The sequence below is a fragment of the Oncorhynchus nerka genome, linkage group LG16 (genome assembly GCF_034236695.1).
Source record: "Oncorhynchus nerka isolate Pitt River linkage group LG16, Oner_Uvic_2.0, whole genome shotgun sequence".
Taxonomy (NCBI): Eukaryota; Metazoa; Chordata; class Actinopteri; order Salmoniformes; family Salmonidae; genus Oncorhynchus; species Oncorhynchus nerka.
In genome coordinates this window covers 35,724,327-35,981,826 of record NC_088411.1, presented here as the reverse complement: position 1 = coordinate 35,981,826, position 257,500 = coordinate 35,724,327, and the positions used below count along the sequence as shown (strand labels likewise).

General features: G+C 44.4%; 3 protein-coding genes, 1 non-coding gene and 1 pseudogene across 9 annotated transcripts; 3 read left to right on the top strand and 2 right to left on the bottom strand.

Annotated features, from left to right (window-relative positions):
* The first annotated feature begins 43,926 nt into the window (after positions 1–43,926).
* LOC115144438 (cytohesin-1-like) lies at positions 43,927–107,986 on the top strand. 5 transcript variants are annotated; one of them, XM_065002658.1, is made up of 13 exons: positions 43,927–44,208; positions 84,034–84,116; positions 91,655–91,719; positions 97,366–97,432; positions 97,531–97,649; positions 98,387–98,467; positions 98,548–98,660; positions 98,750–98,898; positions 104,447–104,558; positions 105,989–106,065; positions 106,148–106,219; positions 106,334–106,488; positions 106,790–107,986. In XM_065002658.1, the coding sequence occupies exons 1-13, from the start codon at positions 44,127–44,129 to the stop codon at positions 106,866–106,868; spliced, it is 1,254 nt and encodes a 417-aa protein (XP_064858730.1). In that variant the 5' UTR covers positions 43,927–44,126; the 3' UTR covers positions 106,869–107,986. The 5 variants fall into 5 exon arrangements, with proteins under 5 accessions (XP_064858730.1, XP_029541348.2, XP_064858729.1 ...); XM_029685488.2 differs by lacking the exon at positions 43,927–44,208 and adding an exon at positions 64,356–64,718; XM_065002657.1 differs by lacking the exon at positions 43,927–44,208 and adding an exon at positions 73,296–73,604 and having other exon boundaries at positions 104,447–104,559; positions 105,987–106,065.
* Positions 107,987–108,028: 42 nt separating this feature from the next.
* Positions 108,029–197,206, top strand: LOC115144436 (dynein axonemal heavy chain 17). Its single transcript, XM_065002321.1, has 77 exons — positions 108,029–108,750; positions 110,384–110,574; positions 110,668–110,860; positions 114,460–114,559; positions 114,658–114,743; positions 114,834–114,959; positions 115,159–115,311; positions 115,431–115,517; positions 115,606–115,773; positions 116,923–117,039; positions 117,132–117,400; positions 117,615–117,810; positions 117,983–118,129; positions 118,287–118,395; positions 120,075–120,178; positions 120,273–120,410; positions 121,044–121,187; positions 121,280–121,465; positions 121,593–121,847; positions 122,234–122,403; positions 122,595–122,817; positions 123,016–123,132; positions 123,252–123,338; positions 123,427–123,579; positions 123,816–124,070; positions 124,320–124,436; positions 124,564–124,686; positions 124,919–125,235; positions 125,347–125,473; positions 125,572–125,724; positions 125,844–125,969; positions 126,933–127,172; positions 132,199–132,359; positions 132,563–132,719; positions 132,832–132,936; positions 133,078–133,235; positions 133,418–133,556; positions 133,710–133,937; positions 134,444–134,581; positions 134,777–134,909; positions 139,883–140,010; positions 140,154–140,302; positions 142,206–142,488; positions 142,876–143,049; positions 145,783–146,156; positions 146,298–146,400; positions 146,674–146,821; positions 147,022–147,113; positions 147,322–147,483; positions 147,630–147,794; positions 147,973–148,164; positions 148,277–148,543; positions 152,614–152,775; positions 152,912–153,145; positions 155,586–155,846; positions 156,273–156,490; positions 156,647–156,854; positions 160,335–160,450; positions 160,707–160,899; positions 161,967–162,202; positions 162,392–162,514; positions 162,880–163,084; positions 168,798–168,962; positions 169,051–169,191; positions 169,304–169,474; positions 169,708–169,830; positions 183,344–183,537; positions 183,622–183,770; positions 183,859–183,986; positions 187,817–188,044; positions 189,362–189,553; positions 190,010–190,189; positions 190,274–190,456; positions 190,552–190,734; positions 193,301–193,444; positions 195,688–195,913; positions 196,882–197,206. Exons 1-77 carry the CDS (start codon positions 108,412–108,414, stop codon positions 197,127–197,129), a joined length of 13,383 nt encoding a protein of 4,460 aa, XP_064858393.1. The 5' UTR covers positions 108,029–108,411; the 3' UTR covers positions 197,130–197,206.
* LOC115144637 (U7 small nuclear RNA) lies at positions 182,084–182,140 on the bottom strand. The gene has a single exon (XR_003865857.1). It is a non-coding gene; the product is annotated as a U7 small nuclear RNA (small nuclear RNA).
* On the bottom strand, positions 195,988–234,367 carry LOC115144437 (CDP-diacylglycerol--glycerol-3-phosphate 3-phosphatidyltransferase, mitochondrial-like). 2 transcript variants are annotated; one of them, XM_029685487.2, is made up of 10 exons: positions 234,280–234,367; positions 216,315–216,525; positions 215,973–216,147; positions 215,675–215,864; positions 215,358–215,536; positions 212,461–212,663; positions 211,981–212,272; positions 210,669–210,817; positions 210,265–210,403; positions 195,988–197,114 (listed from the first exon to the last, which is right to left on the bottom strand). In XM_029685487.2, the coding sequence occupies exons 2-9, from the start codon at positions 216,399–216,401 to the stop codon at positions 210,284–210,286; spliced, it is 1,395 nt and encodes a 464-aa protein (XP_029541347.1). In that variant the 5' UTR covers positions 216,402–216,525; positions 234,280–234,367; the 3' UTR covers positions 195,988–197,114; positions 210,265–210,283. The 2 variants fall into 2 exon arrangements, with proteins under 2 accessions (XP_029541347.1, XP_029541346.1); XM_029685486.2 differs by lacking the exon at positions 234,280–234,367 and adding an exon at positions 226,482–226,607.
* LOC115144439 (suppressor of cytokine signaling 3-like) lies at positions 234,333–241,663 on the top strand (annotated as a pseudogene).
* The last annotated feature ends 15,837 nt before the right edge of the window (positions 241,664–257,500 follow it).

Genomic DNA, 257,500 nt, shown 5'->3' with positions numbered 1-257,500 from the left:
CAAGAAAATTAGAACCAGGAACAGATATAGCCCTTGGTTCTCCCCAGACCTGACTGCCCTTAACCAACACAAAAACATCCTATGGCGTTCTGCATTAGCATCGAACAGCCCCGTGATATGCAGCTGTTCAGGAAGCTAGAAACCGTTATACACAGGCAGTTAGAAAAGCCAAGGCTAGCTTTTTCAAGCAGAAATTTGCTTCCTGCAACACTAACTCTAAAAAGTTCTGGGACACTGTAAAGTCCATGGAGAATAAGAACACCTCCTCCCAGCTGCCCACTGCACTGAAGATAGGAAACACTGTCACCACTGATAAATCCACCATAATTGAGAATTTCAATAAGCATTTTTCTACGGCTGGCCATGCTTTCCACCTGGCAACTCCTACCCCGGTCAACAGCACTGCACCCCCAACAGCAACTCGCCCAAGCCTTCCCCATTTCTCCTTCTCCCAAATCCATTCAGCTGAAGTTCTGAAAGAGCTGAAAAATCTGGACCCCTACAAATCAGCCGGGCTAGACAATCTGGACCCTTTCTTTCTAAAATTATCTGCCGAAATTGTTGCCACCCCTATTACTAGCCTGTTCAACCTCTCTTTCGTGTCATCTGAGATTCCCAAAGATTGGAAAGCAGCTGCGGTCATCCCCCTCTTCAAAGGGGGACACTCTTGACCCAAACTGCTACAGACCTATATCTATCCTACCATGCCTTTCTAAGGTCTTCGAAAGCCAAGTCAACAAACAGATTACCGACCATTTCGAATCTCACCATACCTTCTCTGCTATGCAATCTGGTTTCAGAGCTGGTCATGGGTGCACCTCAGCCACGCTCAAGGTCCTAAACGATATCTTAACCGCCATCGATAAGAAACATTACTGTGCAGCCGTATTCATTGATCTGGCCAAGGCTTTCGACTCTGTCAACCACCACATCCTCATCGGCAGACTCGACAGCCTTGGTTTCTCAAATGATTGCCTCGCCTGGTTCACCAACTACTTCTCTGATAGAGTTCAGTGTGTCAAATCGGAGGGTCTGCTGTCCGGACCTCTGGCAGTCTCTATGGGGGTGCCACAGGGTTCAATTCTTGGACCGACTCTCTTCTCTGTATACATCAATGAGGTCGCTCTTGCTGCTGGTGAGTCTCTGATCCACCTCTACGCAGACGACACCATTCTGTATACTTCCGGCCCTTCTTTGGACACTGTGTTAACAACCCTCCAGGCAAGCTTCAATGCCATACAACTCTCCTTCCGTGGCCTCCAATTGCTCTTAAATACAAGTAAAACTAAATGCATGCTCTTCAACCGATCGCTACCTGCACCTACCCGCCTGTCCAACATCACTACTCTGGACGGCTCTGACTTAGAATACGTGGACAACTACAAATACTTAGGTGTCTGGTTAGACTGTAAACTCTCCTTCCAGACCCATATCAAACATCTCCAATCCAAAGTTAAATCTAGAATTGGCTTCCTATTTCGCAACAAAGCATCCTTCACTCATGCTGCCAAACATACCCTTGTAAAATTGACCATCCTACCAATCCTCGACTTTGGCGATGTCATTTACAAAATAGCCTCCAATACCCTACTCAACAAATTGGATGCAGTCTATCACAGTGCTATCCGTTTTGTCACCAAAGCCCCATATACTACCCACCATTGCGACCTGTACGCTCTCGTTGGCTGGCCCTCGCTTCATACTCGTCGCCAAACCCACTGGCTCCATGTCATCTACAAGACCCTGCTAGGTAAAGTCCCCCCTTATCTCAGCTCGCTGGTCACCATAGCATCTCCCACCTGTAGCACACGCTCCAGCAGGTATATCTCTCTAGTCACCCCCAAAACCAATTCTTTCTTTGGCCGCCTCTCCTTCCAGTTCTCTGCTGCCAATGACTGGAACGAACTACAAAAATCTCTTAAATTGGAAACACTTATCTCCCTCACTAGCTTTAAGCACCAACTGTCAGAGCATCTTACAGATTACTGCACCTGTACATAGCCCACCTATAATTTAGCCCAAACAACTACCTCTTTCCCAACTGTATTTAATTTATTTATTTATTTCCACCCCATTATTTTTATTTCTACTTTGCACATTCTTCCATTGCAAAACTACCATTCCAGTGTTTTACTTGCTATATTGTATTTACTTTGCCACCATGGCCTTTTTTGCCTTTACCTCCCTTCTCACCTAATTTGCTCACATTGTATATAGACTTGTTTTTTTTTTTTTTTTTTTTTTTTTTTACTGTATTATTGACTGTATGTTTGTTTTACTCCATGTGTAACTCTGTGTCGTTGTATGTGTCGAACTGCTTTGCTTTATCTTGGCCAGGTCGCAATTGTAAATGAGAACTTGTTCTCAACTTGCTTACCTGGTTAAATAAAGGTGAAATAAAAATTAAATAAATAAAAATCTCTGTGCTCTCCTCTATCTCGCTTTGAAATGACCCCAGAACAAGACGGCTGCTCTGTAGTCAAGTCATCATAGTCTATTTGTAAAGATCAGCACTATCATCATCACTACAGGCAGTTAACCATCATGATGATAATGTAGATGTGTGTGATAAAGTATACCAACCGGTGTGGAGGCAAAAGGCAAGGCTCATCATCGTATGAGGCTGTGGCTTTGCCCACTTCCTCTGTCACTTCTGCTTTCTGGTAGGTTGTTACGGGGTGAGGATGTTACACAGAAGTTGTTCCCAGAAGAACGACGTGTAGCAATGGACAGGGCTGAGAATTGTGAAAGTGACAGCTGAGTTGGTACACACTCATACGGTGGGGCAAAAAAGTATTTAGTCAGCCACCAATTGTGCAAGTTCTCCCACTTAAAAAGATGAGAGAGGCCTGTAATTTTCATCATATGTACACTTCAACTATGACAGACAAATTGAGAAAAAAAAATCCAGAAAATCACATTAAGGGATTTTTAATGAATTTATTTGCAAATTATGGTGGAAAATAAGTATTTGGTCAATAACAAAAGTTGTTTTGGGGCTGTTGCTGGGCAACACGGACTTTCAACTCCCTCCAAAGATTTTCTATGGGGTTGAGATCTGGAGACTGGCTAGGCCACTCCAGGACCTTGAAATGCTTCTTACGAAGCCACTCCTTCATTGCCCGGGCGGTGTGTTTGGGATCATTGTCATGCTGAAAGACCCAGCCACGTTTCATCTTCAATGCCCTTGCTGATGGAAGGAGGTTTTCACTCAAAATCTCACGATACATGGCCCCATTCATTCGTTCCTTTACACGGATCAGTCGTCCTGGTCCCTTTGCAGAAAAACAGCCCCAAAGCAAGATGTTTCCACCCCCATGCTTCACAGTAGGTATGGTGTAATTTGGATGCAACTCAGCATTCTTTGTCCTCCAAACACGACGAGTTGAGTTTTTACCAAAAAGTTATATTTTGGTTTCATCTGACCATATGACATTCTCCCAATCTTCTTCTGGATCATCCGAATAATCTCTAGCAAACTTCAGACGGGCCTGGACAAGTACTGGCTTAAGCATGGGGACACGTCTGGCACTGCAGGATTTGAGTCCCTGGCGGCGTAGTGTGTTACTGATGGTAGGCTTTGTTACTTTGGTCCCAGCTCTCTGCAGGTCATTCACTGGCCTGGTGAGACAGTGATAACCTGATGACTCTTCATCGTTCCTTTAATGGCATCTAAGGCAGGCATCTGAGGTGAGAAGAGCTAGCGTATGATAAGATATACATTTAAATACTCAACCAGAGAAATGTATGTTTGTATGGGGAGGAAGGAGGGTTACCTCCGGCCCAGGCTGATTTTCAGGAGTTGAGAGGGGTGTTTGGGACTGCAGCAACACCCATGGCTCTGAGTATCCTTTTTGGATCTCTCCATCTCTTCCTTTCTGCACGCTGCACTCTGTCACCGAGTTCAGCTATTGCCTTCTTCCCTGTCTCTTTATCTTTCCTCCATTTCTCCCCCTCTTTCTCTAGATACTTTCTCCTTCTTTCTGGGTCAGCATTACATCGTTCTCTGTATTGCCGCTGTCTTTCAGCTGCGCTAAGAGGAGGTGTCATTCATTCAGAAAGACCTGATTCAATTGATATTTATTTATTCTTAAAATACTATACATGCTATATATACTGTAATTATGTTATACAATTTATGAAAAACTTTGAAACACATTACTGCAAGATATCCATTTGTCCACCCTGTTGAGTGCATGTCCACCCTGTTGAGTGCATGTCCACCCTGTTACGTGCATGTCCACCCTGTTGAGTGCATGTCCACCCTGTTGAGTGCATGTCCACCCTGTTACGTGCATGTCCACCCTGTTGAGTGCATGTCCACCCTGTTGAGTGCATGTCCACCCTGTTACGTGCATGTCCACCCTGTTGAGTGCATGTCCACCCTGTTGAGTGCATGTCCACCCTGTTACGTGCATGTCCACCCTGTTGAGTGCATGTCCACCCTGTTGAGTGCATGTCCACCCTGTTACGTGCATGTCCACCCTGTTGAGTGCATGTCCATCCTGTTACATGTACATAGATAACAGGGTGGACATTTTTTGTTGTTTTTTTGTTGTTGAATTTTACCCCCTTTTCTCCCCAATTTCGTGGTATCCAATTGTTAGTAGTTACAGTCTTGTCTCATCGCTACAACTCCCGTACGGGCTCGGGAGAGACGAAGGTCGAAAGCCATGCGTCCTCCGATACACAACCTAACCAAGCCGCACTGCTTCTTAACACAGCGTGCATCCAACCCGGTAGCCAGCCGCACCAATGTGTCGGAGGAAACACCTGGCGACCTGGTTAGCGTGCACTACGCCTGGCCCGCCACAGGAGTCGCTAGTGCACGATGAGACAAGGATATCCCTACCGGCCAAACCCTCCCTAACCCGTACGACGCAATGCCAATTGTGCGTCGCCCCACGGACCTCCTGGTCTCTGGTGGCACAGCTAGCACTGCGATGTTGTGCCCTAGACCACTGTGTAGGGTGGACATTTTGAGCGAAAATGAGCAACTATGCTCCAAGTGATCGTGATGAAGCTAGGATAATGGCTACCACTTGAAAAGGAATTTACATTGTTTGACAAATATATTTTGAAACTATTAAATTAAATTAACATATTTTGTATTTTTGCTTAACAGGGTGGACATGTTGTTCTTTCCCACATCACATCACCAACATGTGATGATGAAAATGTAATAGTATGAAATCTAGATACTCACCAGGTCCACCACAGTAGCTTTTTTCGCCAAGGAAGTGACATAATATCCTATTTGTAATGTCATTGTAGAAAATATATATTTTCTTAAAGTGCTAGTAACCACAATGCAACAAGGTGGACAACGACTTTGAGGACGTACAGAAAATAGTAAATATTCTTATAAAAAGTGCAGCATTTAACATTAAAAGACTATACATAAGAATACATTTAATGAAAAATATATATATATATATTTTTAAATGTTTAATTTGATTCCTAATTATTCTCGTTGAAGTTGATTGAGCAGCAATTTGACCTGTTCTGACCTGTTCAGTGTGACCTGTTCTGACCTGTTGACCTGTTCTGATGACCTGTTCCGACCTGTTGACCTGTTCGGATGACCTGTTCTTTACTGTTGACCTGTTCAGTGAGACCTGCTCTGATGACCTGTTCAGTGTGACTTGTTCTGACCTGTTGACCTGTTCTGATGACCTGTTCAGTGTTACCTGTTCTGACCTGTTCCGATGACCTGTTCTGACCTGTTGACATGTTCTGATGACCTGTTCTGATCTGTTGACATGTTCTGATGACCTGCTCAGTGTGACCTGTTCTGACCTGTTGACCTGTTCTGATGACCTTTTACGACTTGTTGACCTGTTCTGATGACCTGTTCAGTGTGACCTGTTCTGACCTGTTGACCTGTTCAGTGTGACCTGTTCTGACCTGTTGACCTGTTCTGATGACCTGTTCTGACCTGTTGACCTGTTTTGATGACCTGTTAGGGTGTGACCTGTTCTGACCTGGTGACCTTTTCAGTGTGATCTGTTCTGATTACCTATTCTGACCTGTTGACCTGTTCTGACGACCTGTTCTGACCTGTTCAGTGTGACCTGTTCTGACCTGTTGACCTGTACTGATGACCTGTTCTGACCTGTTGACCTGTTCAGTGTGACCTGTTCTGACCTGTTCTGTTGACCTGTTCTGACCTGATGACCTGTTCAGTGTGACCTGTTCTGACCTGTTGACCTGTTCTGATGGCCTGTTCTGATGACCTGTTCTGACCTGTTGACCTGTTCTGACCTGTTCTGATGACATGTTCTGACCTGTTTCACCTGTTCTGATGACCTGTTCAGTGTGACCTGTTCTGACCTGTTGACCTGTTCTGATGACCTGTTCAGTGTGACCTGTTCTGACCTGTTGACCTCTTCAGTGTGACCTGTTCTGATGACCTGTTTTGAGCTTTTGACCTGTTGTGATGACCTGTTCTGACCTGATGACCTGTTCAGTGTGACAAGTTCTGACCCATTCTGATGACCTGTTCTGACCTGTTCTGATGACCAGTTCAGTGTGACCTGTTCTGACCTGTTGACCTGGTCTGATGATCTGTTCTGACCTGTTGACCTGTTCAGTGTGACCTGTTCTGATGACCTGTTCCGACCTGTTGACCTGTTCGGATGACCTGTTCTTTACTGTTGACCTGTTCAGTGAGACCTGCTCTGATGACCTGTTGACCTGTTCCGATGACCTGTTCTGACCTGTTGACATGTTCTGATGACCTGTTCTGATCTGTTGACATGTTCTGATGACCTGTTCAGTGTGACCTGTTCTGACCTGTTGACCTGTTCTGATGACCTTTTACGACTTGTTGACCTGTTCTGATGACCTGCTCAGTGTGACCTGTTCTGACCTGTTGACCTGTTCTGATGACCTTTTACGACTTGTTGACCTGTTCTGATGACCTGTTCTGACCTGTTGACCTGTTTTGATGACCTGTTAGGGTGTGACCTGTTCTGACCTGGTGACCTTTTCAGTGTGATCTGTTCTGATGACCTAGTCTGACCTGTTGACCTGTTCTGATGACCTGTTCTGACCTGTTCAGTGTGACCTGTTCTGACCTGTTGACCTGTTCAGTGTGACCTGTTCTGACCTGTTCTGTTGACCTGTTCTGACCTGATGACCTGTTCAGTGTGAGCTGTTCTGACCTTTTCTGATGACGTGTTCAGTGTGACCTGTTGACCTGTTTCTGACCTGTTCTGACCTGATGACCTGTTCTGTTGACCTGTTCAGTATGACTTGTTCTGATGACCTGTTCTGACCTGTTGACCTGTTCTGATGACCTGTTCTGACCTGATGACCTGTTCTGATGACCTGTTCTGATGACCTGTTCTGACCTGTTCTGACCTGTTCTGATGACCTTTTCTGACCTGATGACCTGTTCAGTGTGACCTGTTCTGATGACCTGTTAACCTGTTCTGATGACCTGTTCAGTGTGACCTGTTCTGATGACCTGTTAACCTGTTCTGATGACCTGTTCAGTGTGACCTGTTCTGGCCTGTTGACCTGTTCTGATGACATGTTCTGACCTGTTTCACCTGTTCAGTGTGACCTGTTCTGACCTGTTGACCTGTTCTGATGACCTGTTCAGTGTGACCTGTTCTGACCTGTTGACCTCTTCAGTGTGACCTGTTGTGATGACCTGTTCTGACCTGATGACCTGTTCAGTGTGACAAGTTCTGACCCATTCTGATGACCTGTTCTGATGACCAGTTCAGTGTGACCTGTTCTGACCTGTTGACCTGGTCTGATGATCTGTTCTGACCTGTTGACCTGTTCAGTGTGACAAGTTCTGACCCATTCTGATGACCTGTTCTGATGACCAGTTCAGTGTGACCTGTTCTGACCTGTTGACCTGGTCTGATGATCTGTTCTGACCTGTTGACCTGTTCAGTGTGACCTGTTCTAATGACCTGTTCCGACCTGTTGACCTGTTCGGATGACCTGTTCTTTACTGTTGACCTGTTCAGTGAGACCTGCTCCGATGACCTGTTCAGTGTGACTTGTTCTGACCTGTTGACCTGTTCAGTGTTACCTGTTCTGACCTGTTGACCTGGTCTGATGATCTGTTCTGACCTGTTGACCTGTTCAGTGTGACCTGTTCTGATGACCTGTTCCGACCTATTGACCTGTTCGGATGACCTGTTCTTTACTGTTGACCTGTTCAGTGAGACCTGCTCTGATGACCTGTTCAGTGTGACTTGTTCTGACCTGTTGACCTGTTCTGATGACATGTTCTGACCTGTTTCACCTGTTCAGTGTGACCTGTTCTGACCTGTTGATCTGTTCAGTGTGACCTGTTCTGACCTGTTGACCTCTTCAGTGTGACCTGTTCTGATGACCTGTTTTGAGCTGTTGACCTGTTCAGTGTGACCTGTTCTGACCTGTTTCCTTGTTCTGATGACCTGTTCAGTGTGACCTGTTCTGACCTGTTGACCTGTTCTGATGACCTGTTCAGTGTGACCTGTTCTGACCTGTTCACCTCTTCAGTGTGACCTGTTCTGATGACCTGTTTTGAGCTGTTGACCTGTTCAGTGTGACCTGTTCTGACCTGTTGACCTGTTCTGATGACCTGTTCTGACCTGTTGACCTGTTTTGATGACCTGTTAGGGTGTGACCTGTTCTGACCTGGTGACCTTTTCAGTGTGATCTGTTCTGATGACCTATTCTGACCTGTTGACCTGTTCTGATGACCTGTTCTGACCTGTTCAGTGTGACCTGTTCTGACCTGTTGACCTGTTCTCACCTGTTGACCTGTTCAGTGTGACCTGTTCTGACCTGATGACCTGTTCAGTGTGACCTGTTCTGACCTGTTGACCTGTACTGATGACCTGTTCTGACCTGTTGACCTGTTCAGTGTGACCTGTTCTGACCTGTTCTGTTGACCTGTTCTGACCTGATGACCTGTTCTGATGACCTGTTCAGTGTGACCTGTTCTGATGACCTGCTCAGTGTGACCTGTTCTGACCTGTTGACCTGTTCTGATGACCTTTTACGAGTTGTTGACCTGTTCTGATGACCTGTTCTGACCTGTTGACCTGTTCAGTGTGACCTGTTCTGACCTGTTGACCTGTTCTGATGACCTGTTCTGACCTGTTGACCTGTTTTGATGACCTGTTAGGGTGTGACCTGTTCTGACCTGGTGACCTTTTCAGTGTGATCTGTTCTGATGACCTAGTCTGACCTGTTGACCTGTTCTGATGACCTGTTCTGACCTGTTCAGTGTGACCTGTTCTGACCTGTTGACCTGTACTGATGACCTGTTCTGACCTGTTGACCTGTTCAGTGTGACCTGTTCTGACCTGTTCTGTTGACCTGTACTGACCTGATGACCTGTTCAGTGTGACCTGTTCTGACCTGTTCTGTTGACCTGTTCTGACCTGATGACCTGTTCAGTGTGAGCTGTTCTGACCTTTTCTGATGACGTGTTCAGTGTGACCTGTTGACCTGTTTTTATGATCTGTCCTGTTGACCCTTTCTGACCTGTTCTGACCTGTTATGTTGACCTGTTCAGTATGACTTGTACTGATGACCTGTTCTGACCTGTTGACCTGTTCTGATGACCTGTTCTGACCTGATGACCTTTTCTGATGACCTGTTCAGTGTGACCTGTTCTGATGACCTGTTCTGACCTGTTGACCTGTTCTGATGGCCTGTTCTGACCTGTTGACCTGTTCTGACCTGTTCTGATGACCTTTTCTGACCTGATGACCTGTTCTGATGACCTGTTAACCTGTTCTGATGACCTGTTCAGTGTGACCTGTTCTGACCTGTTTCCTTGTTCTGATGACCTGTTCAGTGTGACCTGTTCTGACCTGTTGACCTGTTCTGATGACCTGTTCAGTGTGACCTGTTCTGACCTGTTCACCTCTTCAGTGTGACCTGTTCTGACCTGTTCTGTTGACCTGTTCTGACCTGATGACCTGTTCTGATGACCTGTTCAGTGTGACCTGTTCTGATGACCTGCTCAGTGTGACCTGTTCTGACCTGTTGACCTGTTCTGATGACCTTTTACGAGTTGTTGACCTGTTCTGATGACCTGTTCTGACCTGTTGACCTGTTCAGTGTGACCTGTTCTGACCTGTTGACCTGTTCTGATGACCTGTTCTGACCTGTTGACCTGTTTTGATGACCTGTTAGGGTGTGACCTGTTCTGACCTGGTGACCTTTTCAGTGTGATCTGTTCTGATGACCTAGTCTGACCTGTTGACCTGTTCTGATGACCTGTTCTGACCTGTTCAGTGTGACCTGTTCTGACCTGTTGACCTGTACTGATGACCTGTTCTGACCTGTTGACCTGTTCAGTGTGACCTGTTCTGACCTGTTCTGTTGACCTGTTCTGACCTGATGACCTGTTCAGTGTGACCTGTTCTGACCTGTTCTGTTGACCTGTTCTGACCTGATGACCTGTTCAGTGTGAGCTGTTCTGACCTTTTCTGATGACGTGTTCAGTGTGACCTGTTGACCTGTTTTTATGATCTGTCCTGTTGACCCTTTCTGACCTGTTCTGACCTGTTATGTTGACCTGTTCAGTATGACTTGTACTGATGACCTGTTCTGACCTGTTGACCTGTTCTGATGACCTGTTCTGACCTGATGACCTTTTCTGATGACCTGTTCAGTGTGACCTGTTCTGATGACCTGTTCTGACCTGTTGACCTGTTCTGATGGCCTGTTCTGACCTGTTGACCTGTTCTGACCTGTTCTGATGACCTTTTCTGACCTGATGACCTGTTCTGATGACCTGTTAACCTGTTCTGATGACCTGTTCAGTGTGACCTGTTCTGACCTGTTTCCTTGTTCTGATGACCTGTTCAGTGTGACCTGTTCTGACCTGTTGACCTGTTCTGATGACCTGTTCAGTGTGACCTGTTCTGACCTGTTCACCTCTTCAGTGTGACCTGTTCTGATGACCTGTTTTGAGCTGTTGACCTGTTCAGTGTGACCTGTTCTGACCTGTTGACCTGTTCTGATGACCTATTCTGACCTGTTGACCTGTTTTGATGACCTGTTAGGGTGTGACCTGTTCTGACCTGGTGACCTTTTCAGTGTGATCTGTTCTGATGACCTATTCTGACCTGTTGACCTGTTCTGATGACCTGTTCTGACCTGTTGACCTGTTCTGACCTGTTGACCTGTTCAGTGTGACCTGTTCTGTTGACCTGTTCTGACCTGATGACCTGTTCAGTGTGACCTGTTCTGACCTGTTGACCTGTACTGATGACCTGTTCTGACCTGTTGACCTGTTCAGTGTGACCTGTTCTGTTGACCTGTTCTGACCTGATGACCTGTTCAGTGTGACCTGTTCTGACCTGTTGACCTGTACTGATGACCTGTTCTGACCTGTTGACCTGTTCAGTGTGACCTGTTCTGTTGACCTGTTCTGACCTGATGACCTGTTCAGTGTGAGCTGTTCTGACCTTTTCTGATGACGTGTTCAGTGTGACCTGTTGACCTGTTTTTATGATCTGTCCTGTTGACCCTTTCTGACCTGATGACCTGTTCTGTTGACCTGTTCAGTATGACTTGTTCTGATGACCTGTTCTGACCTGTTGACCTGTTCTGATGACCTGTTCTGACCTGATGACCTGTTCAGTGTGATCTGTTCTGACCTTTTCTGATGACGTGTTCAGTGTGACCTGTTGACCTGTTTTTATGATCTGTCCTGTTGACCCTTTCTGACCTGTTCTGACCTGATGACCTGTTCTGTTGACCTGTTCAGTATGACTTGTTCTGATGACCTGTTCTGACCTGATGACCTGTTCTGATGACCTGTTAACCTGTTCTGATGACCTGTTCAGTGTGACCTGTTCTGGCCTGTTGACCTGTTCTGATGACATGTTCTGACCTGTTTCACCTGTTCTGATGACCTGTTCAGTGTGACCTGTTCTGACCTGTTGACCTGTTCAGTGTGACCTGTTCTGACCTGTTGACCTCTTCAGTGTGACCTGTTCTGATGACCTGTTTTGAGCTGTTGACCTGTTCAGTGTGACCTGTTCTGACCTGTTGACCTGTTCTGATGACCTTTTCTGACCTGTTGACCTGTTTTGATGACCTGTTAGGGTGTGACCTGTTCTGACCTGGTGACCTTTTCAGTGTGATCTGTTCTGATGACCTATTCTGACCTGTTGACCTGTTCTGATGACCTGTTCTGACCTGATGACCTGTTCTGATGACCTGTTCAGTGTGACCTGTTCTGATGACCTGTTGACCTGTTCTGACCTGTTCTGATTACCTGTTCAGTGTGACCTGTTCTGACCTGTTGACCTGTTCTGATGACATGTTCTGACCTGTTTCACCTGTTCTGATGACCTGTTCAGTGTGACCTGTTCTGACCTGTTGACCTGTTCAGTGTGACCTGTTCTGACCTGTTGACCTCTTCAGTGTGACCTGTTCTGATGACCTGTTTTGAGCTGTTGACCTGTTCAGTGTGACCTGTTCTGACCTGTTTCCTTGTTCTGATGACCTGTTCAGTGTGACCTGTTCTGACCTGTTGACCTGTTCAGTGTGACCTGTTCTGACCTGTTGACCTCTTCAGTGTGACCTGTTCTGATGACCTGTTTTGAGCTGTTGACCTGTTCAGTGTGACCTGTTCTGACCTGTTCTGATGACCTGTTCTGACCTGTTGACCTGTTTTGATGACCTGTTAGGGTGTGACCTGTTCTGACCTGGTGACCTTTTCAGTGTGATCTGTTCTGATGACCTATTCTGACCTGTTGACCTGTTCTGATGACCTGTTCTGACCTGTTGACCTGTTCTGACCTGTTGACCTGTTCTGTTGACCTGATGACCTGTTCAGTGTGACCTGTTCTGACCTGTTGACCTGTACTGATGACCTGTTGACCTGTTCAGTGTGACCTGTTCTGTTGACCTGTTCTGACCTGATGACCTGTTCAGTGTGAGCTGTTCTGACCTTTTCTGATGACGTGTTCAGTGTGACCTGTTGACCTGTTTTATGATCTGTCCTGCTGACCCTTTCTGACCTGTTCTGACCTGATGACCTGTTCTGTTGACCTGTTCAGTATGACTTGTTCTGATGACCTGTTCTGACCTGTTGACCTGTTCTGATGACCTGTTCTGACGACCTGTTAACCTGTTCTGATGACCTGTTCAATGTGACCTGTTCTGGCCTGTTGACCTGTTCTGATGACATGTTCAGTGTGACCTGTTCTGACCTGTTGACCTGTTCTGATGGCCTGTTCTGACCTGTTCTGAGGACCTTTTCTGACTTGATGACCTGTTCTGATGACCTGTTAACCTGTTCTGATGACCTGTTCAGTGTGACCTGTTCTGGCCTGTTGACCTGTTCTGATGACATGTTCTGACCTGTTTCACCTGTTCAGTGTGACCTGCTCTGACCTGTTGACCTGTTCAGTGTGACCTGTTCCGACCTGTTGACCTGTTCGGATGACCTGTTCTTTACTGTTGACCTGTTCAGTGAGACCTGCTCTGATGACCTGTTCAGTGTGACCTGTTCTGACCTGTTGACCTGTTCAGTGTGACCTGTTCTGACCTGTTTCCTTGTTCTGATGACCTGTTCAGTGTGACCTGTTCTGACCTGTTGACCTGTTCTGATGGCCTGTTCTGACCTGTTCTGAGGACCTTTTCTGACTTGATGACCTGTTCTGATGACCTGTTAACCTGTTCTGATGACCTGTTCAGTGTGACCTGTTCTGGCCTGTTGACCTGTTCTGATGACATGTTCTGACCTGTTTCACCTGTTCAGTGTGACCTGTTCTGACCTGTTGACCTGTTCAGTGTGACCTGTTCTGACCTGTTGACCTCTTCAGTGTGACCTGTTCTGATGACCTGTTTTGAGCTGTTGACCTGTTCAGTGTGACCTGTTCTGACCTGTTCTGATGACCTTTTCTGACCTGTTGACCTGTTTTGATGACCTGTTAGGGTGTGACCTGTTCTGACCTGGTGACCTTTTCAGTGTGATCTGTTCTGATGACCTATTCTGACCTGTTGACCTGTTCTGATGACCTGTTCTGACCTGATGACCTGTTCTGATGACCTGTTCAGTGTGACCTGTTCTGACCTGTTGACCTGTACTGATGACCTGTTCTGACCTGTTGACCTGTTCTGTTGACCTGTTCTGACCTGATGACCTGTTCAGTGTGAGCTGTTCTGACCTTTTCTGATGACGTGTTCAGTGTGACCTGTTGACCTGTTTTTATGATCTGTCCTGTTGACCCTTTCTGACCTGTTCTGACCTGATGACCTGTTCTGTTGACCTGTTCAGTATGACTTGTTCTGATGACCTGTTCTGACCTGTTGACCTGTTCTGACCTGTTGACCTGTTCTGACCTGTTGACCTGTTCTGACCTGTTCTGATGACCTTTTCTGACCTGATGACCTGTTCTGATGACCTGTTGACCTGTTCTGATGACCTGTTCAGTGTGACCTGTTCTGGCCTGTTGACCTGTTCTGATGACATGTTCTGACTTGTTTCACCTGTTCTGATGACCTGTTCAGTGTGACCTGTTCTGACCTGTTGACCTGTTCAGTGTGACCTGTTCTGACCTGTTGACCTCTTCAGTGTGACCTGTTCTGATGACCTGTTTTGAGCTGTTGACCTGTTCAGTGTGACCTGTTCTGACCTGTTTCCTTGTTCTGATGACCTGTTCAGTGTGACCTGTTCTGACCTGTTGACCTGTTCAGTGTGACCTGTTCTGACCTGTTGACCTCTTCAGTGTGACCTGTTCTGATGACCTGTTCTGACCTGTTGACCTGTACTGATGACCTGTTCTGACCTGTTGACCTGTTCTGATGACCTGTTCTGACCTGTTGACCTGTTTTGATGACCTGTTAGGGTGTGACCTGTTCTGACCTGGTGACCTTTTCAGTGTGATCTGTTCTGATGACCTATTCTGACCTGTTGACCTGTTCTGATGACCTGTTCTGACTTGTTCAGTGTGACCTGTTCTGACCTGTTGACCTGTTCTGACCTGTTGACCTGTTCAGTGTGACCTGTTCTGACCTACATTTAACATTTTACATTTAAGTCATTTAGCAGACGCTCTTATCCAGAGCGACTTACAAATTGGTGCATTCACCTTATGACATCCAGTGGAACAGCCACTTTACAATAGTGCATCTAAATCTTTTAAGGGGGGTGGGAAGGATTACTTTATCCTATCCTAGGTATTCCTTAAAGAGGTGGGGTTTCAGGTGTCTCCGGAAGGTGGTGATTGACTCCGCTGTCCTGGCGTCGTGAGGGAGTTTGTTCCACCATTGGGGGGCCAGAGCAGCGAACAGTTTTGACTGGGCTGAGCGGGAACTGTACTTCCTCAGTGGTAGGGAGGCGAGCAGGCCAGAGGTGGATGAACGCAGTGCCCTTGTTTGGGTGTAGGGCCTGATCAGAGCCTGGAGGTACTGAGGTGCCGTTCCCCTCACAGCTCCGTAGGCAAGCACCATGGTCTTGTAGCGGATGCGAGCTTCAACTGGAAGCCAGTGGAGAGAGCGGAGGAGCGGGGTGACGTGAGAGAACTTGGGAAGGTTGAACACCAGACGGGCTGCGGCGTTCTGGATGAGTTGTAGGGGTTTAATGGCACAGGCAGGGAGCCCAGCCAACAGCGAGTTGCAGTAATCCAGACGGGAGATGACAAGTGCCTGGATTAGGACCTGCGCCGCTTCCTGTGTGAGGCAGGGTCGTACTCTGCGGATGTTGTAGAGCATGAACCTACAGGAACGGGCCACCGCCTTGATGTTATTTGAGAACGACAGGGTGTTGTCCAGGATCACGCCAAGGTTCTTAGCGCTCTGGGAGGAGGACACAATGGAGTTGTCAACCGTGATGGCGAGATCATGGAACGGGCAGTCCTTCCCCGGGAGGAAGAGCAGCTCCGTCTTGCCGAGGTTCAGCTTGAGGTGGTGATCCGTCATCCACACTGATATGTCTGCCAGACATGCAGAGATGCGATTCGCCACCTGGTCATCAGAAGGGGGAAAGGAGAAGATTAATTGTGTGTCGTCTGCATAGCAATGATAGGAGAGACCATGTGAGGTTATGACAGAGCCAAGTGACTTGGTGTATAGCGAGAATAGGAGAGGGCCTAGAACAGAGCCCTGGGGACACCAGTGGTGAGAGCACGTGGTGAGGAGACAGATTCTCGCCACGCCACCTGGTAGGAGCGACCTGTCAGGTAGGACGCAATCCAAGCGTGGGCCGCGCCGGAGATGCCCAACTCGGAGAGGGTGGAGAGGAGGATCTGATGGTTCACAGTATCGAAGGCAGCCGATAGGTCTAGAAGGATGAGAGCAGGGGAGAGAGAGTTAGCTTTAGCAGTGCGGAGCGCCTCCGTGATACAGAGAAGAGCAGTCTCAGTTGAATGACTAGTCTTGAAACCTGACTGATTTGGATCAAGAAGGTCATTCTGAGAGAGATAGCGGGAGAGCTGGCCAAGGACGGCACGTTCAAGAGTTTTGGAGAGAAAAGAAAGAAGGGATACTGGTCTGTAGTTGTTGACATCGGAGGGATCGAGTGTAGGTTTTTTCAGAAGGGTGCAACTCTCGCTCTCTGAAGATGGAAGGGACGTAGCCAGCGGTCAGGGATGAGTTGATGAGCGAGGTGAGGTAAGGGAGAAGGTCTCCGGAAATGGTCTGGAGAAGAGAGGAGGGGATAGGGTCAAGCGGGCAGGTTGTTGGGCGGCCGGCTGTCACAAGACGCGAGATTTCATCTGGAGAGAGAGGGGAGAAAGAGGTCAGAGCACAGGGTAGGGCAGTGTGAGCAGAACCAGCGGTGTCGTTTGACTTAGCAAACGAGGATCGGATGTCGTCGACCTTCTTTTCAAAATGGTTGACGAAGTCATCTGCAGAGAGGGAGGAGGGGGGGGGAGGGGGAGGAGGATTCAGGAGGGAGGAGAAGGTGGCAAAGAGCTTCCTAGGGTTAGAGGCAGATGCTTGGAATTTAGAGTGGTAGAAAGTGGCTTTAGCAGCAGAGACAGAAGAGGAAAATGTAGAGAGGAGGGAGTGAAAGGATGCCAGGTCCGCAGGGAGGCGAGTTTTCCTCCATTTCCGCTCGGCTGCCCGGAGCCCTGTTCTGTGAGCTCGCAATGAGTCGTCGAGCCACGGAGCGGGAGGGGAGGACCTGTTCTGTTGACCTGTTCTGACCTGATGACCTGTTCAGTGTGACCTGTTCTGACCTGTTGACCTGTACTGATGACCTGTTCTGACCTGTTGACCTGTTCAGTGTGACCTGTTCTGACCTGTTCTGTTGACCTGTTCTGACCTGATGACCTGTTCAGTGTGAGCTGTTCTGACCTTTTCTGATGACGTGTTCAGTGTGACCTGTTGACCTGTTTTTATGATCTGTCCTGTTGACCCTTTCTGACCTGTTCTGACCTGATGACCTGTTCAGTATGACTTGTTCTGATGACCTGTTCTGACCTGTTGACCTGTTCTGATGACCTGTTCTGACCTGATGACCTGTTCTGATGACCTGTTCAGTGTGACCTGTTCTGATGACCTGTTCTGACCTGTTGACCTGTTCTGATGGCCTGTTCTGACCTGTTCTGATGACCTGTTCTGACCTGATGACCTGTTCTGATGACCTGTTAACCTGTTCTGATGACCTGTTCAATGTGACCTGTTCTGGCCTGTTGACCTGTTCTGATGACATGTTCTGACCTGTTTCACCTGTTCTGATGACCTGTTCAGTGTGACCTGTTCTGACCTGTTGACCTGTTCAGTGTGACCTGTTCTGACCTGTTGACCTCTTCAGTGTGACCTGTTCTGATGACCTATTCTGACCTGTTGACCTGTTCTGATGACCTGTTCTGACCTGTTCAGTGTGACCTGTTCTGACCTGTTGACCTGTTCTGACCTGTTGACCTGTTCAGTGTGACCTGTTCTGTTGACCTGTTCTGACCTGATGACCTGTTCAGTGTGACCTGTTCTGACCTGTTGACCTGTACTGATGACCTGTTCTGACCTGTTCTGATGACCTGTTCAGTGTGACCTGTTCTGGCCTGTTGACCTGTTCTGATGACATGTTCTGACCTGTTTCACCTGTTCTGATGACCTGTTCAGTGTGACCTGTTCTGACCTGTTGACCTGTTCAGTGTGACCTGTTCTGACCTGTTTCCTTGTTCTGATGACCTGTTCAGTGTGACCTGTTCTGACCTGTTGACCTGTTCTGATGACCTGTTCAGTGTGACCTGTTCTGACCTGTTGACCTCTTCAGTGTGACCTGTTCTGATGACCTATTCTGACCTGTTGACCTGTTCTGATGACCTGTTCTGACCTGTTCAGTGTGACCTGTTCTGACCTGTTGACCTGATCAGTGTGACCTGTTCTGACCTGTTCTGTTGACCTGTTCTGACCTGATGACCTGTTCAGTGTGAGCTGTTCTGACCTTTTCTGATGACGTGTTCAGTGTGACCTGTTGACCTGTTTTTATGATCTGTCCTGTTGACCCTTTCTGACCTGTTCTGGCCTGATTACCTGTTCAGTGTGAGCTGTTCTGACCTTTTCTGATGACGTGTTCAGTGTGACCTGTTGACCTGTTGTTATGATCTGTCCTGTTGACCCTCTCTGACCTGTTCTGATGACCTGTTTTGAGCTTTTGACCTGTTGTGATGACCTGTTCTGACCTGTTGACCTGTTCAGTGTGACAAGTTCTGACCCATTCTGATGACCTGTTCTGACCTGTTCTGATGACCAGTTTAGTGTGACCTGTTCTGACCTGTTGACCTGGTCTGATGATCTGTTCTGACCTGTGGACCTGTTCAGTGTGACCTGTTCTGATGACCTGTTCCGACCTGTTGACCTGTTCGGATGACCTGTTCTTTACTGTTGACCTGTTCAGTGAGACCTGCTCTGATGACCTGTTCAGTGTGACTTGTTCTGACCTGTTGACCTGTTCAGTGTTACCTGTTCTGACCTGTTGATCTGTTCTGACCTGTTGACCTGTTCAGTGTGACCTGTTCTGATGACCTGTTCCGACCTGTTGACCTGTTCGGATGACCTGTTCTTTACTGTTGACCTGTTAAGTGAGACCTGCTCTGATGACCTGTTCAGTGTGACTTGTTCTGACCTGTTGACCTGTTCTGATGGCCTGTTCTGACCTGTTCTGAGGACCTTTTCTGACCTGATGACCTGTTCTGATGACCTGTTAACCTGTTCTGATGACCTGTTCAGTGTGACCTGTTCTGGCCTGTTGACCTGTTCTGATGACATGTTCTGACCTGTTTCACCTGTTCAGTGTGACCTGTTCTGACCTGTTGACCTCTTCAGTGTGACCTGTTCTGATGACCTGTTTTGAGCTGTTGACCTGTTCAGTGTGACCTGTTCTGACCTGTTCTGATGACCTTTTCTGACCTGTTGACCTGTTTTGATGACCTGTTAGGGTGTGACCTGTTCTGACCTGGTGACCTTTTCAGTGTGATCTGTTCTGATGACCTATTCTGACCTGTTGACCTGTTCTGATGACCTGTTCTGACCTGATGACCTGTTCTGATGACCTGTTCAGTGTGACCTGTTCTGACCTGTTGACCTGTACTGATGACCTGTTCTGACCTGTTGACCTGTTCTGTTGACCTGTTCTGACCTGATGACCTGTTCAGTGTGAGCTGTTCTGACCTTTTCTGATGACGTGTTCAGTGTGACCTGTTGACCTGTTTTTATGATCTGTCCTGTTGACCCTTTCTGACCTGTTCTGACCTGATGACCTGTTCTGTTGACCTGTTCAGTATGACTTGTTCTGATGACCTGTTCTGACCTGTTGACCTGTTCTGACCTGTTGACCTGTTCTGACCTGTTGACCTGTTCTGACCTGTTCTGATTACCTTTTCTGACCTGATGACCTGTTCTGATGACCTGTTAACCTGTTCTGATGACCTGTTCAGTGTGACCTGTTCTGGCCTGTTGACCTGTTCTGATGACATGTTCTGACTTGTTTCACCTGTTCTGATGACCTGTTCAGTGTGACCTGTTCTGACCTGTTGACCTGTTCAGTGTGACCTGTTCTGACCTGTTGACCTCTTCAGTGTGACCTGTTCTGATGACCTGTTTTGAGCTGTTGACCTGTTCAGTGTGACCTGTTCTGACCTGTTTCCTTGTTCTGATGACCTGTTCAGTGTGACCTGTTCTGACCTGTTGACCTGTTCAGTGTGACCTGTTCTGACCTGTTGACCTCTTCAGTGTGACCTGTTCTGATGACCTGTTTTGAGCTGTTGACCTGTTCAGTGTGACCTGTTCTGACCTGTTGACCTGTTCTGATGACCTGTTCTGACCTGTTGACCTGTTTTGATGACCTGTTAGGGTGTGACCTGTTCTGACCTGGTGACCTTTTCAGTGTGATCTGTTCTGATGACCTATTCTGACCTGTTGACCTGTTCTGATGACCTGTTCTGACTTGTTCAGTGTGACCTGTTCTGACCTGTTGACCTGTTCTGACCTGTTGACCTGTTCAGTGTGACCTGTTCTGACCTACATTTAACATTTTACATTTAAGTCATTTAGCAGACGCTCTTATCCAGAGCGACTTACAAATTGGTGCATTCACCTTATGACATCCAGTGGAACAGCCACTTTACAATAGTGCATCTAAATCTTTTAAGGGGGTGGGAAGGATTACTTTATCCTATCCTAGGTATTCCTTAAAGAGGTGGGGTTTCAGGTGTCTCCGGAAGGTGGTGATTGACTCCGCTGTCCTGGCGTCGTGAGGGAGTTTGTTCCACCATTGGGGGCCAGAGCAGCGAACAGTTTTGACTGGGCTGAGCGGGAACTGTACTTCCTCAGTGGTAGGGAGGCGAGCAGGCCAGAGGTGGATGAACGCAGTGCCCTTGTTTGGGTGTAGGGCCTGATCAGAGCCTGGAGGTACTGAGGTGCCGTTCCCCTCACAGCTCCGTAGGCAAGCACCATGGTCTTGTAGCGGATGCGAGCTTCAACTGGAAGCCAGTGGAGAGAGCGGAGGAGCGGGGTGACGTGAGAGAACTTGGGAAGGTTGAACACCAGACGGGCTGCGGCGTTCTGGATGAGTTGTAGGGGTTTAATGGCACAGGCAGGGAGCCCAGCCAACAGCGAGTTGCAGTAATCCAGACGGGAGATGACAAGTGCCTGGATTAGGACCTGCGCCGCTTCCTGTGTGAGGCAGGGTCGTACTCTGCGGATGTTGTAGAGCATGAACCTACAGGAACGGGCCACCGCCTTGATGTTATTTGAGAACGACAGGGTGTTGTCCAGGATCACGCCAAGGTTCTTAGCGCTCTGGGCGGAGGACACAATGGAGTTGTCAACCGTGATGGCGAGATCATGGAACGGGCAGTCCTTCCCGGGAGGAAGAGCAGCTCCGTCTTGCCGAGTTCAGCTTGAGGTGGTGATCCGTCATCCACACTGATATGTCTGCCAGACATGCAGAGATGCGATTCGCCACCTGGTCATCAGAAGGGGGAAAGGAGAAGATTAATTGTGTGTCGTCTGCATAGCAATGATAGGAGAGACCATGTGAGGTTATGACAGAGCCAAGTGACTTGGTGTATAGCGAGAATAGGAGAGGGCCTAGAACAGAGCCCTGGGGACACCAGTGGTGAGAGCACGTGGTGAGGAGACAGATTCTCGCCACGCCACCTGGTAGGAGCGACCTGTCAGGTAGGACGCAATCCAAGCGTGGGCCGCGCCGGAGATGCCCAACTCGGAGAGGGTGGAGAGGAGGATCTGATGGTTCACAGTATCGAAGGCAGCCGATAGGTCTAGAAGGATGAGAGCAGGGGAGAGAGAGTTAGCTTTAGCAGTGCGGAGCGCCTCCGTGATACAGAGAAGAGCAGTCTCAGTTGAATGACTAGTCTTGAAACCTGACTGATTTGGATCAAGAAGGTCATTCTGAGAGAGATAGCGGGAGAGCTGGCCAAGGACGGCACGTTCAAGAGTTTTGGAGAGAAAAGAAAGAAGGGATACTGGTCTGTAGTTGTTGACATCGGAGGGATCGAGTGTAGGTTTTTTCAGAAGGGGTGCAACTCTCGCTCTCTTGAAGATGGAAGGGACGTAGCCAGCGGTCAGGGATGAGTTGATGAGCGAGGTGAGGTAAGGGAGAAGGTCTCCGGAAATGGTCTGGAGAAGAGAGGAGGGGATAGGGTCAAGCGGGCAGGTTGTTGGGCGGCCGGCCGTCACAAGACGCGAGATTTCATCTGGAGAGAGGGGGAGAAAGAGGTCAGAGCACAGGGTAGGGCAGTGTGAGCAGAACCAGCGGTGTCGTTTGACTTAGCAAACGAGGATCGGATGTCGTCGACCTTCTTTTCAAAATGGTTGACGAAGTCATCTGCAGAGAGGGAGGAGGGGGGAGGGGAGGAGGATTCAGGAGGGAGGAGAAGGTGGCAAAGAGCTTCCTAGGGTTAGAGGCAGATGCTTGGAATTTAGAGTGGTAGAAAGTGGCTTTAGCAGCAGAGACAGAAGAGGAAAATGTAGAGAGGAGGGAGTGAAAGGATGCCAGGTCCGCAGGGAGGCGAGTTTTCCTCCATTTCCGCTCGGCTGCCCGGAGCCCTGTTCTGTGAGCTCGCAATGAGTCGTCGAGCCACGGAGCGGGAGGGGAGGACCTGTTCTGTTGACCTGTTCTGACCTGATGACCTGTTCAGTGTGACCTGTTCTGACCTGTTGACCTGTACTGATGACCTGTTCTGACCTGTTGACCTGTTCAGTGTGACCTGTTCTGACCTGTTCTGTTGACCTGTTCTGACCTGATGACCTGTTCAGTGTGAGCTGTTCTGACCTTTTCTGATGACGTGTTCAGTGTGACCTGTTGACCTGTTTTTATGATCTGTCCTGTTGACCCTTTCTGACCTGTTCTGACCTGATGACCTGTTCAGTATGACTTGTTCTGATGACCTGTTCTGACCTGTTGACCTGTTCTGATGACCTGTTCTGACCTGATGACCTGTTCTGATGACCTGTTCAGTGTGACCTGTTCTGATGACCTGTTCTGACCTGTTGACCTGTTCTGATGGCCTGTTCTGACCTGTTGACCTGTTCTGACCTGTTCTGAGGACCTTTTCTGACCTGATGACCTGTTCTGATGACCTGTTAACCTGTTCTGATGACCTGTTCAGTGTGACCTGTTCTGGCCTGTTGACCTGTTCTGATGACATGTTCTGACCTGTTTCACCTGTTCTGATGACCTGTTCAGTGTGACCTGTTCTGACCTGTTGACCTGTTCAGTGTGACCTGTTCTGACCTGTTGACCTCTTCAGTGTGACCTGTTCTGATGACCTGTTTTGAGCTGTTGACCTGTTCAGTGTGACCTGTTCTGACCTGTTGACCTGTTCTGATGACCTGTTCTGACCTGTTGACCTGTTTTGATGACCTGTTAGGGTGTGACCTGTTCTGACCTGGTGACCTTTTCAGTGTGATCTGTTCTGATGACCTATTCTGACCTGTTGACCTGTTCTGATGACCTGTTCTGACCTGTTCAGTGTGACCTGTTCTGACCTGTTCTGTTGACCTGTTCTGACCTGATGACCTGTTCAGTGTGAGCTGTTCTGACCTTTTCTGATGACGTGTTCAGTGTGACCTGTTGACCTGTTTTTATGATCTGTCCTGTTGACCCTTTCTGACCTGTTCTGACCTGTTGACCTGTTCTGATGACCTGTTCAGTGTGACCTGTTCTGACCTGTTGACCTGTTCAGTGTGACCTGTTCTGACCTGTTCTGTTGACCTGTTCTGACCTGATGACCTGTTCAGTGTGAGCTGTTCTGACCTTTTCTGATGACGTGTTCAGTGTGACCTGTTGACCTGTTTTTATGATCTGTCCTGTTGACCCTTTCTGACCTGTTCTGACCTGATGACCTGTTCTGTTGACCTGTTCAGTATGACTTGTTCTGATGACCTGTTCTGACCTGTTGACCTGTTCTGATGACCTGTTCTGACCTGATGACCTGTTCTGATGACCTGTTCTGACCTGTTGACCTGTACTGATGACCTGTTCTGACCTGTTGACCTGTTCAGTGTGACCTGTTCTGACCTGTTCTGTTGACCTGTTCTGACCTGATGACCTGTTCAGTGTGACCTGTTGACCTGTTTTTATGATCTGTCCTGTTGACCCTTTCTGACCTGTTCTGACCTGATGACCTGTTCTGTTGACCTGTTCAGTATGACTTGTTCTGATGACCTGTTCTGACCTGTTGACCTGTTCTGACCTGATGACCTGTTCAGTGTGACCTGTTCTGATGACCTGTTGACCTGTTCTGACCTGTTGACCTGTTCTGATGACCTTTTCTGACCTGTTAACCTGTTCAGTGTGACCTGTTCTGGCCTGTTGACCTGTTCTGATGACCTGTTCTGACCTGATGACCTGTTCTGATGACCTGTTCAGTGTGACCTGTTCTGATGACCTGTTCTGACCTGTTGACCTGTTCTGATGGCCTGTTCTGACCTGTTGACCTGTTCTGACCTGTTCTGAGGACCTTTTCTGACCTGATGACCTGTTCTGATGACCTGTTAACCTGTTCTGACCTGTTCTGTTGACCTGTTCTGACCTTATGACCTGTTCAGTGTGACCTGTTGACCTGTTTTTATGATCTGTCCTGTTGACCCTTTCTGACCTGTTCTGACCTGATGACCTGTTCTGTTGACCTGTTCAGTATGACTTGTTCTGATGACCTGTTCTGACCTGTTGACCTGTTCTGACCTGATGACCTGTTCAGTGTGACCTGTTCTGATGACCTGTTGACCTGTTCTGACCTGTTGACCTGTTCTGATGACCTTTTCTGACCTGTTAACCTGTTCAGTGTGACCTGTTCTGGCCTGTTGACCTGTTCTGATGACATGTTCTGACCTGTTTCACCTGTTCTGATGACATGTTCTGACCTGTTGACCTCTTCTGATGACCTGTTCAGTGTGACCTGTTCTGACCTGTTGTGACCTGTTTTGTTGACCTGTTCTGACCTGATGACTTGTTCAGTGTGACCTGTTAAGTGTGGGCTGTTCTGATGACCTGTTCAGTGTGACCTGTTCTGATGACCTCTTGACCTGTTCTGACTTGTTGACCTGTTCAGTGTGACCTGTTCTGACCTGTTCTGATGACCTGGTCCGACCTGTTCTGATGACCTGTTCAGTGTGATTTGTTCTGACCTGTTCTGTTTTTATGATCTGTTCTGATGACCTGTTCTGACCTGTTGACCTGTCCTGATGACCATTTCTGATGACCTGTTGACCTGTTCTGATGACCTGTTTTGACCTGCTCAGTGTGACATGTTCTGACCTGATGACCTGTTCTGATGATTTGTTCAGTGTGACCTGTTCTGATGACCTGTTGACCTGTTCTGACCTGTTGACCTGTTCTGACCTGTTGACCTGTTCTGACCTGTTGACCTGTTCAGTGTGATTTGTTCTGACCTGTTGACCTGTTCTGATGACATGTTCAGTGTGACCTGTTCTAATGACCTGTTCTGACCTGTTTAGTGTGACCTGTTCTGACCTTTTGACCTGTTCTGATGATCTGTTGACCTTTTTTGATGACCTGTTCAGTGTGACCTGTTCTGACCTGTTAACCTGTTCTGATGACCTGTTCAGTGTTCTTTCCTGCTATGTTTTTGTTTGTTTAGTATTTTACCTCAGATGGATTAATAAAACTCAGTTGAATTCAAATGTATATTTATTGATATCATTACATGGTTATATCTATGAAATACAATGGTTTATATGTTTAAATCTTGAGGTGAATTTTAGAGAAAACAAAACCAATTTATATGGAATCCGTATTTGTCTCTTCAATCCTGTTACCCTAGTCTCAACCCTGTTACCCTAGTCTCAACCCTGTTACATGACCATTTTGTGACACCATTTTGGAAAGGTTATGAAATATGGAGTTAATGTTTGTTGAGCTCAGTCTGAAATGTTTAGAGCAATCATGAGAATATAGATTTTAGTTCAAATTCTGAAGTGAAAGTATATATTTTTTTTACAATTGAGGTCGCTTCACACAGTGTCCATTTCAGGCTTGAGTATAGCAAAAGTATGAGATATTATGTACATTTTAATTTGCAGTTATTGAATTAGTTTGAGGGACATATGATTAAAATGGAAATGTAGATTTGATTACAATTATCTTTTATAATCATATTCAGACAACTGTCAGATAATAATAGGGTTTGGATGCCTGAGATGGGAAAAAATGTCCTTTATTTCGTGGGGTGTTCAGAAAAAATGTCAAAGCCCAAATATGACCCATGAAACATCTATGAAAATATGTTTTAAAATGAATATATTGTTGAGGGGAAAAGCTTGTCACTTGGAGCAATAGCAGCACCGTGTGGCATACAGGACAGAGTGCTGATACTTTTTTGCACTAGTCTGGTTACAAGAGAGTTGGCTAAAACAGAAATGGCAACCAGGCCAGTGTATAAAATCCTCTGGTTTTAGAGTCATGTGTTATCCAGACAAAGATGGAGACTTCTAGAAATATTTAAAAAAAAATCATAGTATGATTTGATCTGCAAGCACACAGGTAATCACACACACACACTCATAATTCCAGACACACACGCGCACACACACACAGAGCTAATGTGGATCCATAATAAATACAACTACACACACATCCTACTACACCGGCTCTCTATGACCCAGTCTGTAATATCTACAGTACATGTTTCAACCACCATAGTCCCTGTGCCCAAGAACTGAAAGGTAACTTGTCTAATGACTATCGCCTCATAGCACTCACATCTGTAGCCAGGAAATGTTTTGAAAGGCTGATCATGGCTCACATCAACACCACCATCCCAGACACCCTGGACACACTCCAATTCACATACCACCCCAACAGATCCACAGATGAATCAATCTCTATTGCACTCCACACTGCACTTTCCCACCAGGAGAAAAGGAACACTTTCGTGAGAATGCGGTTTATTGACTACAGCTCAGCGTTCAACACCATAGTGCTCTCGAAGCTCAACACTAAGCTAAGGACCCTGGAATTAAGCACCTCGCTCTACAACTGGATCCTGGACATCCTGATGGGCGCCCCAGGCCCCAGGCGGTAGGTAACAACACATCTGCCACACTGACCCTCAACACTGGGGCCCCTCAGGGGTGCGTGCTTAGTCCCCTCCTGTACTCCCTGTTTACCCACAACTGTGTGGCCGCACATGACTCAAACACCATCATTAAGTTTGCTGACGACACAACGGTGATAGGCCTGATCACCGACGATGATGAAACAACCTACAGGAAGAGGTCAGAGACCTGGCAGTGTGGTGCCAGGACAACAACCTCTCCCTCAACGTCAGCAAAATATATGAGCTGATCGTGGACTACAGGAAATGGAGGGCCAAGCACACACCCATTCACATCGATAGGGCTTTAGTGGAGCAGGTTGAGAGCTTTAAAACTTCTTTGGGATAGGGGGCAGCATTTTCACTTTTGGATGAATAGCGTGCCCAGAGTGAACTGCCTCCTACTCTGTCCCAGATACTAATATATGCATATTATTATTAATATTGGATAGAAAACACTCTGAAGTTTCGAAAACTGTTTGAATGATGTCTGTGAGTATAACAGAACTCATATGACAGGTAAAAAAAACTGAGAAAAAATCCAAACAGGAAGTGGGAAATCTGAGGTTTGTTGTTTTGAACTCAGCCCCTATTGAATTCACAGTGGGATATGGGTTATGTTGCACTTCCTAAGGCTTCCACTAGATGTCAACCGTCTTTAGAATGTTTTTTCAGGCTTCTCATGTGAAGGGGGGCCGGATAGGAGCTGTTTGACTAAGGGGTCTGCCAGCAGCCTCGTTCTCAGTCACGCGCATTTCGCATGAGAGGTATCTCTTGTTCCATTGCTTTTCTACAGACAATGGAATTCTCCGGTTGGAACATTATTAAACATTTATGATAAAAACATCCTAAAGATTGATTCTATACTTAGTTTGACAAGTTTCTTCGACCTGTAATATAACTTTTTGAACTTTTTTGTCCGACTGGACCTGAACGCGCTTTTGGATTTGTTTACCAAATGCCCTAACAAAAGAAGCCATTTGGACATAAATGGACATAAATGATGGACATTATCAAACAAAACAAACATTTATTGTGGAACTGCGATTCCTGGGAGTGCATTCTGATGAAGATCATCAAAGGTAAGTGAATATTTATAATGCTATTTATGACTAATGTTGACTGCGCAACATGGCAGATATTTCTATTGGCTGGTTTGGACTCTGAGCGCCGTTCTCAGATTATGCTTTTTCCGTTTTTCGGAGATCTGACACAGCGGTTGCATTAAGGAAAAGTGTATCTAAAGTTCCATGTATAACACTTGAATTTTCATCAACATTTATGAGTATTTCTGTGAACTCATGTGGCTCTCTGCAATATCACTGCATGTTTTGGAACTATTGAACATAACACACCAATGTAAAATAAGATTATTGGATATAAATATGAACTTTACCAAACAAAACATACATGTATTGTGTAACATGAAGTCCTATGAGTGTCATCTGATGAAGATTCTAATTCTATCTCTATTTGTACTTTTTGTGACACCTCTCTTTGGCTGGAAAAATGGCTGGGTTTTTGGTGGTGAGTTGGTGGTGACCTAACATAATCGTTTGTGGAGATTTCGCTGTAAAGCATTTTTGAAATCAGACACTGTGGCTGGATTAAAGAGAATTTTATCTTTAAAATGGTGCCTAATACTTGTATGTTTGAGAAATTTGATTTATGAGATTTCTGTTGATTTGTATTTGGCGCCCTGCAATTTCATTGGCTGTTGGCGAGGGGTTCCGCTAGCGGAACGGGGTTTAGCATGGGTCTTCAGATCCTCAAAACGTTCTACAGCTGCACAATTGAGAGCATTTTGACTGGCATCACCACTTGGTATGGCAACTGTTTGGCATCTGGACTGCAAGGTACTACAGAGGGTAGAGCTCCCTGCCATCCATGAATTCTATACCAGAGGAATAGTGTCAGAGCAAGGCCCTAAAAATGGTCAAAGACTCCAGCCTCCTAAGTCACAGACTGTTCTCTCTGCTACCGCACGACAAGCGGTACCGGAGCGCCAAGTCTGGAACAAAAAGGCAACAGCTTCTACACCCAAGTCAAAAGACTACACTTGTTGTGTTTGACGCATGTGACAAATACATTTTTATTATCATTTTATTTGAAATTCCAATCATCTGAGTGCAGGAGTAAATTTGAATGATCTCTCTCGACAAAAGTAACCTCTCCCTTTCAACTGTGTTGGTTGGCATGACAACTAGGCTTGATGCATTTGTGAGAAGTGTCTGGGGTGGATAGATGGGTGAAAGAGAGAGGGGGAGAAAGAGAGAGGTAGAGAGAGGGAGATAGAGAGCTTGCGCTCACTTTCAGGGCCACTTACTGTATATTAGAGTAAAAACGTCTCTGTAATCTGGAAACAGACACACAAGAACTTTTATAAGATAGCAGCGCTGAGGATGGTGCACGTCTTGACGGTTCTTGCTGGACTTTGCTTTTTTTTCACCCCTTTTTTCTCCCCAATTTCGAAGTATCCAATTGGTTGTAGTTACAGTCTTGTCTCATCGCTGCAACTCCCGTACGGACTCGGGAGAGGTGAAGGTCAAGAGCCATGCATCCTCCAAAACACAACCCAACCAAGCTGCACTGCTTCTTAAAACAGTGCCCATCCAACCCGGAAGCCAGCCGCACCAATGTGTCGGAGGAAACACAGTACACCTGGCGACCGTGTCAGTGTGCACTGCGCCCGGCCCGCTGCAGGAGTTGCTAGTGCGCGATGAGACAAGGATATCCCTGCCAGCCAAACCCTCACCTAAACCGGACAACGCTGGGCCAATTGTGCGCTGCCCTATGGGCCTCCCGGTCGCGGCCGGCTGTGACAGAGCTTGGACTCGAACCCAGAATCTCTAGTGGTACAGCTCCCCACTGCGCCACTCGGGAGGCCCTGGACTTTGCTTTTTTATTACTATTTATGCATGAATTATTACTTTGTTTGCTCAGAATGTTCGTGCAATAATTTCCTACGACCGACAAACACTTCTGGATCATGAACCAGAAGTTACATACTTATCTCTCAGCCTCCCAGATCTGGAAATACTACATTCACTCCTTTGTTCCACCTCGTGTCCTTTTTCAAGGCGCCGTAGATCACCAACACAGAGGATTGGAGTGATCCAATATATCTAATATCTCTAATAACTGTGGTGATGCATAACCTTCATTACATAGCACTACGTTGGATCACTCCAATATGGTATCACAATACCAGATTAATCGGGAACTAGCTAAGGGTCAGACAGAGAACAAAGTTCTGTACGACCGAGCTCAGGGCAGTTACAGTTGCTGTGTCCCTCCGTTCCCACTCAGGGAAATGGAGGCAACATCCAGCACATCCTTCCCAATCTCAATGTTGGGGGCAACTTGACTCGATAGTACCTAGAAAAGGCTCTAGAAGATGCCCAACTGGCCGAGGCGCAAATGTCATTGAGGGAAACTCCTCACAGCAAGGCCCACGATGTAGCTACTCCTCTAGTAGAATGTGTCACTACGGCAGAGGCCAGCTGGCCAGTCGATATGCTGTAGTAATAGTGTCCACAATCCAATGTGAGAGACTTTGCATCGATTGGCTCTGGCCCAGAACTCTCTCACCATAGCAAATGAATAACCAATCAGACATATTGCCTGTGTCTGTGTAATGTAGGCCCTGATCTGACACAGAACACTTGGGGAAAAACACCCAGCAGTCGCGGGAGGGGCATATGCAGAAAATTGTAAGGGCCAGTCCTCTTAGTGGAAGTAATAGCCAACAAGAATGTTATAGGTGCTTCAAAGACATCGACTCTAAGTGCTCGAGGGTGGCTTAGCAAGCGCTGACAGCACCACGTCAAGGTTCCATCTTGGCACTGAATGGGTCACTGCTGGACACAGAAGTCGAATTCCCTTCAGACATTTGGAGAGCAATGGGTAGCCAGCCATGGGTCCCTCTTGGCCGTCGTAATGCCTGCCGAGATAGTGGCTAAACACATTCTCCATGTGGATGCCACTTGGCCCGCATTGAGCACTGATTGTGAAAATCATTTGCACGTATGACTCTCACACCAGGTACAGAACATGCCCTACCGCATTTGATATGATGCATTGGTGGAAGAACACATTCTTAGTTTGTAAATGATCTCTGTGTGTTGGAGTGTTCCCCTGGCTATCTGTAAATGATCTCTGAGTGTTGGAGTGTTCCCCTGGCTATCTGTAAATGATTTCTGAGTGTTGAAGTGTTCCCCTGGCTATCTGTAAATGATCTCTGAGTGTTGGAGTGTTCCCCTGGCTATCTGTAAATGATCTCTGAGTGTTGAAGTGTTCCCCTGGCTATCTGTAAATGATCTCTGAGTGTTGGAGTGTTCAACTGGCTATCTGTAAATGATCTCTGAGTGTTGGAGTGTTCCCCTGGCTATCTGTAAATGATTTCTGAGTGTTGAAGTGTTCCCCTGGCTATCTGTAAATTATCTCTGAGTGTTGGAGTGTTCCCCTGGCTATCTGTAAATGATTTCTGAGTGTTCCCCTGGCTATCTGTAAATTATATATGTGTGTTGGAGTGTTCCCCTGGCTATCTGTAAATGATCTCTGAGTGTTGGAGTGTTGCCCCTGGCTATCTGTAAATGATTTCTGAGTGTTGGAGTGTTCCCCTGGCTATCTGTAAATGATTTCTGAGTGTTGGAGTGTTCCCCTGGCTATCTGTAAATGATCACTGAGTGTTGGAGTGTTCCCCTGGCTATCTGTAAATGATATCTGTGTGTTGGAGTGTTCCCCTGGCTATCTGTAAATGATCTCTGAGTGTTGGAGTGTTCCCCTGGCTATCTGTAAATGATCTCTGAGTGTTGGAGTGTTGCCCCTGGCTATCTGTAAATGATCTCTGAGTGTTGGAGTGTTCCCCTGGCTATCTGTAAATGATTTCTGAGTGTTGGAGTGTTCCCCTGGTTATCTGTAAATGATTTCTGAGTGTTGGAGTGTTCCCCTGGCTATCTGTAAATAAAAATAGAACATGTGGCCGTCTGCATTGCTTAATGTAAAGGAATTTGTAGTGATTTAGACTTGCACTTTTGATACTTAAGTATATTTTAGCAATCACTTTTTAAACTTTTAAACTTTTTAAACTTAAGTATATTTAAAACTAAATACTTTTAGACTTTTACTCAAGGTGTATTTTTTTGGGTAACTCACTTTTACTTGAGTCATTTTCTATTAAGGCATCTTTACTTTTACTGAAGTATCACAATTGGATATTTTTTCCACCACTGTTGGGGACAGTAACATTAGTCCTTGTCACGTCCTGACCATAGAGCCTTTATTTTCTATGGTGGAGTAGGTCAGGGCGTGACTGGGGGGTGTTCTAATTTATTATTTCTATGTGTAGTCTAGTTTTTGTATTTCTATGTTGGCCTGGTATGGTTCCCAATCAGAGGCAGCTGTCTATCGTTGTCTCTGATTGGGGATCATATTTAGGCAGCCTTTTCCCACCTGTTGTTTGTGGGATCTTGTTTTTGTATTGTTGCTTTTGAGCCCTACAAGGCTGTACGTTTATTTATCTTTATTGTTTTGTTGCTGGTTCACATTTTAAATAAATTATGATGAACCCAAATCACACTGCGTCTTGGTCTACTCATTTCACCGAGCGTTACAGTCCTTTAAAAAATATATGCTTTAAGGAAAATGTTTTAATATGTTTAAAAATATATATATTTGTATGTTTAGCTCACACTATACAATTTAAAAGTATACATTAAGGTGTCTGTAATATTACAAACTATAAATGTAGACATTTATAAATATATTTCTATAGCTTCCATAATCTTTTTTACAATGATCTACATCAATGGGACTGCATTAGAGAGAGCAAGGAGTTTTACATCACTGAGTACTTTTTTAAAATGTTTAACCCCCTGACCAGTTGCATTACGGCCTAGTACGGGAATTGCTCCATCCACAACCGCAAGTCCCTCCAGCAGGTGGTGAAGACGGCCCAGTACATCACTGGGGCCGTGTTCCCACCCATCCAGTACATCAGTGGGGCCGTGTTCCCACCCATCCAGGACATCACTGGGGCCGTGTTCCCACCCATCCAGGACATCACTGGGGCCGTGTTCCCACCCATCCAGGACATCACTGGGGCCGTGTTCCCACCCATCCAGTACATCACTGGGGCCGTGTTCCCACCCATCCAGTACATCACTGGGGCCGTGTTCCCACCCATCCAGGACATCACTGGGGCCGTGTTCCCACCCATCCAGGACATCACTGGGGCCGTGTTCCCACCCATCCAGTACATCACTGGGGCCGTGTTCCCACCCATCCAGGACATCACTGGGGCCGTGTTCCCACCCATCCAGGACATCACTGGGGCCGTGTTCCCACCCATCCAGGACATCACTGGGGCCGTGTTCCCACCCATCCAGGACATCACTGGGGCCGTGTTCCCACCCATCCAGGACATCACTGGGGCCGTGTTCCCACCCATCCAGTACATCACTGGGGCCGTGTTCCCACCCATCCAGGACATCACTGGGGCCGTGTTCCCACCCATCCAGGACATCACTGGGGCCGTGTTCCCACCCATCCAGGACATCACTGGGGCCGTGTTCCCACCCATCCAGGACATCACTGGGGCCGTGTTCCCACCCATCCAGGACATCACTGGGGCCGTGTTCCCACCCATCCAGGACATCACTGGGGCCGTGTTCCCACCCATCCAGTACATCACTGGGGCCGTGTTCCCACCCATCCAGTACATCACTGGGGCCGTGTTCCCACCCATCCAGGACATCACTGGGGCCGTGTTCCCACCCATCCAGGACATCACTGGGGCCGTGTTCCCACCCATCCAGGACATCACTGGGGCCGTGTTCCCACCCATCCAGGACATCACTGGGGCCGTGTTCCCACCCATCCAGGACATCACTGGGGCCGTGTTCCCACCCATCCAGGACATCACTGGGACCGTGTTCCCACCCATCCAGGACATCACTGGGGCCGTGTTCCCACCCATCCAGGACATCACTGGGACCGTGTTCCCACCCATCCAGGACATCACTGGGGCCGTGTTCCCACCCATCCAGGACATCACTGGGGCAGTGTTCCCACCCATCCAGGACATCACTGGGGCCGTGTTCCCACCCATCCAGGACATCACTGGGGCCGTGTTCCCACCCATCCAGTACATCACTGGGGCCGTGTCACTCCCACCCATCCAGTACATCACTGGGGCCGTGTTCCCACCCATCCAGGACATCACTGGGGCCGTGTTCCCACCCATCCAGTACATCACTGGGGCCGTGTTCCCACCCATCCAGTACATCACTGGGGCCGTGTTCCCACCCATCCAGGACATCACTGGGGCCGTGTTCCCACCCATCCAGGACATCACTGGGGCCGTGTTCCCACCCATCCAGGACATCACTGGGGCCGTGTTCCCACCCATCCAGGACATCACTGGGGCCGTGTTCCCACCCATCCAGGACATCACTGGGGCCGTGTTCCCACCCATCCAGGACATCACTGGGGCCGTGTTCCCACCCATCCAGTACATCACTGGGGCCGTGTTCCCACCCATCCAGTACATCACTGGGGCCGTGTTTCCCACCCATCCAGTACATCACTGGGGCCGTGTTCCCACCCATCCAGGACATCACTGGGGCCGTGTTCCCACCCATCCAGGACATCACTGGGGCCGTGTTCCCACCCATCCAGTACATCACTGGGGCCGTGTTCCCACCCATCCAGTACATCACTGGGGCCGTGTTCCCACCCATCCAGTACATCACTGGGGCCGTGTTCCCACCCATCCAGTACATCACTGGGGCCGTGTTCCCACCCATCCAGGACATCACTGGGGCCGTGTTCCCACCCATCCAGGACATCACTGGGGCCGTGTTCCCACCCATCCAGTACATCACTGGGGCCGTGTTCCCACCCATCCAGTACATCACTGGGGCCGTGTTCCCACCCATCCAGTACATCACTGGGGCCGTGTTCCCACCCATCCAGTACATCACTGGGGCCGTGTTCCCACCCATCCAGGACATCACTGGGGCCGTGTTCCCACCCATCCAGGACATCACTGGGGCCGTGTTCCCACCCATCCAGGATATCACTGGGGCCGTGTTCCCACCCATCCAGTACATCACTGGGGCCGTGTTCCCACCCATCCAGGACATCACTGGGGCCGTGTTCCCACCCATCCAGTACATCACTGGGGCCGTGTTCCCACCCATCCAGTACATCACTGGGGCCGTGTTCCCACCCATCCAGTACATCACTGGGGCCGTGTTCCCACCCATCCAGTACATCACTGGGGCCGTGTTCCCACCCATCCAGGACATCACTGGGGCCGTGTTCCCACCCATCCAGTACATCACTGGGGCCGTGTTCCCACCCATCCAGTACATCACTGGGGCCGTGTTCCCACCCATCCAGTACATCACTGGGGCCGTGTTCCCACCCATCCAGGACATCACTGGGGCCGTGTTCCCACCCATCCAGGACATCACTGGGGCCGTGTTCCCACCCATCCAGGACATCACTGGGGCCGTGTTCCCACCCATCCAGGACATCACTGGGGCCGTGTTCCCACCCATCCAGTACATCACTGGGGCCGTGTTCCCACCCATCCAGGACATCACTGGGGCCGTGTTCCCACCCATCCAGTACATCACTGGGGCCGTGTTCCCACCCATCCAGTACATCACTGGGGCCGTGTTCCCACCCATCCAGTACATCACTGGGGCCGTGTTCCCACCCATCCAGTACATCACTGGGGCCGTGTTCCCACCCATCCAGTACATCACTGGGGCCGTGTTCCCACCCATCCAGGACATCACTGGGGCCGTGTTCCCACCCATCCAGGACATCACTGGGGCCGTGTTCCCACCCATCCAGTACATCACTGGGGCCGTGTTCCCACCCATCCAGTACATCACTGGGGCCGTGTTCCCACCAGGACATCACTGGGGCCGTGTTCCCACATCCAGTACATCACTGGGGCCGTGTTCCCACCCATCCAGTACATCACTGGGGCCGTGTTCCCACCCATCCAGTCCATCACTGGGGCCGTGTTCCCACCCATCCAGGACATCACTGGGGCCGTGTTCCCACCCATCCAGTACATCACTGGGGCCGTGTTCCCACCCATCCAGGACATCACTGGGGCCGTGTTCCCACCCATCCAGGACATCACTGGGGCCGTGTTCCCACCCATCCAGTACATCACTGGGGCCGTGTTCCCACCCATCCAGGACATCACTGGGACCGTGTTCCCACCCATCCAGGACATCACTGGGGCCGTGTTCCCACCCATCCAGGACATCACTGGGGCCGTGTTCCCACCCATCCAGGACATCACTGGGGCCGTGTTCCCACCCATCCAGTACATCACTGGGGCCGTGTTCCCACCCATCCAGTACATCACTGGGGCCGTGTTCCCACCCATCCAGGACATCACTGGGGCCGTGTTCCCACCCATCCAGTACATCACTGGGGCCGTGTTCCCACCCATCCAGGCCGTGTTCCCACCCATCCAGGACATCACTGGGGCCGTGTTCCCACCCATCCAGTACATCACTGGGGCCGTGTTCCCACCCATCCAGTACATCACTGGGGCCGTGTTCCCACCCATCCAGTACATCACTGGGGCCGTGTTCCCACCCATCCAGTACATCACTGGGGCCGTGTTCCCACCCATCCAGGACATCACTGGGGCCGTGTTCCCACCCATCCAGTACATCACTGGGGCCGTGTTCCCACCCATCCAGTACATCACTGGGGCCGTGTTCCCACCCATCCAGGACATCACTGGGGCCGTGTTCCCACCCATCCAGGACATCACTGGGGCCGTGTTCCCACCCATCCAGGACATCACTGGGGCCGTGTTCCCACCCATCCAGTACATCACTGAGGCCGTGTTCCCACCCATCCAGTACATCACTGGGGCCGTGTTCCCACCCATCCAGGACATCACTGGGGCCGTGTTCCCACCCATCCAGTACATCACTGGGGCCGTGTTCCCACCCATCCAGGACATCACTGGGGCCGTGTTCCCACCCATCCAGTACATCACTGGGGCCGTGTTCCCACCCATCCAGTACATCACTGAGGCCGTGTTCCCACCCATCCAGGACATCACTGGGGCCGTGTTCCCACCCATCCAGGACATCACTGGGGCCGTGTTCCCACCCATCCAGGACATCACTGGGGCCGTGTTCCCACCCATCCAGGACATCACTGGGGCCGTGTTCCCACCCATCCAGGACATCACTGGGGCCGTGTTCCCACCCATCCAGGACATCACTGGGGCCGTGTTCCCACCCATCCAGTACATCACTGGGGCCGTGTTCCCACCCATCCAGGACATCACTGGGGCCGTGTTCCCACCCATCCAGTACATCACTGGGGCCGTGTTCCCACCCATCCAGGACATCACTGGGGCCGTGTTCCCACCCATCCAGGACATCACGATGGCCGTGTTCCCACCCATCCAGGACATCACTGGGGCCGTGTTCCCACCCATCCAGGACATCACTGGGGCCGTGTTCCCACCCATCCAGGACATCACTGGGGCCGTGTTCCCACCCATCCAGGACATCACTGGGGCCGTGTTCCCACCCATCCCGGACATCACTGGGGCCGTGTTCCCACCCATCCAGTACATCACTGGGGCCGTGTTCCCACCCATCCAGTACATCACTGGGGCCGTGTTCCCACCCATCCAGGACATCACTGGGGCCGTGTTCCCACCCATCCAGTACATCACTGGGGCCGTGTTCCCACCCATCCAGTACATCACTGGGGCCGTGTTCCCACCCATCCAGTACATCACTGGGGCCGTGTTCCCACCCATCCAGGACATCACTGGGGCCGTGTTCCCACCCATCCAGGACATCACTGGGGCCGTGTTCCCACCCATCCAGGACATCACTGGGGCCGTGTTCCCACCCATCCAGTACATCACTGGGGCCGTGTTCCCACCCATCCAGGACATCACTGGGGCCGTGTTCCCACCCATCCAGGACATCACTGGGGCCGTGTTCCCACCCATCCAGGACATCACTGGGACCGTGTTCCCACCCATCCAGTACATCACTGGGGCCGTGTTCCCACCCATCCAGGACATCACTGGGGCCGTGTTCCCACCCATCCAGTACATCACTGGGGCCGTGTTCCCACCCATCCAGGACATCACTGGGGCCGTGTTCCCACCCATCCAGTACATCACTGGGGCCGTGTTCCCACCCATCCAGGACATCACTGGGGCCGTGTTCCCACCCATCCAGGACATCCAGTGGAGGAAAATGGACCCAATTGTAATACTTCAGTAAAAGCAAACAAACCGTAAAATAAAATGACTCCAGTAAAATGGAAAGTCATCCAGTAAAATACTACTTGAGTAAAAGTCTAAAAGTATTTGGTTTTAAATATACTTAAGTATCAAAAGTAAAATAATAAATCATTTCAAATTCCTTATATTAAGCAACCCAGATGGCACGATTTTCTTGTTTTCTGAACTTACGGATAGCCAGGGGCAAGCATCAACAGTCAGACATCATTTACATACAAAGTATTTGTGTTTAGTGAATCTGCCAGATCAGAGGCAGTAGGGATAACCAGGGATGTTCTCTTGATAAGTGCGTGAATTAGACAATATTTGTGTCCTGCTAAGCACTCAAAATGTAACGAGTTTTGGGAGTCAGGGAAAATATAAGGAGTAAAAAGTGCATTATTTTATTTTGGAATGTAGTAGAGTAAAAGTAAAAGTTGTAAAAAATATAAATAGTAAAGTAAAGTACAGATACCACAAAAAACGACTGAAGTATTACTTTAAAATATTTTTACTTAAGTACTGTACACCACTGAGGACATCTACATGAAACGGTGCGCAAGGAAGTCCTTCAGCATCAACAACAACCACATACACCCCAGCATGAGGTCACTTCCTGTTCATTCCCGTACCATGGCCCAGACAGTATCGGAGCAGGAGGTCTAATACCAACAATCTCAGAGACAGTTTCTATCTATCAGCCATTAAATTGCTGAACACTTGAACTGGACTGACCACCTGCACTGACTCTCCACACCTTAGCACACATGCACACACACACGCATGCATAAACACACACACACACACACACACACACACACACACACACACACACACACACAACCAGACTTTTATGTACTATTGCTAACAGTTTAAACACTCGCCCCCAAACTCCCCCCTTTCCTGATATATGTGTAAATATTGGAATATACATTTTGCCTTCCTGTATTATAAGAGGAACCATGTACATAAGACTAATAGAACTTGAAACTTAAAACACGCTCACAGTGCCTCATTGAAACAGGCGACCAGGCCAGTGGCAACTGTTGTTTGTTTGACACAGAAATGTTCTCTTCAGTTTCCCACCAGGGCTCTTTACATCTAACCTGCCTGACTGGTCTGGAGTCAGTTTGGTTTCAGCCAGACTACTTTAAATTTAGATCTGATTAACTAGTTATTTCATATACAGAATTCTAGTTTTTAGATTCAGTGTTTTATAGATTCAGTTTCCCACCAGGGCTCTTTAGATCTAGCCTGGCTGACTGGTCTGGAGTCAGTTTGGTAATATTGTAATACAACCCTCTCACACACAATGCTGTATTTCTGCTTCTCTTCTGTTTACGGAACAAGGATGAGAAGAATGAAAAGAAGAAGATAGAAAGAAGGTGAGAGTAAGTAGGGGAGAGAAATGAGGGGAGAGAAAGGAGGAGAGAAAGGATAAGAGAGAAAGGAGGGGAGAGAAAGGAGGGGAGAAAAAGGAGGGGAGAGAAAGGAGGAGAGCGAAAGGAGGAGAGAAAGGAGGAGAGAAAAGAGGAGAGAAAGAGGAGAGAGAAAGGAGGAGAGAAAGGAGAGGAGAGAGAGGAGAGAGAAAGGAGGAGAGAGAAAGGATGAGAGAAAGGAGGGGAGAGAAAGGAGGAGAGAGAAAGGAGGAGAGAGAAAGGAGGAGAGAAGCCCAAGACCAGCCGTCACATTAAGTATATTTCCCACGCAGCAGAAAAGATCGTAAAGGATCGTCACTCTGAGCCCAGGACTGATTCCGATCAATGGTAGATTTAAAGGTCATTTCCAATTGAGCCGGAATATGCACCTTTTACCGTGGAAAAAGTGAACCATTAAATAAAATAATATAAAAAGTTATTTGTCAAATGCTAAGTAAATACCAGGTGTACTGTGAAATGCTTACGTATGGGCTCTTCCCAACAATGCAGGGACAAAGAAAATGGAGAAACAATATAAAAGTAAACGCGTATTAATAAAAATAATAATAAATACACTTAATGGTTAGAGTCGATGTGCAGTGGTACGAGGTTATTGAGGTACACACACTACATGGCCAAAAGTATGTAGACACCTGGTCGTGGAACATTCAGCCACAAGAGCATTAGTGAAGTCTGGCACTGATGTTGGGCGATCAGGTCTGGCTCGCAGTCAGTGTTCCAATTCATCCCAAAGGTGTTCGATAGGGTTGAAGTCAGGGCTCTATACAGGACAGTCAAGTTCTTCCACACAAAAATGGTTTGTCAAGATTACTTTGTGCACAAGGGCATTGTCATGCTGAAACAGGAAAGGGACTTCCCCAAACTGTTGCCACAAAGTTGGAAGCACAGAATCGTCTAGAATGTCATTGTATGTTGTTGCGTTAATATTTCCCTTCACTGGACCTAAGGGGCCTAGCCCAAACCATGAAAAACAGTCCCAGACCATTATTCCTCCTCCACCAAACTTTACAGTTGACACTATGCATTGGGGCAGGTAGCATTCTCCTGGCATCCGCCAAACTCAGATTCATCCGTTAGACTGCAAGATGGTGAAGCTTGATTCATCACTCCAGAGAGCACATATCCATTGGTGAAAATGAGCTTCCCCAACCCTGAAACTCATGCGTTACATATGTAAGCCAAATAGGCTCTACACCTGCTGTAAAGCGGATTAATGTGCTTAATTTTAAGTAGTTATTTGGCCACTTTAGTTGTGATTTACAACCCTTATCAAAACATATTGGCCTATGGGCTATGCTACATGAGGTGTGCGACTATGATTTTAAAAAGTCTAAAAAATAAACATGCTCTGTTTGCATTAAGCTGGGCATCATTCACAAGTGATAGGCTAATATTGTCACCGACCACACTATTCTTGATTTAATATTGTCTTTACATATACTAAATTATATATATTTTAATTTAGTTTTAATTTAGAATGGACCATTATCATGCACCTGTCGGGAAACAGGCAGAGGGGATAAATATGCATTTAAATAGCGAATGGAGGACGCTTTTCCTGTGGTTTATTCTCATGCCAGCTAGGTAGGCTAAACTCCTGTTTAAAAGATAAGCAATGTGTTTAATATTAGGAAGGTTTAGAAATAAATATAGTAGGCCTAGCCTATAGAATGCTGATGGTATCCTCTTCTTTTTAATAGAGGCCATCACTCTGTTTTCTTGCATAGCCTGTAGAAATGTTGCGCAAAATGAGCTCATGGGCTCTCATTAAGTGTTCGCTCCGTTTTTCGATTACATTTTCATTGATGTCAGAGTGATTAGAGGGACAATAGAGTGCTGAGTACCAGGCAGTTAGCAGGTTTGCTAGGCTACAAATAACCATCAGCAGATTCAGAGCTTGGAGAAGCCTAATTATTGTGACTATATGGTCACATGGAATTTGACTGCCATCATGAATAATGACTGCCTGTGTGGTGGTAATACCGTCACCGTAACAGCCCTAGATGTGAGCCATGACCAGACTTTCAAAGCCGTTCATGGCTAAAGATGTGAGTGCTACGAGGCAATAGTCATTTAGACAGGTTACCTTTGCGTTCTTCGGCACAGTGACTATGGTGGTCTGCTTGAAACATGTAGGAAACATTATAAAGGGTGTTGTTGGTGGGAATGCTACTAAGAGATGGCATTTTAAAGAGTGTTGTTGGCGGGAATGGCACTAGGAAATGGCATTATAAAGGGTGTTGGTGGTATTGCTACTAGGAGATAGCATTATAAAGGGTGTTGTTGGTGGGAATGGTACTAGGAGATGGCATTATAGAGGGTGTTGTTGGTGGGAATGGCACTAGGCGATAGCATTATAAAGGGTATGGTTGGTATTGCTACTAGGAAATAGCCTTATAAAGGGTGTTGTTGGTGGGAATGCTACTTAGAGATAGCATTTTAAAGAGTGTTGTTGACGGCAATTGTACTAGGAGATGGCATTATACAGGGTGTTGTTGGGAATGCTACCAGGAGATAGCATTATAAAGGGTGTTGTTGGTGGGAATGCTACTATGAGATAGCATCATAAAGGGTGTTGTTGGTGAGAATGCTACTAGGAGATAACATTATAAAGGGTGTTGTTGATGGTAATGCTACTAGGAGATAGCATTATAAAGGGTGTTGTTGGTGGGAATGCTACTAGGATATAGCATTATAAAGTGTATGAATTAATGGTTGGATTAGAATCGCCGTTAGAATCATTGGCCAGTATAGAGAATTAAGTAAAACCAAGTCCAAATCCCTATCTCCATCCATGGCTAATTTAGGAAAGGGACAATCTGTTAAAGGAATTTTTATCAATGATGAGTAATTATGTATACATTTCAATCAGGACTGACTAGTCCAAATGCTATTATGTACTGTAAATGTATGAATTTTCTCTCTTGCTCCCATTCCCAATTGTATATAATGTAGTCAGGAGTTTAGAACAATGCCTTGGTACAAATGAATGAACTATCTCCAGATGGCAGGGACGGACTATCTCCAGACTGTCTAGAATGCTTATCTACACTGACTGACCTTGGCTTTAGGCGAGGAGGGAAGGCTTGAGAACTATAGGGCCTCTCTACCAGTGTCAAGAAGAGATAGAACATTTAGAAAACGCTGACGTCATTTTCAGTTTATAACCAGTGGTAAAATGTGTATGAAGGCAGTACTCTCTTGAATTAAACGCTGTTACCTGACTTTTTTAAGACCGGGGCTCTGTCCATTCTTATAAAATAAGGGTCTTACAAACCCTTAATGCATTGACAGAGTGTTTAGTTTTGATTGGGAATTAAAACAGAGGAATTTAGAATTCCTTCAACACAATCTTAGCTAGTTAGCTAGCCACCGGAGGACAACACAACGAGATGCAACAATTCAAGTTGTTTCTGTCAATGACATTTGATAGGAGTGACGTCAAAATCCAAGCAAGCTTCCCTTGACACTTTTCTTTTGGTGCACCAGGACCATTCACAGTTGACCTCGCTCAGTTTAGCGCAACACTGATTGGCAAATTTGTTATACTTTTTTCATCAAGGGAGGCCAAATGCTCGCAGGCTTCCCTTGCATTCCATTCAATACTATGGCCAGCAACAATGTCATACTCATTCGGACCAGATAGCATCAGATAGACGGACTACACGTAAAGAGACAGAGGGGCGCTGTTTCACTCACTCGGATGCTTTCTTCTGTGCAATACAATCAGCCTCTTGCAAATTCAAGGACAATTATGAAACACAGAGAGACGAAAGATACATTATTTTAATAGTAAAAAAAAAAAAAGGTACATTTTTGCGGGGGAAGCTTGGCTCCCCCTTGGCATCCATGAATACACACCACTGTGGAGAGGGGAGCAGAAGGTGTGTGTGTGCGTGTGTGTGTGTGTGTTCGCTTGTGTAATATGTAATCAGTTCTAAGAATACTTCAGCAACTGCTAGAGGGAGAGGGGGTGTTGGAAAGAGAGTGAGTAAGCAGCAAACTGAAAAATAGAGGAGGGAGGTCAAATAAATGACTGACAGTGAAGAGGAGAGAGAGTGGGGGGGGGGAGAGAAAAGAGAGCACTCATAGGAGAGTGAATTAGTGTTTGGCAGAGGACAGGAGAGAGCACTGGAGGTTGGATCATTCAGGGGAGCGCCTAGTGAGCTGAACCCAGGAACCTCGACGGTGGGATTGATAAACCTGTGTGTGGAGCGGTGCTGCCTGTAGGGACAGACAGAGTCACAAGACAAGAAGAGAGAGACAGTGAAGAGAGGGAAGAAAGAAGAGGACAGAGAAAAGAGGAAAGACGCTAAGAACATCGAACACAGCTTCAACACCTAGCTCAACACTCACACACACAGACACAGTGTAATGATGGGGACTGTTAGTGAGCTGTGTGCTTCCAGTTTCCAGGCATTTCTTTGTCCAACAGTCAGACCTGCAGCAACTAAAGGTAGGTCACCTCTAATCATCCAAGATAACAGAAACAAGTTAATTTCCTGGCAAAACAAGAGGACCACAATGGAAACTAGATAGTAATTTTCCATGAAGAAAAATTGATGGGACTTGCTTTAACTCTTTACAAGTATGTTTGTGGTAGAGGAAGAAGTATAAAACATTTTACTTAAGCCAAGAAGTTAAATATAGTCAAAGTTAATTTAGTAAAATAAATGGTCTGATTACTTTGAAAGACCTATCAACCTTATTACTTTGGAATGTGGGGCAGTTAGATCACTTATTTCATCACAAACAACTAGACTCAGACTAGCCTACTACACTCTTATACACCATCCTACTAGAATACCACAGGATATGCAAACTGTAATAACAGAGTAGGAGGCAATTGTAAAACTTTATTTTATCCCAAGCATTTATCCCTTACTTCAACCATACATTAATTTCTTAATCAAAGGATACAGATGTTAAAAGGAAGTTATGACTGGATAGATAAATAAATAGAATATAAACATACATGGATAGATAGATAGATAGATAAAGTAAGGATACAGGGATAGAGAAGACCTAATGGATGGAGGGATGAAGGGATAAAATGAGGATAAGTTGGACTGATTTGGTATGATAAAGGAATTCATGTATGGTTGAAGATATAGATGTACGCCCCCCCATTGTTATAATTTGAATGTTTCTAGAAGTTTCATGGCAGGTAATTCAACAGTGGGAAGTTAGCTAAATTAGTTTATGTGGTTACTAAAACAGCTGTACCTCTTGATTGGTAGTAGATATTTCTGTTCTTATTTCAGATTTGAATAGCAGAGAAGTAGATCAAGGTGGCATACCCTTTAAGTTTTTGTCTACGTTGTTGGGAAAAGTGGTCAAGGTAGCAGATTTGTATCAAAAGACACAATGTTTACTCATGGTCTCATGATGGGAATTCTGAAAAGTCTATGGCAGTTAATTCAACAGTGGAAAGTTAGCTAAATTATTTGACGTGGTTACTAAAACAGCTGTACCTCTTTTAATAGATATTTATGTTCTTATTTCCATATTTTAATAGCATAGAAGTAGACCAAGATGCCATACCCTTTAATAAGTTTTTGTCTAAAGTGCTGGGAAAGTGGTCAAAATGGCAGCTGTTTCAAAAAATGAAGATGAAAGTTGTTCATGCCGTTACTAAAACAGTTGTATCTGTACAACATGTTCCAATTCCAGATATGAATAGCAGCGAAGTAGACCAAGATGTCATACCCTCCAAATTTTTTGTCAAACTTTTTGGTTAAGTGAAATTGAAATTGGCACAGCGTCGTCCGGGTTTGGCCCGGGGTAGGCCGTCATTGTAAATAATAATTTGTTCTTAACTGACTTTCCTAGTTAAATAACGTTTACATTTATTTTATTTTATTAAAAAGTGGTCAAAACTGCAGTTGTAAGAAAAAAGTTGGTAAAAATGCGTTTATGCAGTTCCTAAAACAGTTCTATCGTTAGATCTGTATCGGATATTTTTGTTCCGTGGACAGATTTGAATAGCAGAGAAGTAGAAGAAGATGCCATACTCTCTAACATTTTGTCTAACTTGTTCGGAAAGTGGCCAAAATGTCAGTTATTTATAAAAAAGCAACAGAAAATGTTTTTGATGCAGTCACTTGAACAGCTGTAATGTTTGATTTGTACCAGATAATTCTGTTATTATTTCAGATTTGAATAGCAGAGAAGTAGAGGAAGAGGTTATACCCTCTAATGTTTTGTGTAAGTGTTTGGCAAAGTCGTCAAAGTGGCTGATTTGTGTCAAAAGTTGCATTGTTGCATTTACAGTGAATGGATGTTGGAAGTAATGATGTCACAATGGGAGCTTTAGAATGTTGAAAAAAGTCACATTAAAGTGAGTGAGCACTTAGATATAGTAATTTTCACATTTTCATACATTTTTTGAATGTTTGGGAATTTTGGTGAATTTTGTCAATTTCTCACATGGAATAGCCTTCATTTCTCAGAACAAGAATAGAACCCACAAATGCTGATGCTCCAGATACTCAACTAGTCTAAAGAAGGCCAGTTGTATTGCTTCTTTAATCAAAACAACAGTTTTCAGGTGTGCTAACATAATTGCAAAATGTTTTTCTAATGATCAATTTGCCTTTTAAAATTATAAACTTGGATTAGCTAACACAACGTGCCATTGGAACACAGGAGTGATGGTTGCTGATAATGGGCCGCTGTACGCCTATGTAGATATTCAATTAAAAATCAGCCATTTCCAGCTACAATAGTCATTTACAACATTAACAATGTCTACACTATATTTCTGATCAATTTGATGTTATTTTAATGGACGAAGAATGAGCTTTTCTTTAAAAAACAAGGAAATTTCTAAGTGACCCCAAACTTTTGAACGGTAGTGTTTGTAGATATGCTAGCCTATTAGCCACATTAGGGCTGACTTGCGATCATTGTCCATACTAGTTTAACTGTACTGACATTCCCAAACTTAGTTACATTTGTCCGTTTTCCCCCAAATATTGAGTCATTGAAACTTAAACAGTACACCCTGAATGGAGGCAGCAAACAATGTACCCAGCCAGCTGTGATTTGCAACCTCATAGCAGTATTTTTTGGACTACCAAGAAATGTATTGGTGAATTATATTCATCATGCATTGAACTGCATCCATCTATTCTCCAACAATGCCTTAGTGTACGTCATGGAATGTTGAGTCAAAAATAACCTATTTTTAAAACCTATAAAGTTGCTTTTGTGGTATAAACTAGGAATTTTATATTTTTTGCTGATATTATGATTGTTTGTTTGTTTCATATCTGCAAAGTGGATCAAACACGGTCAGTTCCACTTTAAAGTGAATGTAGAAGGAAAAGAAGGACAAAAAATACAATAGTATATCAAAAAGTTGTATACAAGCAGACTATTCCAGACCAGTCTGCACATTTTAATGGTGTTTCTAGCTTAAACAGTTATAAGAGGAGTAACGTGCAGAAGAAGTATGACAAAGATTTAAAGTCAGGACTTTTGCTTTACAAGTCCCATCTAATAAGTTGATAAACTCTTTTGTGTTGTCCTCAATGATTTGAAATGCATTGTCTTCAGATGTGTGGTTGAATTGGAAAATAAATAATCACAAACATCAAAATCCCTCTACTGTGACCCTTAACAAATAATTCAATTTCAATTCAAGGGTTTTATTGGCATGGGAAACATGTGTTAACATTGCCAAAGCAAATATACAAAGATTGATGTTGTGTCATAGACAGTTCCATATCAATGATATGTTGCCGTGGTGATTTCTAGAATTCAATGAAACTCCTCAGGTTGATGTGCTCTGTGCTAATGTGGGGGGATGACATTTCATGAGAGAGAGAAAGTGTGTGTGGGTGTGAGATGAGTGGACTGACACGTTTTGAGCCTCTTGTGGACCACGATCTTTCTTCCTCTATCTCACTCTTCTCATTTGCTTGCATTTTCCATTATTCTACCACTCTATCCAATCTGTCCCTCTCCCTTTCCTCCTCTCTACTTTTCTCAATCTTTCCCTCGTTCTCTCCCTTCCTCTGTTTTGACTCCTCTCCTGCCACTGTGGTTAATTCCCCATTCACCATGGCTTAAATCAAATTTACTGATAAACTCCTTAAGCAGAAAGTCAGATTTACTATTTATATACCTTACTTTCAGAGGCTTAATCATATATATTTTATTATATTTTCAGTTTTACTCCTTCATTTCAGAAGCTCTACCTCTCACTGTTCTCATACTCATTTTAATTTCCACGCCTCCCCAACTCCCTCCCTCTCCTGTTCTTTATGCCATATTTTCTTTCTCCGAAGCCAAACTCAGCTAATAAAGTTCTAATTCAAGCACACAGCTGCTAAGTCCCTCTTTACTTCCATCCTGTTTATCTGTCTCGCTTCTCTGTGTGTGTTGCCTCTTTAAAAAGAACAGCTCAACTATACTATTTTCACATTTCTATGCCAAGCTAAACCAAGTCAGACCAAGCTGTACTGAATCCACCATAGTTGCTGGAACTGTGCTGGAAAGGACAATCTGTAAATATAATATTATAATCTGCACGGTACAGTTCTGGTTCGCACGATAGTGTCATCTTCCTTCATTTTCTATATTTTCTAGTTTGTCCATGACTGGGCTGCGACATGGTGTCATACACTTTAAATTATGTAACGAGAATTGTTAACTCACTATAATGACAACTGGTTTACTGGCCAAGTTATTGTTTTAAATTGTTTAAACCTGCCTTGTCTTGGGTTTCCACTAGATGGGCCAGCGGCAAAGTCAAAATTGTCTATATTGTAAAAATGTGTCCATTTTTTGTTTGTTTGTTGTCTTAATTTAAGGTTAGGCATAAGGTTAGCAGTGTGATTAAAGCAAAAATCCACCCTAAAACTATATTATGGTATTTGTTTCATTAGTCCACTGTTGATAAAGTCCAAAAATGTTTTACATGTCAGAAATCAAGTTTAAGATCATACCGGCTCTATTTCTGTATATTGAAAGTTAAACTTTCTTGAAAACTTGATTGTTGACATGCAAAACATTTTCGGACTATATCAACAGTGGACTAATGAAGCAAATACCAAAATATAGTTTTCCTTTAATCACACTTCTAACCTTATGCTTAACCCTAACCTTAAATTCAAATGAACATGTGGTTTTAATGAATTTTTATGATGTAGACAGTTTTGGGGTGGAATTTTCCTTTAAAGTTAGGGTAATATTTACAATCAGATTACAACAAGAGAAGTTACAGAAATAGGCGTGGTTATGACTATGCCTCTGGCCCAGGTAGTGACAACCAGTCTTGAGTAAAACTGTCTAACTTTCTCTTTCGTTTTCTTGCGTGCACACAAGGCATTTTCAGATTTTCAACAGGGTATGACAGGTAACTATTAGTATTTTAATACAGAATGAATGTGATATGTTGCTGGGAACAACAATTTATCTAATTTGTGTGTACTGTATCATAGTATTGTAAAGAGAGAGAATGCACTCACTCCTCTTGCCTAAACAAATGATTGGGTGCTTGGAAACTGAGGCCAACAAATTATCACATCAAAAGTGAAAAAGGCCAGCACTCACTTGGATTATGTTGCCATGAGAGAAAGTAAAACAAAATTTAAATTGTAATTTATATATTAGTGAGTGCTGGTCTTTTTTGTATTTTGTTGTATCATAGCAACCTGTTCTACTTGTTTTTGTGGTAAATATGTGTGCACCACTCCTATCATCGCTAAAATGAAAGAGTTAAAAAGTGTACAACTTGTTTTAAGTAAAGTAATGAAATTACTTCGGTCAGCCAGCCATCACACAGCAACATATTCTTGCTTCATGATTGGTTTTCGTTCTCTGAAGTTAAAAGGGAGACGAATATGACAATATTACGGACGACACATTTAAATACTTATAGTATTATGCCGTGTACAGGGCTGTAGCTACGGTATGAGTAGTGATGGGAAACCGAGGCTTTCTGAAGGCTTCGGTTGATTACGCAGAGCTACATTATCTGTCCATAATGCACATTGGTGACGTCTGCTGGTCAACAATAAATAGCAGTGTGTGATTGTCAGATATACTTGATATTTTTTGTCTACTGTCTTCGTCAAATCTCTGTGGCGCGGTGGTAAAATCGTTGGCTTTAATTTGTCAGTCAATAATCAGTTGTAGTATCAGGTTCGCATCTCATGCTTCCCTTTTTTTGCCTTCATGTTTACTAATGTTCAACAACGGAATCTATGCCATTATTTTGGGTGCTTAACACAGATGCTTATACAATACCAAATAAAACAAATTATTTGAACAGTGCAGAAAGTGTGGTTTCACATTAAACAATTTTCAAAACAGTGTGCCTTCCACGGAATTCGACCTCATACCCTCACGTCCCTGAATGTTCCAGAGTTCCCTTCTCTACCTGCTAAACTACCGGTCAGATAAAATTAACCGTACAAAATGCTTAATATTTTTATAAGTAGAGGTCGGTGTTAGAAAGTAGCTTGGAATAGAAGAAAGCACCGGAACCACGGCGAAATAAGTGGGATCTCGCATTTTGCAACACACGTTTTGAAAACACACGTGATCAAACACGTTCTTCAGGATAAAAGAGATACAGGCATCCATCCACACGCTGCTTCGAATTTATGCTGCGTTCAAAACCACTGGGAACTCGGAAATCTCTGACTTCTGACTTCAGTGCGTTCAAAACAACTGGGAACTCGGAAAAACGAGCTCCGACTGGGGAAAATCGTTTTGAAGGGTCATCCAACTCGGAATTCCAACTCAGGAACTCTGCCCTCTTTCTAGAGCCCCAACTTTCCGACCTGAAGATCACTGACGTCATGATTTGACCTCCTATTTTTCTGAATTCCCGGTTGTTTGGAACGCGGCATATGCCAATTCCCATCGTGACGTATTTCATTAGGCCATATGACATCTTCACAGACGCCTCGCCAGTGATGCCAATTTAGCATTTTTGTTGCTAGATTTAGCAACTTTTCAGACTACCCTGGCCACTTGTTTTTTCAAATCAGCACCTAGCAACAAATTTAGCTACTTTTAAAAATGTATTTTGAACTTTTAGCAACTTTTGAAACGTGAATCAAACGCTAAAATGCACGCATTTTCCCTCTAAATGACAAAATCACACACTCGGTCACAACACACGTGCCTGGCTGCAAAAGTGCATTGTGAGTGATGTCAGCAGAAGGCCTGCAGCAATTTCAGAAAATTGCAAATCATTGTTGGCTGACTGCAGCAGCAGTAGAACTGATTCGACGAGCCAAACCCAATGAATATAGTTGGTCAAGAATGTTTGATCTTGAACAGAACTTACAACATAAATCAACATGTCTCAATCAAAATTGTACAGAGAAGAGTGGGAGTCTGTACCTGAACAAATGTCAAACCATATTTTTTGCCGAGATGGCCAGTCAATTTGAGTAACGTTATTGTTGATTCTACGTAAATGATATGCAGTTTTACGTTTTCACGCAATGACATCACAACTTCATTTAGCAACAAATCAACCTGATTTTAGGGAGGCAAAAGTCACCAATTGCGATATATCTGCCAATATATGGGTTTTTAGAAGTGGAATGACAAACAAACAAAATATCTCACAAATTGTGCTCCAAAGGACTAACAGATACTCTAAATTATGATTTTTTGAATAATTATTCAAATGTATATTATTTAAGAACATTGTAGGGACTAAATGTTATAATTAACATTATTCAAGAACATGTTAACCACCAAAAAGCAATTATATCCTCTATAAATACGAAATTACAGTTGAAGTCAGAAGTTTACAATACACTTAGGTTGGAGACATTCAAACTCGTTTTTCAACCACTCCACAAATGTATTGTAATGACCTGACTAGATCATAAATGAACAATTGTCCAGACAGAGGCTTGAGTTTGCGAATTGACGGTTTATTAAACCAACTTTACACAGGCTACTGTTTGGGCCGTAGCACACGCCAAATAGATGACAGATAACCCACAAGCTAATCGTGACCTTCTCTTGTGAAGCCCAGACGTAAGAGAGAGAGAACAAAGGCTGAACCTGGTCTTAACTTCCAATGCTCCACCCCCCTGCCCAACCCCCCTCCACGCCACTCCGCCAACCACCAGGATGCCCGGCATCAGAACATTCCAGGCATTCCCGTGATTGGCAGATAGCAGGTTGATTGACATGTCGGACCCGCGAACACCGGGTACTGGTCAGTACAACACAACCACCTCCTAGCCTAACACATAACACACAGCTGTCTGTGCGGGTCGCTACACAGCCCCCACCACAAAGTCCCTCGTCCCCGAGGGAACAAACAAAGTCTCTGAAGCGACCCGGAGGTCTCCTTTGCCTGCGTGGCCGTGATGGTCGCAGAGTGCCCCCTCTGGGAACCAGGGGATGAAGGCAGGGATATGGGGGACAAGGAAGCGGGAACGGGTAATACAGTCCGTGGCTCTGGGGAACCACGCGGTGACACAGGGGGAGACAGGGGGAGTGGGCTGTCTGGAGCCTTGTCTGCGGCACCTGAGGGTGGGTGCCTGGAGAATGTCATTGCCAGAGAGGGGAATTGTGGGGTTCCTGGGGTTTGGGAGAAGAGGCCCCTCTGTATGGGGCTAACCTGTCCCGGTGCAGTGCCACCTTTCTCCCCCTGGGAGGAAGCTGCACCCGGTACACAACCTCCCCTACCCTCTCCAGGACACTGCAGGGTCCCACCCAGTGACTGTCCAACTTGGGGCATCTGCCTTTTTCCTTAGGGGCTGTAGACCCAGACCAGCTCCCCAGCCACAAAGTGCCTTCCCGGGTGTGCACGTCATAGTTCCTTTCTGCCTCACGCCTGCATTCACCAGCTGCTCTCTGGCGAAGGTGTGGGCTGTCTCCAGGCGGTCCTGGAGTCTCCGGGCATACTCCGGCCCCGGAGGAACATGAGGGCTATCCAGGGGCCGACCAACGCCATCTCCGCAGGGGTGCGGATCTCTCCCCAGCATGAGGAGGGCAGGCGTGCAGGAGGTGGAGTCTTGGACAGCGGAGCGGCATGCCATGAGGACCATAGGCAGGTGCTTGTCCCAGTCACGCTGGTGTTTGGAAGAGACGATGGCCAGCTGCTGTCCAAGCGTTTTGTTGAAGCGCTCCACAAGGCCATCACTTTGAGGATGGAGAGGAGTAGTGCGGGTCTTGTGCATACCCAGCCTCTCACACATGGTGGCGAACACACGGGACTCAAAGTTTCTGCCTTGGTCGCTGTGGATGGACTCTGCAGCTCCAAACCTGCTGAACATCCCCGCTGTCAGGGCGTCGACGATGGTCTCTGCCTCCTGGTCAGGCAGAGCATAGGCCTCGGGCCATTTTGTGAAATAGTCCATGGCCGTGAGCACCCAGCGGTTTCCACTGTCTGTGGTGGGGAACGGCCCAACTACATCCACTCCCACCCTCTCCATGGGAGCCCCCACTGGGAACTGTTGGAGCTGAGCATGAGAGCGGCCTGGGGGCCCTTTCTCGCTGTGCAGTTGTCACAGCGGCGACAAAAGTCCTCCACATCCCTCTTGTGCTGCCCCCAGTAGAAGCCCTGACGGAGACGGCGCAGTGTTTTTGTGACCCCAAAGTGTCCAGTCCCCACCCCCCATGAGTACTCTGGAGCACAGCCTCCCGCAATGCTTTTGGGACCACCACCTGCCACCTCTCCTCTCCCGTAGCTGACTCCTTCCATGCCCGCTGTAGCACGCCATCAGCCAGCCGCAGTCTCTCAAACTTCGACCACAACCCTTTGGTCGCGAGTGAGAGCGCTGTCACCTCTTCCCATGGTGGCCTCACCTTCGCCTCTACCCACTGTAGCACTGGCTGTAGGTCTGTGTCCCGTCCCTGCTGCTGCCGCCATTCAGCCACGTCGACAGTCTGCAGCTCACAGCAGACAGGCCCGCTCGCCCGACACACTGTGGCACAGACACCCTCCTCTGCCCGCAGCTCTCTCTCCCGTCCTCTCTCCGTTCACAGTGGCGGCAGCCGTCTGCAGTACAGGGCCGACGGGACATGGCGTCGGCGTTGGAGTGGCGTGCCCCTGCCCTGTGCACCACCGTGAAGTCATACGGCTGAAGCTCCTCCAACCAGCGTGCCACCTGCCCCTCTGGCTCTCTGAAAGACATGAGCCACTGGAGAGCAGAGTGGTCAGTCCTTACAGTAAAGGGCAGACCACCCAGGTAGTACTTGAAGTGTTTGACGGAAGCCACAACAGCCAAGAGCTCCCGCCGGGTGACACAGTAGCGGCGCTCATGTTTGTCAAATGTTTTGCTGAAGTACGCCACCACTCTCTCCCCCTCTGGCCCCACCTGGGCCAGCACCCCACCCATGCCCACATTGCTCGCGTCTGTGTCCAGGATAAAGGGCAAGGTGAGGTCAGGGGGCGAGCACGGGGCCTCGATCAGTGCACGTTTGAGGGTGTTGAACGCCTCCTCACACTCCACTGTCCAAGTGAAAGCCTTGTCCTTCGGCAGCAGGCGGTTCAGTGGAGCAGCAACGCTTGAGAAGCCCCGTACAAACCTCCTGTAGTACGAGGCCAGGCCCAGGAAGCTCTTCAGCTGACGCTGGTCGGTGGGGGTGGGCCAGTCTCTGACAGCCCCTACCTTGTCCTCCATGGTGCTGATCCCCTCCTTCCCCACTCAGTGGCCCAAGAAGGACACCTCTCTCCTCATGAAGTGGCACTTCTCGGGGTGGAGCTTCAGACCTGCGGCAGCCACCCTCTCCAGCACACGCCGTAGCGCCCCCAGGGCTGACTGGAAGGAGCTGCCATGGGCCAGGATGTCATCGAGGTATACCAGACACTGCTGTCGGGGGATGCCATCCAGCACCCTGTCCATCAAACGCTCAAAAGTAGCTGGAGCGTTGCACAGGCCAAAGCACAGGACCTTGAACTGCCAGTGTCCTCTGTTAGTGGAGAACGCAGTTTTGGCTCTGGCCTCTGGGGAGAGGGGCACCTGCCAGTAGCCGCTGCGGAGGTCTAGTGAGGAGAACCAGGAGGACCCCCTAACCAGGTCCAGCGACTCATCGATACGTGGTATGGGGTATGAGTCCTTCCTGGTTACCTCATTCAGCCGCCTGTAGTCTGCACAGAACCTCAGCTTGCCCCCCTTCTTCGGAACCATGACGACTGGCGCCGCCCAGGGGCTGTCTGAGGGCTCAATGAAGTCTGCCCGCTGCATCTCCAACACAGCCTTGTCTGCCGCCTCCTGGCGTGCCAGCGGGATACGGCGGGGACGCATCTTGATGGGTCGAGCATCACCTGTGTCGATCTCATGCTGCACCAGATGAGTCTGACCCACCTCCTCCTCACTCAACGCAAAGCTGTCTCTGAATTCAAACAGCAACTGCCACAACCGTTCCTGCTGCTCGGGGTCAAGACCAACACAGTTCCTCCCCCATATCTCCCTCACTGCAGACAGTGTCCTCTCCTCTCCCATCTGGGGTAGCTGGGCTGGGGGGTGCGGCCCGGGCTCACAGAGGGCTGTGTCATGGAGGTAGCTGGGGAATGTAACACACCGCCGTAGGTGACAGGGGGACTGGGAAAAGTCACACACAGCTGTGGGGGAGGGGGCGCAGCCATGAGTCTCTGCTGCTTTAACTGTTGGAGTAAAGGGTTTGTTGGGTTGAGTGAATGTGACATTAGGGGGGGCCATGGTGACTTTATGTCCCTCCCTGGAAGCTCAGTGTGCCCCTATTTAGGTCTAACTGGCAGCCTGTGCTCCTAAGAAAGTCCAACCCCAGGATACAAGGGTCCTGCACAGCCGCCACCCACACAGGATGACGACAGTCCTGCCCCTACTGTCAGAGTCATTATTCCCTTCCCTTTCATGGGTGCCAGCTCACCTGTGACTGTGCGGAGCTGCACAGTTGTAGGCTCACACTGAGTCCAACCTGGCACAATATCTGGCCTCACCAGGGTTACTGTGGACCCAGTGTCCACCAGGGCGGAGCAGGGCACCCCCTCCACAGTGACAGGGACATGACAAAAGTCCCCAACACAGGTCCGGCCCACCACAACAACAGGCTCCATCCGCTTGCCCTCGTCTGCTTCTGGGGGAAGTGGAGCCTTGCTTCCCGTCTGTGCCGGTGGGCTCCTCCTGAAGATGATGGTGGTTGGGATAGAAAGCCAGGGGTCCGCACTACCCGGTCTATGCGGACCCCGAGCCGTTTCCCTGAGCTCTGGGGACATGGGGCAATCTCGGCGCAGATGGCCTGGCTGGCCACAACCCCAGCAGACCCTGGGACCAGGGCGTGTGTTTCGTTCCGCCTGTAGCGACACAGCACGAATGAGTTTTGTCATTTCGGCCACCCAAGCAGGCTTTTCCGGCTCCGGGCTGCTCTGCCCCCAGCTCGCACAGAGGGTGTGTCTCCCTGCACCCCCACCAAAGCCCCAGCTGAAGCCCCAGCCCACACCAGCTCCCTCTCCAAAGCCATCTCCAAGGCTGTCTGCAATGACTCAGGATGAGCCAGCTGGGTCTGTATGCGCAGCTCCGTAGGAGAGAGCGCCTGTATGAACTGGTCCCGTGCTAGCTCGCTCTGCACGGAGGGGGGCATGTGAGCATATGCCCGCCGAGAGAGGCTCTCAATGTCATTAGCTAGCACCCGTAGAGGCTCTCCAAGCTGCCTGCGTCTATTACTCAGTTCGGAGCGCAGTAGCCCGGGCTGTACACACTGTCCATAGCGCCTCCTCAGTGCTCCCACTAAAGCACCATAATCATGCCTGTCCTCGGGGCTAATCAATATCAAACAGGCCAGAGCTTCATCCGTGAGGCATAAAGCCAACTGCAGTGCCCTTTCTTCATCCGACCACCCCCTAAAATGAGCTAACAGTTCAAACTGAGCATGAAAAGCTTCCCAATCCGCCTTACCGGAATACTTCGGGGTCTTAACAGATACGGACGCAGCCGGGAACTGGGTGCCGCCATGTTTGTTTACATCCTGAGCCCCAGATTCCTCGTCACGCCGCGTCGACGTCACCACTTCGGTCCGCCCACCAGAATCCGCGAAATACAGTCGACGAAGCACTCATGCCCGCTTCAGCCGCCATCGCTCTAACGTCCTCCCTCAAGCGGCCTCTGCGCTCCGACGCCCTGGCGATCTCCTCAGACAGAACCCCCGACGTCCATTCACACGCACCTCCTTGGCCATAATCGTCCCCTACCTCCACCTTCACTTTCGGATTCCCTCGAAGCATTTTCAATCCCCGTTCTCACCTACGGTAGCTAGCCACATAAGTCAGCTAGCTAGCTGGCTAACTTGTATCAACGTTTTTACTTCTGACACCAATGTAATGACCTGACTAGATCATAAATGAACAATTGTCCAGACAGAGGCTTGAGTTTGCGAATTGACGGTTTATTAAACCAACTTTACACAGGCTACTGTTTTGGCCGTAGCACACGCCAAATAGATGACAGATAACCCACAAGCTAATCGTGACCTTCTCTTGTGAAGCCCAGACGTAAGAGAGAGAGAACAAAGGCTGAACCTGGTCTTAACTTCCAATGCTCCACCCCCCTGCCCAACACCCCTCCACGCCACTCCGCCAACCACCAGGATGCCCGGCATCAGAACATTCCAGGCATTCCCGTGATTGGCAGATAGCAGGTTGATTGACATGTCGGACCCCGCGAACACCGGGTACTGGTCAGTACAACACAACCACCTCCTAGCCTAACACATAACACACAGCTGTCTGTGCGGGTCGCTACAGTATTGTTAACTAACTTTAGTTTTGGCAAGTTGGTTAGGACATCTACTTTGTGCTTGACACAAGTAATTTTCCCAACAATTCTTTACAGATTATTTCACATATAATTCACTGTATCACAATTCCAGTGGGTCAGAAGTTTACATACACTAAGTTGACTGTGCTTTTAAACAGCTTGGAAAATTCCAGACAATTATGTCATGCCTTTAGAAGCTTCTGATAGGCGAATTGACTTCTGATGGGCGAATTGACATAATAGTTTGGCCATAATGACCATCGTTATATTTGGAGGAAAAAGGGGGAGGCTTGCAAGCCGAAGAACACCATCCCAACCGTGAAGCACAGGGGTGGCAGCCTCATGCTGTGGGGGTGCTTTGCTGCAGGAGGGACTGGTGCACTTCACAAAATAGATGCCATCATGAGGAAATGAAAATGATGTGGATATATTGAAGCAACATCTCAGTCATCTCAATCAGTCAGGAAGTTAAAGCTTGGTCGCAAATGGGTCTTCCAAATGGACAATGACCCCAAGCATATGTAACGGATGTGAAATGGCTAGCTAGACTGTTGTGTGCAGAGCGTCCCTGGTTCGCGCCCAGGTCGGGGCGAGGGGACGGGTGTAAAGTCTATACTGTGACATTGATGCTGTTGACCCGGATCACTGGTTTCTGCGGAAAAGGAGGAGGTCAAAAGGGGGGTGAGTGTAACGGATGTGAAACGGCTAACTAGTTAGCGGTGGTGCGCGCTAAATAGCGTTTCAATCGGTGACGTCACTTGCTCTGAGACCTTGAAGTAGTGGTTCCCCTTGCTCTGCAAGGGCCGCGGCTTTTGTGGAGCGATGGGTAACGATGCTTCGTGGGTGACTGTTGTTGATGTGTGCAGAGGGTCCCTGGTTAGCGCCCGAGTATGGGCGAGGGGACGGTCGAAAGTTATACTGTTACACATACTTCCAAAGATGTGTCAAAATGGCTTAAGGACAACAAAGTCAAGGTATTGGAGTGGCCATCACAAAGCCCTGACCTCAAACCTATAGAAAATGTGTGGGCAGATCTGAAAAAGCGTGTGTGAGCAAAGATGCCTACAAACCGAGTTACACCAGCTCTGTCAGGAGGAATGGGCCAAAATTCACCCAACTTATTGTGGGAAGCTTGTGGAAGGCTACCTGAAACATTTGACCCAAGTTAAACAATTTAAAGGCAATGCTACCAAATACTAGTGTATGTAAACTTCTGACCCACTGGGAATGTGATGAAAGAAATAAAAGCTGAAATAAATCACTCGCTACTATTATTCTGACATTTCACATTCTTAAAATAAAGTGGTGATCCTAACCAACCTAAAACAGGGAATTTTTACTAGGATTACATGTCAGGAATTGTGAAAAACTGAGCTTAAATGTATTTGGCTAAGGTGTCTGACTTCAACTGTAAATATGAAACACTTGTTCATCTTACCTTCTTAGGTACAACTTAAAGATTTGTCTATCTATATGATTTAACATTTACACGTTCAATTCTTACTTTTTGTCTCCCTTTACTCGGCTACATATCTCTTTTATGAGAACAAACTTTTGTCAGTAATGTGGCATCTGCAAAGGACATGAACCGAACATAGCTAGTCGAAGTTAGCTAGTCAATCAAGCAACTCTAGCCCAGATGTTAGTTGCTTTGCAGCTTCTGGTTTCATTTACAAAATAAAAGTCTAGAGGTTGTTTAGAACTGCATTCAATAATGACATTATACCGGCAGAAGACATAGCATAGGCATGGGCCTTCAGCAAATGGCTTGTGTGAGAATGATACTATAAAGATACAGAAGAGCCTTGTCTAGAATAACTGCCTGAGCTTCAAAATAGACAGTAAATATGATTTAGGCTAGGCCTATTCTGCTATCTAAATATGCCATGCTGTTGTGTGTTATTTAATGGCCATATAATTGCATAATACATTTTTTATAGCCATGTGGATCTATTGTGGTGATCATGTAACCTAATGAATCACACATTTTCAAGTATTTGGGAGCCTTTTATTAGCCATTTTGACTGTTGTACTCGTGAATTTCACTCAGTATGTAGACTTGTATCCATTTGCGTGCGCAACCCCATCACGCAGAGTCTATTTCCATATCAATAAATGAGACGAAACAAAATATTGATTGAATCTTGGCTATAACCTGTCCTGAGCGAAATAGCCAAAGGGTCCCAAATGATCAAGACTATCTATAGCCTATTCTTATTGCAAGATCTGTTTTCCCTATCAGCCACTGCATGTACTTTTCAACTATTTTGTCTAAAATGTAATTAGAGGCTATATTTAGCCTGTGAGCTAGAGTCTCTTTTGCAGGCGAGCCCTTTAATAAAAACAGCTATAAAACACAAATAGAGTTCTAAAATTATTCCGCAAGACACCTGTACCCAAAATGATTGCAATGCCTACAAGTTGAAGGCCTATTTTTTTTATTTAGATCGGCCTAAATGAAACATTGAATTGTTAAAGTGATAGGCTAAATATCTTTGGACAATTTTGATCATTTTGAATACACACATGGATTTCAATAAATAAATAAAGACTGTTCTATTCTTTTTGATTTAGTTCCTATTACAACTCAGACAAATGACTGACTGACTGAACTGATAGATACTACTGGTTATGATTCATTATTCCTGGTAGATACTACTGGTTATGATTCATTATTCCTGGTATATACTACTGGTTATGATTCATTATTCCTGGTAGATACTACTGGTTATGATTCATTATTCTTGGTAGATACTACTTACTGGTTATGAGGATGGTACAATATTGAATGAGTCATATTTTGATAAGGTGCATGCATGGGAATGCCCAAGTCACCCAGAGATATGCCCGTGCTGTAGAGATACACCTAGAGGACTGAAACTTCACTGTTGTATGCATAATACAGCTAGTGTGATCTACACTTGGGCTGGAAAACAAATCCATTATATTAAAGGGGAAGGGGGGGATACCTAGTCAGTTGTACAACTGAATGCCTTCAACATTAGCTACCTAAATGTGAAGTAACTCAACTGAGGAGTAATAGAGAATGGAGACTTTTAACTTGAAAACGTGCAGGATACCGATTTAAAAAAAACAGTGTTATGCTTGTTCTGGTAGCACTCCTCACAGGCTGTTTGGTGTACGTTCTTTTGTTGGTGAGATGAAAATGCCAAAACTCTGAAAGGTATTATTGTACGTCAGAATTACTACACAAGATTTGTTCAGCCTAAAAAATGTTATTCCGTAGTTGTAACATGGTGTTTGTATGTTCACAGATGAAAGTTAATGTTTACATTTTTTCTTACGATCCTAACAATTTCCGTATGGATTTTCTTACGATCCTAAATATATGTACGTTAAACCTTTTGGCAGGTATCCGGCTCCATAAAACTCCCTTCGAATCGTATTAACACCCATTGTGTATGTTTCCCTTGCATCATCAATGGACCGTGCAGTGCATTCCTTGTCCCACAATCGTGCAGAATGCACTGCACGCTCCATTGATCTAAATTTGTAGTAATCATGGCCCAATTACCGACCGGGCACACAGGGTATGTGGCCATGGGCACTAACTTCTGGGGCCCCCACCCATTCATTAAATTATAGTTTTTAATCCCGGTGCTGAGTTAATGTGATTTTTTTGCGTAGCGGCTAATTTTATTGCTAATAGGCTGTGTTTGTAGAGTGACTGAGATAAATGAAGCTACAGCAACCAATGTGATAATGGCAGGGGTAATTTTTGCTTGTTTTTGCTAGTCTCTAAATAACATTCTAGAGTTTTTAAATTGTTTAGAAATTCAGTAAAATGAGGTTCAACTTTCTGTCTAGACTTGACAGTTCATGCAGCTTTAGTATTCTGATCGTGTCATGAGTCTACACTTCTACCGTGTCCACAGTGTTTCCGGAATCCCTTTTTCCGTGCTATATTCAGATGCCAGTATGCATTCTACAAATGGTGGAACCCTTACGAAAAAAAGATTGCAGTCAGAGCACACTGCAGTCGGAGTGCAGTACACTGCAGTTATTCTGCAATTACTGCGTCAAAAATACCACATTCGACTGCAGTTACTCCACTTTTACTGCAGTTTCCAAACTGCAATCTTTTTTTTGTCAGGGAATAGGCCAAATATGATAATAACACAACAACAACTGATGGCAGTAGCTAACTAGCCAGCTTACCTCTGTAGCTAGCTAGCAAGCATTGCAAACAGTTTAGCATAACTCCAGTAAATGTATTTATTTATTTATATATATAATATATATATATATATGATTCTAAATATTAGCTAGCTGGCTAGCATTTATGAGACTAACAAAAACGTTCCTCACACGCTAGGAACTTATTTCCTCCAATGTTATAATGAAAAGGTGCCTATCGGTCCCAAAGCACACGTTTTCTGGAGACTTGTGGGAGGAGTGCTGATGACTTCGCCCACTGTATGTGCTTTCGGTAGCCTGATAGCATCCAGACAGAAGAAATCCACACACAATGCATCCCTAACCACCTCCTGAAATGCTCAGCCAGATCTGAACATAGTCAGACCACAAAGCGACTTTTGAGAGTCTAGACTCTCTTTTCAATGCAATCTTCCTATTCTGATAGCAGAAGTCGCATGCAAGTCTCCTGGCTACGTCCCTTATGAAAAAAGAAGAAGATTGCCGTTAGAGTGCAGTATAACTGCAGTATGCTGAAAATACTGCATCAAAAATAACCGTTTTTTTTTACTGCAGTAATGTTGTAGTGTTAACTGCAGTTAGAGTGCAGAATAACTGCATTAATTCTGCAATTACTACGCCCAAAATACTACAGTCGACTGCAGTTACTGCACTTTTACTGCAGTTTCAAAACTGCAATCTTTTTTGTAAGGGGTAGTCTGTTTCTACATGCTCTAGTGATTAATGCTGATTCAGGCGGCTTCAGGAATTTGTTTGTTACAGAGACTGACGGTATCAAACGTATGATTGTCAATAACCATTCTCTAATAATCATTCTCATGTTCTCTTTCTTTCAATTTGGACAGCTGAAATATTGGACAGGGAAAGGGGGAACCTTGTGGAGAGATTAAACGAGGCCAACATCAAACGTCTAGTAGATATACTCTTTAGCCAAAAGGTGATCAATCAATTTGAGAAGGAAACCATAATGGAGACACATGGGCGGGCAGATAAAGCACGCGTCCTTGTGGACATTACCTATGCCAAAGGTGAACGTGCGTCTGACTCCTTGATCAACCAACTAAAGGTTGTTGACCTCATGCTGTACAATGACATCTTTTTAAAAACGGATTCCATGGATTGCATGGATGGATCACCAGGTAAGGAAGGAGAAAAGTTATTCCAGCCAACACATAGTTATTCCAGCCAACACATAGTTATTCCAGCCCACTGGGTTTACAAAATTCCGATAACGTTCCCAAAATTCCCTGGTTTTTGAAAAATCCTGGTTGAAGGATTCCGGATTTCCTGCTTATCCTCTCCTGATTCCAGGTATCTTCCCACCAGATGTTCTGGAAAACATGAACATTTTGGGAAAGTTGTCAGAATTGTGCTACCCTACCTAATGTGTAATTTCAAACTACTGTAATACTGCAGTTGTGACATGCTCTATTTTTCTCTCTGTAGTTTTCAACATGAGATGATGTGAGATGACTGAAGAGGAGAAAATAGCCACCTTTTAATACCACAATCCGGAGCCTGTAGATTTTTCTGTTATTTATACCTTATCATATCATCCTTTCAAGGTTAAAAAGCATTCTCAATAAATAATCTACATTGAAGGTGTTGTTTTTGTCGTTTTTGTTTTTGTTGTTTTTGTCCCTTCTGCCACCTTTGTCCTCTCCTGCCACTGTGGTTAATACCCCATTCACCATGGCTTCAATAATTTTACTGATAAACTCCTTAAACAGAAAGTCATATTTACTATTTATATACCTTCTTTTCAGAGGCTTATATATATAGACGTATACCTTCTTTTCAGAAACTCTTTCTCCTTGGTTCTGCAGATATCAGTGGCATATCCTGTAATGCTCTCTCTCTCACAGCATATCCTGTTTTCCTCTCTCTGTGGCCAAACTTAGTGAATGAAGCTCTGATTCAAGCACACAGCTGTGCTTTAAAACCCTCTCTCCCTCTTGTGTCCCATTTTGCCCCTACTCTTCATCTCTCTTCTTTCTCTTCCTCTCTTGTCTACCCACATAATTTTCTGTCTCTCTCTCTCTCTGCCCTTGTATACTCTCACATCTTTGCACTCTCGCTCCATCTCTCTCTCTCGCTTTCATTGCTATGATGGAGAGTTAAAAAGGTCCTTTAGCCTGTCATCACGTCATTCACCATTCAGAGGTCAAGCTCCATAAATCTGTCATCACTAGTTACCACAGCCACAAAGTCATAAACCCCTTCCATTTCTCCAATTGTTCTTCTTAAAATTTGAATTTAAACGCTACCCTTACCTTAACCACACTGCTAATTTTATGCCTAACACTACCCTTAAATTAAGATAAAAAAGCTAATGTTTCCAATGTTGACTTTGTGACTGTGGTAACTAGTGGACACTATAAACTGAGTACACAAAATATTATCCAAGACAGACTGACCAGGTGAATCCAGGTGAAAGCTATGATCCCTGATTGATGTCACTTGTTAAATCAAATCCACTTCAGACATTGTAGATGAAGGGGATGAGACAGGTTAAATCATTATTTTTAAGCCTTGAGACACGAATTGTGTGTGTGCCATTCATGGGCAAGACAAAATATTTAAGTTCCTTTGAACAGGGTATGGTAGAAATGCAACGCTGCTGGTTTCCCATGCTTCCCAGTTTCCCATGTGTATGAAGAATGGTCCACCACCAAAAGGACATCCAGGCAACTTGACCGTTGCCACAGCTGTGGGAAGCATTGGAGTCAACATGGGCAGCAAGGGTGCTTGTGTGTGTGCATGTGTGACTTCTGGGGGTGGAGCTTAGCGAATATCGGAATAGCAAAGCTTCTGATTGGCTGCCCAGTAGCAAGTATTACTAAACCACGCCTTGTTTCACCGCAGAACCCAGTTCTGAGTCAATTCACAGCCGTTCACGTCATTTTAAGATAGAAAGTCGACAAAAAGTCCAACTCTAAATATATATATATCTGAGCGCTCCAATTAATAGTTGCTACGTGAGCAGCAATTTGTAAAGTTTTTGAAAGTATTCGTAGTTTACAGAAAGGCTACATGATGGTTCTGAAGTCGGCAGACGGAGTGGGTAAGTAGCACCAGACTTAATTAGCCAATGCTATTTGATGTAGGACTTAGCTTTATAAACAGTTAATACCTGTATGCTATTTATTTTTAATCTAAGTTATTGCTACCTTGTTTCTGTTGGCTATTAGTAACATGTTTTCGCCGTGCCTTTTACGGTTGACTAGCTAAAATAACTTACCCAGCCTGCAATAGCGCAACAGGTCTTCATATGCTAATTTCCAGACGACCTTAGAACAAAAGGTTCATTTAGCGGACTGAGTTGAGGCCATGCAGCGGTGTGTGCACTGTGTATCACTGAAATCATAATGCGTGTGTGTCTACGATACATCGTTCCTACATCAGCCGAAGACGTAAGATGCGTTTTCCAAAACACCATGCAGCGAGAGTGTTTGCTAAGTGCATTGTTGAGGCATGTGTCGATACTAATTGGATCAAAAGAAAAGCAGTACTGCTCCGATCAGCTTTCTCCATTCAAATCTTACCACAAAGAGCAACTGAAGGCAATAAAAGTACTTACTTTATGTTCGTATTCCTATCTTTATTTATTATTGTTGCATTGTCGAAAAGGAACCTGCAAGTAAGCATTTAGTTGGACGATGCATGCCTATCCAGAACATACGAATAATAAACTTAAAACAACTTCTCTGGTAGAAAACAGCAGTTGTGGACTCAAGTCACATGACAAATGTGAATAATTTAGACTTGAAAATAAAATGACTTGAAATTACAAATAATTTGTAGTCTGCAAATTGACCACAAGACTTCCAAACAGATACAATATTTGACTAAAACATAATAATTTCAAACCTTGCATACATTTGCAGGGTTTCTTCTGGATCAAAATGTGTCTTAGGTGGTGGGGGCGTGGCAGTCGGCATGGCCAACAGTGCTATCGCCAACTGAACATTTTAAAAGCCATCCTGTTGGCGGCAGTGACAAAAGTATCCAGTTTTAGAGCTCATTTCCTGCAATTATACACATTTTGCAGTGAGGCTGAGAGAGAAATGCTAATTTATGCCTGGATTCACCTAGCCAGTCTATGTCATGGAAGGAGCAAGTGTTGGGGGGGGGGGATAAAATCACGGGCTGCCAGTTGGGGGAATCCTGGTGTACGTGGCTTAATCTACACACAGCCAGAGACAGTAGCCACAGCGTCGCCCTTGGAAAAGAAAAAAACACTGCAACAGATTGGCTAGTGAAACGCACACTCTGCACTCTGATTGGACCTTCAAACTGTCAATCAACACAGGTCGGTTGAGCTAGCGAACAGATTATTGATTTGCTGTACAGATATAGGATCGGGTGCAGTGCAAACGTCAAATTGTAGAAAGAGAGGATTGCCATAATAAATAAATATGCAGCTCCCTTTTCGAGCTTGTCTCATCGCTGCAACTCCCCAATGGGCTCCTCCGAAACATGACCCGCAAAACCGCGCATCTTAACACCAGCCCGCTAAACCCGGGAGCGAGCCGCACCAATGTGTCAGAGGAAACGCGTTAAACTCATGACCAAGGCCAGCCTGCAGGTGCCCGTCCCGCCACAAGGAGTCACCAGAGTGAAGTATTTGAAATATTTCCTTTTGCTTTCACACGTTTCTAATACTACAATAATTGCTAGCGTTTCATAATTCCATTACCTTACTGTTTATTGCAACACGTAGACATTTCTGTTTCTTCTCGTTTGAAACGAATGATCCACTCCAATTTGCATACCGCCCAAACAGATCCACAGGTAATGCAATTTCAATCGCACTCCACACTGCCCTTTCCCACCTGGACAAAATGAACACCTATGTGAGAATGCTGTTCATTGACTACAGCTCAGCGTTCAACACTAGTGCCCACAAAGCTCATCCTTAAGCTAAGGACCCTGGGACTAAACACCTCCCTCTGAAACTGGATCCTGGACTTCCTGACGGGCTGTCCACAGGTGGTAAGGGTAGGTAACAACACATCTGTCACGCTGATCCTCAACACCGGTGCCCCTCAGGGGTGCGTGCTTAGTCCCCTCCTGTACTCCCTGTTCACCCACGACTGCGTGGCCAAGCACGACTCCAACGCCATCAAGTTTGCTGATGACACAACGGTGGTAGGCCTGATCACCGACAACGTTGAGACAGCCTATAGGGAGGAGGTCAGATACCTGGCAGTGTGGTGCCAGGACAAAAACCTCTCCCTCAATGTGAGCAAGACAAAGGAGATGATCGTGGACTACAGGAAAAGGAGGGCCGAACAGGCCCAGATTAACATTGACGGGGCTGGAGCGTGTCGAGAGCTTCAAGTTCTTTGGTGTCCACATCACCAACAAACGATCATGGTTCAACCACACCAAGACAGTTGTGAAGAGGGCACAACAACACCTTTTCCCCCTCAGGAGACTGAAAAGATTTGACATGGGTCCTGAGATCCTCAAAGTTCTACAGCTGCACCATCGAGAGCATCCTGACAGGTTGCTATAGAAGGTAGTGTATACTTTTTTCATTTAACCCTTATTTTACCGGGTAAGTTTATTGAGAACACTTTATCATTTACAGCAACGACCTGGGGTATATGGCACAATACATCACTGGGGCCAAGCTTCCTGCCATGCAGGATCTATATACTAGGCGTTGTCAGAGGAAGGCCCAAAAAACTGTCAGACTCCAGTCACCCAAATCATAGACTGTTCTCTCTGCTACCGCACGGCAAGCGCTACCGGCGCGCCAAGTTTAGGTCCCATAGGCTCCTTAACAGCTTCTAATCCCAAACTATAAGACTGCTGAACAATTAATCAAATGGCCACCCAGACTATTTACATTGCCCCCCCCCATCATCCTTGACTCGGTATCGGTATCCCCTGTATATACGCTACCTGTCAAATCTTTTGATCACCTACTCATTCAGGGGGTTTTCTTAATTTTTACTATTTTCTGCGTTGTAGAATAATAGTGAAGACATCAAAACTATGAAATAACACATGGAATCATGTAGTAACCAAGAAAGTGTTAAACAAATTAAAATATATTTGGGATTCTTCAAATAGCCACCCTTTGTGTTGATGATAGCTTTGCACGCTCTTGGCATTCTCTCAACAAGCTTCATGAGGTAGTCACCTGGAATGCATTTCAGTTAACAGGTGTGCCTTTAAAAAAAAGTTATTTGGGGGAATTTCTTTCCTTCTTAATGCGTTTGAGCCAATCGGTTGTGTTGTGACGAGGTACGGGTGGTATACAGAAGATAGCCCTATATGGCAAGAACAGCTCAAATAAGCAAAGAGAAACAACAGTCCATTACTTTAAGACATTTCAAGGAACTTTGAAAGTTTCTTCAAGTGCAGTTGCAAAAACTATGATGAAACTATAGCTCTCATGAGGACCGCCACAGGAAAGGATGACCCAGAGTTACCTCTGCCGCAGCGGATACGTTCATTAGAGTTACCAGCCTCGGAAAGTGCAGCCCAAGTAAATGCTTCAGAGTTCAAGCAATAGACACATCTCAACATCAACTGTTCAGAGGACACTGTGAATCAGGCCTTCATGGTCAAATTGCTGCAAAGAAACCACTACTGAAGGACACCGATAAGAAAAAGAGACTTGCTTGGGCCAAGAAACATGTGCAATGGACATTAGACGGTTGGAAAAGCATTCCTCATGAAGCTGGATGAGAGAATGCCAAGAGTGTGCAAAGCTGTCATCAATGCAAAGGGTGGCTACTTTGAAGAATCTAAAATGTATTTGGATTTATTTTTTAACTTTTTTTGGTTACTACATGATTCCATATGTGTTATTTCATAGTGTTGACGACCCTTGAATGAGTAGGTTTGTCCAACAACTGTTTGTCATGTGCACACAGGCAAAATTGATCATGCTGCAGGCAGCATAGAGAAGAAAAGTACATGTTTAAAGCTGATAATTGATCGCATGGTGCAAGAATGAATGCAATTAATTGAACGTTATGATGGACACAGCTTTGTAGAAACAAAAACATACACAGCCTCTCCTCAACAAACTGTAGAACAAATCGTTTGTTGAGTATTGATCCTATTCCGGCCTCTATTAGAAAAGGGTACCGTCTTAAACAGTTAAACCAAAGGGAACGTTTTTGGATTTACAAACTACAGGCCACTAAGTACCCTGGTTTAAATGAAGATATGGATTTACAAACTACAGGCCACTAAATACCCTGGTTTAAATGAAGATATGAATTTACAGAACTACAGGCCACTAAATACCCTGGTTTAAATGAAGATATGGATTTACAAACTACAGGCCACTAAATACCCTGGTTTAAATGAAGATATGGATTTACAAACTACAGGCCACTAAATACCCTGGTTTAAATGAAGGTATGGATTTACAGACTACAGGCCACTAAATACCCTGGTTTAAATGAAGATATGGATTTACAAACTACAGGCCAATAAGTACCCTGGTTTAAATGAAGATCTGGATTTACAGACTACAGGCCACTAAGTACCCTGGTTTAAATGAAGATATGGATTTACAAACTACAGGCCACTAAATACCCTGGTTTAAATGAAGATATGGATTTACAAACTACAGGCCACTAAATACCCTGGTTTAAATGAAGATATGGATTTACAAACTACAGCCCACTAAATACCCTGGTTGAAATGAAGATATGGATTTACAAACTACAGGCCACTAAATACCCTGGTTGAAATGAAGATATGGATTTACAAACTACAGGCCACTAAATACCCTGGTTTAAATGAAGATATGGATTTACAAACTACAGGCCACTAAATACCCTGGTTGAAATGAAGATATGGATTTACAAACTACAGGCCACTAAATACCCTGGTTTAAATGAAGATATGGATTTACAAACTACAGGCCACTAAATACCCTGGTTTAAATGAAGATATGGATTTACAAATTACAGGCCACTAAGTACCCTGGTCTAAATGAAGATATGGATTTACAAATTACAGGCCACTAAGTACCCTGGTTTAAATGAGGATATGGATTTACAAACTACAGGCCACTAAATACCCTGGTTTAAATGAAGATATGGATTTACAAACTACAGGCCACTAAATACCCTGGTTTAAATGAAGATATGGATTTACAAACTACAGGCCACTAAATACCCTGGTTTAAATAAAGATATGGATTTACAAACTACAGGCCACTAAGTACCCTGGTTTAAATGAAGATATGGATTTACAAACTACAGGCCACTAAATACCCTGGTTTAAATGAAGATATGGATTTACAAACTACAGGCCACTAAGTACCCTGGTTTAAATGAAGATATGGATTTCTCACCCTTCCTGTAGGGTCGTGATGGGTTCATTTGCTGTCATCTAGTGGACATTTTGCTCTATTGCCCTCAGCTATGGTTAGACTGTTGTTCATGTTTTGCTGTGTTCTAGTGTACTATGGTATATTTAGCTTTCTTATTCTTGACACTTCTCCCAGTCATATTTAAGGTTAGAACTACATTTTAGTGTTCTGATACTTCTAGTTTGGAGTTGTATTTTTATGATAACATAGCTACAGTATTTCAATGTGTATAGTATTGCTTACTAGGTGTGTCCAATCAATTGTGTAACCACTCCCTCTTCCAATTAGGGCTAATTGAAAAGCTGTTTAAAAGAGGACCTTGTATTCCTCTTTTTTTGTACTCCCTGACCAAGGCCATGCAGCCGAAACGCGTCATTTAAAAAAAAAAAAAAACTTTGTTTCTATTGAACATGCCATACTAATAAAGGCATTTTAATCAATTATATGAAGAGTGCCTTGGCCCTCCTTTCTTTTTGATGACCAATTTACCCCTTTTACAAAAGAGCACCTTCTATCTACCGAAGTTTACTATTGTGTACCTTAGTAGCGCTTCCCTTCCTCTTTCTAAATCGTTTAGAGTGCTGCAGTTCGCAAACGCTATTGTGCTTATCACTCTCATGGCTATCAAGCAATGCATTCCGCCAAAATAGTCATTCACAATCTAATCCGAGTGCGGCCACAACTAGATCTTGTTTCAAAGTAAAAAAATTTGAGGGGAATGGGAGATTCGATAGGCCAACTTTTTTTTGTGTGTTATTATTTACAAATATTTTTGGGGTCAAGGTTTGGCTTTTTCAAGAGGCTTTATTACTGCCACTAAAAAAGTGAGTTTGGTACACAGTATAATGCTTGACAGTTTAGAGGCAATGACTATTTCCATGAATCTGTCGATACAGGATTAAAAAACTTGAGCATCTCTATTGATCCAGGGCCTGGCAGTTCTGTGCTTCTTGTTAATCCAGCCGCTTTGTCAGATTTCAAAAAGGCTTTACGGTGAAAGCATACCATATGATTATCTGAGGCGCCCTGCATACAAGACCACGAAAAACATTTTCCAACCAAACAGATGCATAACGAAAGTCAAATGGCAATAAAATTAAATCGCTTACCTTTGAAGATCTTCATCTTTTTGCAATCCCAAATGTCTGTTACACAATGAGTGGTCGTTTTGTTCGATAAAGTCCTTCTTTATGTCCCAAAATGTCCATTTATTTAGCGCGTTTGATTCAGAAATACACCGGTTCCAACTCACACAACATGCCTACAAAGCATCTAATAAGTTACCTGTAAACTTGGTCCAAACATTTCAAACAATGTTTCTAATCCAACCTCAGGTACCCTAAAATGTAAATAATCAATCAAATTTAAAACGGAATAATCTTTTTCCAATACCAAAGAAAAACGAGGAGTGCACTCCTGTTCACACGCACCAAAAGACTAGAGTCCTTCTGAGTGACACATGGAAAGAATAGGACTACTTCTTAATTTCTCAAAAGAAAAACATCGAACAATTTCTAAAGACTGTTGACATCTAGTGGAAGCCATAGGAACTGCAATTTGGATCCTAATAAATTGGGTTTCCTATAGAAAAGCGTTGGAAAATCCAATGACCACAATTTTTATCCCCCTGGATGGATTGTCCTCTGTGTTTTGCCTGCCAAATCAGTTCTGTTATACTCACAGACATTATTGTAACAGTTTTAGAAACTTTAGAGTGTTCTCTATGAATATCCTGGCTTCTGGACCTGAGTAACAGGCAGTTTACTTTGGGCACGCTTTTAATCCAGATGTCAAAATACTGCCCACTAGCCTTAACCTGTTACTCCTACCCCCTACTTTTTCGAACATTCTGTTAAAAATCCCGCAACATTTCAGCGCCCTGCTACTCATGCCAGGAATATAGTATATGCATATGATTAGTATGTGTGGATAGAAAACACTCAGACGTTTATAAAACTGGTTAAATCACGGCTGTGACTATAACAGAACGTGCGTTTCATCGAAAAGCGCAGGAAAATCTGATCACTGAAAATGGGAAAATATATCCATGCGCCACTAGAACCCATTGTTCAATGTGAACCACATTAAATGGGGCCGAGGTTGCAATACCTACAGCTTCCACACGATGTCAACAGTCTTGTCATTTGGCTGGGCTTTGTTTCTTGGTCAAACGGACTCGAGGCGGCGCATTTCTTCCGGTCTCCGACCGGATATTTTGGTTGAGATTTACCCGGACATTATTTCCAGACGTACAGCTATAGAATATACATCGCCTCGTGATCAATTTGATCGCTTATTAACGTTTACTAATACCTAAAGTTGCATTACAAAAGTATTTCGAAGTGTTTTGTGAAAGTTTATCGTCAACTTTTTTAATTTAAAAAAATGACGTTACGTTATAAAACGCTATTTTTTTCCTTGATCACACAGTCTTCATAGATCGATATCTAGGCTATATATGGACCGATTTAATCGAAAAAAAGACCCAATAGTGATGTTTATGGGACATCTAGGAGTGCCAACAAAGAAGATGGTCAAAGGTAATGAATGTTTTATGTTTTATTTGTGCGTTTTGTGTAGCGCCGACTATGCTAATTATTTTGTTTACGTCCCCTGCGGGTCTTTTGGGGTGTTACATGCTATCAGATAATAGCTTCTCATGCTTTCGCCGAAAAGCATTTTAAAAATCTGACTTGTTGCCTGGATTCACAACGAGTGTAGCTTTAATTCAGTACCCTGCATGTGTATTTTAATGAACGTTTGAGTAATAGACTCACTGAGGTTTATGTACTGTAGCATCTCTTAGAGGACAAGTTGTTTATGTTGCCTGATTTTAAAAAAGAAAAGAAAAAAGGAAAGTGAAATAATTGGACAGAGTGCCCCTTGTTGCATAATGGTTTGTTTATCATTAAGTCAGAGATCATATTCAGTGCTGGAGGTCATTGGTGTACAGTCCGACAGTCATGAGTACACATACCTAGGGCTATGTGTGAGAGTCCACGGGGTGGAGACTGTGTATAATGCTTGGAGGGAAAGAGGGAGGAGTTGCGGGGGAGGGGTTTCCCCCCCCCCTGTCATGTCAGTGATTTCTCAACAAATGGTAGAGTGATTGAGCTGAACACTCCTCTGGTTCACACACACTTGCTCTCTCGTGCTCTTCCTCACGCCCTCTGTGGTGTGGTGGAGCAGCTAGACTGTTACCTTGCTCGCTCTCTCATTACAAGTTTGTAGTAGTGTAGTGATGTGAAAGACAGATGGTAAGCTTGGCAGGTAATTAAGGGTTAAGGACAGTCTCCCTGGTTGCAGGGGAGAGGGGTGCAGTGTTGGTTATTTTAGTATTGCACCACAGGATTGGAGGGCTCAGAGGGACTGGGATTGTCTGGGTTATACTGCTTGGCTGTACTGGTGGGTTGCACTGGGACAGAAGAACCAGGCTGGTCTGCTGTACTGGGAGAGAAGTCTGGACTATATTATTGAGAGACTACTACTGCCAGACTGGATTAGACAAAGACTGGACTTTATTTTTTTTGAGCTGGAGTTTTTCTGGGCTGGACTGGGTGAGAAGTGTCTGGTACTGGACCTGGGAAATTCATTCTACAGGTACAGTAGACAAGACTGGAGACGTGTGTGAGTGGGCTCTGTGGAGACTGGTAGACGGACTAAAGGGTGAAGCAAGTGTTCTGGACCTGTGTTATACTGGTAACAGTGGAAGGACTGGGAGAGACAAACTCGCTCAGGTAGGAACACTACACGCTGTGTGTCTACCCCTTTTCCCGCTCATATTATCGTCACACTGCTAGGAAACAGCCACCTCTTGACATCAGGAAACACATAGCAAAAATATAGTACATGCTGTATCAGCTGATAATGCAATGTGTGTGTGTGTTAAGGTCTGATTGAGAGATGCAACAGTAACTGCATGCTCTTATCAGTGCGTGGGCAGAACAGTGCATGCGTGTGTCTGTTTGGGTGGACAAGACTACACAATGTAACCAAACTATCCCTCCAAAGCCTTCTCAATACCCACCAGAAACATTGAACTGCTGTCATATACTGGTAGCTAGTTTTAACAAATGTATCAGGTCAATGCTGATTGGTAAAATATCCACAATACAAAAGATGATTCTTCGTTGTTTTTAATGTGTTTATTGATAGAAGTAAGAGGAGCCATTTAGACTCCAAGTGGCCTTAACACAGACTCTTTACCATTACAGCACTAGTTAACCCATTGATTACAGCACTAGTTAACCCATTGATTACAGCACTAGTTAACCCATTGATTACAGCACTAGTTAACCCATGGATTACAGCACTATTTAACCCATGGATTACAGCACTAGTTAACCCATTGATTACAGCACTAGTTAACCCATGGATTACAGCACTATTTAACCCATGGATTACAGCACTAGTTAACCCATTGATTACAGCACTAGTTAACCCATTGATTACAGCACTAGTTAACCCATTGATTACAGCACTAGTTAACCCATTGATTACAGCACTAGTTAACCCATTGATTACAGCACTAGTTAACCCATTGATTACAGCTCTAGTTAACCCATTGATTACAGCACTAGTTAACCCATTGATTACAGCACTAGTTAACCCATTGATTACAGCACTAGTTAACCCATTGAATACAGCACTAGTTAACCCATTGATTACAGCACTAGTTAACCCATTACAGCATTCATGGTGTTGTCACAGATACACCTTTCACCACATTTTTCCTCCAACTTTAGCATCCCACCTTCTTTGTGTCCGCTTTCTTTTATATATGAAAGGTATTGCTGGCAACAAAGCCATGCACGACCTAGTCATGATTGACGTAAATTCCTGCCTACGGCTTAGTATGAAATGTAGCCGTAATGCTGAGGCAGCATTGGCACGCACTACACTCTTAAGCTCTTGATGGTTGCTAGGCAGCACCCGTTACTACTATCCTCCTGGCAGTTCTACACTTTAGGAGGCATGTCACTTCACCCATCTCTTCACCAAATGCACTGTTTTCTTAACCACAACTTGATGGATCCATAGAGGATTACTGTGGGAATAGATATTACTGAATGACGAACATATTGGAATAAAGTAGGCTAATGCAATTGAAGGCATCAAATTATTGCTTACTGAAAGTCATCCAATTTGGAATATATTTACAGCAATATTTCCAGTGATGTAGAGTAATTAGGTAAAAATACTATAAAGTACTACCTAAGTACTTTTTTTGGGGTATCTGTACATTACTTTACTATTCATATTTTTGACAACTTTTATTCCACTACATTCCTAAAGAAAATAGTGTACTTTTTACTCCTTACATTTTCCCTGACACCCAAAAGTACTCCTTACATTTTGAATGCTTAGCAGGACACACATTTTCTAATTAATGTACTTATCAGGAGAACATCCCTGGTTATCCCCACTGCCTCTGATCTGGCAGACTCACTAAACACAAATGCTTTGTTTGTAAATTATGTCTGACTGTCCAGAAATAAACAAGAAAATTGTGCTGTCTAGGTTGCTTAATATAAGTGTAACAGTTTAGCGTTCGTCCGTCCCTTCGCCCCTACCCGGGCTCGAACCAGGGACCCTCTGCACACATAGACAACTGACACCCACGAAGCATCGTTACCCATCGCTCCACAAAAGCCGCGGCCCTTGCAGAGCAAGGGGAACCACTACTTCAAGGTCTCCGAGCGAGTGACGTCACCGATCGAAGCGCTATTAACGCGCACCACCACCAACTAGCTAGCCGTTTAACATCGGTTACACTCACTCCCCTTTTGACCTCCTCCTTTTCCGCAGCAACCAGTCAACAGCATCAATCTAACAGTTTAACTTTAGTTCGTCCCCACGCCCCTACCCGGGTTCTAACCAGGGACCCTCTGCACACAGACAACTGACAACCACGAAGCATCGTTACCCATCACTCCAAAAAAGCTGCGGCCCTTGCCGAGCAAGGGGAACCACTACTTCAAGGTCTCAGAGCGAGTGATGTCACCGATTGAAACGCTATTACCACGCACCACCGCTAACTAGCTAGCCATTTCACATCGGTTACATAAGGAATTTGAAATTATTTATACTTTTACTTTTGATACTTAAATATACTTAACCAAATCATTTCACTCCAGTAGTATTTTACTGGTTGACTTTTACTCAAGTAATTTTCTTTTAAGGCATCTTTACTTTTACTCAAGTATGACAATTGGGTACTTTTTCCACTACTGACTATTTCTGCACCATTTCACGCTGCTTTGAGACAAGCATGGGGACATGCTCAATCAATGTTAGATTTTTCTTTCCACTGAATCTCCGTTTGGATATTGGTTGGGCCAGAATTAGGCTTTGGAAATGTTAGATGAGGTGAGTGCTGCTCATGATCATCTTGTCTAGTTGGCTCATTTATTTACACTGATCAGAACATTTTTAGCCAGGCTGTTGTGTAGTTTAACAAGCAGATTATTTTGCTCTTCACTTGCAGTTGCTCAGTAGCCTAGGCCTACTCCCAACCAAACGCCTGTGACTTGTCTTAATCAATCCAATGTGATTTTGTTTCACTGAACCTCTATGTATATTTGGTTAATTCTCTGGCTGGGCAAATACGTGGAGGTGGTATAGGTCATCTCTTTGTTTGCTGATCTATCACTGATTATAAACTGGGTGGTTCGATCCCTGAATGCTGATTGGCTGACAGCCGTGGTATATCAGACCGTATACCACGGGTATGACACAACATATACATTTTTACTGCTCTAATTACGTTGATAACCAGTTTATAATAGCAATAAGGCACGAGGAGGTGTGGTACAGCAGTTCCTCCTTTAACCTGTTGATCCTACCCCCTACTTTTTCGAACATTCTGTTAAAAATCGCGCAACATTTCAGCGCCCTTGCTACTCATGCCAGGAATATAGTATATGCATATGATTAGTATGTGTGGATAGAAAACACTCAGACGTTTCTAAAACTGGTTAAATCACGGCTGTGACTATAACAGAACGTGCGTTTCATCGAAAAGCGCAGGAAAATCTGATCACTGAAAATGGGAAAATATATCAATGCGCCACTTGAATGTATTGTTGAAAAGAAACCACATTAAATGGGGCCGAGGTAGCAATACCTACAGCTTCCACACGATGTCAACAGTCTTGTCATTTGCCTGGGCTTTGTTTCTTGGTCAAACGAACAAGAGACAGCCCATTTCTTCCGGACCGGATATTTTGGTTGAGATTTACCCGGACATTATTTCAAGACGTACAGCTATAGAATATACATCGCCTCATGATCAATTTGATCGATTATTAACGTTTACTAATACCTAAAGTTGCATTATAAAAGTATTTCGAAGTGTTTTGTGGAAGTTTATCGTCTACTTTTTTTATTTAAAAAAATGACGTTGCGTTATAAAACACAGTTTTTTCCCTTGATCACACAGTCTTCATAGATCGATATCTAGGCTATATATGGACCGATTTAATCGAAAAAAAGACCCAATAGTGATGTTTATGGGACATCTAGGAGTGCCAACAAAGAAGATTGTCAAAGGTAATGAATGTTTTATATTTTATTTGTGCATTTGGTGTAGCGCCGACTATGCTAATTATTTTGTTTACGTCCCCTGCGGGTCTTTTGGTGTTTTGCATGCTATCAGATAATAGCTTCTCACGCTTTCGCCGAAAAGCATTTTAAAAATCTGACTTGTTGGCTGGATTCACAACGAGTGTAGCTTTAATTCAGTACCCTGCATGTGTGATTTAATGAACGTTTGAGTTTTAACGAGTGCTATTAGCATTTAGCGTAGCGCATTTGCATTTCCAGATGTCTAGATGGGACGCCTGCGTGTCGGGGGGACGCAAGAGGTTAAAAGTTGCGAGCTTACACTGCGGGACTTAGAGGTACCCAGCATCACGGATTCATTGCTCCAGACCTCCGCAAGGGAGAGTTAGTGTTCATTATGCATTTGGGTCCCAAGCTTTTTATATGACCAATCATACATATCGAGACTAATTTGACACGAGCCACTCATCCCTGGTGACTTTCTTCAGCAAATATGGCTGACAAAACATTACGGTGGAAGCAAATGTCAGAAATTATAATGTTATAACGAGTCAAGCAAAAAATTTACAATTTAGAGGAATATGTTAGTTAATGTAGAGACAAACGATTGTGCATATTATTTTTGTCATAAAGTAAATGTACAAAAATCGCTATTTAGCAAGTTAGCTGACTAGCTAACATTAGCCAGCTAGCTAATGTTATGACATGAGTATGACATTGTAATTCAGGTTGATTTAATGTTTTAGGGAATCCCGAGAACCAGCAAACCAAGTCGTCTTGTGACACAGTGGATGTAAAGAATCTAGCTAGCTAAAGCTTTTACTGCACGTTGAATGTACAACTATTTATTTTCTTATTGTGTAGTGGAGGATAAAAGTAACTCTATGCCTATGGATGTGTAGCTAGCTACATTATGTAGCTGATCTGTGTATGGAACCTAAAACGTTAGGTTCTGAACTAATATTTATACCAATGAACCTCAGCTATCATAGTTGTATCGAGTTCAAGTCTGAATGGCATTAATGAAGCCTATGGATTGAGTGGAATATAATCACTTTATTGTGCCAAGGATGCAAGTCCTATATACATGTACTGTAGTTATTACCACGCATGATGAGATGCCCACAGTGTAGCCTGTACATTGAATATATTCACTGATCATGTACTCTTCCTTGGCAATAAAGGTGTTGTTCAGGTATGAATCTCTGAGACATTCTTTTTCAGTCATATCCAATACCAGGTGTATCAAACTCCATTCTTTGAATGATGCCGTGACTGCATGTATGTATTACAGATATACACTTCAACAGTGTTTACCACTCCTGCTCCTGGGACATCAATGATTACACATTGTAACTATGCAATAGACCAGAAACATGATTTAAGCAAAAGCTGATTTGTAATTCATATATATAGACAAAAAACAGTACAACTACACTGCCTATGCATATCTAACTCCCTTCATCTGCATTAATCTGAGGACACAGGATAGGTGTAGTATTTCAGTGAGATACTTAATTTCAACCAGTGGAGAATGTGAAACGCTTTATTGAAAGTTAGTTATCCAGGTGTTATTAATACATACGTTATAAATATAATTGTAATATTATAAAGTTCAATCAGTTCTTCAATGCACATATGGTGTGCATTTATAAAGAAAGAGGAGGTTGGGAGAGAGGTGTAGCAGACAGAACTATATACCTAGGTGTCATCTAAAATAACCCTAATTTACAAGACTGTTCTTAATTGATTAATGGTGGTGTTACCATCTATGTGAAGCTAGCCACAATAGTGGACTTTGCGGTTAGCCTTCAAAATAAAAGTATGGCATGATTCTATTTGTATACATTTGCATTACTGTCAATGACACTTTTTTTTTATTTTGAAGGCAAACCACAAATTCCACTTGTGGCTAGCTTCACAACACAACTCTGTCCGGTCGAGCCTCACTAGTGTTAGTAATTAGATATGTAGAAGGGTGAGCCGGTCAAGGATCGATTCAGACAGAGTGGTAAATTGTATGACAAGCGACAGTTTATTCAGAGTGAAGATATCTGGTACAGCGTAATTACGGCTCTTCCGTTAGCTCGTATGGAACAGCAGGCAAGAGACCGTTAACATTCAGTACACCCCTAATATACAGAAAATAAAGTAGGTTGATTCTAGAAGATCGGATCTTTGGATTGGTTCAGGCTGGGTGTAGTCTGTAGTCTTCCGCCATTGGCTCAGTTGTCTGTCCGTCATTGTAGAATCCTCTTCGGGCACACAATGTTCGGCTAGAGAGGAGATTATGTGTGTGCGCTAGTTTGGCAGTAAGTGTGTAATGCGGGAGCTATCCTGTAGGGGACCCCATAGGCTTTACTGTGAGTTGTAGCCGTGTATTAGCAGTAGGCTGGTCACCTGCATAAGAAATAGCATTCCTTTACACTAGCCAGATGAAGCAAGCTGGCTGCTTATAACATTAGCTTTGGACAACAGGGTTAAGTAGCCAGCTAGCTATTTATTTTCTTGAACTGAAGTTCAATTTCAATAGGCAAACAACAAGTGGCAACCTAGCTAATACTTACTCACAAGGATTCCTAAATCATTGCTAACAATAATGAAAATTACTGTAGTTTCTACCGGTCATTGTTTTCAGGCTGATTGTATTGAACAGCATTGAACAGTATAAAACAATCAGAATGGAGAAAGACTCATTGAAATAATTTAGAATATATGTGTTGCCACTCAAGGGTCACACACTACTCATAAAGCAAATGTAGAACTTTTATTAATCAAAAACATAAAATACTTAAAAATGCTATATGATATTTTGGCCATATCGCCCAGCCCTAGTCTGAGGACGTCGGGAGATGGATGTGGTAACCGGCCACTAGGGGCAACAGTGAACGCCGTTAGCTACAAGTAGTTTTTGGTTTTGCGATGGGGATGGCGGATGGGTGTTTGGAATCAGAGGCAGATGCTAAGGTTGTATTTATGAGTCCAGCAATTAGAAAGTAGTTTTTTATATTTTTGCTTTAAGCCTACCCCAAATCTTAATCCTTACTTTAACCATTCGGAGTGATTGCCTAACCTTAAGAATTCTGAGTTAATGCCTAGACTTAACACTAACCTTTAAAAATTGGGATTTAATGCATAAATTTAACCTTAAACACTTCTAACTTTGACGTTTGGAACAACATCTAAATTTGACGTTTGAGAAACATCTGATTTGAGACAGAGATTGTGTAGATTATTTTGCTTGATCGTGTATAGGCATCTCCAAAAGCCCACGGAGGTTGTGAAATATGAACATGACACTCGCATGCTTTTGAAAATATAGATGATTATTTTCTATGGGTATCATGATGAGGATACTCTCAATGTAAGACCCCCACGCCTGCTCCCTAACAAAGTGGAGTGAGGGTAGGAAAGAGATTAAACGTGGATTAAAAAGAAATGGGCTTGGGCTCTATTTCAAAGAATCACTTTTTTTATATAGGACAGTGGTTCCACACGTTGCTGTGACGCAAGTGTGGAAAAATATCATTTGTATTTTTTTCTGTTATTCATTATATTCTTAGTCTACTATAAAATGTGTTGACTGTGATCGGTGTAGCCTAAGTGTCGTCTGTTTTAATGAACAAAATAACTTTTGATTTCCTGTGCATGGCACAGCCATGTAGCCGCTAGACTACACAGACCAGTAACATCATTAAACACAGCCATGTAGCCGCTAGACTACACAGACCAGTAACATCATTAAACAAAAAAAATGCCATTCTATTCTTTTGAAATGACATTTTATTAGTCGTATAATGTTGTCTAGGACCTGCCTAAAACGCATGTAAAAATAGATGTCTTTGTAATGGTGTATATTCAATGGATTGATTAAAATAGATGTCCGCCCACATAGGCTCACGATTACTTCCTCTCCTAAATGTGCAGGCATGTGCACGGGAGATAGAAAAGGCTTCTCCTGGTAAAAATGTGACTATGAATTGGGGTTCTAAACTACATTGCCAGATCATTATTTTTTTTACAGGCAGCATACCGTAAAGTTTGTCTGTAAAAGGTAACGGTGAAGCCTCCTGCCTGAGGGGAGACTCAAGAATATCGCATCCCCCTCTTTCAGCTCTAGAGTGGCTGCATTATTTACATACTCATAACCTCCACTATCGGTGTGAATCACATTTACACTTTCCCTCCATTCTTATACATGGTTACACCTGTGTGTTTGAAGGGTAGATAATCACAGGCAGTGGATCGGAAGTAGTACACTCATTTCACTTGTGCTGTGAAGATGCAGTACCTGCAGCAGAGGACGAGAAGAGTATAAACTTTTTCTGTGAAATTATGCTCTCTTTTCACACACTAAACACCTCCAAAATCAGAAACAATTACTGTAGGCTATGGCGCTATTACCATATTGCTGTCTACACCTCCTACCCAAACCTCTCAGATTTGCTAGTGGTAGTCACAGTGACGAGTGGGTTGTTTTGAAATGGACCAGTGAGTGTAGATTATTACCTGTTTCTGGGTTGTAGGTCTTGCTGATGTTTGTAAAGATTTTGGGCTGGACCACTATGGTTTCAGCAGTAGTGAGGGGTCCTACAATATCAGCCAGTGAAGCAGAGAAGATCACCTTTGGTCTGGCTGTGAACACAGAAGAGAAAATTAAATGCATAGTATAAACTGCATAGTCTAAACCAGGGTTTCCTAAACTTAGTCCTGGGGCCCCACCCGGGTGCACGTTTTGGTTTTTGCCTTAGCACTACACATCTGACTCAAACAATCAAAGGTTTGCAATGAGTTGGTTATTTGAATGAGCTGTGTAGCGCTAGGGCAAAAACCAAAAGTGCACCTGGGGTGGGTGGGGGAGGCGGCAGGTACGAGTTTTGGAAACCCTGGTCTACTACCAGAAGATTAGAAATGGGGCATTTTCTACTTTTCAACTGAGGTAAACAACCAATACTAGCCTGGATTGTGTCCCACCACCCACCAACCCCTCTTTACGCTACTGCTGCTCTCTGTTCATCATATATGCATAGTCACTTTAACCATATCTACATGTACATACTACCTCAATCAGCCTGACTAACCGGTGTCTGTATGTAGCCTCGCTACTTTTATAGCCTCGCTACTGTTTTTGACTGTTGTTTTTATTTCTTTACTTACCTATTGTTCACCTAATACCTTTTTTTGCACTGTTGGTTCGAGCCTGTAAGTAAGCATTTCACTGTAAGGTCTACACCTGTTTGTATTCGGCACACTTGACAAACTTTGATTTGATGTTCTGGAGATCTCTCTCTTCAGCTCCTCTCCCTCGCTGGCTGTTACTTTGGCCCCCAGGGCTGAAAAACCACGAAAAGAATCATCAGTGAACATTCAATCTACCACAGGTTTAAAAAATGTGAAATAGAAAGGTTAACTAGAAAGAATAACTATTTCCTTTTTAAGTCAATGTTAATCATTACCTGCATTCTCCGTCTCACTGGCTGTCACTCTTGCCCCCATGGTTGACAGTTCGCTGCTTGGGCTGAAATGATGGACATTTTTTAATGCTCACATAAGCCAGATCATTTATTTTGGACCACTTTTTTGTTGTATTTTATCCCCCTTTTCCCAATTTCAGTTACAATCTTGTCATTACTGCAACTCCCCAATGGGCTCAGGAGAGGCAAAGGTCAAGTCATGCGTCCTCTGAAACATGACCCGCCATATCGCACTCGTTATCACCTGCCCGCTTAACCCGGAAGCCAGCTGCACCAATGTTTCTGAGGAAACACTGTTCAACTGACGACCGCAGTCAGCCTACAGCCACCTGGCCAGCCACAAGGAGTGGTTTGAATGTGATGAGCCAAGTAAAGCCCCCCCCCCCAAAAAAACCTCACCTATAACCCGGAACTCCCTGTCACGGCCAGTGGTGATACAGCCTGGGATCGAACCTGGGTCTGTAGTGATGCCTCTAACACTGCGGAGGGGGGACGCGAGGGAGAAAAAAAAAAGACCCCCCCCCCCCCCCCCTCTCCTCCTCTGAAATATCACATGGATTTTGGGAGTGTGTGTGCTCGCGGATGTGATGTTATTCTCAGCTTCAATGTTAAAATGGGAGCTGATAGTTTGGTCCCCTGCTCCAGCTTACTTCAGCTGCCCTATGGTGTAATGGGTGTGTCCTTTCTTCCTCCCCGATGGACATGTGGTTCTCTCTTTCTCTTATCTTTGTACTGCATATATTGTTCAGGCCTGTGTGGGCGTCTGGAAGGTTTTGGTTGGTCTTGTGAGTGCTTGCGGGATGGGGAGAGGGTGGGATGGAGAGAGAGAGAGAGGATGTGGCTGGTTTGTAGTGTGTGTGTGTCACCCCAGTCAGTGGCTAGGAGGGTGTTGGGGAGGTATTATTTTGATTGATCTAGGCTATGTTGCCATGGTGACCCAGAGCACTGTTATTCTCACCTCCCCCCTCGCTCTCTCTCTCCCCCCTCTTTAGTACCTGATGATCTGAGTCCCGAGGAGAGACAGGAGTTGGAGAGCATCCTCCGTAGGAAACAAGAACTACTGCAGGACATACAGGTAATACACACAGAGTAGCAAACCGCTGGCACTTTCAAACCATTACTGCCAAATGCAAAGCAGCTGATTCTGTTATGGAATGTCAACTTTCTCTCTCTGCCGTTTCACTTGCTTAATGAAATGTGAAATCCAAGAACTGCATGTCCAAAGAATTAGGATCTCCTTCTCCCCTACACTTGACCCCTAATTTCTGCAGTGCACAGTATGCCTCTTCACTAACCAGTCATGAGAGAGGGAGACAAAGAGAAGGAAGAAAGGGGGAGAAGGTAGAGAATGCATTATGTCCACTAGAGCGTTACACTCTTTCATGATAGATGAGGCTCTGTCTAGGGCTGCGTTTGTGTGTTTCTGTCTAGCCTTAGTACTGCACTTCCCCCATACCCAGCATTTACCCTCTGATCTGGAAGAGTTCGATCCTACAATGGGATTGTGTGTGTATGTGCATACAGTACCAGTCAAAAGTTTGGACACAGTTACTCATTCCAGGGTTTTTCTTTATTATTCTACAATGCAGAAAATAGACTATGAAATAACACATGGAATCATGTCGTTACCAAAAAAAGTTAAACAAATTAAAATATATTTTCTATTTTTCGAAGTAGCCGATCTTTGCCTCGATGACAGCTTTGCACACTCTTGGCATCCTCTCAACCAGCTTCATGGGGAATGCTTTTCTAACAGTCTTGAATGAGTTCCAACATATGCTGAGCACTTGTTGACTGCTTTTCCTTCACTCTGTGTTCCAACTCATCCGATACCATCTCAATTGGGTTGAGAGCGGGTGATTGTGGAGGCCAGGTCATCTGATTTGTGGTGGAAAAAGTACCCAATTGTCATACTTGAGTAAAAGTATAGATACCTTAATAGAAAGTTACTCATGTCAGCCAGTAAAATACCACTTGAGTAAAAGTATTTGGTTTTAAATATACTCATGTATCAAAAGTTAATGTAAACATAATTTATAATTCCTTATATTAAGTGTGACTGGATAGCCAGGGTAACACTCCAACATTATTTACAAATGATGCATTTGTGTTTAGTGAGTCCGCCAGACCCGAGGCAGTAGGGATGGCCACGTGTTCTCTTGATAAGTGTGTGAATTTGGCTATTTTCCTGTCCTGTTAAGCATTCAAAATGCAATGAGTACTTTTTGTTGTCAGGGAAAATGTATGGAGTAAAAAGTACAACAAGTAGTCCAATATAAATAGTAAAGTGCAGATACCCCAAAAAGCTACTTAAGTAGTAGTTTATCTTCTTTGGGACTGGGGGGCAGTATTGAATAGCTTGGCTGAATAAGGTGCCCAGAGTAAACTGCCTGCTACTCAGGTGCCCAGAAGCTAGAATATGCATATAATATAATAATTAGTATGCTGTTGGAATGATGTCTGTGAGTATAACAGAACTAATATGGCAGGCAAAAGCCTGAGAGAAAATCCAACCAGGAAGTGGGAAATCTGAGGTTTGTATACAGTGTAAATGGGGTCAGATTTCACTTCCTAAGGCTTCCACTAGTCAGCAGTCTTTAGAACCTTGTTTCAGGCTTCTACTGTGAAGGGGGAGCGAATGAGAGCTGTTTGAGTCAGGTGTCTGGCAGAATGCCATGAGCTAAGTCACGCGCACTGCCGTGAGTGCGAGCTGCGTTCCCTTTCATTTCTAAAGACAAAGGAATTGTCCGGTTGGAATATTATTGAAGATTTATGATAAAAACATCCTCAAGATTGATTATATACATTGTTTGACATGTTTCTATGAACTGTAATGGAACTGTTTTGACTTTTCGTCTGGACTAAGTGCCTGCCCTTGTGAATTTGGATTTATGAACTAAACGCGTGAACAAAAAGGAGGTATTTGGACATAAATTATGGACTTTATCGAACAAAACAAACATTTTATTGTGGACCTGGGATTCCTGGGAGTGCCATCCGGTGAAGATCATCAAAGGTTAGTGATTCATTTTAACGCTATTTCTGTCTTTTGTGACACCTCTCCTTCTTTGGAAAATGGCTGTATGGTTTTCTGTGGCTAGGTGCTGACCTAACATAATCACAAAGTGTGCTTTCGCCGTAAAGTAAAGTAGTTTTTAAATCAGACACTGTGGCTGGATTAACAAGAAGGTTATCTTTAATATGGTGTATAGTACTTGTATGTTTGAGGAATTTTAATTATGAGATTTCTGTTTGAATTTGGCGCCCTGCAATTTCACTGGATGTTGGCGAGGTGGGACACTAGTGTCCCACATATCCTAGAGAGGTTAAATTATTTTTACCTATGTACTTTACACCACTGCATCTGATGCAGCACTCCGTTTCTCTCCTTCTTGGTCAAATAGCCGTTATACAGCCTGGAGGTTGTTGAAAAAAAAATGATAGTCCCACTAAGCGCAAACCAGATGGCTGCAAAATGCTGTGGTAGCCATGCTGGTTAAGTTTGCCTTAAATAAATCAGACAGTCACCAGCAAAGCACCCCCACACATCACGCCTCCTCCGTGCTTCACGGTGGGAACCACACATGAGGAGACCATCCGTTCACCTACTCTGCGTCTCAAAGACACGGCAGTTGGAACCAAAAATCTAATTTTCACTCATCAGACCAAAGGACAGATTTCTACCAGTCTAATGTTCATTGCTCGTGTTTCTTGGCCCAAGAAAGTCTCCTTCTTATTGGTGGCTGTTAGTGGTTTCTTTGCAGCAATTCGACCATGAAGGCCTGATTCACGCAGTCTCCTCTGAACAGTTGATGTTGAGATGTGTCTGTTACTTGAACTCGGTGAAGCATTTATTTGGGCTGCAATTTCTGAGGCTGGTAATTTTTTAATGAACTTATCTTCTGCAGCAGAGGTAACTCTGGGTCTTCCTTTCCTGTGGCGGTCTTCACGAGGGCCAGTTTCATCATAGTGCTTGATGTTTTTTGCGGCTGCACATAAAGAAACTTTCAAAGTTCTTGAAATGTTCTGTATTGACTGACCTTCATGCCTTAAAGTAATGATGAATTGTCGTTCATTTGCTTATTTGAGCCGTTTTTGAAATAATATGGACTTGGTCTTTTACCAAATAGGGATATATTCTGTATACCATGTCCCAACACAACTGATTGACTCAAACGCATTACAAAGGAAAGAAATTCCACCAATTTAACTTTTAGCAAGGCACATCTGTTAACCTCTTCAGTCGACCCTCTACTTTTTTGAACATTCTGTTAAAAATCGCGCAACATTTCAGCGCCCTGCTACTCATGCCAGGAATATAGTATATGCATTTGCTTAGTCTGTGTGGATAGAAAACACTCAGACGTTTAAAAAACTGGTTAAATCACTGCTGTGGCTTTACCAGAACGGCATTTACATCGAAAAGCACAGGAAAAACTGATCACTGAAAATGAGGAAAATATATCCATGCGCTACTTGAACCCATTGATAAACGTGAACCACAATTAATTGCCTGAGGTTGCAGTACCTACAGCTTCCACAGGGTGTCTAGAGTCTTGTCATTTCCCTTCGAGTTTTTTCTTGGTCAAACACATACAGGACACCGTATCTAATCCGGTCTAGGACCGGATATTTTCGTTGAGTTTCTAGCCGGACATTTTTCCAGACGGACAGCTAATGATCTTTACATCGCCTCCTGATGAATTTTATCGCTTATTAACGTTTACTAATACCTAAAGTTGCATTACAAACGTATTTCGAAGTGTTTTGTGAAAGTTTATCGTCGACTTTTTGAATTTTAAAAAATGACGTTACGTTTTGAAACTATGTTTTTTTCGTTTATCACACAGTCTACATATAACGATATCTAGGCTTTATATGGACCGATTTAATCGAAATAAAGACCCAAATAGTGTTTATGGGACATCTAGGAGTGCCAACAAAGAAGATGGTGAAAGGTAATGAATGTTTTATATTTTATTTGTGCGGTTTGTGTAACGCCGAAATGCTAATTATTTTGTTTTACGTCCCCTGTGGGTCTTTTGGGGTGTTGCATGCTATCAGATAATAGCTTCTCATGCTTTCGCCGAAAAGCATTTTAAAAATCTGACTTGTTGCCTGGATTCACAACGAGTGTAGCTTTAATTCGATACCCTGCATGTGTATTTTAATGAACTTTTGAGTTTTAACTAATACTATTAGCATTTAGCGTAGCGCATTTGCATTTCCAGAGCTCTAGTTGGGACGCAAGCGTCCCGAGTAGAAGCAACAGGTTAATTGAAATGCATTCCAGGTGACTACCTCATGAAGCTGGTTGAGAGAATTCCAAGAGTGTGCAAAGCTGTCAAGGCAAGGGGGGTTACTTTAAAGAATCTATAATAAAAAATATATTTTGTTAAATAAATCACTTTTTTGGTTACTACATGGTTCCATATGTTATTTTACAGTTTTGATGTCTAAACTATTCTACAATGTCGAAAATAGTAAAAATAATGAAAAACCCTTGAACGAGTAGGTGTCAACTTTTGACTGGTACTCTATATACAGCGCATTTGGAAAGTTTTCAGACCCATTGACTTCTTCCACATTTTTTAACATTAGCCTTATTCTAAAATCTATTAAATTGTTTTTTCTCCCCTCAATCTACACGCAATGCCCCATAATGGCAAAGCAAAATCTTGTTAACACATTTTTGCTAATTTATATATAAAAATAAAAGAAACATCAATATTACATTTACATAAGTATTCTGACCCTTTACTCAGTACTTCGTTGAAGCACCTTTGGCAGCGATTACAGCCTCGAGCCGTCTTTGGTATGACGCTACAAGCTTGGCACACCTGTATTTGGGGAGTTCCTCCCATTCTTCTCTGCAGATCCTCTCAACCTCTGTCAGGTTGGATGTGGAGTGTTACTGCACAGCTATTTTCAGGTCTCTCCAGAGATGTTCAATTCCAGGCTCTGGCTGGGTCACTCAAGGACATTCAGAGACTTGTCCCAAAGCCACTGCTGCGTTGTCTTGGCTGTGTGCTTGGGTTGTTGTCCTGTTGGAAGGTGAACCCCCCCCCCCCCAGTCCGAGGTCCTGAGTGCTCTGGAGCGGGTTTTCATCAAGGATCTCTCTGTACTTGGCTCCGTTCAGCTTTCCCTCGATCCTGACTAGTCTCCCAGTCCTTGCCGCTGAAAAACATCCCCACATCATGATGTTGCCACCACCATGATTCACCATAGGGATGGTGCCAGGTTTCTTCCAGACATGACACTTGGCATTCAGGCCAAATAGTTTTTATTTGGGTTAATCAGACCAAAGAATCTTGTTTCTCATGGTCTGATAGGCGTCATGTGCTTTTTTTTTGCTGAGGATTGTCTTCTGTCTGGTCACTCTACCATAAAGGCCTGATTGGTGGAGTCCTGCAGAGATTGTTGTCCATCTGGAAGATTCTCCCATCTCCACAGAGGAACTCTAGAGCCCTGTCAGAGTGACCATCGGGTTCTTGGTCACCTCCCTGACCTGACCAAGGCCCTTCTCCCCCGATTGCTCAGTTTGGCTGGACCGCCAGCTCTAGGAAGAGTCTTGGTGGTTCCAAACTTCTTCCATTTAAGAATGATGGAGGCCACTGTGTTCTTGGAGACCTTCAATGCTGCAGACATTTTTTTGGTACCCTTCCCCAGATCTGTGCCTCGACACAATCCTGTCTCGGAGCTCTACAGACAATTCCTTCAACCTCATTGCTTGGTTTTTGCTCTGACATGCACTGTCAACTGTGGGAACTTAAATAAACAGGTGTGTGCCTTTCCAAATCATGTCCAATCAATTGAATATACCACAGGTGGACTCCAATCAAGTTGTAGAAACATCTCAAGGATGATCAATGGAAACAGGATGCACCTGAGCTCAAATTCGAGTCTCATAGCAAAGGTTCTGAATACTTATGTAAATAAGGTATTTCAGTTTTTTATTTTTATGTTAGCTAACACAACGTGTCATTGGAACACAGGAGTGATGGTTGCTGATAATGGGCCTCTGTACGCCCATGTAGATATTCCATAGAAAATCAGCCGTTTCCAGCTACAATCGTTATTTACAACATTAACAATGTCTACACTGTATTTTTGGTAAGTTTGCTATTTAAAAAAAAAAAAACGCAAATTCTAAGTGACCCCAAACCTTTGAACGTGTGTGTGTGTCTGAGATTTTTTTTAAACACGCGCACACACACTGAACAAAAATATAAACGCAACATGCAACAATTTCAAAGATTTTGTTGAGTTACAGTTCATATAAGGAAATCAATCAATTTTAAATAAATTAATAATTTCCAAATATTTGGATTTCACATGACTGGGCAGGGGCGCAGCCATGGGTGTGCCTGGGAGGGCATAGGCCGACCCACTTGGGAGCCAGGCCCAGCCAATCAGGAGTTTTTCCCCACAAAAGGGCTTTATTACAGACATACTCCTACAGTACATATAAGGAAATTCGTCAATTGAAATGCATTTATTAGGCCGTAATCTATGGATTTCACATGGATGGTCAGGTGCGCAGCCATTGGTGGGCCTGGGAGGGCATATGTAAGTATGTCACACCGGCTCCAGTTCCCCGTCCCTGGCGCTCGAGGGCCTGTCCCTGCATATATGTCTGTTCCTCTGTGTTCCCTGTAGTAGTTGTTTGTTGTGTTTATGCCCAGACGCTTTTCTTGTGCCACTGCATGTCCGTCTATATTAAATAGTTCTCTCCCTGTGCCTGCTTCTCATCTCCTGCATTGAGCGTTACAAAGTAAGTATGTACATACGCACATGTCTGGATCTGAATGCGAGAGTATGTGCTGCTCTCTGCACGTACACGGCTTTGAGGATTAGGAGAGTATGTATGAGAAACAAGCCACACTACCAACCCCCAATACACACATCCCCCTCTGCCCAGTGCTGCTGTGTAAAGAGATTGATTGAGTTCATTAGTGGGTTTGACTGCCTCCCCCTTTGTTTCATCTCTCTCTGTTTCTGTGTCTTTGATCTTAGCGGCTCTGATTAGCCAATCAGGGGCTTAGATTTTGACCTGCCCCCTCCTAACCTGACCCTGAAAGGGAGAGCGAGAGTGCATATGAATGAGAGAAAAAATATGTTAAACTGGTGTCAAGGGCAAAGAAGGCAGGGGATTGTAGATCTGGGTCAGGTGAAGAGAGGGTGGCGGGAGGGAGGGTTGGTCTGGTTTGACCCCAGCTAGCAGAAGGTGCACCAGTTACTTGTGGGGGACCATCTGTAGAAGATTCACCCACTCTGCACACAACCCATAGGACTGCCTAGACGTAACATCTCTTACACAACATATCAACATACCTGTGTGTCTCCTGTCAGAACGCTGGAAATGTCCTTGTTCAGAAGCAGATATTTCCCAGTTGGTGAAATACACCAATTACACGCTCTCTCGCCTTTATTCCTCCCTCCCTTTTAGTGCCTTGGGTATTAGTATTATCTGAAGCTGGATCAAAGCCGCTCCTTGAGATTGAGGGAGGGTCAGATTTCTCTTGTGTGTGATTAAGTGACTGATCAAATAGATCTAACTGTACCATGCACTCATCCTCGTTCTCTCTCTCTCTCTTACTCACTCCATCTAGAGGCTGAAGGGTGAGATAGCAGAGGTGACAAATGAAATTGACAACCTAGGCATAACCGACGAAAGGTGTGTGTGTGTTTCTATGTCCTGTTATTGCCTTAGTATTTGATTGTGTGCAACTCTACTGAGTAATGTACTTTGTGTGGTGATGGTGTTGGGGGAGGGAGTAGACACCATGGTGATGGCTGTGGGTGTTGGGGGAGGGAGTAGACACCATGGTGATGGCGGTGGGTGTTGGGGGAGGGAGTAGAATCATCCTTAGTGAAGTGTCCCCAACCTCCCCACCCACTGACCCATAGTATTGGTAATGATGTGATGATGTCAGTGATCGTGTGTGCTTCTCTCATTGAAGACGCTGATGGGTCTGGGACACTGGTTGCCCCAAGGCTACAGACACTTAAATGGGTTAATGGGGCTGTTCATTGCGTGTATGATGTCTTTAGAGAGCATAATATAACTCTATATATTATGAGCTCTAAAGACTCTAAAAATCCTTTGTAAACCATTCATAAAGCTTTTATACACCTTATAGATATACCCTTTCTACATTTTATAGGGCATAGACACTGAGTGTACAAAACATTAGGAACGCTTTCACTTGGTCAGTCTATGATTCCTTCTTGATGTCACTTGTTAAATCCACTTCAATCAGTGTAGATTAAGGGGAGGAGACCGGTTAAAAAATGATTTTTTTTTAAAGCCTTGAGACAATTGAGACATGAATTGTGTGTGTGTGTACCACTGAGGGTGAATGGGCAAGACAAAATATTGAAGTGCCTTTTTGAACGGAGTATGGTAGTAGGTGCAATTTGCACCGGTTTGTGTGCGTCTTAGAACTGCAACACTGCTGGGTTTTTCACGCTCAACAGTTTCCCGTGTGTATCATGAATTGTCCATCACCCAAAGGACATCCAGTCAACTTGACATGGGAAGCATTGGAATCAACATGGGCAGCATCCCTGTGGAACGCTTTTGACACCTTGTAGATTCCATGCCCCGATGAATTGAGGACAAGGGGGAGGGGGCCGTGCGCGACTCAATATTAGTCCTACACTCAGTCCTTTTGTACATTTTATAGGGCATTTACACTATAAAGTGTGTATAAAAGCTTTATGAATTGTTTACAAAGGTTTTTTAAACAGTTTACAATGGCGTTACAATGTTCTAAAGGCCTAGTGCTGAGCGATTCCGTTCTTTTTGAAGTCGCTTTGCTTCGATTATTAATAAATAATCACAAACTTCTATTTTTGGTTCCGATCATTTAAACAACATTGATGCGTTATGTGGGTTGAATGCTTTAACAACCCATAATAAAAACAATTTCATAAAAGCCCATGATGGTACTGCCTGCTCATGTTTTTTTTACCTAACCGGCGTAAAAGAAACCCAAACCAGACAAGTAACAGCACAATGGAGTATGATCATTGTAGTTAGTTTAGTGCACAAAAGGTGATAATTATGTAGAACATTGGCCTGTTGGAAACTACATCTCACAGTTCGGACATGAGAATTACTCTAGAGAAACTACGGCGCATTGAGTTCACAATAAATAAATAAAATGCTATTCTAATAATTGAACCGACTTCGGTCAATTAGTTGTTTAAAAACAACTAGCAATAACCTACATTTCTGTTAATCGCTCAGCAATACAAAGGCCATTTGAGTTGTTTTCAAAGGATCTATGCATGCGTTATACTGACTTCAAGTGGAACTGACAACGTTTTAACTACTTTGCAGATATTATACAATCATATCAGTCAAAAATATAACATTCCCAGTTTGTTAAAAACAAACTTTATAAGAGTTAAAAAAAAATAGGTTCTATTTGACTCAAAATACCATGATTTACAGTAAGGCATTGTTAGAGAATAGATGGATGCAGTTCAATGCATGATGAATATAATTTTACAATACATTTCTTGGTAGTCCCCCAAAAATACTGAATTTGAACAACTAGTTAGCATAGTTTGTAAATTCACTCTGCCTATCTACTCTGCATAATTTCAGAGCACCCTCGTCTGAGTGGGCCAGAGTGCAGACTAACTAATTCACTCTGCCTATCTACTCTGAATAATTTCAGAGCACCCTCGTCTGAGTGTGCCAGAGTGCAGACTAACTAATTCACTCTGCCTATCTACTCTGAATAATTTCAGAGCACCCTCGTCTGAGTGTGCCAGAGTGCAGACTAACTAATTCACTCTGCCTATCTACTCTGAATAATTTCAGAGCACCCTCGTCTGAGTGTGCCAGAGTGCAGACTAACTAATTCACTCTGCCTATCTACTCTGAATAATTTCAGAGCACCCTCGTCTGAGTGTGCCAGAGTGCAGACTAACTGAGGAATTTAAGAACGCGCGACACCAGCTGAATATGACCGGTGTCAGTAAATTTGGGCAAAAAAAGGTAAATCGTCTGTTTGAGTCTGGAAGTAGCTAGCAAGCTAGCCAACTTTTGCCAGTTAGCTCTGGTGCTTGACTGCCGTTATGAGGAACGCTCAGATTAACCCTACTCCTCGGCCAGTGTCCAGTGTTAATCGTGCAGTGTACGCTCGGAGAGCGACACACTCTGTCTGTAAATTCAATCTGATAATGCTCTGAATTTACGAATGACTCTTAACACACTGGAGGCAGAGGCAATCTATGAACGCACCCGTAGCTAGTTGTGTTAGAGTTGCGTCAATTCGAATCTGGTATCAGGATAAATATGACATTGAGTCACCGATTGTATACTATGTATTTTTTATTAGCTAAGCAATAAGTGGTAAATGCAATTTTCGTATATACGGGCTCTCTGTCCCACCTCGCAGGGCAAACAGAGAACTAACTTGTTCTTGACAAAGATATTATAAATATACTCTTGACAGAAAAAGTTCCTGCTTCCGAGCCGGCCTGTCAGAGTAGAGACTGGGCGTGGTTTAGACTCACCCAGCCTATCGTTGATTGTTGTCATACGAGCTGGTACCAGGCCCCGGGTGCTCCAGTTGATAGATGTAACTTGTTGTGTCGAGTATCTATGCGCTCATTCCCAAGATACCGTTATCACATAACGGGTTTCTGTTATTGTTAAGTTTGAGTTCTAACAAAAAACAGTCTGTGGTTTGCTACACTACGTTCTGTATGTGTCCGTTTTTGTTATTCTGTATTTTTCCATCATGAGAAAGGCCCATGGCCCTGAAACTGTTAACAATGTTTCAAGTCAGCTATGTTGCATAACACCTACATACATCCACACAAGCCAACAGCAGATAATATTCAATCACATATATGGTAACGGGCTATAACACAGAATCCTCACAGTTGTCAGTCAAATGTATTTGGCATTGATCAAAATTAATAGTCAGGCAGGCAATTTCCCATTCAAACGTGGGTTTGGACAATCATACATAGGTAGGCAAGCTGCAGAAGGACGAGCAGGCTACTATTCCCCATCGTTTATCAGTGCAACTAGCTGAACATGTTTGAGAGGGTTTTTCTAATGTCCCCTAGCATTAGTGGGAGAGAACTTACTTTTTACATGGTTGTTTGATCAATAGGACTGTAAAGTTCCCAAATGTAAGAGGACTCTTGTGATATTACACCGAACAAAAATATAAGTGCAACATGCAACAATTTCAAAGATTTTACTTCGTTACAGTTCATATAAGAAAAATCTGTCAATTGAAATAAATAAATTGGGCCCTAATCATCTATGGATTTCACATGACTGGGAATACAGATATGCATCTGCTGGTCACAGATAACTTAAAAACAAGGTACTATAGGGGTGTGGATCAGAAAACCAGTTCGTATCTGGTGTGACCACCACTTGCCTCATGCAGCTCGACACATCTCCTTTGCATAGAATTGATTCAACGGATGTGCGAAGTTACTGGATATTGGTGGGAACTGGAACAAGCTGTCGTACATGTCGATACAGAGCATCCTAAACAACCTCAATGGGTGACGTCTGGTGACATGCAGGCCATGGAAGAACTGGGACATTTTCAGCTTCAAGGAATTGTATACAGATCCTTGTGACATTTTGTTTTCTGTGTGACCAACATGTTTTTATCATGCTGAGACGTGAGGTGATGGCAGCAGATGAATGGCACGTTAATGAGCCTCAGGATCTCGTCATGGTATCTCTGTGCATTCGTTGTCTGTAGCTTATGCCTGCCCATACCATAACCCCACCGTCACCATCTCTGACATCAGCAAACCACTTGCCCACACGGCGCCATACACGCTACCATACACGCTATCTGCCCCGTACAGTTGAAACCGAGATTCATCTGTGAAGAGCTCTCTCTACCGCACCTGCTGTCTCGAACTCTGAATGATCGGCTATGAAAAGCCAACTAACACTGACCTGTTGCACCCTCTACAACCACTGTGATTATTATTATTTATGAACGTTTGAACATCTTGGCCATGTTCTGTTATAATCTTCACCCGGCACAGCCAGAAGAGGACTGGCCACCCCTCAGAGCCTGGTTCCTCTCTAGGTTTCTTCCTAGGTTCCTGCCTTTCTAGGGAGTTTTTCCTAGTCACTGTGCTTCTAAATCTGCATCGCTTTCTGTTTGGGGTTTTAGGTGGGTTTCTGTAAGCACTTTGTGACATCAGCTGATGTAGGAAGGGCTATAGAAATACATTTGATTTGTCTTCTCCAGCGTGCCAGTGGCCATCGACGGTGAGCACGCAGATGAGCTTCCCTGAGACGTTTCTGACAGTTTGTACAGAAATTATTTGGTTGTGCAAAGAACAGTTTCATGGGGTGGGTGTTTAACCATGCTGGCATGGTTACATGTTGTGAGGCTGGTTGGACATACTGCCAAATTCTCTAAAAAGATGTTGGAGGCTGTTTATGGTAGAGAAATGAACATTAAATTCCCTGGCAACAGCTCTGGTGGACATTCCTGCAGTCTTCATGCCAATTGCATGCGCCATAAACAATTGACATCTGTGACATTGTGTTGTGTGACAAAACTGCACATTTGAGAGAGGCCATTTATTGTCCCCGCACAAGGTGCACCTGTGTAATGATCATGCTGTTTAATCAGCTTCTTTATATGCCATACCTGTCAGGTGGATGGATGATCTTGGCAATGGAGAAATGCTCACTAACAGGGATGCAAACAAATTTGTGCACAACATTTCTGAGAAATAAGCTTTTTGAGGGTGTGAAACATTTCTGGGATCTTTTATTTCAGCTAAAGTGGGACCAAAACTTTACATGTTGGGTTTTTATATTTTCGTTCAGTGTACATATTTGCAGTAATCCGTTTGTTTATTTTGTGGCTTTTGGCGAATGCATTGTAATGCGCTGAAGTCGCCCTTTTGCTACTGCCTGTTAACACACAGTCCAGTTCAAAGTGAATGATTGCAGGCCCGTATGACAAATGGCTTGTTTGCATAAAGGCCTAGTGTAGAACTGATTGGACTCCGGTCCTGGATGAGACAGATGGTTTTATTACCTGCAGTGTCTAATTGTCCAACGCACGGCCGCTTTCCCACTCTATATTGCTATAGAATTTTCACAAATGCCTTACTATACGTCATTCCCAAACATTCAAAACAATTATGGAAACGTGAAACTCACCATATTTAAGCACTTGCTTGTCAGAAAATGTAAAAAAAGGTGTCATTCTTGCAGGGGGTATATATGAACAGATTTGAATAAGATTTCATGTTGCTAAATCACTCAGTTCCACCTTAATGACTGTTGTGTCTGTAGGAAAAGCATGCAGAGAAACAAGCAGGTGTCCATGGGGTGCAAGAAGTTCAACATGGACCCAAAGAAGGTGAAGCCCAATCGTAAACCAGCCTCTATCACCCACTCTGTTCTGTGATTGGTGCTGTGGTTCTGTGTTCTGATTTGGCTGTGTGTACCATCAATCAGGGGATCCGGTTTTTGATTGACAGCGGTCTGCTGAAGAACACCAGTGATGACATCGCCCAGTTCCTCTATAAAGGGGAGGGGCTAAACAAGACCGCCATCGGAGACTATCTGGGGGAAAGGTGAGAAACGGGAGAGTAAAAAGAGAGTGAGAGTGTGGGAGAGACATTGAAAGAGATTGATGGATGAGCTGTTAAGTGGGTTAATGCAGGGATTCCCAAACTCGTTCCTGCCCCCCCCCCCCCCCTGGGTGCACGCTTAGTTTTTTTTGCCCTAGCACTACTCAGCTGACTCAAATAATCAAAGCTTGATTTGTCACATGCGCCGAATACAACCAGTCTAGACCTTACCGTGAAATTCTTACTTACAAGCCCTTAACCAACAGTGCAGTTCCTGAAGAGTTAAGAAAATATTTCGCAAGAAACAGCTGTGTAGTGCTAGGGTAAAAAAACAAAACTGGCACCAAGGGGAGGCTCAGGACCAGGTTTGGGAAACTCTGGGTTCATGCATTCTCAACTCAGTGATATTGATTTGGCCCATTTCTTTCTGGACACATACATGTGCTGGCCACAGAGAGGAGGCAAGGATTAGGAGATTATAGATTTAATCTATTAGATTATATTTGGGTATGTTTCTGGTTTCATAGCTTTTTTCTGATAAATCTCCTTAACTTACCTAGGTCCTGTTCAGTTGGCAAGAAACATTCTGATATGGAATGAAACATGAAGAAACCGCATTGAACTTGTCCAATAAGAAACACTAATTTTCGGTTTCAAAACGTTTAGCTACAGTATTCCCTACTGAACGCAACGCTGATCTAGTCGCTTTTATGACCTGAATACTGTTTGTGTTTCTGTAGAGAGGATTTCAATCTTGAGGTTCTACAAGCCTTTGTGGAGCTGCATGAGTTTACTGACCTTAACCTGGTCCAGGCCCTCAGGTAACACATACACATATGCTCACCATACACACACACACACACACACACACACTCTTATGTTTGCATGTCCTCTCCCCCAGGCAGTTCCTGTGGAGTTTCCGGTTGCCAGGTGAAGCCCAGAAGATCGATCGCATGATGGAGGCGTTTGCCCAGAGATACTGTCACTGTAACCCTGGCGTCTTCCAGCACAGCGGTATAGAAAGGCCACCGCACACACACACTTGCATGCACGCACACTCACACACATACACACTAACTTCCCCGTCCATCTCTGTTTTCCAGATACGTGTTATGTGTTGTCGTTTGCTGTGATCATGCTGAACACCAGTCTCCATAACCCCAATGTGAAGGACAAACCCTCCCACCAGAGATTCACCACCATGAACAGAGGAATCAACGATGGCGGAGACTTACCTGAGGATCTACTCAGGGTATCTATCAATCTGTGTCTCTCCCCATCACTCTCTCCATCCCTCTGTTGTTCTACCAAGCTCTCTCTATTCCTTTTTCTTTACCTGTCCCTCCCTCTATCCATAGTATACTAGGATTGGCTGAGGACCTGAGCCCTATACTATGTATGTGGTTTGAGGAGTTAGCAAGGTAATTTTGGTCAGCTCTGAGTTCAACTCTGGATAAATGGTACCATGAAAGTCGCTCACCTTTTAGCCAGGTCAATTTCTATGGCAACGAATCCTTCAGAACTAACCTGCTCCCGGGCGGGTTAGGGACTAAGAACGTTAGTTATCAGCGTTTGGCTAGATGCATCTGTGTGGTTCACCCGTGCATCATCTATTAGCAGAATTACTGTCTTACCTCAATTAGCCACGAAATCCCTAGTTTGAAAGCGACTGGAAGCGAGTGTTTACCCGCTTCCGGGTTGGAGCGATCTGGTCGCATCCGCGCTTCGGTCTGCAGGTTGTATAACTTTTTCATTACATTTCATTACATTTCATTATAGTACAACGGTCTGATTTGTCTAATCTTAGCAATTTCCTCTTAGCTAGCTACATAGTCGTCGTTGTATCAAAGATAATTGCGTAATTATCGTATTTCGTCGTCTCCTATCTGTCGTCTCCTATCTGTCCAACACGTTCACCGTCTACCGTAGCACTGTAGTACTATCACACTCAACTGAACGTCTTGATTAGTGTAGTGTTAGCTAGCTACATAGCTAGCTACATAGTTGTCTTTGCTGTCTTCGTATCCAAGATAATTGTGTAGCTTAGAGTGTGGAGTCTTAGAGTGATAATTGCGTTATTATCGTATTTCGTCGCCCTCCTATCTGCCTAGCAGCTAGCCAGCTAGCATACGTTCACCGGCTACCGTAGCACTGTAGTAACTATCACACTCAACTGAACGACTTGATTAGTGTAGTGTTAGCTAGCTACATAGCTAGCTACATAGTTGTCTTTGCTGTCTTCGTATCCAAGATAATTGTGTAGCTTAGAGTGTGGAGTCTTAGAGTGATAATTGCGTTATTATCGTATTTCGTCGCCCTCCTATCTGCCTAGCAGCTAGCCAGCTAGCATACGTTCACCGGCTACCGTAGCACTGTAGTAACTATCACACTCAACCGAACGACTTGATTAGTGTAGTATTAGATAGCTACATAGTTGTCTTTGCTGTCTTCGTATCCAAGATAATTGTGTAGTTTAGAGTGTGTAGTCTTAGAGTGATTATCTTAATTCACCGAGGTTAGCTAGCCAGCTATTTTGTCGTCCTTAACGTAGGAGACACTCCTAGCTAGCCAATAGCCAGCCAATGTCTACTGAATAGAACTTTCGCATTCCGGTCGCATTCCGCGTCGCTCCACAGGTAGTATCACTTTTTCACTTCATTTCATTACAGTCCCAACGGTGTGATTTGTTTGAACGTAGCTAGCTACATAGCTAGCTACATAGCCGTCTTTGTTTCAAAGATAATTGTGTAGTCTAGAGCGATTTTCTAGGTTAGCTAGCCAGCTATTGTCGTTCTCCTAACGCAACGTAACGTAACCAACACTGCCAGCTAGCCAGCTAGCTCCCGATAAGCAGCATTGTAGAAAATTCACACTCAACGGTACGACTTGATTAGGGTAGTGTCAACAACGCAGCTAGCCTACCCCAGCAGTACTCTATCATTTTAATCATTTTAGTCAATTAGATTCTTGCTACGTAAGCTTAACTTTCTGAACATTCGAGACGTGTAGTCCACTTGTCATTCCAATCTCCTCTGCATTAGCGTAGCCTCTTCTCTAGCCTGTCAACTATGTGTCTGTCTATCCCTGTTCTCTCCTCTCTGCACAGACCATACAAACGCTCCACACCGCATGGCCGCAGCCACCTAATCTGGTGGTCCCAGCGCGCACGACCCACGTGGAGTTCAGGTCTCCGGTAGCCTCTGGAACTGCCGATCTGCGGCCAACAAGGCAGAGTTCATCTCAGCCTATGTCTCCCTCCAGTCCTCGACTTCTTGGCTCTGACGGAAACATGGATCACCACAGACAACACCGCTACTCCTACTGCTCTCTCTTCGTCCGCCCACGTGCTCTCGCACACCCGAGAGCTTCTGGTCAGCGGGGTGGTGGCACCGGGATCCTCATCTCTCCCAAGTGGTCATTCTCTCTTTCTCCCCTTACCCATCTGTCTATCGCCTCCTTTGAATTCCATGCTGTCACAGTTACCAGCCCTTTCAAGCTTAACATCCTTATCATTTATCGCCCTCCAGGTTCCCTCGGAGAGTTCATCAATGAGCTTGATGCCTTGATAAGCTCCTTTCCTGAGGACGGCTCACCTCTCACAGTTCTGGGCGACTTTAACCTCCCCACGTCTACCTTTGACTCATTCCTCTCTGCCTCCTTCTTTCCACTCCTCTCCTCTTTTGACCTCACCCTCTCACCTTCCCCCTACTCACAAGGCAGGCAATACGCTCGACCTCATCTTTACTAGATGCTGTTCCTCCACTAACCTCATTGCAACTCCCTCCAAGTCTCCGACCACTACCTTGTATCCTTTTCCCTCTCGCTCTCATCCAACACTTCCCACACTGCCCCTACTCGGATGGTATCGCGCCGTCCCAACCTTCGCTCTCTCTCCCCCGCTACTCTCTTCTCTTCCATCCTATCATCTCTTCCCTCTGCTCAAACCTTCTCCAACCTATCTCCTGATTCTGCCTCCTCAACCCTCCTCTCCTCCCTTTCTGCATCCTTTGACTCTCTATGTCCCCTATCCTCCAGGCCGGCTCGGTCCTCCCCTCCCGCTCCGTGGCTCGACGACTCATTGCGAGCTCACAGAACAGGGCTCCGGGCAGCCGGCGGAAATGGAGGAAAACTCGCCTCCCTGCAGACCTGGCATCCTTTCACTCCCTCCTCTCTACATTTTCCTCCTCTGTCTCTGCTGCTAAAGCCACTTTCTACCACTCTAAATTCCAAGCATCTGCCTCTAACCCTAGGAAGCTCTTTGCCACCTTCTCCTCCCTCTTGAATCCTCCTCCCCCTCCCCCTCCTCCCTCTCTGCAGATGACTTCGTCAACCATTTTGAAAAGAAGGTCGACGACATCCGATCCTCGTTTGCTAAGTCAAACGACACCGCTGGTTCTGCTCACACTGCCCTACCCTGTGCTCTGACCTCTTTCTCCCCTCTCTCTCCAGATGACATCTCGCGTCTTGTGACGGCCGGCCGCCCAACAACCTGCCCGCTTGACCCTATCCCCTCCTCTCTTCTCCAGACCATCTCCGGTGACCTTCTCCCTTACCTCACCTCGCTCATCAACTCATCCCTGACCGCTGGCTACGTCCCTCCCGTCTTCAAGAGAGCGAGAGTTGCACCCCTTCTGAAAAAACCTACACTCGATCCCTCCGATGTCAACAACTACAGACCAGTATCCCTTCTTTCTTTTCTCTCCAAAACTCTTGAACGTGCCGTCCTTGGCCAGCTCTCCCGCTATCTCTCTCAGAATGACCTTCTTGATCCGAATCAGTCAGGTTTCAAGACTAGTCATTCAACTGAGACTGCTCTTCTCTGTATCACGGAGGCGCTCCGCACTGCTAAAGCTAACTCTCTCTCTGCTCTCATCCTTCTAGACCTATCGGCTGCCTTCGATACTGTGAACCATCAGATCCTCCTCTCCACCCTCTCCGAGTTGGGCATCTCCGGCGCGGCCCACGCTTGGATTGCGTCCTACCTGACAGGTCGCTCCTACCAGGTGGCGTGGCGAGAATCCGTCTCCTCACCACGTGCTCTCACCACTGGTGTCCCCCAGGGCTCTGTTCTAGGCCCTCTCCTATTCTCGCTATACACCAAGTCACTTGGCTCTGTCATAACCTCACATGGTCTCTCCTATCATTGCTATGCAGACGACACACAATTAATCTTCTCCTTTCCCCCTTCTGACGACCAGGTGGCGAATCGCATCTCTGCATGTCTGGCAGACATATCAGTGTGGATGACGGATCATCACCTCAAGCTGAACCTCGGCAAGACGGAGCTGCTCTTCCTCCCGGGGAAGGACTGCCCGTTCCATGATCTCGCCATCACGGTTGACAACTCCATTGTGTCCTCGTCCCAGAGCGCTAAGAACCTTGGCGTGATCCTGGACAACACCCTGTCGTTCTCAAATAACATCAAGGCGGTGGCCCGTTCCTGTAGGTTCATGCTCTACAACATCCGCAGAGTACGACCCTGCCTCACACAGGAAGCGGCGCAGGTCCTAATCCAGGCACTTGTCATCTCCCGTCTGGATTACTGCAACTCGCTGTTGGCTGGGCTCCCTGCCTGTGCCATTAAACCCCTACAACTCATCCAGAACGCCGCAGCCCGTCTGGTGTTCAACCTTCCCAAGTTCTCTCACGTCACCCCGCTCCTCCGCTCTCTCCACTGGCTTCCAGTTGAAGCTCGCATCTGCTACAAGACCATGGTGCTTGCCTACGGAGCTGTGAGGGGAACGGCACCTCACTACCTCCAGGCTCTGATCAGGCCCTACACCCAAACAAGGGCACTGCGTTCATCCACCTCTGGCCTGCTCGCCTCCCTACCACTGAGGAAGTACAGTTCCCGCTCAGCCCAGTCAAAACTGTTCGCTGCTCTGGCCCCCCAATGGTGGAACAAACTCCCTCACGACGCCAGGACAGCGGAGTCAATCACCACCTTCCGGAGACACCTGAAACCCCACCTCTTTAAGGAATACCTAGGATAGGATAAAGTAATCCTTCTCCCCCCCCTTAAAAGACCTAGATGCACTATTGTAAAGTGGCTGTTCCACTGGATGTCATAAGGTGAAAGCACCAATTTGTAAGTCGCTCTGGATAAGAGCGTCTGCTAAATGACTTAAATGTAAATGTAAATGTTTTCTTGAAGCTGTGCCGTGCCATTTTCCCTGCATTTCCCCACACGTGGGCTGGGCCCCTAGCAATTCGAGTTCTAGCCAATGAGTTTCAGCCCCTTGTATTTTCAGAGACAGCTTTTGGTGCTACTTACAGAACTACGGGCTAAAAAGTATACAAAAGTACTGGGGAATCTATTTTTAATACTTTAATTTAATAAAAAATGGTGCTCATGATAAGCATGCCAAAGACAGCATTAACAATACGTAATAAAAGAGACTGCTCTTCAACAAGCCTATATCACACTGAATTTGCTAGATTACTTTTCTTTCATTTTGATTTCGACACAAATGAAAATGTGACATTGACTCGCCCATGGATTGATGTTTCAGCATTGTCTCAATGAAGAGTTTGGCTTTCGACTAGCCACTTGTGACATGCATGCACAGTTACAAGCATGCTAGAGTTAGCGGCAGGTGGACAATCAATATCCAACGTCGTAGTACGGATAAAGCCTGAGCTGAAATGTGAAGCTAACTGAAGCTGGTTAACTTTAGAAAACCCTGAGTAGATCTAGCTTCAATTGTAGTATACCCCCATTCTGTGTTTGCATCAAACGTCTTATGATCTCTTTCTCGCCCTCTCGCTCTCTTTCTTTCCATTCCCTTCTCTCTTTGTAGAACCTGTATGAGAGTATAAAGAACGAACCCTTTAAGATCCCAGAGGATGATGGGAACGACCTCACACACACTTTCTTCAACCCTGATCGGGAGGGCTGGCTACTCAAACTAGGTAAGTGTCAACTTTGCAGTTTACATTAAGTGGAGAACAGGACAGCCAGTTTTATTGATGTTGCCACTGCTCTCTGGTGGACAGATGCAGACCTACACTCTCCAGTTTGGTCTTCTCAGTCATACATATATTGAACAAAGATATAATGCAACATGTAAAGCAGGGGTACTCAACTCTTACCCTACGAGGTCCGGAGCCTGCTGGTCCTACCTGATAATTAATTGCACACACCTGGTGTCCCAGGTCTAAATCAGTCCCTAATTAGAGGGGAATAATGAAAAAATAAAGGGGAACTGTCTTTGACGTCCAGAGTTGAGTTTGAGGGATGTAAAGTGTTGGTCCCATATTTCACGAGTTGAGAAAACAAATCCCATAAATGTTCCATATACACAAAACGCTTATTTCGCTCAAATGTTGTGCACAAATGTGTTAATATCCCTGTTAGTGAGCATTTCTCCTTTGCCAAGATAATCCATCCACCAGACAGGTGTGGCATGTAAAGAAGCTGATTAAACAGCATGTAACAGCAATTAAACAGCGTGTAACCACGCCAGCCAGGACCTCCACATCCGGCTTCTTCCCCTGTGTGATTGTCTGAGACCAGCCACCCGGACAGCTGATGAACTGAGGAGTATTTATGTCTGTAATAAAGCCCTTTTGTGGAGAGAAACTCATACTGATTGGCTGGTCCTGGCCCACCCAGGGCTGCGCCCATATCCAGTCATGTGAAATCCATAGATTACGGCCTAATACATTTGATTTAAATTGTCTGATTTCATTATATGAACTTTAACTCAGTAAAATCGTTGAAATTGTTGCATGTTCCGTCTTAATATTTTTGTTCAGTATAGAATAGAGCCTAATTATGGTATAAAATTAGTAGAAATATTAATGGATTAATGTAGTTTCTTTTTGTATTTTTTCTTCATTTGTTTTGTTTGGGTGATTTTGGTCTCCAGGAGGTATGTAAATATATGTCTGGATTGTAAACTTTACCCTCCCCAGCCTGTATGTGCTTTGCTTCAGGGTGCTGTTTCCCTACTGCCCACCGCTCTGTCCAATTAAAATCTACTGTTAACTATGATTTCATTATAAAGAATGAAATGGTGTTTAATTGTTGGCCAGATGTGATTGATCTGTTCTGTGTTACTCATGCTGTGAGGTCTAAAGTTATCAACCTCTAAACGGAACCCTACCATCCAATCAACATGCCATCTAATGCATTGTGTTCATGGTCGACTTTGTTGTCGTCATGATGTGCCTTCTGAGAAGCATGACTGCATTAAAGATGACCTGGAACACGCCCATAGGCTCCTGCCTGGTACTGGCTGATGTCTGTGCTGCCGTCTGTCTGGAGTGCCTAGGGGCAACTTTAATCTTTGCATTTAGCTTCTATGAATCCTGATTGAACTGACCTTTAACCCCCTCAGGAGGGCGTGTGAAGACGTGGAAGAGACGATGGTTCATCCTCACAGACAACTGCCTGTACTACTTTGAGTACACTACTGTGAGTTTTTCTTTTTCTGTCATGCTTTTTCTCCATTGCTTTCTTTGTATCAATTATGAGCTATAGCCTTCTCTCCCTCCAGGATAAGGAGCCTAGGGGTATCATCCCTCTGGAGAATCTTAGTATTAGAGAGGTGGACGACTCTAAGAAACCAGTAAGTTACTCTCTCTCCCTCTCTCTTTTCCTGTGCTCGTTCTCCTGTCACTCTACCTGTTTCCTTTTAGAAGCCTCTGTCACACCCTCCCCCTTCTCTCTCGCTCTCTCTCAGAACTGTTTTGAGCTGTTCATCCCGGACCACAGGGATCAGGTGATCAAGGCGTGTAAGACCGAGGCTGACGGACGTGTTGTCGAGGGTAACCACACCTTCTATCGAATCTCCGCCCCCACAGCAGAGGAGAAGGAAGAATGGATCACCAGCATCAAGTGAGATCTTGGCTGTCCAAATAACCTCTTCTTCTTTCTGAAGTGTACACACATTCACTACACCGCACAAGTTTAAAAGCATTGGATTGGTGTAGACATGGGCTAGGGGGACTTATACCAGTAATATCCTTTCATATCCATGAAGGAAAGTGAACAAGTGCACACTTTGGGAGAAAGGAGAGATATTTGGGACACAACCCTTCTCTTATTTCCATCCTGTCCTGTTCTTGATATGTACGATCCTGTTCTAGTCCCAAGCCAAATGTAAAATCAATATTGCTCTCCCCCCTCTTCTCTGTAGAAAAGCCATCAGCAGGGACCCCTTCTATGAGATGGTGGCAGCCCGGAAGAAGAAGGTGTCGGCTCTGACTAGCCCGTAGAAAGGCCCAGGCTCCAGCACTTCAGCAGGAGCAGCAGACCTCACTCTACTCTATAGCCCAGTGTCTGGACCTGAACTAAAGGAATTACTAAAGGAACTATAGAATTATGTACATAAGAAAGGAGAATGTCCCCACAATCTGAAAGGTGGAAGCTGTCATCATATTGATTACATGTTGCATTCTTCAGAGACAAAAACACTGGAGGGGAACGATTTTGAAGGGGCACGGGTTTAGGATGGAGATCAGGATGCAGAGAGGATTGGACCTCCTTCAGCGCCCTCTACAGGAAGTTACATCATGCAATACTTTGCTTTGATATAAAATGAACAGAGAAAGGTGCCAATAACCTCTTTTTACATAAACCTCTTCTCATAGTGCTGTCATTACTACAGAGCATCATCTCTTTCTGAATGGTTCCCATAACAAACCACCACTGTTTCCTCTCTCGCTCTCTCCTTCTCCCCTTACGGGTCGAGATGATACTTTGTTGTTTTGTTAAAAGTTTCCGGGACATTGGCCTGTGTCAGTGATCCGGGGGGTGAGATATGGGAGCTGAGTCGGCACAATAGTTTAAAAAAAATACTGTCTCGGCCGAAAGCCTTGTTATGCCATCACTGTGTTAGTTCTGCTCTTAATTTAGTTTCTTGTTTTGATACCTCTGTTACTACAACTGCACAGTCATGTGGAAGGAGGTGGTATGGAGGGAGGGGAGAAAGAAATCAAGAAGGGGAGAGGGAAACAAAGGATCGTAATATATCACTACTCAGGTTGAAATATTCTGTCTCTTCTGATATTGTGATGAGTACTTTTGCAGAAGCAGTAAGTTTGCAGAGAAGGATAATTTTTATAAAGACCTTTCAGTGTTATTATACAGTTGTATGCTGTCTGTTACAAATGTGTTGTCTTATAAGATGCATTTCTGTCATCAATGACCCATTTGGAGGGCTGTGTTCTTGTTTTTCATTGACAGATAAATTAATCAGTAATTTTTGTTCACAATGCACTGTTTATGAAATGTAAATCAAGCTTGAATTATTTGTTTGTTTGTTTATCAATAATACATATAATTTCTTGTAAAGTTGTTTTTGTATCATAAAGGTTTGTGCCTCTTTATGCCATCATATTTTTGTTTATTTGATTTCAGTTAACCAGATCTCAGATTTAACAAATCTCATATTTGCTTTCTTTGTTTAATATTTGACTTGATAGGTGAAGTTAACACACAACTTTAGAGATGTTTTGCCATTGGATTTAACCACACAAGACAGAAATTGGAGACAGCCATAGAGATCCACCTATAGGCACAGCAATGATAGGGTCCACATTCAATAGCTCGAGCCTTTAGCGCTGATTGACAGTCCAAACAAAAACCGTTAGGAATGGGTGAACTCTGAGCACGAGGAACGTATTTCACATTTGATTTCCAACGTTTTGTCAGTTGTAGTTTAGCTTGGTAGCTAACGTTAGCTGGTAAGATTAACGTACACTGAACATTAAGGAATAGCTAGCAAGTAGTTGACTGGCTGTCAAACTGTATGATAACATGGAGGGAGAAGATCAGAGGATCGTGTTTTTACAGAACGTGACTTTAAAGGCGCTAAAGTTGAAACCTGACAAATGGCAGAAGTTTATTGCCGGGGAGGAAACCCGAGCTTTGATCGGCAACTTCATTGAAAAATCCGACATCAATAGCCTTGTTATTTCTCTAAATGCTGCATCCCAACTTGTTTGCAGCCTTGAGTTTCCGCAAACAATTAAAAACAAAGCTGTATATTTTATCAAGAAAGATAAAGAAGTTATTACAAAAGACAATATAAAGAATGTATTTATTGGAGACGTCGCGAATTCCCCAGTGGACGCTACAATCGGCGCAATTGAGGGGGTGAGTAATGTTAGGGCAAGCCGCCTAGCTAGCCCAATGTCAACTAGTCCACAAGCTAATGCTTGACTTGGACTGAAATAGGTGCTGGTGTTGGTGCCGAACCCCCCCTGACAGAATTCTCCCCCTTCGCGTTTTTCATTTCTGCGACTTGCTTGCAAATTGAGATTTCTGCTCTTCAATCTGTTCTCAGTTTAGCCTACATTTCACTGATTTTAGTAGCAGCAAGCATTTTTGTCGGCAGTTTTTGGTTTGGCTATTTGTTGCAAGTGTATGTGGCGGTTTATATTTAACGGTACAGTTGAAGTCGGAAGTTTACATACACTTAGGTAGGAGTCATTAACTCGTTTTTCAACCACTCCACAAATTTCTTGTTAACAAACTATAGTTTTGGCAAGTCGGTTAGGACATCATCACACAAGTAATTTTTCCAACAATTGTTTACAGGTTATTTAATTTATAATTCACTGTATCACAATTCCAGTGGGTCAGAAGTTTACATACACTAAATTGACTGCGCTTTTAAACAGCTTGAAAAATTACAGAAATTATGTCATGGCTTTAGAAGCTTCTGACATAATTTGAGTCAATTGGCGGTGTACCAGTGGATGTATTTCAAGGCCTACCTTCAAGCTAGGCTAGCTGTGTGGCAGGTAGCCTAGTGGTTAGAGCGTTGGACGAGTAACCAAAATAGTTGCAAGATCACATCCCTGAGCTGACAAGGTAAAAATCTGTCGTTCTGCCCCTGAACAAGGCAGTTTGCCTTACCAGTTTGCCTGAACAAACTGTTCCTAGGTTGTTATTGCAAATAATAAATGGTTCTTAACTGACTTGCCTAGTTAAATAAAGGTTAAAAAAATATTTAAAAAACTCACTGCCTCTGCTTGACATCATGGGAAAATCAAAAGAAATCAGCCAAGACCTCGTTTAAAAAATTGTAGACCTCCACAAGTCTGGTTCATCCTTGGGAGCAATTTCCAAACATCTGAAGGTACCATATTCATCTGTACAAACAATAGTACGCAAGTATAAACACCATGGCTTAAGGACAAAGCCTTTACCTCAATCCTATAGAAAATTTGTGGGCAGAACTGAAGAAGCGTGTGTGAGCAAGGAGGCCTAAAAAACCTGACTCAGTTACACCAGCTCTGTCAGGAGGAATGGGAAAAAATTCACCCAATTTATTGTGTAAGGCTACCCGAAACATTAAACAATTTAAAGGCAATGCTACCAAATACTAATTGAGTGTATATAAACTTCTGACCCACTGGGAATGTCATGAAAGATATAAAAGCTGAAATAAATCATTCTCTCTACTATTATTCTGACATTTCACATTCTTAAAATAAAGTGCTGATCCTAACTGACCTAAAACAGGGAATTTTTACTAGGATTAAATGTCAGAAATTGTGAAAAACTGAGTATAAGTGTATTTGGCTAAGGTGTATGTAGACGTATGTAGACTTCCACTGTAGGTGCAGGAGCTGCACAATATTTTTGAGCTAATATTCTAGCTACAAGAGGAATAGGAGCTCAAGCAGTAGGTAGAACATTTGAGGTGCTGGTACTCAAGGGACTGGTTGTAGCTATTGATAAATTAAACGGTCGCTCATAAATTTAACAAGTGTTTCTCCAGATTGCTTACCCTCTACACACCAACAAAGACAACACCAGATGCTGGCCCAGGGTGGTTTCAGATGATGTGTCTCACCATGCACACAAACTGAAGAATGAAGTGTTCGTCGTTGGAGGTCAAATCAAAGGCAGAACATTCCTGCCATTACCAGCAAACGCAGATGCTCTTGAAGATTCAGAATACACCTACCGGTATTAAACTGTCACCTCCCCTAATGTCTCAAATCGCATAACACATTGACCGTTGAAAATAAACAGTGCATTGTCTCCTTTCCCCCAATGCAGGCTCTCTTGCTCCATTGACAGTAAGTTGATGCATGCCTTTGAGACGGTGATAATCGACTGGACTCACCAGGTGACAGAGGTTCTTAGTAAAGACTCTGCCCAGCCGATCCTGGATGGACTGAACCCACTGCCCAGAGTGGAGTTTGATTTCTGGAACAACAGACTCGTGAACCTGGAGTGTATTTATGCACAGGTACCCTATTTTACAATATGAAAGATGATATTGTTGTTTGAAACGTGTGTCTTTGTGCGCTGTCAGTGCTAGGAGCTGTCCATGGTTCTGATTGGGTTAGGCCAACAATAGGTGGTGTTGAATTGACAGCGAAAGGGGACCTGCATTAGCAGGTCAGGATTCAATCAAATCAAAAACTAATCTAGCCTGATGACTCACACTAAATTATTCCCCTGATCTGACATTCTCTACATACTTTAGTGTGAGACTGCCATCATTGAAGTTGTTTGTGGTGACGGGGGGCGTTTGTATTGTCATAAGCGATTGTATTGTCTCTAACCGATCAGAGTATCAAAGCCAATGACACATTTTCAAACCACCACTTTACCCACTTGTGTTCTCTCTCCCAACCCATCGTTTTCTGTACCGATCAGACGGCCCCGAATGTGCTCGCATTCGGTGAAGGTTTGGGTAGGTACTCAGATATAGACTCATTGCGGAGAAGAAACTAACGTCCGTGGGTGTGGCGTAGCGTTTAGTCGGAGAAAGGAGTCTGGATAGCCAGTAATAACCAGTGTTAACCAGTGTTGGCTGACAGCTGCATAGCAGTAATGGTGCACAACTCCAGGATTCGTGGAGATGACTCCGACTCCTGTCGTTGGAGTAAAAGGAGTCAACTCTTGCTCGACTCCGACTCCTGTGATTGGAGTAAAAGGAGTCGACTCTTGCTCGACTCCGACTCCTGTGGTCGTAGTTGAAGGAGTCGACTCTTGCTCGACTCCAACTCCTACGGTTGGAGTAAAGGAGTCAACTCTTGCTCGACTCCCAAAACATTCTGAAGCAGATGCGCACACATGTACACATCACCTCATTATTGCAGAGTCGTACTAGGAAGACTACATCTACGTTCTAGAGGACTGACATGAGCATGATGCCGCCCACTTGCTCATCAACTTAGCCTATAAAATGCCTATTAGGTTTGAATTTAGAAGGTGATGTCTAGGAACTAGAATAGTTCAGAGATATTTCTGCTGTGCGCAGGATCCCAGTGCAGACGTTGCACTCTACGCTGATAAGCCTATTCTTTGCCATGTTATAGCCCTATTCAGACAGGTATTACTAGAGACGCTGGTTGAATGTTTACACAGTGTGTTCAATAAAGACATGAAAACGTATAATTGTTTGTGTGTTATTAGTTTAAGCACACTGTGTTTGTCTATTGTTGTGACTTAGATGAAGACCAGATAACATTTTATGACCAATTTATGCTGAAATCCAGGTAATTCCAAAGGGTTCACATACTTTTTCTTGCCACTGTAAATTGATGGTGTGATCATAATCATTATTTTAGCGATCCATGGTAGATATCCTTCCTAATAACAATGTCCACATCCTGCTGACATGAGCTTCTGAAAACCTACAGGAAGGTAGCTCTCCAGGAACAGGGTTGGAGAACCCTGACCTAGGACATCAACAAGCAGCCAGGGTTTCATTAAATAAGCTTTAGGAAAAATACTTTTTTTGTGCACATTTAGGCATAATTAAACTGATGCATTTGGCGACGTTCAACTTCAATTCGCTGGCACAATGAATAATAGCTTAGCCATACTCATTCATAGCCTGGTATATACTTTTAGTCAATTTACGAGGCATTGCAAGACAAGACGTTGCGAGATATACAGATTACCAAGATATAGCCTATGCGCACGGTTCTGACTGTCTGTCACCTGCACCGATCCCCTCTCTCACCCGCTGGAGTCGGCGGGCAAGGAGTCGAAGAATTTATTATTTTGGAGTCGACTCCCCATCACTACATAGCAGATGTTTTGGTGGTGTCATTCACTTTCAATGGAAGGACAGCGATAGTGGGCGGCTGAACAGGACGGGACTCTCGAAATTAGAAACAATTCAATTGGCTAGTTCAGCTGTCAAGAAATGGGCGGGGTTGTAACTTGATCCTACTGCTACGATTGAATAGAGCAAGGCTGTATCTCCGCTCCCTTTCACATCTCCCCATCGCTCATATACTTGCTTCTCATATCACTTGCTGCTGTTTACTGCTACTATGAGAACTAGCTCAATGGCGTAAAGCCACAAATGTGAATAATATTTAACAAGGAGAGCGAGAGTAGGAAAAAAGTTAAAACAATGATGCACGTTCTGTCTGAATGACTGAAATCTGCCCATAGTTTGAGAAGTGAGAACACACACACACTGTTCTTGGTCCATAAACATGTAGGAATATTCTTCGGTAGCTAACCTTATTGACAACCTTTATTTAGGCATTTTAAAACACTTTATTATTTCCCTATTATGACAATCATCTAATCCGACTATCAATTGTCAATTTACAGATACGATTGCGGCTGGTCGATTTTGGTCACTGTCAATTCATCCAGTTCTCAATACTGCACCTTTCTGTTGGATAATGATCTAGCTTGCTGCTGCATATTTTTCCAGCTAGACAGTCCTCTGCATTGTGCAGGTGGTGAGTGGCAGCTGGCATAGCAACAATTTCGCTATGTAGAGGGACTATCGGCTTAGCCGATAGAGAAAGGCCGATAGACTAGAAAAGGCCAATATCGGCCCGGCTGATTATCAGTCGTTCTCTTGTCCTTGGACCTTAAGGAGAAACGGTAACTTTAGCCAGCAGCATACCACCCTGCATCCCACTGCTGACTTGCTTCTGAAGCTAAGCAGGGTTGGTCCCTGGATGGGAGACCAGATGTTGCTAGAAGTGGTGTTGGAGGGCCAGTAGGAGACACTCTGTTATAAAAAAAAAAAATAAAAAAAAAGCAATTTCCCTGTGTAGTGTGCTGTATTTTGGAGGGGTTGTTGAACAGGTGTCCTGACTGTCTGTGCTTATTAAAGATCCCATGGCACTTATTGTAAAAGTAGGGGTGTTAACCCTGGTGTCCTGGCTAAATTCACAATCTGGCTGTCATACCATCACAGTCATCTAACCATCCCAAGCTTACAATTGGCTCATTCATCTCCTTCGTAACTATTCCCCAGGTTGTTGCTGTAAATGAGAATGTATTCTCAGTCAACTTACCTGTTAAAATAAAAAAAAATACATTTGGCTTCATAAGAGTACATTCTGGGCTAGGTATGAGCTGACATATTGATGAGTTGCTGTTCCTGTGTGTCACAAACGACTCCCTTCCTTATTATACATACTGCGTTTACAACTTCTAAACGGTGCTAGTAGAAGTCGTAGGCTCTATCAATGTTAGCAATAATGACTCTGCAATGTCAAACCATTGATGTTAGGCTAATGCATGTTTTCATGTTAATTTGGATGGAGGATTTATGGCAATCAGTCTAATTTGAGTGTTTGAATTTGTAACGCAGCTGCATGAACTTCTAATGCGGCTGCGTGGGCTTTATCGGATTATAGTCTGTGTGGTTTAGTTGCATCCAATGGCAGTGTCCGTGATAAAGTAACGCAACAGGTCGCTTGTGGATTTGACAGCTCTAATGCAGTTCCGACACTGCCAAAACAACGCTATGTGGATGTCAATCTGATTGAATCTAGCCCTAACTCGAGCTGCGCTGCAGGTATCAGGAGTGTGCATACTGATAGGTAAATTGGTCATGGTCCTTTCTTTTTTCTGAAGTTGATGGAGCCAAAAGTGCGCAAGATGGCAGAAATTGTTGAAAAAGCATCAAGTACCTACTGGCCAGCACTGAAGAGTATCTACAGGGATGTCAATGAAGGTTAAACAATGTTTTCACTAACTCAGATTACCCTGTTTGAACACAAATGGTCGTGGACCTGCATGTATTTGATGTTATGCCACCCTCCTCCATTGTAGGTCGGACGGAAGCGCGGGATATTGTTCTTTATCTGAAGCCACTGCAGAAGATACTTGATGAGATTGAACAGTTGGAGTACTCACAGGTGAAAACAGCTTCATGTGTCCATCCTATTAATTCAGATAATTATCTTTAAACCTTCACTTTACACCTTTTCCCTCTGTCCTATTTGCAGCTGCCAACCTACGTGGGAGCTGTGATGCACACAGTGTGTCTAACCTGGGCTAACTCTGAGCACTACAGCCACCCTGCTAGGATCATTGTCATCCTCCAAGAAATCTGCAACCTCTTCATTGATATGGTAATTGTCAGTGATGTTTTTTCAAAGTGCATGTCTTTTCAATGTCTTTTTAATAACTCCAATCAGAATATACTTACCCCCTAGCCCCCTTCCCTAGACACTTCTCAGACCTAGCCCCTACTACAAAAACACATTTCACCTAGTAAAGAAACTGCTACATACATTCATATTTTGGAGACTGTCCTCCTGTGTGCTGCAGACAAGGAACTTCCTGGGTCCAGAGGAGGTGATGAAGGGCCTTATGGGGGAGATCGACGAGATTCTGGGAAACATCAGGATGAGCATTGTCACCTTGGTGACCCTAAGAGAGACTTACAATCAGTGCAAAGTCGACATGGACAAATACTTCAAAGTCAGTATACATTTTTACACTCTCACCTATTTTACAACACTCAAGGCAACATTTCATCAAACCTTCAAGTGTTACAACTCTATGACTAAAGTCAATTATCTCTGTACATTTATGTCTAGAATGGAAACTCAAAGAACTGGGATTTCCCTTCACACCTGGTGTTTACCAGGCTGGATGCCTTCCTGCAGCGTCTACAGACCATAGAGGTACACACACACACACACACACACACACACACACACACACACACACACACACACACACACACACACTGGGCTAATCTGCGTCTGGTAGGAGGTGTATGCGGTGTCAGTGGAGCTGCTAAAGCTGGAGAAGGTGGACATCCAGGGGGTCCGAGGCAGCGCCCTGGGAAACATGGTCTTCAGCATCTACGAGGAGTTCCTTGATCTCATCAAAATATTCGCAGAGTGCAAATACGACGCCATCGACACAGGCAACAAGGTAACCAACCTACTAGGGAGTAAGGTGTAATGTCAGACGCAGAGCCAGCTGTGTTGTTCAGAGAAGTGCACTACTAGGGAGTAAGGTGTAATGTCAGACGCAGAGCCAGCTGTGTTGTTCTGAGTAGTGCACTACTAGGGAGTAAGGTGTAATGTCAGATGCAGAGCCAGCTGTGTTGTTCAGAGAAGTGCACTACTAGGGAGTAAGGTGTAATGTCAGACGCAGAGCCAGCTGTGTTGTTCAGAGAAGTGCACTACTAGGGAGTAAGGTGTAATGTCAGATGCAGAGCCAGCTGTGTTGTTCAGAGAAGTGCACTACTAGGGAGTAAGGTGTAATGTCAGATGCAGAGCCAGCTGTGTTGTTCTGAGTAGTGCACAACTAGGGAGTAAGGTGTAATGTCAGACGCAGAGCCAGCTGTGTTATTCAGAGAAGTGCACTACTAGGGAGTAAGGTGTAATGTCAGACGCAGAGCCAGCTGTGTTGTTCAGAGAAGTGCACTACTAGGGAGTAAGGTGTAATGTCAGATGCAGAGCCAGCTGTGTTGTTCAGAGATGTGCACTACTAGGGAGTAAGGTGTAATGTCAGACGCAAAGCCAGCTGTGTTGTTCAGAGAAGTGCAGTACTAGGGAGTAAGGTGTAATGTCAGACGCAGAGCCAGCTGTGTTGTTCAGAGAAGTGCACTACTAGGGAGTAAGGTGTAATGTCAGACGCAGAGCCAGCTGTGTTGTTCTGAGTAGTGTACAACTAGGGAGTAAGGTGTAATGTCAGACGCAGAGCCAGCTGTGTTATTCAGAGAAGTGCACTACTAGGGAGTAAGGTGTAATGTCAGACGCAAAGCCAGCTGTGTTGTTCTGAGTAGTGCACTACTAGGGAGTAAGGTGTAATGTCAGACGCAGAGCCAGCTGTGTGGTTCTGAGTAGTGCACTACTAGGGAGTAAGGTGTAATGTCAGACGCAGAGCCAGCTGTGTTGTTCAGAGAAGTGCACTACTAGGGAGTAAGGTGTAATGTCAGACGCAGAGCCAGCTGTGTTGTTCAGAGAAGTGCACTACTAGGGAGTAAGGTGTAATGTCAGATGCAGAGCCAGCTGTGATGTTCAGAGTAGTGCACTACTAGGGAATCAGAGTTGCTCCTCTTTCCCTCTCCCTCAGAGCTTTGATGAGAACTTCAGGAAGTTCCAGGACCAGATCTTGGACTTTGAGAGACGGTTAGGCACCATCCTGTGCCAGGCTTTTGATGACTGTGCCTCCACAGAGTCTGCTGTCAAGGTCAGTCTAATGTAAGGTGTTCTGAAACCTAAAGTATGTACAGTAGTGAAAGTCACTCTTCAAAACCCCCTTCCATTTCCTCCTGCATGTAGATGTTGGACATGTTTGGCTTCATCCTGGAGCGCCCTCACATCCAGAACCAGATCTGTTCTAAGTACAAGGAGCTGGTGGAAATGTTCAGCTCAGAGCTGGACCACACCAAGCTGGTGTACGACGCCCAGATGGCAGCCGTGGAGACATGTAAAGGCGTCCCGCCCATTGCCAAAAACATGCCCCACGTTGCCGGGCAACTCAATTGGGCCAGGGAGGTACAAGACCGCATCCAGATCCCCATGAAGAACTTCAAGGCTATCCACCACCCGTACGTGCTGTAGTATGGTCCGCCACTCATACTCTAGTATACACTACTGTCAGTGTCCTGGTTAACTATGCACAAAGCATCTGAGACTCCTCACCTTTGAACTTTTTTTCTATGAATACGCATGTTGAAATGAAATGCATTAAAATGGCCTTGCAGACAGTTGCTGTCAGTGTGTATTGGAGGCTAACAGTCCTGTGTGTTGTGTTGTATCCAGGTGTATGGACACGGATGAGGCCAGGCTGGTGTTCCAGAAGTATGAAGAGATGATGGGGCTGCTGCACCAGTACTGTGTGAGCGTGTACACAGAGTGGACATCCCGGGTCGGCACTGACTGCCAGTTCAACCTGGAGCAGCCTCTGCTTCTACGCAACACCAAGAACAACGTCCTCAGTGTCAACTTCAACAAGCAGGTCTTGCTGGAAAACGCCCTCTAAACACACACACACACACACACACTCTCTCCAAACACACACTCTGTCTTGACACTTTCTGTAGACTAAACAGACTATGCTAGAGTTAGCCATATCTCTGTGTGTCTGGTCTGTGAGGTGTGAAAGGAGTAACATGTTTATCTCGCTGCAGCTGGTGGCCGTTCTGAGGGAGGTGAAGTATCTGACCATCCAGGGCCAGCAGGATGTGCCTCCCAGCGCTGCTGAAGTCTTTTCCCAGAGTGAGACCTTCAGGAAATACGTGGGCAACCTGGACCTCATCGTCTCCTGGTACAACCAGGTACAGGACAGGACACTGGAAGGCAGGGCATAGACAGATGGATGAATATATGTATGTTTGGTTAACATACAAGGAGTGGAGTTTTAATTCTAAAACTGCAACTGAAAGACACAAACTCAATGTAAAAACCTTCTGAGGTGGTATCTGTCATCCACAGATCCTAGCCACCGTCCTGCCAGTGGAGTTTCCACTGCTTGAGGAGGAGCTGAAGGGCATCGATGAGAAACTGGCCCTGGCTGAGAGCACTCTGAGCTGGCATGGGGAAGGTACTGGACTGAAGGCTGATGAACACAACATTACTAGTCATATTCATAACATACAGTGCCTTGCGAAAGTATTCGGTCCCCTTGAACTTTGCGACCTTTTGCCACATTTCAGGTTTCAAACATAAAGATATAAAACTGTATTTTTTTGTGAAGAATCAACAACAAGTGGGACACAATCATGAAGTGGAACGACATTTATTGGATATTTCAAACTTTTTTAACAAATCAAAAACTGAAAAATTGGGCGTGCAAAATGATTCAGCCCCCTTAAGTTAATACTTTGTAGGGCCACCTTTTGCTGCGATTACTGCTGTAAGTCGCTTGGGGTATGTCTCTATCAGTTTTGCACATCGAGAGACTGAAATTTTTTCCCATTCCTCCTTGCAAAACAGCTCGAGCTCAGTGAGGTTGGATGGAGAGCATTTGTGAACAGCAGTTTTCAGTTCTTTCCACAGATTCTCGATTGGATTCAGGTCTGGACTTTGACTTGGCCATTCTAACACCTGGATATGTTTATTTTTGAACCATTCCATTGTAGATTTTGCTTTATGTTTTGGATCATTGTCTTGTTGGAAGACAAATCTCCGTCCCAGTCTCAGGTCTTTTGCAGACTCCATCAGGTTTTCTTCCAGAATGGTCCTGTATTTGGCTCCATCCATCTTCCCATCAATTTTAACCATCTTCCCTGTCCCTGCTGAAGAAAAGCAGGCCCAAACCATGATGCTGCCACCACCATGTTTGACAGTGGGGATGGTGTGTTCAGGGTGATGAGCTGTGTTGCTTTTACGCCAAACATAACGTTTTGCATTGACCAGAGCACCTTCTTCCACATGTTTGGTGTGTCTCCCAGGTGGCTTGTGGCAAACTTTAAACGACACTTTTTATGGATATCTTTAAGAAATGGCTTTCTTCTTGCCACTCTTCCATAAAGGCCAGATTTGTGCAATATACGACTGATTGTTGTCCTATGGACAGAGTCTCCCACCTCAGCTGTAGATCTCTGCAGTTCATCCAGAGTGATTATGGGCCTCTTGGCTGCATCTCTGATCAGTCTTCTCCTTGTATGAGCTGAAAGTTTAGAGGGACGGCCAGGTCTTGGTAGATTTGCAGTGGTCTGATACTCCTTCCATTTCAATATTATCGCTTGCACAGTGCTCCTTGGGATGTTTAAAGCTTGGGAAATCTTTTTGTATCTAAATCCGGCTTTAAACTTCTTCACAACAGTATCTCGGACCTGCCTGGTGTGTTCCTTGTTCTTCATGATGCTCTCTGCGCTTTTAACGGACCTCTGAGACTATCACAGTGCAGGTGCATTTATACGGAGACTTGATTACACACAGGTGGATTGTATTTATCATCATTAGTCATTTAGGTCAACATTGGATCATTCAGAGATCCTCACTGAACTTCTGGAGAGAGTTTGCTGCACTGAAAGTAAAGAATAATTTTGCACGCCCAATTTTTCAGTTTTTGATTTGTTAAAAAAGTTTGAAATATCCAATAAATATCGTTCCACTTCATGATTGTGTCCCACTTGTTGTTGATTCTTCACAAAAAAATACAGTTTTATATCTTTATGTTTGAAGCCTGAAATGTGGCAAAAGGTCGCAAAATTCAAGGGGGCCGAATACTTTCGCAAGGCACTGTATGGTCATAATGGTCACTTATGTGTGTGCCAGGTGTGTGGGAGTACATCCAGCAGATGAGAGACAACTTGCATGACTTTGAGAGCAGAATCAACCAGGCTAAGACCAACGTGGAGGCCATGCACATAATCATGGAGGTTAGGACCATCTATCTGATACACCCCTGCTTTCCCCTCTGTACTGTACCACTGGAGGGAAGATGTGATGGTTGTATTGTGATGTGAATGACAGGAGTGGTCTGTGAGCCCCATGTTTGAGAGGAAGGACAATAAGGACTCTCTGCTGGACCTGGATGGAAGACAAGCAGCCCTTAACAAGAAGTACGCTGCCATCAAAGAGTCTGGCGAGAAACTCCACCAACTGACACAGGTAAAGAAACAACTACTACATACAGTATGTAACAAACAGTGAATAAGTACACTATGGGAGAGTTCAGTACACTGAGTGTACAAAACATTAAGAACACCTTCTATTGAGTTGCACCAGCCCTTTTGCCCTCAGAACAGCCTCAGTTCATCGGGGCATGGGCTCTACAAGGTGTCGAAAGCGTTCCACAGGGATGCTGGCCCATGTTGACTCCAATGCTTCCCACAGTTGTGTCAAGTTGACTGGATGTCCTTTGGGTGGTGGACCATTCTTGATACACACAAGAGAGTGTATCAGCAGAGTTGCAGTTCTTGACACAAACCGGTGTGCCTGGCACCTACTACCACATCTCGTTCAAAGGCACTTAAATATTTTGTCTTGCACATTCACCCTCTGAATGGCACATATGCACAATCCATGTCTCAAGTTTCTTAAGGCTTAAAATGGTTCTTTAAATGGTTTTCTTCCCTTCATCTACACTGTTTGAAGTGGATTTAACAGGTGACATCAAAAAGGAATCATAGTTTTCACCTGGTCAGTCTATGTCATGGAAAGAGCAGGTGTTCTTAATGTTTTGTAAAGTCAATGTTTGATAAGTGTGCCATGCTGAAGAGTCTGTGTATCTGGTGTCTGTAGGAGAATAAGAAGCTGTTTGGAGCAGATGAGAGCACTTACTCGTGGATGGCCTACGTCGACTACATTGATGACAAAGTCCTAGACGGGTTCTACAAAGTCGTCAATGTGTCTCTCAAGTTCCTTGCTAGTAACATGCTCGCCAAGGTATAATTCATCTCGGAGACAAACCCTCACAGATATCAGTCGTGTTAAATCCCTTGATGTGCTACTAACTGGCGTGTTGTGTTGACTTGCAGTCGAGTATAAACCCACTGTTTGAGGTGCGTTTTGAATTGGAGGATGGAGACACATCGTTCTACCCGTCTTTGGTCTATGGCATATCTGATGGCTTTTACGACCTGGTCGAGAGTCTCATCCATGATGTGTACCAAGTTGCTGAACTAGTTCCTCGGATATCAATGACCAACAAAACATGCTACGATGTGAGTACAACCCTGTGTGTGTGTGTGAGATTGAATGTTACCTATGTGTGTGTCCCATTTTGAACCATCATACCCTGTGTAAACTATGGTGTGTGTCTTTGTATGTTTCTCCCATGTGTCCCTCAAGGTGGAGTTGGATGAGATGTCAGAGCTGTCAGACATGCGTGAGAATGTGTTGAACCAGGTGGTTGGGGCCATGAAAGAGGCCCAGGAGTACCGGGACGTGCTCTATAAATACGCCTACCTGTGGCAGGATGACAGGGATGACTTCATGGAGCAGTTCCTCCTCTACGGCAAAGTTCTTTCCCCCGAGGAGATTGAGGCGCACGGAGAGGACAGCGTGCCCAAAAACCCCCCCACACTGAAAGATTTCAAGGAAGAGGTACAGAAAAAAGTTCCTGGCTGCATCCCAAATGACACCCTATTCCCATAGGACTCCGGTCAAAAGTAATGCACTCTTTAGGGAATAGTGTGCCGTTTAGGATGCACCCCCTAAAACACAGTAGGGACTCTTAGCAATTTATGTAGGACATAGGAGGTTGGTGGCACCTTAATTGGGGAGAACGGGCTTGTAGTAATGGCTGGAGTGGAATGATTGGAATGATATCAATACATCAAACACATGGTTTCCATGTGTATGATGCCATTCTATTTACTCTGTTCTGGACATTTTTATGAGCCGTCCTCCCCTCAGCAGCCTCCACTGATGTAGGAGTGTTAGGTTCTCCAGGGTTGGTCCCAATGAGTGCTGTGTGTGTTCCCCTACAGATCGATACGTATGAGAAACTGTACAAGGAGGTGAGCAACTTGGAGAACTCCCAGGTGCTGCAGCACTGGCTCCAGATTGACATCCGTCCCTTCAAACATGCCCTGCTCAACACCATCAAACGTTGGAGCCTCATGTTCAAACAGTTCCTCATAGACCGAGTCACCAACAGGTACAGACCAACAGTGACAGGACAATAGTACTGCTGGGTGTTGCGTTAAAGACCTTCAGAATGGGATTCATTGGTAGGATGAAGACTTTCTTCAACTGTTAATTGTCTGCTGCTGCTGTGTGGGTGTGTGTGTGAGCGCATCTTTGTCTGCGTGTGTTTGTGTGTGTGTGTGTGTGTGTGTGTTCTCCTAGCCTGAGGGACCTGGACGGCTTCATCAAGGAGGTGAAGGATGGGCTGACCAAGACCGTGGAGGAAGGGGATTACCAGGGCCTGGTGGGGGTCATGGGTCACCTGATGAGGATGAAAGACAGACAGGCAGCCACAGACACCATGTTCTCCCCTCTCAAGGAAACCATCCAGTTCCTCAAAGACTTTGGAGAGGAGCTGCCTGACGAGGTCCATGCTCAGCTACAGGTAGGCGACACACAGATCTGACTCCAGGTAAAAGTGGCACCTTACTACAGATCTAGGATCACTAGAGATATTGTTTTATAGCAGCTCTTTAAGCAAGGGCAGAACCTCTTTACTGCATGGGTTTCCCTTGCTCAATAACAAAACAAGAAGCTGAGCTTTATTTAGCCTTTAAACATGAAAGGATGTGTCTTTGTTTAGGATCTTCCAGAGCACTGGAATAATGTGAAAAAGACGTCCCTCCAAGTCAAACAGAACTTGGCTCCATTGCAAGCACATGAAGTCAACATCGTCCGAAGGAAATGCCAGCAATTTGAGGTAATTTTTAACACATCCGTATATGTAGCTACATCTATATAAATCACATAGAGACGACGGACGAAGAGAGAGTTACTGTATCGGCATGGTGTGAAGCTGTGTGTCCTGTGTGTCCACAGATCAAACAGTATGAGTTTAGAGAGAAGTTCAGACAGCAGCCCTTCTTCCAATTCTCTTTTGAAAACCCACACGGGGCTCTCGATGATGTGAGTAGTTCAAAATGTTTTGTGGATCTAATTTAAGATCTGTTTTGAGTATAAACCCTAAACCTTCCAATCCGGTGGGTAACCACAGATTCAGATGGATATCATGGGCTTGGAGGAAGAGATGGAGGGCCTGTCAGACTCGGCCGGTCTGTTTGAGGTGAATGTTCCCGACTACAAACAGCTCAAAACCTGCCGCAAGGAGATCGTCCTGCTCAAAGAACTCTGGGACATGATCCTGCTGGTAAGACCACAGCTCACAGGCATACATACTGGTGTTTAAAAAAAAGGCATAAACCTAATGGGGGAAAAAATCTGGATGCATGCAATAGTGTCACTGGTTAATAGATGTTTTTTTATTCATCTTGTTTGTATTCTCTACTCTGATCTTATGCTGACCTGAGTCAATGGTTAGATAATCACTGACTGATTCAATAGATTGACGGACAGTGAGTGACTGTGTGCTTGTTGTGGCTGCAGGTGAGCGGGAACATGGATGACTGGAAGACCACCCTGTGGAAGGACATCAACGTTGATGAGATGGATATGGACACCAAGAAGTACGCCAAGGACATCAAGGGGCTGGACAAGGAGATGAGAGCCTGGGATGCCTTTACCGGATTGGACAGCATGGTGAAGAACATGATGACGTCACTGCGCGCCGTGGGAGAACTGCAGAACCCGGCCATCAGGGACCGCCACTGGCTGCAGCTCATGATGGCCACCAAGGTACAAGTCAGCTTCAGTCAAAAGCACCAATGGCCGTGTCCCAAATGGCACCCTTTCCCCTTTATAGGACTATATAGGAAGTAGGATGCCATTAGGGATGCATCCAATGACATTGGAAAATACTTCTCTCCATTTCCTTATTACATTCAGGACTGATGATGTGTCATAAAGAGCTGATATAGCTATCATATAGCTAAGAGCTAGGTTATAAAGCTTTTACTGAACCTGTAATCCATGTCCACCCCTAAGGTGAAGTTTGATATGTCTGAGAAGACCACCTTTGAGGACCTGCTGAAACTCAACCTGCACCAGTTTGAGGACGAGGTGCGCAGCATCGTGGATAAGGCCGTCAAGGAGTCTGGCATGGAGAAGGTGAGGACACATATAGAAACTATAGTGGTTAGGCTAGTGATTATAGGTTAGTGATTATAGTGAACAGGCCTTTTAGTCTCTCTCAACCTACTAACCCCTGCCATGTGGTCTCCTTCCTTCCCCTCAGACTCTGGCCGAGCTGGACAGCACGTGGAGCTCCATGGTGTTTGAACACGAGCCTCATGGCCGGACAGGCACCATGCTGCTCAAACCCAACGAGGAGCTGGTGGAGACTCTGGAGGACAACCAGGTACACGACACACAACACACAACCACATCAAACAGGATTAGATAGGCAGTCATCACACCCATTTCATGCAGTGCCAGTAGTGCACTATAGAGTGTCATTTGCGATCTGTCCATTGAGTTCCATTCACTGGAATCTCCATCATTTGGCTCCCTGTGCAGATGTACTTCCTGATGACTATGGAGATGTATGACATCAGTGACTAACCCCTGTTCTTCTTCTTTGGTGACCTCAGGTACAGCTGCAGACTCTGATGACCTCCAAGTACATCGCTCACTTCCTGGAGGAGGTGTCTGGCTGGCAGCATAGGCTGTCCACTGCAGACTCCGTCATCTCCATCTGGTTCACTGTGCAGCGCACCTGGACCCATCTGGAGAGCATCTTCATTGGCTCTGAGGACATCCGCTGCCAACTGCCCGAAGACTCCAAACGATTTGATGGCATCGACATGGACTTCAAGGAAATCATGGCTGAGGCAACGAAGGTTACAAACGTGGTGGAGTCCACCAATAAGAAAGGGCTTCTGGAGAAACTGGAGGGTTTGGAGACAGGGTAAAACAATGGCTTAGAACAAATATTATTATATAAGATTTCAATGTTGCCCTGGTTTGACCATGCCAATCAATGACTATAATGGTTATCTCCATGTGTGTTGCCCCTCAGACTGGCTATGTGTGAGAAGGCTCTGGCTGAGTACCTGGAGACCAAGCGTCTGGCCTTCCCCAGGTTCTACTTCGTCTCCTCTGCTGACCTGCTGGACATCCTGTCCAATGGAAATGACCCTGTGGAGGTATGCTTCCAGGCAGCCAGTACATCTATAGAACACAGCAACAGACCACATATTATCCTATATCTCCAGTGTGTGACTGCCTGTATTCCCATCTGCAGGTCAGCAAGCATTTGTCCAAGCTGTTTGACAGCCTGTCCAACCTCAAGTTCCAGCTGGACGAGAGTGGCAAGCCCATCAAGGTGGCCCTGGGAATGTGGAGTGAAGAGATTGAGTATGTCACCTTTGACAAGGACTGTGACTGCTCAGGACAGGTGTGGAAACAGTCATATACTACTGTATAACTACGTGTGTAAATCTTACATTACGGCTCTGTATACTACAGTCAATGCTATGCAGTATTTTTAGATGTTCCTTCTGTGTTTGTGTGCAGGTGGAGATGTGGCTGAACCGTGTGCTGGAGAGGATGTGTGCCACTCTGAGAGTGGAGTTTGGAGAGGCGGTCCAGGCCTACGAGGAGAAACCCAGAGAACAGTGGCTGTTTGACTACCCAGCCCAGGTATGTACTCTCACCTATCTCTTGGTTAAACATAATTTTAGAAATGTTCGCAAATGTATTGAAAATACAGAAATATCTCATGTACATAATTATTCATGCCCCTGAATTAATACTTTGTAGAAATACCTTTGGCAGTGATTACAGCTGTGAGTTTTTCTGGGTAAGTCTCTAAGAGCTTTCCACACCTGGATTGTGCAATATTTGTCCATTATTCTTTTCTAAATTCTTCAAGGTCTGTCAAATTGGTTGTTGATCATTGCTAGACAACCATTTTCAAGTCTTGCCATAGATTTTTAAGTAGATTTAAGTCAAAACTGTAACTCCGCCACTCAGGAACATTCACTGTCTTCTTGCAACTCCAGTATAGCAACTCCAGTATAGATTTGCCCTTGTGATTTATGTTATTGTCCCGCTGAAAGGTGAATTCATCTCCCAGTGTCCAGTTGAAAGCAGACTGAACCAGGTTTTCCTCTAGGATTTTGCCTATGCTTACCTCCTTTACATGTATTTTTTTATCCTGAAAAACGACCCAGTCCTTAATGAGTAGAAGCATACCCATAACATTAAGAAGCCACCACTATGCTTGAAAATATGGAGAGTGGCCTCTCTTAAATATGGCGTTTGCCTCTCTTGCGGCGTTGCTTCCTTTTTCGAGTCCCGGGGATTAGGGCCTGGTCCAGAGTAAGCAGAACGTCCAGAGCTGCCGACACGTTGAAGTAGAATTTGTCATCCAAATGTGATCGCTGTTCTGATGTCCAGAAGCTGTTTTCGGTCATAGGAAATGATGGAGAAGACATGTACAACAACATTTAAGATCCGTGTAAAAAAACACACAAATTAGGAGCCCATGAAATGGCTGCTATCCACTGCAGCACCATCTTGATTTGTGTGCAGATAACTCAAATCATCACAATTTATTTTGTTGCGAGTACGTATCTCAACATGTGTTGTGTTGTGTTCCAGATTGCCCTGGCCACCACTCAAATCTGGTGGACCACGGAGGTGGGCATAGCATTCGCCAGGCTGGAGGAGGGCTATGAGAACGCCCTCAAGGACTACTTCAAGAAACAGGTGACCCAGCTGAACACTCTGATCACGCTGCTGATTGGAGAGCTGTCCAGAGGAGACCGTCAGAAGATCATGACCATCTGTACTATCGACGTCCACGCTCGAGACGTAGTCTCCAAACTCATCAGCACCAAGGTAAGCCTAACCCTCTCTCTGTCGGGAACCACTGAACTAACAAGCAACACAAAACTGGTCTAGGGTTAGAGTTGTTTTTTAAATGATTCATTTCGATATCTCAAATGTGGGATTCTCCAGAATCTCAGAAGCTCGAAGAACCAATCACACACGTATGTCAGAGACAGACAGGTCAAGTAGCGAACAAGGTGAGCCCCTCCCCTCATCGTAAGGAGTCACTCGCCCGCCCTCTGGTCTTCTCACCTCTCTTCCTCACGAAGAGTACTACTCTAAGTGCTCCTTAGCACGACTTGATCTATTTTCATGTTAAACTGTTCACAGATGTGACATGAGGTTACAATGCCGAGCACATGTTTTCAGCTTTCGTCTTCTGTGTTGGCTGACTTTGCCGAAAGGAACGTTTTCACTTCAGGCAAGAATTTGCTTTTATGCTTTTTCTTACCATTGTCTCCTTTGGTAGCTAGCGTCACATGGCTTGGCTAGCTTAGCTGCAAGGCTTAGCTAACCTGGCTAGCTCGCCACAAGGCTTGCTATGCTACCGACTAGTTTTCTACCTGGAAGGGTAAAATTAATAGCTTTCTCTCTCACTAAGCTCAACCCACTACCGTGCCGCAGTGACTAGATCGACGTCCTAGCTTCACTGCTTATTGGTAGAGAGCCATGCTTTTGTTCGTCGCAAGACCAACAAAGCGTTAGCTTCCTTTGGCTAACATTGTGCTAACTAGCTAGGCTACTTACCCACGAGGTGAACGCTAGCTATGTTTCACTTTGTTCTCGGATTAGGTGTTTTCTGGAGCCATGGAGCCTGCTAACTCGACCCAAGGAGTACCGAGCAAGGCCCCTGCCTGAGCAGGGTCAACCATATCAGGCAAAGACACGCACACCTTGGATTTTGTCTGCCTGGGTCTCGAACACTCGCAAGCAATGTTCGATTACCCCCAGTCATGCGTCCACTCCCCTCTCGCACAGTCCCAGGCAAGCAACTCCTTCCAGCTATCCCAGCTTGCGTGGCGGAAGCCAAATGTAATTGGGACAAACCCCAAACTAGATGAACTTCACAGGGTGGTGAAAGTGCATGATTATCGATGCTTGGCTGCCGTTTGACAAATACAAATAATCTCTCTCTTTTGTCCATAATAATCTCGTCATGTAGGCTATACGTGCGCTCTAGCCAACAGCGAGCAGACTGTATCTGCACGTGCCAATACCAGAGTGGGCACATTCACTATGTAACATTTATTGTGAGAAAACCATCAGTAGAGTTGAAAATGTGATGGAAACCCATTTAACTTGTATTTTGTTTTTCGTTACAAGAAAATGTAAAGGTATTTTTATGTGCACCACGTCATCACGCATGGCCTTTCATCTGCAACAAGTCAATTTGATGGAAACACATCTCTGGTGGGAAAATGTGCGTATTGTTTTTATGTGGATTTTAGAATATTCTCATGAAAATCTGTCGCAAATTGGATGGAAACCGTATGTACTGTACTGTACTGTCTGGTACAGTACTGCACTCTACTCAGGGCTTGACATTAACTTTTTTAGCCACTTGTCATTCGGACAAGTATGACAGATTTTTTACTGAAGTCACTTGCCCCCCCCCCAAAAAAAAGTCTAACACCATCATCCAAAAGCATGACTGAAAATGAATGAAGTACATAGGAGGAAACTTAAATAATTTAGCCTAGGCGCAGATGGAAAAAGTGACACTGTCACGCCCTGATCTGTTTCACCTGTCCTTGTGATTGTCTCCACCCCCTCCAGGTGTTGCTGATTTTCCCCCGTGTATTTATCCCTGTGTTTCCTCTCTCTCTGTGCCAGTTCGTGCCCGTTCTCCTGGTTTATGCTATTCTCCTTTTTCTAGTCCTCCCGGTTTTGACACTTGCCTGTTTCTGGACTCTGTATCCGCCTGCTTGACCATTCTGCCTACCTTGAACACGAGCCTGTCTGCCACTCTGTACCTCCTGCCTGACCATTCTGCCTGCCTAGACTCTGATCTGGTTTTGACCTTTTGCCTGTCCACAACCATTCTCTTGCCTACTCCTTTTGGATGAATAAACATTGTAAGACTCCAACCATCTGCCTCCTGTGTCTGCATCTGGGTCTTGCCTTGTGTCGTGATAGACACAGTCAAAGAGCCCATCATCATGGGCTGCAGAGCAACTCTGCTGTCCTCAGAACTGCATAATTATAAATTAATTTGCATTTTTTTCCTCTTCTCTTTTACATTTTTTAAAATTTCACCTTTATTTAACCAGGTAGGCCAGTTGAGAACACGTTTTCATTTACAACTGCGACCTGGCTAAGATAAAGAGAAGCAGTGCGACAAAAACACAGAGTTACACAGGGATAAACAAACGTACAGTCAATAACACAATAGAAAATCAGTATACAGTGTGTGCAAATGAAGGAAGGAGGTAACGCAATAAATAGGCCGTCGAAATAATAATAGGTGTCGAAATAATTCCAATTTAGCAATTAACACTCTTATTAGGCCTAGGCTACTATATTTGTTGTAGGTAGGTTGCACATTGCTAGAATAATATGGCAATAGGCCTAGGCCAACTACGCAGTTATTTCATAAGCTTTCCTCAGCTGTAGCCTAAGTTTTCTTTTGACTCTTCATTAGATTTTTCCATCCATTGTTTAATCAATATCACTATGGCCTAAAATATTTATAATTCAACATAAATCTGTGAATGCGAATAGCATTGACACCACGGCTTTCATAATGATTCCCATCTAAAAGCTGCAACTTTAGGACATTAAACACCTTATTAGAATAGTTTGGAAAATACTCTTCATAACTTTAATTTGTCTTAATGCTTTTATGCTATTTCAGTTAGTAGGATTAGGCTTTTGGTAGTTTGGTTCTCAATGGCAAGGAAGGATGCTTTGCTCAACTGTAAGGTTTGTTCAAATTCAGATTTTTATATTTTGCTAATGTTTCTTCTATCTCTCATTATTACCTTAGGCCTCCCATGTTCTGGGGTTCAAAAACAACTTAAAAGTTTCTGAGCTAGCCGAGAACTCTGTTAGATTCATTAATTGTTTGATCATGAAATAGCACGGCAGAAGAAATGTAGCATGCATTAAACTGAAACAGTGGCTTAACAGGCCAAGTCATTTTCATATCAAGTGTAGAGAAAATGTAACATTTGGGCTTATGCAACAATAAGAGTTTCCGTGATATAAAAATAGACTTTGGATATTGGCCCAGATCATTTGGGAGAGAGAAAAAAACACAAGGTATTTTCTGATCAGATATTTTGCGCTGCTTTGGTGAGACTCTTAGCTCTGTCTACATTGTTCTCTTGTTTTGTGTAAATATAGCATATTTATTGAAATAGGCTATAGCAAATAGGAATACAGGCAATTCACTCAGAATGTCAACCATGCCCTGCTGTGCGCTGTAGCAACACCGCTGCCTGATCCTATTCGGATCTAAGTAACTGTTTGATATTGTGATTTTTTTACTTGTCCATTCGGACAAATTAAATCTATAATCTGGTTGTCCGACTATTTTACTTGCCCTGGACAAGTGGACAAGCCCTAATGTTGAGTCCTGCTACTGTACTGTGCTGTACTATACTGTGCTGTTCAAACTTGGGAAACATAGACGTCTATGATTGGTTCAGATTTGGTCCAGTCCGTAGTGGCCTTAATTCGACCCAAAAAAAGACATCTATGATTGGTTCAGATTTGGTCCGGTCTGGACTGGCCTTGCTCCTTGAACCCTTCCCATTCTCATGCGTTCGCTCTCAAGGAAGACGGAAGGAATCGACTCTAACCCCTGAGTGTGCCCTTTGTGCCACGGCTCTCCCCCCGGCACTAGTTCAAGCACTAGGGGAAGGCATCGTCCATCTCAGTAGTACCTCTTGGCCTACTGAGGATGAGAACGGATGAGAAACGCTGGGTGTTTGCCCAACGTGTTTGCACAACATGTTTTCCCAACATCTGTGTACGCGGCGTAACCTCAATCGTCAGATTGTCTCTTGGATCTCAGTCACTGGAAGAGCGCCTCAATCTTCGTTTCTGGCACTCCGCTAGGGGTATTGGTGACGACAGATGCATCACTCACGGGCTGAGGCGCAGTTCACGAGGGGAATGCAATAAACAGAGTGTGAACTCCACATTGCTCACATAAATTACCTCTAATTGCTGACAGTGTTTCTTTCACTGAGACACTTTCTACACTCCCTTCGGAATTGCCACGTCTTGATCAGAACGGACACTACGACTGTGGTGACTTACATCCAACTCTTTGTGTCCTGGGTGCCTCCCTGCAAGGGAAGGCCCCTCACTCGTCAACGGTTATCACATTGGATTGTGGAAGCTATTAGATTGGCCTATAATAGCAAGGGGTTACAGCTTCCGAAAGGCCTGGGGGCCCACTGAACCAGAGGTATAGCTACATCTAGAGCACTGTTCAAGGGCATCTCCTTGCAGGAGATTTGCAATGTGGCTTTTTGGGCATCCCCTCATACTTTTATGAGGTTCTACTGGCTAGACTTCACTGCGCGTTCTTTGGTGCGTAGTGTTCTCAGTGTCGGGGCCTCTGAGGGTTGATACGATGAGACTATCTGGCTTCGGAAAGAGAGCACGTTTGCGATATGGAAGTTGGCCATATCCCACGTGAGATATCGAAACAAATAATTGAAAGATAATTTAAGATTATTTGCGTAACCCTGGTTCTCTGATATTATGAGTGAGATATCTCACCGCATTCCCCTACTTGCAAGAGTGTGAGGAAGTTCGGCATGCTCGAGAATGACCAGAGGGCGGGCGAGTTGCTTCTTATGATGAGGGGAGGGGCTCAACTTGTTCACCACTCATTGTTTTGACCAGGGTCTCTGGTGTTTTGACTAGGGTCTCTGGTGTTTTGACTAGGGTCTCTGGTGTTTTGACTAGGGTCTCTGGTGTTTTGACTAGGGTCTCTGTGGTTTTGACTAGGGTCTCTGGTGTTTTTACGAGGGTCTCTAGTGTTTTGACTATATGCTCTGTCTCTGTCTTTTTGTTCCAGATTGATAACGTCGGGGCGTTCATGTGGCAGTCTCAGCTGAGGCATCGCTGGGACGACAATAACAAGCACTGCTTCGCCAACATCTGTGATGCCCTGTTCAGATACTCCTACGAGTATCTGGGAAACACCCCACGATTGGTCATCACCCCTCTGACTGACAGGTGCACAGACCAATCACAGCTCAGCTCATATGAATTCTATCTAATCCATCAAAATATATATTTTCACATTTGATCTTGACAGGATGTTACCACTTCAATACTAATTTTGTCCCAAAAATGACAAACTGACATAATGTCTCACTCCGTTCTGTTCAGTTCTGTTGTGTGAGCGATCATGTAAAGAGTTTCTGTCTCTCCCCCAGGTGTTACATCACTCTGACCCAGTCTCTCCATCTCATCATGGGCGGGGCTCCGGCCGGTCCTGCCGGTACCGGGAAGACCGAGACCACCAAGGATTTGGGCCGAGCCCTCGGCATCATGGTCTATGTATTCAACTGCTCTGAGCAGATGGATTACAAGGTGAATCTGTTGCTCAGACTTCTTATATTGCCAAAAAATGTCATCTTATTCAAGCATACAATAGATTCTGCTGTGGTTTCTGATTGGGCCTCATGTTGTCCTGTCTTTCCAGTCTTGTGGAGACATCTATAAGGGTCTGGCTCAGACTGGGGCCTGGGGCTGCTTTGACGAGTTCAACCGAATCTCTGTGGAGGTGTTGTCTGTCATCGCTGTACAGGTAAGTTATGCCTCTATTTCTACACCACAAACCTTGATCGTGATCTCTCCCCCCCTCTCTTTCTTTCCCCCATCTCACTCCCTCCTCTATCTCTCTCTCTCTTTCTCTCTCATGGTGACACTGACCCTATTCCCCGCCCAGGTGAAGTCTGTTCAGGACGCTATCAGAGATAAGAAGATCATCTTTAACTTCCTGGGTGAGACCATCAAGCTGATCCCCACTGTGGGAGCCTTCATCACCATGAACCCGGGATACGCCGGCCGTGCAGAGCTACCGGAGAACCTCAAGGCTCTGTTCAGGTACCATACACATAGTGGATCTTTCTCTCTGCCTGTCTATCTCGCAAACTCTCTCCATCTGTCAGCCGCACCATCTCTTTATCTTCTTTCTCCCTCTTTTTTTGCAGACTGTTTCTCTCTGTCACCGTCTCTTTCTCTCTTTCCCTTACTTGTCTTCATACCTGAGTGTCTCTCTCCTGTAGGCCATGCGCCATGGTGGTGCCGGACTTTGAGTTAATCTGTGAGATCATGTTGGTGGCTGAAGGCTTCATTGATGCCAGAGTGCTGGCCAGGAAGTTCATCACCCTCTACACCCTCTGCAAAGAGCTGCTTTCCAAACAGGTACAGTAGCTACCTCGCTGCTTTAATACACTGTCACTCTCACCCTATTCACCCAGACTTGCTGTCTGCTCACATCCACAGAGATTTTACATTCTCACCATCTCTTTAAAACATCTTCATATAGTTTCCTTTGTGTTGTGTTTGTGTGTACAGGACCACTATGACTGGGGTCTTCGTGCCATTAAGTCTGTGTTGGTGGTGGCTGGCTCTTTGAAGAGAGGAGACCCGGGTCGCCCGGAGGACCAGGTCCTGATGAGAGCTCTAAGAGACTTCAACGTCCCCAAGATCGTGATGGACGACTCACCTGTGTTCCTGGGACTGATTGGAGACCTGTTCCCTGCTTTGGATGTCCCCAGGAAGAGAAACCTGGACTTTGAGAAGGTCGGACACGCACAAACACACACACATACACACACTTGCCTCTCCTTAACTAGACAGAACACAGGACAGAGGTGGGAAGGGCAGAAGTAACATGAGCACTCAAATAAATGTACACCTGTGTTTACACTGTATCTGTCTATCATCTGAAGTAAAAAACGGTTGTCTTTGTTAAAAAAGTAGTTTCTGATGCTACAGATGTAGGATCGTAATTGATCACCCTGTTGCAGGAGAACTTTTATGCAATGCAGGAAATGTAAAACTTGTAGTGTATTTGTGGTTTAAAAAGGCTTCTGAAATTTGTAATTTCTACATAGAAATTTCAGACTTGATTTTCCCTTACGAAAAATGTATCAGCCTCAATAAACAAAATGTCCATTCATTATAATCCACATAATAATTCCAATTTCCTGATGCTTCAGGATTATTTTCCTTGCTGTAGCGAACTGCCTCAAATGAACATTTTACGTCTGTAACTGAGGTATTTGTTGTGTGGGTGTGCATCTCAGGTCGTGAAGAAGTCAGTGCTGGACCTGAATCTGCAGGCGGAGGACAGTTTTATTCTGAAGGTGGTTCAGCTGGAAGAGCTGCTGGCTGTCCGACACTCCGTCTTCATCATCGGCAATGCCGGCACCGGCAAGTCCAAGGTACCATAAATCCTCATCCCTCTAACATCTCTTGTGCTTTTCTGACTCCAGTTGTCTGGGAAGAGTCTGCATTTCAAATGCCACCCTATGGGCCCTGGTCAAAATTAATGCACTAAAAAGGGAATAGGGTGCCATTTTGGATAGAGCCAAATGTTCTGTTTGGTTAGAAGCCAAACTATTGTGTTGTGTCTCCAGGTGATGCGCTCGTTGAATAAGACCTATCAGACCATGAAGAGGAAGCCGGTGATCGTGGATCTGGACCCCAAGGCTGTCACCTGTGACGAGCTGTTTGGCATCATCAACCCTGCCACCCGAGAATGGAAGGACGGTACGATGGAACTAGTTAGGCTAAAATATAGTTGAAACGTGTAGTCAATGAAGCCCTAACATCACAATAAGTCAAGCAGCTTTGCATCTGGACTTCTCTCTCTAGTTCTAGCCACAATGCCCCATCTGTACAACCTGTGTTAATAGTGTTGAAGTGTTTTTGAGTAATGTTGCATGGTATACCGGTACAACATTAATATCACGGTACTAAAACGTCATGATACTTATGATACCAATATTTCAGAATACCGTAGTACCGTTTCATATGATACTACCGACTTTTTCATCCTTACCGATCTAAAGAACATACTGGCGTCTGTTATAAAATGTTTATGAAGTTTTGTTTATGCATTCAGTTGAATTTAAGCAACAGCCACTAGTGTCTTGTATGCGCATGTCCAATAATATCCACTTCACTTTCATGTGCATAATCACGTGTGGCAGCTATAATCAATCAGCCTCATCCTCTACCAGCCTTCACTCACCTGCTTCTCTCCATTCGCTCTTCACATCCCCTACCAGCCCTCACTCACCTGCTTCTCTCCATTCGCTCTTCACATCCCCTACCAGCCCTCACTCACCTGCTTCTCTCCATTCGCTCTTCACATCCCCTACCAGCCCTCACTCACCTGCTTCTCTCCATTCGCTCTTCACATCCCCTACCAGCCCTCACTCACCTGCTTCTCTCCATCCGCTCTTCACATCCCCTACCAGCCTTCACTCACCTGCTTCTCTCCATTCGCTCTTCACATCCCCTACCAGCCCTCACTCACCTGCTTCTCTCCATTCGCTCTTCACATCCCCTACCAGCCCTCACTCACCTGCTTCTCTCCATCCGCTCTTCACATCCCCTACCAGCCTTCACTCACCTGCTTCTCTCCATTCGCTCTTCACATCCCCTACCAGCCCTCACTCACCTGCTTCTCTCCATTCGCTCTTCACATCCCCTACCAGCCCTCACTCACCTGCTTCTCTCCATTCGCTCTTCACATCCCCTACCAGCCCTCACTCACCTGCTTCTCTCCATCCGCTCTTCACATCCCCTACCAGCCTTCACTCACCTGCTTCTCTCCATTCGCTCTTCACATCCCCTACCAGCCCTCACTCACCTGCTTCTCTCCATTCGCTCTTCACATCCCCTACCAGCCCTCACTCACCTGCTTCTCTCCATCCGCTCTTCACATCCCCTACCAGCCCTCACTCACCTGCTTCTCTCCATCCTCTCTTCACATCCCCTACCAGCCCTCACTCACCTGCTTCTCTCCATCCGCTCTTCACATCCCCTACCAGTTCTCACTTACCTGCTTCTCTCCATCCTCTCTTCACGCCCGTCTATTCTTCTGTCAGTTTTTAAAAATATAATTTAGCCATGATGGCGAGCCGGGATACAGACCCAGACCCTGATGAGTCTTCTGTTGTTAGATTTGTACGCGTGTGTTACGTCCGTCGTTAGATGAATGAGACCAAAGCGCAGCGTGGAAAGTGTTCATGATTTTTAATACTGAACTCCGACAAAACAACAAAATACAAAACCGAATGTAAAGTTCTGCAGGGCTAGACGGCAACTATGCTAAAACAAGATCTCACAATCTAAGGTGGGAAAAAGGGCTGCCTAATTATGATCCCCAATCAGAGACAACGAATGACAGCTGCCTCTGATTGGGAACCATACCCATAGGTCGGTGTTTGTGGTGCCAACAAAGAAATAGAAAATCTAGAATGCCCACCCAAATCACGCCCCGACCTAACCAAATAGAGAAATAAAAAGGCTCTCTAAGGTCAGGGTGTGACAGTACCCCCCCCAAAGGTGCGGACTCCGGCAAAACCTGACTCCATGGGGGAGGGTCCGGGTGGGCATCTAGCCTCGGTGGCGGCTCCGGTTCAGGATGTAGACCCCGCTCTGCTTGCTGATCCCTCCACTTCTGTGGAACCGGACCGTGGATTGTCGCCGGAGGCTCCGGACCGTGGATCGTCGCCGGGGACTCCGGACCGTAGATCGTCGCCGGAGGCTCCGGACCGTAGATCGTCGCCAGAGGCTCCGGACTGGGAACCCTCGCGGGGGGCTCTGGACCGCCCACCGTCGCTGAAGGCTCTGGACCAGGAGCGCTGAGCCGGCACAATCCGTCCTGGCTGAATGCCCACTTTAGCACGGCAAATGCGGGGAGCTGGCACAGAGCGCACCAGGCTGTGGATGCCTACCGGAGACACAGTCCGTGTCACCGCAAAGCATGGTGCCTGAAGGGTCACACGCTCCTCAAAGCGACTGTCTTGCTCCAGACTCCAACCCCTCCAAACTCTTTCGTCCCTCCACTGCCATCCACTCCTCACTCAAACGGTCCAAGAATTCCTCCTCGGTCTCAGACTCACCCCTCAGCACCGACGCCCACGTCATCTGCCCCCCCTAAAAAAAATTTTTTGGGGGGGTTCCGTTTTGTCCTCTCCGCCTGACCACGCTGCTTGGTCCGTTTGTGGTGGGATCTTACATTGGAGCAGCATGCAAAGTGAGCAATGTTGATACATTGTATCATTTTATCGCCTGTTATAACCAATAGCACAGACCAGTCTGAGTAGACTTTGCAAGTTCAGTGTTGTGACCCATATTACCAGAGGTCTTGTCTCTAGCCTAAATGGTTCAATGTGACCCATATTACCAGAGGTCTTGTCTCTAGCCTAAACGGTTCAATGTGACTCATATTACCAGAGGTCTTGTCTCTAGCCTAAATGGTTCAATGTGACCCATATTACCAGAGGTCTTGTCTCTAGCCTAAATGGTTCAATGTGACCCATATTACCAGAGGTCTTGTCTCTAGCCTAAACGGTTCAATGTGACCCATATTACCAGAGGTCTTGTCTCTAGCCTAAATGGTTCAATGTGACCCATATTACCAGAGGTCTTGTCTCTAGCCTAAACGGTTCAATGTGACCCATATTACCAGAGGTCTTGTCTCTAGCCTAAACGGTTCAATGTGACCCATATTACCAGAGGTCTTGTCTCTAGCCTAAACGGTTCAATGTGACCCATATTACCAGAGGTCTTGTCTCTAGCCTAAACGGTTCAATGTGACCCATATTACCAGAGGTCTTGTCTCTAGCCTAAATGGTTCAATGTGACCCATATTACCAGAGGTCTTGTCTCTATCCTAAATGGTTCAATGTGACCCATATTACCAGAGGTCTTGTCTCTAGCCTAAATGGTTCAATGTGACCCATATTACCAGAGGTCTTGTCTCTATCCTAAGCGGTTCAATGTGACCCATATTACCAGAGGTCTTGTCTCTAGTCTAAACGGTTCAATGTGACCCATATTACCAGAGGTCTTGTCTCTAGCCTAAATGGTTCAATGTGACCCATATTACCAAAGGTCTTGTCTCTAGCCTAAATGGTTCAATGTGACCCATATTACCAAAGGTCTTGTCTCTAGCCTAAACGGTTCAATGTGACCCATATTACCAGAGGTCTTGTCTCTAGCCTAAATGGTTCAATGTGACCCATATTACCAGAGGTCTTGTCTCTAGCCTAAACGGTTCAATGTGACCCATATTACCAGAGGTCTTGTCTCTAGCCTAAACGGTTCAATGTGACCCATATTACCAGAGGTCTTGTCTCTAGCCTAAACGGTTCAATGTGACCCATATTACCAGAGGTCTTGTCTCTAGCCTAAACGGTTCAATGTGACCCATATTACCAGTGGTCTTGTCTCTAGCCTAAACGGTTCAATGTGACCCATATTACCAGAGGTCTTGTCTCTAGCCTAAATGGTTCAATGTGACCCATATTACCAGAGGTCTTGTCTCTAGCCTAAATGGTTCAATGTGACCCATATTACCAGAGGTCTTGTCTCTAGCCTAAATGGTTCAATGTGACCCATATTACCAGAGGTCTTGTCTCTAGCCTAAACGGTTCAATGTGACCCATATTACCAGATATGCCTTTTTTTTCTATTGGGATTTGTATGCATTTTATATCAGTTCACAAACCATGTCGCGGGGCGTTTTAAACTAATCCTGGGTCGCTAATCATTGGTTTGATAACAAACAACATTGTTCAGTCATGTTAGCTAGCTAGCTAACAACCTTGTAACTTGACGGTAGGTTTAGGTAAATTTGATGGGCACAGGAAGAAAGGAAAAGGGTCTGCTACTCATGAGATGTGCTTCAAAAGGTAGGATTCATATAGGCCTAATGGAAGCCTAAACTATATCAAAAATCTATTTCTTTCTGGTGCACCTTAAATTCTGTTTGGTGCCTAACATATTAAAAGTTGCGAGCAGTGTGTGTTGTGTGTTTTTACGAGAGTGAGGGAGACAGAGACAGTGTGTGTGTCTGTTAACTGAAGAGTAAACAAGGTTTCATGCAGTGTTCTCCCCTTACTGACACAATGACATGCAGATCATTATGCATATATCTCACAGGAGGTTGGTGGCAGACACACACAAACACAGACCTTAATTGGGGAGGACGGGCTCGTGGTAATGTCTGAAGCAGAATCAGTGGAATGGTATCAAACATGGTTTCTAGGTGTTTGATGCCATTCCATTTGTGCCGTTCCAGCCATTATTATGAGCCGTCCGCCCTTCAGCAGCCTCCACTGATGTACTGTTTATTCCTTCCTCCCATTCCTCCAGCCAAATCACAGCTAGGCCTTTGCAAATATGAGCAATCAGCCATTCTATGCAGTATTCTATTATACGCTGATCAGTGTGACGTTAAATTCAATGTGTTGTATTGAGTCGAAGTGTACATTTCAGTGAGAAGTTTTTGGAGAACGTTTATAAAACGTGAACAAGTGTCGGGGGAAGGGGCGAGCAGGATGCTAGGCCACTGATTTCTTTCCACCGTGGTATTGTGATACTACTTGGTATCGTGATACTTGGCCTGGTATCATATCATTTGTAAAATGTTGATATCGTGACAAGACTTTTTTTGAGTCTGTCTGGTTGTTGTGTAATGTTGTGTGCCGCCACGCTGGTTGCAGGTCTTTTCTCCTGTGTGATGAGAGATTTGGCCCTCATCAGCCATGACGGGCCCAAGTGGATCGTACTGGACGGAGACATCGACCCAATGTGGATCGAATCCCTCAATACTGTCATGGATGACAACAAGGTCTGTGTGTGTTTGTGTGTGTGTACCTTGATCTCAGGGTGATCTGGAACACCTTCAGGTTTGGGATTTTGGCAACGAGGTGAGACAGAGACTGCTTGTGTGTGTATGTTTGTATGGTCCTAACCCCGTGTGTGTCTGTGTAGGTGTTGACTCTGGCCAGTAACGAACGCATCCCTCTTAACTCCACCATGCGTCTGGTGTTTGAGATTAAGGACCTGCGGACGGCCACTCCAGCCACCGTGTCCCGGGCTGGAATCCTCTTCATCAACTCTGCTGACCTGGGATGGAGCCCGTCAGTACCTCCCTACACATACACTATATATACAAAAGTATGTGGACACCCTTTCAAATTGGTGGATTCGGCTATTTCAGCCATACCCATTGCTGACAGGTGTATAAAATCGAGCATACAGTAAATTCATCCCCATAGACAAACATTGGCAGTGAAATTGCTCGTACTGACGAGCTCAGTGACTTTCAACGTGGCACCGTCATAGGATGCCACCTTTCCAACAAGTCAGTTCATCAAATTTCTGCCCTTCTAGAGCTGCCCCGGGCAACCGTAAGTGCTGTTATTGTGAAGTGGAAACGTCTAGGAGCAACAGTGGCTCAGCCGTGAAGTGGTAGGCCACACAAGCTCACAAAACGGGACCGGGGAATGCTGAAGTGCGTAGCACGTTAAAATCGTCTGTCCTTGGTTGCAACACTCACTACCAAGTTCCAAACTGACTCTGGAAGCAACGTCAGCACAAACTGTTTGTCGGGGCCTTCATGAAATGGGTTTTCATGGCTGAGCAACCACACACAAGCCTAAGATGCGCAATGCCAAGTGTCGGCTGGAGTGGTGTAAAGCTCACCGTCATTAGACTCAGGTGCAGTGGAAACGCATTCTCTGGAGTGATGAATCATGCTTCACCATCTGGCAGTCCGACGGATGAATTTCGGTTTGGCGGATGCCAGGAGAACACTACCTACCAGAATGCATAGTGCCCACTGTAAAGTTTGGTGGAGGAGGAATAATGATCTGGGGCTGATTTGCACGCCCCTTAGTTCCAGTGAAGGGGAATCGTAATGCTACAGCATACAATGACATTCTAGACAATTCTGTGCTTCCAACCTTGGCTACAGTTTGAGGAAGGTCCTTTCCTGTTTCAGCATGACAATACTCCCCTGCACAAAGACAGGTCCATAAAGAAATGGTTTATCGAGATTGGTGTGGAAGAACTTGACTGGTCTGTACAGAGCCCTGACCTCAAACCCATTGACCACCTTTGAGATGAATTGGAACGCCGATTGCGAGCCAGGCATAATCGCCCAACATCAGTGCCTGACCTCACTGATGCTCTTGTGGCTGAATGTAAGTCTCTGCTGCAATGTTCCAACATCTAGTGGAAAGCCTTCCCAGAAGAGTGGAGGCTGTTATAGCAGCAAAGGGGGGACCAACTCCATATTAATGCCCGTGATTTTGGAATGAGATGTTCGACGAACAGGTGTCCACATAATTTTGGTCATATAGTGTACATTAAATCGAACACCTCGGTGGTGTCCCGTATGACACCCTATTCCCTATATAGTGCACTACCTTTGAACAGGGACAATTGGACACGTTAGGGTTGGTGTCAATTACAATTTCATTTGAAATTCCAATGAAATTCTTGAATTCACTCGTGAAGTGGAGAATTTATGTTGAATTCAATTCGGATTTCAACAATCTTCAAGTTATAGAATTGGAATTCAAGTTTGAATTGGAATTGTAAAAATAATAATATTTGGAATTGATTTGAATTGGAATTCAATATTTGTACATTTTCCAGTTGATGGAATGAATGCATTTAGTATAAGAAATGGACTGCAATTTGTATTTCTATAGTTCCAGTATAGCTATGCTGACTGAACAGTGACATGATCAGCCTAAAAGCCTGAAGGAATTGAATTCTAATTGGAATTTGGGAAATTGTTGGGGATGATATTTAATTGGGAATTGAATTATTGGAATTTACCTAACATTGGAATTCAGAGGAATTTAATTATCTCTGAATTCAAAGTCTGACCTGGAATTTGAGTTGAATTAAATGGAATTTACAGGGAAAGAGAATTTAATTATAATCCATTAATTTGTGGAATTAACCCCTAACCTGCAACACATTTATTGACCTGAGTGACCATGTGTCCTGTCTGTTATTGTGTTCCTTCAGGGTGGTGACCAGCTGGATCGAGAAGCGAGAGGTCCAGTCGGAGAAAGCCAACCTGTTCATCCTGTTTGACAAGTACCTGCCTACCTGTCTGGAGAAGCTCAAGTTCGGCTTCAAGAAAATCACTCCTATCCCAGAGGTCACACTGGTCCAAACCCTGCTCCACTTCATGGAGTTTCTACTGGTGCCTGAGAACACCCCGCCCGACTCCAACAAAGAACTCTACGAGCTCTACTTTGTGTTCGCCTGCATCTGGGCCTTCGGAGGGGCCATGTTCCAGGACCAGGTACCTACCCCCTCAGGACTACATTCATCCTCAAGGCGTGCAGGGTTCTCCCCAAATACTGTAAGAGGGGTGCTGTGCCACCTTGTGGACTATGTAAAATAAAAAATAAAGTAAAAAGATTGCAGATAGTGGCAGTTACAGGTGTTAAAAAACGCTAAAATCGCTAAAGTCCAAAGGGGGTCACTGCATCCCTCTACGGCCCTGGTCAAAAGTAGTGCACTATATAGGGAATACCATGCCATTTCAGAGGCAGCCAGGGTAATATTTTCACTGTGTGAAATGCAGACTTTCCATGAACAAGTGAAGGAAAGTGACAGTCAGATTCTGCTAAGTTCAGACTATCTTAACTTCTCTCTCTCTGTCTGTATGTGTGTGTTTGGTCGGTAGCTGACAGACTACCGTGTGGAGTTCAGTAAGTGGTGGGTGAATGAGTTCAAGACCATCAAGTTCCCATCTGCAGGGACTGTGTTTGACTACTACATCGACAGAGACTCCAAGAAGTTCCAGCCCTGGACAGAGTTAGTCCCCAAGTTCCAGCTGGATCCAGACCTCCCACTGCAGGTCAGAGTCCTGTCTGTCTGCCTAGCAACTCACCCAATTAATGAATGACACGGTGGACTAACTCTTAGCTTCCAAGACTCTTAGGACATTGTAGTTTGTCTTTGTTAGGAGGTGCTCTGCAACAGTGTTGTAGTAAGACGTTTATCTCAAATAAATTTCGATTTTGGAGAGTTAATTGAGCTGACAGCCATTTTGCGTTGTTTCGCTTTGGCTTCAGTCATCAATCTAGCAAGAGGGCAATATTGTAATGATGTAGTAGTGTGTGTCCCCCTCCCTAGAAAGCTATGACCTTTGGCTTCAGTCATCAATCTAGCAAGAGGGCAATATTGTAATGATGTAGTAGTGTGTGTCCCCCTCCCTAGAAAGCTATGACCTTTGGCTTCAGTCATCAATCTAGCAAGAGGGCAATATGTTATTGATGTAGTAGTGTGTGTCCCCCTCCCTAGAAAGCTATGACCTTTGGCTTCAGTCATCAATCTAGCAAGAGGGCAATATGTTATTGATGTAGTAGTGTGTGTCCCCCTCCCTAGAAAGCTATGACATTTGGCTTCAGTCATCAATCTAGCAAGAGGGCAATATGTTATTGATGTAGTAGTGTGTGTCCCCCTCCCTAGAAAGCTATGACCTTTGGCTTCAGTCATCAATCTAGCAAGAGGGCAATATGTTATTGATGTAGTAGTGTGTGTCCCCCTCCCTAGAAAGCTATGACCTTTGGCTTCAGTCATCAATCTAGCAAGAGGGCAATATTGTAATGATGTAGTAGTGTGTGTCCCCCTCCCTAGAAAGCTATGACCTTTGGCTTCAGTCATCAATCTAGCAAGAGGGCAATATGTTATTGATGTAGTAGTGTGTGTCCCCCTCCCTAGAAAGCTATGACCTTTGGCTTCAGTCATCAATCTAGCAAGAGGGCAATATGTTATTGATGTAGTAGTGTGTGTCCCCCTCCCTAGAAAGCTATGACCTTTGGCTTCAGTCATCAATCTAGCAAGAGGGCAATATGTTATTGATGTAGTAGTGTGTGTCCCCACCCCTAGAAAGCTATGACCTTTGGCTTCAGTCATCAATCTAGCAAGAGGGCAATATGTTATTGATGTAGTAGTGTGTGTGTCCCACTCCTAGAAAGCTATGACCTTTGGCTTCAGTCATCAATCTAGCAAGAGGGCAATATGTTATTGATGTAGTAGTGTCCTCCACCCCTAGAAAGCTATGACCTTTGGCTTCAGTCATCAATCTAGCATGAGGGCAATATGTTATTGATGTAGTAGTGTTTCCCCTCCCTAGAAAGCTATGACCTTTGGCTTCAGTCATCAATCTAGCAAGAGGGCAATATGTTATTGATGTAGTAGTGTCCCCCACCCCTAGAAAGCTATGACCTTTGGCTTCAGTCATCAATCTAGCCAGAGGGCAATATGTTATTGATGTAGTAGTGTCCCCCACCCCTAGAAAGCTATGACCTTTGGCTTCAGTCATCAATCTAGCATGAGGGCAATATGTTATTGATGTAGTAGTGTTTCCCCTCCCTAGAAAGCTATGACCTTTGGCTTCAGTCATCAATCTAGCCAGAGGGCAATATGTTATTGATGTAGTAGTGTTTCCCCTCCCTAGAAAGCTATGACCTTTGGCTTCAGTCATCAATCTAGCATGAGGGCAATATGTTATTGATGTAGTAGTGTTTCCCCTCCCTAGAAAGCTATGACCTTTGGCTTCAGTCATCAATCTAGCAAGAGGGCAATATGTTATTGATGTAGTAGTGTTTCCCCTCCCTAGAAAGCTATGACCTTTGGCTTCAGTCATCAATCTAGCAAGAGGGCAATATGTTATTGATGTAGTAGTGTTTCCCCTCCCTAGAAAGCTATGACCTTTGGCTTTCACCTTGAATAGTATATTTATGTCTGACAAAAAAACAATTTTCAACCCATATGATCTAATACACAATAAAAGTACAATAAAACATATACAAATGTGATGATATGTGACCCGTTTCAGGAAACTAGGCGTATGTCGCAAGTCACGACTTCACAGGAGAGGGGTTATAATAAATTAAAAAATTGTGAATGAAATGAAAACGCCTTTTCATTCTTTCGTCAAAATTTGTTACATTTGTGAACGTCTAACATTTGGGCCATTTAAACAGCATGTGTACCGCCTACAGACAAGGGGAGAAGGGCTATGTAAAGGGCTTGATTCTGTTGTTCTGAGCAAATGCAATGTGTCTGCCTCCGATGAAAAACAAATGTTTGATTTCCACACACAATTACATCTTTACTTATTTTAGGTTTAAGAAAGTGTGTAGATCGCATTCTTTATCATAATGCTATGAAAGTTATGTATTTAGATCCGCCTGCCTGAGACAAATTCAACGATTGCTTTGCCATATCTGTGGCATGAAGCAGCCGAGCTGGATAAATGTTTTTCTAAGGACTGCCCTTTTGATGTAATGTTGCAGTGAAGTGGAATAAATCGATGTAATGATGCAGTCAAACACCAGAGGGAGGCAAATACACGTTTATTTGACAGAGAACATTTACATGCTCCTAGGAAAGTCTGGATTGCTGTCTTCTGACTTATAAAACAGTGAGAAATCGATCAAATAAGTCATGTAAACATCTACATGTTTTTTAAAGGAATTCTAGTGCCCGATTTCAGTGACAGTCAGCTTAAGAGGATTGTTAAGCCTCAGATTCTGGAGAGTTATTCTGCTGACCTTTACTCTCTGTCTCCTGTTCCTCTCAGGCGTCTCTGGTTCACACGGCTGAGACCATCCGTATCCGCTACTTCATGGACAAACTGATGGAGAGGAAGTGTCCTGTGATGTTGGTGGGCAACGCGGGCAGTGGCAAGTCAGTCCTGATGGGAGACAAGCTCCGCAGCCTCAGCACTGATTACTATGTGGTCCAGTCTGTCCCCTTCAACTTCTACACAACCTCGGCCATGCTGCAGGCCATACTGGAGAAACCCCTGGAGAAGAAGGCAGGCCGGAACTACGGCCCCCCCGGCAGCAAGAGTCTCATCTACTTCATAGACGACATGAACATGCCTGAGGTCGACAAGTACTTCACTGTGGCTCCGCACACACTCATCCGCCAGCACATGGACCACGGACACTGGTACGATCACAGCCATTGACTAGTCAACCACTACACAACCACAACATAACTACAATCACTGTTTTGATCCCTCTATCTCTCTCTCCCTCTCTCCTCCTCTCTCCCTCCCTTTCATCCCCCTCTCCCTGCCTCCCGTCCCAGGTATGACAGAGCCAAGCTGACTCTGAAGGACATCCATAACTGCCAGTACGTGGCCTGTATGAACCCTACAGCTGGCAGCTTCACCATCGACCCCCGACTGCAGGTACTCACCAGACTAACATTACACACAAGGCTGGAGAATAAGCATAGTAGAAGAAACCTCTCTAGTCGTTCTGTTTTAGACTGCCCTTGACCCTCTGCATCCCATAGTTGCCTTATGTATGGTAATATACTGTAAACCTGCTCTCTCTCTTTCTCTCTATCTTTCTCTCTCTCTCTCTCTCTCTCTCTCTCTCTCTCTCTCTCTCTCTCTCTCTCTCTCTCTCTCCCTCTCTCTCTCTCTCTCTCTCTCTCTCTCTCTCTCTCTCTCTCTCAGAGGCACTTCTGTGTCTTTGCGGTGAGTTTCCCAGGCCAGGACGCACTCCAAAGCATCTACAACTCCATCTTCTCCCAACATCTGGACATGAATGGCTTTCTCCCCGCCGTCAAGAAGTTCTGCTCTACGCTGGTCACCTCCGCAATCAGTAAGAACACTACCTAGAAACACTGAGATAATCATCATGTCAAACTGAAAATGTAATGACTTAATTCAACATCTCATCCATCTAATTTGATGACATTGAACTAGAGTCAGAGATGGGGGAAACCAATGCATTATATAGGCCTACAGTATTTTCCCTGTTTCCATGTTCTTACCTGTCTGTGTGTATATTTTCTTCTCCAGTGTTCCACCAGAGGATCTCCACCTCCTTCCTTCCCACGGCAGTCAAGTTCCACTACGTCTTTAACCTCAGAGACCTCTCCAACATCTTCCAGGTAAACCCTTCTCCCTTACACCTATATGATGGGCATCTTGATCATACATCATAAAGTTGGTTTGAGACACTTTGTTATGGATTACTGAGGAGAGGAAGGAGATATCTTGCTGTCTGTGTGTGTAAATGTGGTGGAGTTCACCATCATGTTAGTGCCTGTGTGTGAGATGTTCAATTGGTCCCTCTGTGTCTCTCCTGTCTGCTGCCAGGGACTTCTGTTCTCCATGCCAGAGTGTGTGAGGGCCCCTGCTGAGCTGGTGAGACTGTGGCTTCATGAGTGTGACCGTGTGTACGGAGACAAGCTGGTGGAGGAGAAGGACATGGTGCTGTTTGCCAAGATTGAGGGAGAGATCTGCAAGAAGTGCTTCGAGGTAAGACTTAACACACACACACACACACACACACACATATTGTCTGATATTGAGAAAAAATCTAAACTAATGTTGAATAAAGTTATTCAATATTAACAGTAGATTTCTCATTGTCCATATTGGTGTGTATTTTCCTCTGTCTGCAGGAAATGGATGCAGGTTTCCTCTTTGAGAAGCCCAACATCTTTTGCCACTTTGCCCAAGGCATCGGCGAGCCCAAATACTTCCCTATTCCAGACTGGGTGGTTCTGAACAAGCTGCTACTGGAGGGCCTGGACAGCTACAACGAAATCAACGCTGTCATGAACCTGGTGAGTCCACTATGACACACCACAAAAGCAAATACCTTGTGTTGGCATTGCGTCATCACTGGATAGTACCCAGAGTAGTTAAAAACCTGATTGAGATGAAGAGAGAGTCTAGTCCTAGACCTTCCTGTTGTGACCCTGTTTGTTTGTGTGCGTGCGTGCATATGTGTTTGTTCTTCAGGTGCTGTTTGAGGATGCAATGTCCCATATCTGCCGTATCAACCGTATCCTGGAGTCTCCTCGCGGTAACGCCCTGCTGGTCGGGGTGGGCGGCAGCGGCAAGCAGTCTCTGTCTCGCCTCGCTGCCAGCATCGCCAACCTGGAGGTGTTCCAGATCACCCTGAGGAAAGGCTATGGCATCCCCGACCTCAAGGTGTGATGCTATGCTCTGGCCACCTGTTAACCTCTGTTAAGATGCTGACACACATCTCCCTTGCCCTCCTCTCTCCTCCTCTCCCCACCCTTCTCCCTCTGTCTCCTGGTAGTTGGACGTGGCTGCCCAGTACATGAAGGCTGGGGTGAAGAACATAGGGACGGTGTTCCTGATGACCGACAGCCAGGTGGCCGAGGAGGAGTTCCTGGTGCTGATCAATGATCTTCTGGCGTCGGGGGAGATCCCTGGTCTGTTCCAAGACGATGAGGTGGAGAACATCATTGTTGCCATGAGGAACGAGGTCAAGGCTGTGGGCCTGCCAGACTCACGCGAAAACTGCTGGAAGTTCTTCATCGACAGAGTCCGCAAACAGCTCAAGGTGATACTCAGTGTGGCCAGTCTGGCTTGTCATTGGGGGCTGTTGAGGGTTTTGGTCTGTATGTTCAGCAGCATTACAGAGGGGTCACCCAGCTAGCACATAACGTTCTGAGAGTATGGCTTGTCATTGGGGGCTGTTGAGGGTTTTGGTCTGTATGTTCAGCAGCATTACAGAGGGGTCACCCAGCTAGCACATAACGTTCTGAGAGTATGGCTTGTCATTGGGGGCTGTTGAGGGTTTTGGTCTGTATGTTCAGCAGCATTACAGAGGGGTCACCCAGCTAGCACATAACGTTCTGAGAGTCTGGCTTGTCATTGGGGGCTGTTGAGGGTTTTGGTCTGTATGTTCAGCAGCATTACAGAGGGGTCACCCAGCTAGCACATAACGTTCTGAGAGTCTGGCTTGTCATTGGGGGCTGTTGAGGGTTTTGGTCTGTATGTTCAGCAGCATTACAGAGGGGTCACCCAGCTAGCACATAACGTTCTGAGAACCATATGTTTCTTAGAGCTTGGTTAAAGCGTGCTTGTCAATCAATGAAATTTATTTATAAAGCCATTTTTACATCAGCAGATGTCACAGTGTTTATACAGAAACCCAGCCTCAAACCCCAAAGAGAAGGAATGCAGATGTAGAAGTACAGTGGCTAGGAAAAACTCCTTAGAAAGGCAGGAATCTAGGAAGAAACCTAGAGAAGAACCAGGCCCTGAGGGGTAGCCAGTCCTCTTCTGGCTGTGCCCGGTGGAGATTATAAGAGTACATGGCCATTAAGGCCAGATCATTCTTTAAGATGTTCAAACGTTCATAGATGACCAGCAGTGTCAAATAATAATCACAGTGGTTATAGAGGGTGCAACAGGTCAGCACCTCAGAAGTAAATGTCAGTTAGCTTTTCAATGCCATGCATTCAGAGTAGTAGTGTGTAGTGTGTTCGGTGAACAGGTCAGGATTCCATAGCCGCAGGCCGGACAGCAGAAACTGGAGCAGCAGCACAATATACTGGGTACGGGGACAGCCAGGAGTCATCAGGCCAGGTAGTCCTGAGGCATAGTCCTAGGGCTCAAGTCCTCTGGGAGGGGAGAGTTAGAGGGAGCATACTTAAGATCATACAGGACACCAGATAAGACAGGAGAATTACACCAGATAGGACAGACTGACCCTAGCCCCCCGGCACATAGACTATTGCAGCATAAATAGTGGCGACTTTACTACCCTGAGACAAGACTGAGTATAGCCCACGAAAATCTCCCCCACCACACGAGCCCGAGGGGGCGCAAAACCAGACTGGAAGATCAGTGACTCAACCCACTGAAGTTAAGTATATGGAGAGAAAAAAAAGGCTTGCATGATGTGATGCACCCCTCCTAGGGACGGAATAGGAGAGCACCAGCAAGCCAGTGACTCAGCTCCTGTAATAGGGTCAGGGGCAGAGAATCCCAGTGGAGAGAGGGGAGCCGGCCAGGGAGAGACAGCAAGGGTGGTTTGTCACTCCAGTGCCTTGTCATTCACCTTCGCACCCCTGGGCCAGACTACACGCAATCATAGGACCTACTGAAGAAATTAGTCTTCAGTAAAGACTTGCAAACGTAATAAGTTGGTGGTCCGATGGTCCAGGATAATGAGGATTTTTTTAAAGATCCACAATATCGGTTCCACGGGAAAAAACTAGATCCAGGGTATGATTGTGGCAATGCGTATGTTTGGAGACATGTTGGACAAAACCCACTGAGTCGATGATGGCTCCGATAGCCTTTTGGAATGGGTCTGTGGACTTCTCCATGTGAATATTGAAGTCACCAAACTTTTTTATATTACATGCCATGACTACAAGGTGCGATAGGAATTCAGGGAACTCGGCGGGGAACACTGTATACGGTCCAGGAGGCCTTTAAACAGTAGCTATAAAAAGTGATTGAGTCGGCTGCATAGATTTCATGACTAGAAGCTCAAAATTCGAAAACAGTCGTCTTTTTTTTCTTGTAAATTAACATTTGCTGTCATAAATGTTAGCAACACCTCCACCTTTGCGGGATGAGAGAGGGATATGGTCATTAGTGTAACCAGCAGGAGAGGCCTCATTTAATGCAGGAAATTCATCAGGCTTGAGCCAGACTAAAGGCGGACTAAAACACAGCGTGGTTAGAGTTCATGTTATTTTAATAAGGTAACTCAACATGAACAGAATACAAAACAATAACCGTGAAAACCGAAACTGTCCTAACTGGTGCAGAAAACACAAAGACAGGAAACAATCACCCACAAACCCCAACACAAAACAAGCTACCTAAATATGGTTCCCAATCAGAGACAAATGACTAACACCTGCCTCTGATTGAGAACCATATCAGGCCAAACACAGAAAGACAAACTAGACACACAACATAGAATGCCCACCCAGCTCACGTCCTGACCAACAATAAAACAAGGAAAACACACAAGAACTATGGTCAGAACGTGACACCTGTCTAAAATAAATAATAGATTTATTGTGAAGGTGAAGGCTATATTACATGGGTTTATTAGACTTTTAAAAATGTAGTTGTTCCAAAGGTCAGCATCAGTGGATGTGTGGAAGCAAAGAGATTATATATTAGTTTGTTAATTAACGGTGAATTACAGTGAGACGGACAGTTATTTGCTTGACAATCACCGGCTGACGAAATTGTGTGACCGCCACAGCCCTAGTGGTGCGGTCTACCCAACGCATCACCAGGGGCACACTGCCTGCCCTTCAGGACACCTACTGTACAGCACCCGTCACAGGAAGGCCAAAAAAGTCATCAAGGACATCAACCACCTGAGCCACTGCCTGACAACCCCGCTACCATCTAGAAGGCGAGGTCAATACAGGTGCATCAAAGCTGGGACCAAGACTGAAAAACAGCTTCTATCTCAAGCCCATCAGACTGTTAAATAGCCATCACTAGCCAGCCTCCACCCAGTACCCTGCCCTGAACTTAAGTCACTGTCACTAGCCGGCTACCACCCGGTTACTCAACCCTGCACGTTAGAGGCTGCTGCTCTATGTACATAGTGTAATGAAACAGCAGGGAGCAGGTCTCGAACCCTCGACCTTCGAGCCCGAGGTCCGGCGCGCTATCGACTGTGCCGCAAAAGCATGCTCGAACGGCAGAATCGATTTCCGCGCTTATAAACCCAGGGTCGTTACAATAGACATGGAATCACCGGTCACTTTAAATGGAACACTAGTTACTTTAATAATGTTTACATACTGTATTCTACTGTATTTTAGTCAATGCCACTCAGACATTGCTCATCCTATTATTTATATATTTCTTAATTCCATTATTTTACTTTTAGATTTGTGTGTATTGTTGTGAATTGTTAGATACTACTGCACTGTTGGAGCTAGAAGCACAAGTATTTAGCTACACTCACAATAACATCTGCTAAATATGTGGATGTGACTAATAAAATTAGATTTCACTAGATCCATGGATAGATAACAGAAGACCACAGGATTTTGGATTATCACTGATGCCGTGTCACAATAAATTAAATGCATGATTAATGCATGAGAAAATACATTTCCATGTGTCCTATCTGTGTTTGGAGTTCAAAAAAGTTTCCCCAAAATAGTTAGGGGTAGTGATGAGGTATTAAAAGTATTATTGAAACGTTAAGTGAAAGGTTTAAGGAAGTTAGTTAAAAACCTCCAAATAACCTTTAGATTCCATTCTTAGAGTGTTAAAAAAAACGTTCAATAATAACCATAATACATTTTGAGAATGTTCGCATAATGTTATTTAATTACCTTCAAATAATTTCCGTTCTCAGAGCGTTAATAAAACCTCCCAGGCAAACTTTCAGGGAACCAGAGTAAAACATTCTCAGAACCTCCCTGCAACCTAAAAATTAACATTCCCAGATCAGGCTACATTTTCACTTCTGTTTTCAGAGCATATAAAAGCGTTTAGTTTTACCGGTCAGGAAACGTATGGCTTCGTTGCCACAACCAATGTGAAACCAAAAACATACATTCCCACAACTTCCAAGGAACCAAATATGCTAGGTGGGTAAAAGTGTGTGTGCGCTTGTGTGTTGTCCTGTAGGTGATCCTGTGTTTCTCTCCGGTGGGATCCACTCTGAGGGTGCGAGCCAGGAAGTTCCCTGCGGTGGTCAACTGCACCTCCATTGACTGGTTCCACGAGTGGCCAGAGGAGGCGCTGGTGTCTGTCAGTGCTCGCTTCCTCTCCGAGACAGAGGGCATCATGGTGAGGAAGACACGTTATACACCCCTCAACCCCCTTCCAAAACAATCCCTAGCCCATTCCCTGAGTTGCCTCATGTAGACCCCTCATCTAGCTTTTACTGTATTCCTGTGTGTACGATTTTCTCTCTCCCCCCCAGCCCGAGGTGAAGGACTCTCTGAGCCAGTTCATGGCCTTTGTCCATAAGACAGTGAATGAGATGTCCAAGAACTACCTGCTGTCAGACCGTCGCTACAACTACACTACGCCGAAGACCTTCCTGGAGCAGATCAAACTCTACCAGAACCTCCTGGCCGTCAAGAGGAGCGAGCTGCTGTCCAAGATGGAGCGCCTGGAGAACGGATTAACCAAACTGGAGAACACCTCCGCTCAGGTCAGATATACAGTATACCACCACACACACGGTCTGGGAGTTAGTTATCCACCTGCACTAAATGTAACACAAACAGGCTATTACATTTTATACTGTATCAATATCATATCTTCATTTTAAGATTTCTATATAATTTGTGCCCTTTCAAATAATTTGTGCTACTCATTCAAATGAGTGGATTCAGCTATTTCAGCTACACTCGTTGCTGACAGGTGTACTGTATAAAATTGAGCACATGGCCATGCAATCTCCATAGACAAACATTGGCAGTAGAATGGCCTTAATGAAGTGCTCAGTGACTTTCAACGTGGCACCGTCATCGGATGCCACCTTTCCAACAAGTCAGTTCGTCAAATTTGTGTCCTGCTAGAGCTGCCCCTGTCAACTGTAAGTGCTGTTATTGACCAGTTTCCCAGCCCCTGCCGATGAAAATCATCCCCACAGCACAATGCTGCTACCAACATGCTTCACTGTGAGGATGGTGTTCTCGGGGTGATGAGAAGTGTTGAGTTTCCGCCACACATAGCGTTATCCTTGATGGCCAAAAAGCTCAATTTTAGTCTCATCTGACCAGAGTACCTTCTTCCATATGTTTGGGGAGTCTCCCACATGCCTTTTGATGAACACCAAACATGTTTGCTTATTTATTTCTGGACACTCTTCTGTAAAGCCCAGCTCTGTGGAGTGTACGGCTTAAAGTGGTCCTATGGATAGATACTCCAATTTCCACTGTGGAGCTTTGCAGCTCCTTCGGGGTTATCTTTTGTCTTTTTGTTGCCTCTCTGATTAATTCCATTGAATAATGAATTTAATGGTGCTCCGTGGGATGTTCAAAGTTTCGGATATTTTTTATAACCCAACCCTGATCTGTACTTCTGATCTGTACTTCTCCACAACCGTTTGGAGAGCTCCTTGGTCTTCATAGTGCCGCTTGCGTGGTAGTGCCCCTTGCTTAGTGGTGTTGCAGACTCTGGGGCCTTTCAGAACAGGTGTATATATACTGAGATCAGGTGACAGATCATGTGACACTTAGATTGCACACAGGTGGATTTTATTTAACTAATTATGTGACTTCTGAAGGTAATTGGTTGCACCAGATCTTATTTAGGGGCTTCATAGCAAAGGGGGTGAATACATATGCACGCACAACTTTTCCGTTTTTTTTTATACTTTTTTGAAACAAGTTCTTTTTTTCATTTCACTTCACCAATTTGGACTATTTTGTGTATGTCCATTACATGAAATCCAAATAAAAATCAATTTAAAATATAGGTTATACTGCAACAAAATAGGAAAAATGCCAAGGGGGTGAATATTTTTGCAAGGCACTGTACTTGGCTTGCTGACTAGCTGGGGTTAGGCAACATTAACTAAAGCAAAAATAGCCAGTTGCCTAACTGCAAACATGTTTGTTAAAACCAGATGAAGCGTGCACAAGTATTAACTAAATAATGTAAAGAACACACGTATGGCACAACAACTATTAGCTTTCTTACAATGTGAGAAAGTTTTCCACCAGCAGTTGTCTGTTGCCTTCTACTTTGTTCCATCACCATTGTTTGCTATAAGGTGAGGGTGGTTGACTCGTGAAGAAACAAATAAATGTATGAATGAAACATGAAATACATTGTGGCCATAAGGATTATCTTGCAAGTTTTGACAACATTTTTGTTTGATTAGAGTTAGCAAGCTAGTCCCATGTGTAACGATTGTCTTCCTCTTCTGATGAGGAATAAGAAGGATCGGACCAATACGCAGCGTGGTAAGTGTCCATGTTAAATGTATTCAATAACTGAACACTGAAACACAACCGAAACAGTCCTGTCTGGTAGAGAGACAGAAAACAACTACCCACAAACACAGGTGGGAACAGGCTACCTAAGTATGGTTCTCAATCAGAGACAACGATTGCCAGCTGCTTCTGATTGGGAACCATACCAGGCGAAACACATAGAAATACAAAACATAGAATACAAAACATAGAATGCCCACCCCAACTCACGCCCTGACCAAACTAAAACAGAGACATAAAAAAGGAACTAAGGTCAGGACGTGACACCATGGGTGAACCCATGCTATGTCTTTGCTCTGCTAGCCATACGCCGAGTGCGGCAGGAAATGCTGGTGCGTTTATTTATTTTTACAAAAGAGTGTAGAAAGCGGGTAAAATAAGTTTTAAACGATATCATGCCTACGTCATATCGATATCAAACGAAATCGATATTATCGATATTAGTGCCCACCACTAGTCATTACTGTATTAGGCATTGATACATTTATAACCCACCAAACTTGAATTTACCAATGAAGTTGACTAAGAACATATTCTCCTTTTACACCAATGATGAACAACCTGCAGAAGTGTTGCACAGCGTTGTCTTCTGTCTCTGATGTGTGTGTAGTTGTGTTCTGTTTCTGATGTGTGTGTTCCCTCCACCAGGTGGATGATCTGAAGGCCAAGCTGGCCGTGCAGGAGGTGGAGCTCAAGCAGAAGAATGAGGATGCTGACAAGCTCATCGAGGTGGTCGGTGTAGAAACAGAGAAAGTGTCCAAGGAGAAGGTCATAGCCAACGATGAGGAGCTCAAAGTGCAAGTAATCGCCAAGAATGTGGGAGAGAAACAGAGGTCTTGTGAAGAGGACTTGGCCAAAGCAGAACCTGCACTGTTGGCTGCCCAGGAGGCTCTCAACACTCTCAACAAGGTCTGGATGTGTGTGTGTGTGTGGGGGTTGGTTTCTAAAATCCCCAAATGTCCCCACAAGGATAAAACAAGGAACATTCTCCCGGAGGGGCCATTTCCCAAGTCCCCATGAGGACAAAGGCTATTTTAAGTTTAGGGGTTTGGGTTAGAATTAGAGTTGGGGTAAAGAGTTAGTGGTTATAGTTAAGTTTAGGGAATTTCAATGGAAATTAATTTTAGGGCCCCACGGTGATAGAACATAACGTGTGTGTGTGTGTAAGTATGTATAGAGCTTTCAACACATTCTAGGATAGTTAACAAGATTAGTAGGAATCGAGCATTGAAACTACTGCAGTGAGCCGAAAATGCTGAAGAGTATGTATGTGTTGTTCAGTGAGTTAAGTGACTCTGTGTGTCGTATAACCTCTCTGTTCCCCCTGTACTGCAGAACAACCTGACAGAGTTGAAGTCGTTTGGCTCACCTCCGGAGGCGGTGGTGAACGTGATGGGTGCTGTGATGATCCTGATGGCCCCCGGAGGGAAGGTGCCTAAAGACAAGAGCTGGAAGGCTGCCAAGAACGTCATGGCTAAGGTGGACGCCTTCCTGGACGCCCTGATCAACTACAACAAGGAGAACATCCCTGACACCTGCATTAAGGCCTTCCAGTGAGAAACACAAACCTAGCTGACATTCAAACACTTTAGCTGATTCATCAGGAAATCCTTATTTCTCTGAAGATTTGAGTCCCTTTTCCCCTTATTTTCTTTTATATCTTGTTGATGATAGATTTTGTGTGTATCTTCTTTTTATTCCCTGTGCAGACCGTTTAAGAATGACCCCACATTCGAGCCAGAATACATCCGCTCTAAGTCACTTGCTGCTGCAGGTCTGTGTTCGTGGTGCATCAACATTGTGATGTTCTACGAGGTGTACTGTGATGTGGAGCCCAAACGCCAGACTCTGGCCCAGGCCAATGCTGAGCTAGCCGCTGCCTTGGACAAACTCTCCATCATCAAGACCAAGATCAATGTGAGAGAATACAATAGAATTGTTACAAAACTGATTAACTAGCCTTCTAATATAGTTGCACTCGCTAAATCTAGGGGTCTTAGGCCTAGTTAACTGGTCTGTAACCTGATTTAAGATGTGCATCTACAGTGAGCTTCAAAAGTATTGGGACAGTGACATTTTTTGGGGGACCTTTTACTCCAGCACTTTGGATTTGAAATGATACAATGACTAAAAGGTTAGAGTGCAGACTGTCAGTTTTAATTTGAGGGTATTTTCATCGATATCAGGTGAACTTTTTAGAAATTACAGCACTTTTTGGACATAATCTCCCCATTTTAGGGGACCACAAGTATTTGGCGAATTCACTTATATATGACCGATCGGCTCGATTTGAAATGGTGTTTTTTACATTGGATAAAAGGAGAGACTCAGAGCTAGGAAATGGTATATCATACACTACAGTTGAGGAACAATGGGAAAGTAATTCTGCTTTGAAAGGTGATAAACGTGTAACCTCACTTTTGAAAAAATGGCCCTATCTATGTTTTGGTACCTACTGAAGAGCTCTTCTTTGTCTACACCCATTCAGCATCGTTCACACCCTCTTAAAAGCTTTAGCCCCACCCTTCTCTTTAAGGATTCACATGTGAGGCTATGATTTCAAGACTAAAGGCTGGCTTATACTATGGGTTTGTTCGTAAATTTAATCTGGAGTGCTAGAGTGTGCTCTGGGTATTCGTAAATTCAGAGCGTTTCGTCTCTTGGAGCGTTCAGAGCGCACACTGGAAGCTCTGGCCGAAAAGTAGGGTTGGTTCTGACCCAACAACAGCAGTCAAGCACCCAAGCTAACTGGCTAACGTTGGCTAGCCTGCTAGCTACTTCCAGACAGAAATGAGAGAACAGCTCACTGACCATTTTACTCTCCCTAGACTTGGTTAGGCTGTTTTTATGTCATCCAGAGCGTTGGGGAATGTATCTGTGCTGCTGGCAACAATTTAATTATGCTTTTTTTGCCAATGTTTACAGACAGCCATATTTAACGTTCGTAAATTCGTCAGTTATTCTGCACACTCAGATGAGAGTGCTCTGAAATCGGAGTAGATAGCCAGAGCGAATTTACCAGCTACGGCTATCAACTGTTTTCGCAGTGACATAAACATTCTAGTGAAATAGTTACTTGCATAGTGGAGTCTTTTGTTTAGACATGTAGCTAGCTAGCTAAACAATTAACCATAATCCCAACTCATAACATTACTACCCTGCATGTATCTGCAGGTAGCTAACCAACCAGGTTCAATGTTAGCTAGCTAACATTAGGCTATAACTAGCAATGCAAATGGCTCTGAGATACAAATAATATTACTACACAGATCATACACGTAACGTTAGCTAGCTAGCCAGCCAGCTAACGTTAGCTAGCTAGCTAACAGTACACTTTAACTTGAAATGAAAACGACTTTCTGACAAAATTCGAAAAGCGTAATATCTGAAAATGTAGCTTGCTAGACTCTCTTACCCGTATACATGGATGGATGCTTCTCCCTCTCTTTGTCACGGTTGCCTTTAGTTGGAAGATGTAATCCGGAGATGTAATCCAAGCAGACCACCATAGTCCCTGTGCCCAAGAACACCACGGTAACCTGCCTAAATGTTTACCGACCCGTAGCACTCACGTCTGTAGTCATGAAGTGCTTTTAAAGGCTGGTCATGGCTCACATCAACACTATAATCCCAGGAACGCTAGACCCACTTCAATTTGCATACTGCCCCAACAGATCCACAGATGACGTAATCTCTATTGCACTCCACACTGCCCTTTCCCATCTGGACAAAAGGAACACCTACGTGAGAATGCTATTCATTGACTGCAGCTCAGCGTTCAACACCATAGTGCCCTCAAAGCTCATCACTAAGCTAAGGACCCTGGGACTAAACACCTCCCTCTGCAACTGGATCCTGGACTTCCTGACGGGCCGCCCCCAGGTGGTAAGGGTCGGTAACAACACATCTGCCACACTGATCCTCAACATAGGGGCCCCTCAGGGGTCAGTCCCCTCCTGTACTCCCTGTTCACCCATGACTGCATGGCCAAGCACGACTCCAACACCATCATTAAGTTTGCCGACGACACAACAGATGTAGGCCTGATCACCAACAACAGTGAGACAGCTTATAGGGAGGCGGTCAGAGACCTGACAGTGTGGTGCCAAGATAACAACCTCTCCCTCAACGTGATCAAGACAAAGGAGATGATCGTGGACTACAGGAAAAGTAAGGGCCAAGCACGGCCCCATTCTCATCAACAGGGCTGTAGTGGAGCAGGTTGAGAGGTTCCTTGGTGTACAAATCACAGCCTGGTATGGCAACTGCTCAGCCTCGACAGCAAGGCACTACAGATGGTACTGCATACGGCACAGTACATCACCGGGGCCAAGCTTCCTGCCAGCCAGGACCTCTATACCAGGCGGTGTCAGAGGAAGGCCCTAAAAATTGCCAAAGACTCCAGCCACCCTAGTCATAGACTGTTCTCTCTGCTACCGCATGGCAAGCGGTACCGGAGCGCCAAGTCTAGGTTTAAAAGGCAGCTTAATAGCTTCTATTCCCAAGCCATAAGACTCCTGAACAGCTAACTAAATGGCTACCCCCCCATACTACCTCGACTAACCTGTGCCCCTGCACATTGACTCTTTCCCGGTACCCCCTGTATATAGCCTCATTACTGTTATTTTATTGTTGTTCTTTAATTATTTGTTATTTAATTTTTTTTTATTTGTTTACTTCAGTTTATTAAATACTTTCTTAAAACTTATTTGTTCTTAACTGCATTGTTGGTTAAGGGCTTGTAAGTAATAATTTCACTGTAAGGTCTTCACCTGTTGTATTCGGCACATGTGACAAATACAATTGTATTTTATTCAATTTTTGCTCAATGTGAGTTGAATTTGAAATCCTGCAACACAAATAGCTGAGTTGATCCCACAATAGAGTTTAGTTTGCTGAGACCCGCAACGTAAAAATATTTATTATAGTTCATCCAACTTCGGTTCTCTTGGCGTAATGGCTAAGGTATTGGGTTGACCGTTGCTGGACCAGGTCGGGGCTACCCATCGAATTCGCTACATTGGTCCATGGAGCTTAAATAATTTAGCTAATGATATCCTTGCATTGTTAAATTGAGAGGACTAGAAATCAAAAGTTGAGTCAACTTTAAAAAATCAAGGCAACCAGCTGCAATACGGTTTCTAGTTTACTCAACTTTGACAAATGTGTTGAGACAACTCAGGAATGTATGTTAGCAGAACTTTTCTTATTAAGTTGAGTGAACTAGAAATAATATTGTAGCTGGTTTCCTTCATTTGACTCAAGTTGACATAAACTTACAGTGTAGAATAGAATAATTCCATTGTGAAACAGAAATGTGCCTTGTTGCTGTCTTTCTATTCTCACCCTCCCGGTCTTATTATCCATGAAAGAGGGATGTTGTTGTCTTGTATTTAGCAACTGAATGCTAACCTGGCCAAACTGACATCGGAGTTTGAGAAGGCCACATCGGACAAGCTGAGGTGTCAACAGGAAGCAGACGCCACCAATCAGACCATCTCCCTGGCCAACAGGTGACGTGCAGCTACAGTACAGTACAGCACTGCACCACAAAACACAACCACAGACATGGGATGACACTCACTGCCTGTGCCTTCCTGGTTTAAATTCAAACTGTGTCTTTGAACATTTGATTCAGTATAAGTATAGAGATATTTGAATATTTTTAGAATTTGAAATTATATCTTTGATTTAATAAGATTTAGTCTACCATCTTTGATAACTGTCATATTGACACGTGGTGTGACTGTGTCTCTCTCTCTCTGGCAGGCTGGTGGGAGGTCTGGCCTCAGAGAAGGTGCGTTGGTCAGAGTCGGTGGCCCAGTTTAAGATCCAGGAGAAGACTCTGAGTGGTGACGTCATGCTCATCTCTGCCTTCGTCTCCTACGTGGGCTACTTCACCAAGAAGTACCGCATTGAACTCATGGACAAGTACTGGCTGCCCTACCTCAAAGAGCTCAAGGTATACCACACACTCCTAACACTACCTCAAAGAGCTCAAGGTACACCACACACTCCTAACACTACCTCAAAGAGCTCAAGGTACACCACACACTCCTAACACTACCTCAAAGAGCTCAAGGTACACCACACACTCCTAACACTACCTCAAAGAGCTCAAGGTACACCACACACTCCTAACACTACCTCAGAGAGCTCAAAGTACACCACACACTCCTAACACTACCTCATAGAGCTCAAGGTACACCACACACTCCTAACACTACCTCAAAGAGCTCAAGGTACACCACACACTCCTGACATTACCTCAGAGAGTTCAAGGTACACCACACACTGCTAACACTACCTCAAAGAGCTCAAGGTACACCACACACTCCTAACACTACCTCAAAGAGTTCAAGGTATACCACACACTCCTAACACTACCTCAAAGAGCTCAAGGTACACCACACACTCCTAACACTACCTCAAAGAGCTCAAGGTACACCACACACTCCTAACACTACCTCAAAGAGTTCAAGGTATACCACACACTCCTAACACTACCTCAAAGAGTTCAAGGTACACCACACACTCCTAACACTACCTCAAAGAGCTCAAGGTACACCACACACTCCTAACACTACCTCAAAGAGCTCAAGGTACACCACACACTCCTGACATTACCTCAGAGAGTTCAAGGTACACCACACACTGCTAACACTACCTCAAAGAGCTCAAGGTACACCACACACTCCTGCCATTACCTCAGAGAGTTCAAGGTACACCACACACTCCTAACACTACCTCAGAGAGTTCAAGGTACACCACACACTCCTAACACTACCTCAGAGAGTTCAAGGTACACCACACACTCCTGGCTCAGCACACAAACCATACGTCAGTAACGGAAACATCACAGTCAGACCCGGGTCACTGAATGAATAGAATGATAAATTAGTTCAACATGACTTAATCACCTGAAAGGAGATTGACTTGCATGAATGAGTGTGTTATCAATTAAACATTTGCTAACCAGCAAAGTGATGCAGATGTAGTAATCTCCTGTTTCATCCCTCCCTCTCCCAGGTCCCCATCCCGATCACAGAGGGGCTGGACCCGCTGATGTTGCTGACAGATGACGCAGACATCGCTGCCTGGAGCAACCAGGGCTTGCCTAGTGACCGCATGTCCATTGAGAACGCCACCATCCTGTGCAACACGGAACGCTGGCCGCTCATCGTGGATGCCCAGCTCCAGGGAATCAAGTGGATCAAAAGGAAATACGGAGACAACCTTAAAGTCATCCGGCTGGGACAGAAAGGGTCAGTCCTTCTCACACACTGTCTTGATAGAGTAGCCAGTGTGTGGTCTTGTTGACCAGGCATTGATATACTACCTATCCTGTGTGTGTGTGTGTGTGTGTGTGTGTGTGTGTGTGTGTGTGTGTGTGTGTGTGTGCGTGTGTGTGCGTGTGTGTGTGTGTGTGTGTGTATGTGTGTGTGTGTGTGTAGGTACCTGGACAGCATCGAGAGCGCTGTGTCTAACGGAGACACTCTGCTGTTAGAGAACATCAGTGAGAATGTAGAACCCGTCCTGGACCCTTTACTGGGCAGGAACACCATCAAGAAGGGCAAGTAAGTCATCATCACCTCTATATACCACTTACAGCCCTCTGACACCCCTCCCTGGGCCACTATGACTCCTTACAATGTCTGCATCCCATATTCCCTATTTAGTGCACTACTTTTGACCTGGTACTAATGCGATATATATTATTTTGACCAGTCAAAAGTATTCCACTGCTTAGGGAATACAGTGCCATTTCAGACACACACAATGACTCCACATAGGGCAGGGATGTCAAACTAATTTTCCTTGAGGACCACATTCGGTCTTCACTGAGGTCCTGGAGGGCCACACCTAAAATGTATTATATTTCTTTGCCATCCAATAAAAACAAAATTGTCCTTCAGTCTCTCTCAAGCATTCTGTCTGGCAGGTACATCCGGATAGGAGACAAGGAGGTAGAGTACAGCCCTAGCTTCCGTCTCATCCTGCACACTAAGTACTTCAACCCTCACTACAAGCCTGAGATGCAGGCTCAGTGTACGCTCATCAATTTCCTGGTTACCAGAGACGGGCTGGAGGACCAGCTGCTAGCCGCCGTGGTCGCTAAGGAACGGCCAGACCTGGAAGAGCTCAAGGTGACAGAATACGTTTTTATACCTAGAGCTAGCATGCGTCCTTTGTTCTGATCTGATCTACATTCTGATTGTAGCTGTTGCATCTACACATGGTAGTAAAATGTCTCTTATCCGTCCACTGTGTCCACATTGTGACCAGATATCCTCCCTATATGCAAATTATTTGACAGGTATTCTTCTACTCTTGTAAGCTTGCGTTTATACGAGCAGCCCAATTCTGATATTTTTTTACACTAATTGGTCTTTTGACCAATCACATCAGATCTTATAACATCAGATCTTTTTCAAATCTGATTGGTCAAAAGACCAATTAGTGAAAAAAATGTCAATTTGGCTGCCTGTATAAACGCAGCCTAAGATATCTCACAATGCCTGTCTGACTACTTTTGGACGTGGTCGGGAACATCTAATCACAATGTCATTTAGTTGTCTACACCTGTAGACAGGGGTGTAGAGCGTGGGGGAGTGGCGCTCCCTTACTTTTTCCAATTTGAGAATACTTAGAGGTGGCAAAACTATTACTGGAAAAGTATTCTGATAAATTCTAAATCAAATATATTAAAAATTATAGAATGACAACCCAAATAAATATTTATAGCAGCCTAGAGTTAGGTAAATGATGGTTTTGCTCCCTGTCTTCTCTCTGGCGGTGGGGAGAAGAATGAAGAACTGTAGGCTATGGCGGAGGCCATGCTGGGTGGCGAGCTCTTTCGGTCTAACTTCGAAGCGCACTTTGAGCAGGCCAAATCCAACTTAACAAGAACAGCAACAGACAGAAAACTCTGAGGGGTTTGTTAAAATGGCTGTCCTCAAAACGGTTTGTTATGGACTTGGGCCGTCTTGTCTTAAATTCAGTTTTCAATGGTCTTAAAAAATGTGACCGGAGATGAATACAGTGTTTCCTCTATGTTGTACAGCTGCTTAATTGTTGCCACCAAGACAAAATCTGGGGGAAAAATGAACATCAAATTATAGCTTACTCCTACCGAGGCGCATTTTCAAGATGCTAAAGAGCTCCCACATGTAGCCTACAACTCTGTGTGTGCATGTGCCACTGTAAGTCTGCTGTTGCCAGATGAGAGAGCACAGAGAGTAAGGTAGGCTACTTCAAGGTCTCAGAGCGAGTGACGTCACCGATTGAAACGCTATTAGCGCGCACCCCGCTAACTAGCTAGCCATTTCACACCGTTAACACTAGGGTGGCAACACATACATTCTAAGTGATTTCAATGAGCCTTTCTCCAATCTTATTGTTTTATACTGTTCAATTAAACTTCAACCAAAACAAGTTTCAGCACTTCTGCATTTCCTGCACTCAGTTGCAGTGGTGGAAAAAGTACCCAATTGACATACTTGAGTAAAAGTAAAGATACGTTAATATAAAATTGTAAAAGTGAATGTCACCCAGTAAAATTCTACTTGAGTATAAGTCGAAAAGTATTTGATTTGAAATATACTTAAGTATCAAAAGTAAACGTAATTGATCAAATGTACTTAAGTATCAAAAGTAAAAGTATAAATAATTTCCAATTCCTTATATTAAGCAAACCAGATGGCACCATTTTCTTGTTTTTTTTTTCATTTACAGATAGCCAGGGGCACACTCCAACACTCAGACATAATTTACAAACAAAGCATTTGTGTTTAGTGAGTCCTCCAGATCAGAGGCAGTAGATGACCAGGGATATTCTCTTGACAAGTGCGTGAATTGAAACATTTTCCTGTCCTGATAAGCATTCAAAATGTAACGAGTACTTTTAGGTGTCAGGGAAAATGTATGGAGTAAAAAGTACAGTATTTTCTTTAGGAATGTAGTGAAAAAACATGTAGTCAAAAAACAAACAAAAAAAGTAGATACCAAAACAAAAAAAAACTTAAGTAAAAAAATACTTGCAAGTACTACTTAAGTAGTACTTGAATGTATTTTTACTTAAATACTTTACACCACTGCTCAATTGAGATCATTTCCACACTGCCACATAGGGCTGCACTACATGGACAAATAATCTGGTACATATTTTTAACCAAATGTTGCAATTGCGATTTGACTTGCGATTTCAAGAAAAACTGTTGGAATCATGGAAATAGAATGACTATTCTAATTCTATAGTTAGGATATAATAGTGAGCACTTTTAGTAGTGTTGTTTGAGATGACAACGAATTAAAATGCTAGGGAGGTTATTGTGACAGGGTAGGTAGGACATTTAGTGTTTCCTAGGGGACCCTATAAGCTTTGGCTACATTGCATGTTTTCTCTTAGTTACTTCATGTAGCTAACATATTCTTGCTTTGGATATTCCTCTTTGATTTAGAAGATACTGTTGCATAAACCACATGCCGATTTAGGTCTACACCATCACTAGTATTATCAGGCTGTATTAGCTAGCTATGTTTGCTCTTACTCAGTACATTTATTAGCTAGCTAGCTATTAGCATTAGCGACTAACAATTATAATCTCACAAGATTTAGGGCAACTTGCTAAGAAAAGACGAACTAGCTGTTTGCTGATGTAAGAAACACAAGCTAATAGTGTCATTGTAGAACACTAGTGGATTTATAAAAAAACAGCATTGTTATCAACATTTTTGCATGTGCTGCATTGACCATGCAAACTAAACGTGTCTCGTGGTTGAGGAACATCAAATACGCTCCTTGAGTGACAGGGGGCGTGGCTAGGTCTGTGTGGAAAGTGGCGCGAAGAGAGATGACTTTTAAAAAAAAAAAAATTATTTCACCTTTATTTAACCAGGTAGGCTAGTTGAGAACACCTTTATTTAACCAGGTAGGCTAGTTGAGAACACCTTTATTTAACCAGGTAGGCTAGTTGAGAACAAGTTCTCATTTGCAACTGCGACCTGGCCAAGATAAAGCATAGCAGTGTGAACAGACAACACAGAGTTACACATGGAGTAAACAATTAACAAGTCAATAACACAGTAGAAAAAAAATGGGCAGTCTATATACAATGTGTGCAAAAGGCATGAGGAGGTAGGCGAATAATACAATTTTGCAGATTAACACTATAAACATTGACATTACACATGGCATATCACATTTAACAACCAAATATTAAAATACCGGTATAGAAGGTAAAGTAAAAATCCAAACCGGTCCATGCATCAATACCGGTATATCATAAAATATGGTATACTGCCTACATGGTTCTCACCCCCTTCCATAGACTTATACAGTAATTATGATAACTTCTGGAGGACATTCTCCAACCTATTAGAACTTTTGCAGCATGAACTGACATATTGTCTACCCCATCAAAGGGTCAGATAATTAATCTAGTACTGAAAGCATAAACTACAGCTTCTAACATTGTGGCAACAGTTTGGGGAAGGCCCTTTCCTATTTCAGCATGACAATGCCGCTGTGCACAAAGCGAAGTCCATACAGAAATGTTTTTTCGAGATCGGTGTGGAAGAACTTGACTGGCCTGCACAGAGCCCTGACTTCAACCCCAATGAACACCTTTGTGATGAATTGGAACACTGACTGCGAGCCAGGCCTAATCGCCTAACATCATTGCACAACCTCACTAAAGCTCTTGTAGCTGAATGGAATCAAGTCCCTCGCAGCAATGTTCCAACATCTAGTGAAAAGTCTTCACAGAAGGGTGGAGGCTGTTATAGCAGCAAAGGGAGGACCAACTCCATAAAACCCATGATTTTGGAATGATATGTTCAATGAGCACGTGTCCATGTACTTTTGGTCATGTAATGTATCTGCAAATCCAATTTCGCAACAATATGATCCATAAGGAAGGCTACTACATTTTTTATTTTACTGTTTACAATTCACAAACTTGATTCCCACGATTCTATTCACCATGATTGAACCGAATCCCAACCACAACAGTGACGAAGCGAATCAATCGATTCGTCAAAAGGAATAGTTTAAAATTAATCTATGTAAAACATTTATTTGTATATTTGTTTGGTCTATTGTTAAGTGGGGCATCTGTTATACATCAAGTCAAATTTGTATGGCCTTAGCTTCTCCTTCACCCAAATCCAGATAGCAGATGTTCTGAAAGAGCTGCAAAATCTGGACACGTACAAATCAGCTGGGCTAGACAATCTGGCCCCTCTCTTTCTAAAATTATCTGCTGCCATTGTTGCGACCCCTATTACTAGCCTGTTCAACCTCTCTTTCGTATCGTCCGAGATTCCGAAAGATTGGAAAGCTGCCGCGGTCATCCCCCTCTTCAAAGAGGATGACACTCTAGACCCAAACTGTTACAGACCTATATCCATCCTGCCCTGCCTTTCCAAAGCCAAGTTAACAAACAGATCACTGACTATTTCAAATCCCACCATACCTTCTCCCCTGTGTAATCCGGTTTCAGAGCTGGTCACGGGTGCACCTCAGCCAAGCTCAAGGTACTAAACGATATCATAACCGCCATCGATAAAAGACAGTACTGTGCAGCCGTCTTCATCGACCTAGCCAAGGCTTTGACTCTGTCAATCACCGTATTCTTATCGGCAGACTCAACAGCCTTGGTTTCTCAAATGACTGCCTCGCCTAGTTCACCAACTACTTCTCAGATAGAGTTCAGTGTGTCAAATCAGATGGCCTGTTGTCCGGACCTCTGGCAGTCTCAATGGGGGTACCACAGGGTTCAATTCTCGGGGAGACTCTTTTCTCTGTTTAAATATCAATGATGTCACTCTTGCTGCGGGTGATTCCTTGATCCACCTCTACGCAGACAACATCATTCTGTATACATCTGGCCCTTCTTTGGACACTGTGTTAACAAACCTCCAAATGAGCTTCAATGCCATACAACACTCCTTCCGTGGCCTCCAACTGCTCTTAAACGCCAGTAAAACTAAATACATGCTTTTCAACCGATCGCTGCCCGCACCCGCCTGCCCAACTAGCATCACTACTCTGGACGGTTCTGACTTAGAATATGTGGACAACTACAAATACCTAGGTGTCTGGCTAGACCGTAAACTCTCCTTCCAGACTCATATTAAGCATCTCCAGTCCAAAATTAAATCTAGAATCGGCTTCCAATTTCACAACAAAGCCTCCTTTACTTACAAATAGAACTAAATGATTTTTACAATTTAATATGGCTAACCAAAATAAAAACTGTATGGTTCTTCAAAAGGTTCTTTGTAGAACCTTTGAGATCGAGAAAGGTTATTTATAGAACCATTTTCCATAAAGGTAAAGAACCCTTTGCTAGAACCTTTTTTTAATGATTCTTTGTCGTTTAGGAAAGGGTTCTTTATTGCACCATAAAGGTTTATTTTAGAACCTTATGAGCATGGTTCTTTATAGTACCTTCAAATAAGGGTTCTATATAGCACTCCAAAAGGGATCTATGGTTACAAGCCAAATAACCCTTATTTGGCACTGTAGAATTATTTTTGTGTGTGTAGAGAGGGCAAGCCAAATCAAGCAATGAAAAATGATATCCAATATAATTGATATGGTTTGTGACACAAAAAAAGTCAGTTCCCCTGTCTTCAAGTGGATTTCTTCAGGATGAGTGGTAGGTGATGTGGCTCAGGGGTGAAGTGTTGGGAACCACACAACCTGATCTACGATCAGCTTCTACATTCCCCAACCGTTTTAACCATTAGTGGGGAAAATGCAAAACTGACCCAAGATCAGCATCTAAGGGCACCTTTACTCTACTCCGGGTGCTGTGACTAACCTGTCCCCGTTGCTCTGCGATGTGTATATAGGCTGAGCTGACCAAGCAGCAAAACAACTTTAAGATTGTGCTGAAGCAGCTGGAGGACTCTCTGTTGGCTCGCCTCTCGGCTGCCTCCGGAAACTTTTTGGGAGACACCGCCCTCGTAGAGAACCTGGAAATCACCAAGGCAACCGCCACTGAGATCGAGGAGAAGGTACACACACACACAAACACACTTTCTCTAATGATGGTCTATTATGGTGTGAAGGTGAGTGGAGAATGTTTGGGTTTGTGGCCTTCAGGTGCGCGAAGCGAAGATAACAGAGGTTAAGATCAACGAGGCCAGAGAGAACTACAGACCTGCATCAATACGAGCTGCCCTGCTCTACTTTATCCTCAACGACCTGAACAAAATCAACCCCATCTACCAGTTCTCCCTCAAGGTAACACTCCACAGGACTTTAGAATCACACTCTCAATACTTTATTATCAACCTCAGAACTAATATTTGATGAAAACTTGGTTGTGTGTGTGTGTGTCTGTCTGTGTGTGTAGGCTTTCAGTGTTGTGTTTGAGGTGGCCATCATGCTTACAGAGCCGGCGGACGAGGTGAAACACAGAGTGAACAACCTGATAGATCAGATCACCTACTCTGTGTTCATGTACACCAACCGCAGCCTGTTTGAGAGGGACAAGCTTACCTTCATCGCTCAGGTCGCATTCCAGGTCAGAAAACACACCAGACAGACTAGTGAATAGGGTGCCCTATGAGCCCTGCTCAAAAGTAGAGCACTAAATAGGGAATAGGGTACCGTTTGGGATGCAGAGAGAATTACTTTTGACAAAATAGGAACTTACAGAATCAAAGTGACATTTGGTGACACACATAGGCCCATATACTTATGTAAAACATTTCTGCTTGGTGGATGAGAATACTATTTATTTGTGTGTGTGAGTAGATCTTGCTGATGAAGAAGGAGATCAACCCTACTGAGCTGGACTTCCTCCTGAGGTTCCCGTACAAAGCTGGCCTGGGCTCTCCGGTTGACTTCCTGGCCAACCAGGGCTGGGGTGGCATCAAGGTGGGCACAGCCCAAACACACTCTACACTCTCAGAAGAAAGAGTACGGTTAGAGTACAGTATTGTAAACAGGGGAACAAAAATATCAACATTTGCATAATGTCCTTTCAGAGGTACACATATAATCTCACATGGTACTGTGCTGTACCTTTTAGGGTACATGTGCTGATAATCTATTATAATAGTGCATCATTTTTGTACCCAATATTTTGAATATAAAGGTACAGTCATCACACACACTCAAAAGCCTCACCCATTATTATAATATTTCCCAGCATGCTCTATTGCAAGTACATTTTTTAGAATTGTTTGTTTCAATGTGTTTTTGCATGCACATTGATTGATCTTACGCTACACAAAGATAAATGAGAAAAGAGAAGGAACCCGCACACTGCTCTTGATAGTATCACTGCTCTTTAATAAGCTTTACGTAACAGCCTCAAAAGCCCTGACGAAGGCCGTGAGGCCGATACATAAAGCTTCTTAAAGAGCAGTGATACAACCAAGGGCAGTGTGCGGGTTCCTGCTTTTTTCTCCTCTTATTCAACTGTTACCATGCACCTGCAAAAAGATAGCTCAGACATGCGAGTGCCTTTTGATTTTTTTGTTTGTTGACAAAGACAAATAACATATATTTTTCTAAACTAATCCAAGCTGTTAGAAGTTGGACTTATTGCCAGAGGTGGGACCAAGTCACTATTATTTGAGTCACAAGTAAGTCTCAAGTCGGGTCCAAGGTAGAACGGGTTAAGACTCGAGTCAAAGTCATGCATTCTAAGAGCAAGTCGAGTCACAAGTTTTCAAGTCGCAAGTCAAGTAAAAAAAAATATATATATACAGTTGAAGTCGGATGTTTACATACACATAGGTTGGAGTCATTAAAACTCGTTTTTCAACAACTCCACAAATTACTTGTTAACAAACTAGAGTTTTGGCAAGTCGGTTAGGACATCTACTTTGTGCATGACATAAGTAATTTTTCCCACAATTGTTTACAGATGGATTATTTAACTTATGATTCACTGTGTCACAATTCCAGTGAGTCAGAAGTTTATAGACACTAAGTTGACTGTCCCTTTAAACAGCTTGGAAAATTCCAGAAAATTATGTCATGGCTTTAGAATCTTCTGATAGACTAATTGACATAATTTGACACCATGGGACCACGCAGCCGTCATACCGCTCAGGAAGGAGACGCATTCTGTCTCCTGGAGATGAACGTACTTTGGTGCGAAAAGTGCAAATCAATCCCAGAACAACAGCAAAGGACCTTGTGAAGATGCTGGTGGAAACAGGTACAAAAGTATATATATCCACAGTAAAATGAGTCCTATATTGACATAACCTGAAAGGCCTTTCAGCAAGGAAGAAGCCAATGCTCCAAAACCGGCATAAAAAAAACAGACTACGGTTTGCAACTTCACATGGGGACAAAGATCATACTTTTTGGAGAAATGTCCTCTGGTCTGATGAAACAAAAATAGAACGGTTTGGCCATAATGACCATCGTTATGTTTGGAGGAAAAAGGGGGAGCATGGGGGTGGCAGCATCATGTTGTGGGAGTGCTTTGCTGCAGGAGAGACTGGTGGTCTTCACAAAATAGATGGCATCATGAGGAAAGGAAGATTATGTGGATATATTGAAGCAACATCTTAAGACATCAGTCAGGAAGTTAAAGCTTGGTCGCAAATGGGTCTTCCAAATGGACAATGACCCCAAGCATACTTCCAAAGTTGTGGCAAAATGGCTTAAAGACAACAAAGTCAAGGTGTTGAGGTGGCCATCACAAAGCCCTGACCTCAATCCTATAGAAAATTTGTGGGCAGAACTGAAAAAGCATGTGCGAGCAAGGAGGCCTCCAAACCTGACTCAGTTACACCAGCTCTGTCAGGAGGGATGGGCCAAAATTCCCCCAACTTATTGTGGGAAGCTTGTGGAAGGCTACCCGAAACGTTTGACCCAAGTTAAACCATGTTAAAGGCAATGTTACCAAATACTAATTGAGTGTATGTAAACTTCTGACCCACTGGGAATGTGATTAAATGTCAGGAATTGTGTAAAACTGAGTTTAAATGTATTTGGCTAAGGTGTATGTAAACTTCCGACTTCAACTGTATACATGCAACGACTTGTTCAACTACAAATCATTGTCTATCGAGGCTACCGGACAGCCCTTTACATTATTTTGTCTACAACATATTTTTATTAGCAGCCTATGTAATTGTAAAATATAGACCTTATAGCAGCAGAAGGCAAGGCAGGTTGACGAGCTCAGAGTGTACATTTACAGGTCTTGGTGATCCAATGGTGAAAGCGCCATATTATACAAAATATACACAGGCAATAGCCTCTGTGTCAGGCTTAACCTGCCCTATCTGAGAAACCAAATAGAATGTCTAACAGGAGCTCAAACAGGTAGGCCTACATAATAAGTACTTGGCGCCCAGGACCATACAATTACCCAATTGGCAATTATAACCAATAAAATGGTACTACAACGTTAAAGGAAATGTCCACATCCATTGCGACATTGGTCTTAATTAGACGTAATGATTATTAATGATATACCAACACCATGCGTGGAACAATCATTTTATCTTATTCAATGTTCCAACTCCAAAGCGTGGAACGCAGGCCACGTCGCCTATTTCTATGCGCACTAAGGCGCAACAAAAATGACAGACATTGGACAGACACACGCAACTCTGACATAACCCGGGGAAACATGAACAAATTAAACTATATATTGAATTAAATAAACATAACTTCTACCTCATGAGTCTTGCGAATGTTCATGTGCACAATAAACATCACACCCACTCAGAGCAGGGTAAGAAATGGTTGGCTATAAAATGAAAATGTATCGTAGGCCTATCAAACATGAAACAGAAATGTCTAGGTGTTGCAATATACAGTAAGGCAATGGAATGAAGAAACGCTAGCAATTATTGTAGTATTAGATGAAATATAGATTTACCACATAGGGCCTATTGTTGATAAAAGGATATTAGAAGGGTGAGCCGGTTAAGGATCGATTCAGACCAGGTGTTAAAATTGTACGACAAGCGACAGTTTATTTCAGAGTGAGAATATCTGGCACACGTAAATACGGCTCTTCCGTTAGTTCGTGTTGGAACAGCAGGCAGAGAGCGAGTAAACAGTCAGCACAGCCCTTATATACGTCACAGAAAGTAGGTTGACTCTAGGAAGATCGGATCTCCTGATTGGTTCAGCTGGTTGTAGTCTGTAAGTCTTCCGCCATTGGCTCAGTTGTCTGTCCGTCATCGTAGAATCTTCTTCGGGCACACAGTGTTCGTTTAAAAGGGAGATTATGTGTGTAATGTGGGAGCTATCCTGTAGGGGACCCCACAGGCTTTACTGTGAAAATACGTTGCTATGTGTTGTCTCAGTTATAACAATGCAATAGCCACGTATTTAGCAGTAGATTGGTCTCCTGCATAATAGCAATTCTTTACAAAACCCTCTCTTCACGTCTCACCAGAGACGTGACACAACCTAACTAGGTCCAGACACAAAGAGTAACTTCTCCCAAAAGGACTATGAAATAAGGCACGGTATTAAACAGAAATAGATATTTATGTATTACCATCATGTTCTCCATTCAATCCCACTATGTACTAAGTTGGCTACCAGCCACCTAGGAACTTACAACCCTCATTTAACAGAGCGGAGAACAGCTCAAAATAAAAGTAAAAATTATTGTCCACATTAGCCAACTTTTTCCAGCAGGAAAAAGTTGTGATACCCTCTCTTCACATCTCCTAAGAGATGTGATATAGTCCAGATACATTACTCCAAGCAAAAACGAAGACATAATCCAAAAAGGAAAAATATCCTAAACTAGGTATGTCTATCCGGAAATGGCCCACAAAGAAAAATAATCTCCCCCTCTTCCCATCCCAGATGGGACACGACATACAATGGAGAAGCTTAATCAATAAAAGCAACTGGATCCCCCTCCCAAAATTGCTGCAAAAACTGAAAGATGGGTCTCATGCTCCATACCGTTATCTCGCACCTGGCTCCTGTTATCTAACCAAAAAGACCGCTTGTTCTCGCAACCCCACGCTCTGAATGTGCCCTCCCTTCTGTATTTTTCCAGCATGAGAAAGTTCCATGGCCCTGATACTTTTAACAATGTTTCAAATCAGCTAGGTAGCATAACACATACATACATCCACACAAGGCAACAGCAGATAATATTCAATCATATATATGATAATGGCTATAATGTAAAATAACCCCAAGGGTGTGAACAAAAACTCAGCAATGAATCACATAACAGTTACAAAGTTTAAACTACCCTCATGTCAAAAGAGAACAGCTCATTCAAAAACAGAACAAAAGAAAATAGTGTGAAATTTAGGTCCCCCTTTTGACTCCTGCTAGGGTGTCACTCATTATCCTTTATTTCAGCAGTCATAGCATTTCATGAAAATAATAAAAAGTTTATTACTAATAACAAGTTATATATGCCTTTGTTGTATGCTTTTGTTCCCCCCAAGGGTGTCACTAAAACAGGATAAAACTTTATTGTTATTGACATGTAAGATGTAGGATAAAACTTTGGTCATGGAAAACAGAGTAAAGAATTATTAGAAACCATCTGGTCCTCTCAGCTACTCCTATCCTGTACCAGGTGGGCTCCTTGCCACCCAGGGACTCCAAACCATGTGTCATCCTCAGTCAGTCCCATCCTCCCCTGAAAGCATGCTTCCGTATCGGCATCGCCAACTGGAGCATCAAGCAAAGGCATATGCCTGAAGCCCTCACCACATCTGTAACAGACTTCTCAAAACACGGTATGATGCAAGCAGCACATCACATCAACAAATAATACAAGAATTAGGGTCAGAAATCCAGTAACCATCATACCAGTGTACTTACCAAACCAGGCCAAGAGAACAGACTCCTCCACCCCCCGTGGACCTCATCTTAGCAGATAGTGCATCAACCCCGCCTTAGATTGTGAAGTTTAAAAACTATCATCTGGACTGGTATTATTAGGAATATATGTGCAACATTGTTTACCGAACATCTTGCAGACGTCCCCCTGACTGGCAAGAAGCATATCCAAGGCAAGTCTATTCTGTCTGGAAACCCCAAATGTGGCCTCAAGCTGTTCAGACATACTAGTGAGTGCATCACGGGAGTAATTCACAAAACGCTGTTGATTATAGTAGATATAATTAATCCATGCAGTCTGTCTAGCATCCACCATGGCTGGACCCATAGTAGGTAGTAAGTGCCAGAGTCCATCATTCCTACCCAAGGTCTGAAACTCATGAGGAATCCCCACTGGCACTCCCAACAGGTTAGTGTGTATGTCAACTACATCCTCTGTCCATGGAGCACTACTACATCTATGTCTCCCATGGGATGGAATGTTTTCAGGTCCCCTGGTTACAGAACTCAGCAGCTGTTCAGCAACAACATCAACAATGGTCCGTGGAATTATCAAACTGGTCAGACCACACGTACCTTGCCATTCTCCTCTAAGAATGGGTCTCAGCACTCTTTTGCTCCACTCATCCAACATACATCAGCCAGACCACTAGTTTGGTTTAGGCCTGTAACTGGCCAAGTGGAATTAATGGTTATGTTACTCCTGCAATCAGCTTCAGGCAATCTCCCATAATCAATGCCATTACCTGTACCCGTGATGCACTCGTAATTGCCCCCATATGCCTCAACACCCCAAGAGGCCCGATGAGGAGGTACTGCAGGAAACACAAGGCTCAAAGAGGAACAGAGGGTTGAATTGGGTTTAACCTGGTAAAAACTTCTCAAAATACACAACCACCCCCCTCCTTCTCCTACAGCAAATGGGTGTGTAGCCAGAACAGGTCTATCATGACTACAAATAATACAGTCCTTTCTTCTCAGGGTTTTAGCTGTGTACCTCATATAAGACAGCCACAAATTGTCCCTACTATCAAAACCAGTCTCAGTTTCTAATTGATCCATAGCCGAATAGTCTCTAACATTAATTACCTGAATGGTATTTTTAACACAGTGGTGGTAGAGGAGTGTGTCCGGTTACCTCTGGTCTTGGCAGTACCTTAATAGAAAACACACCCATCATGTCTGTCCTCGTCCTTTGTAGTCCGAGGGTGTGAGTGCCTGCATCAGAGAGCTTAATAGTTTTGATGGTTAGTAGGATTTCATCACCTTTACAAAGTTCAACATTGCTCCCAGGTTTCCCCATATCATGGAAAACCTATCCACCCTTGTGGGATCCCCCATGCTATAAGGATACCCTCTTCTCCAATCCTAGAACTGTCCGAAGTCGGTTATCATGTAATCTCTACTCTAACTTCTTGTCTACCCAGATCTAGGGATTTCTTATGCCTATTTTGGAACAAAATACACATCACTTAGCCAGAGCCAGACACATCTTCACTTCTATGAACAAAAACAGGGGTGATAGGACAGGTAGGGTTACTTCATTCGAGAGTTGGCCCCCGGAATTCTGTTAATTCCAGTTCTTCTCCCGAACTCTGTTTATTGTCCGACAGTGAAAAAAGTGTCTTACCCTTCTGCTGTGCGATATGAATCTGGGTAGCTCTTTCAGCTAGCTGTCACCAGGGGTCTTCTATGGTCCCCAAGCCTCTGGGGACTGGATTGAGTGACTTCACCTGTAGTTCACCTGTAATGCATAAAATCCTGGACATACAGGCTTGGTTAACAAACAATTTCTCATATGTTTTATCTGATTTTATCTTTAACTTCTATTCCCAATTGTTAGCTTACATATTTTTTTTTTATTAGTTTCTTATCCAATAAGCCCCATCCTATCCTAGACCACAATTTACCCATCCCCCTTTTGATACCTGACTCTGCCCAGGTATCAACCTTACCTACTCTAAATAATGACTTAGGTAAGATAAGTATATTATCCTTATGTCTGACATCATGAAGGAGCCCCTTTTAGTTTTCCACATGTCCAATTCTCCCTTGGGCGTCAATCCAGTACCAATTCCCTGTCAAGTTTCTTATCTACTTAAGAACTATCTGCGCAACTTATATATTTTCTTAAATATATATTTACCAATTTAAACCCTTTCTCTCATATTTCTCAAATACCACTAAGCTTCTAACTGTTTGACTTGATCTAAAATCATGTCTATGAGTGTCAATCTCTAAAGTCCTTACATTTCCTTAATCAACCTAACAATAATCCTAAATCATCACAGATGTCCTATATACCTGTTAATTTTAATACTATTTTTTTTTTTTTTTTTTTTAAACCCCTAATGGTCAAAAAAAAAAAATCAAAACAAATGCTTATCATATCAAAATCCTTCCTTCAAGGACCCTCAGTATTCTATCTGACAATAACATGAATTTAATATATGTTGCAGAGTGCAGAATTCCTTATCTACAGTAATTTATCACCCCTAAGAACTGAAACTTATTTTTCTATGTAATTCCCTGCCCTATTGGCTTAATATATCTCCTATCCTAACCTCCTAACCTAAACTCCTTTATAATGAATTTACCTTAAAACTAGTAACTCAATATTACCACATTCATTATACTAATGACTCTCCCCTAAGGCTGATCAGACCTTAGAAGACAGTCATGATAAGGTCCATGAGTCAACCCACCCTTTTATAGTCAAGTTCTATACTACACTAGACATATTAAAGAACCCTTTATCCTTAAAATCCAAATTCACTTGTGTAATTTAAAACTCATAAAATAAAAACTCATAAAGTTCCATATTTGAGCGTGTCTCTTTAAAGTACCTTTCCACCAAAACAAATAGTCCTAACAAATGTTTTATGTGTATATATTTGCAAACCTTAATGATTAATCAAAACTTCCAGGCCTTTCCAATTTGGTCGTTTATGGCCTCATTCTCCCCAAGATTATAATCCCTGATATTTAATAAAAAATAACGTATTTTCCCTTGGCTCCTTCAACTCACATTTACATCTCAATAAAACAAAACACCATCTGCGTGTTCCTCAAGGAAAAACAACTTGCCCCTGTTACGTATGTCTACGTATCAAGGGAAATGTTCAAATAACCAAATTCAACCTCGCTAGTTTACCGAAACATGTACAATTATGTTTTACCATAGAGGTTGCTTTTCACCATTAATACCCTGACACCGTTCCACATAATGGAAACAGTGCTCAAATTCACTGGTGCTATTCAAACGATCAAACCAAGAATCAACAACCATCAGAATCCACCATCGCGATGTTTTATGACTCAGACATCCAATCCCTCTCTCTCACCGCCCAATTACAGTCCAAATAAACGCCACAAATCAATGATACCCACCCAGCGAATCAGCTGCTAGTTTTTAGCATCTTTCCTGACGATTTACATACTCCTTTTTTAAAAATGTATTTCGAAATGTTTATCATCTTCTGAAAAGTGACTCAACATTAATGCCCGCACCTCCTCTAAAGGACACTAACCATTTTCTCTGTCACCCCCAGTCAAGACATCATTTCCGTGGCGACGGAAACCTCGCGAGTGATGTCATCAACAAGCGCTCAATCTTGACTCATTTCGCAACGATTTTCAACTCATTGTAAATAATGGTTGGCTGTCTGCAACAACAGTATTTCGGGTTCGATAAACCAAACCTAATTTATCACATCTGTTGAATCCTGAATTAGAGTTTACAACATCAATCAACATCTCTCAATTCGCTAATCTTATAAAAACATTTCGATGGACACAAATCTATCGTAATTGTTCCCCCGTTATTATTCAGAATTAATTTGATTTAAATTACTGTCTCGTCTTTGAATTAGCATTTTAATTACGACTCTTTTCCCAATGTATTATTCCCAACAAATTATTTAGTGAACAGACATCGCCTTGCATCAAAATCTCCGTTCTTATATTAAGTTGAATGAATTAGTCTTTCAATTTGAACCAAACAAACTATTTAAAACGTTCAGTTTATATCTTATACCAATACTAGTGACTATAACTTTCTCTGCAAAACAATTAGTTTAATTAAAACCAAAAACTCAGACATATATAACTACTCTTTACACCTCAGCTGGGAACCGAACCCCGGCCTCCCACGTGGCAGGCGAGAACTCCACCACTGAACCACCAATTTGAGATTCTCCGCAAATAGACCCAATCTACAGTTATCTGTATTTGTTACTCCGGCATCTGAACAACAGAAAATAGCACTAATTTAAACGCCCAAAGTTTTCCCTCAATTAGGATTCTCATTAATCTCGCTCCCTTCGTATCTGACCCTTCTTTCTTAAATACGTGAATTTTGTTCTTTTCTGCCTCTTTCTCTCTTAACCCACATTCCATTGTTTTCAACTGGACCCCGGTTGGCAGTCCCCCTCCTAGGTAACCTGCTTGCGTCCATCTTAACTTTACTCCCTCCCAGACTTTCTTTATATCCTTCCACTGTCCCTTTCCCCCTGATCTATATTCCATTTTTTTGTCTAGGAACTCATTAAACTTCAGCTTTGGAGTATTGGGGGTCGCCATTGTGAATTTTTAATCGTGATTCAATTTAATTCAATCGGAAATTAATCGTAACTTAATCGGAATTTTACCAGACTACTTGAATATAATTAGAATATACTTAGCCCGTCGTTAGTTAATAACAACGATGTATTCGAGGAGACACTATTGATCACACTCTGCCTTATCTCAGAGCTTTTCCTTGTATATTCAGTTCGAGAAAAACGATTGGGTTGGTATAGCTTTCGTGGAGCGCGCAACCAAGGGATCTATTCGACTATATAGTCGCAATATTAAATATTATATTCAGATCTTATTTCAATTATACATCAGTCATTTTGTTCCTGATTATACATTTTACACAGAAGTTATAGATACATACAACATGGAAGTTTACATACAACACAGAATTTTCGGATTTATTCAATAACCCTTCTTGAGTTCTCTCTCTCTCTCTCTCTGTCTCTCAAACCATCAACAATCTTAATGGAGACGATTACAACCACATTACATTTTAATATGAACAGTTACAAATACACGTTATCTCTCTGACCCCTATCAGCTTATCTTTATCATTGGACCTCTTATCAGACTGGACTTCGACCGAGTCGCGGGACAACCTCGGCGCCAGGTTTAATGAATAGCAATTAGCTATCCCCTTACTGATATCTATCCCTAATCTCTATCGTGCTGATCCCTATCAGAATTATACACATGTCCGACCCCTATCAAAATTATCTCTGACCCCTATCGAAACTAATAATTACACATGTTCGATCCCTATCAGAATTATCTTTGACCCCTATCGGAACAACAGGCCTCAAAAGTGATCCCTCATCATTGAAAGCTATCAGACTGCGCTGACCGGGTCACGGGACAAAATTACAATTTATCCCCTCGGCGCCAGATTTAATGAATAGTCATCAGCTATCCCCTTACTGATATCTCATCAATGATTTAATCACCCGGCCGTCGCCGGTTTGTACCACATATGTTCACTCTACTGTTCTTTGACTCGTCAGCAAATTATAAATTTACACAAGAATTCATACTTACTCGGAAATACTGATCAGAATTTAGACAGACTATACGACAATATGCAAAGTTTGATTTAACAGGTGTTGCTTACCTTGTTTATGGTGCACCTTTTAGATCAGTTTCCCGAGTTGAGCAGAATTATTGTCCTCCCCCGAATTTCTTTCACCCGTCTCTTTTTTGGAACCGTCCTTCCGCCACTCTCCTTCTCACACCCAATCAACTCACTTCGACCGGACCGTTATTCAACCATCCTCTGGCTACCATGTTTTGTTGATAAAAGGATATTAGAAGGGTGAGCCGGTTAAGGATCGATTCAGACCAGGTGTTAAAATTGTACGACAAGCGACAGTTTAGTGAGAATATCTGGCACACGTAAATACGGCTCTTCCGTTAGTTCGTGTTGGAACAGCAGGCAGAGAGCGAGTAAACAGTCAGCACAGCCCTTATATACGTCACAGAAAGTAGGTTGACTCTAGGAAGATCGGATCTCCGGATTGGTTCAGCTGGTTGTAGTCTGTAGTCTTCCGCCATTGGCTCAGTTGTCTGTCCGTCATCGTAGAATCTTCTTCGGGCACACAGTGTTCGTTTAAAAGGGAGATTATGTGTGTAATGTGGGAGCTATCCTGTAGGGGACCCCACAGGCTTTACTGTGAAAATACGTTGCTATGTGTTGTCTCAGTTATAACAATGCAATAGCCACGTATTTAGCAGTAGATTGGTCTCCTGCATAATAGCAATTCTTTACACTATGCATTTAAACGTGTGAAAGCAACAGAAAATATTTTATTTCAACAAGAGGAAGAAAAAAAGCTACTGGCAGGAGTCTGTAGACTGCACGTGAAGAGCAGCGCCTCTTCGCCACGGTAATATTGGATTTTAACAACACATTCCAAATACAAGCTTCATAAGTAAATTATCAATATGAAGCAATTGTTACATACCAAAAGACCAGTAGACTTATGCTAGTAATTTTTGCCACCATTGCTGGTGAGCTTGAAAAGTAAAGTGTTAATTTTCTTAATCACCACATTTTTTTGGAGCTGCATATTTATTTATTATGGCAATCCTCTCTCACGACATTTTGACGTTTGTGCTGCACCGGAACCTATAGCTGTACAGCAAATCAACAATTTGTTGCTAGCTCACCCCTGTGTTGATTGACAGTTTGCTGGTCCAATCAGAGTGCCCAGTGTGCGTTTCACTTGCCAATCTGTAGCGTTTTTTTTTGCAAGGGCGATGCTGCTGCTACTGGCTCTGGCTGCGTGTAGATTAATTCACGTAGCCAAACCATATACTTGATGAATCTATTATGATCAAGATGAACAATCAAGCATGGAGCAATCAACTATTCAGTGACCACTCGTGCCCTGTGGGTTGGGGCATTGTTATCCAATGGGGACATAGCTATGGTAGCCAAAATAATGGACTGCCCAGCATTTTTGTACATGACCCAAAGCATCCCAAATGAAAATATACTATAGTATACAATGGTATTAATTCTATAGTATTTACTGTAGTGTTTTTGTGGAATTTACTGTAGGATTCACTGTATAGTTTTTTAATACTGTAGTATTTACAGTTAATTATAGTAGAACTACTGTAGTAAGAGCTGAAGTGTATACTATAGTAATTAATGTAGTGTTTTTGCAGATTGTAGTGTACTGTAGTATTTTTGCAGACATTACTGTAGTATTTACTATAGTGTTTTTGTTTTATTATCTTTGACATATAAGTGGGCTTTCTCCTTCAGGAAACCTACTGGAGAAATACTAAAAGAGTAAAATGTCCAGACTGTAGGTAGGTAGGTAGGTAGGTTGTACTGGGGTCTGAACAGATAGTTCAGAGCTTCTGCTCTTTTCTATAACCTGTAGGGAACACAATATGGTCAATACTTGGCATTTAGCTTTCTCACTTATGGGTGGCACACATTGTGAAATGGGGGAGGGGAATGGGCATGGTATATGCAAATTAAATACTGTAGTATTTACTATATTTAAAAAAGTGTAGTGTTTTTGCTGACTGTAGTATACTACAGATTGCTTGTCACGTTCGTCGTATGAATGAGATCAAGGCGCAGCGTTCCACATATTTTAATAAACGGAAACTCACTAAACAAAACAAATGAAGAACAAACAAAACGCTATACAAAATAGTGCTGACAGGCAACTACACATAGTCGAGATCCCACACTAGAAAGTGGGAAAAAGGGGTGCCTAAATATGATCCCCAATCAGAGACAACAGCTGTCTCTGATTGGGAACCATATCAGGCCAACATAGACATACAAAAACCCCTAGACCTACAAAAACCCTAGACATACAAAAACCCTAGACATACAAAAACTAGAGTACTCACCCTAGTCACACCCTGACCTAACCAAAATATATAGAATACAGAGATATCTAAGGTCATGGCTGACATTGCTATAGAATTCTATAGTAATTACTGTAGTATTTCATGTGGGATGATGGGGTGTTAATTGCTTAATAAACTCAGAAACCACACCTGTGTGGAAGCACCTGGTATTTTGGCAGTTACCTGTATGTAATGTGTTGTCATAAAGAGTTTAATTTCAATGATCAAATATTAACTTAGTGAAGGCTACAGAACTGAAAGCCACAACCATGTCTCAGTCACTAGCAAAAACAGTCATGGGTGGTACTGGTAACTCAGATTTACTTTAAAGACATCCTGGGAAATATGCAAAAAGGCTTTACACCCTACAGTGTTAAAACAACACCCAAAAACCTTTTTGCCACTTAAAAGGAACAAATTACCATGTCAATGTGGTGGTACCCTAAAAAGGCAAGGGTATATTGATGTACCTATAACTAAATATACTAATTACATACCACTACAGTGACAAGCGTTTGTACACCTTTATTTCTGAGAGTGTACAGACAATCACACACACACACACACTCTACTGACACACCCTATCCACCTGCAGAGCTGAGTAATAGAGGTTTGTGTATGTATGTGTGTGTGTCAGGCCCTGTCGGAGTTTGATGAGTTTAAGAACCTGGACCGGGACATGGAGGGATCTGCAAAGCGCTGGAAGAAGTTTGTTGAGTCGGAGGCTCCGGAGAAGGAAAAGTTTCCTCAGGAGTGGAAGAACAAGACGGGCCTCCAGAAACTCTGCATGATGAGGTGTATGAGACCAGACCGGATGTCCTACGCAGTCAGGTACAAGACACACACACATACACCAGTGTAAAGGAAGCAGATATTTGTTCTGGTAATGTTGAGTGTTTGTTCTGTGTGTTGTAGTACCTTTGTGGAGGAGAAGATGGGTACAAAGTACGTGGAGGGGAGGAGCGTGGAGTTCGCTGTATCATTTGAGGAGAGCAGCTCGTCTACTCCCATGTTTTTCATCCTCTCCCCGGGAGTCGACCCCCTCAAAGATGTGGAAGCTCTAGGTATGTGCACACACACACACATACTTGCTGTAGGACCTTGAACCCTATCTGTTTCATGTCTAACCTGCCATCCTGTCATTTGGTCCAGGTAAGAAGATGGGTTTCACCTTTGACAACGGGAAGTTCCACAACGTGTCTCTGGGTCAGGGCCAGGAGGTGGTGGCCGAGGCTGCTCTGAACATGGCAGCTAGAGAAGGACACTGGGTTATACTGCAGGTACACTGAATGGGCACCACTTACTCCTTACTCACAGGCTGGAGTTTAAACAGCGTGCAAGTTATTGTCTTCATCTCAAATCGAACCCTATTCAACTACTGTGGGGCAAAAAAGTATTTAGTCAGCCACCAATTGTGCAAGTTCTCCCACTAAAAAGATGAGAGGCCTGTAATTTTCATCATAGGTACACTTCAACTATGACAGACAAAATGAGAAAAAAAATCCAGAAAATCACATTGTAAGATTTTTAATGAATTTATTTGCAAATTATGGTGGAAAATAAGTATTTGGTCAATAACAAAAGTTTATCTCAATACTTTGTTATATACCCTTTTTTGGCAATGACAGAGGTCAAACGTTTTCTGTAAGTCTTCACACAGTGTTGGTGGTATTTTGGCCCATTCCTCCATGCAGATCTCCTCTAGAGCAGTGATGTTTTGGGGCTGTTGCTGGGCAACACGGACTTTCAACTCCCTCCAAAGATTTTCTATGGGGTTGAGATCTGGAGACTGGCTAGGCCACTCCAGGACCTTGAAATGCTTCTTACGAAGCTACTCCTTCGTTGCCCGGGCGGTGTGTTTGGGATCATTGTCATGCTGAAAGACCCAGCCACGTTTCATCTTCAATGCCCTTGCTGATGGATGGAGGTTTTCACTCAAAATCCCACGATACATGGCCCCATTCATTCTTTCCTTTACACGGATCAGTCGTCCTGGTCCCTTTGCAGAAAAACAGCCCCAAAGCATGATGTTTCCACCCCCATGCTTCACAGTAGGTATGGTGTTCTTTGGATGCAACTCAGCATTCTTTGTCCTCCAAACACAACGATTTGAGTTTTTACCAAAAAGTTATATTTTTGTTTCATCTGACCATATGACATTCTCCCAATCTTCTTCTGGATCATCCAAATGCTCTCTAGCATTTCCAAATGCTCTCTAGCAACTTCAGACGGGCCTGGACATGTACTGGCTTAAGCAGGGGGACAGGTCTGGCACTGCAGGATTTGAGTCCCTGGTGGCATAGTGTGTTACTGATGGTAGGCTTTGTTACTTTGGTCCCAGCTCTCTGCAGGTCATTCTCATTCACTAGGTCCCCCCATGTGGTTCTGGGATTTTTGCTCACCGTTCTTGTGATCATTTTGACCCCACGGGGTGAGATCTTGCGTGGAGCCCCAAATCAAGGGAGATTATCAGTGGTCTTGTATGTCTTCCATTTCCTAATAATTGCTCCCACTGTTGATTTCTTCAAACCAAGCTGCTTACCTACTGCAGATTCAGTGTTCCCAGCCTGGAGCAGGTCTACAATTTTGTTTCTGGTGTCCTTTGACAGCTCTTTGGTCTTGGTCATAGTGGAGTTTGGAGTGTGACTGTTTGAGGTTGTGGACAGGTGTCTTTTATACTGGTAACAAGTTCAAACAGGTGCCATTAATACAGGTAACGAGTGGAGGACAGAGGAGCCTCTTAAAGAAAACGTTACAGGTCTGTGAGAGCCAGAAATCATGCTTGTTTGTAGGTGACCAAATACTTATTTTCCACCATAATTTGCAAATAAATTCATAAAAAATCCAACAATGTGATTTTCTGGATTTTTTTTCTAATTTTGTCTGTCATAGTTGAAGTGTACCTATGATGAAAATTACAGGCCTCTCATCTTTTTAAGTGGGAGAACTTGCACAATTGGTGGCTGACTAAATACTTTTTTGCCCCACTGTATATAGGCCAGAGAATAGTAGGTTCTTATGTAAATGTTTTATTTTTTGCCTAATTCCATACATTTTTCCCCCAAATGACATTTTCTCCATTTAGTTTTTTCAGGTTTTCACTCTCAAAAATCACACTTTTTTAATAGAAAAACAACAACATTGTCTGTTCTAAGTCCACAACCATACTTAAACCACATCAGTCCACAACCATACTTAAACCACATCAGTCCACAACCATACTTAAACCACATCAGTCCACAACCATACTTAAACCACATCAGTCCACAACCATACTTAAACCACATCAGTCCACAACCATACTTAAACCACATCAGTCCACAACCATACTTAAACCACATCAGGAGACCTCTTTTGAGGTTTGGGAAAAATCTAAGAAATGTTCATTTTTGGATGTTGATGCCCTTTAATTCAAGTGTGTACCAGCAAGTTACTTGTTTGGTTAGTGGTGTTTCTGTAGTGCACATGTGATTGCAGAGTTTGATAAACAAATCGCCACTGCATTGATGCAAATAATCATAATATTGTTCTGTCAGGTCCACAGACTACTCTGTAGTTAACATTTAATTGCTGAAAGTTATCATTGGCATCGTCACTAAAGGCTACTAGCCAGCAGATCCGACACTTTTGCTTACAGCTAGGGTTGGCCAGGCTTCCTGTGTATTATTGGATTAAGACACCGCAGTTTACTTAAAGACTAGCAGTCGTTCAATCTTCTCGGTGTGACAGTGTAACACAGAGAGGGGCATTCCTGCATTGCCTATTCAGAAAGTTGAAGGAAAATAGGAATCAATGATGCATTTTGTTCATCTCTTATGATAATCTTGGGCAAATTCATACATTTTCTAATAAATTCAATATATTTAGTTGATTTCCTACTAAGTTCAATACATTTTTGAATATTGTTGAATTCCTGTTTTAATGTCTCCATGATTCTGTCTGCGTTCTCCGCATGGCAGATTTGATAGGGTCCTATAATACGGGTGCCATTTGGGACGCATCCATTGTCATGGAATATTTTGTTCCAATGTGAAGGATATTTTGCCTGTTGCTTTATATGGCTCTGGTTGTTATTAAACTGCAATTGTAACCTCATATAGACTAGTTGTAGACTAACTACAATGAGCAAAAATCTAAACGCAACATATAAAGTTTTGGTCCCATGTTTCATGAGCTGAAATTAAAGATCCCAGATAATGTTCGATACGCACAAAAAGCTTATTATGTGGACAAATATGTTTACATCCCTGTTATTAAGCATTTCTCATTTTCCAAGATAATCCATCCACCTGACAGGTGTGGCATATCAAGAAGCTGATTAAAGAGCATGATCATTACACAGGTGCACCTTGTGCTGAGTACAATAAAAGGCCACTCTAAAATGTGCAGTTTTGTCACACAACACAATGCCACAGCTGTCTCAAGCTTTGAGTGATTGCAATTGGCATGCTGACTGCAGAAAGTCTACGAGAGCTGTTGCCAGAGAATTGAATGTTCATTTCTCTACCTTAAGCAGTCTCCAACGTTGTTTTAGAGAATTTGGCAGTACGTCCAACTGGCCTTACAACCGCAGACTATGTGTAACCACGCCAGCCCCGGACCTCCACATCTGAGACCAGCCACTGGACAGCTGATGAAACTGTGGGTTTCCACAACTGAAGAATTTCTACACAAACTGTCAGAAACCGTCTCAGGGAGGCTCATCTGCATGCTCGTCGTCCTCACCAGGGTCTTTACCTGACTGTGCTCTAAACAGATGAATCTTGGTTTCAACTGTACCGGGCAGATGACAGACAGTGTGTGTGTGGTGTCGTGTGTGCGAGTGATTTTCTGATGTCAACGTTGTGAACAGAGTGCCCCATGGTGGCAGTGGGGTTATGGTATGGGCAGTCAAAAGCTATGGCCAACAAACACAATTGCATTTTATCAATGGCAATTTGAATGAAATCCATAGACAAGGGCCTAATGAATTTATATGAATTGACTGATTTCCGTACATGAACGGAAACTCTGTAAAATCTTTTAAATTGCTGAATGTTCAGTTTATATTTTTGTTCCGTGTATATAGACTACTCGCCAGGTATTCAATAATAAACCCTCCCCTTTGTAGAACATCCACCTGGTGGCCAAGTGGCTGGGCAGCCTGGATAAACTAGTGGAGCGCTACAGCATAGGTAGTCATGATGACTATCGCGTGTACATGTCAGCTGAGCCTTCACCTACGCCAGAGTCGCACTACATCCCCCAGGGCTTGCTGGAGAATGGCATTAAGATCACCAACGAACCGCCCACCGGCATGCAAGCTAACCTGCACAAGGCCCTGTATCTCTTCAACCAGGTAACACATATGTACGCTCACACACAAACACTGACTTTACAAAACATTAAGAATGCGTAAAGGCTCTTCAAACCCGTTTTAAATAATTCATGCATACTTTCCTAACTCTAAAATGTGCCTAAACAATCTACAAGATCAGAGTATTTTTACCAGTTGGTAAAACAACTATGCTTATACACTGAGTTTACAAAACATGCTCTTTCCATGACCGACTGACCAGGTGAATCCAATTGAAAGCTAGGATCCCTTATTGATTCCACTTGTTAAATCCACTTCAATCAGTGTAGATGAAGGGGAGGAGACAGGTTAAAGAAGGATTTTTAAGCCTTGAGACATGTGCGCCATTCAGAGGGTGAATGGGCAAGACAAAATATTTATGTGCCTTTGAACGGGGTATGGTAGTAGGTGCCAGGCGCACCGGTTTGTGTCAAGAACTACAACACTGCTGGGTTTTTCATGCTCAACAGTTTCCCGTGTGTATCAAGAATGGTCCACCACCCAGGGACTCTCGGGTGGCGCAGTGGTTAAGGGCCACCGAGACTCTGGGTTCGCGCCCAGGCTCTGTCGTAATCGGCCGCGACCGGGAGGTCCGTGGGGCGACGCACAATTGGCATAGCGTCGTCCGGGTTAGGGAGGGATTGGCCGGTAGGGATATCCTTGTCTCATCGCGCACCAGCGACTCCTGTGGCGGGCCGGGCGCAGTGCACGCTAACCAAGGTTGCCAGGTGGATCCCCTTACACTGTGTATAAGACAGTAGTTTTGGAATTGTTAGTTAGATTACTTGTTGGTTATCACTGCATTGTCGGAACTAGAAGCACAAGCATTTCGCTACACTCGCATTAACATCTGCTAACCATGTGTATGTGACAAATACAATTTGATTTGATTTGATTTGAAGGTGCACGGTGTTTCCTCCGACACATTGGTGCGGCTGGCTTCCGGGTTGGATGCGTGCTGTGTTAAGAAGCAGTGCGGCTTGGTTGGGTTGTGTATTGGAGGACGCATGACTTTCAACCTTCGTCTCTCCCGAGCCCGTACAGGAGTTGTAGCGGTGAGACAAGATAATAGCTACTAACAATTGGATACCACGAAATTTGGGAGAAAAAAGGGGGTCCACCACCCAAAGGACATCGAGCCAACTTGACACAACTGTGGGAAGCATTGGAGTCAACATGGGCCAGCATCCCTAGGGGGGTGCAACTCAATATTAGGAAGGTGTTCCTAATGTTTGGTGTACTCAGTGTACAGTACATGCACACACTTAAATTGAATTTGAGTTGAATGTAATCTCTTCCCTATCTCTACGTGTGTGTTAGGACACTCTGGAAATGTGCTCTAAAGAGTCAGAGTTCAAGGTGATTCTGTTTGCATTGTGCTACTTCCACGCTGTGGTGGCTGAGAGGAGGAAGTTTGGAGCTCAGGGCTGGAACAGATCTTACCCCTTCAACAACGGAGACCTCACCATCTCCGTCAACGTCCTCTACAACTACCTGGAGGCCAACTCCAAGGTGAGTGAGTGAGAGAGACATCACTAACTACCTGGAGGCCAACTCCAAGGTGAGTGAGTGAGAGAGACATCACTAACTACCTGGAGGCCAACTCCAAGGTGAATGAACATGTGACTGACATCACCATCTCTCAATCAGCCTAGAGCTTTATGGCCCTGTTGCACAACAGCCATCAGCCATTGAGGGACTGCTTCCTTTGAAATCAATGAAAGCTGCTATACTGTTTGCATTGCATCGTGTACAATGTCAGCGTCCAAGCTCAAGAATCGCTGAGGTTCAATGCTCGATGGCTGACGTGCGCATTCATTCTAATCAAATAAGTTGATTTTGGTTGGTTCCTGTGCAGCAGGGTACATTGGTGGCGATGCTTGTAGTGTGTGTCTGACCCCACTCTCTCTCCCCCTTCTTTCTCCATTTCTCTCCCTCCATTCTCTCACCCCACCTCCCTCTCTCCAGGTGCCGTGGGACGACCTGCGCTATCTGTTTGGGGAGATCATGTACGGTGGCCACATCACAGACGACTGGGACAGGAAGTTGTGTCGTACCTATCTGGAGGAGTATGTCAGACCTGAGATGCTGGAGGGAGAGCTGTACCTCGCACCCAGCTTCCCTGTACCACCCAACTCTGACTACAAGGTTTGGAACACACACACACACGACAACAACCTTGAAAACTAAAAATATTGTTACCTATCAGTAACCCTCAGTGTGTGTGTCCAGGGCTACCATATGTACATAGATGAGGTGCTGCCTCCAGAGAGCCCCTACTTGTACGGCCTCCACCCAAACGCTGAGATTGGCTTCCTCACCATCACCTCAGAGAAGCTGTTCCGCACCGTGCTGGAGATGCAGCCCAAAGAGTCAGACGCAGCTGGGGGAGGAGGGGTGTCCAGAGAGGAGAAGGTATGAAAAACACTATCACCCCACCTCAGAGCCTTTAATTAACCCCCACTAGAGTCCTGACCTGTGTGTGTATGCCACTGTGTTTTCCCCTAAAGGTGAAGGGCATCCTGGATGAGATCCTGGAGAAGCTGCCAGATGGTTTCAACATGATAGAGATAATGGCCAAGGTGGAGGAGAGAACTCCCTACATAATCGTGGCCTTCCAGGAGTGTGAGAGGATGAACTTCCTCACCAAGGAGATCACGCGCTCTCTCAAAGAGCTCAACCTCGGACTCAAGGTACGGGAGAGACAGAGTGTGTGTGACATGACATCACAGTCGTTGTCTGTAGTCAAACTGAAAGGAGTGTACAGCGAATGGTGTGACCAATGTTCCTGCAAATTCTTTCCAGCACTGAGTAAATTTCAGGTCTGCTGAGCGCAAACTTGAACGTTGTGAAAATACTTCCAGCGCACGTTTACAGTGAACACAGAGGCTGTACCCACTTTAAGTTACAGTTTTAACAGTGGTCAAGTAGGCTACTTGATCATAATGTAGGCCTACCAGTGGCTTACCATCAAAAACAATGGAGAAAATACATCCCATAACATTTTAACATGGAACATTTCTGTTCTATCATTCAGCCTACAGTAGTAGCCAATATGTGGTGTACAATGTAGGCCTACATTCCAAGAGTCTTTTGAAAAAAACCATGCAGGGCTTTACATTAACCTGTTTATCTACCGGTCCTTCAGACAAGGGGGTGACTGAAAATGCTGTTGTGTTTGATGCAAGAAATCACTTTACAAAATACAATGCTTTATTGTTCTCATAACATTATTACAGATAATCAGACAAATTATGCTACCCTCTGCTTATTGGCTACTTAGGCATGAATAAGCTGTCTCAAAACAACACTGCTCCTTTTAGACAAAAAAAAAAAGCTCTTTACCGGACTCGCTTTTCAAAGATGTCTAGAAATGTACATGTTTTGTGTTCTTGTGGGAAGCAATCACTGCCCCCTTGCTGACTACAAATGATCTATAACTGGGCTAATAACTCACTAACTAGCAAAGGATATGAACAAAATGTGCATCTCTCGCTTTCATCTCAAAACAAGCGCATCTACTCACGATCACTCGTACTGTAAATAAAGTCCAGTTCAAAGTAAATGACAGATCCATACTGTAATATGTCAATGGTCTATTTGTATATACAGTAGCCCTACTGCAGCTCTGATTGTTTATGCCACACCAGTCTGTGTAGAGTACGGGCTGAGTAATGCGTGCCAATGCAATAGAATCCTACTCCGATGAGTTCTGCCTACAACAAAATCTCGCATTGAAAGTGGCTAATATTGTGTTGATTCGATCACAATTGCCACAGTAAAGGGAAACATTGATAGTGTTAACAGGGAAAACTCTAGAACAGTAGTCAACCTTTTCCGAGTCAAGATCACTTTGAGTCAAAATGCAAGCAGAGATCTACCGCTTAGATTTTTAAGCCTATGCAACATTAACCAATTAAAAACAGTACTGTATCAATGAGGTTTGTGCAGTAAGCTATAGGCCCAATAAATTATCACGGCATATTAGTTTTGTTTGAATTACCCTGCCAATGCATTGTTGTTTCAAATTGAGGTAGGCTATATGATCATACCGGTAATAGATCCGTTGTTGTATTGTGAGGCATAGCTGAGTGAGCATACATTTAAATAATTGTTTTATTTTATTGGGCTGATGGTGCCTGCATCTGATGGTCAGTCACAGTGGAGGGAGAGAGCAGCAGACTGAGGGTCTGCCTCTTAACACCCCTCCGCTCTCTTTCCTCAACTGACACTGACCATAAAGGAACACCATCTTCCAGCTGATGGCAAAATACGTATAGCATCTGTTAGTTGTCCTTCAGTTTTTAGAACCTATGAAAAGCTAAAACCAAGTTTATTCACCCAATGTGTACCCAATGTGTCAGACATGTTCCCACCAGCACAACAGACAAATACATGTTCCCACCAGCACAAGTATATATACCCCAATTTAGGTGAAGTCTCCTCCTTCCCTCTAAACATTACATATTTATTGCTAGGCAGGAAGTTATGTGATGTGGGTAATAATCTGTTCCTTCTCCATTACTGTGACCTGACCTCTGCCCCTATTCCTCACTAATCTACAGCTCTCCACCTTTATCAGTGCCTTTCCCTTACTTAGTAACATTCCAAGCCCCTGGCTCATATCTAACCTTAATTGACTCCCTCATATACATTCCTCCTACAGAAAACCATTTAACTTCTGGTGTAACAAGCAGACTGTGGCTCTTCTTTCCATAGGATACCTGATGATTAACAATATTACAAGTTTAGAAGTCAGAACCCATCACACTGCACTATTTCTGCCTCATGCACAAATTCATGTTTTTATTCCAATGAACGGAGAGGGAAAGTTATTTTATGCCTGCTACTTACTACAGACACGGTAGTCTGAGCAATCCGATTGGCCAGCACTAGGCCTATAAGCGCACTTGATTTGCTCACTGGGCCCGCCGGGAAGGCAGTGTGTACCTTCAGACAAATTAAATGGCAACAGTTTGCCTACCTGGTGCACAGGGCAGCTATATCAGGTGCACCTACCGCCAACAGCCAGGGACTAATAAAAATAATAATAGGAACAAGGATTTTTAAATACATTTTTAAAATGGAAAAGAAATGCCTTGGAGATCAATTGATTGGTTGATGACCACTACTCTATAAAGTTCAATCTCCTGCTTCTCTCTGTGGACTGATATTTCTGCAAGGCAGTCCCGGGGGATACTGTGTGCAGCTCAGATGGAACATTGGGTGGGACATTGTCTTGTCTGTCCGTCTCTGTAGGGTGAGTTGACAATCACAACCGACATGGAGGAGCTGGGTAACGCTCTGTTCCTGGACACGGTGCCAGAGTCCTGGACCAAGCTCGCCTACCCCTCCCTGCAAGGCCTGGGGGGTTGGTATGCAGACCTGCTGCTCAGGATCAAGGTACAACACCATAATATACTCTCTGATCAGGAGACATTTTTGCCCTCAGAACATCCTCAATTCATCGGGCCATGGACTCTACAAGGTGTCGAAAGCATTCCACAGGGATGCTGGCCCATGTTGACAGTTGTGTCAAGTTGTCAGGATGTCCTTTTGGTGGTGGACCATGCTTGATACACACGAGAAACTGTTGAGGATGAAAAACCAAGCAGTGTTGCAGTTCTTGACACAAACTGCTGCACCCGGCACCTACAGTTGAAGTCAGAAGTTGACATACACTTTAGCCAAATACATTTAAACTGTTTGACAATTCCTGACATTTAATCCTAATTTTTTTTTTTAATCACTGTTTTAGGTTAGTTAGGATCACCACTTTATTTTAAGAATGAATTCCCAGTGTGTCTCAAGTGTACATGCACTCAATTAGTATTTGGTAGCATTGACTTTAAATTGTTTAACTTGGGTCAAATGTTTCGGGTAGCCTTCCACAAGCTTCCCACAATAAAGTGGGTGAATTTTGGCCCATTCCTCCTGACAGCTGATGTAACTGAGTCAGGTTTGTAGGCCTCCTTGCTCGCACACGCTTTTTCAGTTTGGCCCACAAATTTTCTATGGGATTGAGGTCAGGGCTTTCCGATGGCCACTCCAACACCTAGACTTTGTTGTCCTTAAGCCATTTTGCCACAACTTTGGAAGTATGCTTGGGGTCATTGTCCATTTGGAAGACCCATTTGCGACCAAAGCTTTAACTTCCAGAATGTCTTGAGATGTTTCTTCAATATATTAACAATTTCGCTTCCTCATGATGCCATCTATTTTGGGAAGTACACCAGTCCCTCCTGCAGCAAAGCATCCCCACAACATGATGCTGCCATGCTTCACGGTCGGGATGGTGTTCTTCGGCTTGCAAGCATCTCCCTTTTTCCTCCAAATATAACAATGGTCATTATGGCCAAACAGTTCTATTTTTGTTGTTTCATCAGACCAGAGGACATTTCTCCAAAATGTACGATCTTTGTCCCCATGGTACCTTCAGACGTTTGGAAATTGCTCCCAAGGATGAACCAGACTTGTGGAAGTCTACAATTTTTTCTGATGTCTTGGCTGATTTCTTTGGACTTTTCCCATGATCTCAAGCAAAGAGACACTGCGTTTGAAGGTAGTCCTTGAAATACATCCACAGGTTCACCTCCAATTGACTCAAATTATGTCAATTAGCCTTTCAGAAGCTTCTAAAGCCATGACATCATTTTCTGGAATTTTCCAAGCTGTTTAAAGGCACAATCAACTTAGTATGTAAACTTCTGACCCACTGGAATTGTGATACAGTGAATTATAAGTGAAATAATCTGTCTAAACAATTGTTGGAAAAATGACTTGTGTCATGCAAAGTAGATGTCCTAACCGACTTGCCAAAACTATAGTTTGTTAACAAGAAATTTGTGGAGTTTTAATGACTCCAACCTAAGTGTATGTAAACTTCCGACTTCTACTGTACTACCATACCCTGTTCAAAAGGCACTTAAATCTTTTGTCATGCCCATACACAATCCATATCTCAATTGCCTCCAGGCTTACACATTCTTTAACCTGTCTCTTCATCTAAACTGATAGATGTGACATCAATATGGGATCATAGCTTTCACCTGGTCAGTCTCATGGAAAAATCATGTTTTGTACACTCAGTGTATTATGCATAGAGAAAAGTGCATAAAAAAAGGTGTGCAACATGAAAATATTGTTCCATTTACATTGTGTAATTTATTGGACGTTCCCTAACTAGCACCAAAGTTTGGATAACCTAAGTCAAACCAACTTTGCCACGGTCGCACACAGGCCGGCTGAAGCTAAATTGGGCGAAAGAAGTCGGCTAGCTTGCTTGCTAGTCTAGGCGACTTCGATACAAAACCTGGTTAGACTGTTTCAAGTTAACTAGAAGGGTGAGTGACTACGGTTGACAGAGTTAAAGTACAAACGCTTCACACATTCGAACACAAACACATCAAAGCACAGCTCCAAAACCCAGATGTTCTGTCGCATTTCCTAATGAGAATTGAACCGATGCTAAATCAGGAAGTTCAGCTCCCCTTTAAAGCCAGGTCATTTTCAATTGAGCCGACATAGCGTTTATCGAGAATGAGATCTCCGCGATTATTGTATTCAAAAGACGCATTATCGATAACATGCGATTGTATTGAATATTCTGTCCATACATACTGTGCTGATCGCTTTTGTCTGTGTAGGAATTGGAGTCGTGGACAGCAGACTTCGCTCTCCCCACCACGGTGTGGCTGGCAGGGTTCTTCAACCCCCAGTCGTTCCTGACAGCTATCATGCAGTCCATGGCCAGGAAGAACGAGTGGCCTCTGGACAGGATGTGTCTGTCTGTAGAGGTGACCAAGAAGAACCGCGAGGACATGACCAGTCCACCCAGGGAGGGGGCCTACGTCTACGGACTCTACATGGAGGGTACGGGTTATCATCTTGGTTGCATTCTAAAAATGGCATCCTGTTCCCTATGTAGTAAAACACACACACAAAAATGCCATGCCAGATTTTTTTTTTATCTCCAAAGTGATACACTGTATAACACATTTACGGCAATTTTATCCATTAGCATCCATCTCCTGGAGATGAAGTCAGTCAATAACACACAGGTGCAGTCAAACCTTTAAACCATTTAAAAAAATAAAAACATATTGATCTTTTAGGTTACAGAGTCATCCATCCACACACACACAGTGCCCAGTTCAGTTTCTGGGGTGCCTAACTGTATGAGCTGTTTAGCGCAGGAGTTCCCAAATATTACAATAAAATCTATGGGCTAGTTGATCTGGACATTTCTGAATAAATAGCTGTCTAATATATGGAAGGACTGATATGACAAGAGGAACTGATGCACTACCCAATTTCTAAATTGCACCTTGTGCATTCTACTATTCCAACTTACTTTCAAGTTCAGTTCCTGGGATGACTCACTGGATGAGCTGGTTAGAGTACCATAGTAAACACTGCTAGATCAGTTCTCCTCAACTGTTCTTAAGGTTCCTCCAGGGATCTCAAAACTCCACAGATAGCGGGCTGTCCACACACAGTTTGTTTATTCACCTTCAGACCCACACACTACTCTCATCATGTACCAGATTCCACTGTCAATACAAAACTAATGGATATGGAATGTACAAAATATCCTGTAGTAACGTTCCTCCTGCTGACAACATGTACTCAGCATATTGATGTTTGTAGTTAATGGAAAACACAACTAGTTTCCACCACAAAAACACTGCTATTTCTCAGGCATTAATAACTAAGTGGTCCATTTGTACAGTACTGTAGATATACACAACCATACAGTCTCATTGTGGAGAGATGTTTTTATATGTTTAGAGTTAAACGTTTTACAGTAGGTATGTGTGTGTCTGGTTGTGTATGTACAGGGGCACGCTGGGACACACAGACAGGGGTGATAGCAGATGCTCGTCTGAAGGAGCTGACCCCCAACATGCCGGTGATCTTCATCAAGGCGGTACCGGTGGACCGACAGGAGACCAAGAACGTGTATGAGTGTCCCGTCTACAAGACCCGCATGAGGGGTCCCACCTTCATCTGGACCTTCAACCTCAAGACCAAGGAGAAGCCTGCCAAGTGGGTACTGGCCGCTGTCTGCCTCCTGCTCAGTGTGTAAGAGAGAGGCAAGAGAAAACACAGAAACACTCAGACCACTTTCATCTGAAATACCTTTTCATTAATAAAAAGCATCAATGTTGCACAAAAATAATTACAGATTTGTCATCTGTGTCTATTGGAGGAATGTGATGAACACAGACATCGGTGAGGTAAGAGAAAGATGTGTGTTGAGCTTGGAAATGGCATAAAACAACTCCACTGTATCATAGTACAGCTTTCCTCACTGTCCCAGTGTTCCTATGAAGGTCCACTAGGGGGCAGCCTGTACAAGCATGGTTAGGACACACAGATGCAAAGAACGGTACAATACAAGCATGCACACACCAACCTCAGGCGATAACCTTTTGAATGGGAAAGTGAGGTGTGATTATTGGAAGGCTTCCAGCCTGTTGTCAGTACAGTAACAATAAACATACTGTAGATAAGATCCATTTTTAACCACTCAGCTATTGTTAGAGCTAAGCTTTTTTTTTTTTTTTCTCCCCTCTTTGGCAGATAACAGCTATAGTAAGTACTTACTTCAACCACAGACTTATATAACCATGTTTAACTTTTATTCTGGGAAACTGCACCTGGAGGGTGTACCTGTGAAACCACATGGAGATGGTATGGTGTTGATACTAGCGCTGGCGTACCGGACACCCTCACAGCCAGTGGAGCTTACTCAGGTGTTTAAAATCACATATCAGACTGAGAACCTAATGGTTCTTAGGTAGTTCTTTATGAGTTTTCGTTTAGAAAAAGATCTTGGTCGCAGAAATGACAGTTACAGGGGTGGTAAAAATTTTAAAAAAGCTTGATTGCCATAGCAACATCAGGGGACGCTAGACAGAAGGGAGTTGTAGTTCTGTAACATTTTTAATTTAGCCTCTCATTCTCCTTAAAGCCGGGCTAAACACGTTACAGAAAAGATGAACTGTATAGGAAGCTCTGGGGACAGGTCGTCTGGATACTGGGCTGCCAGTATATTGGCAGATGCAAACAGATCAAATCCAATTTTGTCACATGCGCTGAATACAACAGGTGGAGGGCGAAATGCTTACTTATAAGCCCTTAACCAAAAATGCAGTTAAAGAAAAATGCATGTTAAGTATTTACGCCAAAAAATTAAAGAGCAACAATAAAATAACAGTATTGAGGCTATATACACAGGGAGTACCACCAGTACAGAGTCAATGTGCGGGGGTACAGGCTGGAGTCTTTGGCAATTTTAAGGGCCTTTCTCTGACACCGCCTGGTATAGAGGTCCTGGATGGCAGGAAGCTTGGCCCCGGTGATGTACTGAGCCATAAACACTCTGTTGTGCCTTGCGGTCAGAGGTCGAGCAGTTGCCATTCCAGGCGGTGATACAACCAGATGCTCTCGATGGTGCGGCTGTAGAACTTTAAGAGGATCTGAGGACCCATGCCAAATATTTTCAGTCTCCTAAGGGGAAATGGGCTTCGGCGTGCCCTCTTCACAACTGTCTTGGTGTGTTTGGACCGTGATCGTTTGTTGGTGATGTGGACACCAAGTAACTCAAAGCTCTCAACCTGCTCCACTACAGCCCCGTCGATGAGAATGGGGGCGTGTTCGGCCCTCATTCTCCCGTAGTCCACGATCAGCTCCTTTGTCTTGATCACGTTGAGGGAGGTTATCCTGAAAGCACACTGCCTCCTCCCCATTTATTTTACCTTCATTTAACCTTTATTTAAACTAGGCAAGTCAGTTAATAACAAATTCTTATTTTCAATGACTGCCTAGGAACAGTGGGTTAACTGCCTTGTTCAGGGGCAGAATCACAGATTTACACCTTGTCAGCTCGGGGATTCGATCTTGCAACCTTTTGGTTACTAGTCCAATGCTCTAACCACTAGGCGACCAGCCTATAGGCTGTCTGATCGTTGTCGGTGATCAGGCCTACCATTGTTGCGTCATCTGAAAACTTGGTGGTGTTGGGATCGTACTTGGCCATGCAGCCATGGGTAAACAGGAGGGGACTAAGCATGCACCCCTGAGTTGAGGATCAGCGTGGCAGATGTGTTATCTACACTTACCACCTGAGGGTGGCCCGTCAGGAAGTCCAGGATCTAGTTGCAGAGGGAGGTGTTTAGTCCCAGGGTCCTTAGCTTAGTGATGAGCTATGAGGGCACTATGGCAATGAACGCTGAGCTGTAGTCAATGAATAGTATTTTTTACGTAAGCGTTTCCTTTTGTCCAGGTGCAATAGAGATTGTCTCATCTGTGGGGCGGTGTGCAAATTGGAGTGGGTCTAGGGTTTCTGGGATAATTGGCTACAGATGTAAGTGCTACGGGTTGGTAGTCATTTAGGCAGGTTACCTTGGTGTTCTTGGGCACAGGGACTATCGTGGTCTGCTTGAAACATGTTGGTATTACAGACTCAGTCAGGGAGAGGTTGAAAATGTCAGTGAAAACACTTGCCAGTTGGTCAGCGAATGCTCGGAGTACAATTCTTGGTAATCTGTCTGGCCATGCAGCCTTGTGAATCTTGACCTGTTTAAAGGTCTTACTCAGGTCGGCTACGGAGAGGGTGATCACACCGTTGTCCGGAACAGCTGGTGCTCTCATGCATGCTTCAGTGTTGCTTGCCTCGAAGTGCCCATAGTCATTTAGCTCGTCTGGTAGGCTCGTGTCACTGGGCAGCTCGCGGCTGTGCTTCCCTATGTAGTCTGTAATAGTTTGCAAGCCCTGCCACATCCGATGGGCGTTGGAGCCGGTGTAGTAGGATTCAATCTTAGTCCTGTATTGACGCTTTGCCTGTTTGATGGTTCGTCATAGGGTATAGTGGGATTTCTTCTAAACGTCTGGGTTAGAGTCCCGCTCCTTGAAAGCGGTAGCTTTCAACTCCCTTTAGCTCAGTGCGGATGTTGCTCGTAATCCATGGCCTCTGGTTGGGGTATGTACTGTTGGTGGAATTTCTAAATTCCTATATGTTTTATAGCCAAAATCAAATTCGCACTCTCTCTAGTTCATTAATTATGCATGAAGTAGATCGAGACCAGTCTTAAAAGCCAGGTAACAGCGTTTAATTCAAGTACTAACCAAAAATACAAAGAACCTTACATTTTAAAGAGAGAACATAAAATGACATCAGTTTCTCACACTCTCTCCGATCCCCACAATAGCACAGTGTTTTCAGGTCCGGAGGTTTCTTCTACTCCCCTCATAAACCAGACATTCCAATCTGTCTAAAAGATATCTTCTCCTCCACTAACGAAATATCAAGGACCATTCTTATCTGTCAGAAAAGATATATCATCCCTCTCCCTTAAACTGCCCACAAGGTACAGACAATTAATTCGTTTTACTTACATTTTCATAAACAGCTTAACCAAGAGCCCATACATTTCGTACCATAACATGATAGTATTAGAATAAATGGTTCTAATTGAAATGTATACATTATTAATCATTTCAACTATAATTTCCTCCAACAGTACGTACGGTCATTGTGGGGACAACATTGACGCAGTTATTGATGAAGCCAATGACTGATGTGGTGATCAACTTTAGTAGAAAAACAGTTCTTGAGGGCTGTTTGCGATTTCGTTCATACTGGTGAACCGGTGGTTGCAATATCAACAGTCCCTTATCTCTGGTATATCTTGGCATCATTCAAAACTAAGTTTATATTGTACACAGCGCAATGGACATACTGTATAATGCGTAATGTCTCAGGAAAGGCTGTCTGAGTTGGCAATACTCAGTATAGAAAACAGTCAGCCCACAACCTGCAAGGACTTGTACAGGATACTAACCTCAACATTAAAAAGTAATTCCATGTCACAATTCCATACCTAAAACCTTGATTTTGGGCAAAATTACCTGATTGGACTACTATCACCAAGGACCATCAAGAAAAACTCAAACAAGCCAAAACCTGCAGAAACACAGCGGAACATGGAAATACCATCCAACACAACATTGAGTGAGTAATGTTCAGTCTGAACCTACTTTCTGAAGCCAAAAAGTAAAAGACAATCTTTAAATAATGTTGTTATATAAAGCTTCTTAAATAAGGCTATCAAACTGCTAGGAAAGAATCTGACTGAAATTAGCACTGAAGTGAGGTGTGAAAACTCGAGCCTAACAATGGCAGGAGACTTTCACACCCCCCCACCCTCCCCCAAATGCAGAGGCCTTTGAAGCCCCCTCCATCTGTGCAGAGAATATATCCTCCACAGAATCCCCAAAATATAACAGCCACAGAACAACTTTGGTTTGGACGTCGTAAAAGGACCATGTCACCAACACTTAAAAAAATATTGCTAGCTAATGACCTTTTCCCACGTGGAAAAGACATAGTTGCTAAACTGGGATTTTCTACAAGGAATCTGCCTCCCGAGAAAAGTTTCTCCCAAGTGGTTGTGACACCTACTCCCATTGCCTGGATTCCGCCTGGCAATCTGTAAACCGTCTGCCCTGGCCTGTCTCCCCGTCTGGTGTAGGTACCCCCTCTCTCCCGAGCTTTCAGTCGCCTCCAGCACACATGCACTGTTAAGGCGAGTGACTCTGAACTTATAATGGCTAGCCCCAAGTTGTTATACACTGCTCAAAAAAATAAAGGGAACCCTAAAATAACACATCCTAGATCTGAATGAATGAAATATTCTTATTAAATACCTTTTTCTTTACATAGTTGAATGTGCTGACAACAAAAATCATGCAAAAATTATCAATGGAAATCGAATTTATCAACCCATGGAGGTCTGGATTTGGAGTCGCTCAAAATTAAAGTGGAAAACCACACTACAGGCTGATCCAACTTTGATGTAATGTCCTTAAAACAAGTCAAAATGAGGCTCAGTAGTGTGTGTGGCTTCCACGTGCCTGTATGACCTCCCTACAACGCCTGGGCATGCTCCTGATGAGGTGGTGGATGGTCTCCTGAGGGATCTCCTCCCAGACCTGGACTAAAGCATCCGCCAACTCATGGACAGTCTGTGGTGCAACGTGGCGTTGGTGGATGGAGCGAGACATGATGTCCCAGATGTGCTCAATTGGATTCAGGTCTGGGGAACAGGGGGGCCAGTCCATAGCATCAATGCCTTCCTCTTGCAGGAACTGCTGACACACTCCAGCCACATGAGGACTAGCATTGTCTTGCATTAGGAGGAACCCAGGGCCAACCGCACCAGCATATGGTCTCACAAGGGGTCTGAGGATCTCATCTCGGTACCTAATGGCAGTCAGGCTACCTCTGGCGAGCACATGGAGGGCTGTGCGGCCCCCCAAAGAAATGCCACCCCACACCATGACTGACCCACCACCGAACCGGTCATGCTGGAGGATGTTGCAGGCAGCAGAACATTCTCCACGGCGTCTCCAGACTCGGTCACGTGCTCAGTGTGAACCTGCTTTCATCTGTGAAGAGCACAGGGCGCCAGTGGCGAATTTGCCAATCTTGGTGTTTTCTGGAAAATTCCAAACGTCCTGCACGGTGTAAGCACAACCCCCACCTGTGGACATCGGGCCCTCATACCACCCTCATGGAGTCTGTTTCTGACCATTTGAGCAGACACATGCACATTTGTGGCCTGCTGGATGTCATTTTGCAGGGCTCTGGCAGTGCTCCTCCTCCTTGCATAAAGGCGGAGGTAGCGGTCCTGCTGCTGGGTTGTTGCCCTCCTACGGCCTCCTCCACGTCTCCTGATGTACTGGCCTCTCTACTGGCAGCGCCTCCATGCTCTGGACACTACGCTGTTGTGCAATCAGTGTTGCTTCCTAAGTGGACAGTTTGATTTCACAGAAGTGTGATTGACTTGGAGTTACATTGTGTTGTTTAAGTGTTCCCTGTAATTTTTTGAGCAGTGTATTTCTCTTGTGCTTTATGCCATTTGCCTCATGCGTGGTATATTGACTTTGAACTTGGTTGTTTATCCAACCGTGGGACAGTCTGTTTGTTCCCACACTTGGGACTCGGACGCCATTGGTTACACAGACTCTTGGCCTCCCATCTTATTCTAACCACCTCTCACCGGCTTTGTATTCATGTTACCTGATGAAATCGCTGTACAATATGATTCAAATGTTATAAATCAACACTGCAGAGCGCTCCCTGTCCTCTGCCGTGCCCCGATTGTATTACTGCAGATTATATCTGGAAAATGTGCATGTACACCGTGGCCCATCTACTGTTGCTAACCCCAATTCTGAATTGTGCTCTGCCTCACTGATTTCTGCACGTTAACAGTAGAAGCGTATTACCTAAAATGTACCAATTGAAAGTGTGGGTTCACAGCTCCAATCCATAAGTGTTGGTCATTACTGAGACGTGGTTAAGAAAGAGTGTTTTGAACACTGATGTTAACCTTTCTGGTTCTAACCTTTTTCTCTTCCAAAGGTGGTGGAGTGGCAATCTTTAGCAAGGAACACCTTCAGTGCTCAGTTGTCTCCACCAAGTCTGTCCCCAAACAATTTGATTTGCCAGTTTTACACATTAAACTTTCAATTAATTGCTGGTTATTATCTGCCACCATCAGCACCTGCCTGTGCCCTAAGCTCTTTCCTGGCCCCTTACACTAAGTCTGAATTTGTCCTGCTATGTGACATAAATTAGGGACATGCTTAAACTACCTGACCAGACCTAAAGCAATGACACTCCCTAAATCTCTCTCATATTAAAGGTATGACTCAAAACACCCAGAAAAGGCTACTCCCATTAATGCTATCCTTACAGGTCATTACAGAAAACACCAGACTGATACCGGAGTGATCACTGTTTTACAGCCTGTGTTTGTAATGGCTGCTCAGTGAAACGATCTGTCCTGACTTGTCATAGACGCTTGCGAAAAAACTTTAATGAGCAAGACTTCCTTCAATCTGGCCTCTGTAAATTGGTATAGAATCAGCTTGATCCCCTCTGTCAAACACTTGGAAGACTTTTTATATATTTTCAGTGGTATCGTTAACAAATACAAGCCCATAAAGAAAATGGAGAAAATAAAAAAAAAACGGGTTGAGCCCCTGATCTGGCAGAGTTACTCCGCCTCAAGAATTCCATTTGGCAAATCACTCGGCACACGCATACTGACAGGCTGACTGGCTCTCGTTCATGCAAATTATAAATAAGTGCATTCAGGCTAACCGGAAGGCCAAAGTTAAAGTAACTAAGGAGCAGTTCGCTTTGTGGGTCTAACCCCAAGAAGTTCTGGAAAACAGTTAAAGACCTGGAAAATAAACCCTCCTCACAGCTGCCCATGTCACTTAATGTTAATGTGGTTGTTACTGACAAGGAGCACATGGCTGAGCTCTTTAAAAATCACCACTTCATTAAGTCGAGTCCTATGTGACTCAGCCATGCCTCCTTGCCCGTCCAACATTTCCTCATCTCCCACCCCTTCTAATGTGACTATCCGATGCTCCTCCCTCTTTTTCCCCTGCCCGCTACAAACTTTCTCCCTGCAGGCGGTCACTGAGTCCAAGGTGCTAAAGGAGCTCCTTAAACTTGACCCCCAAAACAACATCTGGTTTAGATCCTTTCTTCTTTAAGGTCGCTGCCCCCATCATCGCCAAACCGCTCCCCCCGAATCTGGGGAGGTTCCCATTGCTTGGAAGGCAGCCACGATGCGGCCTTTATTAAAAAAGGGGAGATCAAGCTCATCCTAACTGTTACAGGCCAATTTTTATTTTGCCCTGTTTATCAAAAGTGTTGGAAAAACTTGTCAATAATTAACTGACTGGGTTTAGTATTCTCTTGGGTATGTAATCTGGTTTCCGCTCAAGTTATGGATGTGTCACTACAACCTTAAAAAGGTTCTAAATGAGGTCACCATTGCCCTAGATTTTAAGCAATGTTGTGCTGCTATTTTTATTGACTTGGCCAAAGGTTTTGATACGGTAGACCATTCCATTCTTGTGGGCCGGCTAAGGAGTATTGGTGTCTCGGAGGGGTCTTTGGCCTGGTTTGCAAACTACCTCCAAGAGTGCAGTGTATAAAGTCAGAACATCATCTGTCTCAGCCACTGTCTGTCAACAAGGGAGTACCCCAAGGCTTGATCCTAGGCACCACGCTCTTCACAGCAACAGCAAGCATTAGGAAGCTCTCTCATCCATTTATATGCAGATGATAGTCATACTCAGCTGGCCCCTCCCCAAATTTTGTGTTAAATGCTCTACATCAAAGCTTTGTGTGTCCGACAAGCTCTCTACCCTTAACCTTGTTCTGAACACCTCCAAAACATAAGGTCATGTGGTTTGGTAAGAAGAATGCCCCTCTCCCCACCGGTGTGATTACTACCTCTGAGGGTTTAGAGCTTGAGGTAGTCAGCTCATACAAGTACTTGGGAGTATGGCTAGACGGTACACTGTCCTTCTCTCAGCACATAGCAAAGCTGCAGGCTAAGGTTAAATCTAGACTTGGCTATCGTAATTACTCCTCTTTCACCCCAGCTGCCAAACTAACCCTGATCCAGATGACCATCCTACCCATAATAGATTATGGAGGCATAATTTATAGATCGGCAGGTAAGGGTCTCGAGCAGCTAGATGTTCTTTACCATTCGGCCATCAGATTTGCCACCAATGCTCCTTATAGGACACGTCACTGCACTCAATACTCCGCTGTAAACTGGTCATCTCCGTATACCCGTCGCAAGACCCACTGGTTGATGCTTATTTATAAAACCCTCTTTGGCCTCACTCCCCCTTATCCAAGATATCTATTGCAGCCCTCATCCTCCACATACAAAACCCGTTCTGCCACTCACATTCTGTTAAAAGATCCCCATAGCACACGTCCCTGGGACGCTCCACTTTTCAGTTCACTGCAGCAAGTGAAAAATTCAAACTGGACCGTCTCTACCCTCTTGCCCTTTGTGCGGTGGTCTGTGCCATGTTTTGTGCTGCTGCCATATGTTGATACCAAGTTGTCTTAAGTCTCTCTTTATGTAGTGTTGTCTCTTGTCAGTGTGGGTTTTGTCCTATTTGTATTTAATTTTTACAAATTTAAATCATAGCCCCCCATCACTGCAGGAGGCCTTTTGTCTTCTGGTAGGCCATCATTGTAAATAAGAATGTGTTCTTAACCGACTTGCCTAGTTAGGGTCGGACCCTTTTTTAAATTTGGTCTAAAATGACATACAAATCTAACTGTCTGTAGCTCAGGACATGCATATTCTTTATACCATTTGAAATGAAACACTTTGAAGTTTGTGGAAATGTGAAATGAATGTAGGAGAATATAAAACACAGATCTGGTAAAATATTTGTTTTTAAACATGCGGTTTTGTATTTTCTATCCCCCCCATCTTTGAAATGCAAGAGAAAGGCCATTATATCATTTCGGAGTCTAGGCACAATTTAGTTTAACCACCAGATGACAGCAGTATATGTGCAAAGTTTAAGACTGATCCAATGACCCATTGTATTACTCTTCAAAATGTTGTACCAAGTCTTCCCAATGTGCCAAATTGGTCAATTGATACATTTAAGTACATAACTATAGAGAACATATCATTTTTGGATGTAAATTTAAAAATAAGTTTACACTCAGGAATGTTAAATGAAGGATAATTAGCTTCCCTACAGAAAAGACACTAACCGTCACACATTAGATGTGTATTGTTTGATCAAATTGATTTTATCAAACAAAACTCTGCTACACTGTATTTCTGGGACCCTCAGGATGACAAGTCAGAGCAAGATTACTGAATGTAAGTACATTATGTACCTTCATAGGTGAATGTATCAAACCAGTTTCCGTGATAAGTTGTGCACTCTCCTCAAACGATAGCATTGTATTATTTCACTGTAATAGCTACTGTAAATTGGACAGTGCAGTTAGATTAACAATAATGTAACCTTTCTGCCCATATAAGACATGTCTATGTCCTGGAAAGTTCTCGTTATTTACAACGTCATGCTAATCACGTTAGTTCAACCATCCCACGGGAGGGACACCAATCCCATAAAGGTTACACAAAAACCTGGACCTACAGGCTTTGGTAAACATTTGCACACAAAAAAGGACTTCAGGAGAATCTCTCCAGTTGGATTTAAATTTAATTTAAACTTGAATATTGCAGCCTATTTGTGTATGGGCTACAATATTCAAAAGTGGCTGAACTTATTCCCAACTCTACAACTTTTTTCCTCATTGTTAGGCTATTTGATGTGACATTTTTATAAATAGCAGATAAATACATTATATGCAGTGTCTCGAAAGTATTCAGACCTCGACCTTTTCCACATTTTGTTGATACGTTACAGCATTATTCTAAAATGTTTTTTTATTGAAATATACCTTATTTACACAAGTATTCAGACCCTTTGCGATGAGACTCGAAATTGAGCGCAGGTGCACCCTGTTTCCATTGATCATCCTCAATGTTTCTATAACTTGAAGTCCATCTGTTGTAAATTCAATTGATTGGACATGATTTGGAAAGGCACACACCTGTCTATATAAGTTCCCACAGTTGACAGTGCATGTCAAAGCAAAAACCAAGCCATGAGGTCGAAGGAACTGTCCGTAGAGCTTCAAGAATGGACTGTTTCAAGGCACAGATCTGGGGAAGGGTACCAAAAAATGTCCTCCGCATTGAAAGTCCAAGAACACAGTGGCCTCCACTTAAAATGGAAGAAGTTTGGAACCAGACTCTTCCTAGAGCTGGCGGTCCGGCCAAACTGAGCAATCGGGGGAGAAGGGCCTTGGTCAGGGAGGTGACCAAGAACCTGATGGTCACTGACAGAGCTCCTCTGTGGAGATTGGAGAATCTTCCAGAAGGACAACAATCCCTGCAGCACTCTACCAATCAGGCACATGACAGCCCGCTTGGAGTTTGTCAAAAGTCACCTAAAGGACTCTCAAACCATGAGAAACAAGATTCTCTGGTCTGATTAAAACAAGATTGAACTATTTGGCCTGAATGCCAAGCCTCACGTCTGGAGGAAACCTGACACCATCCCTATGGTGAAGCATGGTGGTGGCAGCATCATGCTGTGGGGATGTTTTTCAGTGGCAGGGACTGGGAGACTAGTCAGGATCGAGGGAAAGATTAAGCGAGGGAAAGATTAACGGAGCAAAGTACAGAGACATCCTTAATGAAAACCGTCTCCAGAGCGCTCAGGACCTCAGACTGGGGCGAAAGTTCTCCATTCCAATAGGACAACAACCCTAAGCACACAGCCAAGACAACGCAGGAGTGGCTTCGGGACAAGTCTCTGAATGTTCTTGAGTGGCCCAGCCAGAGCCCGGAATTGAACCCAGTCGAACATCTCTGGAGAGACCTGAAAATAGCTGTGCAGCAACACTCCCCATCCAACATGACAGAGCTTGAAGATTTTTATTTAACCTTTAACTAGGCAAGTCAGCTAAGAACAAATTCTTTTTTACAATGACGGTCTACACAGGCCAAATCTGGCCCATTTGGAACTCCCATTCGGCCGGTTGTAATACAGCCTGGATTCAAACAAAGGGTGTCTGTAGTGACACCTCTACCACTGAGATGCAGTTCCTGAGACCGCTGTGCCACCCATGAGCCCATCTGCAGAGAATGGGATAAACTCCCCAAATACAGACGTGCCAAATTTGTAGCGGCTGTTATCACTGCCAAAGATGATTCAACAAAGTACTGAGTAAAGGGTCTGAATACTTATGTAAATGTGATATTTCCTTTATTTGTAATATATTAGCAAACGTCTAAAAACCTGTTCTTGCTTTGTCATTATGGGGTAGCGTGTGTAGATTTAGGGGGAAAAAACAAACCATTTTAAATTAATTTTAGAATAAAGCTGTAACCTAACAAAATGTGGAAGAAGTCAAAGGGTCTGAATACTTTCCGAAGGCACTGTAAAGCTATAGATAGTACACTACATAATGAAACAATCCCTAGTAAGCTAGTGTTTTGAAGGTGGACCAACTATCATTTTGGCATTAAGACTGGTTTTACGCACAACTTTCTATGCAAGCTGGGAGACAGTACGAGGAGGGTTCATGTCATGCAGATTCAGGTAGCCTATACAGGACAAAAATATATATTTGGTAGCTGATTAGTATGCATTTTCATCAAACATTTATAATTTTACAGAATAAGTAATTACATTGGCACCAGCCAGCAAGCTCCAAATGGCAGCATTGTGACAGTGTGCTTAACATGAGAAAATGACACCCAAATAGGCCTACCAATAAACATTTATTAGCTAAAGCAAAGTTACGCCATGGCACGACAGAAACCCTATAAAAACGACTCAATAAGCATCCATCCGTATAGACATGTCGCAATTTAATCACCGTGGACTGTATTCTATACTTTGATACTAGGGCTGTTTCTGGGTGGCAGGAGGGAGGATGGATGTTCATCTATAGATAACCCCGTGTCCCGGATGAGGTCAGTCACCAGACCCTGATCCCACCTCACATGCTCAGTGAGAGTGTGTATGTCCACTGTAAGTGTGTGTTTCCATTTAGAAATGTGTTCATTTACAAGAACAACACAGTAACAAAAACAAACTATAGATAGATAACATCTTTGTTTATGTATTTGGATGCTTGTGGAGTAGGACGAGGAATGTGTGGCACCATCCATCATTGTTCCCTCACGGCAGCTGATCACAAAAAGACATTTAGTGGCTATTTGTCTCACTGAGTAACATTGTGGTGACGAGACACCTCCCCTTCAGCATTTACCGTCACCATAAAAATAAAATACTTCCTGTAAGGCAAGTCTACATCCCTGTTAGAACACACACACACAATAAGCCACCCTTCCCGTCTAAGCCACCTTTGACCCCACTGCCTAGTACACCGCCTACACTAGCCATCAGCAGAATGACTCTCACACTCACCCGAATGTGTCCAGATGCTGACTACAGAATGTTGATGCTGAGGGGTCAAAGGCCAGATGGGTCAGACAGTTTCTCTCAGAGAGACGGGACGTTGAGGAGGAGGGGGGAGTAAAGTGGATAAAGGTGTGTGAGGGGGAGTAGGATTCAAATCAGGGGTAGCTGGGTTCAGCTTCTGAGGTTGATGCAGCCGTGGGCTAGGTTGAGGGCTGGTACACATAGCAGTGGCTAGGGACCTTTTGGAGAAACCAAGTTCTGCCATTCTATAAAAAGCATCTGTAATTCTGTGTGTGACTAGGAGACGATCGTTCAGAGGTGTGGTACCTGTGGCGTGTGAGAGGGAGCGTTACCTTTGTTTGGCTGTTTCTCTCAGAAGAACTTCTTGATGAGGGGAGTGACCAATTTGACCCACAGCTTGACATGGCGATCTGGCTGCTGGAACGTAGAGCTGGACACCTCTGTAGACCTCTGGTACAACATCTCCTGCTCCTGTTACAGACGAGAGAGAGAGAGTAATTGTGTGAGATTGTGAATGAGTTTGTGTACACATGAGACACACAGCAGGTTTCCCTGCTTGCTCGCTCGATCTACTTTGCATATTATTACCAGCTTCACATAGTTCCTGGGATCATGAGCTATCAAATTAGTTGCATTTTGTAGACAGGCCTTTTGGTTGAGAGCTGTATAAAACAGAACCATAGTATCGAGCCATCAAGTCTGTTTAAATAAAGTTGTGTTGGTTTGAATGGCCTACTTCCTGCAAGTGGGCCTGTAGTTCCTGGTTCTCTGTTACTATGGCGATCTGGGCCTCCAGGTCCCGGTGCACCGAGCGGTAGCCAAAGTTAGGAGAGCCAATCAGAGTCAGGCACGGCCGCACATGCCCCCGCAGGTAGTACCACAGCCCTGCAGAGAGAGAGAGAGAGCAAAGGATGAGGGAAAAGGGGGGAGGAGAAGGGGATTGGTAGAGGAAGGAAAGAGGGAGGAGAGAGAGAAAGAGAGCAGTTTCCCAACATCAGTGATTTGTTCTGCAGCTGCGGGTCAGGGTCAACTCTAATGGTCATTGATTCTCTCCAGGCTGGGTGCTGTGTGATTTCTCCCGTGCAGTGTGTGCTGTGATTACGGGAAATGGCCAGCCCGCCCTGCTTTATCTAATAAATGGGACTTCTACGATCGTGTGAAATTACATTCCACTGACGCTGCTTCACTGTGTGTTCATTTCCCCCCCCCTCTCTCGCAGTGGCTCAATCTGGCTTTTGAAGAAAACAACAAGAATTTACCTAGCTACTAATGCACCACTAACATTTCAGTTGTTTAGAATATTTTTTGGGACACATTACCATTTTATTCTATAAATGAAGTATCCGCGAAAGGTTGGTAGTAATTCAGATGTAATTCCTTGGAGCATTTTTTCATGTTTAAATTTGGTTCTCGTTGACCATGTCCACAACTATAAAGGAAACACTAAAGCACACAGAAACCCCCAACGTCTATCCAAACCCAGTAGTGACTGTTTCCTTGGATCGGGGCTAAAGGTGAATTTAAAAAATGTATGTAACTAGGCAAGTCAGTTAAGAACAAATTCTTAGTTACAATGGCGGCCTAGAAACAGTGGGTTAACTGCCTTATTCAGGGGCAGAATGACAGATTTTTACCTTGTCAGCTCAGGGATTCGATCTAACAACCTTTTGGTTACTGGTTCAACATTCTAACCACTATGCTATCTGCCTTCCCAACTTGACAAGGCATCATCTCTCAAGCAACATGTCTGGGTTAACAGATTGACAGAACAGCAGAGCCAGAGAACAGTACAACTCTCTGTCAGGTTGGAATTGGCCCCATGAGTGAGTCCCAAATGGCACCCAATTCCCCAATACCTACATAGTGTACTACTTTTGACCAGGACCCATAGGGCTCTGTTAATAGGGTGCCGTTTAGGATGCTCACCGTCTGATGGAACGTCACTACCAGTCACAACTCACAGCCAAACAGAACTACCCACAATAGACTAGAACCATCCAGAATCAATCTAGGCTCTAAGGCCAAGGATTATATTGTGTGTGTCCCACCCTTGGCGTGGAAGGTCCAGTGTGCTCTGTGGTACTCGTGAAGGTGAACTCTCTCCTGCTGTCCCAGCTGACACACTTTGCTGTAGAACTGTCTGGCAATGTGGATGTAGGCCGCTGGAATCTCCCCGGCAATGCCCTTGGCGCCGAAAAACCCATTGACCTCCGGGGAGGCGGTGAGGATCCGATAGTCGGCGCCCACCCCCAGAATCAGCGACATGTAGGCCCTTGTCAGGTTGAAATACCCCGACGTCAGAAACACAGTTGCACCGGGACCCGCATCTGTCAGCAAACGCTACAAGGAAATAAGATGCTCAGATGTAGTGTCCTCTCACTAAAACACCGGATCCACTTTTACATTTATTAAGTCACCATTTAAAAAAAATATATATTTATATAAAATAATTTAAAAAACATGCGATGGGAGTTATTTTGTTCAATATTAGTTGGTGAGGGTAGTGGTGTCCATGTGTGTGTAACTACCTGTGTGATCTGCTCATCCACCTGTATTCCCAGAGGTTTCATCTGAACCAGAGGAAAAACCCAAGTGTCCTCCTCCCCTCCCCCTTCACCCTTGCTCTCCCGCTTCAAACGTTCCGAGTTGGCGATGTCTTGGCGCATACGAGCAGTGTTCACCACCTCCATGATGTGTTGCCGGGCCGACGCAGAGAAATCATCCCGGTTACCTGGTGACAAAATAATGTAGGGATGTAAGAGAGGAAAACAGACCGACCTGGTTAAAACTAGAATCCTTAGTTGCTACATCCATTTTTGGACTTGTAAATGAATGATATATACCAATGAATTCTTGAAGAATATAAATTATAAATGCCTCATGAGCTTAGTGCAACTGTCACATCCCAATCGGAACCCAAAATATAAGCTTGTTTTTGTCCCATGTTCATAAACAATATAAATGTAAACAATGTTTAGCCTCAAAACGCAGTTAATACTATAAATGTTAGCATGGATGGTCAGCTCTGTCCCCTCCCTCAGCTCTGTCCCCTCCCTCAGCTCTGTCCCCTCCCTCAGCTCTGTCCCCTCCCTCAGCTCTGTCCCCTCCCTCAGCTCTGTCCCCTCCCTCAGCTTAACGAAAGAGGCGAGGTGCCCGCTTTGTTATTTTTGCAATGAACAATTCTAGCTTTAACCACACAAACTCTATCTCCCCTCTCACACACACACGGTATGTGGTGCAGTAGAGCAGGTGAGTGTGTAAAGTTAGTTCTGGGCATTACGGCTATGGGTCAATATCTGGACTACGCCTGCCGGCTGGCGCCACACACAGCCGTGAGTGAGACAGAGAGAGACAGAGACAGAGAGAGACAGACAGACAGATACCTGCAAGCCTCAGCACGAGTTCATTCTAAAGATGTGCTTTTACTGTAAAGTTTGCCCTCTTCCAGCAGGAGAACTTCATTCACTAATGATTAGAGTGTGTGTGCGCACGCATCTTCCCTCTGTGTTTACCAGCAACTCCGTGACTTCACTGTTCTATTTCTGGTCTCTGTGACAACTGTGGTCCGTTTCTGCAGACATGATGTCATTTAGCACCAGACCCAACATCCTGACTGAATGTTCTCTGGTTACACACTCACACACTATTTTTCTTTCTGTCCGTCTACCTCTCCTGACTCTCTCGCTCTTTCATTCACACACCAGTTCTCTGATTTCACTGTGTGTCTGAGCTGGAACAAGCTACACTTTCAACTAATCCGATTCCAAGGACCTTTCCAAGAACAACGCATTACACTACATTTACAACTTGCCAGCCAAGCTGAGCAAAGCGTTAAGCACCTAGGGACCGTGTGTGTGTGTTACCTCTGTAGATGTGTGTGTTACTTATGTGCTATGAACAGTACATTCTGAAAGTATTCAGACCCCTTCACCTTTTGTTACGTTAGCCTTATTCTAAAATGTATTAAATAAAAACCATTTACTCAATGCCCCATAATGACTAAGTGTGAACAGGTTTTTAGAAATGTTTGGAGGTGTATTAAAAATAAGTATTCAGACCCTTTGCTATGATACTCGAAATTGAGCTCAAGTGCATCCTGTTTCCATTGATCATCCTTGAGATGTTTCTACAACTTAATTGGAATCCATCTGTGGTAAATTCAATTGATTGGACATGATTTGGAAAGGCACACACACCTGTTTATATAAGGTCCCACAGTTGACAGTGCATGTCAAAGCAAAAACCAAGCCATGAGGTCGAAGGAACTGCTCGTAGAGCTCAGAGACAGGATTGTGTCGAGGCACAGATCTGGGGAAGGGTACCAAAACATTCTGCAGCATTGAAGGTCCAAGAACACAGTGGCCTTCATCATTCTGAAAGCAAAGAAGTTTGGAACCACCAAGACTCTTCCTACAGCTGGCCGCCTGGCCAAACTGAGCAATCGGGGGAGAAGGGCCTTGGTCAGGGAGGTGAGCAAGAACCCAATGATCACTCTGACAGAGCTCTAGAGTTCCTCTGTGGACATGGGAGAACCTTCCAGAAGGACAACAATCTCTGCAGAACTCCACCAATCAGACCTTTAATGGTAGCGTGGCCAGATGGAAGCCACTCCTCAGTAAAAGGGACAGCCCGCTTGGAGTTTGCCCAAAGGCACCTAATGGACTCTCAGGCCATGAGAAAAAAGATGATCTGGTCTGATTAAACTAAGACTGAACACCTTGGCCTGAATGCCAAGTCTGGAGGAAACAAGGCACCACTCATCACCTGGCCAATACCATCCCTAAGGTGAAGCATGGTGGTGGCAGCATCATGCTGTGGGGATGTTTTTCAGCGGCAGGGACGGGAAGACTAGTCAGGATCGAGGGAAAGATTAACGGAGCAAAGTACAGAGACATCCTTAATGAAAACCTGCTCCAGAGCGCTCAGGACCTCAGACTGGGGCGAAGGTTCACCTTCCAACAGGACAACAACCATCGCACACAGCCAAGACAATGCAGGAGTGGCTTCGGAACAAGTCTCTGAGCTCGGATTTGAAGCCGATCGAACATCTCTGGAGAGACCGGAAAATAGTTGTGCAGTGATGCTCCCCGTACAACCTGACGGAGCTTGAGAGGATCTGCAGAGAAGAATGTGAGAAACTCACCAAATACATGAGTGCCTAGCTTGTAGCGTCATACCCAAGAAGACTCAGGCTGTAATCGCTGCCAAAGTTGCTTCAACAGAGTAGTAATACATTTGCTAAAATCTACAAAAAAAATTAATGAAACTGTTTTGATTTGTCATTATGGGATATTGTGTGTAAATTGAGAGAAAACAAACATTTTCAGAATAAGGCTGTAAACGTAACAAAATATGGAAAAGGTGAAGGGGTCTGAATACTTCCCGAATGCACCGTATGTATTGGTGTGTTATACGTGTTTTATACCTCTGTAGGGATGCACCATGTTTTCCATCATGCTGACAGAGTTGTCAGGCTGTAGCTGTAATGACACGTCTCCCACGGCACCCACCAGATCAGAGAAGAAGTCTGCCACCTCCCAACAGTTCTCCAGGAGCACATAGCGGTCCTGTCTGTTGGTGAAGTACGAGTCACTCAGGTTGGCCCTACGGAGGGAGGGGTGGGAGAGACCGGTAAAAAGGCTGAAAGAGGGATACCAAGCAGCATCAACTGTATGAGAAAAACACCAACAACTACAACAATGGTGTGTGTGTGTATGTGTGTGCGCGTTCGTGTGCGTGTACCCGCTGATGATGAGGTCATCGTCAAACAGGTAGGCTTTTATGTGCTGTACCCCAATGGTCTCGTTGAAGCGCTGTGGGACCAGGAGCCGGAGCAGCCCTCTCAGATCAGGGGTATGGTACAGAGACACACGCATCCGACTGCTGTACTGCTGCAGCAACGGCAGCAACATGGTCCTAGAGTTAGTCTGACCTAGACACACAGAGACAGAGGGGGGGGGGGGGGGGGGGTCACAGACACCCATTGAGCTTGGTAAGAGTTAAAACATGTTCCCTCTCACATACACAGAACCCCTCCTACCTCGTGAGCCGCGTGTGAAGTCTAATAGAATGGAGACCTGCAGGTCGGAGTTGTCAAACTCCTGTGAACGCTGCAGAGCTTCCTGCATACAGTCCACCAGGTCCTGTTCCAGGGGTCCTGTACCCAGATACAGAGAGGCCATCACCACTCTCCTCTTAGCAGTCTTTATTCGAGCCTGAACAGAAAAAACAAGAAATTACAGTTTAAATCAGGTATTACAGGACACAAACAATGAGGCTTTACCCCCAAAAAAGTGATTTTCATAATTTTGGGGGGGAATGTTTAGTACATCACATGACTTAGGGAAAGCTCCACACCCTTTCACACACACACACACCGTACCTTCATTGCCTGGTAAAACTGGTCAGGGGAGGTGAGGATGTGGATGTGTGTGCCAGCCACCCTGAAGGCGGGCACATGTTCTGCCATCCAAAGGAAGCGGGCATGGAGGCCTTCGGTGCCCTGAGCTCCAGTCGACCCGGGGGATCTGAAGAGAGGAAGGGGAGAATCGGCGGCCTCTGCTAGGAGAGGGGCTAGGAGCAACAAAGATGACCTTGGAGGGGGGGCATGGAGAGGAAGAGAGAAAGGGAGGAGGGAGAGGAATTACTTCCATGGAAGCCTACAGCTGGAGTGGTAATTGCCTCCTATAGATAAAGAACAAATGGCAGCCGATGAATGGCATGACAACGGGCTTCAGGATCATGTCACTGCATCTGTGCATTCAAATTGCATTGATAAAATGCAATTGTTCGTTGTCCGTAGCTTATGCCTGCCCATAACATTACCCCACTATGGGGCACTCTGTCCACAACGTTGACATCAGCAAACCGCTCGCCCACACAACGCCAGACACATTGTCTGCCATCTGCCCGGTACAGTTGAAATTGGGATTAATCCGTGAAGAGCAGTGGCCATAGCGTGCCAGTGGCTATAGGTGAGCATTTGCACACGGAAGTCAGTTACAACGTTGAACTGCAGTCAGCTCAAGACCCTGGTGAGGACGACAAGCAAGCCGATGAGCTTCCCTGAGATGGTTTCTAACAGTCGGTGCAGGAATTCTTCGGGTGTGCAAACCCAGTTTCGTCAACCGTCTCAGACGATCCCCCGGGGAAGAAGCCGGATGTGGATGTCCTGGGCTGGCATGGTTACAAGTGCTCTGCAGTTGGACGTACTGCCAAATTCCCTGAAACTATGTTGGAGGTGGCTTATGCTAGAGAAATTACATTTTTTGTTCAGTATACAAACATTTGTGACGCGTACAAAGCCAACCCCCGCCCCCACTACGGTCAATCAGATCACATCTCTGTCCCTACAGCCTACAAGCAGCAACTCAAGAGGGAGCCATCAAAACAGAGAATAATAAAGTGATGGACAGAGGCAGATGCTGCAGTACTATTTTGAGAATATTCATTGGAATATGTTCCAAGATTCATCACACCAGGACTCATCCATCAACATTGAGGACTATACATCAGTCACAGGCTTCATTAGGAAATGTGTTGATAATGTACCCACAATAACAATTTATCGTCATGTTGCTATCATGCCGTGTTGTCGTAGGTCTCTTTATGTAGTGCGTTGCTTGTTGCGATGTGTGTTTTGTCCTATATTTTTGATCCCAGACCCCCTCCCCACAGGAGGCCTTTTGCTAGGCAGTCATTGTAAATAAGAATTTGTTCTTAACTTTCCTAGTTAAATCAAATAAAAGTACCAAAAACCCTGGATGAACGTAGATATCCGAGCCATGCTGAGAGACTATACTGCAGCATTTATTGTCAGCACAACAAAACCCGATGACTCTGTAGCACACAACGAGTATAAGGCAAGCAGTTACCAGCTCTGAATCCATTAGGGACGCAAAAAGATTGACAAATGGATGTCTGACAACTCAGACTCACGACGCATGTGGCAAGGACTACAACCGTTCACAGACTACAAAGCCAAATCCAGCTGTGTGGTGCCCACGAAGCCTACCTCCAAGACGAGGTAGGCTTTCGTGGGCTTTGAGACAGACAGAGCCATCCATGAAGAGAATCGCTGCTCCAGACAACCAGGTGCAGTCGCTCACCAAAGCTGACGCGAGGAAAACTCTCAAAGAGTGAACACTCAAAGTCGCCGGCCCAGATGGCATCCCTGGCCGCGTCCTCAGTGTGTGCTGACCAGCTGGCAGGCGTCGTCTCTGACATTGTCAACCTGTCCCAGGCTGTAGTCGCCACCTGCTTCAAGGAGACGACCATCGTACCAATGGACAAGAAAAACAAGGTGACATGCCCAAATGACTATCACCCTGTCGCGCTCACCCCGGTCATCATGAAGTGCTTCGAGAGGCTGGTGAAGGCCCACATCAAGGCCAGCATGCCAGGCACCCTGGACCCATGCCAACAGATCCACGGAAGACGCCATTTCATCGCTATTAACACGGCTGTAACACATCTGGACAAGAGGAACACCTATGTGGGAATTCTGTTAGTTGACTACAGTTCAGATCAGCATTGAACACCATTGTTCCCTCCAAGCTTAGAGCCCTGGGTCTGGACACCACCCTCTGCAACTGGATCTTCCTGAAGGGCAGACCACAGGCTGTGAGGATTGGCAACACCACCTCCTCCGCATTGACTCTTAACACTGGGACCCACAGGGGTGTGTCCTCCCTGTTCGACAGAGTGGCTTTGCACGACACCAACTCCATTGTCAACTTTGCTGATGACACTACGTTTGTAAGACTGATAACCAACAACGACAAGTCAGCCTGTAGGGATGGAAGTGAACTGGCATTGCAGTGCCAGAACAACCTCTTACTCCACGTCAGCAAAACAAAAGGAATTGATTGTTGAATTCAGGAAGCAGAGAAGGGAACATGCCCCGATCCACATCAACGGGACTGCAGTAGAGTCATCAGTTAAGTTCCTCAGCGTCCACATCATTGAGGACTTGACATGGACCAACACCACCCCTTGTCAAGAGGTCACAACAGTGTCTCTACTAGGGTTGCAAATGGTCAGACACTTTCAGGTACATTTCCCGGAAGTTTTCCATCGGAAGTTAAGCCCGGGAATTTTGCTTAAATTAATCCAAAAAAGTTCTTATAAACAGGGAACATTTTTTTGTGGGATACACAAAAGGCAATTCTAGGTCTTGTGGCATATTTTGGTTAAACTATCCCCAATTCAATGGAATTGCAACCCTCTACACTCTTCCATCACATGTACAGCTGATTCTCAAGATCTTGCACACGAATGAGTTGCTATTGAGCCCACACTACTACATTGTCTGAGCCAAGGACTACATGCTTTCTGGTAAGTTTTGATTACAATACTGTGTTGTCTCTAGTATGATTAAATGAGATGACAGGCCATTTTATCAAATAGATTACGTGATTTAATTAAATCATACAACAATTAACTCAACCTGGGGCCCCAAGGAAGCATTATTTTATATAGAGCAGCCATCTCCAAAATCCACTCTTAAAGATATTTTATATCAATAGCAGTCAGTCATTAATTATTCTTTACCTTCTATCAGTCTCATCTGAACGTCGTAAAATTCTTGGTTATCTGCACAAACTCTAGCTTAAATTATGAATCCGCGATAAGCAAATTTGTATAAGAATTTACTAACTAATCAAAATCACAGAAAGACACGCACACACAATTGGTTACTAACAATGATACAAAGAAAAAAGTCCCTGGTAGGCAAAGCCGACATGACGGCTTGCTACACAAAGGGGGTTGGGTTTGAATGAAAGAGCGGGAAGACTGAGGTACAAAGGAGATGGGTCTCTATCGGACCTTGAGAAACTAATGCTACCGTAAATACAGAATCTTATGCATTCTAATAACCACCCATTCGGGGGGGAAAAAATGCTATATTTACTCTGAGCAGCGTGTCGATAGATTGGTCGAAGATGGTAGACTGGTTTGTTCAGCAGGGATTGCCATTGTCCTTTGAAGAATCTTTCTGATCGGAGTGGATACGTTGAAGTACCCCGTCCTTTCCTAGGCCATGTACGTATACAGCTGACAACTCTTATTCACTAAAGAAGTGATACATTCTAAAAGTAGAATTAAGTTCATACCATTTTGCCATAATCAGCTCGTGCTGTACTCTGGCTGGTCTAGAATAAATTCATCCTTCCTGCGTGGTGATCGTCACCTCCACGTGATCTGGTCTCATGTAAACTTTGTTCTGTAGAGTGGATATTCAACCATTCACAATCCCAGCTCACGCTGGGGTTTGCTTAGTCTGGCGTTAATTGGGTCACGGGGGCTTTTATACTGGAGAAGAGACGGACGTGTTTCATCCCTCTCTAACCAATGTCTGTTCACTTGGCCACTGAGTGAACATAGTTTACTTATGAAAACAATTCTCATTTAGAATGAAAAGATTAAATGTAATTTTAGCACAAATAGTTTTCTATTCAAACATTTTAATTGCACAACAATTCTGTGTGAATCTGATAACTAGAATGTGTCGACTTTCCAAGATACATTATATGTCGTCCTATCATCAGATATAATGTCCCAGACAACATCTGATCTGACATCATATTCTTTAAGTACCAACAGATACTTTCAAATGGTTATTGTTCCATTCCTCAACCTTTTGATTATACCATACTTTTTCTGTGGTACTAAGGGCTTTCCAAGAGTCCATTCAGCAGAGTGTAGAGAAAAGGGAGAAAGGTATTTATGGGGGGGGGTCATAAACCTAACATCATGACAACTGGGTGGGGTGAATATATTTTATACGGCATACATATTTTGTTTTTTGTTTACTAGTAAATAGTAACCGACAGCAAAGTGTGTTTAAATAATTTCTAACTTGTTCACAATTTCTGCTAGTTAGGTTTTAGCTTGCTTGAGCCTGCTAACTGAGTGTTAATTCAACTGTTTCCATACAAGTTTCATTTTAAAACATTTATCTTACAAAGGAGTTAAATATAACTGCTTAACTATTTATCTGTACATGGAATTGGAATTTTTCCTAGTCTTTACAGGAAAATGCCACAGGCACTATCTAAAGTGTGGAGACATTTCACTACAGCTAATGTAGAAGGAAAAGCTGTGTACATTTGCAAATACTGTGCCAAATCATATGGGAAGAATGCAACAAAGATGCAGAAACTGGCCAAGTGCATAAAGTTCCCTCAGCGCTCACAAGCAACTCCTGACAAAAGTCCCTCTACTTCTATTAGAGGTGAAAAATATGAATCAGACACCTTATCGATAGCAACAGCTCATGGTCCTCCTGGAATCAGAAGTTTTTGACTCAATGGAGGAACGTAGTCAGAGAAATGCAGATGAATGTCTTGCTCGAGCGGTGTATGCAACTGGTTCACCTCTGATGCTCACAGGCAATGTGTATTGGAAGAGAATTCTGAATGTTTTTTGCCCAGCATACACCCTTCCAACCAGACATGCTTTATCTACTAATTTGCTGGATGCAGAGGTCAACAGGAGTTCAAGTGAAGGTCAAGTAAATCATAGAGAAAGCAGACTATTGCAATCTCTGATGGGTGGTCGAATGTTCGTGGGCAAGGAATAATTAACTACATCATCTCCACCAGTATTCCACAAGAGCACAGACAAGGGACAACAGACACATCAGTCACTACATTACAGATGAGCTGAAGGCAGTCAACCTTGACCTTGGACCACAAAAGGTATTTGAACTGATCAGACAATGCTGTGAACATGAAGGCTGCTTGGTCTAAAGTGGAGGAGCCCTACCCTCACATCACACACACCCGTTGGGGTGGTGTTGTCATGTTTGACAGTTTCCTGGAGGGGAGTCTTGCCAAGAAATGGCCATCAGTCAGTCGATATAGACAGCCCCATCAAGAGGATCCTTCTGGATGATGTATTTTGGGAGAGTGGTAAGCAGCCTGAAACCTATGGCAGTAGCCATTGCACAGATTGAGGGAGACAATACCATCCTGTCTGATGTTCAGACTCAGCTTGCAGATGTAAGAAGAAATCCGTACTGCCCTGCTGACTTCACTGTTGCGCCAAGCAGAGGAAACTACAGTCATCAATAAGCGTGAAGATTTCTACCTGAAGCCCATACACGCCGCATAGTACATGTTGGACCCAAAGTATGCTGGCAAGTGCATCCTGTCTGGTGCAGAGATCAACAAGGCCTATGGTGTCATCACTACTGTGTCTCGACAGGGCAAGGTTCTTGGCAGTCTGGCAAAGTACACTTCCAAGCAAGGGCTTTGGGATGGAGATGCAATATGGCAGTCGTGCCAACATCTCATCAGCCACCTGGTGGAAGGGACTTTGTGGATCTGAGGCTCTTTCCCCCCTCTTGCCTCCATCAACCTCCAAATCCAACCAACATCAGCTGTCTCAGAGCGCAACTGGTCCTTGTTTGGGAACACACACACAAAAGCACGCAACAGGCTGATCAATACAAGGGTTGAAAAATTGGTAGCCATCTGGGAACAAAATGAGGCTTTTTGAGCCTGACAACGAGCTATCCTCAACCAGGTTGGAAAGTGAGTGAAGATGAGGCTTCAAGAGGTGGATATTGAGGAGACCTGAGGGGAAGACAGTCTAGAAACGAAAGCTTTTGTTATCCTTTTACAGATGTATGTTTTAAACATTTTTGGGATTTGCGATGGATCATTGGGGATCATTCAATATTCCATTTATTTTGTTGTCCAGTGAAATCATCCCATGTGAAGAGTCACCTAATTTAATTAAAGTTCAAGTCGTAACTAGTTGTTTTTATTTCTATTGGAAGGATCTAATCATTTGCAGTGTCTACTTATGATGAGGTAAAAGGTTTATGTTTCTGTCTCCATATGATATGGTAAATATATCCAATGCAAAAAACATCTACATTTAAATAGTATTAATATTAATTTGCATATATTTCCATTAATTCTCATATATTCCTGTTAATTCCCACAGAAAGTTTTCACCTCTGAATATTCCCCAAAATGTGCAACCCTAGTCTTTACATCCTAATGCAGCTGAAAAAATTTGGCATGCCATCCAGGGTCCTCTCCAAATACTACCGCTGCATCAAGAGCATCCTGACTGGTTGCATCAGGACCTGGTATCAGAACTGAGCTGTCCACGACAGCAAGGCCCTCCAGTAAGTGGTGAAGACGGCCCAGTAAGTCACTGGGACCGTGCTCCCACCCATCCAGGACTCAAAACGGTGCGTGAGGAAGGCCCGTAGCATCAAGGAACCCACACACCCCAGCCACACCTGTTCACTTACTTAGAATCAGGCAGAGCGTGTCGGAGCATGAAGTCTGATAACTATCTACAAGCCATCAAAGTGCTGAACACTTGAACTGGAATGACCATCTGCTCTCATTCGCCACATCATAGCGCACACACCAGAACTACTGCTACCAGGCTGTATCACATCCGGCCATGATTGGGAGTCCCATAGGGTGGTGCACAATTGGCCCAGCGTCATCTGGGTTAGGGTGTGGCCGTCATTGTAAATAACAGTTTGTTCTTAACCGACTTACCTAGTTAAAGAAACTGAGTGTCCCCTTATCTCATTGGATACATTCCTCTGCCCAGACGTTGCGGACGTATGCCAGATCTAATAACGCCTGGATAGGCATTTTTAGTATCCTATCCACAGCATATGTTATAGCAATTTGTCAGTCGATGATGTGGCACTCAACCATTGGTTGATTCATGCAACATCTGAGCAAGGGAATGCGACCATTATGATGTCATAGTCTGGAGAGATGATCATCTTCCTCAAAAGTGACAAACAAATTCTACCAGATGAAAAGCAGAAATTTGTATAACATTTGCATTTAAAGTACTTGATTTTTGACATTTCAAATTCTATAAAATGTTATATTTTCACATACCTAAAATGCCTACTATTTAGAACGCAAGTCTAGGTATTCGGACACATAGCCAATATGTACCGGTGACAGCGTAGTAAAGACAAGCCATTTCACTTGTGAGAACATGGTTGCCTTGTGTATTTGTATGAGTCCTCGAGGGTGAATTCAGATCATTTACACAGTTTCTTATTACAACCAAGTCTACGGCAACACAATCCTCCCCTCTTCTACCTCACATTCAGGAGGCCATTGACAGACGTGTCTTTCATTTCCTATTAGGCATTAAACGGAAGAAAACAGATTGAAACATGGAGGGACTACTTGAACTCAATTTCAACTTCAAAATGTTTTGCTACGGTGTGCCCTAATGAATATTACCCTGAATACATGCAAGTGTCGCACTCCCCTCTGTAGCCTTTCCCATTCCTCTATCTCTTGGCTAAGTAAATGGAGCACTGACACTGTGTAGCCAAGCCTCTATGTGCCATGACCATTCTGTCTACAACCATTATATAGCCTAGCTAGTGTAGGTGATGATGGCCTCCTCAGGGCTTTCGGATGAAGATAAAGCTCAAAGTTGTAAGCTCACAGTCGCTCTATAGTAGCTACTAAAGATGATGTGAAACTGAGGCATGCGACTATACGCAGGTGTGGACAGACTGTACGACAGACAGACAGACGGCAGTTGTTGCAACTTCAGGTTTTCAGGAAACCACAAAAAAAAACAAGAGAGATTTCCTCATGCTGAGAATTTCTGAGCTAGTCTTACTCTACACACAGAGACTTGACAACACAAGGAAAAGCAAATAGGAATTCACAGATAAAAGCCTAAATCAACCAGAAGCTTATGGAAGGAAAGACATACACTATATACACAAAAGTATGCGGCCATTTCAGCCACACCAGTTGCTGACAGGTGTATAAAATCAAGCACACCGCCATGCAATCTCCATAGACAAACATTTGCAGTAGAATGGCCTTACTGAAGAGCTCAGTGACTTTAAACATGGCACAGTCATAGGATGCCGCCTTTCCAACAAGTCAGTTTGTTAAATTTTTGCCCTGCTAGAGCTGCCCCGGTCAACTGTAAGTGCTGTTATTGTGAAGTGGAAAAAACAATTGTCTGTCCTCAGTTGCAACACTCATTACCGAGTTTCAAACTGCCTCTGGAAGCAACGTCAGCATAAGAACTGTTCGTCGGGAGCATCATGAAATGTTTCCATGGCCAAGCAGCCGCACACTAGCCTACACAGAGCCCTGACCTCAACCCCATGGAACACCTTTGGGATGAATTGGAACGCCGACTGTGAGCCAGGGTCAACCTCAGTGCACAACCTCACTAATGCGCTAGAGGCTGAATGGAAGCAAGTCCCCGCAGCGACGTTCCAACCTCTAGTGGAAAGCCTTCCCAGAAGAGTAGAGGCTGTTACAGCAGCAAAGGGGGGGCAACTCCATATTAATGCCCATAATTTTGGAATGAGATGTTGGATGAGCAGGTGTCCACATATCTTTGGTCATGTAGTGCATCTGGCTAGTTAGCTACATCTACAGATCATGTTTGAGATAAAACTGTTCCGTCTCTACGGCCATTAGTCCCATCGCCTAGCTAGTCTACTTAGGTTATGGGGTTGAGGATAAAGCTCAAAGTTGTGTCCCAAATGGCCCCATATTCCCCCCTCAGTGAACTACTTGCCCTGGTCAAATGTAGTACAGTATATAGGGAATATGGGGCCATTTGGGAGACAGCTCTAGTCTGAATGAGGAGTAGACTGCCCAGGGTTGATCTCCCCCTTGTGGATGACATCCTCCAGACTAGTAGTCTGTGTATTGGTTGGACCACCAGAATGGTGCAGAACTCAGGGAGTTCAACCAAAACACAGACTACGTTGTGTCCCAAAGCTACCTCCAGAACCGACCTTGGCACTCCCAGTTAAGCCTAGACCAGAGACAGACTCAGAACTCAGTGCGTGTGTGTCGCAATAACTCAGAGCTCAGTGTGTGTGTCGCTCTATGGTAGATAATAAAGATGTGAAACTGAGGCACGTGACTATATGCAGGTGTGGACAGACTGACTGGCAGACAGAAATCTGGCGGTTGTTGCAACTTCAGGTTCAGGAAACCACAAAAAGACCCGAGAGAGATTTCCTCATTCTGAGAATTTCTGAGTTACTGTTAACGTTACCCTACACAGAGACTTGACAACACATGAGGTGGAAATTTAAATTCACAAATAAAAGTACGCCTAAGCAACCGGAAGAAAATTCAAGGAGAGATAATGTTTTGCAACGCTTACATGTGCTGGCTGCACGCTTATGTTTATTATGTAACCTTCGCTATGACCATACTATTATCAAATTACATTATGAAACTATTCGCAAGCAACAATCAGATTACAACAGAAAACATGTGGCAATATTATTTGACGCATGCTAGAACAATGACAACATAGCTTTTTTCCCCTACATTATGAAAGAACACGGAAACATTGTGTAAGTAAAGACTGGCTGCACGCATACATCTCTGCCACGACAAGTGGTTGGCTAGCCGAGTTGTTCTCATCGTGAAGTTGACATACCCAGCTAGAGGTTGTCATGTGAGCGCTGTCATTACGTCTGACAAAGAAAAACAGTGTTGTCTCTCTTTTTCTTCTCCACTTAAGTTCCACAACAGTCGTATCTTACCCTCTTCTCCGATCGCGTGTACGGAAGAATCGGTCTGATATTCGGGTGAAAACCCCAGCCAGGGCCGGCATGTACACACAGTATCGCAGCCTCCTCCACGTTATGGGAGCCGCCATTTTTACAGCCGTTTTTCTTCTTCGGTGGGGTTTATCAGCGGTTGGCATCCAACGTTATGGTACATTACCGCCACCTACTGTACTGGAGTGTGGGCCAGAGACACGGAGAAACTAAACCCTTCCTGCCAGCCAAGTTGCTCTTAAAAAAATATAAATATTTGAGACTATATCTAAGGACGTTCTACTCAATATAATCTTTAAACTAATCTATTGTATCCCCTTCTCCCTCATACTAGATCTCAGCCTCTCTCTTTCCCTCTGATACTGTAGCAATACATGCTCCACGGTCTCGCTGTTTCCTGGCAATAATCACACTTTCCTGTTGGATGCTTTCCTATCACATTTAAGGACTTATTCAACTGGCTGTGTCCCACCCTAAAAAATGGCCTCCTCTCCTCTGTCCCTTCCTGCCGTCCTCTCCCCAACTTTCCTCTGTACTAGAAATAAATGCCTTCCCTTAGTTTCTCTAATCCCCTGCTTCCGCCATCTCTGCACCATCGCTGTCCATATCAGGCTTTTTGCCTCTGCCTTGTTCATTGAAACTACAACCTCAACATCCCCACTTCTAAGTGCTTGTTTAGCCAGTACATCAACTGAGATCTAGCCTTTCCAATGAGGTCTGAGCTGCCGAACCATACGCTATACTGCCATAGTCTATTACAGATTGGATCAATGCAACATACATGGTCCTCAATGAGGAACGCCCATCCCTCCACTCCTTCCCTGCCAGACAGCACATCACATATAGCACCTTCTTACACGTTCCCACCACTCTCTCAATGTGTTCTGCTCAGGTCAGCCTAGTGTCAAAGTATACCCCAAGGAATCTGAATGCCCCCACCCTCTCCAAGTTTCTCCCATATAACCTCAAGCATACCTCATCTCACACCTTCCTCCTGGTAAAGAACACTGTCTGAGTTTTCTTTACAGAGAACCTAAATCCCCACCGCTCTTCCTCATCAATTGCTTCCTGTAACTTCCTGACTATGTATGGCACATTTCTTCCCCACTTCCATAAGGCCCCATCATCTGCAACTAACGACCTCCCAAAATCCGTCTGTACCTGAGCGTAAACATCATTGATCATGACTGAGAACAACAGAGGACTAATCACGTACCCCTGCGGTGTACCGTTATCCACCAGGTAGCTGCCTGAGAGAGACTTCCCCACACTCACCTGGATAGAACTCCAAACAGGAAATCCTTTATCCAGTTGTACATTCTTCCTCGTACCCCCATAATATCAAGCTTAATTAACAACCCCTCCTTCCACATCATATCATACGCCTTCTCCATATCAAGAAAGACAGCTACAACAGTCTCCATGTTCACCTGAGCCTTCCTGACCTCTGCTTCTAAGCAGAGCACTGGGTCCATAGTTCCCCTCCCGTTCCATAATCTTACATACATGTGATGTTAAAGCTATTGGCCAATTACTTGTTGGCCTCGTTGGGTCCTTCCCTGGCTTCCGAATTGGTACAACTACTGCCTCCTTCCAGATGCCTGGTAGTTTTCACTCCTCATACACTCTGTTGTACAACACCAATACCTTATCCAGTTCCTCATCACTAAGATGGTCCAACATAACATAGCACACCTCATCTGTCCCAGGTGAAGTTAACTCAGCCTTACCTATTGCCCTTTTCATCTCTGCCATAGTATATGGTAAATTCAACTCATCATTTACATCCTCCGTCCTATCCAGCACTCCAGGATGCTCCTCTCTCGTTCCCTCTCTCCCCCTCTGCGCCTCCTCTGACAAATTTGCCGAGCTATGCACTTTGGCCATCATCTCTGCCTTCTCCTCATCTGTTACTGCCACATCCTCCCACTCGGCAACACTGGATAATCCCACTCCCTTCTGACCCCACTCATCCTCTTAATTATTCCCCACAATTCTCCCACAGGTGTCGCCCTTCCAAATGGTGTCACAGAACCAACGCCAACATGCCCTCTTTGCCTGACGGATAGTTATCCTCACCAGGGCCTGCTTAAACTGAATGAGATGTTGGACGTTATGCGTCCTTTTCAGTACTTTAAATGCCTTGTTCTTACTCCGCACCATTTCCCCACACTCCTCCGTCCACCGTGGGACTGCTTTCCTCCTCCTCCTCCTCCCTGAACTCTTAGGTATAGCCTCAGTAGCTGCCCCCACTAAAGCTGTTCTCACCCAGTTATTCATACAATCCACATCCCCTCTCATATCCACCCGAGCCTTCACCTGCTCACTCAGCTCCTGAAACCGATCCCACTTTGCCCTTCCAAACATCCACCTGCCTACTCCATCCACTGACACCTCCACCTCCCTTCCGCCTACTGTTCATACTATGGGGTAATGATCACTCCCTACTGTCGACTCGTCCCATAACTCCCACTCACAGTTTCCTGCCATCGCACTAGATACCAGAGTGAGGGCCAAGGCAGATTCTTTCCCTGTGGCTACATCAATCCTGGTCCCTCGGCCATCATTCAGGCGCCCAAGATCTTTCATTTCTATCATACATACTTTCCATCACTTGGCCATTTCCATCCATCCGTTCCACCTTCCCCCAGAGCGTGTTGTGGGCATTAAAATCCCCACACCACATTACTTTACTTCTATCCGGCCCTCCACCCTCTCCAGCATTTCCAGGTCCAATATCTGACACGGATTATAGTAGTTCCACTATCTCCCCTCCTCTCAGCCACACCTCCACCACCATATATTCCTGTTCAATACCTTTGCCTAGCATCCTGTAGGGAAGTCCCCCCCCCACACACACATCTCTGTCCCTACGAATCAATACACATCCCTGTATAATAAGCCATGTTTCCTGCACACAAATCACATCAGCCTTAGCTGGAATCGCCACAATGAACTGCTTGAACTCCTGCCCATTAGCCAACATGCTTCGAGCATTCCATTCCACCATACTGTCTACAAGGAGCAAAGTGATCATGTTGTTTTTACATGGGTATTGTGAAAGTGAACTGTGTTTGCGTGTGATCGGGGGTGTATTAATTCCGCCAATTCTGTTGAAAAACATTTCTTAAACGGAAGCAAACGGAACGGGATAAACATACCTGAATTTATCAAATGGAAACTCAAATTTGTAACTGTTAGACTAATGATTACGCCCTAGATCAGCTAGATGCAGGCAAGAGTATACAAGGCGGTATTAAATGTGTCACTGGCTGTCACCTTGATTACTCAAAATTCTCTCAACCTGTGCACATAGAAGGCCAGCACCCCGGAATCGCTTCTTCACTGTTGACGTTGAGACTGGTGTTTTGCGGGTACTATTTAATGAATCTGGCAGTTGAGGACTTGTGAGGCGCCTGTTTCTCAAACTAGACACTCTAATGTACTTGTCCTCTTGCTCAGTTGTGCACCGGGGCCTCCCACTCCTCTTTCTATTCTGGTTTGAGCCAGTTTGCACTGTTCTGTGAAGGGAGTAGTACACAGCGTTGTACGAGATCTTCAGTTTCTTGGCAATTTCTCGCATGGAATAGCCTTCATTTCTCAGAACAAGAATAGACTGATGAGTTTAAGAAGAATGGTCTTTGTTTCTGTCCATTTTGAGCCTGTAATCGAACCCACAAATGTGGATGCTCCAGATACTCAACTAGTCTAAAGAAGGCCAGTTTTATTGTTTCTTTAATCAGAACAACAGTTTCAGCTGTGCTAACATAATTGCAAAAGGGTTTTCTAATGATCAATTAGCCTTTTAAAATTATAAACTTGGATTAGCTAACACAGCGTGCCATTGGAACACAGGAGTGATGGTTGCTGATACTGCGACGAACCATCAAACAGGCAAAGCGTCAATACAGGACTAATATTGAATCATACTACACCGGCTCCGACACTCATCTTATGTGGCAGGGCTTGCAAACTATTACAGACTACAAAGGGAAGCACAGCTGCGAGCTACCCAGTGACACAAGCCTACAAGAGCTAAATCACTTTTATGCTCGCATTGAGGCAAGCAACACTGAGGCATGCATGAGAGCATCACCTGTTCCGGACGAATGTGTGATCACGCTCTCCGTAGCTGACGTGAGTAAGACCTTTAAACAGGTCAACATACACAAGGCTGCGGTGCCAGATGGATTACTAGGACGTGCGCTCCGGGCATGTGCTGACCAACTGGCAGGTGTCATCACTGACATTTTCAACATGTCCCTGATTGAATTTGTAATACCAATATGTTTCAAGCAGACCACCATAGTCCCTGTGCCCAAGAACACAAAGGCAACCTGCCTAAATGACTACAGACCCGTAGCACTCACGTCCGTAGCCATGAAGTGCTTTGAAAGGCTGGTAATGGCTCACATCACATTATTATCCCGCACATCTGTTTATAGAACCATGATGAAACCTTTAGGAAACGTTATGTTGAAGTACTAAAATTCCCACAGTAGAATGTTGCTTCTTAATAATGTTCTCTGAACCAACACACCTGAACACTGAACACACTCTTAACAAAATATAGGATAGAGAGAGTTTTGTCGATGCTGAGAACAGAATGTATATGTTTCTAAATTACATTTACATTTAAGTCATTTAGCAGACGCTCTTATCCAGAGCGACTTACAAATTGGTGCATTCACCTTATGACATCCAGTGGAACAGTAGTGCATCTAAATCTTTTAAGGGGGTTTACTTTATCCTATCCTAGGTATTCCTTAAAGAGGTGGGGTTTCAGGTGTCTCCGGAAGGTGGTGATTGACTCCGCTGTCCTGGCGTCGTGAGGGAGTTTGTTCCACCATTGGGGGGCCAGAGCAGCGAACAGTTTTGACTGGGCTCAGCGGGAACTGTACTTCCTCAGTGGGAGGGAGGCGAGCAGGCCAGAGGTGGATGAACGCAGTGCCCTTGTTTGGGTGTAGGGCCTGATCAGAGCCTGGAGGTACTGAGGTGCCGTTCCCCTCACAGCTAAATAACATTCTTAGAACATTCTCTGAATATTACTAAAGTTTTCTTGTGTTTTTTAGGAAACATTTTCTTCACTTTCTGATAACAGAATGTATGTTTTTAAATAACATTCTTCATTCAAAAGACACTCGTACATCTGAGCAATCTTTTTTTCAGGTGCATGGTAACATTTGAACAAGATGAAGGAAAAAGGAAACCGCACACTGATCTTGATAGTATCACTGATCTTGGTAGTATCACTGATCTTGGTAGTATCACTGATCTTGATAGTATCACTGCTCTTGATAGTATCACTGATCTTGATAGTATCACTGCTCTTGATAGTATCACTGATATTTAATAAGCTTATGTATCGGCCTCACGGCCTTTGTCAGAGCTTTTGTGTGTTTTTTAAAATTAGCACCCTTATGTAGACCTAGCCCCGCCCACATCCGTTCCACACATCGAAAGAGGTTGGAGGCGAAGGAAAAACAAATAAGTGCTACCAAATATAACAATATGTATTTCATAAATATTCAAATAAAGTGTGTAAATAAGACGTATTAAACACGTCTGTAAAACCAAAATGAGGACATAGACCTACCGAGCAAGTTTTCATTAATCATTGGGTACATTGTACGAAAAACAGAGTAATCTTAAATAGGAGCATAATTCATGTTCAAATTCACAACATAACATACATAGGCATTTCATCATTAAGTCCTTTAGGAAATAATGTCTGGAGGGTGAAAATCCCAAACATTTTATTTTACTCAGAGTATTATTGATATCACCTACCCTGTCTGATCTCTTAACTTTCTCTATGCCACAAAATCTAAAAGGTTTTACGTCACGCTTTACATCATTCAAATGTACTGCGACTGGATAATCCCTGTTGTTTCTCCTGATTGAACTTTTATGTTCACTGATTCTCTGTTTGAGAGAACGAGAGGTTTTACCTACATAGCAGAGCCCACATGGACATTTAATAATGTAAATAACATGGGTGGTGGAATACGTAATGATGTCATTTATTTGGAACCGTTTTCCTGTATGTGGGTGGCAGAAATATTCACACTTCATCATATTGTTGCACTGTGCGCATCCTCTGCATTTAAATAACATTCTTAAAATGTTCTCTGAACATTACTAAGGTTTTCTTGTGTTTTTTATGGAAAGTTTTCTTAACATTCTCGGAAACAATTTGAGAACATTTAAATAGAACCATGAGGAAACCTGTAGGAAAAGTTATGCTGAAGTACTGAAATTCTCACAGCAGAATGTTGCTTCTTCATGTTCTCTGAGAACATTCCATGTCAAAGCAGTTGGAGAATGTTCCTAGAACATTACCAAAATTGAAATGAAATGTAACTTTTAGGAAACGTTCTGTTAAACTAATGAAATGACAAGAAATTTACGTTTTTTTGTTAAGTTCCTTAAATCTCTTGAGAATGTTCAAAGCCAAGCAACAATCTTGTACCATTCCCAGAATGTTGAGGGAAGGTTGTATGCAAAATAACCATAAGACAATAACACTCTCGCCAAGCTCTAAGGTTCTCAGAATGTTATGTGCTAGCTGGGAGGCTACCCTAAATTCCCATTCCGTACAAATGTGCGGAACCGCAACATTCAAATGAGGCTACAAAGAAAACGAATGGGGCTGTAGCGACTGTGTTGACTTTAAAATCGGGGGTGTGAACTAGGTTTCTATTCAAGCTTTGATCGACATGGTAATGGCTCTATAGTATTGGAGAAAAGTTGAAAAAAACGGACCATCCGTGACGTGTCATGTCGTAACGTACAGCGCGCATAAAGCAACTATTTCTGTCTTACAATCGCTCTCCGCCAGGTGTAGCACTTCTCTCATCGTTTAAAAACAAGAAATGGACAGTGACGGGGGTAAGGGGGGGATACCTAGTCATTTTTTATCGTCATCATTGCATGCGATCATCATTCTCAAAGCCGCTGTTTACTTCTAAGATCACTTTAGCACCGCCCTAAAAACCCGACTCAAATTCGACGCAAACCTTCAAATAGGTATGTAATGACACATTATATAAACTCTTTATAGTGTTTTATCTACATTTTAGAGGCGATAAGGTCATAAGTTGGACAGATAGAGTGAAAAAAAGGCAATTTTCCCACACAACATCTCTCCTTCTCACTATCACGCATTAGTTTCGCTTCCCCACCAGCCATTTTTAAAAAGACCTGATGGAGCTCATTGCCTGCTTGAATTATGCAGAAACGGTCAGCGTTTAGGTCATGTATTTGATTCTGTTGGAAAGGGGAGAACTTGTGCTTTACAATTGTATTGACATTACAGTTGATCTGGAAGTATTACGTTTTTGGTGCGTTAAAATAAGGTCAATTGTACGGACCAAGGTGATGTACAAAAGTGAGTGAGTTTACAGTTATCACTGTTTATCAGTGCGGTCAGCAGTAGGCTAGTAGTTAAAAGTATTGGGCCAGTAATTGAAAGGTTGCTGGTTCGTATTCTCGAGACCACTAGGTGAAAATCGGTCTATGTGCCTTTGAGCAGGCACTTAACCCTATTGGCTCTGGATAAGTGTGTCTGCTAAATGACGTGAATGTAAAGTACAATGTAGGCTAGTTGTCAGTCAGGAATTATGGGTTTCCTCAAGGGTAAATAAGCGTCTTCAACTGTTTCATCTTGTCAGGGCGGAGTGGAGGGAAAGGGAGGACTCACCAGCTAATACGGGAATCGCCCCGTAAAAGAAGGTCACACACTGATTATTCTTTTGTGTGTATGTGTGTGTGTACTTACTGGAAGAACTTCGGAGCTGAGGAGGTGGAGCCTTACGAATATCAGCTCTAGAGACTACTCGCTGGTCGCTGTAACACAACTACCTCCGTTTGCTGGATAGAGAAAGAAGGACTGATTATTGTTTATTGTCTATTTCACTTGCTTTGGTAATATAAACATGTTTCCCATGCCAATAAAGCCCTTTGAATTGAATTGAGAGCGAATAAGAATAGAGGGGGGGAGGACCCCGAAGTCTTTACCGACAATAGCCTACGGACCCGTTCCTCTGTCGGTTAGAAGAGACAGGAGTTAATGACCAAGTTTATAAATGATTTAACTCGGGGACTTTGGAGGAACGCTGGAGCCCGAGACAGGAACCATCTCCAAGGTAAATAAGCAGGCTCCATACCCGGCGCTTTGACCGTTACTCTATGGTGCGTAAAATAGCATTGTGCAATTGGGCAACACGTTATCATAATGGCGATATGGTGAGCTTTTTGGGCTCGAGCAGTTGCCTCTCTAAAACATCATAGGGAGCCAGCACTACTACGAACAGTAGGCTGTTTATGGCGCAATGCAGAACAGTACTCCTATGTGGGACACACGCTAGGCTATATAGCCTACTCATTCTCCTTATTTCAGATGGCATTGTCTATTTCTGCGTTTTCGTTGTAAGTCATGTTTCTATTCTGTGGCTGGAAGAGTCTCCAGCTTGGCTCAGACGGAGGCCGTGTTTCGCAGATGCATAGCGGGCAGAGTAACAACAAGAGGCGGTCCTGGAGAATGAAGATCCATCCATTATTGTGCCGGGCACGTTCCGTCTCGCTCCAAATGCAACGACCAGCAGCACAGTGAGACCGCCAGACCAGACCCATCCGGGGTAGCCTATTTACTGTGAAACCGGAGAACCATAGCCGCTCTGCTGGCGCAAGCAGGCTGCATGGGAATGAGGCTGTTTATTTAGAATGAACCGGGACTCATTCATAAAACTCGGTTTACTGAGAATCCCCCCGCGGGGGCGCAATCGATGGCAATTGAATCGTCTGACGGTATACTGGAGATATAGATAATACATGTTTAATACAGCCTATGATGTACACTGAACAAAATATAAACGCAACATGTTGGTGCCAACTAGGCAAATCAGTTAAGAACAAATTCTTATTTACAATAACGGCCTAGGACCAGTATGCCATGTTCAGGGGTAGAACGACATATTTTTACCTTGTCAGCTCGGGGATTCGATCTAGCAATCTTTCCGCCCCAAATATTTCTTGAGTTGAAATTTTAAAAATCCAAGAAATGTTCAAAACACACAAAAAACGTATTTCTCTACGTGTTTATGCACAAATGTGTTTACCTCCCTGTTAGTGAGCATTTCTCCTTTGCCAAGATAATCCATCCACCTGACAGGTGTGGCATATCAAGAAGCTGATTAAACAGCATGATCATTACACTGGTGCATTTTGTGCTGGGGACAATAAAAGGATGCTTTAAAATGTGCAGTTTTGTCACACAACACCGCAAATGTCTCAAGTTTTGAGGGTGTGTGCAATTGGCATGCTGACTGCAGAAATGTCCACCAGAGCTGTTGCCAAATAATGTAATGTTAATTTCTCTACCATAAGTTGCCTCCAACGTCTTCGTTTTAGAGAATTTAAGCAGTACATCCAAACGGCCTCACAACTGCAGACCACATTTTTTTTAAATAAGGTTTTTCTGTTTTTTATTTTGTAATACATTTTTCTAAAACCTGCTTTTGCATTGTGGGGTATTGTGTGTAGATGAGGGAAAACAATAATTTAATACATTTTAGAATAAGGCTGTAATGTAACAAAATGTGGAAAAAGTGAAGGGGTCTGAATACTCTCCGAATGCGCTGTGTGTGTATATATACACTGAACAAAATATAAACGCAACATTCAACAATTTCAAAGATTTTACTGAGTTACAGTTCATATAAGATAACCAGTCAATTTAATACATGAATTAAGCCTTAATCTTTGGATTTCACATGACTGGGCAGGAGTGCAACCATGTGTGGGCCTTGGATGGCATAGGCCCACCCACTTGGCAGCCAGGCACAACCAATAAGAAAGAAAGGGTTTTATTACAGATATAAATATTCAGACCCTTTGCTATGAGACTCAAAATTGTATTCAGGTTCATCCTGTTTCCATTGATCATCCTTGAGATTTTTCTATAACTTGATTGGAGTACACCTGTGGTCAATTAAATTGATTGGACAGGCACACACCTGTCTATATAATGTCCCACATTGGACAGTGCATTTCGGTGCATGTCAGAGCAAAAACCAAGCCATGAGGTCGAAGGAATTGTCCGTGGAGCTCCGAGACAGGATTGTGTAGAGGCACAGATCTGGGGAAGTGTACCAAAAAAATATCTGCAGCATTGAAGGTCGCCAAGAACACAGTGGCCTCCATCTTTCTTAAATGGAAGAAGTTTGGAACCACCAAGACATTTTCTAGAGCTGGCCGCCCGGCCAAACTGAGCAATCGGGGGAGAAGAGCCTTGGTCAGGGAGATGACCAAGAACCCGATGGTCACTCTGACAGAGCTCAATAGTTTCTCTATGGAGATGGTTGTCCTTCTGGAAGGTTATCCCATCTCTGCAACACTCCACCAATCAGGCCAGATGGAAGTAACTCCTATGTAAAAGGCACATGACAGCCGGCTTGAAGTTTGCCAAAAGGACTCTAAGAACATGAGAAACAAGATGAAACCAAGATTGAACCCTTTGGCCTGAATGCCAAGCGTCGCGTCTGGAGGAAACCTGGCACCATCCCTACGGTGAAGCATGGTGGTGGCAACATCATGCTGTGAGGATGTTTTTCAGCGGCAGGGACTGCGAGACTAGTCAGGATTGAGTGAAAGATGAACAGAGCAAAGTACAGAGAGATCCTTGATGAAAAGTTGCTCCAGAGCGCTCAGGACCTTGGACTGGGGCGAAGGTTCAACTTCCAACAGGACAACGACCCTAAGCACACAGCCAAGACAACGCAGGAGTGGCTTCAGGACAAGTCTCTGAATGTCCTTGAGTGGCCCAGCCAGAGCCCAGACTTGAACCCGATTGAACATTTCTGGAGAGACTTGAAAATAGCTGTGCAGCAACACTCCCCATCCAGCCTGACAGAGCTTGAGAGAATCTGCAGAGAAGAATGTGATACTCCCCAAATACAGGTGTGCCAAGCTTGTGGCGTCATAACCAAGAAGACTCGCGGCTGTAATCGCTGCCAAAGTTGCTTCAACAAAGTCCTGAGTAAAGGGTCTGAATACTTATGTAAATGTGATATTTCAGTTTCTAAAAACCTGTTTTCGCTTTGTCATTATGGGGTATTGTGTGTAGATTGATGAGAGGGGAAAAAACTATTTAATCCATTTTAGAATAAGGCTGTAACTTAACAAAATGTGGAAAAGGTCAAGGTGTCTGACTACTTTCCGAAGGCACTGTGTGTGAGTATATGTGTGTTATATATAAATAAAAACACGGTTTGTTATGAATGAAGTTTTTCAATAGAGATAACTCTCACTCTCTCTCTGCAGCTGTCTGCAGTGGGTGGTCTCTCTGAGGTCCTCTCTGGACTGCCACTCAGTGTCTTCACTCTGGGAATCACGTCCGCTACCCTACTCCTCCCCTCCTCCCCCCACACGTCCTCACCCTTCCTCCTCCCTCACGTCCTCTCCCTTTCTCCTCCCTACCTCCATCACAACTCACCTCCTCCCCTCGTACCTCCTCCTCCCTCCCTGCTCTGGACCCCCCACCCCTCGGTCAGCAAGCCGAGCAGGGGGGGTCAGGGCGCCATGGTAACCCATAGCAGGCACGACCCCCCCAGCCATGAGCAGCGTTACCCGCCCAGAGGCCAGAGGTCAGGGGTCAGACGTGGACCCCCTGCGCTACAAACCCTTCAGCTCGCACGCACACTACCAACAGGCCAGTTCAACTCTGTCATCATGTGGCAGTTCCACATGTACTATATGCAAACTAGCTAGCCTCTTACTAAATGCTAACCCATCATCATCATTATTCCTCTCAGTCTCAGATGGTTTGTCTAATTGTTATCATTACAGCATCATATATTATAGTTCGTCTGCCAGGTGCTGTGTGTATAGTATATTTGATGTACCTACTTAGCATAAATTAAACAATTTGTTATATTAAAACCTATTATTTCCCCCTGTTCCAGGTGCTGTGTGCGGTGCGTAAGTTACAGGAGAGTGGGTTCTACTGGGGTGCAGTGGGGGGTCGTGAGGCCAGCGCTCTGCTCCGCTCCCAGCCCCCCGGGACCTTCCTGGTCCGAGACTCCTCCGACCACCACTACTTCTTCACACTGTCGGTCCAGACGGCTCGCGGGACCAAGAACCTCCGGATCCACAGCCAGGGGGGAAGTTTTTACCTGCAGCCTGACCCCCACTGCACGCACACGCCCCCGCGTTTCGACTGTGTGCTCAAACTGATTGGACACTACATGGGGAAGGAGGGAGGTGGAGGAGGAGATGGGGAGGCCGGGGCCGGGGTAAGGACAGGGGGAGGCATGGCTGCGGCTGCAGGGGAGACTGTGGGGACAGGGAGTTTGTATCTGATCCACTCAGGGGGAGAGAAGGTTCCGTTAGAACTGCGTCGACCCCTCCCCTCCTCCCTGTCCTCCCTCCAGCACCTGTGTAGAAGGACCCTGAACGGACACCTGGGGGGCCCGGATCCCCCCGACACACATCAGCTCCCTCACACTCTAAGAGACTTCTTGGCGGAGTACGATGCTCCCATCTAACACACAGTTCAGTTTGGGGGTTTCCCCGTCTAACGGTTGAGGATAGGATTTGGAGAGGGTAAGCTGATCCTAGATGGATGCCACTGCTTCCTATCAAGTGGAGCTTCATATAGGTAGCCATGGATACGCCTCTCCTGGAGAGACTGTCAATGGGAGTCAGGAAAAAGCTGGGGGTCAGAAGTGATTGCCCTGTCAGCCAGTTAGTCGTTCTCCCAGCGGAAGCTGTGATTGGATAGTCAAAGAGATTACAGTGACGCAGACAGTGAACGTGCTCACAGGCAAGCAAACACACACTTTAGCAGTGGCTTTCGGAGTGTTGTCAGAAGGTTTCCTGTGGGTTTGTTGTGCTGCTGAGGAACAGCTCTTTCTATTGATTAGCAGAAGCTTACCTCTCCTCTTTCTCCTGTCTGACATGTAAAATGGTCTGACTGGATTGAGAGAGAGAGAGAGGGATAGAAGTATAATGAGAGAAAAGGAGAGAGAGGGTGGGGAGTATGGCAGAGAATGTCAAATGAGGGGCCCATAGCAGAGTGAATGTGTTTGTGTGCATGGTGTCGTACACATTTCCACTGCTGCATGCCAACTAGCATGGCCTCATAGGAAGGTGTGAGGGATCATGGCTGACAACAGCCTCTAGCCTCACACACATAGACACACACAGATAGACACACACACAGGCATACATACAGCTATACTGCAGCTTTGGAAGCTCTTCTGTTAGAATGTGATGGAGGTGCCCCTGTCTCTCCCTCTTGTCTTTACCCCCCCCCCACCACATCAACAGGAGTTGTGACAGTGAGTCTGAGCAGACCACTGTTAGTCAGACAAAAGCCCTGGCAGACAACCAAAGCTAACAGTGGATCTTATTATAGTCCCAGGGGGCGGGCAGGCAGACAGACAGACAGGCAGACAGACAGACAGGCAGACCGGACCGGCGGGCAGACAGACGGACCTGACCGGGCGGGCAGGCAGGCAGACAGACAGGCAGACCGGACCGGCGGGCAGACAGACGGACCTGACCGGGCGGGCAGGCAGACAGACAGACAGGCAGACCGGGCGGGCAGACAGACGGACCTGACCGGGCGGGCAGGCAGGCAGGCAGACAGACAGACAGACGGACCGGACCTGGCGGGCAGGCAGGCAGGCAGAAACAACAATGTGTGTGCCCCAAATAGCACCCTATTCCTTTTATAGAGAATTACTTTGGGACCCTGTGGACTCTGGTCAAAAAGTAGTTCACTATAGGAAATAGGTTGAGATACTGGCAGAAACAACTACAACAGAACATAGTCAGAAGTCAAGTGGGAGAGGTTAGGAAAGGGTGAGGCTGGGGGAGAGGTTAGGAAAGGGTGAGGAAGACAAGTAGGGGTGAGGCTGGGGGAGAGGGTAGGAAAGGGTGAGGAAGACAAGTAGGGGTGAGGCTGGTGGAGAGGGTAGGAAAGGGTGAGGAAGACAAGTAGGGGTGAGGCTGGGGGAGAGGGTAGGAAAGGGTGAGGAAGACAAGTAGGGGTGAGGCTGTGGGAGAGGTTAGGAAAGGGTGAGGAAGACAAGTAGGGGTGAGGCTGGGGGAGTGGTTAGGAAAGGGTGAGGAAGACAAGTAGGGGTGAGGCTAGGGGAGAGGTTAGGAAAGGGTGAGGAAGACAGGTAGGGGTGGTTAGAGATGGTTTTCAGACCACAGAGATGATGACAACCCCTTCATTTGGTCTGATGATGATGGTAGTGATGAAGATGATGATGACGAAGACGTGATGACTTTGATGATGATGTAGTGTTAAGCTGAATCCATGTCTTCCTGATAGAAGTCTAATTAGTAGAAGATCAACGTTTGTCATTTTGAACATTTACTAACAACATAATGTTTACATGTGTCGCATCAGCCCAGCTACATGTGAAGTACTCGTCTTTCATAAAGACGGCTCATAACCTCGCCACTAGACTGGCAGACAGGGGAAAACTATCTGGAACAACGGAAAATAAAAGCATTACAAAATAGAAATGAATAAAGGAATTTTGCACATATTTATATTTCTAAGATATTTCAATACTTAATATTAAAGCGCACTTTTCTTTTACCAAATTGAACCGATTCTCTTTGTGCCTTCATATATGTAGGATACACGTCTGTCTGTCTGTGTGCAATTTAATGAACACTTTAACTGAATGTGGTGTCAATTTAACCCCCTCTGGTGTTAACCCCTCTAGAATCAACTCTCAGATATAACACTGTTTTACCTCAACACCGAGATTTTAACACCTGCCAATTTGCTATGTGGGGTACGCGTGAAACATTTCTCTGGTAATGTGCAGTGTACTGAACTGTAGTGTGTGTGTGTGTGTGTGTGTTTTTTGAGAGTGAGAAAGAGGCGAGGGGGTCAGAGAATTAGTGTATGTGAGGTCAGAGAGGTGAAAGGTTCCACGTGGGAGAGATTTATGATGGTCTGTGGTTAACAGTGTGTAAAAGATGTACGTGAGGGTCTGGGTGGAGAATTTCTCAATAGTGTGAGTAACTCTCTCTCTCTCTCTCTCCCCCCAATTCAATTCAAATGGCTTTATTGGCATGGGAAACATGTTTATATTGCCAAAGCAAGTGAAATAGAGAATAAACAAAAGTGAAATTAACTATCTCTCTCTTTCTCACACACACAGTTAGACAGTGTTACAAGTGCTATGGTTTAGAAATACACTAAGGTTTCCTGTACACATTCACACAACTGAGAATGAATAAACACAATCACACTTACACAGAACATCTCTCCACTTTCTCACATCATAAAGGAAAAAACACACAACTACAGATGTAGGATTTTAATTTGAGCCAGTTTGCTACAGCAGGAAAATAATCCTGCAGCAACAGAATATGTGGATTATAATGAATGGATTTTTTTGTAGGGATTGATACACTTTTCTGTAGGGAAAATCAAGTCAAATTGTAAAGTGGAAATGGCTAACTTTAGAAGCCTTTTCAAACCTTGAATAACCTACATGTTTGCATTTTCCTTCAATGCAAGAAAATGACTGCAACAACAGGATGATAAAATTAAGATGCAGCATTTGTACACAGTTTCATTTCTAAACTTGTGGTTTTTACCTCAAGATTTTCATGAGAGAATTCATGCTACTTTCCAAATTCACACAACCAGTTTAGATGTACGCACACACACACACACACAAAACCTTCACACACAGCTTTACCGCTAGTGCCTCCCCTTCTCCATAAACCTCTGATTACATAATTGATTGACATGGTCAGCAGCATTGACGGGAATAGGGCCATAAACTATTACAGTAATGTTTACTATCTGGCTCCCATCAGGAAGACTCTACTTCCTGGTTCAAACAAATACAAAGACCGCACTGTGTTAGGCAATTCCCAGAGCCCTGCATGATAACAATACCCAGTGCACTACATGACAGCAACAGCCTTGCAGACAATGCATTATGTTTTTCATGACAACATGACTAGAAAATACTCTGGGCCCGAATGTCAAAGATGAGATATAACTAAATGTTTTGTTGCCAAGGAGATATTTAGAATAACACAACTCATATGTATAACACAGTCCCTAGTCAGTGGGCTTCAGTCTATCAGTAAATACACTCTGTTTGAATTTTATTGTGCAAGCGCATTGTAAGTACATTCCATATCCATTAGGGACATATTCAGAGAGAGAGAGCGAGAGAGAGAAAGAAAGAGACAGAGAAAGAGAGATGACCCACACCTATAAAAGCAACAAAACACAGGCAGGTCAAAGAAAACCAAAGAGGGGTTCCCCGATGTATTTAGTTGTTTCAGGCAACCCCTTCCACAAAACATACACACACAGCAGTAGGTTTGCTCTGGGCTGTACCTAACAGGAAAGGAATGCAGTGAGCTTTTACACATCCGGCCTGAGGGCCTACGGGGATGGTAATGTGCAGTGAACTGTAGTGTGTGTGAGACTGAGTGAGAGAGAGACAGAGAGAAAGAAAGAGAACGAGAGAGAGAGACAGAGAGAGAAAGAAAGAAAGAAAGAAAGAAAGAAAGAAAGAGCGAGAGAGAGAGATATTGAGAAATATAGAATTAGAGTTGGATAAATGTAGATAAACAATATTTATCACAATGACTTATACAGCATACTAACCTCAACATCAAATCCTTCAATCCAAATCAAAATTCCATACCTAAAACCATAATTTTGGACAAAATTACCTAAAAGGACTATCAAGAAAAAAAAACTTGAAGAAACCAAAACCTGCAGAAGAAACACAGCGGAACATGGAAATACCATCCAACACAACATTGCAAAAGAGCTTGTGTCATCTGTGGATCTGTTGGGGCGGTGTGCAAATTGGAGTGGGTCTAGGGTTCCTGGGATAATGGCTACAGATGTGAGTGCTACGGGTCAGTAGTCATTTAGGCAGGTTATCTTGGTGTTCTTGGGCACAGGGACTATCGTGGTCTGCTTGAAATATGTTGGTATTACAGACTCGGTCAGAGAGAGGTTGAAAATGTCAATGAAAACACTTGCCAGATGGTCAGTGAATGCTCGGAGTACAATTCTTGGTAATCCGTCTGGCCCTGCAGCCTTGTGAATGTTGACCTGTTTAAAGGTCTTACATCGGCTACGTAGAGAGTGATCACACAGTCGTCCGGAACAGCTGGTGCTCTCATGCATGCTTCAGTGTTGCTTACCTCGAAGCGCCCATAGTCATTTAGCTCGTCTGGTAGGCTCGTGTCACTGGGCAACTCGCGGCTGTGCTTCCCTTTGTAGTCCGTAATAGTTTGCAAGCCCTGCCATATCCGATGAGCGTCAGAGCCGGTGTAGTAGGATTTAATCTTAGTTCTGTATCTGTATTGACGCTTTGCCTGTTTGATGGTTCATCGGAGGGCATAGCGGGATTTCTTCTAAGCGTCCGGGTTAGAGTCCCACTCCTGGAATCCGGCAGCTCTACCCTTTAGCTCAGTGCGGATGTTGCCTGTAATCCATGGCTTCTGGTTGGGGTATGTACGTACGGTCATTGTTGGGATGACATCGATGCACTTATTGATGAAGCTAGTGACTGATGTGGTGATCAACTTTAGTAGAAAAACAGTTCTTGAGGGCTGTTTGCGATTTCGTTTATACTGGTGAACAGGTGTTTGAGTTGGGTGGTTGCAATATCAACAGTCCCTTATCTCTGGTATATCTTGGCATCATTCAAAACTAAGTTTATATTGTACACAGCGCAATGGACATAATGTATAATGCCTAATGTCTCAGGAAAGGCTGTCTGAGTTGGCAATATTAAGTATAGAAAATAGTCGGCCCACAACCTGCAAGGACTTATACAGGATACTAACCTCAACATTAAAAACAGTCATTCCAAGTCACAATTCCATACCTAAAACCTTGATTTTGGGCAAAATTACCTGATTGGACTACTATCACCAAGGACCATCAAGAAAAACTCAAACAAGCCAAAACCTGCAGAAACACAGCGGAACATGGAAATACCATCCAACACAACATTGAGTGAGTAATGTTCAGTCTGAACCTACTTTCTGAAGCCAAAAAGTAAAAGACAATCTTTAGATCATTTTGTTACATTAACTTCTTCGAGATAGGGGGCGCTCTTTTAATTTTTGGATAAAAAACGTTCCCGTTTTAAACAAGATATTTTGTCACGAAATAATGCTTGACTATGCATGTAATTGACAGCTTTGGAAAGAAAAAACTCTGACGTATACAAAACTGCAAATATATTATCTGTGAGTGCCCCAGAACTAATGCTACAGGCGAAACCAAGATGAAATTTCATACAGGAAATGGTCCAGATTTTGAATGCCCTGTGTTCCAATGTCTCCTTATATGGCTGTGAATGCGCCAGGAATGAGCCTGCACTTTCTGTCGTTCCCCCAAGGTGTCTGCAGCATTGTGACGTATTTGTAGGCATATCATTGGAAGATTGACCATAAGAGACTACATTTACCAGGTGTCCGCCCGGTGTCCTCCGTCGAAATTATTGCGTAATCTCCAGGTCCATGCGCGTACCATTTCTTCAGAGGAGAAACCAAACTGCCACGAATGATTTATCGTCGATAGATATGTGAAAAACACCTTGAGGATTGATTCTAAACAACGTTTGCCATGGTTCTGTCGATATTATGGAGTTAATTTTGAAAAAAGTTTGCGTTGTAATGACTTAATTTTCGGGTTTTTTCTTACCAAACGTGATGAACAAAACGGAGCGATTTGTCCTACACAAATAATATTTTTGGAAAAACTGAACATTTGCTATCTAACTGAGAGTCTCCTCATTGAAAACATCTGAAGTTCTTCAAAGGTAAATTATTTTATTTGAATGCTTTTCTTAAATAAGTCTTCTAAGCTACCAAGCTGCTAGGACAGAACTGACCTGGCTGCTACTTCAATTAGCACTGAAGTGTGAAGTGACGCCTCCAACTCAATCGTCAAGTTTGCAGACACTTCAACTATGACAGACAAAATGAGAAGAAAAGAAAATCCAGAAAATCACATTGTAGGATTTTTTATGAATTTATTTGCAAATTATGGTGGAAAATAAATGTCTGTCATAGTTGAAGTGTACCTATGGTGAAAATTACAGGCCTCTCTCATCTTTTTAAGTGGGAGAACTTGCACAATTGGTGGCTGACTAAATACTTTTTTCCCCCACTGTACAATTGTGTAGCTCTGTCTCTCTGCTTTTATCCAATGTAAAAAACACAATTTCAAATGTTGCTACTTAAGACTGAATCAAGGAGGTCGGTCACATATACACCGACAGTAGATATGAGGTTGGTGTAGTGCATGATTTTGGAACATTGTGGAAGAATATAGTGTTTTTGAGCTTGTGTCCTCTCTGTTGGAGACTGTCCAACTCCCCTCGTTATTCTCGGTGATAAAGTGTCAGGCCCATACTCCCTCTAAAGATAACATTTCTCTGGGGAATGCCAAGGCTGACTGTGCAGCTAAACGGGCTGCATCCTCTTCTGTTTCCCCCCTCCTACAGATGGCAGTAGTTCCAGCTTCCACCAACTTTTTCATTGTTAATTATATCATTGCTTTACAGGCCACGGCTGATCCTTCAGAGAAATTCAAGTGGGCTGGGTGCTGTCATAAGGACACCCCGGGTGTCTGGTTTGATGAGTGGAGCAGAGCTGCCATGCCCCGTTATACATTCCATTTCCTCGCAAAATGGACCTACTGGTTGTGTGAAAAAAATGACTTACTATAGCATTCATTCTAACTGGGGAGAGAGGTACTGTAGGGTTTGTGGTGACAGCTATGAGAACCGTTCCGAATAATGAGAGGGATCGGAATGCTTTGTTTAAAGACTACAGACATCCTGGTGCGGCAGGGTAGCCTAGTGGTTAGAGTGTTGGACTAGTAACCAAACAGTTGCAAGTTCAAATCCCCAAGCTGACAAGGTACATATCTGTCGTTCTGCCCCTGAACAGGCCGTTATCCCACTGTTTCTAGGCTGTCATTGGAAATAAGAATCTGTTCTTAACTGACTTGCCTAGTTTAAAAAAAGGTCAAACATCCTGGAATGAGGAGAGATAAGAGATCTGTGGCTGACATCACTCAGGCCTCCAGGGTCTTTGGGGTGTCTTTTCCTGGGTATGGGGTTGCATTAGACCAAATTCATAACATCTCTAGACACATAGAGAAAATTGGCAATGCTACTCCAAATGCCCTGGAAGAATTTAATGGGGAAATTTAAGAATTGTGTAAGTTAGCTCTGCAAAACAGAGAGGCCCTTGACTATATTTTGGCAGGTCAAGGGGGCACTTGTGCAATCATTGGTGATGAATTTTGTACATTTGTCCCAGATCACTCTTCTAATGTGACTGATCATGCTGAATACATTGCCACTGTTGTTAAGAATAATTATCCAAAACCAGGTTGGACGCTTGCAACTTGGAATTGGAATCTCTCCTTGGAAATTGGGGATCCCAAATTGCCCAATGGGCCACAGCATGTGTTTTAGGTTTAGTTTGCTTAATTGTGTCATTTACAGGTTGTAAGGTGATCTGTGACTGGCTGGTAGGATTTCAGCAGCTTTAATGTTTTCTGTTGCTCCAGAAGATGGTGAAACTAATAAGCTGCCAACTATGCCAACTAGCTCCCATTTCCCCTGTAGATACGGACGACGATAATGAGTGAAAGTTGTTTTCGTTGAACAAGAATTGTTAAACAACAGGGTTTTATATTTGGACTAAGTTGATGTCTACTAAGTCTGAGTACTAAAGTCCCAGGGACAGTTAGAAAAACATAGGTCGATCCAACCCCATTGTGGTAAGAGATATGGAAACAAACATTGAGAGATTTATTCACCTCTGAATCTACAGATCCCTTGTGTACTTTTGAAAGAAATTGAGAAACCTAGTTAACCAAAAACATAGAGACCCAGAAAACCCGAGACTTCACTATGGTGAATCACTAAAACACAGAAATACACTACAGAAAAAGAAGGAACATCACGTCAGAAATCAGCTCAATGTAATTACAGAATCCATAGAATCGAACCACTTCTGGGAAAATGTGAAAACTCTAAAGAAACAACAACGTGAAGAGTTATCTATCCGAAACGGAGATGTATGGATAAACCACTTCCCCAATCTTTTTGGCTCTATAACAAAGAACAAACAGCTAAAAATACATGATCAAATACACATCTTAGAATCAACTATTAAAGACTACCAGAACACACTGGATTCTCCAATTACATTGAATGAAATACAGGACAAAATATAAACCCTCCAACCCAAAAAGGTCTGTGGTGTTGATGGTATCCTCAATGAAATGATCAAATATACAGACAACACATTCCAGTTGGCTATACTAAAACTCTTTAACATCATCCTCAGCTCTGGCATCTTCCCCAATATTTGGAACAAAGGACAGATCACCCCAATCCACAAAAGTGGAGACAAATTTGACCCCAATAACTACCATGTGATATGCATCAACAGAAACCTTGGGAAATTCCTCTGCATTATCATTAACAGCAGATTCATACATTTCCCCAGTGAAAACAATGTACTGAGCAAATGTCAAATTGGCTTTTTACCAAGTTATCATACGACAGAAAAACATGCTTTGTTGATTTTAAAAAAGCTTCAGACTCAATTTGGCATGATGGTCTGCTATACAAATGGATGGAAAGGTGTGTTGGGAGAAAAAACATACAACATTATTAAATCCATGTACAAAAAACAACAAGTGTGCAGTTAAAATTGGTAACACATAACACACACATTTCCTTCCACAGGGCGTGGGGGAGAGACAGGGATGCAGCTTAAGCCCCACCTTCTTCAACATATATATCAACAAATTGGAGAGGGCACTAGAACAGTCTGCAGCACCCGGCATCACCCAAGGGCAAGAAGGGCCTTCTATGCCATCAAATGGAACATCAAATTTGACATAATAATTAGGATCTGGCTAAAAATACTTGAATCAATTATAGAACCCATTGCCCTTTATGGTTGTGAGATCTGTGGTCTGCTCACCAACCAAGAATTCACAAAATGGGTCAAACCCCAAATTGAGACTCTGCATGCAGAATTCTGTAAAAATATCCTCAGTGTACAACGTAAAACACCAAATATTGCATGAAGAGCAGAATTATACCGTTACTCGCTAATGATCAAAATCCAGAAAAGAGACGTAAAATTCTACAACCGCCTAAAAGGAAGCGATTCCCAAACCTTCCATAACAAAGCCATCACCTACAGAAGGAATATACAAAAAAACCTGACCAAACTAGAATGCTATTTGTCCCTAAACAGAGAGTACACAGTGGCAGAATACCTCACCACTGCAACTGACCCAAAATGAAGGAAATCTTTGACTATGTACAGACTCAGTGAGCATTGCCTTGCTATTGAGAAAGGCCGTCGAAAGCAGACCTGGCTCTAAAGAGAAGACAGGCTATGTGCACACTGCCCACAAAATGAAGTACAAACTGAGCTGTACTTCCTAACTTCCTACCCAATGTATGACCGTATTAGAGACACATATGTCCCTCAATTACACAGACCAACAAAGAATTTGAAAAACAAATCCAATTTTGATAAACTCCCATGTCTATTGGGTGAAATACCACAGTGTGCAATCACAGCAGCAAGATTTGTGACCTGTTGCCACAAGAAAAGGGCAACCAGTGAAGAACAAATAACATTGTAAATACAACCCCTATTTTTGTTTATTTAATTTCCCTTTTGTACTTTAACTATTTGCACATCATTACAACACTGTATATATACATAATATGACATTTGAAATGTCTTTATTTTTAATTTTTTTGCAACTTTTGTGAGAGTAATGTCTACTGTTCATTTTGTAATGTCTACTGTTAATTTTGTACTGTTAATTTTGTATTGTTTATTTCACTTTTGTTTATTATCTATTTCACTTGCTTTGGCAATGTTAACATATGTTTCACATGCCAATAAAGCCCCTTAAATATAATTGACATGAGAGAGAGCGAGAGAGAGAGAGAGAGAGGGAGAGAGAGAGAGAGAGAGAGAGAGAGAGCGAGAGAGAGAGAGCGAGAGAGGGAGAGAGAGAAATAAAGAGGTGAGGGGGATGAGAGAGAATTAGTGTATGTGAGGTCAGAGAGGTGAAAGGTTCCATGTGGGAGAGATTTATGATAGTCTGTGGTTAACAGTGTGTAGAACGTGTCTGTACATGAGGGTCTGTATGGAGAATTTCATACAGACACACACACGCCCGCACGCACGCACGCCCGCACGCCCGCACACACACACACACGCACACACGCACGCACACACACACACACACACACACACACACACACACACACACACACACACACACACACACGGTTCCTATTCCATGCATACCTTATGTTTCGTCATTTCCAGGAAAGAGGCGCTTTAATTTAGTTTTACGGCTTGCATGTGTGAGAGTGTGTGTGAGAGAGAGAGAGAGGGGGAGAAACAGAGAGAGAGCTAGAGCGAGAGAGAGCGAGGGGGGGTAAACAGAGAGAGAGAGAGCGAGAGAGAGATAGGGGGAGAAACAGAGAGAGAGAGCTAGAGCGAGAGAGAGCGAGGGGGGAGAAACAGAGAGAGAGAGAGCGAGAGAGAGAGAGGGGGAGAAACAGAGAGAGAGAGAGCGAGAGAGAGAGAGGGGGGGAGAAACAGAGAGAGCGAGAGAGAGAGAGGGGGGGAGAAACAGAGAGAGCGAGAGCGAGAGTGAGAGAGTGACCTGTTGCCACAAGAAAAGGGAAACCATCCAGTGAAGACCTTTGTAAATACATCCCCTGGGTACTTTAACTATTTGCACATAATATGACATTTGTATGGACTTTATTATTTTGGAACTTTTGTGAGTGTAATGTTTAACTATTCATTTTTATTGTTTATTTCAGTTTTGTTTTTATCGAGTTCACTTGCTTTGGCAATGTTAAAAAAATTATCCAACCATTTTTTTTGTGCAATTTTCCGCTAAAATGACATACCCAAATCTAACTGCCTGAAGCTCAGGACCTGAAGCAAGGATACACATATTCTTGATACCATTTGAAAGGAAACACTTTGAAGTTTATGGAAATGTGAAATTAATGTAGGAGAATATAAAACACATTAGATCTGGTAAAAGATAATACAAAGAAAAAAACACCATTGTAAATACAACCTATATGTATGTTGATTTATTTTCCCTTTTGTACTTTAACTATTTGCACATCATTACAACACTGTATATAGACATAATATGACATTTGAAATGTCTTTATTCTTTTGTAACTTTCGTGAGTGTAATGTTTACTTAAATGTTGTATTGTTTATTTCACTTTGTTTATTATCTATTTCACTTATTTCGGCAATGTAAACATATGTTTCCCATGCCAATAAAGCCTGTAAATTGAATTGAATTGAAAGAGAGAGAGAGAGAGAGAGAGAGAGAGAGAGAGAGAGAGAGAGAGAGAGAGAGAGAGAGAGAGAGAGAGAGAGAGAGAAAGAGAGAAAGAGAGAAAAAGAGAGAGAGAGAGAGAGAGAGAAAGAAAGAGAGAAAGAGAGAACGAGAGAAAGAGAGAGGGAAGTTAATGAAACACAGACAGAAAAATAGAAAAAGACAAAGAAAGGGGAAAGATTAGAGAAACACCAACCCACAAGACAAACACACACACACACACACACACACACACACACACACACACACACACACACACACACACACACAGACAGACATAGTCTTGTACACCTAACCTTGTGGGGACACAATTCAGTCCCATTCAAAATCCTATTTTCCCTAACCCCAACCCTAAACATAACCCTAATCCGTACCCATACCCTAACCCTAACCTTAACCCAAAAACCTTAACCCTAACCCTAAAACTTACCCTAGCTCCTAACCCTAACCCTAATCCTAATAATAACCCTAACCCTAACACTAATTCTAACCTTAATCCTAAACCCCCTAGAAATATAATTTGACCTTGTGGGGACCAACAAAATGTCCCCAGTTGGTCTTTTTTTTCAAACTATTTTTCTACTAGTTTTTGTTTCCTATTGTTGTGGTGACTTCTGGTCCAGTATAGTTAAACACGTCACACATATCACACAGATACTGTGTCATTTATGTTTCTGTTCCTCATTTTGTTGTCTTCTTCCCAGTAACCGATGATGAGGATGATGTGTGTGTGTGTGTGTGTGTGTGTGTGTGTGTGTGTGTGTGTGTGTGTGTGTGTGTGTGTGTGTGTTTTTTGCCAGATGACCAACACTGGAACGACGGACTCACACAGACGCCCAAACAGGAACAATCAGCCTTCCTTCCTTAAACACATAAAACTCTGAACCGAGAATATATACACACACACACACACACACACACACACACACACACACACACACACACACACACACACACACACACACACACACATGAGGATTAATCCCATATCAAACTCTGGATATGGGTCTCACTCTGGGGTTCTAGTAAAGGGTCTCGGTTGGCCGATAATTTCTGTGGGAAAGCCGTTTGGTTGGTCGATCAGCAGTACCTCATTCACAGCCGGTTCTGATAAACCAGGAGACAGATTCCAGGAATTCAGACTTACCATCTGCAACATTTCATCACCTACAGCACAACATGGGCAGAGAGAGAGGGAGGAAGAGTGGAGAGGGGAGAAAGGGGGATGGAGAGAGAGAAAGAGAGAGGGGATAGAGAGAGGGTGACGATAGAGAGAGAGAAGGAGAGATAGATGGGAAGATAGAGAGAGAGAATGGAGAGAGAGGGGGATAAGGGGGAAATAGAGGGGGTACATGGAGATGTCAATATTGACCATATGTGTCACGTCCTGACCATAGAGAGTCCTTATTTTCTATGGTGGAGTAAGTCAGGGCGTGACTGGGGGGTTAGTCTAGTTTATTATTTCTATGTGGGTGTTCTAGTTTTCATGTTTCTATGTTGGTGATTTGTATGATTCCCAATTAGAGGCAGCTTGTAATCGTTGTTTCTAATTGTGGATCATATTATAGTAGTGTTTGTTCCCACCTGTGTTTGTGGTATTTTGTATTTTGTATTTTGAGTAAGTGTATGTAGCACCTCTGTAGTCACGGTTCGTTGTTCGTTTATTGTTTATTGTTATTGTTAAGTTTCACTATTAATAAATTATGTGGAACTCAACATTCTTGGTCCTTTTCTACAAACGATCGTGACAATATGGGAAACATATTCAGTTAGTCATATACATGTATGCTCCAACAAACATTATGATCTTTGTCACACACACATTCCTTTGTCTATTACCAGGAATCCTATACAACCCTCTCCACACACTCAACAAAGTATGTTGACACCACTTCAAATGACTGAAATCGGCTATTTCAGTCACAACAGTTGCTGATAGGTGTACTCGGCCATGCAATCTCCAGAGACAAACATTGGCAGTAGAATGGCCTTGTCTGTCCTCGGTTGCAACACTCACTACCGAGTTCCAAACTGCCTCTGGAAGCAATGTCAGCGCAATAACTGTTTGTCAGTGGGCTTCATGAAATGGGATTCCATGGCCGAGCACAAGCCTAAGATCACCATGTGCAATGCACAATGCCAAACGTCGGCTGGAGTGGTGTAAAGCTCACCGCCATAGGACTCTGGAGCAGTGGAAACACATTCTCTGGAGTGATAAATCACACTTCACAATTTGGCAGTCTGATAGACAAATCTGGGTTTGACACATGCAAGGAGAACGCTACTTGCCCCAATACATAGTGCCAACTGTAAAGTTTGGTGGAGGAGGTCTGAGGCTGTTTTTCATGGTTCGGGCTAAGCCCCTTGAAGTGAAGGGAAATCTTAATGCTACAGCCTACAATGACATTCTAGACGATTCTGTACTTCCAACTTTGTGGCAACAGGTTGGAGAAGCCACTTTCCTGTTTCAGCAAGACAATGCCCCTGTGCACAAAGTGAGGTCCTGTCACGCCCTGGCCTAACCAAAATAGAGAATAAAATCCTCTCTATGGCCAGGGCGTGACAGGACCTCACTTTGTGCACAGGGGCATTGTGACTAGGGTGGGCATTCTAGTTTCTTTATTTATATGTTTTGGCTGGGTGTGCTTCTCAATCAGGGACAGTGGTCTATCGTTGTCTCTGATTGGGAATCATACTTAGGCAGCCTTTTTCCCACCTGTGTTTTGTGGGTAGTTGTTTTCTGTATAGTTTATGCACCTTACAGAACTGTTTCAGTTTCCCCTCTTGTTTATTTTGTTCGGGTGTTTTGTGATCAAATAAAATCATGAACACTTACCACGCTGCGCTTTGGTACGATCCTCATTACGACGAGAGCCGTGACAGGTCCATACAGAAATGGTTTGTCGAGATGGGTGTGGAAGAACTTGACTGGCCTGCACAGAGCCCTGACCTCAACCCCATAGAACACCATTGGGATTAATTAGAATGCCGACTGCGAGTCTGTCCTTAGCGCACAACATCAGTGCCCGACCTCACTAATGCTCTTGTGGCTGAATGGAAGCAAGTCCCCCGGCAATGTTCCAACCTCTAGTGGAAAGCCTTCCCAGAAGAGTGGAGGCTGTAATAGCAGCAAAGGGAGGACCAACTCCATATTAATGCCCATGATTTTGGAATGAGATGTTTGACAACCAGGTGTCCACATATTTTTGGTCATGTAGTGTATAACCAGGATCATCTGTACATTATAAAAGGTAAAGAGACAAAAATGCAGTAAAAGAGACAGTAAATCAGGGACAGTAAAAGAGGGACAATAAAAGAGGGACAGTAAAAGAGACAGTAAAAGAGACAGTAAAAGAGACAGTAAATCAGGGACAGTAAAAGAGGGACAGTAAAAGAGACAGTAAATCAGGGACAGTAAAAGAGGGACAGTAAAAGAGGGACAGTAAAAGAGGGACAGTAAAAGAGGGACAATAAAAGAGGGACAGTAAAAGAGGGACAATAAAAGAGGGACAGTAAAAGAGGGACAATAAAAGAGGGACAATAAAAGAGGGACAGTAAAAGAGACAGTAAATCAGGGAGAGTAAAAGAGGGACAATAAAAGAGGGACAGTAAAAGAGGGACAGTAAAAGAGGGACAATAAAAGAGGGACAGTAAAAGAGGGACAATAAAAGAGGGACAATAAAAGAGGGACAGTAAAAGAGGGACAGTAAAAGAGGGACAATAAAAGAGGGACAATAAAAGAGGGACAGTAAAAGAGGGACAATAAAAGAGGGACAGTAAAAGAGGGACAGTAAAAGAGACAGTAAAAGAGACAGTAAAGGAGGGACAGTAAAAGAGGGACAGTAAAAGAGGCCGTAAAAGAGACAGTAAAGGAGGGACAGTAAAAGAGGGACAGTAAAAGAGACAGTAAAGGAGGGACAGTAAAGGAGGGACAGTAAAAGAGGGACAGTAAAAGAGACAGTAAAGGAGGGACAGTAAAATAGGGACAGTAAAAGAGACAGTATAGGAGGGACAGTAAAGGAGGGACAGTAAAAGAGACAGTAAAGGAGGGACAGTAAAGGAGGGACAGTAAAAGAGGGACAGTAAAAGAGACAGTAAAGGAGGGACAGTAAAGGAGGGACAGTAAAGGAGGGAATGTAAAAGAGACAGTAAAGGAGGGACAGTAAAGGAGGGACAGTAAAGGAGGGACAGTAAAAGAGGGACAGTAAAAGAGGCAGTAAGTGAGGGACAGTTAAAGGGGCAGTAAAAGGGACAGTAAGTGAGGGACAGTTAAAGGGGCAGTAAAAGGGACAGTTAGTGAGGGACAGTTAAAGGGGCAGTAAAAGGGGCAGTAAGTGAGGGACAGTTAAAGGGGCAGTAAACAGTAAGTGAGGGATGTCAGACACTTCTCTTGTTCTGCATCACGCCATGTTCGTTATTATCAAACTCGCCAACTGCACCTACTTCCTGACCCCCTGCGTCTATGTTACAACAGTAAAAGAAGAGAGACAAAGAGATAAGGAGGGTGGTGACAGAGACACCGAGTCTTCTCTCCCTGTGAACTGTATCACTGTCATTGGACACTGTCCTGGATAGCCAGGACACCCGTGATACAAGTCAGTATTTGACGTCCGTCTATGTCTCAGGATGTCGGGAAAATGACTTGGAAACCGGCCCCTAGGGGCAATATTGAGTGCTGTTACCTTCAAGTAGGTTTCGGTTTTGCGTATTGTGGACGGGGATGGAGGATGGGCATAAACGTCAGCCTCTGATTCTAAAAGGTTGCAAGTTCAAATCTAGCGATAGTGTTTTCTGATATTTTTGGTTTAAGCCTATCCCAAACCCTTACCTTAACCATTCAGAGTTAATGCCTAACCTTAAGAATTTGAAGTTAATGCCTGAAATGAACCTTAACCAGGGATGAACATCTAATTCTGACATGAGACTGTGAGAGCTGGTTTGTCCTGGACACACCTATCAGTAGATTATTTATCAAACTGTCCACTTAGGAAGCAACACTGATTGACAATAAATTTCACATGCTGTTGTGCAAATGGAATAGACAACAGGTGGAAATTATAGGCAATTAGCAAGACACCTCCAATAAAGGAGTGGTTCTGCAGGTGGTGACCACAGACCACTTCTCAGTTCCTATGCTTCCTGGCTGATGTTTTGGTCACTTTTGAATGCTGGCGGTGCTTTCACTCTAGTGGTAGCATGAGATGGAGTCTACAACCCACACAAGTGGCTCAGGTAGTGCAGCTCATCCAGGATGGCACATCAATGCGAGCTGTGGCAAGAAGGTTTGCTGTGTCTGTCAGCGTAGTGTCCAGAGCATGGAGGCGCTGCCAGGAGACAGGCCAGTACATCAGGAGACGTGGAGGAGGCCGTAGGAGGGCAACAACCCAGCAGCAGGACCGCTATCTCCGCCTTTGTACAAGGAGGAGCAGGAGGAGCACTGCCAGAGCCCTGCAAAATGACCTCCAGCAGGCCACAAATGTGCATGTGTCTTCTCAAACGGTCAGAAACAGACTCCATGAGGGTGGTATGAGGGCCCGACGTCCACAGGTGGGGGTTGTGCTTACAGCCCAACACCGTGCAGGACGTTTGGCATTTGCCAGAGAACACCAAGATTGGCAAATTCGACACTGGCGCCCTGTGCTCTTCACAGATGAAAGCAGGTTCACACTGAGCACGTGACAGACGTGACAGAGTCTGGAGACGCCGTGGAGAACGTTCTGCTGCCTGTAACATCCTCCAGCATGACCGGTTTGGCGGTGGGTCAGTCATGGTGTGGGGTGGTATTTCTTTGGGGGGCCGCACAGCCCTCCATGTGCTCGCCAGAGGTAGCCTGACTGCCATTAGGTACCGAGATGAGATTCTCAGACCCCTTGTGAGACCATATGCTGGTGCGGTTGCCCCTGGGTTCCTCCTAATGCAAGACAATGCTAGACCTCATGTGGCTGGAGTGTGTCAGCAGTTCCTGCAAGAGGAAGGCATTGATGCCATGGACTGACCCGCCCGTTCCCCAGACCTGAATCCAATTGAGCACATCTGGGACATCATGTCTCGCTCCATCCACCAACGTCACGTTGCACCACAGACTGTCCAGGAGTTGGCGAATGCTTTAGTCCAGGTCTGGGAGGAGATCCCTCAGGAGACCATCCACCACCTCATCAGGAGCATGCCCAGGCGTTGTAGGGAGGTCATACAGGCACGTGGAGGCCACACACACTACTGAGCCTCATTTTGACTTGTTTTAAGGACATTACATCAAAGTTGGATCAGCCTGTAGTGTGGTTTTCCACTTTTATTTTGAGTGTGACTCCAAATCCAGACCTCCATGGGTTGATACATTTGATTTCCATTGATAATTTTTGTGTGATTTTGTTGTCAGCACATTCAACTATGTAAAGAAAAAAGTATTTAATAAGAATATTTCATTCATTCAGATCTAGGATGTTATTTTTATATATATATTCATATCTCACAGACTTTCTCACTGTCTGTAGCCCAAAATACCCCTCAATGACAATGGGTGAACACGCAGAGCGGT

What these genes read in the sequence shown, in the direction of transcription:
- LOC115144438 (XM_065002658.1), top strand. Translation starts at nt 44,127, where the DNA reads ATGATGGGGACTGTTAGTGAGCTGTGTGCTTCCAGTTTCCAGGCATTT. An exon ending in CAGACCTGCAGCAACTAAAG is followed by an intron (nt 44,209 to 84,033) that starts GTAGGTCACCTC and finishes CCCCCTCTTTAG; the next exon opens with TACCTGATGATCTGAGTCCC. An exon ending in ACTACTTTGAGTACACTACT is followed by an intron (nt 106,066 to 106,147) that starts GTGAGTTTTTCT and finishes CTCTCCCTCCAG; the next exon opens with GATAAGGAGCCTAGGGGTAT.
- LOC115144436 (XM_065002321.1), top strand. Translation starts at nt 108,412, where the DNA reads ATGGAGGGAGAAGATCAGAGGATCGTGTTTTTACAGAACGTGACTTTA. An exon ending in CCACAGAGTCTGCTGTCAAG is followed by an intron (nt 117,040 to 117,131) that starts GTCAGTCTAATG and finishes TCCTGCATGTAG; the next exon opens with ATGTTGGACATGTTTGGCTT. An exon ending in ACCTGCTGCTCAGGATCAAG is followed by an intron (nt 193,445 to 195,687) that starts GTACAACACCAT and finishes TTGTCTGTGTAG; the next exon opens with GAATTGGAGTCGTGGACAGC.
- LOC115144437 (XM_029685486.2), bottom strand. Translation starts at nt 226,597, where the DNA reads ATGGCGGCTCCCATAACGTGGAGGAGGCTGCGATACTGTGTGTACATG. An exon ending in TGGATGAGCAGATCACACAG is followed by an intron (nt 212,273 to 212,460) that starts GTAGTTACACAC and finishes ATTTCCTTGTAG; the next exon opens with CGTTTGCTGACAGATGCGGG. An exon ending in TACAGGCCCACTTGCAGGAA is followed by an intron (nt 210,404 to 210,668) that starts GTAGGCCATTCA and finishes CGTCTGTAACAG; the next exon opens with GAGCAGGAGATGTTGTACCA.